Source organism: Diplotaxodon limnothrissa, linkage group LG18, assembly GCF_057381915.1.
Source record: "Diplotaxodon limnothrissa isolate DT_005_m linkage group LG18, D_limnothrissa_male_GT1.1, whole genome shotgun sequence".
In the NCBI taxonomy this organism is placed as follows: Eukaryota; Metazoa; Chordata; class Actinopteri; order Cichliformes; family Cichlidae; genus Diplotaxodon; species Diplotaxodon limnothrissa.
In genome coordinates this window covers 13806201-14094558 of record NC_140613.1, presented here as the reverse complement: position 1 = coordinate 14094558, position 288358 = coordinate 13806201, and the positions used below count along the sequence as shown (strand labels likewise).

Here is a 288358-nt window from a genome sequence, read left to right as displayed (position 1 = left end):
ACCCTCCAGAGAGTGGTGCGGTACTCTGAACGGATAATTGAAGGTGAGCTTCCCTCCCTCCAGGACATCTACAAAAAGTGGTGCCTGAGGAAAGCAGGGAGGATCATCAAAGACTCCAGTCACCCCAGCCACAAACTGTTCAAACTATTTCCGTCAGCCAGGAAGTACTGGAGTATCCGGTCCCGAACCAGCAGACTGAGAGACAGCTTTTTCCATCAGGCAACTTTGACATTATGCATACATCTATGCAATTTCTTTTGCACAATATTCAACTGCTGACCTCTGTATATTTTATTTTATTTTATTTTATTTGTATATATATAATTAGTATAAATATCTAGTAATGTGCATACATTCTTATATTTGTACATATATTTATTCTTAAAATTCTGACATTCCTGCTCTTACATTTAGTTGTGTCTTATGTTTATTGTATCACACCTCTGTTGCTTGTGAAGCTTGCACACAAGCATTTCACTCATATGTGCTGTACCAGTGTACCAGAACATGTGATGTGACAATAAAAGCAGAGCTATAATCCTGTACCTCTCTGCCACCCTCAAGACGGTTTTGCGAGGCTTAGCAAAACCTTGCAAAACTTGCATAACAAATGTATACAGCATGATCACTCACTTTGTCATCAGTGGATGTGAAGTTTGCCATTTTGAATTTTCTGGTAAATATGAAATTAAAACACAATTGAACACAATGATTGAGCAGTTTTCTCTAAAATGACAGAAACTGTTGATTTTGGTTCTATTTTGTATATTATATTGTGGCAGAGCTTTGTGTGCGGTGCAGCTGTGGGGGAGGTGAGCGGTGTCAACACACACACCTCACCGGCATAAATAGACCGAACTAGGTCCTGTTGTGGTTGTTGTTGGTATGTGGTCGACAGTGAGCTGAAAAGCATGAAAATGCGTTTGGGTCTGTTGTGGATCTTTCACATATATCACACCAAAAGGACTAATAAAGTACCAAATTTCAGAAAACAGACACAACAACTTACTTCAAAAAACAACTGTCAAGTCTTCCATTAAATTTCACTGTTGTGAAAATGCTGTGAAATGGATGTTCTTTTGAAATGTATTAGTTCCTGTTTTTGTTTCCCACTGAGTCAGAGATTACACAAAAAACCCAAAAACGACATCATGAAAAAAAAGGTTTAAATTAACTTGTGCAACAATTTTTCACATGAAAAATGAAGCTTCATCAAAATAATCCTGGGAAATAACTGTCTATTGTGCCAGCTATACAAAACCCATATGGTGACTTGAGCAACATCCTCTTTTTTCTTTACACTGAAAATAAACAATAAAATCTTTGTTTATTTTATATATTTTTTTACTAACTGAAACAGACTCAAAAACAAATGTAACTTTTGTTCTGTTTTTTTGTGTAAAGCATGAGGGTATCTAAAATTAGAATAAATAAAAAGGCAGAAACCCCAGTATCCTTTTGGAAGGAAAGTATTTCTTGCTGAAAATATGTAAACATGATATTAATACACATAAATGCAAAAACATAACATCAAACACAGATCATCAAACTGATATGGGTTAATGACATTTCTAAGGCATAAAACAGGAGACAAACATACTAAAATTAAACTAGCACAAAGCTACAGATTTTATTTCCATGTTTTTTTCCCATGGTTCAAATTTTCAAATTGAGATATTTTCCTCACATGGTATATTGTGGTTATTTTCATATCCTAATTTCATTAAAAATGATTCCTAATAAATTCATACAACTTAGACTTTTTAGGTTGCTAAAATTTTGTTAGATATACAAGCAAATTACTCTGTCGTTGTAACAGGTAGGTTTTCAAAACTCACGAACTTAGTGTTAAGTGAAGACATGAGCTGTCCACTGATTATCACTTGGTGATTTGCTAGATTACTTTATGGAGGAAGAAATCCTGGGCACCCAGACATATTAGCTGTGCCTCAATTCAGGAGTTGCATCCTTTGGAGGACCCGGCCCACATAGACCGTGAAGGCCGGGTCCTTCAAAGACCTCTGAAATGGGACCGACTAGCCTTCAGATTTGCATCACCGCTGTCTCGGTGGAGTTTAATAAACCCAGCCGTCTGCTCCTTGTTATCTAAAATATAACAGGACAATGGAGTAAATTCTCGACCATCTCACACTTTTGTTTAATCAGTTTTCTGTTTGATGTTTATTCAGCTGTATAAAAACTGTAACTTTAATCTCAGCCAAACCGATTTACTCGCAAACAAATAAAACACTGAAAAAAGCCAAACAATACAATTTTAAAGTTATCTTAGTGACTTATATATCATGTTTAACCCGAGTAGCAAGAGACCCCGCGGGGTCTGAAAACGATGTGCCGGGAGTCCGGTGTTAGCCGGCTCTATTGAACCTTGACCACCTGGTCAGCTATCGAGTTGGTGGGTAACTCCGAAAACGTCAGAGCACTTTTGCAAATATGTGATGTCTCGATAAACTGAGCAGATATTTGAAGTTTACACAGCTACATTCTCACCTAAAAATATGGGAAAAACCTGTCCCAGAAAATTCTGGGATAGGTTGGACCACGAAGGATACACCCGACCCATCGTTCAAGTGCAGCGAAATGAAGGACGCATTTGTCGGCCACATTTGGAGCAGCGTTCGAATTGGGACAGCCTTCGTCGCCTTTCTGTGACATAATCGGCCTTGAAATGTGGCCTCCGAAAGATGCAGCCCCTGAACTGAGACACAGCCACAGTGTGCTATTTTCCACCGTTTATCTTCTACTGATGAGGAGGACGTCACTACGTTGAATTATTGAGGCAATTCTTCTTATTGGATGAAAAACAGAGAAATCCAAGGTAACCGGTTTGGATCCGTATGAGGCAGAAAGGTGAGAAAAGAAAAACAAAACAAATCAAACAAAAAAGAACAAAAAACCTAGTATAAAAGTAGGTTTTCAGTGCCATTAAAACCCACTAACAATGTTTAATAATAGTTAAATAGATGCATGAAATAAACCTTTAATTCAGCCAAAATTACTGAGTTTTGGTTATGTAAACTATGAGCACCATGACTGACCTCACTCGTGCATTAACATCCTAATGAGAGCGTGTGATCTGCATGTTGGAATACGGTTACCAAGAAGCCTTGATCATTTTAAGATATTATAATGTAAAATTTTTATAAGTAAAATAGCTTGTTGCTGAGGAAGCTCCTGTTAGTTTACCCAGTTATTGAGTTGTTTATAATGTTTATATTTACTTTATGTATTCGTTTGTGTATTTCTGTGCCTAGTTCTCATTTTCTTCAGAGTTTAGTTTTTACCTGAGTGTCCCTTCCTCTTGTGTCTAGTCTTTTGTATTTAGTCCAGTCATGTGTCTGTTTTCCATGTTCCTTTATGAATTCCTTATGCTTTTGCTTCTAGTTTTGCAGCCATGACTTCTTCTGCTGTCTTGTTCGGCCGTCTCCACTCATATAATCACCCATTTAGTCGCTGTCTCCCCTTTTTCTCATGTCAGAATGTCTGATTGTATTTCAAAATCTGCCTCATGCCTCATTTTTTTTGGTATCTCCGGTGTGTTTTCTGTAGTTAAATATTTCAGTCTGTGTATTTCTTTAATTTTAGGTTTTGGTAGCTGTAGTTTCAGTTTCACTGTTTTGGATTGTGTTTTTTGCCATTTTGGCTTTTGCCTTTTTGGATTTCAACAGGCTGGAAATTAATAGCTTGCTTTAAAATTTACCTCACTCTACCTCTGCATGTCTGCATATTGGTTATCCATTCAATATTCAGTCTGCATGTCCTGCAAATTACGACAGTTAAATTAAATGCAACCACAGTTTCCTGAACAAGAGGACTGATATCTGATACTTAGTTTGTGACTTATTTCACAGAAGTGGCTCTGAAAACAGCCTAACATTATGCACAGTATCATTTTGGAGTCTTTGCAGTTATATTTCTATACTGACTGCACTTGCAAGCTGCATAAATTTAACAGAAAATATATTGGGTGTTGTTGTTCGGCTTATTTTTATTTTTTTTTACTGTTGCCTTGCTTAAATGGTTGAACTGCTGCTATATCAGCCTATAGCATCTCTTGCTCTCACGCTCAGTGCACAACTTGTATGTTCAGGCCAAATGTAAAAAAAAAAAAAAGCGGTGATTGTTTTCATATTGCATCATGTGGGGAAGGAAAAAGGTTGCCCAAGTGATTTTGTTTTTTCATGAGATGACGGGACATGACATGGTTTTTGTAACGCGGCGTCTCTTCTTGTTTTTTAATCTCCAAAAACATCACAGCTTTTTCGTCACACTGAAATTCAACAGAAGACATGACAACTGATGCTTACGGTAAGTTTATCAGTAATAGTTATACTCTGAATTTGGTACTTAATTACGCTTCATGCTTTACTACTATACAAAAACTAAAGTACATGTTTCTCTCATTTAAGGCAGATTTGCTAAGCTAATGTGTTTAATTATAGAAAATTAAAAATGGAAAACAACATGACAGCTAATGATGGAGTGAGGGATCCTGTACATTACATTTGTAGAGTTGAATTTCCAATTTTTACTGGGACTTTCTTCATCTTAATCTTCATCAGTGTTTTTTTCAAAAATTGGGTACTTTAATCCCTTTGGTTTTATCTGTTATACAAAAACTAGAAACAAAATCAACAGTTTCTGTCATTTTAGAGAATTGTGATTGTGTTTGGTTGCATTTTATTTTGTATGTATGTTTTATTTTTTTCCAGAAAACTGAAAATGGCAAGCGTCACATCTGGACTGAGTAATGATGCTGAATACATGTGTGATACTAATGCTCCCGCCATCACTGGACCCCTTTTCATTTTGATCTTCATCCTCAGTATCATAGGCAACAGCCTCCTCTTATGTGTTCTTTTCATCTACGAGGGCCTGAAAAGTATCACAAATATTTTCATCCTGAACCTGGCCTGCTCTGATTTGATCTTCACCATCACACTTCCATTTTGGGCTGTTCATCACCTACACCACTGGGTCTTTGGGGACTTTATCTGCAAATTCATGACTGCTGCATTCTTTGTTGGTTTGTACAGCAGTGTCATTCTGCTGACTGCCATGACAGTGGCACGTTTCATTAGGGTGGTGCTGCCAAACTGGAAAAATAATCGTGCTCTAAGAAAGAAGTGTGCAGTTGGTGCTTGTATAGCTGCCTGGATCATCAGCATCTCAGCGTCCCTGACGGATGCAACAAAAGTAAAGTTTGAAAACTTGGATGGTGAAAACTATTGCTATGATGAATCTGAAGACAAGCTTGGACATTATCTCCAAGTGTCACTGCTATTCTTCCTCCCACTGGCCATCATTATTTTTTGCTATTCTGCAATCCTCAAGACAGTTTTACAAGGTTTAAATAGAAAGAAGCACAAGACTATAGCTGTGCTGTTGTGTATTGTTGCAGCCTTTTTCATTTGCTGGGGGCCATACCATATTATGCTTTTAATTACTTCCCTTTATAAACCCAAAGGTTGCAAGGCAGAGGAACGGTTAGAAGTTGCCTACCATATTAGTGAAATGCTTGCCTATTCTCACTGCTGTATGAACCCTCTGCTATATATGCTCTCAAAGAAGTTGCGAAAGCATCTTTTAAATCTTTTGCGCTGTGAAAATGTGCGCAGGAAGAAGAGAGAGAGAGACACCAGGCAGAATGTGGCTTTCACTGCTGACAGTCCACATAGTCAGTCATTAAATTAAACATTGATTCAGTTTGTAACTGTAAATGTAGAGACTGTATTTCTTTCATATATATATATATATATATATATATATATATATATATATATATATATACATATGTTTATTTGTGTCTGTATGATTAGTTTTATTCTGATTTTAGTGTTTGCCTGTGAGTGTAGTTTTGATTTTATTTGCATGATTTTATTCTGATATTTGTATTGCATGTTTCTAGTTGTTTGTTTTATTATATAAATATATAACGTTGTTCTAATCCATTGTGGGCTGGCTGGACATGGGACTGTTTAGCTAATAGCAGGCACCTGTTGAGGCGTGAGATTGGTGTTTTGTTTGTTTTTTCCCTCGTCCTCCTGGGACTAGGCTGGGGTGGTCCCCACGTCAGAAGAGGAGTTCCTGTCTCTAACTTTTACACACAAGGAATATTCGTCTTGGGTTGTTGGACAATGGACTGGCGGGAATGTGTGGGATTTTGGTGTACAACGAACAACGAATTTTATGGCAAGTTTCTTTTTTTTTTGTCTTTTAAATCAGGTTTTATTATTGCTTTCTGCATCTGGGAATACTTTTTTTTCCCAGTTAGACGTGTTTGGTCTCTGGGTTTCTGATTCACTTGCTTCCCCGTTGTATTCAAAGGACCTCCTGGTATGACATTTTGGCGCACCAGCTTTAGGTTCTACGTGTGTGAATATATATGCAAAAACTTACATTCACTGCTTTTATTTGCAATGCTGCCTCTGTACAAAATAACAACAATGTAATCAGTCAAAATATAAAATACAGTCAGAATGTTAAATAAAACTTAAAAGTAAGGAAGGAATTGTGCTATTAGACAAATCATAAAAATGTGCGGGTATTTAATTTTTACAAACGAAATGTTGGCGTTGTGATGAAAGCAGCAGTGGGTTTTTGTTTTGTTTTGTTTGTAACGATTCGTTTCATTGAGTCACAGTGACCCCTGTAGATTGTTGTCATTTATAGATCTCTGGTTTCATGTCATTGTGCCGGAACACAACATCTAAAGTTGCCCAACTTATTTAAATTTTAGTCAGTCTTCTGAATATGGATGGAAAAATAAGACATCCCAGATCTGAATGAATGAAATATTCTTATTAAATACTTTGTTCTTTACATAGTTGAATGTGCTGACAACAAAATCACACAAAAATTATCAACGGAAATCAAATTTAACAACCAAGGAGGTCTGGATTTGGAGTCACACTCAAAATGAAAGTGGAAAAACACACTACAGGCTGATTCGACTTTGATGTCAGGTCCTTAAAACAAGTCAAAATGAGGCTAAGTAGTGTTTGTGTGTTGCCTCCATGTGCCTGTATGACCTCCCTACAATGCCTGGAGATGCTCCTGATGAAGTGGCAGATGGTAAGTAAGTAAGTAAAACTTTATTTATATAGCACCTTTCAAGATAAAAATCACAAAGTGCTTCACAGAAGCTAAAACCTAAAAATAAAAATCAACCAAAAGCAAGTTTAAAAAGATGGGTTTTTAGCTGTTTTTTAAAAGCGACCACTGAGTCCACAGATCTCAGGCTCAAAGGGAGAGAGTTCGACAATCTGGGGGCCACAATTCCAAAAGCTTTGTCGCCTTTTGTTTTCAGCCTCGTGTGTTGGACAGCAAGCAAGCCCTGGTCACATGACCTCAGGGACCTGCTGGGAATGTATGGATGTAAAAGTTCACTTATATATGTTGGTGCTTGTCCATGCAGAGCCCTGAAAGTCAAGGTCAAAACCTTAAACTGGATTCTGAATTTAACGGGGAGCCAGTGCAGCTCAATCAGCAGGGGTGTGACATGGGAAAACTTGGAGGACTTGGTCAGAAGCTTTGCAGCAGCGCTCTGAACAACTTGTAGACGCTCCAAAGAGGCTTTATATAAACAAGTAAACAAAGAATTACAATAGTCCAGACGAGATGAAACAAATGCATGAAGGACAATTTCTAATTCGGAGCGCGATACAATGGACTCAGCTTAGCAATGTTTCTCAAGTGATAAAAACAGGAGCGAACCAAAGATTTTACATGAGCATCCAAAGTCAGAGCTGAGTCAATACTAACACCAAGGCTCCTGATAGACGGTTTTGCAAATGTAGCAAGTGGACCCAAGTTTTCCATAACACTAGGTACAAATTTTTAGGAGCACAAACAAGAACTTCAGTCTTCTCCTCATTTAGTTGAAGAAAGTTTCCAGCCATCCAACATCTAATGGAGTCTATGCACTTGTGCAAAATCTGTAGCTTGGAAACATCATGGGGCTTAAAGGAGATATATAACCGAATATCATCTGCATAGCAGTGATACGAAATGTCCTTAAAGTGCTCAATAAGTGTTGAAGAGGAAGTAAATACAGTAAGAACAATAAAGGCCCCGAAACTGAACCTCTGGGGGCCTGGGATCTGGGAGTGATCTCCTCCCAGGCCTCTTCCACACTCCCTCCCCTTACCCCCAACCAGTCACGGGACATGGCTGTGCCTCCCTGAGCCTGGTCAAGTAAAGGCTTTGACATATATATCATTAGTAAATCTGGCCCTCTATGCCCCTCCTTCATAATCCGGTGTCAGACTGTTAAAGAGAGAAGTGTAAGGTCATTCATATTCTCAGCAAACCGTTCTTCTCTTTTCCTGAGGGCTTATCAGTTCTCCTAGTTTTCATTGAGGTGTAGGAACCATGAGAAGGAAGGGAACGAAAAAAAAAAGGTTAGGAATAGAAGATACTTTTGAAACGCACCCTTTGTGTTTCCCTGATGATCATCAGTGATACAGATTCTTAGATGCAATTTAGGACACCTACACTATGCTTGGTGACCCCATATCTAATTTATATGTTGACTATATTTGAATGTTTTTTTAAAATATATTTAATCTTTACACTCAAAAGTTTTAACAGCGCTGAGACTGCAGCTGAAACAATAAAAAGAACAAACTGATAACATCCGAAGTGGTTGTGGTCTGAGGTTTCGTTTAAAATCAACTGCAAGCGCAACGTTTTACCTTTAGTTTCACTTTGATCTTGAGCGAGGAAACTGAAGCGATTTTCTTGTTTCCGTTAGCAGGTTGGGAGACATTAAAGTTTCAGAGATGCCATTTAGTCCTGTACACAGCAAATCCAGCATGTCCAAATTAACACTGTCGGATTTGATTTCAACACTATTAAAGTGTCTATATGGGTCCACACCAGAGAGTGTTAATTTAACTTTTTGGAGAGTTGATACGTTAACTCTGATTTAGTGTTAAACACCAAATCTGTCTGGAGTTGATAATTTAACACTTGGTGTTAAGAGTTTATATATTAACTCTCAAAGAGTATTTTAGTTTAACTACGTAAGAGTTATCTTATAATTCATTCTAAAAAGCGGGAATTTTACTGTTCTGAACTTCTAGAAATTTCTTTTGGAAATAAACATTTACTAAAAAGATGCAATGGTTTTTGAAAAACATTTATTCTGAACTGTGCACCACAATTTCAAAACATTTTCTGAAAGATGTAACAGTGTACATGGTCTCACTTTCATTAGAATGTTGTTTATCAAAAGGTCTGACATGGTAAATGCAAATAACAGCATTCTCATCACTTATTTCTTCAATACAATATGCATGTCCTTCATTCATCCCTTTGTGGAACTTCAATGCACTTCTGCTCTCCCCCATATTCCATCTTCACAAGCATATCCTGTGCGGAGATTGAATAAAAATTAGTTGACACTAATTAATGGCACAAATAATCCAGTAAACAATTGCAGCACAGTAAAAAAAAAAAGAAAAAGGAATCCTCTTTGAGCCATTACTTGTGTAAAGTATTTTCCCAAAAGACAAAGACACAGGCAACAGGTAATACTGAACTAAATGTAAAACCTCAACCTTTTTAATTTTTACCTAAACCGTGTGCACAAAACTCTGGAGGGATCTATGCTAACGTAGAACCCAGTCAGGACGTCTGCTACTGCTGTTCGCTCTTTTTTTTTTTTTATGGGCGATCATTTTCAGGCTTCAAGTAGCACCATTATACCAATATTTCACATTCTAGACATTGTTTTAGGTGTATTTGACCAAAGGTTTGACTGAAAATTCACATGCAAGCTTTTTTCAAGGCTGTGGTATTTGCCCGCAAACAATACCTTTCAGCTAGCTAAAACAGAATATTATGCTATCAGCGAGCAACATGGCTAATGCCTTTCACACAGCTTTGTCTCAACTCCAAAGAGCCACAGAAGTAAAAGCTAATAATAATTGAAACAATCTTTGAAAAAATGACTTACCAAGCATGGCAAACAACTCAAATATGTAGAGCAAAATGTTCTGAAACGGCTTCACTTCAGCTTCGATTGGAGCCGTGCTGGGGGCGGAGTCTGTGAATTTACTCTATTGGTGTCATAGCCCCTGTAGGAGTTCAGAGTTAAGAGGTCAAGAGTTAATGTTTCCATTGTAACACCTCCAGATTTGACAGAGAAACACTCATTTTTAACACTCGATTTTAACTACTATCATTTTACACCTCAGAGTTACATTAAAAGAATGTGACTCTGCTTAGAGTAAAATTAACTCTACTTTTGCAAGAAGACTATTAACACCAAAACATTTAACACTTTTGAATTTGCTGTGTATAGGCCATCTCCTCCCTGAATCCGTCTGACCTAATGTAGTCTTAACTTGTTGCAACTAGATTTTGTCGTTTTCCTCTCACTAACTGTTTACTTGTTTTATCATGCAGCACAGGGACTTTAGGTGGTATTTGATGGCTCATAGGCTTACTGTGGAAACATGGTGTCCTCCTGTGACCCAGAGGAAAAACAAGTTATGATACTTATTTATTTATCTTTTTAGAATAATGGAAGCATTGCGTTTAAAACAAACATATTGCATTTTTTTAAAACAAAATTGTTATGTATTTGTTGTTTTTATCATCTGTAGTAGAGTATATTGTATCAGGTGTTGTTTAATCACAGAATGTTGTGATGTAATAATGTCATACATTTTCAAAATCTATGTGGATTTCCGTTAAAGGAAATTTTGTTACATATTGAAGCAATTAGACAGAAGCAGATGTAATTACTAAAATATCATATTGTGGCATGTTGGGAGTGGCTAGTTAGCTCCCATCATGCCTTGGGAATATGTGTTGCTGTTTAAGATGTTTATTGTTTTGTGACTCTTAACTGTTCTTGTTGATGCTGCAGTATAAATTCATTGACAGTTATTGTTTGATGGAAATAGTCTTGTACCATGAGTGAGTTCAGGCATGTAGTTATTGACCCTCTGAAGCACAGTGTAATACAGCAGAAGCGTTCAGTGAAGTTCTCCCTTTTTCTGCTTGGGGTAAGATAACATGCTCAACCTCAGCATGGGTTCTTTACTGTTAAGATTCCTCAGTTTGGCACAATATTAACAATAGACAAATAGACTTCTCATTTTAACTTTTGTTTTTGTCAACCTTGCTTCTGCACACCTATACACTCATATCAGTGTTAGATCGTTTCATCCACAAATGACAAAGGACCGGGAGACAGAAAGGATTTTACTCATAACTGTGGAAGTGGAGTTGTTCTTAGAGCTGTCAGGAAATGAGGTGGAGGAGGGCCAGACATTAGAACAAGAAGGTAAAAACTCAGAGGGGGAAATTTCAAGTTTTGAGGAGCCTTAGAAGTAGGGGTGGGTTTTGATTATCGATTTTCTGATGAAAATCGATCCTAGCTTGAATAACACGATATCGATTCATTAAAATCCTGAATCGATTTTTAAATATAACTTTATTTTATTTTGCCCCAAATGACAGAATCTCAGGTTAAACCTCACCTGGGAATATTAGGTGCTGCAAGCGCCTGGGTGGCTGCAGCTCAAGAGATAGAGTAGGTCACCTACTAACTGAAAGGTTGGTGGTTTCGTTCCCCAAGTTGATCTCCAGTGCGTCCATTGGAAGGTGAATGGTAGATAGAAAGCATTTACATACAAAAAATTGCTTGTGCGAATGACGCACTACGGTAGTCTACGGTAGTGCAAAGTCTACGGTGACTGTAGACCAGGGGTGTCGAACCCCAGGCCTCGAGGGCCGATGTCTTGCAGGTTTTAGATATCACCCCGGGTCAACACCCCTGAATCAAATGATTAGTTCATTACCAGGCCTCTGGAGAACTTCAAGACATGTTGAGGAGGCCATTTACCCATTTAAATCAGCTGTGTTGGATCAAGGACACATCTAAAACCTGCAGGATACCGGCCCTCGAGGCCTGGAGTTCGACACCTGTGCCGTAGACGGTTACGTCTTTTCATTGGCCCGGAGTCTTCAGTGACTGTAGACACTGTAGACTCGGGGCCAATAGGAGCGCCGAATCCAACTGTAGACTACCAATTGTATGTCGACGGAAGTTGCGTCACCAAAACGACAACACACGGTGGGACAGCAAAGAAGCCGGTGTTCTGGGAAAAAACATCCTACCCAATGGTTCTGCGCAGACGCGGCGCATGCGCACAACACCAACGCCGAATTAACGTCTTTTTCTCTCACCCATCCGGAATACTTCTTAAGGTTATGGTTATGGTTATGGTTAGGGGCAGGGTTAGGTTTAGTCGCAAGTCACCGTCAAATTATAATACGGGTAGGACGTTTTGTCAGAGTAGGATGGTTTCTCAGAACACCGGCAAGTCTGCTATTTTTTATGGAAACTGGAATTTCTTTTATGTTTACAGTAAGTGATAGACTCTAAGACGCTCCTGGATTTAGCTGAAATTACACGAGGCTGAATAGCCCATTTAACTCTTTTACTTCAGGGTACATCTAATGTATTACGCCCATTTCTAGTCTTTTCAGTGGCTACAGCTGATGATGATGACACTAGCAGTTCGTGTTATAAATCCAGATGCCCCTGCACTTCGTCAGCAGACCGGGTGAGAAGTATGGTCTTCACCAAACCTCCACAGGAGCTGCTCAGCCGAGTCGTTGCATTCACTCACGCACAGAAGGTATCCACGCGCCTTCACGTGGTGCTTTCGGTGGCTCGTTACAAATGATGTGAGATATATGAAGTAGTAAGTGTATTGTGTATTTAATGGTAAATGGCCTGTATTTGTATAGCGCTTTTACTAGTCCCCCCTAGGAACCCCAAAGCACTTTACACACCCAGTCATCCACCCATTCACACACACATTCACACACTGGTGGAGGCAAGCTACAGTTGTAGCCACAGCTGCCCTGGGGCAGACTGACAGAAGCGAGGGTACCATATCGCGCCATCGGCCCTTCTGGCCAACACCAGTAGGCGGTAGGTGAAGTGTCTTGCCCAAGGACACAACGACCGAGACTGTCCGAGCCGGGGCTCGACCCGGCTACCTTCCGATTACAAGGAAAACTCCCAACTCTTGAGCCACGATCATGATATCATACGAATCTGCCTAGTATGATATTAATCATACTAGGCAGATTTACTGCACTGCCATTTACTACCCATTTACCCATGTATGGCTATTGTCAGTACATGTTGCTCATAAACTTTCTTTAAGTGTGTAACATTCACAGTGATATTGTTGATGGTAACGTGTATGATTCCAGCATACCTGACAGGCACTTTTGACTTTTTGTACACAGTTAATTATGTAAAGCCCCTTGCATTGCATTTATAATCAAGTTCACTGATTGACTATCCTGCAGTGATGTTTTCCTGTATTCCTGTTTCATCCACTTACATACAAACATACAAGTATAAATAAATACAATCTATAGAAAGAGAAATATGTTTTATATGTTTTTTATTTAGTTGCACACAAATAGCCTTCTCTGCCAACAGGTTCAGAAGACACAACTATGTAGAAACACATAACAGACCAGAACCACAGAAGCAATGTGTACAATCAGGTGGCAGACACAAGTTTTTGTACAACACAAGCCTCTGCAACAGCTTCAGTGTTTCCTGGAATTGATTCGGAAACACTAACAGAGCTATTATCTGTCTGTTATGACACTCAAATTTCCCCCAGATAGGTTGAGGTCTAGTGACTGTGAAAAATATGATCACACCATTTTCATAATCATCTATTCAGTGACCCCTCTTCAAATACTTACGTCACAATACAAAGATAATCTCTCATAGCAACTTTGTACTGATTTTACGACTCGTTTCTCTTTGAGAAGTGGACCTTAACATGGCAGCAAAGTGCAACAATGTCTCTCCGTGTGGGGGTCAGAAGTTCAGGGTATGCCTTTAATTTTCTTGCTTGTACAGACAAGTACAAATGACAGTACAATGGTATGAATAATCCTTCTCAATTTACCAGTATAAAAGTAAAACAATTACATTGTCTCATCGGGGCACTCCTCCTATGGCCAGTCTTTGCACATCATAATAACACAGAAGAAATGAAAGCAATTCATTCTCAATTGCTGTTAATTTCAGGGGATTTTCCAACCTGTTTTGGTTCAAAAGAGCCAAAGGAAAATCCTCATCGATGTTAGAGTAAAAACTAGATGCTTTTATTGTTTGTACACTGATAATACTGTGCTGTCATTGTAAACCACTCAAAATAAATAAATAACACATTGTGATCATACTGAAGACCACAAACAGCAGTCCAGGCATCAGTTGCGATAAAGGAGCTGGAAACATCACCTGATAAAGAAAAAAAAACAACAGACTGAATGAAAAACAGAAGTTTCCTTCATTGCACTATATTCACCAATCACAAGGCTCTTCTTTCCCCTTTTGCCACCCTAGACTTTTGACCAATCACCGATCTGGATGAATTGCACTACCGTACTGTCCATCCCCTTTCTTTTCTTCTGTGTTATAATGATGTGCAATGACTAGCCATAACAGGATTCTGAGCTCCTATCGGGCCAAGTTTTACAGTGTCTACGGTCACCGTATAGACTTTGCGCTACCGTAGACTCGACGGGTATGTTCTCCTGAAATTCAATTGAAATGACATGCATTTTTTCATTTTAATGCGCCAAGTAAAAGTAAAATGTATGCATTTAAGAATCTGCACTTTTTTACTGCACTTTTACAAGCAATGCTGTTTTTGTAAAAAAGAAAATGAAAAGAAAATGTTGCTGAAATCCAGTGAAGCTGTTTTCACTTCTCTCTTCTCTTTGCACATGTCATGATAGGCTAGACGGAAAAAATGCAATGAAAGAAAATTTCTGTGGTCATATTAGTACGAAGTGTAAGTGTATTAACACAATCAGTGAGGGAAACACAGAGTGCATGCACAAGGTAGGCTCTTCTTGGCTGTCTTTCTCTTTTGAATTAGGTGATAACACTCATGAGAAATGATTCATGTAATAATAAAATATTAATATTTATTATTTATCTTAACAATTATTTATTTATTATTAACAAAAATAAAAGTTGTGACAGAAATACAGGAAATGTAAGGAAATGTAGGAATATGGGGTGGAATTTGATATTACTGCGATATGAATTAACCAGGGAATATTAAATAAAACTTCAGTGCTGTTATGCAAGCAACATTATATGTTGTGACCATTTTCTTCACTGGTTCACAATAACCCCCGTGGACTTGCTTTATTTGCCATTCATCTCTGATGTTGTCATGGTCCGGAGTCTGTGACTCCGTGTTTATGTTTTTATTATTCTGTGGTTTTGTTTATTCTGGGTTTTTGTACTCTCCTTCTTCACGTTTCATGTTCCTGCGTTCTGTGTTCCCCAGTCTGTGTTAAGTTTGTGTGTGTTGTGTCATTACATGTATGTGTTCCTGTTTTACTTTGAAGGTGTCTGTCTGACGTCAGTGCGTTCTGTGTATGTTTCCCCTGCCTCGTCAGCTGTGATGTCTCCCAGGTGTGGTTCCCTCCTGTTTCCCATCCCCTGATTGCTGGTGTGTGTATTTAGTGTGTTCCCTCGTCCTTGTTGCTGGTTTGTCTGCGTCTCTCCGTCCGTCATTCTGTGTATTTCCCCGTGCCTCCCTGCATCTGGTTAGTTTTTCCCAGTTTAGGTTTTCTTAGTTTCATGCTCACCCTCGCCATCTCTGTTTGTATCTACATTTGATTAATAAACTCACTTGCACCACAGCTGCCGCATCTTGGATCCTAAATAATTCGCACACTGCTTGCCCTGGCAACCCGTGACAGATGTCATATCATTCTGATTAAACACATTTTATTTAAAATGGTTTATTTTGAGACAAAATTCAGTATCTTCTGTTTTTATTCCATATTCTTGTTTCTACATTTAATTTTTCCTGAATGCTGTTGAAGGTATGAATATTATGCTGTTTAACTTTATAATCATTGGTTCTAAACTGCTTTAGTTTTTATCTTGACTAACATATTTGTACCAAAATGCATTAATTATGTTTTTATATATATATAAATATATATATATATATATATAAATAAATAAAAAAATCATCTTCACAGTATAAGATTTTTTTTTTTCATTTCCTCAACAGTACTTTCCTCACAAGACCTAAACAAGTAAATCATGGCCTTGGACAGTGACAGTTATGATTACATACACTTTAATGAGACTCACAGCAGCGAGACCGAGTATGACATTAAGATATCAGAACTTTACTATCCTGCTGCTGTCAACAGTCTCGTCTTCTGCATCAGCCTGCCTGCAAACAGCTTCTTGCTGTGGGTCCTCTGGACGGAACAAGCTTGGAAGATCACATCGGATATTTTACTTCTTCAGCTCACAGTTTCTAACCTCTGCTTCACTGTGACATTGCCTTTTGCAGCCTGTAATGCACTCCATACGTGGGTCTTTGGAGAGTGGGCCTGCGGAGTAAGTGTAGGGATTTATTTTCTGGGACTATTCACCGCCGTGGTGATCCTCACTGCCATGTCTTTGCATTCTTATGTTACTGTGGTTCAGCCTTGGTGCTTGTCTGCACAGGCCTTAACAAAATATGGTGTTCTCATAGGTAGCATTGTGATGTGGCTGGTGTGTGCTGCTGCAAGCATTAAACTGGCTGTGAGTGGTCGAGTCATCGAAATCGCTGACATGAAAGTGTGTGTAAATTTTGTGGAGTCACTAACCATGAAACTCACTGAAATCTACACACAGATTTTTCTTTTCTTTCTCATTCCTGTCCTTATCACTTCATTCTGTTATGTTCACATGTGGATAATGGCGAAGCAGGGCAGGATAAACAGCCAACAACAGCCTTCAAAATTGATTTTAGGCATAACTGTCAGTACTTTTCTATGTTTGGCCCCTTATAGCATCCACATGTTTATACAGTCCTTGCTACTATTGGATTTTTATGAGTACACACATGAACTGATATATGCATTGCACTATGCTTGGTTGATCATTCATTCCATCATTCACATCTACTGCTGCTTTATCCCTTTGGTGCATTTAATAGGAGTACAAAGGTTTAGGAGGTATCTTCCCATGCCGTGCAATACATTATCACTGTGCAGAGATGAAACTAAAACTGACAGTCCAATGGCATTAATCCCTCTCCAAAATGAGGAAGAAATTTGAATTTACTGTAGCATGCATGCATTAGGATGAGACGGGTAGATGCTGGAGAATTTGATTAGATAAATTAGCTGAACTTAATATAGTACAAGCAAAAAAACAACAAAAAAAGTTGGCAGCACCTATTAATGATAGAGTCTGACTTTGTTGATGCCAAAGGGGTGTACCACACAGCAAGATTAAGTTTTCTGTTACAAAAGTGACTTTGTTTTTACCTGGCTAAATCACCATGGCAACATGCTTAATCGAGGGCCAGTGTCCTGCAGATTTTAGATCTCACCCTGGGTCAACACACCTGAATCAAATGATTAGTTCATTACCAGGCCTCTGGAGAACTTCAAGACATGTTGAGGAGCTCATTTAGCCTTTAAATCAGCTGTGTTGGATCAAGGACACATCTAAAGCCTGCAGGACACCGGCCCTCGAGGCCTGCAGTTCGAGACCCCTGATATAAAGAGAAACAGAAGTGACAATTTCAGTTTGACATTGTGTTTCAATACCTTTTCTTAATGTTTTTAACTGTTTATATACTTTCTAATCAGAATCTTCTATTTTAAACTTCCACTACTCCAAAATGATCAGTTGATTATACTGTATTGTAGTAGTGATACTGTAGATTGGTCACTATGATTACATGTCTCCAAAAGTTGAATCTGTTCATCTGGACGTAGCGTTTTCAGTGGGAGAAATGTTTTGTCACTCATCCAAGGGACTTCTTCAGTCTCAGCCGACTGCAGGTTTCCCCAATCTTATAAACAGTACATTTGCATAATGACTGAAACCAGCCAACTGAAAGAACAATGGGCTGGGAGGTCAGTTCCTTCATCATAAATATGCAAATTCTCATGACCATTGATCAAAGACCACTGATCATTGGCCATGAGTACCATTCACAGAGAGTTGGGGAATGGCTGCGAACACAGCATTGTAAAATGGCAAATGATGTAACCTTAGGCTCCCTCCTCCTTTAAAAAAAAAAAATCACTATAAAAGTTGTTTGTTTATATACATTTGATATTATGATTATTTTTCTCAATGAATTTCATTAAAAAAAATTAAACTAACTTTTGTATCTTGTTGAAGTTTATTTATTTTGAAAGAGATACCTTTTAATATTTTCTTAACAGCATACTTTCTTTTTCAACAAGCGAGCAACTAGCAAATAGACCTGTCGACTTAAGAGGTCGATTTTGTAATCATGTTGGACCAAATTCCTGGTGCAGATCAGTTAGAGTGTAGTGTGAAGAAGCCTCAAATAACTCACTTAGCATGATAATAGAAAAGGCTCAACAATTGATCCAGTGTGTTAACATCTTCCATGTTCGGTTCAACAAAGCAGGCAAGTTCAGCAGGTGCAGACTCAGCCATCAGATTAGCATGTATGAAAAACAAACTAGGGGTTTTAGGGGTTTATGTTATTATATCAATTAGTTTTACAAAGTTTTTTTTATTGTTTCCATTATTTTCAGCAGGATATATTTTCTTCCCAAAAAAGTAGCTTATTTTCAAACTTTATATCATCAGCATTTTAAGGCTTTACCAAATAAAAATAAAAAATCAGATAAATAAAACTTTATCTTTATCTTTTGATCAGTGCAGCAAAACTGTAGACAATTAGTTGTGAGTGATATTGAAACATAGGTGTAATTTTGTTTAAGTTTCATTTTAAATGTGGACAAAATGTTTGTTTGTTTTTTATTTTGGTTTGGGCGTTATCTTGAACTTAGTGTGAAACAGAAAGAGGAACTGTTGGTTTGCTTAAGATCATCGCAGCTTTTCCTGAACAGTACAGTTCAACAGAACACTTGCTGGCAGATACAAGAGGTAGGTTTCTGTGTTTAATCCCCTTTATTAGTCTCTGTTTTACATATTAAACTAAAACTAAAATCCACAGTTTCTGTCAGTATAGAGAAAACAGCTAAGTTATAGTATTTAAATGTGTTGAAAAAATCTTATTTTGTGTTTATATTTTGTAGAAAATCGACAATGGCAAACAACATGACAAGCGATCAAGTCCATTTTCTTTGTGACAGTGACTTTCCCAGTATTACTGGCCCTTTCATCATCTTGATCTTCATCCTCAGTATCATAGGCAACAGCCTCCTCTTATGTGTTCTTTTCATCTACGAGGACCTGAAAAGTATCACAAATATTTTCATCCTGAACCTGGCCTGCTCTGATTTGATCTTCACCATCACACTTCCGTTCTGGGCCGTTGATCACCTACAACAATGGGTCTTTGGGGACTTTGTCTGCAAATTAATGACTGCCGTATTCTTTGTTGGTTTGTACAGCAGTGTCATTCTACTGACCGCCATGACAGTTGCCCGTTTCATTAGGGTGGTGCTGCCAAACTGGAAAAGCAACCGTGCTAGAAGAAGGAGGTATGCAATCAGCGCCTGTATAGCTGCCTGGATCATCAGCATCTCGGCATCCCTGAGTGATGCAACTAAAGTAAAAGCCATAAACTGGGATAATCAGAACTATTGTGATGATGAATCTGAAGACAAGCTTGGACGTTATCTCCAAGTGTCACTGCTATTCTTCCTCCCATTTGCCATCATTATTTTTTGCTATTCTGCCATCCTCAAGACAGTTTTACAAGGTTTAAGTAGAAAGAAGCACAAGACTGTAGCTGTGCTGTTGTGTATTGTTGCAGCCTTTTTCTTTTGCTGGGGGCCATACCATATTATGCTTTTAATTAACTCTCTTTATAAACCGATAGGTTGTAAGGCACAGGAACAGTTAGAAGTTGCCTACCGTATTTGTGAAATGCTTGCCTATTCTCACTGCTGTATGAACCCTCTGCTATACATGCTCTCACAGAAGTTGCGAAATAATCTGTTTAATCTTTTGAAATGTAAAAATTTGTGCAGTAAGAACAAGGAGGAAAATATTGGCCAGAAAACCTCTGGTATTCAGAATGTAGCTTTCACAGTAGACAACTCTTCTGTTAACACAGAACGACGCAATGATCCATTTAAAAGTCCCTCTTGAAAGTAAACACTGATTCAGTCTTCAAATACTTTTACAAAACAAAGGTTGTATATAATTTGACATGTTTTGCATATAGTCTTGATATCATATACACAGATTTTGTTTTAGGCTTTTTAATGTGCAAGGTCAAAGATGTTTGTAAAATTGTGCATTTCGCTGGTGTCGTTTTATTAGTATTTTTTGTAGAAATGAAAATGTTTCTGAAATACAGTGAAGCTTTTTTCACTTCTTTGTTTTTGTGGTATGTAATGTCAGATGAATTGGGGGAAAAAAATGCATTGACAGCAGTTTTCTGTGGTCACCGATAGAGTCAGAGTAGTGTGTAGTATAAGTATATTAACATATTCACTAAGGGAAACCGTGAAGCAGAAGGGAAGTCACTTGGGCCTTTAATCTTTCTTTGAAATGGATAATAATGTAATGAGTCGTGTAATAAAAAATGAGAAACGTTTTGGAATATGGACATTAATATTACAGGAATATAAATCATAATAGAAAAAAATTACAAAATGTTAAAGCTTGGACATATGGAATAAATTATGCTTAACTGACAATTCATACAGGTTTGCAGGTATTCTACAGGTATGCTAACTCTTTGTTTCACTGACTCACAGTGACCCTAGACTCACTTTATCATTTATAGATCTCTGATGTCATCACATTGTTCTCAAACACAACATTTAAATTGCTCCACTTTATTAAAATTCCATTTAGCCTCCTAATTTTTCTTCCATATAGTTGACTTCATATTTTTTAACTGTCACTGATGACAGGACACGTATGCTGACATGCTGGATAAATGTTATGATCATTCTGGATGCTTTTGAGCAGGGTTAGTTTCATCTACCTGTGGCCAATATAGACCTGACACAAAAAGTGAGGCAATGTTTGCTGTGCTGGAAATGTTGTAATATTCTTAAGCAAACTAATAGCTTCTCTGTCATAATCTCCAGGGTGTTTAGATTTGAAGGTGAGTTGAACCCAAATGCAGACATGAGCAGAAAGAGGTTAACAAAGCGAACTGTGTATTTGATTGATGGCAAAAAAGGAACGAAAGCAGCAAACATCCAAATGGGTGAAACAAAAGCTCAATGGGGAAAACAGAAAACTAAACATCTACGAAAAAACACAATGAGGTGGCATGACGAAACACACTAGTACTGAGAAACACAAAGGACAACGGAAAAAGGAACTACAACAGATACTCTGACAAAGGACAGCGCGCAAAGGACACAGGCTCACTAAAATAAAATAAAACAGGAAGCATAAACACAGAGAGACAAGATACCCAAACTTGACATTGACAAAACTTAAACATACATGGAGACATGAAAGACTTCAAGGAGACACAAAAGAATAAAACACAGACAGATGTCTAAAGGGGCAGGAGGAGAACTAACAGACAAAACAGACTAAACTAGAGACATAAAATAATAGAATAGGGAACTAGTGGGAATAAAAAAAAGTCATAAGCACAAGGAAACCCAAACAGAACTAGAAAAAATTTGCATTTCCTGTGAAAATGCTGTGTGGATGCCTTAACGCTGAAGATGTCTGCTGAAAAAGAAAAAAAAAATGTTGCCCTGAGCAGGATTTGAACCTGGACCTTGTGGTCTCAAGGCAGCTACTCATGTCACTGCACCAAACTCTTGCTCACAAAGAAAAGGTGGAGAGACTGACAATTCTGCTGAAATGAGCAGAAGCTGCTGAGAATTGTGGTGATAAGAGGTGAAAAGGCTGAAAACTTTGCAGAAAAGAGATGAATCAGCAGAATTTCTGCTGAAAAGAGGTGAAAATTCTTTTTTTTTTTCTTTTGCAATATCACAAGTAACAGGTTTAATTCAGTCCGTTTAACTGTAAAATGTTTCGGTTACAGATTTTAAAATAAACAGGAAGTTGTATTGTACAATACAGAAAAGTGGAGCACAGATCAAACAGTTACTTTTACAATAATAATCACACAACTAGCATTTGTGACAACCTGCGCTGTTTGAAGTTCTGCAGAGGTCATTAGAGTGCATGTAGCACGCAGAGCTCTACTGCACTTTCAGGTTTTATGGTATGTAAACCTGCAATGCACTGAGTCTCAAAGTTAAAAAGAAAGTCAGTCTGAAGAAGGCACCAGTTATTTTCGGGCCTTTTTCTTTTTTGCTTTTTCTGAATCATCGTGAGCCTTCCTCTTGGCAGCAAGCTTGTTAGCCTCACGGACTTTTCTTTTCTTTCCAAACATGATTTTGTCATAGAGGTACTTTTCCTTTTTCTTCATCATCATAATGGCCAGACGCTTCTCCTCTGCTTTCTCCTCCTGCTCCAAGCGTGCCTTATTTTCTACCTTCAGCTTTCCAGGTGTCACTTTGACATGTAGAGACTTGCCCTGGGATCTTTGTTCTTCCATTTTCTTAAGGTTTTTCTCTTCTGCTACTTCCTCTTCATCATCCTCTTCATCACCATTGTCATCCTCTTCTTGTTCTTCTTCCTCTTCCTGTTCTCCCTGCTCCTCCTCTTCTTCCTCATCCTCCTCTTGTTCATTGCCTGGTTTTTCTCCTCGCTGTAAGGCCATCATCTTCAGTTTCTCTGGAGGCACATAGTCACCTTCCTTCTCCTCCACAAACGGAGACAGGTGAGGGGGTAGAGTCACCCCAAGGAAATAATCCTCCACAGGCAAGAGAATTTTGGCATTGACACAGTCGTATAGCCACTGGGGTTGGATGTAGTATCTGTTGATATACTGTTTGCCAACACGGGGCCTGTCAATAATTTGATGGGTGATGGTCTCATCTGTCACATCGTATGTGCTACCAATGCACACAGACTTGTCCCAGGATACCTGACCTCCAAAACACCTGATGACGAATGCCAGAGACTCTCTGGGAACTTCTCTGTTGAGGTAAAACTTGAGTCCCTCAAAAAGCTTCTTCTGAGCTTCTTGCTGTTTCAGTTCCTTTTCCCTAGCCTCCATCTTCTCCATGTCCTCCCCTTCACTGGGAAACTGGTCCAGTTGAGCCTCCTCCTCATCATCTGCAGAAGAAACCACGCGTGCCAGACTGGCACTCAGAGCTGACAGTTTCTCTAAGTAACTTTCTGAATTCATGGCATAGTCATCCTCACTCTCTTCCTTAGGCTCTGACTCTCCATTACTGTCCAGCTTTGGTGGGTAGACCAAGTTGAGGGAACTGTAGAGCCTGAAACTGACAAAGCCCAGCAGAGTGGTGTACAACTCTGTGAATGTTGCCATTACTCTGTAATCAACATCAACGGGGTGATCATGGGAGAACTGATATGGCACCACCCATGTAATGAGCTGTCCCATCACCTCAGCCTGATAATATATTCCCTTGATGGAGAGGAAAACCTTTCGGAGAGAACGTGATGTGATCACATAGTTCATCCACTCCACAGTAAGGCGCCTGCACAGCTGGATTGTCTGCACATGACATTTTCCTGTTCGAGCAAAAGTAGAGAAGAGGAAGCACATGCAGAGGGCATCGTCGATATCACGGAGGGCATCAATGAAGGTTGGATACCTTTCTTTGATGATGTGATCCAATTTATAGGTCGGCTTGTTCTCTCTCAGTCTTTCCACTGCAGACCACTCTGTTTTTCCATAAGCCTTCTTAAGCTTACGCACAAATATCTTGTACTCTCTGAACTTTCCAACAATTGGCTCATGGAGCAGAAAGCGGATGTCTTTGAGCAGGTAGAAGGTCCTTGGGGCTGTAGATCCCTTGTTCACCTTCTTCTTGTGTTTTGGCTCATGAGGGTATATGCCTTTGAGAATGCAAAGTCGCCTGAAATCTGGGAGGCTGAGCTGCAACTTCTTTCGAGCTCTGTTTCTTGTGATGTAGTTGGTGGCAGAGCCCCTCTCAAACTTTTTCTTTTGAAGACCTCCCATTTAGAGACAGTTTCTAACCCTCCACGGAGTTTTATCCAAATGTAGTTGTGTACAAATTACACAATTCGCAAGGGTACACAACAACGACCGACACAACACGCAGGAGATGCACGTGTGGCTTGACATGCGCGAAAGAGGGCCTCTCTTTCGCGCATGTCAAGCCACACGCAGTAGGACCCCTACTGAGGTGAAAATTCTGCTGAAAAGAGTTCAATTAGCAGAATTTTTGCTGAAAAGAGTTCAATCAGCAGAATTTCTGCTGAAAATAGTTTTTTTCTGAAAAAAGCAGAAAAAACTGAAAATTTTGCTGAAAAGAGTTGAATGAGCAGAATTTCTGCTGAAAATATTTTTTTTCTGAAAAAAGCAGAAAAAACTGAAAATTTTGCTGAAAAGAGTTGAATGAGCAGAATTTCTGGAAAAGCTTAAAATTCTAATGAAAACAGCAGAAGAGGCTGAGATTTGTGCTGATAAGAGGTGAAAATGCTGAACCAATCAGAGGTAGTGCTTCTGTCTGCTTCATCAGGCTGTGTACTTGTATGTATTTCTGCCATGGACTGTTAACAAGAATCTGAGGTCCATATTAGAAAAGCTGGTAAAATCATAAAACTTTGCAGAATTGTAATAAATTATTAATATGAATTACTTGTCTGTGATAGTGTATTAATTTGTAGTGAAAAAAAAAATGTCGAACAAGGTGGGATTGAACCCAAAAACTTTGGTCTGAAGATTCGTTTCATTACCAGTCGACTGTATCTCGGTTGCGGAGATATGACGAGAGAAGAAACGGCTTCATTTTCGGAGTTTGAAAAATGAGAGGAGGACAGATTTCCTCCCCTCAAACAAACGTAATTTATGGCTCAATGGTAAGATGACTGTAAAAACTGCTTCGACCTTGAGTGTCAGCACTGTCTGAAGATGAATTGGCACAAGCCTCGTGTCTTAACTTAAGGACATATGACGATTTGAAAATGCCTCTCATTAGAGAGTTCCAGCTGTGATTTTGAACAAAGTCCCCATTCACTTTGTTTGGAGAGTTTTCAGACATTGTGTTGCTCTGAGGCGATTTGATAAAAATCTGTAACTTCCACAACAGTGATAGTGACATTTTCTGAAAGCCAGCAAAAATACCTACGTTTTGATGTATAATTTGAGGAAGTTGAGTGGAAATTTAGCGAGTAGCAAGAAGTTGTTTGGACATGAAGAGAAAATTCACAAAGTTTCACTGTCCACTCTGAGTTAATTGCATAGCAACCATAGCAACACATGTATTTTCTGAAAAATCACAAAGCTGCAACTGAGAACTTAAAGAGGCATTAAATAAAAACGGTAACAGATATGAAAAAGCTGAATCAGACAGGAATAGCCCAATCATTTGAGAACGTTTTAAAGTTTGAATGGAGTTTCCAGGTGAAAGTATGAGGAAGAAGTTAGGTTTCAAAGACAAGCAAGTTTTAGCAGAATTGTGGAAGTTTCCCATTCATTTCAATGGGACAAATTAAAGGAAAAAAGTGTAATATTTTAAAAAGTATAATAGTAATAAGTACCCGTTTGAATGGTGAAAATCGGCTGAAAACTGAGGGAGTAGTTAAGCGGCAAAGAAACGGAGCAACTAGAATAATAAAGGATAAAGAATAAAGAGAAACAGGATCTCAATAGGATCTCAACAGGATCTCAATTGTGTGGATGCCGTAGGCATCCACACAATTAACAGAGTCTGCAAACAAAGCCCACATCACAAAATCTGTAATGAAATTGCAAAAGCTCAGAACCCTTGGTCACCTGACCCATAACCATGACATCCTCTTTTTGTTTTGAATCAACTCAGAGATGCTTCCTTAACTACAACAATTTACTTAAATGTTTTGTCAGTAAAAAGACATGCGTGCCTAAGTTGGTGCACCAGCAGGTGCATCAGAGTATTCCACAATCCTTTCCTATCTGACATTTCTGCTGATGAAAAACCGCGTTGTGGGTAAGACAGTTTAAATATATATAAAACTGCATCAGTGAAACTAAAGGTCAAAGGTAAAAACATAAAGGATATATGACTTTGACTATGACTGATTTCAGACAACTTGTTGCGATCCCTAGAGTCCGGTGCTCTTCCCAATCCTCCTCATTCACTTACTCTCTGTAGCTTTCCCTCTTTTGCTCTCTCCTTGCCTCCTCCTCTCCTGCATGCAGGCATCACTACATTGTTCAACTAGTTTGATATAAGGATCAGTTTGGCCTTAACGTGATTTTAGTTTGAAATGCTTATTTTCTCCCAGGGAAACCTCTATGTCTTGCTGTGCTTCGTGCTTTCCTCTTAGATCTCCCCTTGGCTGCAGTTTGGCTCTGAAACCATGTTGGAAAATAAAAAGGTGTTAAGATGATAGCGCCTTGCTTTCCTCCACCATCTTGTGCAGCAGATTTATAAAAGCACTACAATGTAGGAACCCTGTTAGATGTCTGCCTGGCCATAATATCCTGCAGTTTCTGCATTTCATTCTCTGAAAGATATAAACTAATACAAACTCCCCCTTTAGTTACAACTATTATAGCAAGGTGTCATCTTAGTAAATAACTGAAAGTTTTCTGGCTGGGTCACAGTAGGAACTTTCTCAGTGGACTTTGAAGTACTCACTACCCCCCACAGAAAATGTCAGCTATTTTTAGAACACAAAAAGGAAGTCGAAAAAGCACAAAAATTTATAAATAATGTGCAAACATGACCCATTTGAGTTTCAGAGAATTCTGAAATGTAAGTATACCATCAGAGTCTAAGGAGGTGTTTAAGAGAGGAAGAGAAACACTGAGCACCAACAACCACAGGGTACTTTCAGTTTTTCAAATGATGAAATAGGGATTCACTAATACCTTACCAATGCTTAGTAGTGTGTCGTTTACCATATCTTATGGTGTAACAAGTTATAACAAAATAAATGTGAAACTCTTTGTGTAACTAAAATGTCTAACAGTATGCAGATTTAATGGGTAAAGGGTATTTTAACATTATAGTTTCATCATAAAGAATAATGTAAAATTTCCTGCTTCAAACTCAGTATGAACACAGAGAGAATGCAGAGGTAACTACTGGGATTGGCCTGTTTAAGATGGAAACATGGTTATTTCCCTTTTCCCTGTTGTTCAAGTAGCAACATACATGTATGCTGCTCACTTGAACAACAGCACCTGAAATGACATGGCCTCCTAAAATTAACCAGACCAGACTGAGCTAGAATAACACAAAAACTTGTTGGTGTTATTTTTCATGGTATTGCATCAGGTTTCCTGAGTAATTACACTTTTATTAATTTGTTAAAAGTATTAGCCTTCAGCAGGAGCTTAATCTTAGCCAGTATAGAAGGAGCTTAGTCAATAGGGATATTTTAGCTTTCAGTAAACTATTGCCCCCTGCTTATACTACAAGGATACAAGTGTGACACTCACATGATGTCCTCTAGTGGACCAGCCAGTGTAGTACATATTTTTTCCATCTTACTGGGCTGCTGGTCTTTAGTGAAATGAACTGACTACATGTTCGTTTATAAGCTAATTTAATTATTATTAGTAATCACCTGTACGATAGCACTGATACTGGGTTGTATGAAGACCAGCAAAAACTGCAGTGGGTCAAAAACGACAAATTAATGCAGCTTCCTCATCTGGATGGATCCTGCACTCCACCTAAGAATGACTATATATCATGTAAGTGCAGTTTGCAGTTGAAATTAGGATTAGATGCTTTGTGTTAGAATTAGATAAATTACCTGAAATTTATATCAACATCAGATTTGTTATAATAAATAAAGCTGTAACTTTTCAGATCATTTTCCTTAACACTTCTTTTGTCTGACAGTCAGAAATTACTGATGATTGGGTCTTTATCTTTATTACTGGTTGCTTATTGCTATCATTTGATTAAACATGAATGTACTAATTTGTTCATTTATAAGGTATATTATTTCAGGTTAAAAAGGAATGTGACCTTAGTGATTTTAACTTTTTAGTTCCATAAGAGCTGGCTCAAGGACAAGGACTCAGTTAAATGTTACCCATTTTGGTACTTACACAGCTACATCAGGCATAACATGAAATATGTTGTTTTAACCTTATATTTTGCACAATTTGCAACAAATTATGTCCCCAAAACTCTAATCATGTTTGTATGATTCAATTGAATGCAATTTAAATTTGCTTATTGTTTTCTTTGTGAGTTGATCTCTGTGTAGAGATGTAACTTAAGCAGGAAGCTGTTTTCACTTCTCTGTTCCCACAAAATGATTTTGGTATGTCACAATAAACTGGACTGGAAAAAACAAAATGCTCAAACAGCACTTTTCTTTAGTTCATGTTAGAGTGAAATTAGTGAGAAGTTTACGTGCATTAACACTATCACTGAGAGAGGCTGTGAGCAGGACCTAGCCTGACACATGAGCACATGCACAAGGTAAGGAGTCGATTTGTGTAAATGGGAACGTTTGGGAAAAACTTTAATGAAAAATCCAAGAATATGGAGTGAAACTTATATTACAAGAATGATAATGAAAATGGAAAAAAAGTTAAAATAGACTCTTTTTTTTTTTCTTTTTTTTTTGCCTGTCCCGTTTGGCTCTTTTGCCATCAGAATTGTTGTCTAAAGGCAAAGAAAGATGCCCAACGGATTTACTTTACCAAATTGACCATCCCAGCTTTGCCGTAATGGTCCATTTGATTCACCTTTTATTGTTCATTTTATTTTCACTCACTGAATACGGGACAGACTTGACTGGGGGAAAGAAGGGGAGAAAGAAAGAGGGAAAGAGAAACAGCTGAGAAGAGGGACGGGGGAGAAGGGCAAAAGACAAAAACCAACAGAACGGGCAGAGAAAAAAAAATGCATATATCGATCACCTGGATCACCTGGATCACCTGATAGATAGACTCTTAAATCATCACCATGAAAAAAAAACATTTTGATGTTGCTATGCATACAATAACACTTGTTGTGACAATTTTTTTAATGACTCACTATAACTCTTACAGAATAGGTTTATGTGCCATTTATGGGTATTATAGTGCTTTAGCACATTTCATTTTATGTGGTTCATTCTAAGTTAAAGGCATGATATATACGGAATTGTGATATTTCTAATAAATATCATTAATAAGCATTCTGATCACTTTGACTGTTTATGGTTTGCCCTACAAAAAAGGCAGTATAACACAACCTCTTAAACACTTAAAGCAGTTCAAGCTGTGTATTAAAAGATAGGATCTGTTACGTTAGGCTACATTAGTCTTTATCTAGGTTGGCCTAAAAAATAATTACTTTATTAATGTATATACTACTACTAATAATAATAACAATAATATATTCTCACTTCTTTGCTAGATCAACAGTAATGTCCTCACAAAGACTCATAAAGAAAAGCCTCAAACGGTGATCTTAAACTCTTAATTAGACTAAAAGTCTAGGTTGAGGTTGAGCTTCATCATGGTTTCACTAGTAGGGATCCCAAACCCAACTACACATTACAATGTTTAGTGATCATGAAGCAACAAGCTGCAGTGGCTTCTGGACTTGGCAGATCCCCAAAGGGAGCCCTTCTAGGAGCAGAATGAATGTACATGCACTTGGCAGGTGGTCCTGAGTGTAATTAGAATGAAGAGAGATGCATTTCGTGCTATAGAATTGTCCTGAAACCTGACAGCAGTGCGTGGAAGGTGGATGAAAAGAACCGGTGTCTAAATTAGACAAAACTGATGCCACTGTGTTCACCTTTACTACACATTATAATTCACAGGAATAGATGGGGATAGGATACAAGCGCAAAAATTACATGTTGAATAAATATTATGATTACTTTGAATTAACTGCTATTACATTAAAAAGCACTCATGGTATTTCTTATAAACATTACAGTATAACACAACAGTCGCTCCAAACAACAGATTTCCAAATCATAACCTTTAACTTTCAACACTGTTGAAGTTTGTATAGTGTTGTGTCTATTACACTGGACTGGATTAGTTTTTATCGAGATTTGTCTGATAGATTTAAACCACAACAAAAAATGTAATCATTTATGTATATTTAAAAAAAACTAACCTTATATCTTTACTTCTTCAATAGGTCAGCAGCTATTTCCTTACAAGACCTCAACAAGTAAATAATGGCCTTGAGCAGTGACGAGTTTACATTCTTTAATGAGACTGAAAGCAGTCAGGATGACTTTCCACTGTCGGCGCTCGAATGCTATTGTGCTGCTGCCATTATTATTTTCTTCTGCATCAGCCTGTCCGGAAACAGCTTCCTGATGTGGGTCATCCGAAAAGAACAAGCTTGGAAGATCACACCCGATATCTTACTTCTGCAACTTACAATATCTAACCTTTGCATCACTGTGACCTTGCCATTTGAGGCCTGTAATTTACTCCGTAGCTGGATCTTTGGAGAGTGGGTCTGTGGATTCATGACAGCAGTTTATTATCTAGGACTGTACGCCTCTATTTTAATCCTCACTGTCATGTCGTTGCATTATTATTTTTCTTTTGTTCAGGTTTCACGTCTGTGTGCACAGGTCTCAAGAAAATGTGGTGTCCTCATTACTAGCATCTTGGTATGGCTGGTATGTGCTGCTGCAAGCATTAAGCAGTTCATGTATACCGAAGTCATATTTGAGGTTCAACTGTGTCTGTTTGAATGGACCCAAGCTCGAGTCTACACAGAGTTTTGCCTTTTTTTTCTCATTCCTTTCCTTATCACTACATTCTGTCATGTCCACATGTGGATAATGATGAAACAGGGCAAGATAAACAGGCAGCAACTGCCTTCAAAAGTGATTTTAGGGATAACTTTTGGGACTTTTCTTTGTTTGACTCCTGTGCACGTCTGCGACTCTGTAATGTCATTTATAATCTGGGGTTTTGTGAAACACACACATGCAGTGATGGAAGCATTGCACCTTTCTTGGTTTATCCTTTATCCTCTATCTCAGTTCTGCTGTTGCCTTAGTCCTCTGTTCCATATAATTGGAGCACAAAGTTTTAGGAGGAATCTCTCCATGCTACATAATCCTTTATCACAAAGCAGAGACGTTAGTAACGATGGGAGTTCAGTTGCATTCATTTCTCTAAAAAATACAGAAGAAATCTGAATTTGTGATGCTTAGCATTAGATTAGATGTTTTTAGTTCCGATAAGATATTACTAGATCTCTAATTAGATTAGATAAAAACAAACAACAATTAAATTGAATAGCACCTGTTTATAACAGAGACTGATTTTTGTTAATGTGAGGATTGAGGAGGATATTATGCAGTGGTTAGTGCTGACAAATATACCAAAGATACGCAAACCGCCAAACTTTACAACAAGGCCAGGTTTCTTGTGCCTCATTCATTTGTGAGTGAGGTTGCTGGAGTTCTTGTATTAAACTTGAGAGGCTCGACAGTTCCATGTATTTAGTTTTTCTAACAGGAAACATGCCTAAATTGTTCTAATAGTTTTGTATTTTTCAAAGGTTTTTTTTCTCCACCAGAATGCCAATTTATTTTAACTATTATAAGTTAACCTAGTTTTTTGCTTTTTAAGAGTGTGACCGTGATAAAAAAATATCCAATACTAATTTATGTTTCACAACCTTTTCACTTTAAAGAAAGGGGCTGGTTGAACTTGGATGACCTCGCGTAATACGTGTAATGTGTAACGTGCTGTGTTTCGTAACGTTTTGTTTTTTTATGTAAATATCCGTGCCGATCACATTTCTGATCAAACTCTGTTGTGATCAAGATTGTTTTTATTTTAATTCTCATCTTTTCCATATTTGCCTTAGCTTATATATTTTATCTATCTTACATGTTTTTATTTGCCAAGTCAAAAATGTATGTTTCTGAAATCTGAATCTCATTCCTGCATTTCATTTGCTGTTTCTGAAATGCTGTGAAGCTGCTTTCATTTATCTAAATAGTGATTTGAGTATGTTACAATGAGCTGCACTGAAAAAATTGCAATGACTAAAGCTAGTTGATGCTACACTCTGGTACTTTGTTTTGTTTTGTTTTGCTTTAACAAAAACAAACAACAATGAAATTAATGGCAGATGTTTATAACAGAGTTAAAACTGGACATTTGATTTCTAAGATTGAAAATGAAAATGAATTTTAAAAAAAGAAATAAAAATAAGTGCTCTGACAATGTTTGATTGATTATATGAATAAATAAACAGCAAAAGGAACATTATTGTAGTACAAGTCAACAATATTAATTGAAGTATATGTCAGTAAAATGCAGACAGCTCATATTTTCCCTGACCTTTGACCTTTGACAACGACTCCTTTAGTTGTGATAGGACACTTTTTCAAACTTTTTTCCTTTCTATATTATGTTGCACGACAAAGGTTGATCAAATATATGCTGGTTACAGTACTGTTTGTAGGAAAGAGCAAGAATGACTTAAAATTTATCAGAAAAAACATGTGACTTGAAAAAATTCACTTTAGGCCTATAGCTAAAGTAGATTATAATGAAGGAAAACCGTATCACTGCAAATGATTTAGTTTAAAAACAATGAACAAGCTCATCAGTTTATCTTGTAGCTGCAGTTGGCTATTGTTAAGCTCTGCTTGTTTCATACTAGTAGGAAACTGTAGCTATCTCAATTTTATGTGTTAAAGCTCCTACAAACATATGAAACAATATGATCCTGGACATGGACATTACACAGAATATTAAAAAAAATAAGAAAGAAAGAAAGAAAGAAAGAAATCACTATTTTAGATTATTATTATTATAATTTGTATCTCAAGTAGAATGAAACGTACAAGATGCATTTTACTACTATTGTTATTATTTATTACTATAACACTGTAACACTATTACCATCTTTTATCTCTGATATGCATGTCATGAATGATAGCATAACTGCAGGTTACATCAGTGCTGGTAATCTAACTGTTCACTGATCAGATTTTTGCTTTTCCAAAGACAAAATTCAACCTCTAAAATATGGAGGGATTACCAATTTACTTTACCTGTCTTGCTTAAACCAAACCTTCATCTGCAACACAATAATAATATTTCATCTTAAACTGTAGGCTAGTCTTTAATTTTAATAGAATTTCAAAATAACACACATTGAAAGGCATCAAGGGTAACAAACAAACACAAAAAACCCCAGCTCATTCATTGTCATATGTGTAAAAGAGAAAAATGTGAAAATTCTAAAATTAAACCTTTGTATATTCTCAGTTGTAGTTCTTCTAATTGTTACTATCACTGTAATTCTGTAATTACTGTACTGAACAAATCAACCCACAAGGTGGCAACAAAAATGACCGTAATGACAGAAAGTAATGTAGATGGAAATGTCTTGTTGTGTGTTTTTCTACAGAGAAAACAGACATCATTATTCAATGTTATTATTTGTGATTATTTTTATTTTAATATTGTTAATATTTTTGCTTTGATTTAACAAACTTAAAATTAGATTTTATACATGGTGTTTATACAATTTAGCCCTATATTTTCAATTTAACAATAAAAAAGCACAACAAGACAAAATGACTGAGAGTGTTATAAAGCATAACAACTGCATTTGTTAAAGATCCGTGTTTTGTGTTGTGTCTCTCACAACATATTTTCAATCTGTAATTTTTGCAATAGCATAGATATTATATTAGTTTTCTATTCTCTCTGGCATGAGCTTCACTATTTGACACACATGCAAAACAAATTAACTCTCTGAATTATCAGTAGAATAATAAATTCTCCATATAATTGATTAAAGTCAAATGAACATTCTGACATCCCTGCATTTACCTCAAAGTATGTTTGGGAGAAAGTCAGTTATGCCATATTATTTCAGTAATATGAACACTACATGAACCAATTCCCTGTTTATTTATGGCCCAAATATTTTAACTTTAATATAAGTAATGCATCACTTTTGGGGTCTGTCAGTGTTCTTGATTATGGTTGACTTGTAAGGCCATGATGGCTCCACTGGGGGTCCTGAGAAGAGTGTATAGGGACAGCTCAGTGGGCCTCTCTAACAGCACTCATATCTGTCTCTAGGGCTAGATTAAGCTTAATTAACTAAACCATCCAGCACGCTTGGATGAATGGATACAAGTCAAGGGCAGAGCAGTCGGGAGTGTGTTCACACTTTCTCTGGCAGAGAATTAGGGAGGGTTTTGTGCCAGATATAATTTCAGTACATGTTGTTTGTGTAATAGCAAAACATGAAATTATACTGTAGCATGATCAAGTTATGTTTGCAAAACTCAGCAAAAATAATGGGCTTTTTTAACGTGTACTATCAGTGACCCATCAGAGCCTATGGTTCCTCTTTCCACACCAATTTGAGCAATTCTCTTGAACAAATTTTGGAGTTATCAGCTTTTTCTCTATTTGAGAAGGAAGTGAAAGAAGTATTTATTGATCCGATTGTATCCTTTCATGGAGACAAAAGTTTCCTCTTCTTTCTTCTTTTTTTTGTATTTGTGTTTTTACATTCACAGAAAACAACAGATTTAATAACATCAAAGACTGCAGAGAAAAGACAAAAGTCTAAAACCTACCCCACAGAGTCATCCCATTTCTTATCTTTGAGCCAGTACAATCTCTTTTCCCAGATCATTTTCTTAGCAAATGATGTTGTTGTTCAATCCTGTTTTTAGCCACGAGCGAAACAGCTGTTGTTGTTTTCTTATGGAGTTTCTGCTACTAGCCTCCCTGGCCCTCACATTCACTCCCTGCTCTTCTTTTCTCCAGGGCAACTCACCCTCCTTTTTCACATTGATATCTCCCCTTTCATTTTAGTTATCTATAACGATAATTACTCCAACCATATGTGAATTTAATTGATGCCTAGCAAATGTGTAAGTGCGTGTGTGCATATTGCTAATAAAGTCTTATTGCTTGTTAATCTGGACTGTCAGGGAAATGCGTGCAAATCGATTAAGTGTGTCAGCCTTATAATTACAAACAACTGTTTTAGAGAGACAAATATAGATGACTTATCATTTCGTGACACACAGTGGCATGTAAGACATTTCACTAATGCACCTAATCCTGATCAAATTTGTCATGGGAGTCTTTTTGTCTTTCCTTTTTGTTTTAAGGCGTAAAATACTTAAATTTACACTTACCATACACACTTTGCAATTGTTTTTCAATCAAGAATTCAGGTGGGTGACATGGAGCTTTTGAAGTTCACTCTTAAGAAAAAAAATATACCTAGAATTGATCATTTGCTATCTTTCATCCAGCATCTTGGCCTGTCTTCTGCCAGAAAGAGTCCTTTGCCACTTGCAAGGCTGCAAGTCTCCACTAGAGGGGACGTTGGTACAGGTTTATGCTGCTTCTTTCTCCACAGTATAACTGAACCAATTGTACTTTCATTTGAGCCATAAATAAATGAAGACAGAGATGTATGCTTTAACAGATCTGACAAAAAATGAATATTCCCTAAATGACTCCACTGCTGTGAGTGGATTTCTGTGTTTATTTTGTTGACTGAACAACTTTTTTGGCTGCTGGCGTGTTTTTCAAACATGAACCACAAAGAACAAATGCAGCTTGTCTCCACATGTATCAGATCTCTATATTGTAGGGTCATTCTCCTCTTTTTACCTGCTGTTGTCAGATGGAAAAAAAAACAACATGATTAACTACTATGGAGACTTAATTAACAAATCAAACATCTGGATATTCAGACTTAGCCTAGCTGCCTCAGAATGGCCATTTGATGTATCAAACAGTGCGTCCTGATGTTTCTTGCAAAATTTTCCATCTGGCTTGTTTTGTGTCTGGACTTTTTCAGCTTCTCTTACTTTCTAACTTTAATTTTTAATGTCTCTCATTTCTAAGTTTTCCCCTTTTTTCTGTTTACTTACTTCTGGCATCGTGGAAGAGTTCATCATGGATCAGAGGAGAGATGCAGAATTAAAAGACTGAAAAACTGCCGATGATGACCTGAATGCAACCAAGTGACAACCTCTAGGACTATAAATTAAGGAGTGAGTCCCAAAAGCTGCACATGATAACATCAGAGTTTGATCAAAAAGTAGATCAGCACGGATAACTACATAAAGAAAAATGTTATGAAACAAAGCACATTACACATCTGTATATGAACTGGATGTCTTACATCTCTCCTGGTTTTAGTGCACATTATTCTGTTGTTTTGAGTCACTGTTAAGTTTCTAAGGTAACTTCTCAATGTAAGCTGAACCCAAATGTGGTTACATATAATTATAATAACAGCAAGAAGGCGATAGCCAGAAATTCCACATTTGAAACTTCGAACACGGGACTCGGGGAAGTCAAGGGGAGGCAGCGTGTGTTTAATGGTGAACAACAACTGGTGCAACAGTGCGAACGTTGTTCCTCTCACACGCTCCTGCACACCAAATCTGGAACTACTGTCCATCATGTGTCGTCCTTTTTATCTACCTCAGGAATTTACATCGGTCATTATAAGTGCCGTTTATATTCCACCACAAGCGGACACGGTCACCGCCTTATGCGAGCTGCATGAGGCACTCACACAGCACCAGACACAACGCTGCGCTTATTGTGACGGGGGACTTTAATAGCGCCAACCTCAAACGCGCAGCGCCGAACTTTTATCAACACATCACCTGCCCCACCAGAGGTGAAAGGACACTGGACCACTGCTACACTACGGTCAAGGACGGCTACAAGGCACAATCCCGCCCTCCGTTTGGCAAATCTGATCACGCCGCCATCTTCCTCATGCCAAAATACAAACAAAGGCTGAAACAGGAAGTTCCGGTTCAGAGGAAGGTCGCGCGCTGGACGGATCAATCGGTGGCCGCGTTACAGGACGCACTCGATGACGCAGACTGGGGCATATTCAGAAACAGCTCCGACGATGACGTCAACGTGTTTACGGAAGCGGTTGTGGGATTCATCGGGAAACTAGCGGATGATACCGTGGAGACAAAGACTATCACAACGTTTCCCAACCAGAAGCCGTGGGTGGATAAAACCATCCGCGACGCTCTGAGATCCCGCACCGCTGCCTACAACACGGGACTCATGACGGGGGACATGGACCCATACAAAGCCGCGTCATATAAGGTGCGGAGGGCGGTGAAAGAGGCGAAGCAGCTCTACGGGAGGAAACTAGAGTCACAACTCCAACAGAGTGACTCTAGGAGCCTGTGGCGGGGACTAAGGACAATAACGGACTATAAAGCACCAACAACCGGTATGACGAACGCGGCCGTGACTCTGGCAGACGAGCTGAACACTTTCTATGCTCGCTTCGAGGCTGCAGCTAAGGACTCCAACAATGCTAGTGCTAGCGGCGCTAACGGCTGCAGACAGGAAGATACTGCCAGCACCGGAAACGTGCTCGTCATCTCCGAGCATGAAGTAAGGAGAGCCTTCAAAAGAGTGAACACCAGGAAAGCAGCAGGACCAGACAGCATCCCAGGTCATATCCTCAGAGACTGCGCATACCAGCTAGCTCCTGTGTTCACTGAGATATTCAACATCTCTTTATCTCAGTCGGTGATCCCCACATGCTTCAAAGAGTCTATCATTGTTCCTGTCCCGAAGAAACCCCACCCTGCTTCTCTCAATGACTACCGCCCTGTAGCCCTCACCTCAGTAGTGATGAAGTGCTTTGAATGCCTGGTCAGAGACTTCATCATTTCTTCACTACCAGACACACTGGACCCACTACAGTTCGCTTACCGTCCAAATCGTTCCACAGACGATGCCATCTCTCATCTCCTCCACACATCACTCACTCACTTGGACACTAGAAAGGGGAATTATGTTAAAATGCTCTTCATAGACTACAGCTCTGCATTTAACACCATAATTCCCTCCACACTCACCACCAAGCTGGAGCATCTGGGACTCAGCTCATCTATGTGTCAGTGGATCTCCAACTTCCTAACTGGCAGACCACAGGCAGTAAGGATGGGCGGACATGTCTCAGCCTCCACCACTCTCAGCACTGGAGCCCCCCAGGGGTGTGTTCTGAGCCCCCTGCTGTACTCTTTGTACACATATGACTGTGTGGCCACTACCAGCTCCACCACCATCATCAAGTTTGCTGACGACACCGTCGTGGTGGGCCTGATCTCTGATAACAACGAGACGGCCTACCTGAAGGAGATTAGGAATCTGGAGAACTGGTGCCAGAGGAACAACCTCCTTCTAAACGTCAGTAAGACAAAGGAGCTGATAGTGGACTTCAGCACTAAGCAGGAGAGGAACTACCAGACCCCTGTCATCAACGAGTGCCCAGTGGAGAGAGTGGACAGCTTCAAATACCTCGGAGTTCACATCACGCAGGACCTGTCATGGTCCTGTCACATCAACACCGTGGTGAAAAAGGCCCGTCAGCGTCTCTACCACCTCAGACGCTTTTCAGACGCTTCACCACTTTTCAGTTATTTATTTGTAAAAAAATGTTTGGAATCATGTATGATTTTTGTTCCACTTCTCACGTGTACACCACTTTGTGTTGGTCTTTCACGTGGAATTCCAATAAAATTGTTTCATGTTTGTGGCTGTAATGTGACAAAATGTGGAAAAGTTCAAGGGGGCCGAATACTTTTGCAAGCCACTGTATGTATGATAAAATTAACTGGCATACGTTTGACTTTTGATAAATACAACTAAGCAAGCAGGTACACCACATCAGTACAGTCCTCTGGAATTTTATTATTATTATTATTATTTTAATAAGAAATATTTAATCCTCTTTGGAACAGTGCTGACTGAGCAACAGAATAAAAGTTTCAATAATTTATTCAAGGAAAATATCAATATATTAAACATTCTGCAGTGGAAAACAAAAGTACAGCCTTGGTCTCTTAAGTAGGTAATACCTCCTTTAACAGAAACAGCTGAATGTAGGTGTTTTGCATAACTGTCTTGGTGAAACAGTCTTTCAGTTAAATGTATCTATTTAGTTACATGCATTTGTTTAAAGTCTCTCCCTCAACATTTCAGTAGGATACAAATTCTGGGCTTTGTTTAGCCCATTCTATAACACTCTATTCCTCCTGTTTCATTCATTCCTAGACAAGATGTTTGCTTGTGGGTTTACAGTCATCATCCTGTTGAAAGGTCCCCTTCCGGTTCAGTCTTAACTTACAGACAGATGGTCTCATAGCACTTTAAAGTATACTGTGACTTGATGCAGAATTCTGAAGCTGAATCAGTAACTAGAAGCTTAGCATTGCCTAAGGCAGTGAAACAACCTAAATCTATAACATTTTCATACTTCACAGTTGGAGCTCTTCTCCTGAGAAGCTGCCTTTGGTCTGGGCCAAACAGAACTATTCTTACTGCTGCCAAACGGCTCTATCTTAGATTTCTCTGTCCAAAACACATTATTTTAAAAGATACTTGCCTATAAACTTTCTCTGAAATGAGTTTGTGAGTTTTTCATTTTTTATGGACAGCAATGGTTTTTCTGTGACACGTTTCTCATACGAGTAAAAATTGTGCTATATCCTTCTGATTGTGCACAAGTGTACTTTGACACCAACTGTTACAACAGTTGCCTGCAGATCCTGTGCTGGACAATTGGGAAGACTTTGGGGAATGAATTTACTGGGGCAGTCAGTCCTGGACAAACTGGCAATCATTAAAATTTTACCCCACATAGTGACAGTGCAATCACTGAGCTCAAATAATTTGGAGATGTCTTTAAATCCCCTTCCAGATGAAAGGCATCCAAAATATTTTCTTTTTTTGTAGGCCTCTTTCAAGCTTGGCATGAAAACCTCACACACTCCAGTATTGAAGAGAAGAGCAAGCCCCAAGGGTCAGAGGTTTAGATGAGACAGGTTCCACCAATCACGTCACCTAATCTGGAAGCCAGGATTCAAAATCATGGTTTAAAAGAGCAACAAATGTAAGGAGCTGCAGACTTTTTCTCCATATATATTTATGCATTTAGATAATAAAATATAACTGTTAATAATTATATTATGTTATTATATAATTATATAATTATAAATTGTAAATGACATTTGAATTAATAACACTTTTTCACATATATTTTGCATATGATTGAATTTTCTATTATTAACATAACATATAACATAACATGTATGAAATGCTATATTTCTGGTCACACCTTCATATAAGGGGCATAAAATAACATCACAGGATATGCCATGAAACGTTTCCTCCACTGTTGTTTTGCAGACAAATGAAAGCATTAATCGACATAGACTAACATGACTTATATTTAATATGTCTTAGATCAATGATGGATCAGCTGTATTCCTATTTATATATTTCTGTACCTATTTTACCATATGGGAAAACACCTGGTATATATGCTGCTGGAAATTAAAGATTAAGTCATTATTTAATCATTTATATTATGAAGTGCACGTCATGCATCATATTACATGACATACTTTTTGCTTTAAAGTGCTTTGCATTAACATGAATGAAAACATTTTTATCTTGTATGGTCCCAGTGAGAACCTCCAGACCTGGCACTGACTCTTCAGTGCTCTATTCACTGAGCAAATATCCTACAGACCCTGCTTTTTGGCTTACCCTTCCTTAGCCTCAGGCTGCACCAGCTGCTGTCTACCTCCGACCACACTTCACGCCCCTGATATGTTGTCCTCTACCTACCTCGTCCCTCCTCCTCCTCATTTGTAGGTGTTCTATCTCCGATTTTTGGCCGCAACTTTCCAAAAGGTGAACAGAAGTGATTTTCGATAGCACCGTGCATGACTAATGGTGGAAACATGTTAAAATCATCGCAGAAATGTCCTTGGGAAGACAAATGAATTTTCAGCAGAATAATTAACTTAATTAACAAATTTGCATGCATATTCATCAGGGCCATTGAAGTCTTTCCAGCTCAGCTTGATGAACGTTGCTGTGTAATAACCAGCTCATTTACATTCTGCCATCCACTGCCATTTGTGTGGATTACTGAGAAAAGGCAAAGTGCGTGTGTGTGTGTGTGTGTGTGTGTGCCTGCATATAATGCTAAGGCTACAATCTATGTGCGCACACTTTCCTCTTTCCTTTAACATCTCACACTGAAAGCTTGATGAATTGATTTGACATACAGTTTTGTTGGATGTACGCCCCAATATTGGTCCCAGCTGTCTTTCCTCACATACGCAAACACGCGCTGATAAGAGGAGAAGCATTCATACACGTACACATGCATGCACACATACCATGAGGGAATGTGCCGAACAGAGGCCTGACTTTATGTGCGCGTGCTCCTCTACACCCATAACTCTCTTCATCCCCCTCCCCCACACCTATCTCTCTGGTGGGCAGTTCTTGGCACCGATCCTGAGTTGTAAACCCTCCTGGGTTGCCAGACTGTGCATTGTTAAAAACGTGAGGCCCTCCGTACCCCCTCCCTGTCTCTGCAGGGCAATCTTTAAAGGCAGCAAGGTGTGACGGCACAGACTGGCAGCTTGGCAGCCATGCCCGAGGATACCAACACTCTGTCAGCCGTGAACGGGCACCATCACATGGGCTCGCCTAACTAATATGCTCGCCGTACATGTGCCTTTCTCATGCCTCATCTGTGCCAGTCAGAGACAAAGGAATTCATTAAGAAATTTCACATGGCATTGTTTTGTCATTTTGTCAGGATATAGTTAATTGGGAATTTCACACAAATAAGGTAACTGAGGGAGAGATTAGTTGGGAAAAGTTAATTACACTCACTTGGCTTCCATGCCCTTGATCAGGTTGGGCAGAAAAAACAGGAAAACATACTTGTAAATGATTTTTCTCTAACAATATGTTTCTTTTTCACATCTTGTTTTTTTTTTCTCCCTCTAATTTAGGAGCTGCTGAACACCATTAGAAACAGATCCTTCCCAGCATGTTACTTTCCAGCCTGTCAGAAAACTGCTGTACCAATAGAATTTTCCCCCGACATAGACAATAATGCAAAGCATATTTCTTTGCACCTTTAACATAATCAATATGGTGCACTGTCCCGAGATTTTGAAATAGTAATTATCACATTTAGAGGAGGAAAGAAATGCCTCGCTTGACATATAAAAACTTGCGATATTCAGCATACTTTCCTCTCTTTGCCTCCGTGATAATTTCTCCTTCACTTTTTATGCAGACATATGTGTGGCACTTGAAGCTGTTATCATAGCTCGAAGTGTGAAAGAGAATTGTTGCAGTAATATGCTGCTCTTGAGTGTTGTGACAGGAAAATGCTTTTCAGATACAGAATTGGCATTTTCAAGCCTTGTCTGACACAAAACTGTTTGTCTTCCATACTGATAACAATTAAGCCAAGTTTGCAAATTAATTTCTGCAGCACTGCTTTGATAGTCTCTTTGGAGAACAAGTTGTGTGATATGTTGAAAGACTTATTGCATTTTTAATGACATGTTTTACTCATAAAAAAATCTCGTTTATAGCGCTGTCTGACCCTCTTTGTTTTGAAGCTTCCACTGAAGCAAGACGAATACAAAACACAAATGGACCATTAAACTGACCTTCAAACTGGGCACTATGAAAATCAAATGGCTGTCAACACAATGATGGGGAAATTTACAGAACTGCAACCTGTTTCCCTCTAGTGAGACTATGAAAAGTACAGATCAGATACACATTTTCATGATCTTCCTGTTTGAAGTAACAACTCTCTCAGCTCAAGTGAATAAATTCATGAAAGCTTCGATCACAGAACATGAAAGGGGAGTTTGCTTGGATGCAAACGGAGAGCATCCTCGGCAGACTTGCTTTGTTGGCCCGCTGATGTGATTGTTGCTTTTCTAAAGCAGCAGCACATTATCGTTAAAACTCTGATCTCTGGCACAAACTCCTGTTCCATCGCAGACATGTCTGAAATTAAAATAAAACCTGGTTTGCCGTGGAGGAATCTGGATCTCCCTTCCAGTCATCTTCCCTCTTTCAGCCCGTGCTCTGACATTTCTGTGCACGTTAACAGAATACTGCGACTGCCACATTAGCCTCGCTAACTCGCCCAAGTATATCAGAAAATAAAATCTTGTAACTTCTTTGTAACCCCTTCTTTGAGGTAGAGGGAGGCTATATTTGACTATGGTGCCGTTTGATGGTGCAATTGATGGGAAAGTTCTGAAGAAAGTCCCAAAGCCTCAGAGGAATTTGATTACCTCCATCCATTATCTGCACAGTGAGCAATCGCGAGGCTCACCATCTGTCATCCGTTTCATTTGCATCATCAACACCTGCCCTGCCTGTTTATGCCTTCACATTTTTTATAAGCTGCCTTTCATGGCAGGGAAAAATGTTGACTTTTCCTTCTAAATGCATTAATTTCACAAGTTCAAAGAACATATTGAAGACGAATAACTTTGTTTATGTCTAATAGAATCTGGAAATGCTTCATTTTTATTTCTGCATTTTTGCAAAAAAAGACAAAAAAACAAGTTTCTCTTACAGCTCAGTGAAGAAAGATAGATAGATAGATAGATAGATAGATAGATAGATAGATAGATAGATAGATAGATAGATAGATAGATAGATAGATAGATACTCAGTTTCAAGTCCTCCTGTCTGTTACCAACACATTGTGCCACATAAACTCCCTCTTCTCTCCCTCCCATCCTCCTCAGTCCTCCCCCATCCATCCATTCCATCTCCCATATCCCCAGGTGGTGCCGACGGCTGCGGGGCCCATTAGCGACAGAATTCCTGCCTCCAGCAGGCCATGCGTGTCCCAAGTGACACATTTTTGGACCGGCACCAAGAATCCAACCCTCCACAGACAGCTCACTTCCCTCTGCTGCAGTCACCACAGTATGAGCATGTGTGTGTGTGTATGTGTGTGTGTGTAAGAGGGAGGGAGAGAGAGAGAGAGGCCTTGCGAACACAGCATGAGTCCCACAGGAAATACTTGAAAGGCAGTATGGGACAGATTGGTGATGGCATAGAATGGACTAGAATACTAAATACTAAAAAGAAACTGAAAGATTTTCTACAGCACCAAGATCACACACCGATGAGACTCTAACGCCAGGTTGGGACATTTGTTATAGTCGTAACGTCCACAAAATCCCCAACTGTGCATCCGCATCTCTTACAATGCAAACTGCATAGAAGTAGTCTCTTTCATTGAAAAGATTTAATTGGATTTCGCTGATGCACATTGTTGTTTGTGGATGCTCTTTGCCAGCTGATGCATGTGTACCAAGTTTTATCTTACAAACACATCCTGTTCAGGGAAGAGAACTACTTCAAAATGAGATTTTTATTAACTTTGCATTCACTGCATGAGAGTGACACCTCGTCTGAAATGATCTACACAAGTGATATTTGATGCTCGATCAATATTCTTATAAATCATAAGGAGGCGCGATTATGAACCAATACGTTATGAGTTAAGACAGAGGAGCAAGTGGTTTAAGAATAGATATTATGAATGAATTCTTTCTCCATACTAATAGATAGTTAATTATCTACCTAATGACTCCTCACAAAGCTCCATTTAATTAGTCTAGATGAGCCGAGAAAGTTCCTCCTTGTTCTTACATGTTTAATGTTGGTTATTTCTCACTTGCAAATGGGAATGTAATATCTATCTATCTATCTATCTATCTATCTATCTATCTATCTATCTATCTATCTATCTATCTATCTATCTATCTATCTATCTATCTATCTATCTATCTATCTATCTATCTATCTATCTATCTATCTATCGATTGCTGCTTGAGCTAGTGAACAGTGAGTAATATGATTAATTCTCCAGAACACCAAGATAACAAACATGACCTAAACACTGCTCTTCAGAAACACCCTGTCTGCTTGCCTCGGTTAGAGATCGCGTAGCTACAGCTCTGAGGATGCATTTCACTAAACTAACCTAAAACTATAACTAGTGTTTCACAGTGAAGTCAAGCATTGCCTACACAATAAAAAGCTCCTGGAGCTGCGTGTAAACCAAGGCAATCAAAATATTCACTTTAACAGAATGACAGCGGATTCTGAAGGTGCGTCTCTCACATTTAGATTTTCTTGCAGTCTCGCCCTGCGTCTCATCAGTGTAACCGAATGCCTGCTGTATTAAAATGCCATTTTTTTCTGAGGATAGTTAATTTGGTTAGTGTAGGAAAGTGAATAACCTTCAGATACTGATTTCAAGAACTTAATGTTTCACATTCTATTTCTGTTAAGAAAAGGAAGTCTGTCAGTTGCATATAATGTGAGGAGAAATATATTTGCATACAGCTATTTGTCCAACACAGTTTCAGAAAAACAAAAAAATGACACAGAACTGTAAAGAACAAAGCAACGTGTAGTATGGACAAAAAACAATGGTCTGCTAAGTGCAATGGAGCGTAACACGAAGAAAAAAAGTGCTGTGATTCTCTGGACATCCTGTATCTCCTGTCCCTTTGGTCACAGACTCTCATCAGCGCTCGTCCCTTCACCGATTCTTCAGTTGATTTGCAAAGTAATGGGAAACATGTATGTTTGAACCATCCTCTGCATTTCCAATTGTTTTGAGTCCAAAGACATAAAAGAAATATGCATTCAAAATTCACTCATGTCCACAGTCGTGTGCGCACTTTACAAACTGTTAAACCTGTCAAACTACTCCTGGAAATATAATAATAAAATATTATAGTGACCGATCTTGACCAGTGTGTCCTCTGCTGTGCTAAATTTAACCAACATGTTATCCAACATTGTACAAGCCGCATGTAAAATGACTGAGACAGGAGTCTCTTCTAGACACTCTAAACCCACCAGCACAATGTACATTTCAAATTCCTTTAATTTTAAATATGTTCATATTGTCTATTTTGTAAACTCCTCAGATTGTCTACTCTTATTTAATTCGCTTAATATACAGAATTCACCTGCTTGCTGCATACATGCTACTACTGCACATTCACCCAATGTATGTATTATATATAATGTTCTCTCCCCACCCCCTTTGCACAAGTCGAGGAGTGTGTCAGGTTACATTTCACTGTGTGTTATACTTGTATAAACGAATAAAGAACCTTGAACCTTGAAATGCAAAATGATCTGGCGAGTAATTCAGCAGTTATGAGCGTTTTCGCAGCAATAGTGAAACATTTCTTTTTGATTGTTTATGACAGTTGTCTGGAGCAGTTGGGTGCATCTGAGGATTTACACAATATCCATGCTCATAAATTTTGCCCTTTATCACATTACTCATCATCTGACTTATCCATCTTACTTACTTCTCATGTGAAAGTAATATTGAATCTATCTATCTATCTATCTATCTATCTATCTATCTATCTATCTATCTATCTATCTATCTATCTATCTATCTATCTATCTATGTTGAAAAATATCCATATGGATAGTAACAATCTTCATTGTCTTAAATAGAGTGTTTTCTCATAACAAAGTCAGTTTGCTCTCACAAACACTACCAACAGAAATTCCTACAGATCCCACAGGTAACGTTTGAGACATCTCAACATAATCATTTAAAATGGATTTACAGATAATTACATAGAAAATGTATAATTTATTTGACAAAAAATGGAAAAAGGTTTATTTTGATACATTTAATCTAAACCATGTATCATGGGGAGTACTTATTACTTAGCATCCTGGACTAGTAAATTGAAATGTCACTCTATAACGATGGTCTCTGTAAATATTATTTTATTAAGGGTAATAAACTAGGTATTTATTTAATGTGGAGTTTTCTTTGCATTTACAGTTTTCTTACTGTGTTGTGTGACACTTACCTTATCCAATACCACTCAAAGAATTCACAGAAATAGTGGTCCTGATGTCTAAGCTGTCATTGCCCCAAACCATGACCCTTGTGGAAATGGGAATAGGCATGTTTTCTGTTTTGTTTTGTTTCATTTTGGGGAGGTTGCGTGTGTTAGACTAATTTTGTTATCTGATTGACTTTTTTCTCCCTAAAATTAAATGTTTCATTCAGGTTCATCCCCAATGAATGCTTAGACATCAGTGGGTTAACAGGATTAGGTAGCTGTTCACTATCAATGTTGCCTTTTCAGTCATTCTCCCATCAACTTCCAGTTTTTCTCAATGTCTCATTTTTGAAGTTCTCAGCAGACTTTAGACTTGCCTTTCGCATCTTCTAAATTGAATAAGAGTCTTTCCCCGCAGTATGTTTTCTCCTCTAACACTGAATACCTGCTGTCCAAAACTATGATTTGGAGGATAACTGCTTTTGTGTATGAAACTCAAGCATCTTCAGATGCTGATTCATGAGATCAACACAATACATTCTTCTTTTCAAAGCAAAAGCCCGCCTACATGTATTCCACATTATATTACAGGAAAAAAATTTCCTGGGAATAGCTGACTTACTGTACATTTGGCACCAGTTTCTCAGCAAACACCTAAAGCTCTCCCTTACAAAGTAATGGAAGAGATTCAATGTTTCACTGGTTGTTTTCTCCACATTCTGACTTCACTTTCTCCTCCAACCCCAGTGAAATGAAACTACAATAATTACAGACACAATTTGTATCTGTGGAACTTAAAATAATTTACTTATTTGGTAGATTAGAATTTACACGATGCTAACATATTTTGGAGGGTAAAACTATTCAACTGAGAAGCATAACTTATTTTGGACATGCAAAAACCCAGGATGTTTTTTTCATGTTGCACTTTTTCATTTGCCTAAATGTGTTAAAATGTTTGCAAATTGTAACAAAGAATGAGAAAAACTCTTTCTGCTGTGAACAAGCATCAAAATGTTGTGAAAACGTTCGCATATTTTGTCAAGAATTGAGCCAAAGCAACTGAGAAAAACATTCTTCTCTCCTTATTTAGAAGAGCTGAATGGTTTTTTTTATTTTTTTATTTTAACAGATGACTGCTTGAGCTAGTGAACAGTGAGTAATATGATTAATTCTCCAGAACACCAAGATAACAAACATGACCTAAACACTGCTCTTCAGAAACACCCTGTCTGCTTGCCTCGGTTAGAGATCGCGTAGCTACAGCTCTGAGGATGCATTTCACTAAACTAACCTAAAACTATAACTAGTGTTTCACAGTGAAGTCAAGCATTGCCTACACAATAAAAAGCTCCTGGAGCTGTGTGTAAACCAAGGCAATCAAAATATTCACTTTAACAGAATGACAGTGGATTCTGAAGGTGCGTCTCTCACATTTAGATTTTCTTGCAGTCTCGCCCTGCGTCTCATCAGTGTAACCGAATGCCTGCTGTATTAAAATGCCATTTTTTTCTGAGGATAGTTAATTTGGTTAGTGTAGGAAAGTGAATAACCTTCAGATACTGATTTCAAGAACTTAATGTTTCACATTCTATTTCTGTTAAGAAAAGGAAGTCTGTCAGTTGCATATAATGTGAGGAGAAATATATTTGCATACAGCTATTTGTCCAACACAGTTTCAGAAAAACAAAAAAATGACACAGAACTGTAAAGAACAAAGCAACGTGTAGTATGGACAAAAAACAATGGTCTGCTAAGTGCAATGGAGCGTAACACGAAGAAAAAAAGTGCTGTGATTCTCTGGACATCCTGTATCTCCTGTCCCTTTGGTCACAGACTCTCATCAGCGCTCGTCCCTTCACCGATTCTTCAGTTGATTTGCAAAGTAATGGGAAACATGTATGTTTGAACCATCCTCTGCATTTCCAATTGTTTTGAGTCCAAAGACATAAAAGAAATATGCATTCAAAATTCACTCATGTCCACAGTCGTGTGCGCACTTTACAAACTGTTAAACCTGTCAAACTACTCCTGGAAATATAATAATAAAATATTATAGTGACCGATCTTGACCAGTGTGTCCTCTGCTGTGCTAAATTTAACCAACATGTTATCCAACATTGTACAAGCCGCATGTAAAATGACTGAGACAGGAGTCTCTTCTAGACACTCTAAACCCACCAGCACAATGTACATTTCAAATTCCTTTAATTTTAAATATGTTCATATTGTCTATTTTGTAAACTCCTCAGATTGTCTACTCTTATTTAATTCGCTTAATATACAGAATTCACCTGCTTGCTGCATACATGCTACTACTGCACATTCACCCAATGTATGTATTATATATAATGTTCTCTCCCCACCCCCTTTGCACAAGTCGAGGAGTGTGTCAGGTTACATTTCACTGTGTGTTATACTTGTATAAACGAATAAAGAACCTTGAACCTTGAAATGCAAAATGATCTGGCGAGTAATTCAGCAGTTATGAGCGTTTTCGCAGCAATAGTGAAACATTTCTTTTTGATTGTTTATGACAGTTGTCTGGAGCAGTTGGGTGCATCTGAGGATTTACACAATATCCATGCTCATAAATTTTGCCCTTTATCACATTACTCATCATCTGACTTATCCATCTTACTTACTTCTCATGTGAAAGTAATATTGAATCTATCTATCTATCTATCTATCTATCTATCTATCTATCTATCTATCTATCTATCTATCTATCTATCTATCTATCTATCCAGCAGATGCTCGCATTCACAGTCGAGGGAATGAAACCACATCACCCAGTAGCACCCGTCTCTTTCTGCCCTGAAATAGGGTGTTGCTGGGGTGTCAGAGGATCACACCCCTATGTGTTTCCCACCTGCTCCAAAACCCACCCTATACTCTCTGGTATTGTAGCCACAGACACACAACCCATACACGCTCACTCGCACACACTCAACTACAGTACCCCTAGACAAAGAGCACAAAGCACAAAGGTGATGTAGTGACAGATGCTCCTGTCACATGCTTAGCATATCTCCACCTCCAAAACAGCACAAGTGCAGAAGTCAGTCTGTCTCTCTCTCTCTCTGTCTGATTTCACTCCGTGGAAATCATCAGCGCTACTATTTTCATGCATTTCTACTCCCCAACGGATAAAAGCGGCTCTTAAACTGCAATCCTTTACCCAATATTTATCCAATCTGACCAAATACTATAATTAATGCCTCTGTCTCTCCTCTCCTCTCTCCCTGAGGCCAATATATCCCCCACATCTCCCTCCCTGTCTAACCTTTCAGTGCCAAGTTCACAGATAGAGAGAAAGTACTTCCTGTGAGAGGCCGGGCTGGCTGCCAGAGAGACTGATCCACCAATCTGACACGTTAATGAGATCCTGGCCCGTAGTACTGGAGTGTCAGGCCTCCTCTGCTGCAGCATCAGCCCTGGCGTGACCTGCGCCACACACACATCCACGCACACCGAAGCCTCTGCTCATACGTATAATTTTTCTCACACACTCACAGGAATATAAGCATAAATGAATCAGAGTGTTTCTACACACACACACTTTAAAGGAGAAAGGGGGGCTCCAGCTCCTTAAATCTGTCTAATTAAAACACCAAATCCCTCTACTCCCCTCACCCACCATCCCAATCCTTACTTCTCATCCCCACCCCACACCCCCCACACCCTTCTTCTGCACACACACAGGCACCCAGCCCTCCTCCATCCCCACTGCCACCACCCCCGATTCCGCAGGAGAAATGATTATTAGGAATTTAATGGGGGAACGTTTCCCATCCCACACCATCTGGGGCTTGGGAATGGCACAAAATTTGAGGATGCTTGCCGACATGGCGGGGAACATTATTTTCATTTTTCTTGACTGGTGCTCAGATTTTCAGACATCGCAGGAAAATGTTCCTGATTACAATAAATTACCATAATATATCACAAAGCAGTATATTTTTATATATAAAGATGCATTTTTTGCGCACGCGTTTTTCTGCGCGTGGAGATTGCACTAAACTCTTCACAACTTCTCTGATGATCATTGTCATTTTGCAACTCATCGCTATAGAAACGCGATGATTGTTTTTGCACTAATTATGACACCACGTCTCCGATTACAAATGTACCTCCGTACAGTACCTATATACCCCACATTACTGTCCTTCACCTCCCACACAGAGCCGGGCCATATGCTCGCTCGCACCCTCTCCCCCTCTTTCTCTCTTCCCCTCTCCCTCTCTCCTTTACTTCTTTCTCCAACTGTCTCTCTCGCTCTTGCCACCAGGCTTAATGAGCTGCATGAATTGAATGCGCCTGTACACGTTTGACCCCGTGCTAAACTGCAGCACGCCGCCCTTTGAACCCTGTGGGCGTGTGGCACCCTCCTCCCTATACTCCCACTCACCCTCGTCAGCTTCTGTAGGGAGCTCCACGAGGGATTTGAACCTGCTTCTCCTCAAAAAAAAAAAAAAAAAACACGCTCGCAGACACAGACACATACACACCTACACTCGTGTTAGTTGGACTAGGACTGCGAATTTAAAAAAAAACGGGTGTGGGTTAGAGGGGAGCTCTAGCAACTCTTTTTTAGTTAAAATAAATTTTAAATTGAGTTTTTCTTCACTGTTTTTTTGTGGGTTTTTTTATTTGATTGTTTTTTGTTTTTTGAGAGGATGTTTCTTGATTTTTTGGAAATAAAGTTCTGTAAATACAGTTAGAGTTATACTTTCGACATGAACGTAAATAACAAAAATAAAATGAGTTTGGTTTTGTCTGGTTTGTGAAACCACTTAGAAGTTTGAAATCTGACTGTCACTCCCGATTTGCGATTTTTTTCCACCTACTTAACTTTCCATGACGGAATTGGACATTTATCAAATGCACCGACAAAATTTGCGCAGTTACTTTAAGTCTTACTTTATTTGTAACACACACACACACACACATATATGTATATATATATATATATATATATATATATATATATATATATATATATATATATATATATATATATATATATATATATATATATATATATATATATACACACACACAGTTAGGTGATGATTTATAGCCAAACTTTTCACTTTCGGTCCTCTAACTTCCGACGAGTTGAACAAAGAGTTCTTCAGGTTCTCACGTCGTTCATGTTAAAAGCTGTACAGTTAGCCTGAGTTGTTTTCTGCTAATTCAATCTTTCTTCAAAACGTAAATCCTGCAGCGCCAATAAGGTGAAACTGCTGAGAGTTTAACTAAAACAGGGAATTGTAATATTTATTGTTTCATCGTTGATAGTGATACAGTAAAGAAAAAAATGAATAATGAGAATAAAACCCCGGATTCGTTATACGTCTAAACCGCACAAATAATACTACTAATAACAATAATGCGCTATGGAGGGCGAACTGTTCTTTATCGCGATGACATAAAAAGGAGGAACCTTCCCTTTCCCACTTTTTTTCAGTTAAATAAACAGAATAACTTCACATGAAATTTTAAATCACTTTGAAAAAAGTAACTGTAAAAATGTCCCGACTAAGACGGTATCAGCAAGTGTACCCTCCGTTAAATTAAATCACATCATCGGAAGAGAAAGAAAGGCATGTACGGAATAATTTTAAAACACTGGAAATGTATCTGAAGTTATTGTTGTTGTTGTTGTTGTTGTTATTTATTGTTTTTCTTTTTTGCTTCTCTGTGAATTGGACTGTCGGATTCACTTTTTTCCCACACCGGGAGCTGTGGGATTTGGATGATAACCAACAGCTTGTGGGCATTTGACACAAATCAACCATCTGATCAGCTGAAATTAAATTAAATTTTATCAGGAAAATCTTTTTAGACACAGAACTTCAAAATCAAATTTTAGAGTTCTTCAATATTATTATTATAATTATTTTCAATGTAGGCGTGTGTATTTTTAACATGGCTTGCTGGAAACTTGAGTCTGTGGTCGCTACGATAGCCCTGTGTCACCTTCGAGGATATTTCACGATTCATTTTCCTAAAAATAAATACATAAAAACGCTCGGGGCATTCTTATATTCTTTTTTTTTTCTAACCATTATTATTTTTTCTTAATTGCCGTCTGCCGTCGATCACTTTCACAGAAAGCTGAGAAGCTGGGCTACCACATGAAGCCTCTCACAGCCTCTACATTTTATTGCGACAAACACATCACAAAACATTAACACATTACTTCACGAATATTTCGATCCATAACGAGTTTTCGGGAGTGCGCGCGCGCGTGTGTGTGTGTGTGTGTGGTTGGGTTGAAGGGAAAGGTTATCAGTAAATGCAGAAATAAAGGAGAAACATCCAAAAATCATTCAGCATTCGGTTAAAGTTACAAAATCAACAGAATTTATGAGCAGTCACCAACATTGTGCAGAAGTACATGAAGTGCATCACAGTTGCTCCTCGGGAGGAACAAGGAAGAGTAAAAAGTTCACATCAAACTATCCAAAACTTTCATTTCGTTGCATATTGATGGTCATCGTCTCTTTTTAAGGCATGTTGTTAGGATTCATAGTTTTTGATGCATTTTGTTCACCTGACAAAAATGCATTTCTGCTGCCAGTGCTGGACTTTCAGCTTGTGGTGAAATTTATCACAATGCAATGCAACGTAAACAAACTTTAAATGCGTGGAAATGCACATAAGAGTCAACACTGTTGATTTTTTTTACAATATTTTTATAATATATTATTCACATTCATTAAATAAGCTCAAATAAATAAATACAATAAAAATTTACATTCACCGCGTTAACACACTCACCTCTCCAAATACGAAAGCGTTCAGCTGTGACGTGTTTCCCCCCGCAACTTCCTGTATTTATAGGAGCAATCCGGATGACATCATTGGATGACATATCTCCTGAATTCACTGGCTTTCTATAAAATATCTATGTGGCTGTAATTGCCGTCTTTTCAATTAATCTTAGATTAAGCGGGACGCCTTGTGAGGAGAAGTAGACATATATTATTTTTAATAAGCAAAGATTGCATTTGGCTGCCTTGCATAGCTAAATTGACCTTTATTGCTAGGAGACTGAATCTCTGAACTCCAATCATGTCTCAGTAAACGTCCCCGATAAACTTTTATTTGTTTTAATTTTGTTTCTTTTGTTTTGCCTCAAAAATCGTTTTAACTGACTGCAGTAATGTTTTCAAATAAGCAGAAATTTTAATTAATCATATCGGCTTTATGTAAACTCAATTAGCGACATCTGCACTATGGCCATTAACGAACACGTACAAATAATGCACTGTAACTGCAAACGATTTACTCCAAATCTGCACCTTCAATTAATTATTTTAGACCACATCAGTTTGAAAACAAATGCTCTGCGTTGTACCAGTAAATCATTAATTTGGGCCTTCAGACAGATTTCCCCCCTTTTTTTACGAAACAAAACCTTCAGGTGGTGGGGTGTGTGTGTGTGTGTGTGTGTGTGTGTGTGTGTGTGTGTGTGTGTGTGTGTGTGTGTGTGTGTGTGTGTTTAAAGTTTATATTGAGACGAATGAAACTGAACAACAACAAGAAACTTGTGAATCCCTTTCATCTGAAATTCTGGCTTCGTGTCATCTTTCAAAACACACAAAAAATGACTTGTTTCAGTTGGCATTTTTGCAGTGCATCAGCCTGTCTGAGTCAATTTCATTCCACTCACGACATCTGTGGGGGGAAATTGCATCGCTTCTCAAGCTTGAACTTTGTCCAGCTGATTGATTAATTGTGGAAAGAGCCATTAACTTCTCCTTGTGCTTGGAAGGACTGGCTGCGGACGTGCAGATCGTAAGGGAAACGGGCCTCTGGGGAGACTCGGTACATGGAGTTATGCGCAAGAGCCGTGCGCCCTGGCGCACCGCAGTAGCGCATGCCATAGTGGCTATTTTTGCCGTACTCTGGCGGGTCGTCGTGTTTTAGGGAGAAAATCCCGTTAAAGTTCATTGGTGGGCTCAGCTGGCCGTCGAAATGCGGGCTCCCGCTCTCCGGGGACTGGTTCTCGTAGTAGGGTTCGTAGGCGCTGCTGTAGCTGTAGTGACGGAACGGCTTGGCGCTACTGTCCAAGCTGCTCCCGCTGTGGCCGGGGGGTGTGTTCATGTCTGATCCAGGATACGGGTACATGGCATCGTAGGGCGCCCTCCCAGAGAACATCACCTCTCCGTTGTGGTCTGTGAGGAAGTTTCTCGCGTTCAGCTGTAAACAACCTGCCACCAAATTGGTCGTTGGTTGAGATAATCCTTTACACAAAGTCTGTACGAAGGCGAGGAGGTCCGGTCTCTTCCCTGCGCTAAGAGTCTCTGACAGGGCCCAGATGTAGTTTTTAGCCAGTCTGAGGGTCTCAATCTTGGACAGTTTCTGAGTTTTGGAGTAGCACGGCACAACTTTACGCAGGCTCTCTAGCGCAGCGTTCAAGCCGTGCATCCGGCTGCGCTCTCGGGCGTTGGCTTCCTGGCGCCTGAGTTTGGACCTGTCAACCTGCTCTTTGCCCGGTTTCTTTTTTCGGGGGCCTCGCTTTTTAGGAAGCCCGTTTTCATCCTGATCGTCCTCTCTCTCGTCCTCATCTCTGTCGGAGATGTCGTCCTCGATCTCCCTCATGTCTGAGTTGGATCTGTCAGGGTTATGTTGTCGCTCCTGCTCCAGGCTCTCAGGTAAGCTTTCACGGGGATAATTGGCACCAAACCGCGGCTCACACATTATATGAGGTTCCTCGAATGGCAGTGTCAACACATTTCCTGTAAAATCAAAGCGGAAACATAAACTATAAGGACAAGGTAGAACCCCGACGTCTTTTGAAGGTTGTCAGTTAATTACCTCGTGAATGAGCCCTCCCAAGAGGAAGAGTAACAAATTGGCAAGCAAGGCCAGTGTCACAGCTTGCTACCTTTTCAAAGGCATTACACTTAATTGCCTTTAGATTTGTGAAAAATAGCCATATTTTAAACCTTATATTACATCACATTAAAGTTTATGTTTGCTCCAAATCAGAGTCCAAAACTAGCCAATTGTACGCCACGTATTTAACCACGTTTTAACCCAGAATAAAAGCGCATGATCAGTCAACAAATTGCGAACAAAAACATTACTAACCTCTGGTCAGCATGTACCTTGCATGTTCCCGAATATCTCCTCTGAAACTGCGCCTCAGCTTCTTCACTCGCAAGCTACCAAATTGGAAGAAAGAGCTTAATTCTGCGCACTCTCTTTTCTCTGCCTTGCTGTGATCTGCTCTTCCCTTCCCCTCTCTCACTCTCCCTCCCTCTCTTCCCTTTCCCTCTCTCTTTGAGGAATGACACTCATGCCAACAGCGGGTACCCATGCCATCTGCCGCTGACGTCTTGTGGCAGCCGAGACCACGTGTTCATTGTCCCACGGGACCTCCGCTCCGTACCGATCATCTGGCAGCTCCGGTAATGGGCACCGGGAGGCCCGCGTTTACCGTCAGAAACAGAGACCGGAGAGGGATAACAACTAATATCTGCATCTCCCCGTAAGAAAGATGAATTAATGTCTTTTTGTCTGGAAAATTGGAGGGAGTTTGCAGAGATTCTCAACAGGTAGACAGATTATGAATTTCCGCACTATGTGATCCATGCAGAGCTAAGTATGCGCAAATAAAAGCTGTGCGGCGGAGATGGAAAGCTTAAAAAACCCTCTCCTACATCCCAAATTAAACTACATTAATAAATTAATTAAAACAATTGGAAATGTATTTGGGTGCAAAAGTAAATGAGGGGGGCGGCGGGGGGGAGCTCTTATATTTGGGTCAAAGGGGATTCAATAACAGCGTTTAGTCTAATTTTTTGATAAGGGTTCAGGACCCACTTTAACAGCATGAGCGTCACAGGTTTTGTGAGAATTCCTCGTGAGCATCATTTTTACTTGACTTTTGGAAATGACTCATTGCGTGTCTCAGGAGCAGCAGCTGTAAAACAGGTGAAAAACAAAAGATGTTCTACACATGTGAGTGAGTGAATCTGTGAGTGATGCACTCTTTGCATCATGACTTCTGTCAAATATTTCCAAAACATTACAAAAAAAATAATCTTTGACCTCTCTGGCATCTACAAAACCCCAGATTATATCAGTAACAGTGGTATCAGTGTTCATTTCTGTGTCTGGTTCTTGTGCTTTTGGAAGCAAAAGCAATGTTTTTGTTAATGCAATGCTCATATGGTCAATTTACTATTTAATTACCCTCACTGAATGCACCGCCCTCTTGGTGGCAAAGGGAAGGGTTACTTCTAAAATGCTTAGTTAGTTAATGAATACTTTTTTAAATTCTCCTCTCAAGAAACAAAGGAGAAGCTGTTAATGCAGTTAGCAAACAATGTACTTAAGCTGGAGTGCATAGAAAGTATACATAATGATTGTTACTTACATAGATGGAGTGTTTGGGTCTAAGGTCATATCTCCCATATTACCATCACTATTCTGGCTGCCAGTCAGATTTTGAACTGATTTCATAATTGTTTTTTAGGCATTGCTTGGGTTGGCAACTTTTTACCTCTCTAACCTTTGAAGTTGGCATGCTCCCTCCAGATTACGGAAGTCTGAAGCTGAGCAAATGTTCCTAGCTTTCCCGAGCTCCCGATTAAAGCACAGAGGAGATCGAGCGTTTGCAGCTCAGAAACTGTGGAACAAACTGCCCCTTCACATCAGGACCTCTCCATCATGAGACACTTTTAGAACCTGTTTGAAAAGCCATTTTAATTCTTAACTTTTGAAATCTTTTATTTTAAATTAAGTTTTCTCATTTTATGTTTACATATTAGAAAGGTAACATATTAACTCGAGTGGTATCCAGCAATGCAGTTAGGCTTTCCTGTATTTTATTATTGTTTACTTGTTTTAGTGTCTATGAGACAACCAACACTAAGATTTCTATAGTTAGCCCACAAAAGAAGTCATCTATTTATCTGGTGAACAATACTTGATTGTTGGGTCTGTGAAATAAAATAGTTTTCACATTTTCCAGAGATGCCTTTCCTTATCCAAGCACAAGTCCAAATCTCCAAGATATTCAGCTTACTGTGATGGGAAAGATAGCAAAAAACAGGTAGGTTCAAAATGGTTTAAGAAATTCCTACAGAAACCTCAAATGCAAAGGATGGTAAAGAGGTGCCTTGCGCAGTGTTGGTACCTCAGTACCATAGACATTAAGCACACCCAGTGGAAAAGGCCCAGTGGCACGCTGCCAATTCCACACTGGGGCACAGCTGGCACTCGATATGGGTATATGCACACCTCAGTTATGTGGAACACACATACACAAGCGCACTGATTCACACACACACATGCAAATGTATGTGTGTGAATGACCTTGTTGAAAGGATAATCAATTAAAACAACTTATCAATCTCTCTGTATTGGACATTACAAGACATCGATCAGCAGAATGAGCCACGGAGAGCTGATTACATCTTGGTTTGACTTCCGAGCACTGAGGCCCAAGTAAGTCGCAGTTTCTACGGTGACAATGACAGCATGTACACACAGCACCGAATGTGCAAACACTTAGCCTAATGTGTGTGAGACAGGCTAGTGTGCATGTGGGCCAGCACATATACTTTACAAGAACACATCCAAAGTACATGTATAGATCTATGAAAGAAAAAAAAGCATCACTGCCTTCCCCCAAAAATGCCTCAGCTGGTCTGCTCAGCGTTCTGGTCCAGCAAACACACACACACACACACACACACACACACACACACACACACACACACACACACACACACACACACACACACGCACACATACTGAAGAGTCAAACTCCCCATCTCAGACTAATCAGTTGACTGCACTAATTGCAAATGCAAATATGCAAATTTATATTAATTAATTACTCACTAATTAGTTCTCTTGTCTTTTCAGGTAATAAATCATGGTGTGGTTGAGAGAGAGAGAGAGAAAGACATGGCAGTGATCTTTTGTGTGTTAGAAACCCTTGTTTCAGATGTTTACTGGGCAGATTTTATCAAGCTGTCATCCACCCAGACTCCTTAACTTCTCCTTCATTCACAGCAGCTCTAAATTCAGTCATTATTGCATTTGATATAATACGTGTACACTTCAAGGGTGGAAGCATTGTAATTTGAGAGGTTTAATAAATAGCAGAGGTTGGTAAATCAGAGTGTCTCGCTGACAGTTCTTGCTGTCAGCTCTTTTAATTATCACATTATCAGCTTTTATAGGCACGGTGCGTGGTGCAGAGCTGCAAATGAAGGCGCCATGGATCGCACGCTGAGTTGCAAGCATTTCTCAATTGATGTCAGCAGTTAAGGGGAAATTGTGTCTGGATGATGAGTGTTAGGTGAAGTGGTTGGAAAAGATGTCAACGGTGTGGTAGTAGAACGTGATCCTGTCCGAAATGTAACGTGGAGTTTCTTTAGAAAAAAATCTCTGCGTCTGACTCTGATCTCACACTGACGATGTAATGAAGCCTTTAATGCCAATTTTCAGTGTCTCAGTGGTATCTTTATTGCATTGCCTTAAACTGAGCTGCATGTACAATTACCCCAACTCAAAACACAAAAGCTAAATGAGGAAGTGCTTACAAAGTGCCACATACGAGTGCGAGCCATTTATTTTGAGTACTTGTTGATACCCAGATGAACACTTCAGTTGCTGTTGATAATAATTCACACTATAAACCTGTTGTTGGCACACTTTTTCTTTTAGTGTTGATGATAGCATCCTCCCAAATCTATTTTGCTCTTTCGTAAAGCCTCAAGAATATACTGTCCTTTTTACTCTTTTCCCCTACATTTAAATAGACCAAGCTGCACAACCTACAGAATCAGTCACAAAATATAATGAGAACAAAAACTGAATTTTAAGTAAATAAGTCAAAGTAAGTCAGTTTTAACTGTTTTAAATTCCTAATGAAGCCCTAACTCTTTCTGAACAGTAGTGATTTTAATGCCCAAGAATAAATATGAGCAAAATAATTCATACTTTTGTAATTGTGACCAGATATTGTGCGCAGTAGAATGCAGTGGATGTTTTACCAATAGACTCAGCATGAATGCTTGAAACTTGCAAACAAAGAAAACAAATGTTTTTTTTTATTATGATTGTTATTATTATTACTATGTAAATGCATTGTTTACAAATACAACAGGCATTATGTTTGTTTGTCTGTCTGTCTGTCTGTCTGTCTGTCTGTCTGCCCATTTTCTGTTATTACGATAGTAACGCTGGTCTGTTTTTCAGGAGTTTCTATGAACATTGTGCTTCACATATCCAGAATAAAAACAATATTTATTGAAAAAGGCTTTGGTTAGGAATTTAAGCTTTCGATCATATTAAGCATTTAGTGGACGTGGAAACAGTGTGAGGTGATTGCCATCATTTTCTGGGAAACATTTGTAAAACCTGACAAGCAGAACCCAGTTTGCAATCTCAGCATATTGGAAAATAAATAAATAAAAACAAAAACAAAACAAAGAAGAATTTGTGATTTTTATTTCTTTGTTGTGGAGCAGTCACTCCATGACTTGATACTGACATCGGCAGGGGAGAAAACAGTTAACCTTAAGCACTCTGGTATGCAGGGAGAAAATTGAGCCCTCATTTTTGGATTAAACATGGCTATATCATGAGAAGAAAAGACACGTGTTTATTTTAGATTTATGTGTCCATATAATACACACATACTTAAAAAAAAAAAAAGAAAAAGGTAAAAAGAAAATTTAAAAAATCTATGGCACACTCTGGGCACAATGGAAAGATTGCATCATGTGGCTGGTTTGGAATCATCTTGTTGTCCTTCTGGAAAAGCCCACAATTCAGATAAACAGGAGAAAAGTGGATGGATGGATGGATTTATTATATATTACACAATATGTTTTAATTTGAAGTTACTGGCTACTTTTCTCATTACTTTTTTACACAGCTCATAAAATAAAAGACTTTATCACATCATATTATATAAAGCAATAAAACGGTCTCTGCCTTGACCATTCACAGCAGTAAAGTGCTGCACGCATGCAAGCATTGCTGAAACAGGAGCCGTTCAGAATTCTGAGCTCTTTTAATTTTGATATTTTGCCTTAAATTCATGAATGAGGTCTTCTTATTGCACGCTGTGTGACATTAGTCTACATTGAGTCATGCTCCAGCTGAAAACCTCTAAGTGGACAAATTTCTTGTTGGTTACAGTGTTGAGACTGAACCCCACCTGCCCGCCTATCAGTGGCTTGCATGCAGCCTGGCGGATGTGCAGAGGAGGGCTGAGGATTGTGGGACTGATTACCAGAGGCCAGGTCCTGGACTGGAGTCCTCCAGCTGTGCTGTTCTACCCAATTAGAAACTCCATATGCTGCCCCACTCAGCTGCTGAGTGGCCACACCCCCCACCCACACAGGTGGAGCATTGTATGTGTATGTGTGTGCACTTGCCTTGTTACCTATCAACAAAATCACTCTGGTTCGAGGTAAAAGGGAACTTTCTCCAGAGTCCTTTTGTGTTTTGAATCTAAAATGCCCCAGTATACAGCAATAAAATCACCTCATAGATCTAATTAAATTTTATGTGATGGTCGACCACTGCACCGCTTTCTTAATCTCAACTCATTTCTTTATGCACAAAGTAACTCAGACTGTCACTGCTCCTTTGATAGCAGACACCCAGGTATTTAGGTGGGTGGCACAGAAGTGCTAATAGCATTAAAATATGGAGATATGAATAATGGATATGTTTTTGAAAATGTATAATGTAAAGATGTTGGTCCCGTTTTCAGACAGAGTCGGGACGCAGACGTGAGATGTTGCTGCAGGCGCTCGTTTCTTTTTCAAAGCACAATCTGTTCACACACGCTCAAAGTGGCTGCGACAATCTGTTGTGGTAGAAAGCCACACTTCCATACACAGAAAGTGATAAGATGAATAAAAATGTGTCAGATATCATATTTAAGTAAGACTCACATCTTTACTTTTATATAAGCATTGCATGATATGGATGAGAAATACTATTTGCTGCAGTAGAAAAACAGAGGCGGTGGCGCCTGACACCAGCAACTATATACAGTGTGTCGACACAGAGCATAGGTGGAGAGACATGAACATGATGCATAAGGCAGCAGACAGAGTGCTATTTTACTTTACTGAGGGATCAAAAATTTCAAGTGTTTTTAGCGTGTGCACGACTTCAGTGATTTGCCAACTTTTACACATTTTTTTTGTAACAGCTCAGGATTTTTTTTCTCAAAGGCCTGGGATGATATGATTGACAGGGCTGTGATGCTGTTTCCTCACCTAATTGACACTTTTGGTGTTGATATGACTTTTTCTTCCTTTCCCCTTGGCTTCACTTTTCATCTTTTAATGTCCTCATCCATTCCAGCAGTTCTTATTTTTTTGTTATGTTTTTAGTTTTCACTCATCTCCTGTGGTCTCTTTTGCCTTCTTTTGTTTTTCTGTTGTCCTTTATGTTTGCTGTAAGGCTTTGAAATTTTTAAAGTTCTTTATAAATAAAGCTTTTGAAACTGAACAGTTTGAACATAAAAGAGAAATAATTGAATTTGATCATTTTTAGTTTAATTCAGTTTACTTTGTAGTGGTAGATACTATTGTGTCAACTGTCACCAGCCTGCAGACACATTCGTCTCATTACTTTTAGTGTCAATTTTTGGTGTAGGCTCAAGCTTGTTTTCAGTTTTATTCAGGAAGGGAGGGTAAACTGTTAAAAAGATATAAATGCTCCATTTGATTGGACACCCTTAAGAGCTGGGTGATATGTTCTGTAAAAAAAACAACATGTCATCCTCCTTGTTCTGGGTACAAAATCTACAATAAATATTTCTGCAAAAAGACATCTGGAAACCAGGTCTCACAAGATTTTCCTAACAGAGCTCATATTCACTGATAAAGAAAACATTTTGGCAAATGTGCATAAACATTGTCTTGCCAAATGAAAATTGAGTATCACTCTCCTGTCTGCTTATTAAATATGAAAAAGATGGTAGAAGGTTGGCTTAGCGGTGTTTGGCTCTGTCCAAATCTCAGTGCCAGTCCTGAAGGATCAGCTGATAATCTTTTACACATCCGATTGATAAATCTCAGCGTGCTATTTAAGCTGCTTTAGCCTGCTCACAGCTTCTGCGTAGCTGCAAGCCACTTCGCCACCCACCTCTACACCAGCTCCTTCTTTTGCACTATATCTTACCAAATCATTGCCATTTGTCTCATTACTGATGGTACTGTTATGTTGCTGCTCCTCTCCACCCCATCTACACATGGAAAGGCAGGGTGCCATACCAAATATAAAATTACAGCAAATGGAAATAATGTTCTTTTGATTGTAAGGGTGCACACTTAAATGCCAGTCATTTGCTGACAGTCTATATATGATGGACAAAACCACAGTGACCCCACCCAGTGATTTTTTTAAGCCCACTTTTTGAAGCTTTGGTAGTCACAAGGTCGTGACTTTTTGCAAGCTTAAAAGCATACTCTACATTATCCTCTTTTTCAGGGAATATAATTTGCATAATTAACATCATGTTTTATTCAAGAAGACCTGAAATTAGCGATTGAGATCATCAGGGAACTATTTGCTGAGTCAGAGATTACAATAGTAGAGTTGTTTTCTGATAGACTTCAATAAAATGTGATGTTAATTTATTTTATTAATTTAAATCAGATTGTTTTCCACCCTGCTGAACTTCCTCATTGTCTTCACAGACTACTCCATCTTTCATTTACTGGCTGCCACTAACACACAGCTGCTTAAAAAGGTTATTTAAAATGTATATATTTGAGTCTTAACAGACAGAAATTCATCTTAGTAGGTATCCCAACACATTTATGACCAGCATCAAAATATGTGGTCAGCCACATGCAAGTGGATGCTCAGTTATAGTCTAACAGATAGACATGATTACTACCTGAATTCATGGGTCATGGGTTACCAAGTTTCTAACCCCGTTCCTGTTTCTTGTCGTCATAAATAAGAGTTTCAGCCTTCTAATGTGCTGGTCAACAGAGCCTTTAATATTTATTTAAAAGCCAATCATCTAAACTATTTTTAATTCACTGTCCAACATTAAATGAATATTTGGAGATTGTGTATTTTCTTCCAGAGAGTATATGTGCTGAAGTCTAGAGGAATGAACTGGGCTTAGAACAAAGACTGTGAGTGTTGGGGCTTTATAGTCAGGCTTTAATGAAGGTTATTGCCCGAGGTACCTGTGAGACATGAAAAATGATCTAGGAAGTCCACATCACCTAACAGTTCTGTGATGCTGAAGGTTATTGAAGGATAATAAAACACTCACACGTTTGTTTGTTTTCATTTTAAGACAGGGATTCTCAGCTCTTCCTCCCAATGCTGGGGTGGTACTGTCTCTGTGCTACAGAACTGCTTTCTATCAATGGAAGAGGCATTTAAGATGGTCAAAAACAGCCTTATTAATGTGCTTGTTCATTTCATTAATGTGATTAATGTTTGTTCATTTCTGAGGGGAAGTTTTGAAAGCAAGGATTAATGCTTAGGGGTCCATCACCAAAGATCATTTTTCAGTTGTATATAAAAAAATGCATAAATAATTTTGTTTCTTTACAATTTCATGCACCATGTAATCTGAAAAAATACAGTAAACATAACAAAGAAACATTAGTAAATGCAAGCAAAAGATAACAGGCTTTTAGTACAGTGACATCACACAGGGCCAGTTCAGTTCTCACATTGGATGTATTTAGTTCGCAGCTGAATACAAAATACTTTTGATATATCTTTTAATAGAAGGTACAAGCTAAAAAAATGTTCGACCAACATTCATGAAACTAACAATGAGTAAAAACGTGGGTCCAATGAATGTTAGATAAAATAAAACCATCACTTTAAAACATCCATGTAATTTTCTGTCAGTACATTATCTGCTCTTTTTAAATCAGAATCAGAATCAGAAAGGGTTTTATTGCCAAATGTTGAGCGGGTTTACAACATTAGGAAATTGCTGCGGTGCTTCAGTGCAAACATACTGTTATAAATTAAGCTTAAATAGACATGAAAATAAAAATGAGAATAAGAATTAAAAGTGCTAGATAGATAGATAGATAGATAGATAGATAGATAGATAGATAGATAGATAGATAGATAGATAGATAGATACATGATATATACATGAGTGCAGGTGGTGAAGCAGATAAAGCAGATTATTTTTAAGTTTCCATAAATGGTAAATGGCAAAATGCATTATTAACATGGAGGATTTCTTCATTTTAAAATGATTTAAAATTTATCATTCACCTTCTTATAATTAAAAATTTGTAAGAAATTAGCACAGTATAGTACAGTATCGATTAAAACAAGTCACCCATCTCCCAGCTTGAGGACTTGTCTTTTATATAAAGATTGAGGCAAAATTGCATTTGTATACTTAAGTAAGGTGGTGTAAAGATTTATAATAATAATATATGCAGTGTTCAAGACAACTCTTCAAAACACAGGAAACCTCCGGTATAGTCACACTAATCCACAACAGAGGACTGAACAACAGCAGGTGGCTGGAACAATATTGATTTAATTAGTGATTTATTTTTAGAGTATAACATATCAGAAAATATGAAAATGCCATTATGAGTGCTGAAGGCTCAAAGATTATTTTCAGATTATTTTTTTGTTTATTTATTTATTTTTAATTTAAAGTAAAACGTTGTAGAAACACATTGTGAAGGTCAGTAGTGACCAAACAACATAGCAACAAACCATATTTCTACAGCTCCTGTATGCATAACTAAACAACTGCTTTCTGAATTAAAATGTGTTCACACTTGCATTCGCTGCTCTTCCAAATGAGCTGCTCACAGTTGTCTGGGATGTTGGAGTTTTTCTAAGCCATTACCGCTGTAGTCTTTTACAGAGGATCTTTGTCTTGAGACATTAGGGAGCTCAGTGCCCTCTGTGACTTGCATCATCTGCTGCGTGTCACAATGCTGCAGCCATGATGAGGGTCTGTCCTGCCCCCTGTGCTCACCTGAGGGGGTTACAGTTGGCAGCCACCACTCCTCACCTGACAGGCTTCCAGAAAAGCAACCACTTGGCTGCCAGTAGAAATAGCTTCTTCCTATTTGGGGGTCGGCCCCCAGTCAAGATGAGGAAAGCTTGGCTCTTTAAGATTTGGGCCAATTCCCAGACACACTAGCAGCTCATGCCACAGGCCCCTTTGATTCTGGGCTCTCGATCAGTCACTCTAAATACAGCTCTGTGCGCCTTCCAGTGGATAGAAAGGGTTTAATTTTTATTAAACAGCTTGATATGCAATGTCTACTTCACACACCGAATCACATGACCGCGTGTAGTTAAGTGGCAAAAGCGTGCTGTTAATTCTGGTTAGGTTAGAGAATGGCGTCCTGAAAGGTCAATCGTTGTTTTGCTTCAGTGTAGTACCATCGCATTAGTGCTCCATTTGTTTTCTTATGTGATGGTAAACTGAACATATTTCGATTGTAGATTGATAATGTTACGACACAAGCGATTTGCAGATGTCACTCTTGAGTCCTGGGAGCATTTGTGTCTATTTTATAAAGCAACATCATCGATGAAAATAATCTTTTCTCTTTTTATTAACATTGCATTTGAGTGTATGAGTCTAAGGGTGTTTCCACATCAGTGACATCAGTGCTGCTGTTATTATTAATATGCAATGTGCAGTTGAGCATAGCCTCTGTGCAGGTGTGGCTGTTTTCCTTTTGATGAAAGAAAAGCAAACAGGTCCAGGTAACATCAGAGCAGCGGTTCCTGCCAGCGGCTGTGTGATTAAATTACACAGAGCAAGTCTCAGACAGCCGGGTAACGAAGGTAAGGGCCAGTGGATGCCTTCACACCCTCCTCCCACCACACTTCCTCCTACTCTTACTGCATCAAGCAGAACTGGAGCTAAGCCCGAGCCTGAGGAGTTGGGGAGGACCACGAATACCAGCACATGCTCCCTCACACTGTATGCACGTAGCCCTTTGCTGAATGCACTTCTCTTCATGACGTGTACGGACTTCTGTTTGAGCACATTTGAAGACCTAAAACATACAAGTCATGAGCATGACTCCACAGTGCACATGCACAAAGTAAGAAAAGAGTGACAATATGATAAAACAATCACCACAGGATGCACACTCTATTCAGTCACCCTTGACTGGAGTTAATACAGCAAGGAAACCCATTTGCACATTATACTTCCAAGCTGCTTTAATAGAGCAACTACAAAAAACAACAACAGCTCTGTAAATCAATAGTGAGCCAAAACAACAACAGCAGCGGCAAAAATCTCTCAAATCTTACATTTCAGCAGCACCAGATTCCTCAATCAAGCCAAAAATAGGCATTAAAAGCTCTTTAAAATACTGTTGATGGCTTTTGGTTACAGGCAGTCTCCATTCTCATGCCTGGCAACGGTCTTTTATGGCTAGGGACCTAATACAAGATTTCTGTTCTAGTGCAAACACAGTGGCCATGGGCACCAAGGAACAGCTGCCGTATAATTGAATTAACATTCGCCTTCTGCTCCGGCACTCAGCACTGAGCTGAGAACTCGTACACATCCCTCCACGAGCTCCATCAACCTGCCCATGAATATGCATGCTACTGGTGATAAATATGCAGTCACGGTGTAATGTTTGTGGAGTTGCCTATATGGTGGATAAAGAGCTATACATGGACTATCTTGGGAGAGTGACACAATATACATCAAGTCCGTTGATCATTTTTAGTACCACAGGCCCTCCGAGGGAGAGAGCTGTGCTGTTGGTGGAGCTGCAGTTTAATTCAAGGTCTAACAGAGACACCTAGTGGACTGCGTATTAGCAAGTAAGTCAAGATACAGTTATTGTCATTTAAAATACATACCGTGCACACTCAGTAAATATTAACAATATCGGACAAAGACAAAAATTTCTTTTTTTTTCTTTACATGTGTATCGTGTGTATGTAAATCTAAAACAAAGAAGAACATTATGATGATAAAGTTATCTTAAAATGACAATGACAGAACACATGGCATTTAATTTGACATTTTAAAATGGGACTTAGTCATTTAAACACTAAAACAATAGGCACGAGGACATTTCTGAGTGACATATTGTGAAATATTGTGTAACACTGCAGGAATGCACATGCAGGAATATTGGGAATGTGCATAAAACGACTTGTAAATACATGCTGCTATTGCTTCAGTGCATTCTGGGAGGTTTCCAAACATAGCTACCTTGGCAAACGTAGAATTGCACCTGTGGTGGCTTACCAATTATGTGTACTAACCTGTCACATATACACTTTATTAGGTACACCTTGCTTAATTCTTTGTGGCATAGATTCAACAAGGTGCTGCAAACGTTTCTCAGAGAGTTGGGCCCATATTGACATAATAGTGTAAGGCAGTGACTGGAATAAGGCATAAGGTGTCGCTGTTGAGCTGCATATATATATGGTAGATCTAAGCAATTTTGACCATTTGTCCTCTGCAGGACACCGTAGTTCAGATTTCTCGTTCGCGCGGGCGCCATCTTGGTTCAGTGTTTACTGTGATTTGCAAAGGTAAGCACTGTCAGTGGTGTACTGCATTGGTTTTTTGTTTAAAAATAAGTGTTCCACTGTGTAAAATGGCGGTTTGCTAAGCATATATTGTGTTTGTTGGGAGGTTCATGTATTGTCTGATAAGAGTATGAGCAGTTTGTGTGCATGTTTCATTTGGTAATATCTGCCGCAATTTCGGGCTACATTCCCGCTAGTTAGCAGAGCATTCATTCGGGCAAAGTAATGCAAGATGAAGCATTAGCTTTTCAGCTACAGTTTGCTGGTAATCCTGCTATGTTAGTTTTGTGTCATACTCATTCCTGAGACCGAGGAATTTTGTAAAGACATGATTATTTTTGCTTAATGTGTTTTTTATATATTTGTTGTTGGCTTTTACTATGTTGATAATCACGCAGTGTTTACTGTGATTTGCAAAGGGCCAGCAGCAGAATTGGAGTGGTGTTTGCCCCAGCATCTGAATAAACGGTGCGGTCCGAGCCACAAATTGAACGCCTGTGTCCAACTGGTCTCTCTGCTGTGCACCCCAATCCAACACAAACTTACACAACGTAGAGTCCAGGGTGTAGGGAGGCCCCTGCACTGGTTGGGTTACAATAGCAAAACACAGTTCCTGCAGATTTGCAGATCCATAATGCAGATTTTCCATCCCATTCTAATATGATTTAAGCTTTATGACATATAACCTGCTATCTTGCTAGAAGCAGCCATCAGGAAATGGTTACACTATGGTCGTAAAGGGATGGACATGATCAGCAACAATGCTTGGGGGGTCTGTTGTGTTTAAATAATGCTCAGTTGTTATTAAGAGGCCTGAAGTGTGCCAAGAAAACATCCCCACTCCATTACTGTCACGGCGGGGTGCGCTGGTGTATTTTTTGAAACAAGACCCAAAAGCAGATGTGGACGAGGAGTTGCAGGTTTAAACAGAAAGCGATCCTTTATTTGGATGATAGCAGGAGTAAAGCATGGCACCCTAAGTAAACTAAAAAATACTAAGAAACAAATACTATGAAGTTCTATGACTAAGACTATAACAATGACTAAGACAATGCTGGGGATAACAGACAATCTGACCACGACATTCAGAAAACAGAGGACTTAAATACACACATGAGGTGATCAGGGGAAGTGGAGACACATGAGGAAACAGCTGACTTGGATATACATAATGATGCACAGGAAAGAGTAAATTAAATGCAGTAAACAAAGAACAGACTCTTTCAAAATAAAACAGGAAACACGGAGGGGAAGATGACAGAAACGACAACATGAACTTGACAACATAAGACACACAGACATAAACACATGAACGGCAAGGGAGACTTAACACAAGGGTAATATAATAAGAAATGAGCTAGAATAACTTAATGAACCTAAACAAACAATAAACATCAAAATAGACTAAAACTCAAAACACTGGGTCGCATGACCCAGGTCCATGACACTTACATCATTTCTCAGCAGCTTCACTCGCTCACTGGATATTTAATATTTAGATTTTCCCAGGAGGGTGGCACGGATGCCCCTCCAGTGGTCCTCCTTGGGCTCTCACATTCTGGGGCCTCTGGATGTCTGGAGCCTGGATCTCCTCCATGCCTGCTTCATGCCCTGGGGGACAGGGCCCCATTACATGGGGAAACCTTTTGAATACAAGCGCACTGATCCACACAGGTGTGCACACAGGTGTTCACTGTTCATAGACATAAACTACACCTTTATTGGCTGCTATTTCCAAGCACATTATGCGCTGTCGGTCCTACAACAACATTCAATATTTAGTATTTACTGCTGTTTACACTTAGCTAGATTAACGTGATGGTGTTGTGTTTAGTATGTTGCTCTGTTGTTGTTGTTTTTTGCTTGTTTTCTCGTCTTTTTCTCTCAACAGGTGATCCAGGAGATTTTTTTCCTCTTCTTTCTCTTTTTAAGTGCCGTTTCTCACTGTCCCTCTTCCCTTCTGTTTTTCTTTTCCTTCATCTTTCTTTCTGCCTTTCCTATCCCTCAGTCATGTCTGTCCCATTTGTAACAACTGAAAATAAAATAAAATAAATAATAACAACAAAGGTCGATCAAATGGACCAATACGGCCAGGCCGTGATGATCCATTTGGCAAAGTAAATCCACTGGGTCTCCTTGTTGGTCTTCAGACAACAATTCTGACGGCTAAAGAACCAAATGGGACAGGCAATAAATAAATAAATAAAAATTTAGATTTTCAGACTAGTCTGTAAATTCCAGAGGTGGTAGTGTGGGAAAATCCTATTTGGCACCAACAACCATGCCAATTTCAATATCACTTAAATCACCTTTCTTCCTCATTCTGGTGCCTAAATGCACTGAGTTGCTGTCATGTGATCGGCTCATTGGATACTTGCATTGATCAGTGGTTGAACAGGTGTACCTAATGAAGTGGCTGGTGAGTAGGGATGGGTATCGAAAACCGGTTCTTGTTGAGAACCGGTTCCCACTGTTTCAATTCCTTGGAATCGTTTGCCACTTTTAAAAACGATTCCCTTATCGATTCCAGTCGCCCCGAATGACGTCATCACGTTGAGTAGCGTCTTTTACCCAGTAGGAAACACGGCGCCTGAGCAGCACAAACGCTCAAAAGTTTGGTTACACTTTATGAGAAAGGATGACAACAGGGCAACGTGCAATACTTGCAAAGTAGAGATTTCATCAAAGGGAGGAAACACTACGAATATGCAAAAGCATTTGCTCAAAAAACACGCGATTGCTTTCAACGAATGTCGTGTTTTTGATCCGCTCCGGACTAGCGAAGCTCAACCCAGCAGCAGCGGTAGCGTTTCCACGTCCTCTCCCGTTAATACTGCAGGTAACTAATCAATTAGCATTGCATATTATGTTAGCGCGATTTACCTTATTACAAAACCTGCTATTACTGTGGGTTGCATTTAGATAACCATGATGAGAGAGACAGAGTCTGGCTGGCTCAGATGCTGGCAGTTCTCGCTGCAGTCTACCGGTAGCGTCTCCTTTCAGGCCAGGATAGACGAATGTCACCCAGCAGTGTCTAAGTTTGTGGTCAAAGGCTTGCACCCATTTGCCACAGCAGATGTCCCCGATTTCACTTTGGTAAGTGAATGTGTTTAATTGTAGGCAGGACATTACTGGATATTCTTGTGTAATTGCTACAGAATAATTTATGTTAAACTTTGTTATTGCTACAGGAGAATATTTATTTTATTATTTTACATATACATTTTTTTTTCCTGGGGACCCTGTGACACCCCATTGAAGAGCCGTAGGCTGTGGATCTCTTAAGATCTCACTGTTGGGTTTGTAAGGCCATGTTACTCCTAAATTTCTATCTTGTTCAAAGAGAAGATATAAAACACAGTTCTAAGCTAATCGACTTTAGTGTTCTCCTTTTAAAAAAAAAAAAGAATCGATAAGAGAATCGATAAGGAATCGAATCGTTAAACAGAATCGAAAATGGAATCGGAATCGTTAAAATCTTATCAATACCCATCCCTACTGGTGAGTGTATAAAAGTGCCTGCTGATAAGAGAAAACATTGCTCAAAGTCTGTTATACACCATCACCTTAATCTAACTAAAGTGTGACTGAACACTGTAAAGAAAATAAAACTTTCTGTCAGAAAACTTTTCCTTTCATACTTTACAAAGTTAACACTCCTAGTTTGAGATGCAGATTCTCCTGTATTTTGCAGCTTAAGCCAGATCTGTCATGCTCATCTCAGCTCCACTGTTGGACTTTCTTCTTTTAGTTTTGCATAACTCACGATTTTAAGAATTCCATACTTTATATTGGACTTTCATGAGTTCATCTACCTTATGAATGTACAACATAATTGGCAAATGTATGCACAATTGTCACTAAGTTAGTAGTGAATATACTGTTGAAAATATTCATTTAACTTCTTTACTTGGGTTAAAGTAAAAAAGTACAGGCTCTGAAAAGTTCTGAAAGTGTAAAAGTAAAAAGTCTTTGGAGCACCTTTCTACAAGATATTTTTGTGCAAAGCTAAAATAAAATAATATTAAGGAAACCTTTTTCAACTTAAATTCTAATTCTAATGAATGTTGACTGTTTAAACATCTGTCATGTAGAACAAAGAATTGATTTATTTAATAGCTCTTTTTGCTTTTGGCTGTGTTAATACAAGGTTAATACATTGTGGATGGATGACTTTGTTTCCACACCTTAAAGTGTGGTGTGTGCTGCAGGAACTCCAAGGCTGGTTGTAGTGACTCATTGTGGGGAAATGAATCAATTATTAAAAGTCAGAATAATTTCTGTTGTGAGTGGCAGTAGTTTCTGTGTACAGCCTGTGATCAGCTGACCTGTGCTGCTGCTCTTGTTGCAGATGTTAAATGAGCTATCGAGGCTCATTTCCAACTCCAACTTAAACAGTATAAACTAGTACTAGTACTATAAAAGGTAGAATTCAGTGAATCAGTAATCATCTTAAACTTAATCTGATATCTGTAAACTGTGATCTAAGCCAACATTAACCATGAACACCACAAATGAGCTGCACCACCCCAGTACAGTGCCTAACTGTAACTCCAGTGCAAACTAGACAATGTGGCCTGCATTAGACGTCCTAGTATTTCCCTCCAAACTGAAAAATGCACAGCTAGCATACTTAACTTTGTTTTACAGTGCATCTGACAGAACATAACTTCACCAACACATGTATGGATCTTATGTTTATTAAAAACAAATGCCAAAATTAATAGGGACATTAAATGTAAGCTTTAAATTTCCAGTTTATCAAATATCACTGCATCCTTACCTTTAAACACATCCTCTCTTCTTGCTTTTTTGTCCTGTTTTCTTTTTCCATCTCCAATTAAAGTTATATATACAGCAACTGTACCTTTAGCTAACAGACACACTTTATGCCAAGCAGCACAGAAGTATTTAGTACTTAGATAACACTTTATAACATGCCCCACATGCTGTATCATCGAGTGTTGCAGTACTTGTACTTTGTTACTTCCCACCTGTGCTGTACACAGTATAAAAGTTAGACATATCCACCATGGTGTCACAAATTGGTGTCTGGACCCGACCACATGGGTCTTTCTGGAGCCAAAAGTACCCATATTTGTATAAGGGGGAGAAATTGTTAATCCGAACAACTTTGGTTAAAAAATGTATCTCCATAAACTATACTTGTGTAGCATACAGACACAGACACAGATGAAATATTAGAAATGTAACTAGCAGGCAAATAAACATTCACTCACCAACACTAAAATCCTGTCCCAAGTCAATGGACATATCCCAGATAATCCACCTTGCTGGAGACTTGAATGACCCAAATTCAGATACTAGATTTAAAACTTTATTAATGGCTCTAATTAATCAATGGCTTTTGGTAGTTTACACATCTGCAATGTGGTTTAATCAAAAGAGGAGACAAACTTTTTTAGAGGATCATGTCTGAAAAGAGATCTGGTGTAAAAGTCTACCAAATCAAACATGTGGATCTACTTGCTGTGACATTCTCTTATGCTTATTACCATTTTATTTACAGCAGCATGACCTGAAATGAAAGATTGAGCCCATAAACTCATCAGGAAAGTGTTTGTGCAGGTCAAGTCCAAGTGCTGTTTTCTCATAGACTTCTATGGGACCAGAAGTCTTTGAAACCAGAAGATTTGCCCCTGAATGGTAAAAGAAAATGAAAGAAAACAATGCAGGTTTAACACAGATCAGGACTGTTGTCTGTGAGGCCAAAAGCAGCAAAGCCCACAAACTGGCTGTTTCACATATTTTTACTGTCACCTGGTGACAGTAAACAGCTACAACATGTAGATGATCTGTAAAGCCATTTATGTGATCAAACACATCCTGTGTCATGTAAGAAAAATTACTTTTATATATTCTAACCCAGTGATTTGAAATTTTCACCATGATTCAGTAATGACTTTTATATATATAATTGCTCCGGTCATTTTCTTGAAAAAGATACTCTTATGTATAAAATATGTAGAGTATCTTTATATCTTTAAAAATGTCAGATGGTGTTTTGCAGAAATGAAGACAGGCAGACATGATCTGAGCCCTTTGAATCAAGATTTATTGATACGGCTGTGCAGTCACAGAGCATGGTGGCACACACGGCCGCCTGGCCGGCATGGGACAGCAACACACACGCACGCACGCACGCACGCACGCACACACACACACACACACACACTCAGTCAGTCTGTTTATTCAGGGATGTAGTAGAGAGTAGTACAGAACAAAGTGAAATTCAACATCTTTAAAATTATTATTTTTATGTCACCTATCCTTTTTGTCTCAATTTAACTTTGATATTATGAATGCTTTTTATAAAAGCAAACATATCAGGAGTATTGGCCTGATGGAGCATTTAAAACTAATACTAGAATAGATTCAAAATGAATTGTTCACTCAGGTTTACACAGTCCACTGCATCACTTTTTGTTTCTCTCCCACAAACACTCATCTCATCATACTCTCATCAACAGAGAAGATCACAGTGAGGAGATCAGAAAATGCACATTAAGTATTTTGTGGCAGTTTCTCACACACAAAGACGCACGCGCACACACGCACGCACACACAAATCCTTCAAACCCATCTAACCTCAGTCATTTCAACAGTTTGAGATCAGTCATTATAGAGTGAATCAGACTAAACAAGGAGGAAAAAAAGCATTAAATGAACAACAAATGATTTGTTTCATAGTAAACATTACAAAACACCATGTTCAGAAGTCTTTACATGTCATAACAGCTATTTTTCCTATTATGGTTGGTATAAATTCCTGTTACATATTCATACAGTAGGCTATCACAGTAGCTAGTGGAAGGTAGAGCAAACTACAAGACTGTACATGTGTTGGTCCCTCAGTAGGGCAACTATAATCTGTTTTACCAAGCAGCCTATTGTGAGGATGCAATAAATTTTTCTTTTCAATCTAATTTGGCGAGACTGTTAGAATAGAAATTTACATTTATGAATCTCTTGAATTTTTCTGACTTCAAAGTTGGTGCAAGAAAACATCACAGTGACACAGATAGAGGAGAAACAAAAAGAAGTCCCTACATGTTACAGACGCACGTTTTTGACAATCCATCCTCCAAGACAAAGGAGGAGCAAAACGGTACAATAAAACAACAGAGGGACAACATACGTACAGCACAAAACAGCCAGAATAAACGCATCTAAATGAAATAGAGCAAAATATGCGATCATAAATACATTACTTCTGCTGACTTTACAGAGACAACGTGTGTTTTTCAAATCTTGAGTGTGTTGGAAGATATTAACTGGTTTGTTTGACCTTAACCGGATCAGCACAGATTAAAATGACATCACAAAATTTTCCTACAGATGAAAGGTGTGAAAACGGAAGTACAGATAGAGGCACACATTCAGTCAGTTGGCCTGATAACCAATGACTCTAGTTTTTTCTTTTCTTATTTTTTCCTTTTTTTAGGTAAAAAGCAGCATGTGATTACATCGCGTGAAAAACTGCCATACCCCTCCAGAGAACTGATGTTCCTGTTACAATGAAAAAAATGAAAGGGGGAAAAGGTAATAACCCCTTTTAGAACGCAGGATAATATATACTATACATATCAGTAGCTGTGTACACATGTATAGTATGCTTACAACTTATTGTAAAAGCCAGCTAAATGCCAGGAATTTGACCTTAGCACAGTCAATTTGGGAATTTCCAAATAAAAGAATGCAAGGAAAATAAAATAAAAGTGCACTATTGTGGAGAAAGCATATCCATCATACTGCAAATACTGCCGCAATGCTTCTTTTCCTTTCTTCCAATTATACGTATTACATTAATAGTAAAAGCTGAACCTGCATTGCAGTGGTTTAATATGTTACATTTGCACAGTAAGCAATATTTGCATCATCTGTACACGAGATTACAAGCCTTAAAAACCTTGGCAAACAACCAAGAAGCGATACAGTGGGGACTCATAGCCTGTGATGCATCAGATGGATTCAGCCTGCTAATAGGTGTATGAGCACACTGTAAACATGTACATTAAACACTACGCCCACAACCTAGAAGGTGAAGCTGCTGTTATGTAACTGTGCTGGAAAAGGAAACAAAAATACATATAGAAGATTTTTCAGCAAACAATGTTGACATTTTGCTACAGCTTTCATCCATGTAAGAAGGCATCGAGCAGAAGACAAACTTTGTGAGGATCTTAAAACACATCTAGGGCATGATTCATACGTGACATGAGCAATACAAATTGTTTTACCAAAAAAAAAAAGTACTGAAAAGAGAATTTTATATCTTACAAAAACTTGAATGGATTTGCGTGTGTGATATGTCTTAAATTGCACAAGAGGCATTCCCATTGTTTTCAACTATTATTTTAAACTATGTCAAAAATTGTGGTGGATTGTGGATAGATTTCTACTCCTTCTCCAGACATATACAGACTGTCTAATATATACAGTAAAGAGGACATCAACAATATGTTCCTGACTGCAAGGAGCACAAATGTGTTAAAACTTCACAATGTCTGAGGAAAGCACTACGGAAGGAAGCATTGTTCAGAGGAAAATGAGCCACAACCGGTGGTGAAGATTGCATGTTAATGTGTCTAAAGTGGCTTCAGCGGCCATAAGAAGCTCCCAACAGGAACTTCCAAATCAAAGGGGTAGAGCGTTTTACGTGAGAATAAAACAGTAGTGCTGTACACATGTCCGTATACTGTACATGCTATGTAGCAGATAAGAGTCCCTCTGAATGTGCATTTACTCTGCATTTCAAAACAAGTCTGCGTTTTGTCTGTGATTGAAGAATTAAAATATGTGACTGCTTAAAAACACAAAAAAAGGTTTTCAGTTTTATAACCAAACCATGAAGAGAGCTGCTGAGGCAAAGTGGGACTTGTACAATGGCTACGTGTATGTGGCTATGTGAAACATACTTATTGAACATACTTGGAGAAAAGTAAATCGATGGTATACTTTAAGAAAAAAAGAAAAAATCAGGTCATTAAATCATCTTAGCTGGCTTTATCAGTAAGCAGGAAGAAAAGAATAATGCACGTGAGAGCCTGGGAGCAGAAACGTGATAAAAGCAAAAGAAAAGAAAAAAAAAATGGCTGATTATAAAGACAGGGAAGCAAAGGTGGCTGTTTCTCAGTGTCCTGTAGAGGGCGGCACAGTCCAACTAATGACTCTCTAACGTGAGTCTGAGTTCTCCCATGCAAGATTTAAAGCAGGTTTAAGTTGCAGCAACAGTGACAACAGAGTGGCACTGGTACTCCCCAGCTTACTTACTCCATCACGACCTCTGTTTGGGGGCAAACAGGAAAGAGATATTAATCATTTAGGGAAATAAATGATATATTTGTGTTATCTTCTAATCAAATACTCCAACACTGTGATTCACAAAATTAGTAAGTTACCTTATTTCAAGGGAGATACAGTGGTGTGGAAAGTATTTGCCCCCTTGGTGAGTTCTTATTCTTTTTGCATTCCTCACAACTACATGTTTCAGATCACTGAAACAATTTTATTATTAGACAAAGATAACCCAAATAAATGCAAAATGCAGATTTTAAACAATTATTTCATTTATTAAGGGAAAACATTTTATCCAGATCTGTGTGAAAAAGTAATTGCTCCCTAAACTGGTTGAGTCGCTTTTGGCAGCAAGAACTGCAATCCAGCATTTGTGATAACTGCCAATGAGTCTCTCACACCACCTTTCAGGAATTTTGACCCACTCCTCCTTGCAGAATTATTTTAATTCAGCCACATCGGAGGGTTTTTGAGCATGAACAGCCTGTTTAAAGTCACGCATCTTAATTTGATATAAGTCCAGACTTTCACTAGGCCACTGCAAAACTTTCATTTTGCTCTTTTGAGCCATTCAGAGGTTGTCTTGCTGGTATGTTTCAAGTGAACTTCAGCTTCAGGGCATGAATTGATGGTTGGACGTTCTCCTTCAGGAATGTCTGGTGGAGAGCAGAATTCATGGTACCATCACTTACAGTAAGTCCTCCAGGTCTTGAAACAGCACAGAAGCTCCTGAGCATCACACTACCACCATGCTCGACTGTTGGTATGATGTTCTTTTTAAATGCAGTGTTAGTTTTACACAGATGCAACAGGAATAAAACCTTTCAAAAAGTTAAAGTTGGTATTTTTTGGTCGACAGCATTTTTTTCAGTCTCTTTCGCGTTGTTGAATCATGAACACTGACCTTAACTGAGGCAAGTGAGGCCTGCAGTTCTGTAGATGTTGTTTTGGGTTCTTTTGTGACCTCCTGGATGAGTCATTGTTGCTCGTGGGAAGGCTCTATGCTGTTCCATGTTTTCACCATTTGTGGATAATGGCTTTCACTGTGGAAGCCTTAGAAATCACTTTGTAACACTTTACAGACTAAAAACTGTTTGTGTCTCATCTGTTTCTTTAAATTGTGGCATGACTCCTTTGAGAATCATACCACGGCTCCTTTTTGAGATCTAGCCTACTTCACTTTGTCAGTTTCTATTTAAGTGATTTCTTGATTCAGCAGGTCTGGCAGTAATCAGGCCTGATTGTGGGTAGTGAAACTGAACTCTGAATGCTTTCCAAAAAATGTGGTTAATCACAATCATTCATGCAATCATGTATGCATACACAATTGTTAAATCATGTACACGTACTACATGTATGGAGGTAATTACTTTTTCACATAGTGCCTGGTAAGTTTGGATAGCTTTTTTTTCCTCTTAAAAATGAAATAATCATTTAAAAACTGCATTTTGTAACAGGTGGTCTTTGTCCATTATTAAAGTTTTGATAATCTGAAATATTTACGTCTGAAACAAACAAAAAAAAAAAATCTGGAAGGGGCAAATACTTTCCACAGCCCTGCATACAGAAATAGATGGAAATAAAGATATTTCAGTTTTATTTTCTATCAGTAGCTTCAGGCTGCAGGGTTACACTCACCCTCGACTGCTTTGTTTTTGTCTTTTTCACCTTCTGGAGACTCGGCCCCTTCTGACAGCTCTCCTGAAAAAAGAAATGGTTGTGTTACTATTCTGACTGTACTTATACATTTAAAATCAGCATTTAAAAACATGCAATAGTCCAATGAGTAATTCTAAAATACAGACCCACAGAATGGTCTGTATAACGAAGGCAGCATTAAATTATGTACAATCCCCAAATCTACAGAATTTAGTCTGATGGAAAGTTGCAACTTCCAAACAGAATATTTTGCTCAGTGTAAATGTAATGCTCTGTATAAAGAGATGGAACAAGCTGATAATACTGTCAGAAAAACTGAATATGATAATATTTTAAAACTTGAAGCAAACACTGGGAAAATGAAAATGGGGAAATTTGATGCTCATAAGCTAAAAATATGATTAAAGGAACTTTGCATTTGCTCTCTTTTTTCAAAATTTAAAAAATTGGATAGAAAAAATCCTCCTTGTGTTTCTCATTCTGTTCTAATACAATAACAAACCTATTCTTGGATTAAAAAGCTACAACAATCCATCAAACTGATTAGTCAGTCCAAGTGACACGTATATTTTAATTTCAGCTTTTCATATGTGCTGATGTGAAGCTTTTTCATCTCAAATGGGATACTGTTCACAGTATCTGGACTTCAGAGTGCTGCTTTGATGAAACGAGACATAAAGATCCCATGATTTGCTTTAAGGGTGGGTAGTTTTTTATTCTGACTTTGAAGGGAGGGATTTGGTCCAGTCTAGTTAGGAATTAACAAATATTTTGTAAACATTCATATGTACTCGAAAGATTTCATTAAAACGTTACATTTTGGAAGTTAATCTAAGACTACACTGATGCACTGATCAATATCAAATTCCATGGAAAAGTTAGCTATGTTCTGCAAACTTTTATGATCACTTAAGCTCCCAGAAAAAGTTTGCATGTCAGTAAACTGTATGTACTGACTGCAACATGTAGAGGATCAGGCCTTAGGTCACGTCTTTTAAAAGCCGGCCATGCTGTGGGATTACATAGTTTAAAGGAAGTACCGTTCTGCAGTGGGGGGCTCTTGTGCGTGGCACTCCCAGGCTGTGCTCCCTGCTCTGTTTTCCCTGTGTTACCATCTGGTGGTGTGCTGACCTCTTCCGACTTGGGCGACTCTCCCTCCAATTTGTCCTCCTTTGGTTCAGGCTGTTCGGATTCTGCTTGGACCTCCTGGGGCTCCATCGACTCTTCCTGCTGTGCTCGCTCCTCTGCTTCCTTTTTAGCTCTTTCCTCTGCTTCTGAGGTAAAATGGAGTATGGGAGCAGTTTAGAAATATTCATAACTCCTTATTTTTTACTTTAAATGAGGAAAATTCGAGATGAGGATTAACAAACAGTGTTTTTGTTAACACACTGGAGCTGTACTTTGTGGACTTTAAATGTAAGTCTAACATTCTTTCTTTTAGCTCTGTTTTTGGTCTCCACCAACTCACAAGACATATGTAGCTTCAGTCTAATGTTTTTTGTGCTACTGTAGTATGAAGTAAATTAAATACAAATTAATCCACACTGACATACTGATCAGCAGTGGTGTATTATTTCATCATGTCTCAACAGATCATGTTCCCACCAATGCTGTTGTTGTGCAGGCCAGTTAAAACCTCCCTATAAGTCGAAAGCAGTGCAGCTTTTTAAAGCCAATTTTCTGTGGAGAAGGTCATGATCTGTTTGGACAGATCAGATTTACCATGGCCATAAATCACCATATTTTCACTAGATCGAACTGTACTATACCTTTAGTGGCCTGGGCTTTCCACCTCTCTCGGTTTTGATAAACTTCTTCATTCCACAACGCTTTGAAGTTCTTCATGTCCACCGTCAGGAGAGAGCCCGGGCCCGATGAGCTGCTGTCGGAGCCCATGCTCTTGACACTGTGCCTTTTGCTTTCATCTGAACTAATACTGTTCAGACTGGACAGACAAAAAAGAAAAATGTAAACAAGAGATAAAGTATCTAGAGGTATTCAAGCAGCTCTGAGAGACTGAAATCGGGCCACTTTTACCATCACTGGGCATGTATCTGCTGAAAAGAGGTTAATGCAGTTGCATGGCTGCAGCTGGTGGTGTTTAAGACAATGGAAGCATTAGCATCATTGCACAAGACTGGCTGAAGATTTTAAGGAGTTTTCAAGAACAATTTCCTAACGGAAAAGATGTCAGATATTTCAGTCAAATAAAAAAAAAAACACATTGCGTAGATCATCTGGTCTTTCATGGGAGATATTGATGAAAGACTGATTATGCAAATCATAACCAAATTGTAATACCACAAGCCAGCAAAAGCTGTTTTAAATTAGTAAACCAATGTGCCTACTCAGTGAGCGGCAAAGTGGCAAAACACATACTTGAATTTGTTTCTTTACTTTTACCATCAGCCTGTGTGTGATTCTGTAGTGATATAGAGAAATTAGTTTGGGGAGTTGACAGTAGGAGGAGGTGCCACTGAAAAAGAATACCCCAGGGCAGCGCAATAAAAAAATATATACTCAAAAAAAGTTTAATGCAATCTGGTCTGATGACATCTATTAGCCTGGTATACAGTATTTAGTTTATACCAAGGACATCTTTCTTAACAATTCATTATGTGAATAAATGAACCTTTGATTTTATACATCACAGTTACATTTTACTCGGAATTATTGCTTCATGCTTTTTGAGGGTAAAGAATCGTTGTTTTGAATTTATCTGACCTAGTTCATATCTGTGATTGTGAACTTACTTCAGGTTGGTTCATTTTAACTCTTTGACCTTGCTCTTCCATGTTAATGTACCAATTGCTGCCATCATATTTGTTAATCATGTCACACTTTGAAAGCTCCTGTTTTTCAAACAAAAGTCGGGCATTTAGAAGGTGCTCATGACTGACTGAACAATGGGACTTTTTATTATAGGCACTAAAAGTCACAGACCTCCAGCTGCAGGGAATTGCAGTTCTACACTGCTGGAAGACCCCTTTTAATGGATCAGAAAAGATATTCCAAATCTATTATGTAAGGTACAAGAACGTCAGCTTCCTGCAATTCTTTTAATAGTTGCAGATATTTAATTCAAAGTTACTAATGTCAGTGACGTTAGCCCTAGGGAAAAAAAAATCTATGGGATCTTAAAAGTCAGAAGGAATCTGTCTCTGGGGACCATAAATGTCAAAAAAAATTCTTTTTCAGCTAAAAAAAAACTTGAGCTTTTAGATTTGTCTGCGTGTTGAAAAAGCAAGGAAGAAGCAGAGGTGGGTAATCATAGGAAGCGAGACAGACATAGTTACAGGTGATTGAAAGCAGCTATAAACGGTGTGAAGAAACAGTCCAAGGAAAATCAAAAGCACCCAGGTGTGTACGTAGACAAAGAGACTGCACAAGTGGCAACACTATCTGAGATTTCCACTCGGTTAGCTTTGACTAGAGGCCCACTGAGTGATGCTAATGACTGCTGTTGAGGAGAACAGGGAGGATGATATTGATGTGCAGGTGCAACAAAAGATGCAGAGCCAGACTCCCCAAGTACTGCTTTATTTTGCAATGAGCCCACTTAACAAAACATAAAGTTTAAACAATTTACAGACTAAAGTTTTTTAATTATCTTTCTCGTTATAGTTTAAATATTATGAACAAAAAAGCAAGCGGAATGTACTTTCTTATTTGGGAACTTTGAAAGCCTTGCACATACGTGATTGAGTACGAGGCCGGAGGAAAAGTATTGAGCCAATTAATTAAACCAGTGAAGGCAAAATCGCTTCCTTTTGTATCTCGAGAGGCTTTTGTGTATGCCAATCCAGCACCACAGCTCATTCTCGATCACGGACGGTGAGGTGAACTCGACTAGCATCCCTAAAATGTCAATTTCAAGGTTTGTAGCTCTGCTTGATGAAAGGTGGAAACATTTCCACGCACAGAAATGGATTACTCATGGGAGACTCATCTGCTGTTCTCAATACTTCCATTAGATATGCCGTTATTGCAGCAGGGTTGTTGAGGTCTAATCTTGTCATTGAGCAAGTAGTTTCTTGGAAAGGTACACGAGGAGAGAAAACAGCACGTTTTTTTTATTCTTGATCGACGAGGCTGGTTGAATAAAATGTAATGTGATTTACATACAGTCACCCACTTCCATCTGCTTGGTTTTCCGACTGAGCTGCACAAACTTTTTTATTCCTAAATGATCTCTGAGAGAAACCACTGCAGCTTACCTTGAGCGTCTGAAACCAGTCAAACCGGAATGGGAGGCCTCCTCAATGAGTGGCGTGACAATGCGCTCCATCATGTCGGTGAGCACAGTAAAGGTTGGCACTACGATGAAGTCTATGAATCCTGGAGATGAAGACGTCGGCAAAGGTAATGTTAGCATGTCTGCGGTATATAGTCACAGTCTATTTTGTGCTATTAAAGGTTAAAAAGAAGAAAAGAAGCCCAGAGCAAAAAAAAAAAAATCTTTTTAACGTTAATTAGTAAAACGGGCAAACAGCAGTTTGATGTAGTGTGTGATGTAGATGTAGATTGCACAATGTAATAATTATAGAATAATGACACATTCAGACTGGTTGGCTATAAGCTTTCCTTTCTTCCTTGCCACTGGGTAAGAAATCTATCGGGAAAACTAAAGCAATAAAAAACAGAAAGAAGACAGTTCTTTGATTTTTCCAGTTAGTTGGAGGTCTGAAGGACAGAATTAACTAAAAACTATACCAGGTACAAGAAAATATTCCTGTTGGCGAAGCAAATAAAGAAGTCAAGATGAGAGAATGATAGAACCAAAAGTGAAATAAGAGTGAACCTCAGAGGGAACTCAAAACCTGCCTGCTTATCAGCAAATATTAGCTGCTGTTTCAAAATAGATGCCAGTTTCCTATATGATTAGTGTTTCTGTGGAGACAGAATAAAATAGCTTATTTTGGTTTATTTTTATTTCTTTTACACATTTTTCCGATATTTTCTTGTTCAAATGTGGCAGACTTCAATTACTCGAAATAAAAATTAGCCTTTTTAATAATTTGTGATGCAAAAAATATCAATAGATTCAGTAATCTTCTGTGAAAACAGTAAATACACCTTTGGCCTATGTAACCTCTACACTTTTAAACGTGTTCTAGCTAGTTCAAATGTTTGTCCATTCCTCAGTGCAAAATTCCTTCAGTTGCAAGATGTTTTTCCCAAAAAAAAGTGGCGTACTGTATTGTGCAGATGGTTTATGTGAGGGTGGGGAAGCCTCTCACCGATTTGTGACTGTGCCACCATCGTTGACTTTCGGTCACAGAGTGGAGAGAACGGCAGCCCGAGCTCAGCTTCTTTGTCCCCCTGGAAACACAAGAGCTTCTTAAGTCAAAATCCTCCTGTCTTTGATATTTTTGGGCAAATACGACGCACCCTGCAGACATGCACACACACATCTTTGCCTACACACTTACCACTGCACACCATATGCTCACACTTCTATCAACAGACCTTGGATTCGTCTGAGCCCCTCCCCAAGTGCGTTTGGGCCGCAAATGTGTTTCATTTTCTCCTCTGTTTTGTCACAAACAGATGAGATGTGGAGTCGGGAGGCAATGTTCTTTGGAGAGGCTATTTATCGGCAATTCGTATCCCCAGAGACAAAAGGCTTGTGAAAGCAACCACAATAACAATAGCACTGATAATGGGAACAATGTGGATTAATAATGGACGAGATTTAAGCAGTGTGGCACCATTTAAACGTCTGTCCTTCTTTATGAGATTTACAATTACGCCATTTATTATTTATAGCATAAATTCATTGTCACGCTGTACATTTTAATCTTCTATGGAGCACGTTGTTCTTTTTAAAAACACATTTGCTGGTGTGACTGCATATTTCTCTTGTTGGTAGTGTTTTGCAAAAGCTTCACATTAACAGCATTATTTCCCAATATTAATATTTCATTTTTTTATGTCACACTCACATGAAGTGTGTTTCACACTTCATGTGAGTGTGACTGAATCAAAAGAATAAATCGCTTTTGTTGACATAGCACCCAAAAACTAATACAATGCACCAGCGACAAAGATGAGCAATGACTAAAACCAAAAGACAAATAAACTGCATTTCAAATCATGTGTTTCATCTATCAGCAAGAAATCTCAAGATATTATTTCCAATGCCTCTCTTCAACCTCATGTCTTCATTAAGGCTCTGTTGGACTGCGCAGTAGCACCTCAGAAATTTTCAATCTCACGCCAGCATTTAAAAGTCGATAAATCTTGCACGCTAGATATTCAATTCACCTCTAGGTGCTTGATATTGTAAGGTAAAGAACCTACAATAATACAGAGAAAACCCCAACAATCAGACAACCCCCTGTCAACAAGAACAAGGCAACAGTGGGAAGGAAAAGCTCCCTTTTAATAAGAAGACTCAGAGAGGTGAATCCATCTGTCGCAATCCGCTGGGCATAAGGGGAGGGAAGATATCATTTTTAATGTATAACACCTTAGGTGGTTTTTTTTAATAAATTAATTCAGCAAATTTAACAGGTGTCAGTTTGTCAAAATATAATCAAAGTTATAAAAAACTCAAACATAGATAGCTACATGTGGCTTATTGATCATGGCAACGATATACTTCCGATTTATGACCCTGAATTCCAGAATTTCATGAAATTGGAGAGCATGATCTTCCCCCAAAGGCTTGATTAGTTCTCAGCATGACTACCTAGTAAACTGCCAGCTGAGGGTAAATTTGACCTTTGTGTCTGAGGTCAACTGAAAAGCATGCCATGTTCTCTCTGCATACATTTAAACTACCACTAAACCATACACTGTACCACCATCATCCAACATGTTACTCTGACGTAACAGAGGAACTCACCTGTCTGAAGAACTCCTCTAGTAGGGAGGTGGTCCAACGGTGATGGAGGTCCCAAGTCTTGGCCGGGTGGCTGATGTCTGCTGTGTGCAGCAGCAGGGACAGCGCCTTTGGCTTGTCGATGCTAAGAGAGAGAAGACAGGCAGTTTTAAAAATTGCCATCACGGCTGTTTTCTTGAAAAGTCTAATGGTTTATGTTTTGTATGTGTGTTTTTATAAATGAAAAAAGAAGCTATTGTTAAAGAAAAAAGAAAATGATAGAAGGAAAGAAGGACAAATAACTATTTGCAATGCAGCCAATTGATTTTGGAGGTATCATGATAAACTGTATTGATTGAGATCATTTTTGTGTTTCTGGCTTTAAAAAATGAATGTGAGTCAGAAGTACTTTATCTGCCAAGTTCCAGCTTCAGGTTTTGCCAAAAACCTGGCAAAAAAAAAATAAAAAATAGAAGTTGTTACAAAGACATTGCAGATTAATCTTGGATAAGATTAATGAAAGACCCCAGAAAAGATGCAAGAAAATGCCAATAACGGTAAGTATCCCTGGCACAGCTGCACAAGAGTCTGCAGCTGTCCAGAAATGAGTCTGTACAAGAAATTCAGTCTAAGTGACAGGTTAGCTTTTTATTGTCTTTTATGTTTTACTGCACATTCACTGGCTTGAGTTTAGTTTTTCGTCCCCAGTCACTTAGAATATTTAAAAAAAAACATTATTCCAACATGACAGCAAGACAACAAAACTGGTTTTGTTTTCACTTTGCGAGTCTTCAAGTGTGTGTATGTGTGTGTCTATGTGTGTGTGCATGTGCAATCATAGTATAACGAGGTCCTGGAGACACCAACTGTAGTGAGAACTACTACAAAGGCGGCTGTGAGGAGTGTGGCAGGTGTTTAAACAGTATGACTGCATATCTGTTGTTTAAACGTAGATTATTTACTAAATGCGATAACATAGTTGGTATTGTTTGCACCTTGTGGGTCTGTGTGTATGTGTGTAATCATAGCATAATGTGATCCTGGACATAACAAATGTAGCATGATCCAGAAAGCCCGTAGTCTGTAGTCGATTTGAGTTTTTATGTCTTTCTGTTTCTGGGCTGACCACACGTGCAGTCACAAGGATTTACAGATATTGGCTTGAAGCCAAAATAACGGCCAATTGAGTGATGACTGTGTTGGTCACACTTTTGTGACACCAGTTCTTAGATCACAAAGACATAATCATGGGTATCACAGTAACATATAGTACAATACATACAATACATGTATAATTTCGTATTTATAACTATCTTAAGTGATCGTGGCTCAAGAGTTGGGAGTTCGCCTTGTAATCGGAAGGTTGCTGGTTTGAGCCCTGGCTTGGACAGTCTCGGTCGTTGTGTCCTTGGGCAAGACATTTCACCTGTTGCCTACTGGCGGTGGTCAGAGGGCCTGGTGGCGCCAGTGTCCGGCAGCCTCGCCTCTGTCAGTGCGCCCCAGGGCGGCTGTGGCTACAATGTAGCTTGCCATCACCAGTGTGAATGTGTGTGTGAATGGGTGGATGACTGGATGTGTAAAACGCTTTGGGGTCCTTAGGGACTAGGAAAGCGCTATACAAACACAGGCCATCTCCCATTTCCATTAAATCTAATTTTCAGTACTCAAAAAGATGAAATGCACTATTTTCATTACAGTAAGGAACCCCCTACCTCCAGCACTATGTGTCTATCTGTATAGTCTTCCATCCAGCCATCCAAAAGTCCTCTTCATTCATATTACTTCCACATTAAAACACAGTATGAAGATCATCTCAGCTCTAGAGAAATCGCAACCTAATATCAAAATCTCATGGTAAACGGACTGAATCATGAACAGACGCATATAGAAAATAGGCAGTCACATGAAAATGCAGGCACAATAATACATGCATAGCAGAGGTTAAACAGAGGTGAAAAAGACTAGCTCACGTTTTTTCCCCTCATTCCATTTGTGGCAGATTGGGTCTTAAAGTGCACTCTAAGCAGGCCTGCAGCAGTCTGGTTTGAATTACTTCACATTAGAGTCTATTCAGCATCACAGCTCCCTGCAGACTGCAATCTCTTATTTTGGTGCATGCTTGCGTGTGTGCGTGTGTGTGTGAGCACCCAATACTCTCCCTTGACGATTACCTTCAGGTCAGCAATTTTCAAGTTATATTCACAAATACAGGGAACACAATATTGTTGATACCAATATATATTTTTAGGAAGCCACTTATCTACATATCAGTGCCTTCTGAGTAATTTTCAGATAAGTGCTCGGCATTATCACGGTGAAAAGAATACCCTGAAGGTCAACATGTTTCTTGTCAATGCGGCAGCTGCATCAGCACTGATGAGTCATCACATTGCATGATAGTTTGCTTGATAGTGTTTTTATTTCTGTATGCACGCTTCAGCTCAGTGTCTGCATGTACAACAGTTATCGGTCACTGCAGTCGTGTTAGGGTGCTTAAAGTGCTTAAAAAGATGCACACCATTAATGCACTTAAAAATACCAACAGAGTATTATGTAGAACTTCTAAATGAATCAGGCACATATCTAACGTCATTCACTACCATTTAGTTTAAGCAAAGCAGGGCCTAAACTTTGTTTTTTATATAGATTCACTGCAAGAATTTTAAAGAGAAGCAAAGTTGTAGCCATTCTCTCTCGGATAACATTAAGAACCACCTCAGCATAATTTGCCATCCATATTTTTTATGTGTGGGTCTTTTCTCTGCACTGGTTCACAGCTCTGTGGCTCGAGTCATTTTTTACTCAGGAACAGCAGCCTGATATTAACTGTCAGAGGTACAAACCTAAGGTGTCCATCGCAGTGAGATTGGATATTAAACAGGCCTTTATATACAACCCCTTTAGTACGACATCCACATAATATCCGACCAAGCCTATGTGAGAACAGAGCAGGCAAATATCTACTGAATTCACAAAAGGCGTCACGTGTCCTTCCTCTTGCACGGTCTCTCCAAACATTTCCCTTTGCCTTAAGCAAACAGAGTATTTGCAGTAGTGAGAACGCATCTTAAGTGCGCAGTCTTGCTGAAAAAGGGCAACTCCTGACATTTTCTTACTTTATTCTCTGGATATTTTCCAGAGTTAAAAACCTAAAAAACAGCGTCTTTGCAAGGTCACTTGCGAGCTGTAGCCCTACTTTGGCTCCCACTTCGCCTCATTAACGCTACATCACATCTGTTGCCAATCTATGAGGTTTGTATGGGTTCAACATAAATAAAAAAAATACACAAGAGATTGCATGGTAGCCTTCTTGACAAGTTTACTTCATTTTGTAGTCTGTATTAGATTTTGGGAACGCACTTATGAAAGTTTATCCCATAAGTGACTTTGTTTTAATTTTACTCTTTTCCTTTTTTTATGATTATTCCATTCTGGGATGAAATTGTGTACCATTTATTTTCCCTAGTTTGTGTCAGTTAGGCATCCCTGTGGCATAATAAGAGATAAGAATATAAAATGTGAACATCAGCAGTTCACAACAGCCAAGTCAGTCTGTGAGAGAACCAGCTCTGTTAGATACTTTAGTTTTTGTTTTCTACTATCAGGGACATTATCCTGCTTGGGAGGAAGCTTCCATCAGATAGTGTGTAACAATGTTTAGGTGGCTGGTGCATGTAAGAATAACATCCACATGAATGCCAGGATTCAAGGATTCCCAGGGGAACATTGCAAGGTAGAGAGATAAAGAGTGTTATTCCCTCATTGTTTCTGGGTGATGTTATTGATAATTTCTCTTCTTGTCTTCCTCTTGTCTAAATTGTTTAAGAGAGGAAACAGTTGAGAAGTTCCTTTTTTTTCATTTCTCCATTTTTGATTCTGCTCATATCTTCTGCTGTGCAAAGGATTTCTGATATTCTTTACCAAAGTATAACACCCAGAGAATATTAGCGACTGTAAAGTGTGAGGGAGCATTAATGCTAAAGAATACAAGCAGCACAACAATAATTCTGTCAAAGGAAGTGCTATATTTTTTTTCTGTGAAAACGAAACATTTTCTGCTAGCTCATCAGCAGTAGCAAAAGGACGGCATGCCAACAAACCTGCCAGCAATTTCTGGCAGCGGCTCTTTTTTTTTTAGCCACAGTGTGTAAATAAATTTCACCCTGCCAAATCTGGTGTGACTACACCGTAACTCTGTTGCAGACGTCCAGCACAGAGAAGCAAGCTGCGTTTGTGCCTGAGAGGCACCGTGGTAATTCTCTGTTGAATACCTGCACTGTGTAATGTGCGACATTTGGTACTATTTGGCAGCAAATGACTCGTTGAATTTAATTTTTTTATGTTGAGTAAACAACACCTGAGCAACAGAAATCCTCCCTTGTTTTTCATTCCAGAGGTCCACCTGATATAAAACAGGCCTGTTTATAGTGTTTCTCTCCATGTGCCTCCTTTGGGGCAGGATTAATTAGGTTGTAAATGGCAGGTGGTTAGTAAATGGTGGCTGATAGCGGGGGTAATGTAAATTGCAGGGGCAAGGGCGCACATTATAAACTGTAATGAAGGAAATGGCAACTGACCCCTCCGGTTGTTGTAGGAAGTTCTTCATGGCCTTAACTTGCTGGAAGTGGCAGGACATGTCTGTAGCCAGCACCATTTCCACTACTAAAGCCCGCAGCTCTCTAAATGAAAAAAGGAGAGAAAACGTGAGCCATGTGCAGCATAAAAAACGGTCAAACCTGCGGCTAATAAAAGCTGACTTATTTTGAAGTCTTTGTAATTAGATGAAGGCGGTTTTTGAGAACTATTTATATCTGATTTGACAGTAGCTTATGCTGTATGTAATCAGATTAGAGCTATCTTCATATAACAGTTCCATTTCTATAAAGTTGTTGAGCCTTGGAGGTAATCCAGCTTTGCTGATTTTGACTCTGTGTTTCTACTGTGTATAAGTAGCCTGGAAAAACAGGAGCTCAGTTTACTTTGAGTAGATGTTCATTGTGAGACTGCTTGACCTGTGCGCTCTGCTTGGTTTTATTCATGCTTTGTCTGTTCTTATGTGATATTTTTACATCTGACTTTTAATCCCCTTTGCTGTCACTCACCTATCCTGCACCCTTCCTATCATTCTCTGTCTGTGTTACTGACCTCCAGTCATCCTTAGAAAGGTTGTAGAGGATGTTCATTTCATCGTCGTCCTGCAGCAGGCGATAGGCTGCGCTGACATGATGACTCTCCAATACTGAACGATCATTATACAGGATAGCTGTGTCTGACCTGTCAGTCCAAAAGAAAGAAAACTCTTTTCTTGGGCTATTGCAGGGAAATCAAACAGCTCAGAAAACACATGAGGGATCCACAGATGTTACTAAATCCTTTAAACATTTTTGCAGATGCTAGTCAAAATCAAAGATCCAAATTGGTTGCCTACTTGAGATTCATTTAGCTGCTTCTGTTTTACTTTAGTTCAAAAACTGTAGCTTGATGACACTATAAAGAGTGCTGTGCTCAAAACACTGAGTGCACAACAAAGCTATTGCTGCAGTCTGGTAACTAGTGAAAGATCTGACATATTTCTTTCCTGGCAAATCCAATACGACATGGTCAAAGACTAAAATTTGGTTGAACTCTCACCTGCCAAATGCAACAGAAAAACAATGAAAAGAATAAACAGAAAAAATAAAGAAATAACATGTGGAGGGTATTATTTACTTAAACCTGCATCAAAGCTAACATATTTTTTTTAAAAAAACTTTCATTATTTATTGAAAGGCTAAGGAACACTGACTCTTCTAAGGTTCTAAATCAAAATGAATAAAATGACGTTCATGCATCCTAAAAATAGGAGGGCACTGGTCAAAAGAAATAATTTTGTTTCTCATAATAATAGATTTTAATTGTTGTGTTAGGTGAAATGCCAAAAAAGTTTCAAAGGACTCTATCTGCTGCTGTGAAAATGTAAGTACACCCCCATGATTTTAGGCCCATATTTTGCCCTAAAATGTTCTGTGGCTGAAAAACAAACCCAAATCATCACCTCTCTGCCACCATGCTTGACAGCTAGTATGAAGTGTTTGTCATGATATGCTGTGTTTTCACGAAATGTGACACTCTGCATCGTGGTCAGACATCTCCACCTTGGTCTCATCTGTCCAAAGAACACTTTTCCAGATGTTTTTGGGTTTGTTCAGGCCCAAAAAGAGAAGAGGTTTTCTCCTGGCAACCATTCCAACTCTGCAGCCTTCTTCCAACTGTACCGTCAGGAACATTAACATTATATCTGTGTGAGTTTGATATTGTCTTGGGGTTTCAAAATTTCTCTTAGCACTGCAAGGTCTGACCTTGGGGTTAATTTGCTGGGGCATCCACTACTCAGAAGATTGTAACATGTTGTTAACAAACACCTAAATGCTTTAGACCTGTAAGCTGCCAAAACTTCTGCTTTTACAGAGATGGTCACAGTTGCTGATGATCAATTAATCAAATGCATTTTATTATCAGCACCTATCAGCTACTTATCTTAAGTCCTATAGAAGCTGTAATGGTATACTTAGTTTTTCATAGCTGTATATAGAGTCCTGTGAATTGTTTTTCCTTTTTTTTCCAAATGATGGTAAATGTTTTTCTTTCAAGTTGACAAGAGTGAAAAATGCTGAGCAATTCCTTGTTTTGTAGAACAGATTTTTTTTTTTCAAGAGGATGAGTTTTGGAGTTCATCTGGACTCCCAACCAGCCCCAGTGTTATTACTGCACTGCAGGCGATCACAGTGTGATTGTAAAGCCCTCTTGCTGCAAATGAAAACATTGATCGGGCGAGTCAGTGCCATGCATTTATGATTTAATGATCCATTACCTTGTCTGAATGTGGAAGTTGTTTGTGGTCCCCGTGTGCTCGTAGTCATGCACCGCCGCCGCAAAGATCATGGCAAAGATCTCAAGCTCAGTCAACCAATGCTGGAGGCAAAAGAAGAAGAAAAGAGGAGGACAAGGGAGCGAGGGAAAAGGAGGGGTGAGGTAAGGATGATGATGAGGAGGGCATTAAGACGGATATATAAGAGGGAACGGTGTTCAGGAGAAGAGGTAACGACATGGAAAAGACAGACATTGACAGGAAAAGGAGGTGGGGAAAGTAATGAACAGAATGGACAAAAATTAGAGAAGAGAGATGAGAAGCAAGTGAATTGAAAAAAGAGAGACGCAGGGAATAGAACACCAAGCCATAAAAATGTAGAGGCGAAAAGTGATATAAAAGATCCAGAGAAGTATGCGGCATGAGAAATACATTACCGTCAGGGATGAAAGGAAACAAATGGGAAGAAGGAGATAGAGGAAAAGGTTAGAAAAGCAAAAAAGAAAACTTCAGATAAGACAAGCTCTATTGAAAATTGCATTTTAAACTCTCACTTCATCACTTCTGGTTTCAGTTTCTCTGTGACGGTCTGTCAATCTGCTTTGTTCCACATATGTCACCAAATATTACAAAAAAACCCCCCACAAGTCTCTTTTTTAAGTTTACTATAAGTTTAGTGTCACAAGGTGAGACTACACATCACACCTTCCTATGTGTGTTTTTGGGGCATGTTGTAGCTGTTTGATGTGCGATTCATGATTACAGCAAAGAAGATAATGTCAGTGCAGCAGCACACTGTTGCAGGAATAGTTTGAGATAATCTTATTTCATTTCTGGCCAAGATGTCAGTGAGGAAGATCGATAACAACTCTTCAATATATAATTAGTTAATATTATTGGTGGATTTGCGGATTTTTTTTCAGTGAATCAATCATTAGTTTCATCTATAAAATCTAAAATCTAATCTGTAATCAGCACACTGTAATCAGGGCTTTTTCCCCTCTAAGATGTGCATGCATCTGAGTGCCCTCACATACACAGAGTGGGGATTTAGCTCAGGAAGCCCAGTCGATATTGGTGACTAATCAACAGTGGGGGGTGGAGGAGTCATTAAAAACAGGGTGGATGCATGATGGCTGATCCACCACTCACTGTATTTCCTCATGGGTCTGCTTTATGAATGACCTGTTGATTGTTGATTTAATGGAGTCTGGAGGGCCTGCAAAATGATAGATGTCCCTCACCTGCTCTCCAAGGAGCCTGTGGTTCTAGCAGTAATGTGGTTTTCTCCGCAAGGCACTGCCCAGAGAAACATACCATGTCGACAGCTGTCGCAGCCACCTTATTAAGGTGATTAAATAAAAACACTGGAAGCGGGGGCAGCCGGCTGGTTAGGGACTTTGAACTCAGGCTAGTGTTTTTTATTCCTTTTTTGAATAAATGCTGCATCAGAAACGCCCTAAAGTCACCTCGGTGCAAAGAAGTGAAATAGGTCACCTGATAGTAAAAAGAGCAAAAGCAGCAAAATCTATGGAGCAGCAATGATATACCCAGGAAAAAAAGGCAAGAGGTAATATTTTATTTTATATTCGGTGCCTATTCCTTAGATGTTTTCAACCTTCCTAGAATTAATTTTGGCTCTTGTTTATTTTTTTTGTCTAAAAAGATGGTTCATGGATTCTTCAGGCTAAAAAAAAGCCATATTTAAAAGCTGAATGTCAAGCAAAGCTGCAATTAGGCTGACAGAGATGTTCTGAATACCATGTGGATAAAATCCCCTCACTTTCACAGACTAAGCTTTGATCCCGTGAGCCTGCTTTCTTGGAACTAAACCAAGATGGTCAACAGTTTTTTTGGGGGGTTTTTTTTTGCTTGTTTCTTTTTAGCAGGTTACTGTATGTATGTGTATAACATTATGTTACCTAACTTGTCCATGTTTTACTCACCACCATGCCAGTCTTGAGTAGCAAGTAGTGCACAGTCTGTGTGACATCAGCAGCATGAACCAGGTTGTGGTAGGGGTTTTTATGTTTGCTGTATCCGACCTCAAGGGCCTCAACAAATGACACCACCGCAGAGATTGGGATCTGACATTAGACAAAACAACAAGAAAATGTAAACAGGAAACCCTTCTCCAAGATATCTGGTGACTTGAATGATGTACTATCAGTTGAGATGAAATGTGGCCAGCCCCCTTCATATAATGATTAAAATTTAGTGAGATAATCTTATTCTAAGGTGGAGAGGAGAGTGTGCCCACATCCATCAAATAAGGAACAGTGAAGATTCTTACTCATACTGAATAGTTTTTCTTGTTTTAATGGCATAAACCACCACATATCAGTTTCAGGTGGTACATTATTTCCTTGGGGCTTTACCTTGAAACGACTAATGAGATCATATCTTGTGAGCAGCTCGTAGAATATGAATTTAAGTGCGTGGTCTCCACTGGCCTCATTCAGAGCGAAGACATCAAACGACCACTTGTCAACATTCTGTATGAAGGAGAAACATTTAAATAATGACACCATCCTTGTCAAACAACTTATTCATCCTCTACCAACACAAAAGGAAAACACACAACACAAACAAACGGTGCCAAAAGTCCACTTCATATAAATATTTCAGAGTATGTCGATTTTCACAGCGTGTATGTGTGCACCAAGTAACTTTTCCTTATGCGTATGTTTCTTTTTGAATGTGAGTGCGCACGTTAATACCTTAAGCACAGATATGACAGAGGCCGGGTAGCTGAGTCCCACCATATTGGAGGTACGCCGGTACATCCTGTTTGAACGAGATAAAAACATCAAATGAAAAGCACTGCTGAGTGCAAACAGCAGAGGTTACTACACCAACCCCAAACCACAGCCTGCTGGTTTCCCTAAAGCTTCAAATATGCACAACTCACTGTGAAGCTATATTAGACAGGTTAGGTTGAGAAGAGGTAAATGCTTTGCAAGCGGCTTTTAAATGTGTGCTTGGAAACCATTAAAGGCTGGATGGCTGAAAACTTCCTCCAACTAAATGAAAGTAAAACCGAAGTCCTCTTATGTGCCCCAGATAGACATATACCCAGTATAATAAATGCTCTTGGTCCTCTTTCAACGTTTGTAAAACCATCTGTCAGGAACTTAGGGATTATCCTTGATCCTGCTCTTACGTTAGATAGTCATGTTAAATCTCTTGTTCGGTCTTGCTTTTATCATTTAAGAAATATTTCTAAATTGAGCTCTATTATATCCTATACCGAACTGGAGATTGTTATTCATGCTTTTATCTCTTCACGACTGGACTATTGCAATTCCCTGTTTACTTGTTTAAATAAAGGTTCTTTGGAGCGTCTGCAGATCGTTCAGAATGCTGCAGCAAGACTTTTGACGAAAGCTTCTAAATTTTCACATATAACACCGTTGCTCATGCAGTTACATTGGCTTCCTGTTGAATTTAGAGTCCAGTTTAAGATTTTGGTTTTAACTTTCAAGGCTCTTCAACAGCAAGCACCACCATATATCATTGAACTTTTACAGCCCTATGCCCCTAGTAGGTCTCTGAGGTCGAGTAGTCAGGGCCTACTTGTCATTCAGTATACGAGACTGAAAACTAGGGGTGATAGAGCTTTTGCTACTGTGGCCGCCAGACTGTGGAATTCCCTTCCTCAGGACTTACGATCCGCTGATTCATTGATTACTTTTAAAAAACAGCTAAAAACACATCTTTTTAAAACTGCCTTTTGCTAACTTTGTTTGTATTTTGTCTTTTTAATCTGTTATATCTTGTAAAGCACTTTGTGATCTCTATCTAGAAATGTGCTATATAAATAAAATTTTACTTACTTACTTACTTACAAGCTAGTCTTTTTTTCTTTTTTCTTTTTTTTTTTACATGCAAAAGCTTTATCCTCACATATGAGGATAAAATATGGTTTTACTTCATTGCAAGCTGCAACACAAGCTACATAATTCCCCATGAGACCAACGAGTCATTAGATTCAGTTGGATGGCTACAAAATTAGTGTGTGGTGCTCAGCATCTCGCAATTTAGTGGAATAAGAACAGATGCTAGAGATTCAAATTTAGCATCACAATAGTTGTAATGAACGGCAGATATCTATACAGATAGTGGACAGCTCAGAGTGCACCGCGCTGTTCCACATTTTCACTTTAATCCTCCATTTTCCAATATGGCTTCACTGTAAAACAGATTAAGAAAGATTATAACTCACATGTTAGAGGCTTACTGATTTAAACAAATACATGTTGCATGTTACTGTGTGATAAAGCACAGCCTAGAGCTGTATGCAGCTCTCCGAATGATTGTGCTTAGCCAGGCTTGCCAAGGAACTGATGATGTATTGTTGACTCAGGTGAGAGAGCCAGCGTTCCGAGGATGCACACACATTTCCAGCAGATTGAAATTTTAACCAAAGAGTGTGGCTTTAAATTTTGAATTATTTCCTCTCTCTCCTACTTGTCAGTCGCTCTCATTCAGTTTGGTGCTCACACGTTCAGATAAGGCAGTCTTAAGTAAGAACTTCATCACCTATCAGCAATAATATACCAGAGATTTACATTGCAAGACAGAAAAAATATATTATTTACATATGTATATATATAGTAATTGAATAATAAATATGCCAAACGGTTTGCCTCTCTCACCTTTACTGCTTTGAATCCTTCCTCCCTCTGCTGTATACCTAAGTATTTATTAAAGCACCAACAGATGTAAATAAAGAAAAACCTAAAAACAGACAACCCTCCTCCTCCAGCTTTTGCTTATCTATTCTAAGAGCCTCTTATATATGAGCTTTACACCTGCCAAAAGTAAAGTCTCAAACTATTTTTTTGGCTACAAAGAACTACTATTTCCCTCGGTAAAGGATTCTACTTAACCTGCACCCCTGCCTCTCACTATAAAGTCTTTTTTGCTTTTTAGACACTTCATACGTCTTCATCTGAACTAGAGTAAAAAGACCTGCGGTCAAAGTCTCCTGTCATGATTTGATTATCTAAAGATTGTAAACAATGACCAGAGGAGAGGCACTAGTTCCCTTCCAGACCACTTGAATTACTATATGCTGAAAGGTTATTATTGATCTTTTTGTCTAGTAGTGCCAAAAACATGTTGCCAACCCCCAGCTTTAATAACTACTCTTAAATTATGTACAAAAGAAAGTTCTATTACTGCATTTTAGTATTTGCCTTATTGCCTTCAAATGTTTTTCATGATTCATCTAAAAAGACTTATGTCATATCAAATTTACACATCAACATATCATCTATCCAGACACAAACAAAAGCAAACAGCATGTGCAATAAAATGGGTGACTTAAAATAAGTTTCGAGCCTCTGCATAACTCAGTTATTTACTATTCCTCATTAAATTACACAAAACTTTGAACTACTTTAACAAACAAAAGCAAACAAAACAGCTTTAGAACACCATGTCTTCTATCCATTTGTTATGCAAGGCCAAACTAAAGACGCTGATTGAACTGCTTCAAGTCGTGACACTGATTTGGATGCACCAATAATAGATTGGCAAGGGGGGAAATAAAAGGTGATAGGCCATGAATTATTTAGGGATGATGGCTCCAGGCTCGGATGTGATCGTGGAAGTGTTTTTGTGCGACACAAACAAATTCTACCTCTCAACAAATATTCCAGCCTGAACGGCGTGGACGATGCTTCGGAAGCGAGGTTTTTCCTCGTTACGTCTTAGCATCAGGCCCATCTGTCGGGTAAAGGTGGAGGCCAGCCAGTCTCGCACTTCTGAAGGCACCGACTCGGACTGAATGTCACTGAGTTCATCTTCTGTGTCCACCAAGCGCCTGGAAGAAACCACATCATTATTATTATTAGTAGTGGTAGTAGTAGTAGTGCAAGACAGAAATAAAGGTACAAAAAAGGAAGATGCAGAGACCAAAGATTTACTAAAATATTTATTGTTTATTGCACATTTACATTCACAAAGGATAGAACTCAAATCCTAATGCTGTCCATCAAATAATATTGCCTCTTATGTAAGATCAAAACAACCCAGGCCTCTTGAAACACCGGGACGCAGAATACCAATCCAATTTATAATTCTCCACAGCCACCCTGTTGTGTTGACATGTATGAGGGATCAAGAGCAAAGCCTGCAAACCCTCTGAACTAAATACATGCTCGCATGGCAGAGAGAGTGAGAGAGAGATGGAGAGGGGGGTGGGGGGGAGAAAGCATTCACAACATAGGTTTTATGGCGCTACATGGATTCTGCACTGGATAGTTCATCATCCTCCATCCTAGGGTGGCGCTGCCATTGCTGACCCTAATCTGACTGGATCTAGATGATGAGAGGTTTTCAAAATTCCATAAGCCTGGTCGTATCTCAGATTTTGGACCTCCACTGGACTTTTGAAATATACTGACCTACTATATTTCCTAATAATAAATGTTAAACTGTGCAGTGACACCAATGATTCTATGACTTTACCCAAGTAATTTTCTATTTTTAAACTTGGCCAGAGGGGCAGCAGAACAGAAATTATTTGTATTTTGTTCTTTTGAAATTTAAAGACCACTTATTAAATGTATATACCCCTTGCCCATGTTTGTCACAGAAAACTTCAGTGGTAAGTGAAGTACATGTATTTATACATTGATGAAGAGTAAATTTCTCACGTTGAAGGTAATGCAGGTCATTTAAGGTAAAAAAGCAAACTTGTACCATCCCTTTGTCTATCTGATATTGATGCTTGGCCAATCAGCAGCTATGTCAACCTCTGAGAAAAAGATCTGGCTACCACTTGAAAGTGTGAAATGCAAAAATATTGATTATGTAAAATGACTCTGATATCTAGATGATGAGAGGTTTTCATAATTCCATAAGCCTGGTCTTATGGAAGACCAGGCTTATGATCCAACTATTATATAGTTGGATCATTATTATTGATCCCTAAGTGGCTTATTACCTTGTTGTGGCTGAGGGCTTTATCTTTTACCCCTAAACTTCAGAGGATTCCCTGGTCCTTCAGGTAAGATCCACCAATCATCCAGCCTGGACTGGTGACTGTATTACAGAAATTTTTATTTTTGACTATACATGCTGTCGGTTAAATGTCCTATAAAAAGAAACTATAATTGGAAAAGAAAATTGTATCAGGAGGTCATACTTAGAAAAACATCAGAAATTGTAGTTGTTGGCCAAGAAATTGCAATCAGTCCATTTATTAACATCCCTTTCCTGTAAAAACATTTGTTGTTATTGAGAAAATGATGATGAGAAATCCACATCTGTGTGTAAATGCCTTCACTTGCCTTGAAGAAACAAATGAGGAGGGCTTGTTGTTCTCATCATTAATTAACGAGCTAACTATCATTAATTAACAGTAGTAACAATATTTTAATGTTCCATTAAGCTGAGGTGCAGCAAACATTAACAACTTATCTACTTCTGGGTAGTTTATGTGCCCCACGTTTTATGTGATAGACTCCAGCCTCACTATGACCCTGAACTGGATACACATGAGAAAATGAATGAATGGATGTTATAAAAATGTGTTGCTTGTAAGAATCTGATCCGAAAAGTATGAAAAATCTGAAAAGCATTGATCAGCCTTTTATAGTATCAGGATGATTATCAGAACTGATGTTCTGAATCTTTCCAGTTGTCTCCAAATATTTACTGCTTACAATTTATTACAATATCCTGCATTATAACATAGCAGCATTATCAGATTGTTAATATGCCATAAAAGAAAGAGGAGAACAGAGAGGGAGTTGCAGTGTCGAGACGAGGTGTTATCTATGGTAGAACAGATGTTGCTGAGGCAGACGTAGATGTCCACATTGTTATGATGTATTTTAATGATGGCAGTTTATTTACATGGCTAAGGTTAAGCCAATGAAAACAACCAATCTTCTGTTGCTGTGTAGCATGAGCACACTAGCAGAGAACCTGTTTCACACAGCCAGCCAAACGTGTCTCCAAATTGCTGTGTCAGTGCTGGTCTGGCAGCACACATTTTCATTCTGGTACAGGAGGAAATCATTCTGGCTTCTTTATATTTCTTTAACCCAGTCACACCTGTCTCTGGTGGCACTGAGCCCAGGATGCATTGATGCAAAACTCCACTGGAAAAATCTTGTTTTGGTCTACAGGAAGGCAAGCACCAATATAATAATGATCAAACTCCTACATGTAAAGATGCCCCCCACAGGTTTTAGTTTCTTTTAGGTAGCTAGCTTAAAGGTTATTTTTTCCAGCTGCCAGCAAAGAAGGAGATTTAGAATTTGCTAACATACAGCCAGCAGGAAGCTACGGCTGAGCTAGACTGAATCAGCTGGAGAGATGTGTGATTAGTTGTTATGTTGTGAGGCAATGTGGGGGCTGCTTTTCTGTGATTAGTTATTATACCAGTGGCTGTATGTAAGTTACTTGTCAGACATTCTAGCACAGGGTAGAAAATTAAACCAGTATTTCAAGTTCTGGTCTGTAAATTCTATTTAGAGTCATAAAAACTAATTAAAATCATGACATATGAATTATTCTATAATCTTTACTGTAGCACTGATGCCAGATTACTTAAGCCAGTTTCCACTTCAGCAAATTCTGGCCTTAGAGCTGCAGGGTTTTCTTGATAAATGGACCATTTCTTGATAACTTAACCATTTTAAAGCAACTTCCAACATTTTCTTACCTTGTTTCCTCGATGTAAACAGATTCCAGCACAGACGCCGCATACTCAAGGTTTTTCTTGAGGTCAGTAAGTGAAGCCTCTCCTCTCTCCAGTTGCTTTACCAGACATCGTAATCTAAAACAGAGATCCAAAAGTCATTTAACAAATGGGATTACACCCATGACATATGACATGATAAACTATCGTAAATGATATTGGATTAACCCCATCTGGGTTGTGTTCCTTGTGTGTGTGTGTGTGCCAGTGCCAAAACAAACCCGTATTTGCAGTACAAATTGCAAAGTAGGCAGCAATAGACCACAAACAAAATACAGCTTGACCTATAAGCTAGATTTAACTGTGTTTTTTTGGAGACGCGGGTTTGTCCGCCCACACAAAGTGACTGAACAGCAGTACAGCAGCAGAGAACCAGATAAAACTAAATTCTCAAACTTACAAGATGAGATTCACCCTCCTGTCCTTTTCAGACTGGGATGAGAGAAGTTGGGCTAGAATAGCGTTAGATAGCTTTTCTCTTTTCTATACTTTTCCATTAAAACTTCCTTGAAAATATCATGTCCTGTCCAAATGATTTGTATAGGTATAATACCATCCAGTGGGGCATTTTCACAAGAGACATTCTAGTCAAACACGGGTAAAAAGCAATAATGACTGCATTTCTTATATTCGTGAGCTACAGATGGTTGTTATTTTACATGCTGGGTCACTGCTGGGACACTTAATTGGAACTGAACAATTGTTAACATTATTAGTTTCACCTGTGCTTTTTTCTGCTCTGACGAGAGACACTGTCTGCTGTTTGAAAGGTCTCACCGTTCTAAAAATTGCACATCTTTGATGTGTGCACACTGTGTTTTGACAGTTGGCTATTTTAAATAAAGCAGCTCTAATATTGCTGTTCCAAGTGCTCCCAATATGTGGCTTTTGACACCAAGTCTTTTAAAAAAAAAATTTTCATGCCTGCAAAACTAGGTTAGAGTCGCATGTTTTTCTTAGATAGTTCAGATTCTATTATGCTCTATTATTAAGTAATACATGTGACTATAGACCCATGTGCAGAGTGTAATATCCTCAAACCCTCAAGTCCAATAATAGAATTAAAGAGAAAAGCAAGTTCCATCTTCCATTCTTGCACAGAGTAACCAGTGTGTGCACCACCTGCTGCTGTGCTGGAGGTCATGCTTTACCTTTCACAGTGAAAGCCCAGAGAGGCTACGCTTGTTGTTGAATTATTAAGCAGAGCGATGGGGGAATAGGAGCGTTTCGATGCACTCATTGATTACATTCCCTGACAGCAGTAGCAAATTTTACCAAGCAAAGACTCCAAAATGTTTCTGTGAAAATGCATCTCCACCATTTTGGTTTCCTTTAGACCACTGAAAGACGTTTTCACAGAGAAAGAGAGAGAGAGCATGCATTTCAACATGTATACCTGACAGCAAGGCCAGTAACACACACTTTGCTGTACAGAAACATCAAAATCAGCTTGATTGGCAAAAGATTTGTGAGAGTATTTATGTTAGTATGTTAAGTTACAAGGCTATAAGTCATTGCTGTTATGTTGTGTTTGGTCCCATGTTGTTATTGTTCATTTATGTGATCGCCAGTGTTTTCACAGCTTAGGGTTGTGTTGAGCTTGGCTACCGATGATGGAGGCTACGTCCACACTAGCCCGGATAGATTTGAAAACGGCGTTTTCGTCTGAAAACGCTCCGCATCCACACTAGCGTTTTCAGTCGTTTTCACAGAGTTGCGCGTCCACATTGAAACGGCCAAAAACGCTTGCGCTCCAGTCCTGTGCATGCGTGAAACGCAACAAGATTCGGCCTGCATCATTTCTGTCTGCCGCTTTATTACTTTCCGGCTCTTTGAAACATTGCGGCAAAATGACGAGGAAAAGCATGGAGTTATTTAAACGGACTAACAATGAGGTGGAGTTGTTGCTGCGAGTAACACAAAAGTACAAAGTTGCCAAAGGGAGTGAGAATGAAAGAATTTGAAGAAAAGCTATCTGGAGCATGTACAGACTGATATACAAACAGAACAACTGCTTTATAATGCCCTCTTGCTATCTTAGTTTAATTGGTCACATGACTGCATCATATGACTAACATGCGTCATCGTTTTAGAAAGTCTCTGTGTTCGCTATCCACACTGCAACGCGAAAGCACAGTTTTCAAATGTATGCGTTTTCGAGAGCGTTTTCAAAACACTGCATTTTCCATAAGCGAAAACGCCATGTGGACGGGAGGCAAAAACGGAGAGAAAACTATGCTTTTTCAAATGAAAACGCATTAGTGTGGACGTAGCCGGAGACTAGTGTTGGAGTTTGTGACCCCTGGTCACTGTTCCTGTGTGCACAGAAAGCAAGAATTGCAAATAGAAGCTGAAATCTCTGTCTCCTGGTTCCTTCTCTCATGTGAGGTTGCAACATTATGCAAACGGAGCAAAATCTGAACCATTATTCATTTTCCTAATCTTAGTAGCATTAAGCACAAAGTGCTGCTTTAGGTATGGGAATAAAATACATTTTACAGGCTTTAAACCAAAAAAATAATAGTACAATGGAAGATGAAATCAGCCATGACCACCTGCATGAAGTAGCTTGAAGATGCCTTAGTGAAAATCTACATTTTAACAATCTAATATATACACATATAAAATAACTTTTGGGCCAAGAACCAAGAAAGATTTATTGTAGTGCTATGCAATCTCCGATCTCCACAGGTGATGGACATATGTTGAGATAGTCTGGACCACGTGGTAAAAGTATATTATCGTACCTTGGGTCATGCAGCTATCCAAAAAAAATAATTAAAGAAAAAGACAAAAACTTAAAGCATGTGATTATATAAAATGTTGTATGAACAAGGTCAACCAGCAACTACTATGTTTATCTTAAGGTGCTGGCACCTATTTTAAGAATCAGGGAGACATGAATGGATGAAGGATAAGATGCAGCTCTAGAATCACAGCACATTTGATTTGGATGGAAGTAATGATGGTTATTAAGAACAGCTGTGTGCCAGTGAGTCTCCCTGCTAATACACAAGAACAGAGAAAACACCCTACCGCCTTGAACAAATCTCACTGTCAGACTATAATTCCCAATACAATGTTCAGTTTTCTCCTGTTGGTCATTTGCTCTGACTTCACATCTGTTATTGCTGTAGTGCTGGCATGCTGCGCTTATCTGAAAAGTCAATGTTCAGTGACATTGGAACAAGTACTGGAAGTGTTTGGGTACAAAAATAAAAAAAATTAAAAAAGGAAAAACCCTTGTTCCTTGAAAATGTTTCTACACTTCTAATACATTCACAGAACCAGCAAATTACCCAAACTCTACTGTAAATTATAAATGTCAGTTTTAAGTTTTGCCCTCGGAGATAAATTTGAACATTTTTGTGATTCAACATGAGCTTCAACAACACTTATTTTTCTACCAGATTGGGTTGGAGTTTATACTTCCCATTCAAGAACCTCAAAGAATGATTTATAACCTGAAACTGTTGCTGAGCGTTTTACAATTTGTAACAATTCCCACTGAAAATATGCCATTGGTGAGGCTTAGAAAGAATAATAGAAATGGTAGCAATGCATTACTAAAAAGTTTTCCAACTTTGCAGGTTCAGTGAACTAAATCTAAGTTTTTATTTGAACTTTTTCGAGCAGTATAGGTTGTTTGGTGTAGAATGATTGTCATAGATTTTCTTCTTTTCGAAAACAGACTAAATTAAATGTCCGCTGAATTTTCTTTTGTTCAATAAAAAAGAAAAAATAAACTAGATAATAAGCATCCAGGAGGGCTTTGTAGTGATAATGATTTCTGTTTTGTGTTGAGATGAAAGAAGAAACATTTTCTGCATTGTGGGATGCAGAACAACGGTGAAAATCACACACAACTATTCAAAATTCACTTTGACAAGTCTGCACACTATTAAAACGTGATTTGAAGAGACAGAAAGAAAGGCTCGTGATGATGACCTCAGTGTCAGAACGTTCTATAAATTAATGTCTCTGCCAAGCACAATAAAATTGGCTCGTTTCACCTGCTGTCACTACCAAGGGAGGCAACATGCGGGGTTAATAGCATAGGTCAGACCCAAAGTAACTCGTGGGCACAGAGCCAACAGAAAAATCCCATTTAAGCCAGAGAAAAAGCTGGTCGGGTGGTGGACTGACAGCCATGTCATTTGTTATGGCTGAACACTTAGTGGTGAGGCACTGAACTAATTTCCTCACTTCCTTTTATTATCACCAACAGAATGGCTTTATCTCAGATCAAAAATATGCTTTCATTACAGGAAGTAAAGGGGCACTATCTTCTGTAATCCAGTCAAATTGGACCACAAGGATAAATCTTTTAAAATTAAAAAATATATATAAATATAAAAGAAAAGACTAAAAATCAGACTGGTCTGTTTTAAAGACTACAGGGAGTGCAAAATTATTAGGCAAATGAGTATTTTGTCCACATCATCCTCTTCATGCATGTTGTCTTACTCCAAGCTGTATAGGCTCGAAAGCCTACTACCAATTAAGCATATTAGGTGATGTGCATCTCTGTAATGAGAAGGGGCGTGGTCTAATGACATCAACACCCTATATCAGGTGTGCATAATTATTAGGCAACGTCCTTTCCTTTGGCAAAATGGGTCAAAAGAAGGACTTGACAGGCTCAGAAAAGTCAAAAATAGTGAGATATCTTGCAGAGGGATGCAGCAGTCTCAAAATTGCAAAGCTTCTGAAGCGTGATCATCGAACAATCAAGCGTTTCATTCAAAATAGTCAACAGGGTCGCAAGAAGCGTGTGGAAAAACCAAGGCGCAAAATAACTGCCCATGAACTGAGAGAAGTCAAGCGTGCAGCTGCCAAGATGCCACTTGCCACCAGTTTGGCCATATTTCAGAGCTGCAACATCACTGGAGTGCCCAAAAGCACAAGGTGTGCAATACTCAGAGACATGGCCAAGGTAAGAAAGGCTGAAAGACAACCACCACTGAACAAGACACACAAGCTGAAACGTCAAGACTGGGCCAAGAAATATCTCAAGACTGGTTTTTCTAAGGTTTTATGGACTGATGAAATGAGAGTGAGTCTTGATGGGCCAGATGGATGGGCCTGTGGCTGGATTGGTAAAGGGCAGAGAGCTCCAGTCCGACTCAGACGCCAGCAAGGTGGAGGTGGAGTACTGGTTTGGGCTGGTATCATCAAAGATGAGCTTGTGGGGCCTTTTCGGGTTGAGGATGGAGTCAAGCTCAACTCCCAGTCCTACTGCCAGTTTCTGGAAGACACCTTCTTCAAGCAGTGGTACAGGAAGAAGTCTGCATCCTTCAAGAAAAACATGATTTTCATGCAGGACAATGCTCCATCACACGCGTCCAAGTACTCCACAGCGTGGCTGGCAAGAAAGGGTATAAAAGAAGAAAAACTAATGACATGGCCTCCTTGTTCACCTGATCTGAACCCCATTGAGAACCTGTGGTCCATCATCAAATGTGAGATTTACAAGGAGGGAAAACAGTACACCTCTCTGAACAATGTCTGGGAGGCTGTGGTTGCTGCTGCACGCAATGTTGATGGTGAACAGATCAAAACACTGACAGAATCCATGGATGGCAGGCTTTTGAGTGTCCTTGCAAAGAAAGGTGGCTCTATTGGTCGCTGATTTGTTTTTGTTTTGTTTTTGAATGTCAGAAATGTATATTTGTGAATGTGGAGATGTTATATTGGTTTCACTGGTAAAAATAAATAATTGAAATGGGTATATATTTGTTTTTTGTTGAGTTGCCTAATAATTATGCACAGTAATAGTCACCTGCACACACAGATATCCCCCTAAAATAGCTAAAACTAAAAACAAACTAAAAACTACTTCCAAAAACATTCAGCTTTGATATTAATGAGTTTTTTGGGTTCATTGAGAACATGGTTGTTGTTCAATAATAAAATTATTCCTCAAAAATACAACTTGCCTAATAATTCTGCGCTCCCTGTATCTACAGTGCTAGTCAATGCTGAAGTTCAAATGGTCTATCAGAATGTGTAAGAAAGGTGATTTAAGTAACTTTGCGTGTGGCATGGTTGTTGCAGTGTGGCTTCTTACTATACTACTGAAATTGTTGCCTGATATGTAGGAAACAGTGACTCAGACAACTGCTTCTTATAGCTAAGCTATGCAGACAAGACAACATGTTGAACCGTGAAACAGATGGGCTAGAGCAGCAGAAGACAACACCAAGTGCAACTCTCAGTTTTTTCTTCCGTAATAAACAGTGCTTTTCTTTTGCAGTAAAAAAAACGTCTTGTCACTGCAACCTTTTTATCTGTGTTAGATTATGGTGACATTCTGTATATGAACGCTTCTTGCAGCAGACTGTGACAGCACTGAGCAGCTCCTTCAGTGGGAGACTGTGGCACCCACGGTGTGGGACGGAGAGATTTCGCAGGTCTTTCCTCCCCACTGCTGTCAGACTCCATAATAAAGACTTTAACTGATCAAGCACACACATCCATACATATGCAATAATACTAAGTGCAATAATCCTTTCTGTCATCGTTGTATTTTTACTCAGTTGTATATAGTATTTGTATTTGTATTCTATTTTTATCTTATTGTATATTTATTTTATTTTATTCTACTGTATATAGTATTTTATTTTATTCTATTCTGTACAGTTGTGTACTGTATTTATTCTTATTGTATTCTAATTTTTGCCTCATAACTTTTGCACTGTCCACTTCCTGCTGTGACAAAACAAATTTCCCACGTGTGGGACTAATAAAGGTTATCTTATCTTATCTTATCTTATCTTCTTCTTCATGTCTTCTAATGTTGGACACGATGTATCATGCTTCCTTGAGGTTTATTACCAACTGTAGATATCTGACCCATCACTGTGACTTGTACTTAAGAGTAAAATGGCCTTCTTTGGCCATTAGAAGACAGGGGCATTGGTACACTTTTATTTACAAAGCTATGCTAGGATTGCTGCCTCCTTATATTTGTACTTTGGTCACAAGGACAAATAGTGGTTCTTACTCCTTGCGTTCAAATGATCAGCTGCTGCTGTCTGTTCCCCTTGTCCGCACAGAGTTGGGTAAGAAAGCCTTTGTCCACTCTGCGCCTTTTTCGTGGAACCTGTTACAGAAAGACTGGAAACTGACTGAACTGTTGTCTTTAAATGTTTTTAAAACTAAACTCAAAGGCCTACAGACTGCCTCAATAATGTGTAATTGTTTTGTGTAATTTTTTAACTTTGTTTGTTCGTATGTATTTGTTTGGAAATGTGCTGCCTCTTGGCCAGGACTCTCTTGAAAAAGAGGTTTTTGATCTCAACGGGACATTCCTGGTTAAATAAAGGTTAAATAAATAAAATAAAAAGAGCAGGAAACTGAGACTCGCCAGTACTGGACACCAGAATATTGGAAAAACACTGAAGTCTCCAGATGAGGCTTGACTTCTGCTGTAACATAAAAATCATGACAACATTGATCCATCCTGCCTTGTATCAACTGCTCAGGCTGGTAGTGGTGTAATGATGTGGAAGCTATTTTCTTGTCATATTTTGAGCCCCTTAGCACCAACTGAAGTGTAGCAACTGTGTGATGCTATCATGTCATTATGAACCAGAATTTCTGAGGAATGCCACCTTGTTATATCTATGGCACAAAGGATTAAGGCAGTTCTGAAGGTGAAAGGGGATTCAAACCAGTACTTACACGGTGTACCTAATAAACTGTCTGGTGAGTGCAGAACTATGGGAATGTGGTTAGGCTGAACATTATTATTTTCATTACCGGCTATTATTAAACATTGATTGAAATGTCAAAAAATTCTAATAGTGATGATAAAGTATTCCTTCAGATGGAGGAATAGTAGACAAATGTGTTCCTGTTCCCCTTTTTTCTTCTTTGACAGCATTTTTGCATGGCAAATGACTAATCTGTCAACTAATCACTAAAATTGTTTAAGATCCAGATGCTTTCACTATGAAAAATATGCTAATTACTAAAAAGCCCATATGCTATGCAGCAGTGACACTTCAGATTAAAAGTAAAAACTTGAACAGGTGAGAGGATATTATCATAAGGATAAATAGAGAGTAGGTCTAGCCCAAGAATATGGCCTTTTATATGTATATGGAGAGAGAAAGAGATAGATTAGTAATGTTGGAAAAAGGCAAGTGCACCCTTACATTTATCACACCTTTAACTTCATAAAAGCAGAATGAGGGCTTCCAGAATAAGTGACAAAGTTTTGAATCTCCTGAATCCCATATGGGATTAAGAAACCAGGTATCATCTGTCATTTGACAGATGATACCTGGTTTCTTTAAGCCTATGACATCTGATGTCTGGTGCTTTCACTGATATTAAATACTGTGGTTCCATCATGCCACATTTCAAACAGCTCTTTAAGGCTTTTATAATTCCCGTATGGGATTAAGAAACTTCTCAAAATTGTTTTAAATAAATCACATTGTGATTACATTATCATATTCTATTCAGAACAAGAGCAAACTGCTTTAAGACAGGATCTGCGCGTGCCTTTTATTGGAGATGTAGGGGACACAGTTCACACTCAGTTCCAGTGCACTTAAGCAATGTCTCCTGTTTGACAGCTCAATATTTTACGGGCACCTGCAGTCAGGCAGGGTCAGCTGGTAACGCCTGACCTGTAGGAAGTGCATATCCAAAGTACTGGAAAAAAAAAAATCCTGGGATTTGTACTTGAGCTGTCATGTTGTGAGAAATGGAGCTGCAATGCAACGCTGAACATGTCATTACAAACTTCTGTATGTGAACTGTGAGCTTGTGCAGGCTAGGAGGTAGATTAGCACGGCGCTCTTCCTGGTGTTCTTGACTGCAGAAGACCGGTAGAGAAAAAAAAAAAATGCATTAGCATGAGCATCAGAGCCAAGAAAACACATTAATAAAAATCTTTACTTCTAGCTGAATAAAAAAAGTTATACATTTGTCTGCTTTTAATTTGAAACCAATTATTGAAGTTTTTGATTTTTTTTTCAGCATTGTGTAGGACATTATTCATTATTCATCTACAATTATATAGCCTCCCACCAAGTAAATAGTTTAACTCCTAACATCCCTGAAATTGCGTAACAGATGCCTCTTTCCCCACAAAACTGTCAAGTTTTTAGCAGCCGCTGGGTTAAGCTGGCCTGTGACGGAACGAAACAAAGACATCAGCCTCCAGCTGTCTGCCTCTGTATCTGAGAGATTTATTTGTTTTCATAGGGGTGAGCACAGAGCTCTGAGAAGAGATTAGAGTTGGAATTCAGGTTGAGAGTGTTTTCCTCCCCTATTCTTATGGCCTCCAGTTCTTTGGCCTCAACTGACCCGCTCGGAGAGAAGAATGGAAAAGGACTGAAAGGACTGGAGCAACCTAGTGTCAAACTGAAGCAGTGTACAGTGTGACTCCACAATCCTCAATTTCTCTATAGCAGTTGTGACAAGCAGAAGTGAGCATGAAACAAAGAGAAATTAAACAGCGGAGCAACGTAGTAACGTAGCAACAGCAAATCTCCTTCCTCCAACAATTGTTTTGTCACTTAAAGCAAAAAATATATACTCCCCACGTGCTCGCTAAATGAAATGTATTGTATTCTGACCTAACTCATCGTGAAAACAGGTCCAATTCTGTTTCAAGAAGCTGCAGCAAAAACCAGAGCCTATTATCCTCGCAGCAGAACACAGAGGAGGGGATAAATGGGGCTGGCTGAGGAGAAGGAAACGAGCAATGCCGGGATGCAAAAATTGGTCACCGCCTGTGTTCCAATGACAGTGTGTAATCAATGGCCTGGGGTCAATGTAATCACCCAGGGGGATTAGCGTGCTTTCAGAGAACACACACAGGTTTTGGGCTGATAAGCAGAACAAGGCCTGTAAAAACACAATGTCTCAGTGCAGCCTCTGACATTATTTGTGACTGCAGTGTATAAAAGAGATTCATCATTAAAATACCGTAGTCATGGGACATCTATGTTTTAACAAGATTGATGAGGTGAAACAGCAATCAGAGGGATGGTATAATTTGAACTGGTGGCTGATAAACAACAACAAAACAGCTCAGTGTTTAGCTCTGATCAGCTGAATTGAAAAAGAAAAAATGAATAGCATCCATCCGTATAGCAGGTAACCAACCCGAAGAAGATTTTCACATTGTTTCTATCAGAGCAACCACTGACAAGTAATCAGCTGTGTTTGAGTTTGGCTCCTTGTAGCCAAAGGTTTGCCTGCAAAGTATGCATGTTACTTTCTTAAAGTCATTGTTCACGCTCACCAAATGGTCCCACACGTTTCTGTGGTGTAATAGCTAGAGGAGATTTTCATAGTTCACAACCAAAGCAAGACTTGTGCTACATACAGTACCAGACTGGCTGACAGACCTGTTTTGGTTTCCAGTCATCAAGATCGAGATTTTCTTTTCTCCGTTACATACGCTGTAAGTATGTGAAATATAGTAAAGCCAAAAACCTGTACTCTGATAATAAGTGGAGGGACCAGTAAGGTAAACGATGTACGTCCTGACATACTCGGTAACTATGGCCACTTCTTGTAGACTCTACAAGAAGTGGCCATAGTTACAGAGTTACTCTACAATGTAGAGTTTTGAATTTAGTCTTTTCTGTGATTAAACATCTTTGACTAAAACTCTTCATCATCAACTAATGTTTACTCAACTATTAAGAGGCAACCCTAGTATTTTAATAGGCTGTGGCAACTTCCTAGTAATGTTAACTAAAATGTTATATTTTAATTTGTTATATGATAATCCACTGTAGGATTAAGGGGAAGGCAATTTAGGCAAGATTTTTCATTTAGGTTCATTTTCCCTTTATATAATCACACTTTTAAATTTAACAAATGAAAAAAAAAATACATTTAATGTGGTTGATTGAGCAAACTTAAGAAAGCCAACACAATAAAATATATGAATTTTAATCAGTTTAAAAATACATGGGCCAATGCTGCCTTGGGATTTAAAAATCTAAAGGATAATGTAAAGGGCAGACAAAAAAGAACTGATTTGCTCCACTTAAATGTTGTTAAACTCTTTTTCCCCCATTGTGTTTTGTTGTGGAAAATGAGTAAAAGTCTTAATTATATGTAAATATAAATGTTAATGTGACACCCACACTGCGTTGGCAGTCTATCAGTTTTAAGTGGGAACATCGACAGCAGGCTCAGCCCGAATGTTTCAGTTGATAGCTCTAAATAAACTTACAAATACTGCTACAAGCAAGCAAGCTCTAAGCAATATTGGTAACTCCTTCAAAAAGTCCCAATATCTGTTCCAAACAAAGCCTCTCCTGTGGGAGGGTTGCAAATGACAGATATGACAAGAAAGGCGTGGGACAGAAGAAACCTTAAAAAAGATCAGTGGTTGGCTAAAAGCAGCCCACTCATGTCAAAGCCTGCCAATCAAATCCACAAGATGAAGTTAAAAAAAAGAGAAAGATACCTTCAGTAAGACTGCAAATATAAGAAACAAAGTAAGAGAGACAACCCTTTGGTTGAACACACTTTGTGTACATTGCAGAAGCTAAAATATACATCCAGTACTTTCCATTTAATGTAGCATAAAGACAAAAGCAGAATGTGTCAAAAACAATGCTGCAGATGCAAAACAAGATTGCAGACATTTAGTGATTAGACCCTGTAATATATTTACTGTGCAGTATTCATCTTTTGTGCACCAATCAAAAACCCATTAGCTATTTTGAGGAGGCACACTGTCGCTTTCACTGTAATCACTGAAATAAACAGAATTAGCAATGCTGTCAGACACAATAGACCCTCAATGTAATACCAGAGCATTGTTCAGACCCATTGCTGCTGAGATTATAATGTTACTGGATACAATGTCACAGTGCTTGACACGATACACGTACATTTTTTCTTCGAAAACTGTCACAACTGTATTAGTTAGTTAGACAAAAAAAAGAAGTGCATATGGCATTTAATACTATCATCACAGTCTTGCGTATTTCCTACTCTTGGGGAATGACTTAAGTCAACCCAATATAACTTAGGAATTTATTGGAAACAACTTGGTTAAATTTTGTGCCTATACACAGAATAAATTGCAATGTGAATGTGCTGAAATACATATTTCTGATATATTTCATAACTGCATTTACATTAAAAAGGAAGTAATCCATTATCACTTGACCTCAGCCCTGCGTGCCACCACCTTCAGCAGTCAGCTCTATTTGCTTTAAAGCTGCTCCAGGAAACATTTTCGTGGAAAACAAATATTATATCTAAAGTGGATTATGAAGGACAAACAAGGTCATCCACCTTTATCTCAGATGCTTTAAATTCTTCACTGTCTTCTTCTTCTTTTTCCAAAAAACATCCAAATGTATAGTGTGAGCACTGGATAGAGGACTCTGACAGGTGGCAAAACAGACTGTCTAGAGTTGACACAGCAATATGAGTTATTTAACATATTCAGTCCAAATAAGAAACACTGGAATTTGGAACATTAAGGCAAATGTGCATATGCTTCCTTCATGGTAGCACCAATATGCACATAAAACTGGAAGAAAAACCAGTTCAGCAAATTCCAGCCTGCACAAAGAGAGTCAATGAGAGGCGGTGAACCATTTGGCATCAGGGCTGTGTGGGTGTTTGATTTACCAGCAGCCAAGTCATCATTTTAAAAGGCTGAGCATTCATCTGCCATATGGGCTTTTATTGTACCGCTTAATTCTTTATGAATTTCCAAGCTCCATGTGAAAAACAAGCACTATAAATTCACAAAGCAGCCTAGGAATTTTAATTCATGCAGACCCAGATATCCAGATAAAGTTAACTTTACGGTCGATAATGTTGTAAGAGTGAAAAATGGCCCGAGTCAAAAAAACAAAGCAGCTCGTGGATCAGAAAGTTGTAAGCTGGTGGATTTTTTTGTAACTGAATTGCTCACTTCTGTAGGTGCATATATACATATGAACATTTTTTGAAGTGTATCTTAGACAGAAGGCAATGAGAATGACATCATTTTTAAATTGAGAGCATGGCAGAAATAACTACCACTGAGTTCTGACATGAGTTTATAGCGTCTAATAATTTGAATGCATTGGTATAAGTGTGTTTTAGCTGTTGTATACTCTGTTAATGAGCAAGTGTATTTGTTTTGAATCTGCAAGAATCAAAAGCCCTTGTAAATACAAACTACGTTTTCTTTAATCCCAGTAAATGATTTGTTGAGTTCTGGGAAGTCATTTGTTCTGCAGGGAAATAAAACAAAGCCCGCAGCTTAACAAAGTGGTTTGAGTGTGTGTACAAGCAGCATTACAACACAGAGACCGTCAGCAGTGCAGACAGCAATACTGAACCCTGAATACCTGTGCGAAGTGAAGTGGGCCTGAAGCACCAATAAAATAAATAATTTAAAATACTGTATCATATCATATAAAAGAGTACCAAGCAGTTTATTAGAGTGCATATCTAATGATACATACCAAATAAAATTAAGCGGTCATGTTCTAGGGTTTCATCAGGCTACTTCCTGTCAATCCAATCTGGCAACAGTGCTCCTTTCTTTCCAAAAATTACATTTCCATGCATACAACCACAGAGAATAACAAGTCCTCAAACATGCATGAGACCTGAAAAAGCAGACATGGCCAATTAATGCTGTCTTTCCATGACTCACACCATTATTAGGTACAAGCTGGGGAAAAAGTTTAGTGGTGGAGATGAGGTCAAACACAAACAAATGAACTTGCGGAAAAAATGCGAGCTCACCGGAACGTAGACACAACTGAGGGATCGCACAATTAAGGATTTAATGGACTCAATAATGACAGTACTATTGTTCGTCTTTTATTTTATGCCTCAAGTGACAGCTAAGAGAAGGGTTTGAGTAACACATTATGGAAAAATGAGAGCGCTTTTGAAGCTTGATTAGCAAACCTTTTTTTTCCTCATTGCAGGAACCAGTCAGAAGCCTGGTGCTGTTAAAGACACAAATGTTTGACACCCTTAGAAATATGCTATATTTCAATAAGTGATTCTTTTTACAATAGACCAAAGCAGTCAAAAAGTTATTACCGCTTCTCAACACATTTGATCCTGGCTCTTAGTCATGTTTTCTGTAGTGCATAGTCCACTTTTAACCTCAATTTCTGCACTTGAGCTGTTAGTATGCTTTTGCCATTTAACAACATGCATATTACTAGTTTTCTAAAAATTGCCATTGACCTCTGTTTTAAAGTTGTGCATTTTAGTAAAGCTGAAAATTTTTATTAAAACTGATTAAAAATCAACATTGTTTTAAGGATTAAAAACACTGGGCCACTTCTTGCATTAAAAATATGAAATGGTTTTCAGATATGACTGACTGTATTAGTATTGAGATAGCCCTATTATCACTTAATGCTTGCTTTATCAAAGACGATCTGTTTCACTGAAGTTTCAAGTCAGTGCAAATCAAAGCACAGCCATTGTTGCACGTTGCACAAAATGTGGCCTGCTTTAGAAATTAGTCAGCAACAAGTGAAGTGAAACAAAATTGTAATACCTGTGTGGAATCAGAATAAATCACTGCTTCTTTAATATGCTAAACCTGCCATTTAACAGACTTTATTTATTTTATTGTTTTTTGTTTTTTTTTAACTAAACCCTGAAACCTTTGTTTCCTGGTAGTGTAGGAAGTATGTTGTTGATAATCACCACTGCGAAACAACATGTGGTTCATATTTGCATAAATAGCTGGAAATGCAGCACCAAGATAACAAGCCCGTGTTTTTCTCTCTATTATACTTGATTAGCAGAGCCAGCAGAGTGAAGCAGCTCCATCACACTACCTCACAGAAACTCAGGTCTGTTAAAATGCAACAGACAGGCATGTGAAACTACGGAAACCTTGGTCTGTAATCAAAGTTCATTGACCTGACACAACACAAGCCAAGTGCATGGAGCTCAGTGAGATTCTGTACAGCTCCTGTAACTCTAACCATTCACACTGTATCTACATTATGTTCTTCTACCATATGTCCTATGCCATATGTGACATGAGTTTGAGTTTACTCTAGTGACCATACCTATAGTACCAGTGGCGATGTCAAACATGGTCTCTCCATGAACATGTGTCAGTAGCGAAGTGTAATCCCTACCACACTGTAGTGCGTGAGTTGTGTAATCCCATAGATTAAAATGCATCCCATGACCTGTAAGGGTCTACAGAGACAGAGGAGAGGGAGAGACTGTATGTAGATATATTGTATAAGACTGTAATTAAAAACAAGAACCTTCATTTAACCTGCTGTCATGTTACTATTTGCCTAGTACTCTACTGTAACTGGACATAACTGCATGTTGTAGGTTGAAAAATCAACTATAACAGAAAAAAAAATCACACATTTGAATATTTGGATGTCATTGAATATGCTTGAATGAGCAGGATGATTTTTCACTCACATAAACCATTCAGATATGAAAAAATGGATACAGATCAGAACAGAGCTGCTATTCTCAACTTAATTTCTGATTCTGAGTCTCCAATTTGTAACCAGCAGTGGGCTTCAGGTACACGACTGACTGCCAAAAAAATACAGAGAATGTGCGTAAGTGTATGTTTACATACACACATAAAACATGAGTAAAATGGGAGCTATTCAGCCACCTGTGTCCTGGGAACATCTTTTCATGTCAGACACTCAAGAGATAGTGGAAAACACCTTTACACTTGTGTTCTCATTCTTTCGTAGGCACTACTTAAGCAATTCCAGCAATACAGACAATAACCAGCAGAGTCATCAACAGAAATTTGAGCAACAAGCAACAAGGATTCCACTTGTGGAAATGTTGACAAGGCTTTTCCCACTCAAATCCAAACAATCCCACTTAAACAAACATCTTTGAACAATAATAGAATTTTTGGACACACTGGAGAACTGGCTGCACAGTTTTATAAACACAAATATTTTCCCTCGAAAAAGAGATGTTAATCTCAAGGGACTACTTAGTTAAATAAAGGTTGAATAAGGCATTATAGTCATCCTTTCCTTGATATGCTGTTGAGACTTTCTGTTACTAAAGTATCTTCAACTCACAAAAGTTGACTCTAGAGGACCTCAGAAAGTGCTCTGTGATATCAGGCTCCGAGATGCTGTACAAGAGTAGAAGATCTACTAATTTCAGTAAGTTGTGAGGTGCCGTAACTGCAAGCCACACGTTTCCAATTCATCAACCAAAGCGTAGTAACATGATGCTCTGAGCCATATGTAGAAATTGTGATTTATTTATTTTTTGATTCAGAGGGTGCTAGCTATTTGACTTCAATCATGTTATGATCGAAGGTGTTGATCTTCCATAGTTTTTCCACCAGAGGGCACTCTGCAAGTTCCCTGTTGGCAACACATACTTGGAATGCCACAAACCACAAACACAAAATCCTGGAGAATCAGCTAGTGTAAAAAAGTATTCTGTAAATTGTTGCAACAACAATACAACATTATTTTAAACTACACATAACCAATGTTGGGGGAATCTGTTTGGCAGATTTTATATGTATGAAGGGGAAAAACATATCAGCTGACATAGCAGGTTTTTACCAAACATCCATGTCAGTCTTAAAATCCTATATCAGTCAATACTTTATACATACTATAAATAGCCAAATGTTTTACATACAGATAAGAATAAAAGTCCAGAAAATGTACTATTGAGTTCATTTTGTATTTTGAGTAAACATGGTTTTGGTGTGAAAAGCCAAAATAAAAATTTTGCCTATTGCAGGACCGAACATGGTTCTGTTCTAAAATAGGACCATGTTTGGTCATGTTTTGTCTGAACATTCAGAGCTGTCTGCCATGTTCTGGGTTCATAACAGGCTCATTAAATACCAGTAATTCACTTACAACAATCTAATAAGGCAAAACATCTAATAAGACAAAACCAGATCTTCAAAGGTCATTGAATTCCCAGGTGAGATAAGTCATGCAGGCTAGACACTAGGAAGGCTTTCTGTCTGTGATAGCAGTGTTGCTATAGTTTGCAAAACTAATTCTAAAAGTACATGTTTCACTGCTTTAAATCCCAACACATAGCTGTCTTCAAGAATCACCAAGCTAATGAGTGAAAGTGTGGTTTCTCCTCCTAAAACTGCCACCAGGATGTTCTTGGGCAGTTTACTGTATTGAACCTCAAGCTGCTTCAATGGTGCTGCTCTGTTGCCAACAGTAAATATCAGACAACAACAAAATCAACGTAATGAAGTTAGTGCTGAGTAGGCTGGTGCAAATGGAAATAGAAATATATATATATAGAAAATTGAATATTCAGGTAAATCCTAGAACTAGGTTTATAGCAGAAGCGCACAGCCGCATAAAGAATGTATTTGAAAATGAGATCTAGGCACTGTGCAACACTTTGAACTTCTTAATGATCTAAGAATAGTAATTAACCCAGGAACACTCCGGTTATTTTTAGGAGCCTTTCCAGAACTGACTAGCCTGTGCCACACTGGATGCCAGTAACAGGTGTTGCCATTGCGAGTTGCTACTGCTAGGCTAATGGTTTTAGCATGGATTTTCTCCGAACTGATGGACTCGTGGGCAGAGCAAACTCAAATCTCAGAACAATAACAACCAATTTAGGACAAATAAACCATGTGAAAACCTTTTCTCATGCTTTGGAAAGCAAAGGCAGCTTTACACAATCACAGCTGAAGCTGAACATTCTGAATAAAGCCGTCACACAGAAGGATAAAAGTAGTTCACAGAAAATAAAGGACATTCACTGATGTGTACTAGGTCCCAGTCAGATGTGAAGTAACCCTATTACCTTCTAGAATATAACATTAAATCAAATCAGAGTGTAGAAATATTAAATGGTATTATTGTGGCTTATATCAGTAAGGAAGGTGGACAGATATTAACTTATATGGTAACTTATGGTAAGGGGTGGGATTAAATAAGTGTGCACTTCTTCCCACTCCTTTTTGATATGTAAGTGAATCAGAAAAGGTGAAGCGATACTGTAAGTGTATTTTGCTTTATTTTGTATAGCCTTTCTTTTATCTTTTCTTTTCTAAATGAACTTCTGTTGTTTACATAACAGGAATAAAATGATTACAAAAAACAAGTTTATTTCAGTAGTTTTGTAGATTATTAAAAGGGAAAAATGCTTAACATTTTGAGTAGCACTGCAATAGTGCTTTAAAAAAGATCATCTATGGGCGATCGTGGCTCAAGAGTTGGGAGTTCGCCTTGTAATCGGAAGGTTGCGGGTTCGAGCCCAGGCTCGGACAGTCTCGGTCGTTGTGTCCTTGGGCAAGACGCTTCACCCGTTGCCTAATGGTGGTGGTCAGAGGGCCCACTAGTCCGGCAGCCTTGCCTCTGTCAGTGCGCCCCAGGGTGGCTGTGGCTACAATGTAGCTTGCCATCACCAGTGTGTGAATGTGTGTGTGAATGGGTGGATGACTGAATGTGTAAAGCGCTTTGGGGTCCTTAGGGACTAGTAAAGCGCTATACAAATACAGGCCATATGTCTATGTCATGTAGTGATGTATGTTGATCTATTTCTGTATTTCTGTATCGTCTATGCAGAGATTGATGTTTTATAGGTCCAAGAGACTTTAAAGAAGCCAACACAGAAATCTAAAAAAATTGAACCCAACCTATTTTAACAGACTTATGCATCAAGAAAGCCTATTGGTTGATCCATCTACGATATAAAGATACTTTTTAGTCATAATGACCCCATAACTCTGGGCCTCATCACTGATATATTTTTTTCTTCAAAGGCTTTTATTTATGGACTGAGGAAGTGGCTCATCTTCTTCTTTGCTCACTGAGTTCCTTTTCAAGCAGTTCATTGAACATTTTTACCTCTTTAAGCTCGTAATGAAGCATTTGAGCTATAAAACTCTTCATTTATATTTTTTCTGCTTCAAGCAACTCTTTGATAGCCTGTAGGAAACCCTTAATCAGAGCTGTTCTATGTTTTCCACTCCACTTGCACCTCTTAGCCTTCTTGGCCCTACAGCTTAAACCCTGCTCTTCTATTCAGTTGCCTGACAGATGGCTGCTTCTTTCCCTCTTGAGCCTTAAGTTTCATACTGTGCTTCATTATTTTCACCTCCTGGAGGAGTTTGAAGTCCACCGTGTCAACAGACCTTTCATCAAAAGGTATTGGATTTCAGTGAAAAGGTCAGCTGTCTCAGGTGGTTTGCCTGAACACGAGCTGTCACTGGGTGTGGACTGAAAAAGCTATCATTATGGTGGTCATAGATCTGTTTGTGAAGTATCTTATCTGTCTGTGCTGAGGGCATTATTATCCATTTACCATGTGTTTTTTTTTTTTAGCTTTTCCATCAGCTGAAAGATGTTTGCTTGACATATGACTTCAAAAACTACAACCGAAAATACTACAAATGAGCTTTTTGCACTGCACAGCTTTAATTTATTCTTTTATCAATAAAGATTTATGCTCTCTATCCCACAGAGAGCATTCAGTGGTCACGCTGGTCACAGGTTAGATGAATACAACAACAACTTAGTATCCATTATGTATATGTTTTTGCATGAAGCTAGATTAAACAGAGAGAGCATTAATTTAAATTTTACCTCAGCTGCCATTAACGCCATTAGAATATCTTCTTCCTGAGCTGAATGATAGTGCTGCACTATGGGGGTGGGGGAGGCTGGGTAAGACTTACATAAGAGTTGCAGATGTTGTTTCCTGTATTTAGCTAAAATGCAATATTTATTCAAATATTACTATGTTTAAACTTTTGTTTTATTTGTATATTTTTTTTAGCTCTAAACAAACTCTAAATTCCCAAGATTTAAGAAGTGATTTAATGTAAGCTGAAGCTTTAAATTAATAACAACAAGAAAAAAAACTTTTATTTTAAGAGATATTCCTGTGAGGGGAAGTGAGGCCATGTTAAAATTCTGGCTTGAATATTTTTTGTGTGTTTATTCTATTTAAATGTTTGTTGCTTTGAGATGTCCCCTTGTGGCTCATTTGTGCCTCCCTCCATTTAGACTCTCTGTTTAAGCGCCAAATAAAGTGCCACTCAGGTTTTCTGTTGGGTATTCCCCATTTTCAGGAACCAGGACTGACTTTAAGCCACATCATCAGATACCCGGCCAGCTTTGCTGTTGCCTCATTGATAGATGTGCATATTAGACATAAACGATTGATTTTCACTCTGTACATGTGCCATTTAAAATGCTGTCTGTAATATGTTTTATGATGACCCTGGTGAAAGCCATAAGGAAAATATATCAGTAAAACAATAAAAATGCTCTTTAAACTAAGTGCTGCAAGAGCTTTATCCTCCCAGAACCTCAGTCCCACCTGTTTAGCTGAAAATGCAAAGCAATCTACCTTCATTACTGTAATAAACTGTACAGAAATGGCTGGTTAGATTGCAGCAGTGCCGCATTTTGGCTGCATAACACTGACAATAAAATAAAACAGCTCCATAATACTACTTTTTAATCATTTACACTATTGTCTGAATAAGCAGAACACTGGAGATTGGAGTGTGAAGTATAGCATGTACTGTTTAACCACCTTTTAAAGTTAATAAAGCTTTTTCTATTGGTAAAAAAAACAATAAAAACATTGGCAAAAGGACATGCAAGGCAGTAAGATTGCTCTTTGTTTACTCCAGGAAAGGCCTTGTAAGGGAAATTGGTGCATCACAATTGACTTTGACTGTCCTTTCATGAGTGAGTTCAGTGTGTTATCTCATGTAGAAGACCAAGAGGCTCTGAGAAGTGCAGATGTGAAGGTTTCTGACAGATAAAAAGGGAGGAGCTGTGATAACCTTATACTGTATCTACTGTAAAGGCAGTTACATCGATAAAGTAAAAATGGCATAGGTCACTTATGGACAGTGGGTCATATGCAGACACACACACACACACACACACACACACACACACACACACACACATGCAAACACACAAACCAATAGGCTAACGCAATGAAACAGGCGAGGTAGAGAAAATAGCGCTTACAATTAGATTATCTCTTTGACTCTAAGCCAGCGCTCCAACATAATAACAGATAGCACATAATGGCATGAGTCTATCAGATTATTACCACAGTAATCCGGACACAGTGATAGCTAACTATAGTTGCCCCAAAGCTATACAGACAATGAAAGGTGTTCCAACAGTATATCTTGATAACAGATATTGAAACCCATATCGAGATAATTTTGGTTAATTCTAAAACACAATGAGAAGGAGACAAAGGGAAATAAATAAATAGGCCAGAGGCATGATAGCACAGCAGTCTCTGTCTTTGTCCTTGCCACACACACAACACACAACCAAACAGAAAGATCAATAAAAGCTAAAAAGCGTTGCATTGTGGTTAGTGCGGTCATCACGATGTGTCCTTCAACCTCAGGGCAGTCAAGGACATCAGAGTGCACTTTGTTTAGCAATGCACCATTGCATATACACTTTGCACACACACGTACACAAAAAAGTCCTCACAACTACAACCTTTATTCCCAATAAACCACTCTTCAGTCCTGTGTAGGGGACTGGGGAGTGGTTCATATATAGACGTTTCATCACCCATGCCTGTAAAATACATTTAACAACGCTAAGCTGAGAATGCTGTTTTTTACCCACAATCCACTTAAAAACCCATAAACAATCTCTTTAGGCAAATTTGTTAAGCCTGGTATTCTCTTACACTGGTGCTGAGGGTGGTTCTCTGTATAGGACACCTGAAACCAATGTATTTTTATAGGAATTAAAAATTTGAAAAAACTCAGATCAGTCTATATGTAACAACATGATCATCATGATATTAATCAAAGAAAGGAAACTAGCATGACTTATCCACCTCTAAAACACCCAATCAGCTTGAAACTTCAAATAAACTTATCAGACTGGACAGAGTGTAGGAGTCACTGACTTTTATGATGTTTGACAATATCTGAAGGCGATAAGCTGTTTTGAAACTGGTGGTCTCAAAGTATTTTTTACCATAACAGCCTCCAGATTTTGTTCAGAAAGGTGTGAAAAAGAAAACAACTGGGTAAATGTGTCGAAAAAGCACAAGCAACCTGTTACCTGCTCTTTATAACTGTAGTGAACAAAGAAGCATCTCACGATTCAGAATCTTGTTACAACAGCAGAAAATCCTATTATGTTCCATTCCTGTCAGCCAAGAAAAGAAATTTGAAGCTGCAGTGGGCACTCGCTTACTAAGGCAGGACAGGTAAAGACTGGAAAATGTAACTTTGTCTAATAAATGGAAAATTTCTACCAAGAATGCAGATGCTCACCTCAGAACTTGTCATCTACAGACTGATTGGAGTGTGTGCGGAGACTGTTTTCCTGGCAAACTGTGCTTTGGGCCTTTAATCAGACAATCAATTGATAATCAATTATTCCTTGAATGCCACAGTCTGAGGATTGTTGCTGACTAAGTCCATTACTTCACCTTCCCTAAAGGCTACATCCATCAGCAGAAAAATGCACATAGTTATCACACACTGATTACTGTCTCACACTAGTAATCTCACACTGGTTTTTAATAGAACAAAAGGTTTGTCATGAAATGTATCCAATACTGTGTAGAATGGACATAAGGATCTTTTGGAATCATAGTTCTATCATTTGTACCAAATGTTTTGATTGTTTAACTTAAGACAAAAAGGAAAACTTTTTCATTTGATGTTGCTAATTAACTCAGTGGTGTACCTGCCCCCTCTTCCTCCGCTCAGTGGTGGTAATTGGACATTCACACCTTTTCTTTTGGTATGTTTTTTCCTGTGGATGAGTTTATGTACTATTCCAGGTGAGGTTCTGGCCTTATTTTTCTAGAAGCTCACAGACATCCTGAAAATGTTGTTTATAGCTGAAACCTGGAGTCTTCTTTGTGATGACAGTTGGTACCGTTTTTAAGATTTTGATCATTGTTATAAAAGTTATAGATATAGGTGCCTTACTCATTCCCAAAGGAAAATGTAGCCTAAAATTAAATTCAGTTCAGGCACTAAACATTTAAGAGAAAATATAAGGTCTACTGGGGAGAATCCAGACCCTGTACCCCAATATCACTACAAGCTAGAGGGAGATGTGATTTTGGGGTGAACTTTTCCTTTAATATGTAAACACAGATCTGTTCAGTGTTTTTTTTTTTTTTTTTTACTTTTTTAAATTAATTTAGCTCATTCTACATTCTACATGTAGAATTCATTAATGCAATTCTTTGTGTGTTTTTAATTACAACTGATCAATGGCAGAACAAATGAACAGCATTAAGGACCCCTTTATCACCTTATCATCAGGTGCTCTAATGCAATGCAAAACAGTCTTTCAATTATTACCTTGAGAAATGTTTACTTACCAACAAAAAATACATAACACAAAAAAGAAAAACCGAAGCAGTTCCACTAAATCAAACTATCTCTTTAAGCCATCTCAAAACACTGAGTGTCTTCATCAAACACCATGGTTACCAAAATTAGCATGCCATTTATGACTCAATTACGCTTCATTATATCCAGCAGGAGCAAGCAGCAGTGTAGTGATGAGAGGATTGTTGAGCTCACTGGAGACTCCTCTCCAGCCTCGTGTCTTTGCTGCTGCCCTGAGGGCCACTTATTTAGCTCAGATTGCTGCACTGAGGAAGGAAGTGCTAGTTAGACACAACCAGTTTGATGAGAGCCTTTGCTGACGAAGTAGCAACTAGCAGTAGACTCATCCTCACCTTCTACACATGGTTATTGTTCACATAAAAGTTTGTGTTAACATCTGTTTACAACTATGCACACTTATAGCCTGTTATAATAACAACATTTATTAAATGATCACATCTACTGCTTAGGATTCCTGTATAGAGGTAAGTTAAAGATTTAATAGTTTGGGAGTGGTAGCCTAATTGAATGCAAGCCATTTGAAAGCCTCGAGTTCTCAGAACAGCAATTTAACCTTGAGATTTAAATCTGAGCCAAGGTAGACCTGAAATGTAGAAGCATTCCATATCTGTTTATATTCAGCCTATAGCTGGTTTAGATAACCTTTAGCATTGCAAGAGATAAGTGCTTATCTCTTGCAATGCTTTGTTTAGTCGTTCAAGAGAAGAACAGAGTCATTTCTGTTGTAAAAGTAAAACTGAGAATTCATTACCATTTAAGTATTTTATTTGGTCCAATTAATATTCCAAAGCCCAGAAGTTAATTTACTGTTTTACATTTAGCACCAATAACAAGTGCTTTTTAACAAGTGAGAAGCTACAGACGCCAAATGTTTGGCCTTTTTGCTTTTTCTTTTTTTCTTTTTTTTGCTTAAATTAAACTAGATTGGAAAAGTATACAACAAGTCAGTGATTGACATATTCACTTAAACAAACCATGAACTTGAGACATTCAGTCTCAGTCCCCATGAGTTTAACTGTACAACAGTGAACTACTGTACTGAAAGTTTTTTTTCTGGAAAGGATGTTTAGTCCAGCCTGTCCAAAAGAAAGTTTGAAAAACCGTGACAGAAAACAGACTCCTGGGTGCGTGACTGTTGTGATTTCTAGCTTCCCTCTTAGATTAGCATCAGAGAAAACGCCACAGCAGTTTATCCACATGCTCACACATTTAGATTAAAAAGAACAGAAAAGCAAATATGGTGCATTTTTGCAAATACAAACAACAGCAAGTGTTTATTAATTTTCCCATATGCGGCCAAGAGATTTTCATCAATTGAAAAGCAACACGTTTCATTTTGCAATGAAATCCTTCAATGTTTCCTGTTTACATAACAACAAAGCACCAACAAGCTGCAAAGCACCACATTACTAATCAAGCCATTAACTCCTTGGCTACCATCCAACAGTGGCTAATGCCATATTTGTTTTGACACAGCTCACTCATTGCTTTTAACTTAATTTTTTTAATTTATCTGCTGGGCTTTCCATGAGGCACAGGGTGAGGCAGGGTCTCACTACCAGATGTATATGCTAAATGCTTATAGAGAATGGTACAACAAAATACAAACTATGATAAATGGGAAGTAAATTCCCTGATTTCACCAGAAAATGTTTTATTCAGATCTCCATACTTCACTCCACACTTTCAGTTCAAGTTTTACTCATATCGCACCAAATCACAACAGCAGTCACTTCAAGGCACTTTATACTGTAAGACAAAGACCCGAAAATAATGGAGAGAATCCAACAATCAGATGACCTCCTATGAGCAAGCACTTGGCAACAGAGGGAAGGAAAAACTCCCTTTTAACAGGAAAACAAAATAAGCATCCATCTGCTGCAGCTGATTGAGGGTGAGGGGACAGAAGCAGAGGAGAAAAAACGAATTAATATTAAATCACTGGGTTTGATCATTTGAGACACAGATTTGCTAAACAACCAGTTATTATCATTACCAATTACTCAAACTCCCTCATAGTGCCATTCCCAGTTACTGCTTTTCTGTTTTTTTGTTTTTTAAAATCTCTTAAATCGTCACCATTGCTGCTTAAGACAATTTTGAATATGTTGTCTTTCACATTGGTAATGACAGAACCTGTGGGCCAGATAAAGTATTTAAATAGGTCATATGTTAGATCTGTGACTCCCACTAGAGCTGACTGAGAAATCTGAAGATGAATGAGATGATAGCTGAATGGAAAGAAAATATATGCAGCACACACAAACGTATTCAGACAGATGCCAGACAAAGCATGTAGTGTATTTTTAAGCATTCTCAATCAGTGTGACTGAATATTTTATCTCAATATAAACTCATGGACACTAGTTACACATTGCTGCTCATCTAACTGCCTCTGTCCTGAAGTCATGCCAAATGGACAAACAGGCAGTAGGGACCGGCACAGGGGTGGACTGGTTAGATGAAGGATGGTTATAAACAACCAGGTTAAGGAGACAATCTGCACCATAAATCTGGAATATTATCTGCTGCAGGCAGTAGGAAGGGGAAGCCTGGTGAATTGGCACCATTAAAGCATGTGACGTTTATGTGCTCATCTCTCCTATAGATTCAACTTAGGATGAAAGCCTTTCATTTAGGCTTTGTAATTAATCTTCACTGTATCAATATACTTAGCTTAATGATGGCTCTCTGAGGTAGGCAAAGAGGAAGAAAATAATCAGGGTAGAAGCATATTGCTGTAAAATGAAAATGAAGCACTTACAGTAACACATTCGATTTCTCTGTTATGATGACCGGATTGCACAGACAACAATTAGTGTGAAAGTGATTTGCTCTGTTTGCAGATACTGAAGGGTATTATTCAGTCTAAATGGAACCTCCATACCATTCCATAATAAAAATCTACCACACCTGATGTCCATGAAACCAATGACAGGTAAAAGTGTGAAACCCGGGGTCCTGGCATTCATGCGGATGTCACTTTGACACTGCATCCATCTGAATATTGCATTGTCCCCACACGTTCCACACCTGAGCTTTGGCACAATGGCACTCCACAGTAGCAACAGCATTCCCACAGAGAACAAAATCACTGCAACTCCAATCACAGCTGCCTCACAGAAAAGGACAAAAAAAAAGCCAAAGCATTGATTTTGCCTGTAATCTCTGCAGATAGCAGTATCCCCAGAACAAGCCTCAACCAAAGAGCCCAACTTCTCAGTGGTAAACACTAAAGGACTTCCAGTGTTCAAGCCGCAAAGAGTCAAAACTGTCTTTGCTGCATGAGGAGTACCAACACAACATAAAAACGTGGCTTTAATTCTCTTTTACTGATGTTGTTCATGGTGCTGAAAATGCCACATGTTGTATGCATTTATGAATATTAATGTACAGAAGTAAAATAAATTTGTAAAAAAATGCATTTTACTACAGTACCAGCATTTTTTTTTTAAGAAAATGCGACGTGGAGTGAATCAGGAAACAGTAACGCATGAAAAGGAAAGATCACCTGATGAGAGGCAGAGTGGAAAGGAAAGGGGGGAAGAAGAAGACTGGATAAGAAGAATGCAAATAGGCTAAGCTTTTAAATTCATTTGAGACAGGTAATTACCCCTCTAGATAGGGAAAGATAGAGAAAGGAAGAACAAAAGGAAAAGCAAGCATAAATATCAATACATCTGAGCTGGAAAGCACACAAGCAAAAAACTGAGCTACAAAATTGTCCTTAAAAAAACATATGTTTTACACTACTTCTGCTACTTTTGGGATAATGTAAAAAATTGTTCACGTGTTCTAAGCAATCATTCTCAAAATGTGTAATTCATAATAATAATTAATGTTTAAAATGAGGCTGTTGTCACAAGTGAGCCTGAAGTGACATTTGTGTTTCTAATTTTTAGGTGATTAATGGCATCATCTCTGTTTTTCATCTATTATCTCAGCACATCATCATCTTTATTGCCGTTCTAATTGCCCCAGCTCCTTACTGCTCAAAAGACAATCGGGTTGTTTTAAAAGACATGATTATATTTGTTCCAGTGGCCGATGAATCCACTCATAAAAAAACCAATAACAAGATAACAATACACCAATGTTGCTCCAAATGAATCATCTTCAATAGACAGGCCAATAGCTGCGGTGACTGACAAATGGCCTTAGACCGCAGATAAGAGAGACAGAGAGGCTCGGGTAATGGCTTATAATGGGCTGTTCTTGAAATGCCAATCCCAGGATTTGCTCCGTGATTACTGACATTCAGCAAAGAGTTCAATTTTCCCCTGTGACTCTCAGCCTGACTATATCTGTCCACCTCTCTATTGCTCCTTGCCTTTTTTCTTCTGTTAATGAGCTGTCTTTTTTTAATTCACCATTCATTTTATTTGTATTTTTATTTCTATGAGTTACTACATAATGACACAAATCAGCGTCACCAATTAAAACCCCTGAAAGGTGAAGCAAATAACATTGATCACTTGTTACAACGCAGTGTCACAATGCCATGGGAAACCTTGTGTCATGTTGTCATGTAGATATTAGACACGTATGACCCCCCTAAACATTGTAGAAAATACACCATGTCCCAGCGGCAAAGGCACTTTTCATGATCAGCTGCCTCTGCCAGGAGGAAAATGTGCCAAAAACTGTTGAGTTATGCTTCAAAACAGGACAAAGAGCCCAATATTGACTTGCCTCTTGAGCTTCTCTGATCCCAGTCCAAATCAGCATCGGGACAATGTTCCAGAAATGGCACAATCTACCGAGTCCCACCCTGCAACCCTTTAGGACCCAAATGATCTAATGCCAGCATCCCAGCGCCAACAACAAATACCCCAGGAGGTCCAGTATCCATGTTCTGATGAGACCATATTAAAAGAAAAGTCAGGCAGGTGGATTAATATTGCTGTACAAATAGATATACAGAATGAAGACTGATAACAAATCTTAGTGCAGTGAATCTTCAACATGTCAAGTGTATACTGATTTAAAAAAATACAGTCATAGTTTAAAACTGTATAAGGCCTCCAAAATTCTCCTGAATTTTCCTAAAGACATGTCCCAGTTTTTTCCTTAATATTATTCATTTTTATTTTCTGTCAGTCATATTGTTGCCTGTAATCTGAATTGTCTGTTCAAAAACTTTGAGTTTATGTAGACAGAGAGGCCTTGAACTGCTGCTGAGGTTCGGTAGTAAGAAATGTGGTTATTACTTGGCATTTAAATTTCAGCTATCAATGAGCGATCAGATAGTATTAGAAGGATTTTTTCTAAGTAACAACAAGAAAGGGAAAATTAAATGGTTTTGTTAGAAATTTGATGCGGATCTGCGAATGCAATCAAGTGGAGTTTAGATTTGATACTTTTTTTAGTTAATGAATCACAACTACAGTATGAGAAGAAAATGAAATTTGGATTATAGGTAATTATATATACACACACACACACACACACACACACACACACACACACACACACACACACACACACACACATATATATATCCCTGAAAATCTGTCCTACACAAACTGGCATTTATAAAATATACATAGACAGGGTGCCTGATATTTATGGCAGAGAGGAAACGGCTGGCTTGTGCTGAAAAAGTTTTGCCACAGAGAACATGATGTAAGGCCTTGGACAGTTTTAAAGGCTGTGATCTGGACCAAAACACTAACCACGAGAAGGCTAAATGAGAAAAAAAAAAACCCCAAAGAACCCCTTGTATAAGCGCGCGCACGCGCACACACACACGGTTACTTACAAAGACCATTTAAGGCTGGAGACCATTTAAGGCTGGAGGCCTGTCTGGATCAGATGGCAAAACACTTAAAAGCTAAACTACAAGCAGTGACCACTGTAGCATATTTACAGGCTTAAGTAAAAGCATGCTTAATTCAGAGTAGCATTCAGGCGCTTGTCATGAAATACAAAGAGACACTCAAGTCCTCTACTTGTAGCTTTTGGCGGTTGATGAATAATCACTGTAAGTGGTAGCGTTCAGATGATCAATGCCTTTTTGGTAAACATAAGAGAAAGTGCTCTTTTCTTCCTAGTGGCTCCAATCAATCTGCTTTAGATAAGATAAGATAAGATAACCTTTATTAGTCCCACACGTGGGAAATTTGTTTTGTCACAGCAGGAAGTGGACAGTGCAAAAGTTATGACGCAAAAATTAGAATACAATAAGAATAAATACAGTACACAACTGTACAGAATAGAATAAAATAATATACTATATACAGTAGAATAAAATAGAATAAAAATATACAATAAGATAAAAATAGAATACGAATGCTATATACAACTGAGTAAAAATACAACGATGCCAGAAAGGATTATTGCACTTAGTATTATTGCACATGTGTGGATGTGTGTGTTTGTTCAGTTAAAGTCTTTGTTGTGGAGTCTGACAGCAGTGGGGAGGAAAGACCTGCGAAATCTCTCCGTCCCACACCGTGGGTGCCGCAGTCTCCCACTGAAGGAGCTGCTCAGTGCTGTCACAGTCTGCTGCATGGGGTGGGAGACGTTGTCCAACAGGGATGACAGCTTAGCCGCCATTCTCCTGTCACTCACCACCTCCACTGGGTCCAGAGGGCATCCTAGAACAGAGCTGGCCCTTCGGATCACCCTGTTCAGTCTCTTCCTGTCCCCAGCAGAGATGCTGCCGCCCCAGCAGACCACACCATAAAAGATAGCAGAAGCCACCACAGAGTCATAGAAGGTCTTCAGGAGTGGGCCCTCCACCCCAAACGACCTGAGTCTCCGCAGCAGGTACAACCTGCTCTGCCCTTTCCTGTAGAGGGCGTCTGAGTTATGAGTCCAGTCCAGTCTGTTGTTCAGATGAACACCAAGGTACCTGTAGCTGTCCACAGCCTCAATGTCCATACCCTGGATGTTCAGTGGTTGCAGTGGAGAATGCTTGTGCCTGCGGAAGTCTACCACCAGCTCCTTGGTTTTACTGGCGTTGATCTGGAGGTAGTTCAGCTGGCACCAGTCCACAAAGTCTGACACATTCAAAGGGATTAGTCAAAGAAGTAACAGATTTCAAACAAACCATTCACTAAACCTCATCCACTGGCGGATTTAGTGAATGGTCAGTAACAGGATTGTAAGGTCTTAGTGTGTATCTGGCACTCACTGAAATATTCAGTACTTCTTTTTTCAGTTTCAGGCTGCAAACTGAGGGCAGTTAATTTACCATGTATACAGTGCTTAATAAATTTTTAAGGCTACCACCCAATGTAAGGTTTATGCCACAGTTTCCCTCAATCACTTCTTTAATGAAAATTACATGCCTAACGTTAAAATATAATTATTTCTGTTATCCATACATTTTTAAACTTACTGTTTTACAAAAAGTTTTTTCTTTTTTAAAGTAATGCTTATTATAAATTTTTGATTTCATTTTGATTTTAATTTCTCAAAAACATCCAGCGTGCCAGCCCAAACATGGCAATAAAAACATGAAATCAGTGTTATTTGCCTTATACATAATTGTATACAAGTTTCTAAAAGACAGATTTCTAAAACCTTTTCTTGTTTTTATGCCACGTAGTCTAATACATTTCTAAGCATTACAAGTTAACAGGGTTAGGGTTGAGGTTGGGGCTTAGGGGGTTAGATGCCATGATGTCACTATCTGTGACATAATCTGATCTTCACTGATTGGCTGAGAGAAATCCATGTGGTTTGACAACATCACAGTGAGCCGGAGGAAGCCAAGCTGAATGAAATCAAATAAGGTTTCTGACCAGATAATGGATTAAGAGTGTTGTAAGGTTTGCAATGAAGCATAAATCTTACCTCTGTCTTTATAAACTAAGCATACAATGACAATAACAACAAAAAATGTTGTAGTCTATTAACTGTATTTATTGTAATCATCATTGCAAGGCCAGCTAACTGCTGAGGCTAAGTGAAAAACACATAACACGAAAAATCTGTTTTTGTTATTCTAGCTTTTATATGTACTCTTAATAAAAGCCTTCTTTATTATTAATAAAACAGCAACAGTTAGCTTGTTTTAGTCTTAAACAACTTTGGATTTAAATTTGGATTATTGCTCCAAAAATTGCAAAATGAAACCTGCCATTGCCATCTTTGTAAATTGCAGATGTGCTGTGCTATGAATGGAAAGCTTGACAACCACAGCAACAGTAACTAAGTGGGAGGCGGGGCTTACCAACCTGCCAACTGTTGAAAGAGAAGAGCAGAACACAATAGAGATCATGTGATCAAAAATGATAACCTATACAGAAGTAGGCAAACTGTTTCCCTATTTCCAGCACCAACCCCAGATAAAACACACAATCACAGGCCTACACAGACTATCTTCTATTCTTTTTACAGCTTTACTTTCATCCCTCTTAACCTCCTTTCTATGTGCACATTCACACAAACACTCCTCTCCCTCGTCACTCCATGCCTCCCTCTGTGAGGAGGGCAGTCTCTGCTTCCATCTGTGTGTGTAAGGGGTTGTCCTGGTGTGTCAGTAATAACAATTTCCCAGTGTTCCTCTCTGCCAATTAGCCCGGCCGTAATTACACAGACACATATGGAGCTGTCAATCACCCGGCTCCTCCACACAGGAACTCACCCACCCAGCGAAGAGAGCGAGAACGATAGAGAGACTGCGGCAGGGAGAGAGAAGGAGTTTCCAACAGCTAAGGCTATACCACTCTAAACGACCACACACTGTGCCAATAACATGAGCAGTATTTCTCTGACTGTGCAGCAATCCATCAGTTCCCAGGAAAGTGCCATGAAACAGGCTGCAGCAAAAAAAAAGTGTTTTGGAATTTCATTTTGTGGAGTGTTTACAATTTTCTTGTTTACTACTGATCATGATTTGTGCAAATGGTGGAAAAGTAGGTGGAAAAAGAAGCACTGTATTCCATGAAAGAATACACTTAAGAGGTATGACTGAAATTGTCTTAATGTTTGTTTTTTTTAAACTTTGTTTTTTCTATTTTTCAATAAAAAAAACGAATGAGCTGAGCCTGAAAAGCAGGAGAGTTAGATACTTTTGTCTATACCGGCATACACACAGGGAGAGACTAGCAGCTATTTAGCCACCGGAGACTCTATGAAATGCCACCGTAGTGATGACAGTCAAAACAAAAAACAAGCAAGTGAAGCAAGTGATAAAAGCAAGTACCGAATGGAGCGAAAGATAACAGTAGCTGACATATGATGCAACCAGAGCCTAGAACATTCCTCTAGTAACCAAATGTCCGTTTTAAAGAAGCTGGTGAAAAGCAGCTTGCTTTTTATGTGGACGCCATGGTTTTTATGTGGACGCCATGGTTTTGGACACAATAATTTGCAGTTGAGAAATTGCCACATCTGTGACTTTTATAAGGTTTAAACTTAAATAAGCAAGCTGAAAATATTTGACAATGATGTTGTTGTGTTATGTAGGTCATATACATAACATGTACACTTACCTGCCATCAACTGCTTGTAAGCACTAATATCTAATTGCCAACTCAATGCATTTAATAATATAGACATGGTCTAGACAACCTGCTGTAGTTTACTAGAATGAGGAAGAAAGGCGACTTTAGTGACATAACATGACACGATTGCTGATGCAAGACAGGCTGGTCTGAGTATAACTGCTGATCTACTGGGATATTCCTATACAACCATCTCTAGGGTTCATAGATGGTCTGAAAAAGAGAAATCCAGTGAGTGGCAGTTCTCTGGGAGAAAATGACTTGTTGGTGCCAAAGTTGAGAGGGAAATGGTCGGAGTGCTTCAAGCTGACAGGAATGCACAGTCTGTGCCATGAAGTATTAAGGTGGTTCTGAAGCCAAATGGAGTCCAACCTGGTGCTAGCGAGTTATAACTAAGAGGTATACGAAGAGAGGCCGGTGAGTGTGAATTAATATTAGAGCACAAATTTTAAGAGAGCACAAATCTTAGTGATAATGCTGATTTTTGACACATATACTGTAGATGCTGAAAAAAATAATTTCTTGTGTAAAACTTCAATAAAATTATTTTTTCACTCAACAAGGTATATTGTTTATTTTGAGAAAAGACATTACTCTTTTATAAAGAATGTAGGAAGATTGTCTCAAACAATACATCAGGTACAAATTTCATTCACCACAAAAGACTACCGTTTTTGAAGGTATGTATAAAGCCTTTTAGTTTTAAACCTTTTGGGTCACCAAGCAATAAAACATGTCTGTTGCACCAAGAAAAAAATAACCAGATACATAACTGAAAAAAAAACGCATGACACCCATTTAATGTTCAATGCAGTAACATCTGTAATAAATGACACTTAAACCTACATTACCCATTTATCTAGCAACATTAATTAATCCCCGCTTTTACTCTTGTAAATAAATGCATTCATGTCTCACTTAATGCAGAGCCTGATTTCCCCTGAGCATCTCCAACAGAAGAAAACAAATGAAAGTTTAATAAAAATGAAGATAACATTGAGTTATCTGTCAGGCTTTCAAGTTGTGTGCGTGTTCTATGGTAAACTGTGTCGCCCTGATTTCTATCTATTGTACTCAGTCGACACTTGAATCAACCCAAGAGGGAAAGAGAGAGTGAAAGCAAGAGTATCTGTGAATGCCCGCAAGTGTGGCAAGGTGTGCTTTACTTGTTTAGGTACTATATGTGGCTCTCGGGATTTAAGGTGGTGAACAGGGGGATAACAATAACAATAGTAATAAGATACTAATCATAATAATAATAATAATAATAATAATAATAATAACAACAACAACCTTTATTTAAATTACACATTCATAACAATACTGCAAAAGTGATTTTGCACTGAAAGCAACAATGAATAATTAATAATAATAATATTAATAAAAAGTTATTTCCTAAGGTCCGGTGATGCAGATGGCAGGAAATGAAAAGAAGACAGGCAGAAAGTGGAGGGGGTAAAATATGAAGGGGAGATGGGTAGGCACAGGGCTAAAGGAGGAGGTCCAGTCCCAGCAGCAAGTCTTACCTCTGGGATGTCTTCTTGTACTTGCGCCTGCCAGAGAAAGAACAAACACGAGGAGAATGAGGCTTCGGAAAGACAGGACGAAAAGACATCAGGGTCATGCAAAAACCAGCTGAACATTACACTATAAAGATGATGACTGCGCTATCGCTATCTTTCTTGAGCTGAAAATTTCATGTGAACCAAGCACAATCTGATTTTTTTTTAACAAAGGAAAGAACTACACATTTACACATTATAAAGCTTATTTTAATGAATATGAAGTAAAACTGAGAATCCCAAATAATACAGATCAGTTATCAAATTAAAAGGAAAAATCTCCAGGGTTCAGGAACCCTATACTGAAGACATGACGTGGCTCCATTATGCTTTACTGAGCATTTTGCTCAAATGGTAAGGCTCCACATTTCTCCTTAGAGGAAAAGGTCATGGCAAATCAACGCAAAGTTGTTTTAAAGTGATCAGCTTTATCCTAGGAAGACATATTTCAGTCCTGACGGGAGTGTTTTCTTCCAGGATGGCAATGTCCCCATTTTGAGGGTACAATCATGTGCTATGTGCCTTTGCATTTACCAGATCTTGACTGAGAGTTTCGAGCGACATTGCTCTCCACTGCAATCATCAAAATGCCAAATAAGGAATGTGTTGCTCTCTCCGGTGGTGTTCCAGAGGCAGGGAATCGATACTAAGGTGTATTAAAAAGTCTTTAATGTGCATATGGTGGCCCAACAGCTTGCTAAAACAATTCATTTAATTTAGTTTTTTTCCTTTTAATTTATCACTGATCTGTATATAAACTTAATTGCAAATTGCATCATCAACTTCATGGCTTACTAGAATTGAAGCATATCAATAGTGTAAATGATCAAATCTCACAAATGCAAGCCTGCTCATGGCATTTATTGAGATGAAATGGGCAATTTAGCATATGTTCAATGGGTCTAATTCCTAAACTTGACTACCAACATAAAAAGTAAGAGCGCAGTACGATTAGAATAAAATAGTGACTCATTAAAATAAGAAACTTTTTCACTGATACTGGATCAAATGGGTACATTATAACAGTTACCTGTAAATAAGTGAAGAGCTTTAGAGTCTACTTTTTTGAGTCTACTGTTACAGTAAAGAGAAGTAAGAATGCAAATGCTTACAATCACTTATGCAGAAAAGGGATTTAAGAGTGTCATACCAATATGCAAAAAGACACACACACACACACACACACACACACACACACACACACACACACACACACACACACACACACACACACACGGCATTCAAACTCCACTTGATCCCACCAACCTTACTTCTACACACACACGTACAAACATTGGGAAACCTACACAGCTACATTAACACACCTATTCTACTATCACTTACGTTTGGCCCTAAAACACACCCACACCTCCATGAAGTGATAACAGCATGGCTCTAAAAGCTGAGGTCATATACACACTCACTCACACACACTTACAGCACTCATGACAGCAAACTGGGGGGGAGGCATAAACTCACAACTGTTTGACTACAGACATCTATTTAAATTCTAGTCAGGCACAATTCACAGCACTTAGCTTGATTTGCTCCTCCGTTGCTTTCAGTATCAATCTTTTAGAGCTCAGTGCAAAACTGCAAGCTAAGGAAGTTAATCCCCGTAAAGAAATGTTGAGAGCTCCCTTGAAATTAGTGGGAAAGGAAGAATGAATAAATCATTTAGGGTTGATGAAGCCATTGAAATGAAAACAAAATGAAGTTCCACAGTTTAACAGGGTAAACAATACAAAGAAAGACTAAATAAATAGTTTTAGGGGAAATATAATAATGAGACTTAAAAGACAGATCAATACTACATTAAGTAACTACGGGGAAAGTCAGGAGGCAAAAGCAGAACTAAATGCATTATTTCTTTTTTCTAATCTTAGGTCACAGGTTTTGCCCTTTTACCCTCTTTTGGTGCGTGGGTCTTCTAATTAATTCTAATTAGATGTGGACAAGCAGTGAGGATGGGTCAGAGAATTCTAGGAATTATCACAATTATAAAGGTTAAACATTATAGTAAATGTAACCTTAAAATAAACTAAACATGATATTTCCATGGGGGGCAAGGGGGACGACTCGTCCATCACTAGGGGTGAAGTCACTAAGGCAGTTAAACTCCTTGTTGGCAGGGCCTCGGGGTGGATGTGGGTTGGTGGTTCCCATCTTTAAGAAGAGGGACCAGAGCGTGTGCTCCTACTATAGGGGGAACACACTCGTCAGCCTACCCGGGAAAGTCTACGCCAGGGTGCAGGAAAGGAGAGTCCATCTGTTAGTCGAACATGAGGTACAGGAGGAACAATGCAGTTTTCGTCCCAATCGTGGAACACTGAACCAGTTCTTTACCCTCTTGGGGGGTACTTGAGGGTGCATGGGAGTTTGCGAGTCTACATGTGTTTTGTGGACTTGGAGAAGGCATTTGACAGTGTCCCTAGAAATGTTCTGTGGGAGGCACAGGAGTATGGGGTGTCTGTCCCATTGCTAGGAGCCATTTGATCCTTATAGAACCATTGGAAGAGCTTGGTCTGCTTAGCTGGCAATAATCAGAATCAGAATCGTGTTTATTGGCCAAGTATATGTGCAGACACATACAGGGAATTTGGTTCCGGTAGATGGTGGCTCTCAAGCACAGTAATGTAAATCACACACACACACACACACACACACACACACACACACACACACACACACACACACACACACACACACACGTCTATATATACACACATTACACATACATACACAAAGCTGTGTAAACCAACTATAAATAACGAATCTAAACTTATATACATAAAATACAGAAATGAATGAGGTGGAATGAATACTACATTACAAAAAAAAAAAAAAAGTAATGAATACTACAAAATGTACATAAGGTGCAGCTGCAGTCTGGCAGTGGGAGCAGTGTGACAGGTCAACTGTTAAGAAGGGAGATGACGAGGGGAAAGAAACTGTTCCTGTGTCAGGTGGTCCTGGTCTGCAGGCTTCTGTACCGTCTGCCAGAGGGCAGCAGATCAAAAAGTCTGTGTCCAGGGTGTGAGGGGTCTGTGATGATTTTCCCTGCCCGTTTCCTGGTTCTTGAGAGGTACAGATCCTGGATGGAGGGCAGGGGGGTGCCGATGATCCTTTCTGCTGCCCGTACAGTGTGCTGCAGTCTGCTCCTGTCCTGTTTAGTGGCTGCTCCATACCAGACTGTGATGGAGGAGCACAGGACAGACTCAATGACCACAGTGTAGAACTGGATCAGCAGCTCCTGTGGAAGACTGTACTTCCCCAGTTGTCTCAGGAAGTACATCCTCTGCTGGGTCTTTTTGAGGATGGAGTTGATGTTGGTCTCTCACTTCAGGTCCTGGGAGATGGTTGTACCCAGGAACTTGAAGGTCTTCACAGTTGACACAGGGCTGTCTGATATGGTGAGGGGGAGCAGAGTTGAGGGATGTCTCCTGAAGTCCACTGTCATCTCTACAGTCTTAAGAGTGTTCAGCTCCAGATTGTGCTGACTGCACCAGAGTACCAGCCGCTCAACTTCCTGCCGGTATGCAGACTCATCACCATCTTGAATGAGGCCAATGACAGTGGTGTCATCTGCAAACTTTAGGAGTTTGACAGCCGAGTTCTTGGAGGTGCAGTCGTTAGTGTAGAGGGAGAACAGTAGTGGTGAGAGGACACATCCTTGAGGGGCACCAATACTGAGGGAAGTGAGACTCATTCCTGGTGGGTGTCAGACTCCCCCAGGGCTGCCCTTTGTCATCAATTCTGTTCATAAAGTTTATGGACAGAATTTCTAGGTGTAGCCGAGTGGTGGAAGGCTTCAACTTGGGCAGTCTCAGAATCCCATCTCTGCTTCAAATCAAATTCAAATTCAAATTTTATTTGTCACGTACACAGTCATACACAGTACGATATGCAGTGAAATGCTTAGACAACTGCTCGTGACCTAAAAAAAAAAAAAAAAGAAAAAAAAAAGGCTATGAATAAGATAGGAAATAAATATGAAAAATTAAAAAGGGTAAATTTAACTAGGAAGGAATGAAATATAAATTAAGGTTAAAAATGAAATAACTGTACAACACAATTTAGAATGAAGGGTAAAGTTAACTGGGAAAGAATAAGATAAAATATATAAATTAAAGTTGAAAATAAAATAACTGTACAACAAAATACACAATACACAGTATAGAACTATATAAGAATGTATGAAGAAATATAAATAAATAAATAAATATATATATACACAATAACAGCAGCTGTACAAGTATTAACTGGAAATGAAGAACATAGTGACCAGTGTTGTGCAATCCACATTATGTCTTGTGCAGTGCAAATATGCTTAAAGTGATTTAAGTGATGAAGTGAAACAATGTCCAGAATGTCCAGTGTGTGTGTAAGAACTATATGTGTGGGTCAGTACTGTGTGGTGGTGTGATTGAGAGACCGTATCGCCTGCGGGAAGAAGCTCCTCCTCAGTCTCTCTGTGTTGGTCTTCAGGCAGTGGAATCGCTTTCCTGACCTCAACAGAGAGAACAGTCCGTTGTTGGGATGGCTGAGGTCCTTCACGATCTTCCTGGCCTTCGTCCAGCACCGCCTGCTGTAGATTGAGTGCAGGTCAGGGAGCTCGGAGCGGACTTGATGATGGTGGTGGAGCTGGTAGTGGCCACACAGTCATATGTGTACAAAGAGTACAGCAGGGGGCTCAGAACACACCCCTGGGGGGCTCCAGTGCTGAGAGTGGTGGAGGCTGAGACATGTCCGCCCATCCTTACTGCCTGTGGTCTGCCAGTTAGGAAGTTGGAGATCCACTGACACATAGATGAGCTGAGTCCCAGATGCTCCAGCTTGGTGGTGAGTGTGGAGGGAATTATGGTATTAAATGCAGAGCTGTAGTCTATGAAGAGCATTTTAACATAATTCCCCTTTCTAGTGTCCAAGTGAGTGAGTGATGTGTGGAGGAGATGAGAGATGGCATCGTCTGTGGAACGATTTGGACGGTAAGCGAACTGTAGTGGGTCCAGTGTGTCTGGTAGTGAAGAAATGATGAAGTCTCTGACCAGGCGTTCAAAGCACTTCATCACTACTGAGGTGAGGGCTACAGGGCGGTAGTCACTGAGAGAAGCAGGGTGGGGTTTCTTCGGGACAGGAACAATGATGGACTCTTTGAAGCATGTGGGGATCACCGACTGAGATAAAGAGATGTTGAATATCTCAGTGAACACAGGAGCTAGCTGGTATGCGCAGTCTCTTAGGATACGACCTGGGATGCTGTCTGGTCCTGCTGCTTTCCTGGTGTTCACTCTCTTGAAGGCTCTCCTTACTTCATGCTCAGAGATGACGAGCACGTTTCCGGTGCTGGCAGTATCTTCCTGTCTGCAGCCGTTAGCGCCGCTAGCATTAGCATTGTTGGAGTCCTTAGCTGCAGCCTCGAAGCGAGCATAGAAAGTGTTCAGCTCGTCTGCCAGAGTCACGGCCGCGTTCGTCATACCGGTTGTTGGTGCTTTATAGTCCGTTATTGTCCTTAGTCCCCGCCACAGGCTCCTAGAGTCACTCTGTTGGAGTTGTGACTCTAGTTTCCTCCCGTAGAGCTGCTTCGCCTCTTTCACCGCCCTCCGCACGTTATATGACGCGGCTTTGTACGGGTCCATGTCCCCCGTCATGAGTCCCGTGTTGTAGGCAGCGGTGCGGGATCTCAGAGCGTCGCGGATGGTTTTATCCACCCACGGCTTCTGGTTGGGAAACGTTGTGATAGTCTTTGTCTCCACGGTATCATCCGCTAGTTTCCCGATGAATCCCACAACCGCTTTGATGTGGTGGCAGATTATGTGGTTCTGTTTGCTTCATCAGGTGGTGTCCTCCAGCTCGCACTGGAGCAGTTTGCAGTACCGGTGTTACTAACCCAAGTAGAGGACTTCTAAGGGTTACGAGTGGGTGGAGAGGGGAGTGGGAGGTCAATTGACGGATTGGTGCTGCGGCTGCAGTGATGCGGATGCTGTACTGGTCCGTTGTGGTGAAGAGAGAGCCGAGCGTAAAAGTGAAGCATTCAATTTACCTGTCAATCTACATCCCTAACCACACCTATGGTCACAAGCTTCAGGCAGTGACCAAAAGAACAGGATTGAGGATACAGAAATAGGTAAAAGAGCTTTCTTCAAAGGGTGGCTGGCCTCTCTCTTAGAGATAGGGTGAGAAGTTCAGCCATTTGGAAAAGGCTCAGAGTGCTGCCGCATCAAAAGGAGCCAGTTGAGGTGTTTCAGGCATCTGACAAGGATGCCTCTTGGGGTTGGTGTTTTGGGAATGTCCCACCGGGAAGACCCAGGAGTCGCTGGAGAGATTATATCTCTCGACCACCCTGGGACTGCTTGGTTTTCCCTCGGACAAGCTGGAGGAGGTGGTCAAGGATAGGGAGTTTGGGGCTTCTCTGCTTAGGCTCCTGCCCCCGTATAAACAGAAGAAAGTGCATGGAGGGATAGATATTTACACTGAATGTGGTCCTAAATAAGACAGAGAAACAAACGGAATGCTCAAATTAGAATTCATGACACTTTTACCTCATTGTCTGGCCTGTACATCTTGCCAAAAGAGTTATATGGCAAGGTGCTGATATTTTAACCTCCTGAGACTCTCTGCCCTCATATGGACTCATAACATTTTGGTTCATTTTATCCATATACTTAATTTGTATCATTTGTGTTTTCTTAAGCAATGGTGACTTTATTGTGCTGTTCTTTAAAATAAAGCCTTGTCCTCATATGAAAATATACTTTTTAAAAAAAAAAAAAAAAGAAATATCTTCTGCTTTTCTGTTACTATATCATTAGTTATAAAGTATTTTATAGTTTATTTTATACTTTATAGTTTATTTGTAGCTTTTTTAGTTAATACAGTATAAGTCCACACAACTATTTGTCATGATATTACCATATACCAATTATATCTTATGCACATAATTTTTGTCTTTTGTCTATGATTATATATTGTTATTCATTTAGTTAGTCGATGTATTAGCCTATCTTATATCATCATAAGAAATGGATAAGAATGAATGTCATGTTTTATAGCAGGCGCAGAGCTAGAGCTGAGGAAGTTCTGGTAAATATTGCAATGTTTTTGGACAGATTTAATAATTTGTGGTTACCAAAAAGTTTTGAAGCGAAATTCCATTTCAGTTTGCACATAAAATACATTTTCTATTTATTTACTTACATTAACATACATAAAACCAGAGCTCTGCAATTTTAATTAATATAAAGACTTGTTTTATTTGGTCGCCTGCCAGTGGCATCACATCTTTCTCAAACCCTGTAGCGATAAACCTCCCAAGGAAGCACAGTAAATACCGGATGATCAGGCTTACAATAAAGTTATAACATTACAGTAATATTAGCTCTTCTCAATTACTTTGACTGAAGATAACAGCACTAGGCAATCCCACAACTGAATCCAACACATGGGATGACAAATATTTGCTCTAATCATTTAAGTACTAATCGTCTCACTAATCATTTTACAATCTGTTAAGTATTTTTAACTATAACAAGCAAAATACACTGCTCAAAATAATTCAAGGAACACTTGATCATCACAGTTTAACACAGAGTCACTTCAACTTCACAGAAATCAGTATTTCTAGTAACCAAGCTTAAACCATTGTGAATCAATTTCACTTGCTTTGGTGCAAACCCAAGTGTCTGGAAAGGCATCAACAAGACAACCCAAAAACTAGGGATGGTTTTTCAGGTAATGATCAAAGATTATTGCTCTGCTTTTTTTCTTGTTTTTGTTGTGGGTGTCCTTGTCACTACTAGTAGCACGAGATAATGCCTGCATCCCATTCAAATTGTACAGGTCCAGCAAACCTTCTTGCAAGCCATTGAAAAAAGCACTAATTGTGATTTACTGAAGGACAGCTGGACAAGGCTTAGAAGTGCATCAACCCAGCACCAGGGCTGGTATTGGTGACTTCGTATAACAGGAGGAGCACTGCCCTTTCTCAAGTGGGCTACTCATGTGCACATTTCTGATGGGCTGTGATCAGAGGTCCGACTGAAGGAGTCAGTTTCTCACCATCTTTTCAGAAACACAAGAGCTAGTGCCTTCAGGTCATTTTGAACGGTTCTTTCAGGAGACCTCCTTAACCTCTTTGCACAAACTAGCAGATACACTTTTTTTAAATAGCCCATCTCCTGGTGCCTCCTCAACACTTTTAAGACTCCGCTGAGAGACAAAGTAAACTTTCAGGACAACACCAACATGACAGCACATATGGATGTGATATCCTGGAGAAGTAAGACTATTGACGACTTATGTATTTTGAATGAGCTCCAGGTACTGTGTGTGCTACCAGTAGTGACGGATACTAGCAAAAACAAAAAACTGGAGAAAAATCAGTCAGAAAGGAAGATGAGGAGAAAGCAATGATCTGTGGACAGCACCTGCAAAACCATTTTAGGGGCTTATTCAGTGCACGCCAGTGTGCTCCAGTGCACTCACTGATATATTACATATAAAAACAAGGGCCATCTGTTACAGGCTGGTGACCATGGTGTACTCCTCATCATTGAAGACTGAGCATAGAGATAACTGTCCAAAACATATGCTCTGTCAATCCACACATGTTTGGTACACTCTGTGGAGTACACTGTGCCAGAAACTGTGCTGTGTCAACCAGCAAACTCACATACAAATCACACAGCTGACAAACAAATCTAGGGTAAGCTAGCAGCACCTATAGTAAATATCCCCAAGTGGACTCAAACATGTCCACAATCTATATCACCCACTCGAACACATGCACAGTCATCCTTTCGCAGTCGCAAACACCTCAATGCTGCAACATGTTATCTAATCCCTATTAAGCACAGAAAATATACTCTGCAAGTTTATGTTGTGAGTCTGTGTCAACATCTGTGGGTGCTGCCTGTCAGTTGGGGGCTCACTCTTTTTAGACAGAGGCTTTTTGTGAGATTAAAGGCTAATGTGATCTCTGACACACTACAGGAGCCCTCAGAGCACCCAGCCAACTGCTGTGTAGCCCTTTAAAAAAAGAAAAAGAAAAAGAAGGAAGGGGGGGGAAAAGGCTTGAGCTCCCGTTACATTCATCTGACTCACTATCCATCAATTATCCAAAAAGACAGATGGTTATGACGGTGAGCAAATTGAAGAGACAATGAAGTCATCCAAGGAAACTAAATGTGGCAGAGGATGGTGGTGGAACATCAAGCTTTTAACACAGGAGAGATAAACAATGCATACTCACGGAGCTATATAATTAAATACTGGCAAATAAAAAGTAACTAAAATATTTGGTATTAGAGTTACAGGAATTCTAACTGCTGCCTTTATGTGCAGGAGGGAAATGTATTTCATTGAGACCTTGAGCAGCAGCATTAAAGATATCCTTCATAGCCCAACCCTCCTAGCAACAGTGCTGTCTCCTCCCCCTGCTGAGTAGGAATGATGTGAACTGAAAATGGATAAAAGAACATTTCACACTTCAACTTACATATAAAGTGCTTTCCTCTCAGGGAGAAAGGTCATAGAGGTGTTGATTGGTGGTGAATGTGACAAAGTAAGTAAGAATCTTTAATGAAACCAGCAGCAAATGTTAAAAGAAAAAAAGAATGAACCCCATGACACACCTCAGTATCTGAAAAATACACTCTTTTAGCCACTGAGGTTTAAATGTACAGACATGCTGCACAAGTCTGCATGGGCAGCAGGTGTTTATTGCACATCTGATGAGACAGTGAAAACATAATGAAAAGTTAAGGAGAGTAAAGATTTTCTTGCACAAGAGTGAGCAACACTCGAGCTCCGATGTTCTTCTTCCTTCCTGTTCAGTTAGGCAAACAAACCATTTGGAAATGTATGGTTATGTTTGGCCTGAGTAATTACATACACACGCTCCCTCTCTGTTTTTCTTTCCATTTTACATTTTCACTCTGGGTTCTGTCTCCCATAAATTGACATACACACAACACAACTGAAACTAAGAAATGAGTGTGATGGTCACACTTTTATAATAACAACCATAATAAAGGCGACAGAAACTGTGCCTCTTTTTTTGTCAAAATGTGTGAATAATTCACACGATTGCAGATCAACTCACTTCTAAACATCAAATGCCTCATTCAAACACGCTGAAGCATGCACAGTGCTGCTTCACACACTTGTTGAAAAGAATAAAAGTGGATATACTCACAATCCCCGGAGCCGGAGCCAAATCTTCTCTATCTGTTCTGGCTGGAGGTACTTCAGGGCCGTGCTTTCAAACTCCTCAATCTCTTTGGTGGGAGACTCCATGTCTGACGGAGTTACAGATTTGCCAGCAACAGATCAAAAAAAAGTTTAATCCCTGTCAAATGTGAACAGTGAGGAAGGTGCAACGCAAAGAAGAGAAGTGCTGCGATGTGTTGGAACCCGGGATGTGACCGAGGTTTCCTCTCTTACAGTAGTTCCCACAGCTGCGACAAACTGGCTGCCATCCCTCCTGTTTCTCTCTTTTCCCTCTAGTTATGTGATAGAGAGTGTGTGACTGAAACTAAATAACACTCAAGCAGCTGTGGTAGTCATGAAGCAGTCCAACTGTACCTCTTTCCTCTCTCCCTCTCTTTCTCTGTTACTCATTCACTTCTCTGTCGTGTCAGCGCAGGGGTCCTGGAGCCGTGCCATGCTCTCCCAGCAACAACGGGATGCAGACGGCAGGGCAGCGCAATCCGGGATTAACGTTCACTGCCGAGCCCTCCGCACATGAGGGAGGGAGGGGAAAAAGAGCACCAGTCAAAGAGAGGGAGGAGTCTGGCTGATAATGAGAAACCATGTTCTGTTTCATCTACTGGAAAACTGGAGGGAGTGAGGAAGAAAAATGAGTGGGGACAGACATGAGGAAAAGGAAAAAAGCCTTTAGGAGAAGACGAAAGCGCAAGTGCGGTGAATTCCTGTGTAGAATTTGCTGGTTTAAAAAAAAAGAAAAATACTTGCAAGAGGACATTTTCTTTTGAAATGTCAAAACAGTGACACAGCATTATCTTTTTTTAAGCATCTAATTTACAAATGCAGTCGCTCAACATTTAACTCATTCACTAAAAATGTGGCAGCTTTATGACAGCTGAAATGTAGATAATGCATGTTCAGTGCAACATATTAGATGCCATGCCAAGAGGGATTAAATAGCATGCAGAGAGTGTGCTGACACTGATTTGACAGAGATTACTTTGATCCATCGAGCACATTCAGGACCGCCCCACATTCAGCCCCCTAAAAATGGAGCAATTTAAAACATGGAATATTATTCCCTTTGTTTATTTTCCTTGCTTTCTCTAACAAAAACACTCTACAGTATCTAAACACCGCAGTGCTCTCTGCCAAGCTCTTGTGGGCAGAAATGTCAGCCAAGCCAGCAATAAGTATAATACTGTCACAACTTTATAAGACTCATACCCATCGTTCTACACAGACTTGCATATATAGTGTGGTATCCTCGTATAAAATAAAAAGCTTTGTCTGTAATTACCTACAAAGTAGTAAGTCCTCAGTGCTGGATAGTCTATTTTAAACCTGCATCGTGCATGGTGCATTGTGTGCTGGAAATATATTCTATACAAGCATACTAAACTTTTTGTGCTTGCTTAACAACTAGTGAAGCATATTAGTTATTTTCTTAGGTTTCGTTTATTTATCCTTTTCCAAGTCCAACTGGAAGATTGCTAGGATGACTCACCCCCCTTACCTGCTCCCCTGAGCCCCTTACCATACTCTAAGGTCTTTCAATTACTTGATGCAGGATGTAGGGATAATGCCGGGGCGCCACCTCAAAGGGGCTCTTTCTTTCATCTGGTGAGATGCGTCCTCCATGAGGACAGAAAAGAGGTTTGCCTGAGTGCCACGAACCTGCTGATGTCCTCTTTAAAGGTGCGTTTATGCATCTGTTTTTTCCTTTCCTTTCAGATTCTTTCCTTTCCTGGCTGCCTTTCTTCATACCATTCTTTGTAACAATTCTTCTACCTGTCTGTGAGGGTATGCTGCCCCCAGGAGATATCAAGCCACATTCAGAGATGGCAGGTTAACCTGAGCAGAAACTACAATGACAACTTCACTAGTGACTGCTTCTGGTTCACAGATTTGCACCCCAGGGATCGTATGCACCGTGTAGTCTGTATGTGCGGTGTCATACTGCACCGGGAACACAAAGATTCCATCAAAAACGATGATTTCAAGGAGCTGGTCAATTTAAACTGTGCAGCAGTCACTGCACCCAAGAATCAAGTGTGTTGCCGAGAAGGCAAATAAATCTGTGATTCTTGGTGAGAAGCTTGTGAAAATCAGAAAATGTGTGGACCCTTGCTAAGGGTCAAATTTCCATTTAAAACACACTCAGTAGAACAATTTTGACAATTGTGGACAATTTGGGTAAGAATTACAGCTATCATTACTATTATTATAGCATTCCATGATAGCTGTACATGGAAACTGCTGGAAATATTGTACTGATAGCAATCAAACCATGGTTAAGGTGTCTGAACATTCAACCCCCTACACCTTTTCAATAATGCAATAAAATCTCAGAATCAACATCCACTTTATGCAGTGAAGGGCAAGATGTGCAGCCTTTTCTCACACAGTCATTTGGCAAATTAGTCTCCTGTAATTACTCTCAGTTTTATACGTAAAAAAGTCCAACAATATGAATATGATTGAGGAAACAGGTCGAAAGTGCTTTCCAGCCTTTCAGGGTACCTTGAAATGTGGCTGTTCAGAGCTGCTATAACACTTTCTCCTTCAGACACAGCCATATCGTACAAACTAATTCATGTCAAGGGTGCCCACAATTTGATGGATAGGCTACCTACAACATTTGTTTAAGGTTAGACATACGGCAGACCCAAACCTGATCTTAGAACATAAACGACAGACTGTTTCAAGCACTAGCAATAAATGTAGGCATGGGAAGTAAACAAGAAAGCATTGAATCATCTTTAATTATCTCCGAGAGATGTTTATAACAATAAACCCCCCTTTGGCATAAACTATCTTTGGATCGCTCAGTCACATTTAATTACCTGACAACTCGTTGTAGCTTTGGTTAATTATTGACAAATTGTTTTACCGTTACTAGAGGTTTAAGGAGAAAATATTTATAGCAACTCACACTGACTAGAAAAACGCTCAGTGATTTATGAAATGCTATGATAAAGAATGCAGCCTGGTTAAGTAGCCTCCAGCCTTTGCACCAAAAGAATCTCAGACAACACTTTAATTACATTGCCACCTGATGAATGAAACACCTTCCAGCAAAAAAGCACTGTAGTAATGTGCTGTGTTTGTGCCACTGAATTGCAGGAGAACGCGATACAACAACGATGAGTATGTGATGAAGTATTGGGAATTCTTTTGCTTGCTGCTGAGTCATCCTCTGTGCCACTGTTGCCAACGAATTTGACTATAAAATTGAGAATATTTAACAGGGTGAGCAAAGATGCACAAACACACATAACAAGCAAAATGTGTCGAGTGTAACAGGGTAAAACAAATATGATGAACCAACAAAAGCAAAAAAGCGATGATGGTCCTTCACATAATGAAACTAAATACTGAAAGTCCCTGATAATTACAATTACAAAAGCTGTTCGCCAAAAAAAGGAATTCCAATTAATCCTGTTTTACAAAAATGAATTATTTGCAAGGATCTGCTGAATATTACACTCTGCTACAGCTTCCTTGTCAGAGTGCTTGAGTCTTCTTAAAGCTCACACATCGAAATCAAGACATTAACAGCTCTGGCCATTTGGCGGTACATGAAAAATTCAAATCTCATTTAAATTTCTGGGAGAGTCGATAAGGATATCTATGCATCAAAATAGCAGGCGCCTTTGCAGTAATGACCACGTTTTAGTAGAGATCATGAATCACAAAATATGATTACGCATCACTGCTTCATTTCTGGTTTTGTATTGGAAGTACTGTAGATACAGAGATGGGTGGGAGAAATTGAGGGCACCCAGCTGTAAAGCTATATTTATTTGCAAAATGATGGAGGTTGAGAATTACTTCAGACAAGAAATTTGCTATTTCTCCATCCCCACGACTGATTCAGATAAGTCAGAGGTGATGGAACATCTGAAGAGAAACCCAGGGTTAAGGATTAATGTGGTCAAGCTCGCATAATGTAAAAGCAGTTTACACAAGGACAAGCCTTCACTTCCGTATGTATGGTTGAAAAAGTCCAGCTGATTACGGCAGCTTAATCTGGGGGGTTTTGTGCCCCTCTAAAGGATCTAACTGGGGCAAAAAACTTTTCTGCTGTCGTGTCATTCTATTCACTCTTTGGGCCTTTTTTGTACAGCTATTCATGGTCCCAGAGGATGACTCTTGAACCTCTCTCTCTTGATACTCTGCATAACAATAGCCTTCAGTGGTAAATTGCATAATAGTAATTAACATTTTTTGTTACACATACATATTATTTAAGGTGTTTACAAGAGGATTTGAAAGTGTCTGGAAACTTCCATTTTAAAAATTTCACATCAGAAATTCTGTTACGGTGACTTGCTAAATTCTCAGCTTGTCCTCAGTAGCCCTTATTTATTTGCCATCCACACTGAACAGACAGAGAACAGGAGGTTGTGTAAGCTCATTAGTTGTAGATAACTATGGTAACAGGAGGGGTTAACAGGGCATTAATCTGTTTGAGAGACAACTACAAACTAAATACAGACTGTTTAACCTCTCAGAGAGCTAAATGTAGCTTACAAGTGCAGATCCCTCCAGACTTGTACTAAAAATACTATTGACTATTTTTAGGTAATTTCAGTCATTTTCAAAAACACAAAAAGTATTACTTAAACTCATTCAATTTAAACATGTTTTGCTTATTGCTACTCCACTACTTAACAGTGGGATGTTCAGGCTCTAGGGAGGCCAGTCCATTCATAGAGCAACATTAAGTGATCTAACAAACCAAGATATTCTAAAAAATGGTGAAGTGCAAAGACTGGACTGAAAATAAATTAAACAGCAGAAAAATGTCCAAAAGAAACCTTGGAAGAATCTTGGATTCTGGCTCCTTTGAAGCAAAATATAGAGAAATGTGGGACTTTTGCACAACACTATAATTTTATGAATGTCAGTCTTTAAAAATTATTATCTCTTATTTATTATGTACCATGAAATGTCTCTGAAACAATTCTATTAATGGGTTTTTTTCTAGTTGTCATGTAAAGCATTTTGGTATTTATCTAAAAATTAAAATAGCTTCCATAAACCTCAAGCAGTGAAAGAAACTTATGGTGGATAATATTATTGTCAGACAGGGGTAAAATGATGGTTACTATATAATAAAATCCAAATTAATACTTTAAAAATAATTTAAATTAAAGTTTTAAAGTTTTTATGAGGGCAGGCAATCTTGTCGATATTTGTGGTTCTTTCCCCCATCACACCTCTGTTGTTATGCCTCTAATATTCCCTTAAAAAGTCTATGATAGATGGTGATTTACTGCACAGGGATAAAGCTAAGGAAATGTTGCACTTACTGTAAATAACAGCTTAAAGTGACAAATGCTGCTGGAAATTTATGCTACATGGACAAAATACTTCACTGGCCCCCTTAGTGCCTTCCAGTCTGTAAAGGCTCTGATCCTATTAATACATTAATCCAGCAAGAATATTGATGTAAAGCAGTGGCAGAGCCTAAAGAGAGAAGTACTCATGTAATGGGTGATTATAATGCACAGTGTATTTAAAAGCTGTTATGCAAGCAGAGAGAAGACACTATTACTGAGTGAGGTTAAAGGGAATGAGCTAAGGGAATGGGCAGAATCATAGAAATTGTCTCTGTGGAATTTTTAGTCTACTTTCAAATGTCATTTTATTTAATTACTACAGTGGATGGCAATGCAGACACACATTTTTACCCTTATTGTGCAAAAGCAAATAATTTAAAAAACTTGGTTAACTTTATTTTGGGGATTTATACACCTATTTCGTCCTAAAGTAAAATGCAGTATCTTTCTATCCCATTAACATTTGAATTTTCTAAAAATAATACATTATGACTACTCCTGCAAGTCACCCTAATGCATCTACTGATCTATATGTAAGAAGAAAGAAAACGGCTGTAGACAGTAAAGATTCAGACTTTGGACGACACTGCGTTCTGCATATTTTAAAGTTTGACTTTTCTCCCTGCTACACATAAAACTATACTCCATATCAAGCTGTATAATATCAAGAAATATGTGCTACGCAGCAGTGACTTTTCCCAGCAGACCCTCATTAACCCGCTAGTAAGGCTAGTGATGGAGCTTGTTGCTGCGGGGAAGATGTCAGCGGGGGGCTGCGAATCTGCGGCTGCAGCCAGTGGAAGGGTCAGCCTCAGAAACTGTTGGATGGCACGATGAAGACAGCCACCTTAATCAGCTGTGCAATGTTCACAGCAGCGAACAGCATCCAATTAAGCAGTTGCCAAATCCAACTGAGGACCTCAAAAGAGTGCCTGTCCAGGTTTTGGCTGCATGTACATTTATTGAATGTTTGTCTGTGCTGAGTCTGTTTTTCTCATCATTTGGTAAGCATCTAGCCACCCTTGTAATCGTTTTCACTACCCTCTATTTATCTTTTTTTTCTGCTGTTTTTGAAAATGCCTTCATTTGGTGAAACATAGACTTGACATGAATTTTTAGTGCATTCCTATCAGTCACTACCTATCCATAAGGACTGTCAAAAAAAGGGGTTCAGAAAAAAAAAGCACAGTTATAAATCTAGCACTAAATCTCAAAGGACCATTAGTGTAATAAGATTGGAATATAATGGAAATTAGTTTCTAATAAAAAGGCAATTCTAGCTAATGAATAACAACCTCTTCCCAAAATCTTTCACTCTTCCTCCTATGGGACGATAACAAACTAATCCTAATGGCTTTTTTGTATCATACCTCTTCAAAGATTTGGCTTTCAAAGCAGTAATTTTGAAAAGAAAAAAAAGTCAATCAATTAAAGAAACGATTGATTCAGATAGAGAGTAAGTGCTGATCAAAATGATGGTTCAGAAACTCTTGCACACTAATATTGTGTTTGTGTTGCATATATCAAGTTCCAGCAATTAGGAAAATGAATGCAATGGCAATCTATCATCTTCTGACATGGCAAATTCTGCAGGATCCAAAAAAAAAAAAAAGACAAAACAATTTGATTCTGCATAAAAATCACAGGTTTCCCCCTCTGCATGAATGCAAACTACTATCTATTCAATTGGTAGCCAGTGCTTTAACAGAATATGGTTTCCATAATGAACAGAAGAAACAGCGTGGCACCAGCCGAGCAGATGAGTCACCGTGTGTTTATATACTAATGGCTCCATATTGTGTTTTAGTCCTCCCAGTTTGTGTGTGTGTGTGTTTGTGTGTAAACTGCAATCCTAAACCAGTTGCAACAGCAGCCACAAGCACCAGGCGACCTTTCAGATTGAAAAAGAAAATCAGGTAATCAAGTAACTGCGGGATTGACTAGAAAACAATTAAATTATATTCAACTAAGTCCAGTTTATGACAGTCAATATGTTTTAAGGCTCTCCAATCCTTCCTGCTAAACATCATGTGATCTTGCTCTATTCTCCAATAAATCTAATTATCATCACCTGGAGGATATCGGCCAGAACCGGCCTCGGAGGTGACACTGTAGTTACATCATTCCATGGATTACTGCTAGTTCCAGTGTCATTTAATCACCCTGTGCCATTTTTTTTATTTTTTTTTATTTAACCTTTATTTAACCAGGAATGTCCCGTTGAGATCAAAGACCTCTTTTTCAAGGGAGTCCTGGCCAAGAGGCAGCACATTTCAAGACAAATACATACGAACAAACAAAGTTAAAATTACACAAAACAATTACACATTATTGAGGCAGCCTGTAGGCCTTTGAGTTTAGTTTTAAAAACATTTAAAGACAACAATTCAGTTAGTTTCCAGTCTTTCTGTAACATGTTCCATGAAAAAGGCGCAGAGTGGACAAAGGCTTTCTTACCCAGCTCTGTGCGGACAAGGGGAACAGACAACAGCAGCTGATCATTTGAGCGCAAGGAGTAAGAACCACTATTTGTCCTTGTGACCAAAGTACAAATATAAGGAGGCAGCAATCCAAGCATAGCTTTGTAAATAAAAGTGTACCAATGCCCCTGTCTTCTAATGGCCAAAGAAGGCCATTTTACTCTTAAGTACAAATCACAGTGATGGGTCAGGTATTTACAATTGGTAATAAACCTCAAGGAAGCATGATACATCGTGTCCAACATTAGAAGACATGAAGAAGAAGCGTATCATATACAGAATGTCACCATAATCTAACACAGATAAAAAGGTTGCAGTGACAAGACGTTTTTTTACTGCAAAAGAAAAGCACTGTTTATTACGGAAGAAAAAACGAAGTTTAAGTCTCAGTTTCTTTACTAGTCTCTCTATATGTGGTTTAAAGGTGAAGGAGTCATCAATCCAGACACCAAGGTATTTATATTCATGAACTATCTCTATGACATTTCCTTCAAGGGTGGACACCACTGGAATAGGCTCCGGGACCTTCTTTGACTTGGAAAACAACATTAGCTTAGTCTTGTCAGCATTGAGAACTAATTTTAGCTGAATAAGTGAATGCTGGAAAGCAACAAAGGCTTTCTGTAAAGTTTCAATGGCCTGAGCAAGAGATGATCCATAACAGTAAATAACTGTGTCGTCAGCATAAAAATGCAAATTTGTGTCTGAGACATTTTGACCCAAGTCATTGATATATAAAAGGAACAGAAGGGGACCCAAAACTGAGCCCTGTGGCACCCCCTTGTGGACAGCAACAAATTTAGAACAAAGACCTTCAAGTTTAATGCACTGGGTTCTATTTTTCAGATAATTTGAGAACCACGCTAATGCATGTTCTGACAATCCAAGGCTGAGCAGTCTGTTTTTTAGGACTGCATGATCAACAGTGTCAAAAGCTTTTGAGAGGTCAATAAAGAGTGACGCACAGTACAATTTCTTATCAAGTGCCACAATAATATCATTTATCACTTTCATAGTGGCAGTGTTAGTACTGTGTTTTTTCCTGAAGCCTGACTGAAATTTGGAGACAATATCATTAGAGTACAAAAACTCTTTCAACTGGTCACAAACTAGAGATTCCAGGATTTTGGATAAAACACACAAATTTGATATTGGCCTATAATTAGTCAACACCGATGGATCACCTCCTTTCAATAAAGGCAAAACGAAAGCTGATTTCCAAACCGCTGGAATTTCTTTGGTTTTAATTGAAAAATTAAATAGAATTGAGAGTGGTTCTGCAATAAAATCAGCTGCCAACTTCAAAAAATAAGGTTCCATCAAGTCTGGACCAGGAGGTTTTCTGTGATCCAAAGCCTTTAAAGCTTTATGCACTTCATAAACACTAAAAGGTACAAAGTTAAAACGGTCTCCAGAAAACATAGAGAGTTCTGGGCAAGTATTTGTTAAAAAAAGTTTCTGCAGAAGCAAACAAGGAACCCACTGATAGAAAGTGTTCATTAAAACAATTCAAAATTTCAGTTTTATCATTAATTGAGACTGAATCTTTTACAACAGATTTAGGAAAGGTTTGAGTCATTTTATTGGCGGAAAAAGATTTGATTACTTTCCAAAATTTCTGTGGATCATTGAGGTTCTCAGTGGTGACAGACAAAAAGTATTCAGATTTGGCCTTTTTAATAAGAGAAGTACATTTATTTCTAAGCTGTTTGAAAACAGACCAATCAGTGGAAGTATCTGTTTGTCTCGCCTTGTCCCATGCTCTATTACGCTTGTGTATGCTATCTGCGAGTGTCTGCGAAAACCAAGGATTTTCTCGACCTTTAATTCTAACTTTCCGTAAGGGGGCATGTTTATTAACAATTCCCATAAAACTTTCCTTAAAATATGTCCAAGCTAGCTCTACATCTGGTAATAGTCCGATTTTTTCCTAATGACAACTAATGACAAATCATGATGAAAAGCCTGTTCATTAAATTGTTTAAGATTCCTTTTGCACACTATGCGTGGCTTACATTTTGGAATTTTAGCATTTCTGCAAACAGCAACAACACAGTGATCACTTAGGTCATTACAGAAAACACCAAGCCATAATCTGGCTAGTTGTCATTAAGATGTATATCCCTGTGACTCCCTGCAGTTTTGGCCTGTATTAACCACAGCTGACATGGCCGAAGACGTCCCCTGACTTTCAGTAGGATCAGGACAAAGGTAATCATTGAACAGTATAAATCATTGTAAGCATAACATTGCCCTTTTCCACAGCTAACATTCACCACCTGCTATCACTATTTCACCAGCCAACACATTTTAGTAAAAAAACAAAACAAAAAAAAGACTGGAGTAATTCCTAGCATATTTTATTTGTTTTAAACTGTTAGCGCTATTGAAAAGAATCATTCCCTTGCCAGTTCTTGAAAAACATAGGCAAACTGTTCATCTTCAGCCAAGGATGAACAGCCTCATGCTTGGCAATTGTTCCCGCACTCTGATTGAGGCTAAAGCTATGGCTAAATGACAAATGAACTGTTTCCTCTATGGAAGGTAGGAGTGCTTTCAGCTGCCCCAGTGTTTTCTTTTTTAATCTGAGCTATAGGTTTTAACTAAAGGACTAGCCTATGTCCAGTCAAGTGGAAAATCACTTTCTCCTTGTCACCACCCTACTCTGGAAAAGGGATCTGTGTTCCAGGGGAGACTGGCAGAGAACAACGACACTGTAATTTGAGATAACATAGAGAAGAGCTGGAGAGGAAGCATTTGTTACTGCAGACTGGAAACGAAGGAAAACCCGAAAACAACACTTGGATGGGATTTGAGAAGTCACAAACTGAGCACCCGATAAATTGTAAAATTGTGATCTCTGTGAGGACTTGCTAAACCAAAATATTGGGAAAACTAGTGAAAATCATCTGGCCATAACTCCCTGTCTATTTTCTGTACTATTAAAATCTTGTTATCAAGTACTAAAGTGCACTTTTAGTATCCTCTGACAAATGCTTACTTGTTGCCAACTGAGACATATTGCCGTCTCCAGGGCCATCAAGGTTAATTGGAATCAGGTGTTAAAAGACAAGCAATATTCTAAAAGTGACAACAAATTATGTTAATGGTAGTTTGAAGTCCTTGTTATCAAGGTGGAATCAATCACGCCCAAGTCCCTCGAGGTCAGCAGCCTTAAATAGCAATTAACAGAGTAAATGTGAGTGTGCATGCGTATGTGTGTGCATCAGCTAAATGTCAGACAGGAGATTATCTTCTTCATTAACAAAAAAAAACAAACCTGAAGAGGTTCAACTTTAAATATCGCCTGCTCAAGTTCATTCTGATCCAAAAACAGAAAACAAATACAAAATACAGAGCAATGCCTGATGGTGCACGCTGCCACATTGTAAGATAATAAGATGAACATGGCTGCTGATGTCCCACTGTAGCACCACGCAGGATGCATTTCATGATAATTAACATATAATGAGCATTACTTGTTCTGGCATCATTACTGGGATATTTCTGACAGCAGCAAACCTGATGGCAGTTTTCTCTGTGGCATCTGGTTCATCTGCTGGAGGAAGATCATCGGCCAGAATCTCTTCAGGACTCCGTGGGTCATTCAGGGGGGGCTTCTGCTCTTTGCCTTTGATCCCCATCCCTGCAGTGATGGCATTCCACAAAGCACTCTGGGACTTTGAGCCTAAATAAAACAAAAGCCTGCTGGTGTCACAGTCATTTCATACAGTGAATAAACCGTTAATTTGTTTCAAGGTGTTGTTTCACAAAAGATATTGAAGCATTGGCTGCAGGAGTACGTTTCACTGAAAGGGAGTGACAGATTTCAGCGCCTCTGTAATACTGCCCTCATGTGGATGATTGTCATTAGTGCCAGTGCGCTCACTTAAGAGGAGAGGAGGCAACTTTTTTGCTCAGTTATAGGTTTTTCAGTTAATTAACCACTCCTACATCCATACATTTGCATGAGGAAATCCATACTGCAAATATATTCTAACATATTATTACATATCTTCAGTTTAAGTCTCTATTATTTACAAAACACTTTTTAACCCTTTAACTTTCTGGTCAGGCCAAACTGTCTCTAAATTATCTCTGCAGAAAAGACTTCCTATAAAAATCTATTGTCATAACAATAACAAAGAAATATGAAGTATGGTTGCAAATATTTCAAAACAGACTTTCAGCACTTTCTTATATTCATTTTATTGAGTTGGTCAGAACTCTTTAAATATCTCAAAAACTTGGATGGATGGAAATGTGATGAGTTGAATAACAATGAAGTATAACAATGGTGATACTTACGTGCAAAACTGGCCTGAGGTCTTGCTGAGCTGTCTTCTTCATTTGCCACTAGAAGGAAAAACAATTAAATAAATAATTCAACAAATGTTAAAATTGTGCATCAAGAATGATAACTTGAAACCTCTTTAGCCAAATCCTTTGATTAAGATGTTTAGTACATACAGTATCTGTAGTACATTATTTTTTTACATTGTATTTGTGGTGAATAGGTGTTTGACTTAATGCTTTCATGTATTTGCTGATGCTATCTCTGTACTTTTGCTCAGCTGGAATTTTAACAGTCCCTTAAACATATTTGCACAGTATGGTAGTGAAGAACACACTCATTAGCTACATCCTTAGCTATACATGTTCCACTGCCAGTTAAGGCAGATTTCTGATCAGCAAACCACGTGGCAGCAACTTTTAATCATGTAGGCAAGTTCAAGATGACCTGCTGGAGATCAAAGTGAGTATCAAAAGTGAGAAGAAAGCGAATTTAAGTGACTTTGAATGTGACATGGTTGCTGGTGATCAGATACTGCTGATCTACTGGGATCTTCCCACACCTCCATCTGCAGGGTTTATAGTGCTTGGTCTGAAAAGAGAAAACATCCAGGGTGTAGCAGTACTCTGGGTGGAAATGCCTTGCTTATGATAGAGGTCAAAGGAGAATGACAAGACTGCTCCAAGCTGGTAAGAAGGCAATAATAACTCAAATAACCACTTGTAACAACCAAGGTATGCAGAAAAGCTCTTAGAACACATAATACGCCAAATCTTGAAGCAGATGAGCTACAGAACCAGAAGATCACACAGAGTGCCACTCTTGTCAGGCAAGTACAGAAAACTGAGTTTCACATGAGCTCGGTAAAACTTGGGAAGATTGACAAAACATCCCCTGGTTTAATAACACTCTATATCAACAGTTACACACTATATAGAATAACTTTATAGAATTATATTTGTATATATTATATACAAATATAATATATACAAATATAAACATATATACAAATACAAATATAAAATATTTTATTTTATATTTGGCAGCTATCAGCAAATAGTTATCAGCTATTCTGAAACAAAAAAAAAAAGACACTTTTTATCCATAACAAAAACTCCATAACAGCAAATGAACTGTAACACAGAAAATACAAATGCTATTTATGGTCTCATCACAACAATGATAAGAAAAATAAACTGGGCCAATATGGCATGTTTGTTAATACAGGGATGTTAATGTGATCTCTGGTCTCCCACTCAGACACACACGTCTCCGAGTGTCCAGCATTCAGACGGTTACCTGAGAACTCGTGAGAGAAAATCTGCTCACACAGATATGTAGAGCCAAATACTGTAAATAATGTCCCTGAAATGTTCTGAAGACAGTTAACCTTGTCAGGTAGTGATGTCCAGCAGTTGAAAATGCAAGCTCCATGAACACGCACAGCTGTGAATTCCAGCTCGTTCGTAGTTCTGCAAACTTCAAGTCGAGGTTTTCACTTCAATCAGCTGCATTTCGATGTCCTCTGTGTCCAGCCAGTTAATGCAAGACAAATCCAGCTGCTCATGAAAGCTTTCTGGTTTGATCAGAAAAGAAAACATTGGTCCATACACCTGAAAATCCAGAAAACACATTGTGAATTCTGTCTCGAGTCTTTGGATGTATCCATGTATTTACGTGGTGCTGATGCTGCGCTGAGCGGAGAGCTCCTGAAGCTTTTGAAGTGGAAATTTCAACATTGCTTGAAAAAACTGCCAGCTAGCAACGTCCCTCTCACCGGTAAGTTATTTTTAGCCAATTACAAGTTGAATCTGATAGTTGGGGTTGTTAGCTAAGATACCGTCATTAAGAAGCGGCACAACTAATGTGTTAACTAATGTGTCTATGCGAGCTAATTTGTGATGTGCACCGCTTATTTTTTAATGCACCTTCTCAGATTAATTCACTGCGTGTCGTGCCCGGGGCTGGACTGGGACAAAAAAATCGGCCCGGGCATTTTGACTAGAGACCGGCCCACCAGGTATTATAGGAAAAGCCATAAAGCCTTTGAATGAAAACATACGCTGTTGCGACAGTGATGTACACTGTCTTGTTGGTATATGTATGATTTCTATTTTACATGAGATAAAAACTTTGGTTGTAAGATTCAGATAATCATTTATTAAAAGCGAGACATTTTAAATGAGAATAAGAAAGAAAGGTATTTCCTTGTGCCCCCCTTTCCCTGTTAATGCCCTACATGACCCCCTGGCAACACTTTGCTAGACCCACCCCTGCACAGTTACCAGCTGTCAGCTACATAAAAAAGGATCCTGGTGTTGTTTGTCTCTCAGAAACAGTTCATAACTTCCCTTCAACTCATTCATGTCACCTAAAAGGTAAACCTGTTTCTCCATCACCTGCTCAGCTCTGATGGTTCAGTAAGGACATCTCCTGGTTTCATCTTCATGTTTCCCTCTCACCACATATCCAAACCGATATCATGACCAGCAGCTTTACAGCTGTGGCTCCAGCAAACATCAGATGATACTAGAAATTAATATTAAATAAATTCTAACAACAGCTGATCAAGCTTAAACGCGCTGCTGTTGTTTAGCGCGACATCCGCTGGTTTCCTCTTTCCGGTGGACGATAAATAAACAAGAGGGAAAAGCCGATCAGCTGATCATCGATCAGTTTCATGATTGAAGTAGCAACAGGAAAGGGAGGAGAGAGAATGAGAGAAGAAGAGGCAGCTGTGCAGCGTAACGACAGAATAACTCCAGCTTTGTGTCTTTTTCATTGTAGCTAAAGTCCGGGACAAAATGTTCCTTTTCACCTCAATACGAAACACGTAATATTTTCTCTGAATACGGGACGATTCTGTCTTTTTACGGGACGGTTGGAAACTCTACTAACTAACCTTATGAATAAAATAAAGTTCACTATCAGTAACATCATAGCACCCAGCTGTATAGTAACTCCGTCATGCTAGCTAGTTATTGCTATTACTAGTTATTGCAACTGACAACAAAAATAAACTCCACCTAAACTTGGTTTATATCTGACCCAGATAGACTGCAGTTCATAACTTCTTACCTGAAGTTCAGTTCACCTGACAATCGCCTCTGGTCTCTCTTCCTCCTGCCTCCCCTTTCCTTCATCCACCTTTATTTTATACATCGGCCAGCATCTGGCCAATCCACCACCTCTTATTGTTTATACCGCTACAAAAAACAACAACAAAGAAGCAAAAAAACAAAAAAAAAAAAACCCAAAAAAACATCAGCCCATAAAAACTAAAAATCACCATTGTGCCATCAGTTAACCCTTTGTGTGCCAGCTGTGGCACGCGTGCCCAGGGTTGCCGACCCCTGCTTTAAACACTACAGCCTGAATTCACATAATGCATATGCACCCAACAAAGGAGCAACTGTGTGATGTTATAAAGTTGGACTGAGGAATGTTTCCTGCACCATTTTCTGTACCATAAACATTAATAAACGCAGTTCTAAAGGCAAAAAGGCGTCCAACCCAGTATCTACAATGTGTACCTAATGAGGTGGCCAGTGAGTGTAAGTTGACAGGCAGCCAGGAGCTATGTTAAATTCATTCATGTCATCACATAAACATGGCAGCAAGCTGCTGACCAAGCCTCATAAGGGGTCATGTGATGTATTCATTAACTCAGGAGGACATGGAAGAATTAACAGCCAGGATCTTCTTGCTCTGAGGCAACAGTGGTAACCACCTCACCAGCAAGCTGGCCCACAACTACAACTTTTTAAAGTAATTTCCAAATGATCAACACAGTATAAATGAAATGAAACAACAAAAAGTTAATTATTTTGTATTTGGCAGAAATTTACAGGTTGCTTAATTTTGTTATCAGCAGGACTAACGCTGTAAGAGAAGGGCTCTGGGGTGCCAGTGTTAACCAACTAAACAGCCTCTCAAATTCAGGCAGTGTGAATGTTGCAGCTCAACCCCGCTCAGGTCCACCAACACTTCACCACAATCAATAACTCTGGCTGTTCTCCAGCACAGTTATTCTGCAACGCCGCAGTTCTGTGAGTTCGTTAAGTGCATCAATGTGAATTTAACTCATTAGGTAAAGCTTTTCACTAAGAGAACTGCTCATTTGGAAAGCTGAGAAATATTTACAGTAGCAGCCATCATGCTTTATGAACCACTGTAGGTCCATTAGTGAGTTCTCGGGCATTCTGCTTCATTTTTTGTCTTTTGTCAGAACAATTCTGCTTTTGCAGGCCCAATTTTAAATTGGTTTCTTTAAGAACCATGGATAAAACATTATAAAACAAAACAGTTATAAATTTATAAAACATTGCTTACATCCCATTCCAGCAGATCTTCAAGGGTCTTTCAAAAGAGCTTGCGAACACTTAAAACTAGATTTCTGTTCATATAATGAGTAATTACAAATGGAGAAACTCCATATGCTTTATTAATCACATACTAACATTTAAAACCAGATACAAGATAATCAAAGTGGAACATGATATTTATTAATATCTTAAAAACACTTCTCACCGTAGACATGTAGCAGACTCCATACTAAAACTGCAGGGAGCTGAACTTCACAACCTGGTGGCCTGAAAGGTGTTGCTACAAGGCGCTTTTAACTAATCATGACAGATAAATTTAAAAAAAAAAACAAAACATATTATTCAAGGTGCCTTATCAGAAGGTTGTATTCATTTTTTTATATGAATGTAAATATAACAAAAAAATTACTGTGATTCTATCTTTCATCTCTATTAATGAATTTGAATCTATTTATTGCCTCCTGTTGGTTTGACTTACAGCAATAAAAACAGTGGTTTGTCCCACTAATAGAAGAGTACCCCTATAACTAGAAGATCTGTTGCCCAATTACATGGCTAATGGAGCACATATATGCAGACTTAAGGGACTGCAGTGTCCTGGGTTTTAACAAGAAATAATTTTATGCCTTTGAGATGTGGTCTCTAAGTCCAATTTTAAACGTTCCCAATGTAATTAGCTGTACTGCAAAAGTTCCACAGTAAAAGAAGGAAGTTAGAGGTTACGTTATTGCATTACTGTGGAGGTGGCATAGAGGGTCATCATATAACATTGACACAACTCATTACAAAGCCATTAATAGTCTGAGTGTATTGGAGTTTACTTCTTCACAACAGTTAGTCCAGCTACAATTCAAAAACTACATTTGTACACAATGGCTAAAATTTCCTATCAGAAGAACTGCACAGATGTTTGATGGTATCTTAGTTGCTGACAAATTGCATCCTTTCCAATATTATGAAGCACCGAAAGTCATTGACCCACTATCTGACCTACATAAGGAAAAAAAACAAAAAAAAACACCAGGGACATGTTCAAGACTCGGCTACAGAACCTGTTAACGTCCACACTCCAGAATCCTGAGGAAGGATGTTGCATTATTAGAGCATTTGTCAACAATATGAGAATGAAAGTGACCTTTCACCTGCTAATAACATGAGATGAAAGAGTATCTTACAAGTTCACCAATGCAACTAGTACACCACAAACTCACAGTTGCCTTAAAATTAAGGCTAATTCACGTAATTTAAGTTTCATTAGTTCGTTACCCTGAAAAAGCAGCAGGAAAAATCCTTTATATTCTGCTACAATAATTACTATCATCTACACTGTTTTAACAACCTTCAATTAGTGTTTCAGTGACTGCATTTCTAATTTTGTCATCACCAGCTGACTACAGAGTTTCATTTGTGTTTGTTAAAGAACTCAGATCTTGAGATATTTCTTATACTCTTCTCTCTTCATCATTCAGTCTGCAGTTGAACAACTGTGTCTTGAAATAAACTTGTTGTTGTGTCTAATTGTGCTTTGGGACCTAGTGTATTATTTTGCTTACAAAAACGTCATGCTCTGTTAATCAACATGGGCAACTGAAGGATAAACGATTTAGAAATGGCCTTGTGGGATATAACGCTGCATTTGGACTTCTGTGGGCCTCCATGAAATTCGACTTCTAGTAGATAATAAAGCAGGTGAATAAAACTCATCATCAGCTTCCTGTGACAAATATAAACAGCATTGTTTGATTTTGGCCTTTGGTGTTAATCAGATTATCCGCCCTTGTAAATAAGGAACTCTAAGGATATGAACAAGGTTAGATGCAAAAGTCAGTGTTCCACGTTTCAGCACTGTAGCCACGAGTGGATCATAGACTCATGAGACTAAAGAACACAGTGAAACAAATCCCCTCTAATCTTTTTGCTTTTTACCCTATATTAATTGTTTGTTTTACTCTATATGAAGTGTTTTTCATCTTTTCAAATTTCCATCTTTTCATTTTTTTCCTTCCTGCAAAAGATAAAATATATTTTAATGCCTCATTTTGAATTTAGGGGTAGTTACAGGAATTTATTCCACCAAATGTGTTCTTGCGGATGGACAAGCCAAGACAGCCATTTATGTAAAACCCCATTTGATCATGAGACTTTTAGACCATTAGTGGGTAGTTAGAGGAGAAAAATCGCAGATGTGTGCTTGGATTTTAGCTGGCAAAATGTTGCTTATTTTTCCAAGTAAGCAAAATGTGTTTTGTTTCCAGTTTATTTAATTTAAGGTAGGTGAGAAATTCAATCACAAATGATGGATTTTATTTAAATTAGTCATTTAATTAAACCCATATAAGCATCTTTCAGACATGCACTCTGATCCAGCATCTGAACATGCTAGCTTCATATCTAAATGCACACCATGATCACTTTAAGGCAAAATACACAATGATCTAGTAACATTTATGCATCAGAAACATTGTGTACAAGTAGTCAATTTAGATACTGTACAAGTCTGAACAGTTAGACGAGAACAGTTGGGCACGCACAAGATTACAACTGTGCATATGTCTCTCCCACATCTTTGTTAGTGAGCTGAACAACGCACAAACATGATTTCTTTGGATGATGCCCTAAACAGTAAAAGCAGAGCAGAAAACTGTTGCCTACTCTCATGCTTTTGGCATGAGACACCCACTTTCACTCTCCTCCTCACTCTGCTAAAGCTAGTCTCACAAACAACCCTACTCTCGTGCTTTTGGCATGAGACACCCACTTTCACTCTCCTCTTCACTCTGCTAAAGCTTGTCTCAAACAATCACTTTATAAACAACATAAAGTGCATGCATACAGTGCCTGATTTCTATTTTATTTTTGCATATTTGTCACACTTAAATGTTTCAGATCATCAAACAAATTTTAATATTAGAATAAGATAACCTGTAAATACACAATTCAGTGTTGAAATTGAGAACCACTATCTACAAAAGGAGCAAACTTGGAACAGTGGTGAACCTTCCCAGGAGTGACCGGCCTACTAAAATTACTCCCAGAGTGCATCAACGACTCATTCAGGAGGTCACACAAGTACCCAGAACAACATCTAAAGAACTGCAGGCCTCACTTGCCTCAGTTAAGGTCAGTGTTCATGATTCAACAATAAGAGAGAGACTGGGGGAAAATGTCACTGCTGACCAAAAAGAACGCAAAGGCTTATCTCACATTTACCAAAAAATATCTGGATTATCTGGTGGAAAACACAGCATTTCATAAAAAGAACAGTCAAACATGGTGACAGTAATGTGATCGTCTGGAGCTGCTTTGCTGCTTCAAGGTCTTGCTGTACATGATGGAACCATGAATTCTGCTCTCAACAAGGAAATCCTGAAGGAGGATGTCCAGCCATCAATTTGTCCTCTGAAGCTCAAGCACATTTATGCACCATGAAACACCAATGGCCAATGAAGTGGCCTCAAAAAACCTGGACTTAAATCTTACTCAGATGCTTTGGTATGACCTTGAACACAAACTTCATGATCAAAAACCCTTCAATGTGGCTGAATTAACAACTCTGTAAAAGAAGAGTGGGACAAAATTCATGTGAAAGACTCATTGCCAGTTATGATAAATGAGTGACTGCAGCTGTTGTGCAAAGAGTGGCACAATCAGTTATGTAGTTTAAACCATTCCTATGTAAATCTTTGAGATTTTGCACAGGAACATCCCAGCAATTACTGAAATACTCCTGCTTATCTGGCATCAACAAATATGTCACATTCACAGTCACTAAAATGACCCTTCTGATGTCCATTTGTCTATGCTGAAACACACACAGTTTTAACAGCAGACATTTTAGACCTTTAACATCAGTGAACACAGACTCCATATCTAGTTTTTTTCCATCCCCTTTGTTGTTTAATATAACACTTTAATGTTTTTTATAAAAAATACAACTTTAGGCAGCAATATTTACTGTGGTAATGGCAGGACCTGTGGCAGCTGGTCAGATTAATATGAGTCGCCATTAATGAAAATATTCCCAGTTTAAATTTTTAACAGTAGCTGAAATTAATTGTAGCTATAATTTGACATTTTAAGTGTTTGCAGAAAATTTCTGAGAAAATTCTGACATTATTATAGGACATATATGGAGCATCAATTTCCAAAGTGAGTGTAAAATAAGTGTAAGAAAAAGAACAAAATACCACAGCACTAATTTTCCATTTGCTTACAGAGCACAAGTCTGTTAGGTGGTGAATAGGTCACTACATTTCATCTAACCAGTGAGGTAAATGGGACTGACACTGTCAGTGTTAGTTTTTCCACTTGACCTTCACTCTCCTTCACTACGTCCTGCTGTTTTCCAAAAAAGTAGGTCAAAAGTCTGCATTGGAGCTGTGTCACATCGCACTGTCCACACTGGTACTGGTCTAATGTTTTATTCGATATGAAAATGTCATACTGGGATATCATTGCTATAGCAATGCCATGTATTTACATTCCCTAGTGTGTAAAACAATGAAACGAGCTCGGGCATGTCCGAGAGCAAGTGTCTAAAAGAGATAAAAAGGGAGCTACTTAAACAGCCTCCAATAATGTGAAATTCTTTGCTAAAAATGCAAGAAAGCTGTTTCCGCTGAAGGTGGATAAAACTATATTTCAATGCATACCCATTGAGTACAACCAGGTTGTGAAGGAGGAGACACTAACTGCTGTTGATTTGAAATGTAAACAAATGACTCAACACAGTGCTCACAAGTTGCACTACATATGACAAGAGGAGCAAACAGTGGATGGAAATTACTGTTCTGGTTATATGGTGGAAAAGCAGTGCCATGATAGGATGCCACCTGTACAGCAGGTCAAGTCATGAGTTTTCCTCACTGCTAAATATTCCACAATCAGAGGTCACGAACTTTCAACAGAGTCAATCTCTACACACTTCCAAACTTTATGCTGTTTTCAGTTTAGCTCTAGAGCAGTGAGTAAAGAGCTTCATGGAAAGGGTTTCCATGGCCTTGGAGCTGCATCCAAGCCTTACATCACCAAGCACAATCCATAGCATTGCTGTGGATCGTTGCGGTGGTGTGAAGCACACCACCAACGGACTTTAGCGCAGTGGACACGTATGACCGCATGGTGCCAAGTTTAAAGTCTGGAGAATCAGGGGTTATGGTATGAGGTTATTTTTCAGGAGTTCCAGCAAAAACGCTAAATCCTTCAGCACACCAAGATATTTTAGACAATTTCATTCTTCTACCTGGGAACTGTGGGAACAGTTTGGGCCCCTTCCTGTTCCGATATGACAGGTCCATAAAGACATGGGTGAGTGAGTTTGGTGTAGAAGAACTTGACTGGCCTGCACAGAGTCCTGACCACATGATAGAACACCTTTGGCATGAATTAGAGGGGAGACTGCAAGTCAGGCATTCTCATCCAACATCAGTGTCTGACCTCACAAATGTGCTTCTGGGAAAATGGTCAAAAATTGACATAAACACACTCCTAAACCTTGTGGAAAGCTTTCCCAGAAGACCTGGAGCTGGGATGACATAACATTAAACTATATGGACTAAGAATGGGTTATCAGTCAAGTTCATATGCATGCGATCGTTTATCTGGTATTACTAAAACTACATCACTACTATCATGTTATACCGCTGCCACCTTTTTTTCTATGGATTCACACTTTGAATTAGAAAGTCTGTCAACTGTCATCAGTGAGGAGGGGTTCATTGGAAAAGATGGATGGAAAATTACAGACATTATATATATCCCACCTGTATCCCCTTCTTATCTGTATATAAGCTCAATAATGTTTGTTGCTCCACTGGAGTGAAAAGTGAAGCTGAACATGTCAAATCATTTTGTGAGCACTCAAATTATTATTATGCCTTTTAAATTTCACAATGAACAAACTTTACAAAAACAAGCTTTAATCATAATGCACTCACTGTGATTTGATTTGGATAAATTCTGATAAACAACACTATAACTCAATCAAATCTTACTTTCGGATTTATGGTCTGTTATACTATCCTCCTGGAAATCTCCTCGCTCACTGCTGTATAAAGCACTAATAAAGGAAAGGCTTTAGCAGCATAAAAAAAACCCCAAAAACATTCATTATACAGACTGACTTATTAAGAAGTCACACAGAAATTAAAGAAGATCCACACATTTCGTATAAATAAAGTTCAGTTTTCAAAGGTCGCCTGGCTTATGAAAACAGTCTATACCAGAGAAAGAGAGTCAGTCATCAAGGTGGTGCGAATACTGGCTGGGAAAATGTAGGATCCAGCTGCAGAAAACGATTCACAATTTTTCAATGTCATCAGAAAAAAGAACATAGCAAAATGGCATTACGGTCTCACCATGGAAACAGAAATAAGCATCTGCATCAGCCGTTATCATCCAGTTGTAGTGTTATACTAGAAAATAGGTGGTTTTTATGATATGAAGTCCAACATCCATCAGAGTCGATCACTCTGGAAGGCAGAGTGAAGAGCTAGTCATCACGGAGCAAGTTAACAGCTGAGCACATTTTCAAATATTCTATCCTGGAAGGCATTTAGGAGAGGGGGGGCAGTTCAAGGTACTAAAATAGTCAGACAAAACCACACAAATGCAAAATCAAAAAGTGTTTTAGATAAAGGGTCTTTGAAGATATGCCAGGGTTTCCTTCAGTCTAATAAAGGTTGGCTTTAAGCTGTCCAGGCCTAGCACTGGGAATTTTTGTTTCTTTAAAGACAAAAGATAATATATTTTATTACCATCACTATTATAGTTACTTAAAAAAAGAGAAAAATTATAGGATTTAAAATGAATGGATATTCCCTATGTTGATTAAGTGAGGTAGACTAATTCATACAAAATGTATAATATACATTACATGCATTATACTTTTAAACATGACTCAGTGTTTACATACTGATGTACATTATTTGCACTTCAGGCTGGAATAAAATAAATAAATGAACTCTCCCGTGTCTCTCTCCCTCCGTCTCTGTCTTTTCTTCTCCTATATGCAAAGCTGCACATAAGCAGCTCAGCCTGAATGCTTCACAATTAGCAAATATCTAGACAAAGAGGAGCCAAGGCTGGAAAATGAGGACTGCAGCTTTTTGTGTGTCAAACTGTGTGTTGGCTGATTTCTATCTGTTACGTAATTTTGACATGTATCAGTTCGCAAAAGCAATTAAATAGAACACCCACACACTGTCTCACTTAATGCTAGAATATTTATTACAATGATTCAGTCTATCCAAACTTCATTAGGTATATGGGCGGCATGTCAGGTTCTCTCACAGGAAATGCTTCAATCATCCCAACATTCAATCAGAATACCATAAAAAAGATTATGACTAATGAACACCTTGTACAATCCATCCATCCATCCTGTCATCCATCTTCTTCCACTTATCCAACTGAAGGTCACAGTTGGGGGGGAAAAAAGCTATGTTGATGGATATTGAATTGGAAACTGTCATGGTCTGTGGAATGCGTGATGCTCGGGTAGCCACACCCCCGGGCTGGGCCATCACTAGCACACCTGCTCTCCATCCCGGTGATTACACGGAGATCCACTTAATCCGGCGCTGACGGATGCTCCACGCCAGTCCGTAGTCATCCCCACAGTGGTAACCAGACTTCCACGAAAAGTGTGCATTCTCTTCTGCTTGGAACTTTGTTTAACCTGCCTACTTCTGTCCAGATTTCTACTCGGCGTCTGCTACCTGCCTGTCCTCCGGCTCAACTGGATCTCGCGGCGCTCACCTGGCCCACTCGCCATTCCACGGACTTCCTGCCCCCACGGACTGCCACACTTCCCTCCCGAGCTCCCACGGTTCCGTTCTATCGTAAGCCCCTACTCTAACTCAGTCCTGATATGTTCTCCCCGCTTCCTGGCTCCCTAGTAATCATCTCCCCTTTCTATTGCAGCCCCCCGCCGTCCCGATCCCGGCTTCCTCGTGTCATTGTTTCCCCGGATTTTTAGTTTCTGTTTTGCTCTCTACTTTCCCCGGGTCGCCTTTCGTTGTTTTAATAAAGTGTCTTTTTGTTAGCTCGGAGTCTGCGCCTGGATCCTTTCGTGCCCGCGCACCACGGCGCATGACAGTACGGACTGGCCAAGATGGATCCAGCAGACCCGATACGTTCAGCTATTAATAAGCAGGGTGCCATGCTCGGCCGACACGATCAGTTACTTTCTTCGCTTCAGGATCAGTATCAGGAGCTGAGCGAGAAACAGGGAGAGATGTGCGCTAAACAGCCCGACTCGGCGTACCGCTGTGTGACGTCTCCACCGCCGGAACCCTTCCACGGCGAATTGGACCAGTGTGGGGGGTTCCTTTTTCAGTGTACTCTTTTCTTCAGTCGCTCGCCACTCGCCTTCCCCACTGACGCGGCCAAGATTTCCCACTTTGTGGGACTACTGAGGGGAAGGGCGTTGGCGTGGGCTGAAGCCTATTTATCTGCTAACCCGATACAGCGCTGCGACTTCGATGACTTCCTCGACGAGTTTAAAGCAACCTTCTCTCCGTCAGTTTCCGAGGATGATGCCGCTCAAAAGCTACTGGTGCTCCGCCAGGGTCGGCGTAGCGTTGCGGAGTATTTAGTGGAGTTTCGCACCGTGGCAGCCGCTGTTGGCTGGCCCGATTCGGCCCTAAGGGGAATTTTTTTACGCTCCCTGAACGATCAGATGAAGGATCAGCTCGCGTTTCACGAGGCGGCTAAAACGTTCGAGGATTTGGTGTCACTCGCCCGTAGGATCGATAAGCGTCTACGGGAGAGGGAGGCCGAACGGCGGTCCAAGCCACCGAAACCCGTGTTGCACCCAGACTTTCGCGTGTCACTGCCCCTGTCCCCTTTTAGCTCTCCAGCGGCGTGCGCTCGCTCACAGTCTCCTCCTCCGCCGGAGCCGATGCAGATCGGGCGCTCTCGGCTCTCGCCGGAGGAGAGGGAACGCCGTTTTCGGGCCGGGGACTGCTTATACTGTGGGAAGCCGGGACACCGCATCGCCAGCTGCCCGGTTCGCCCAAACGGACCAGCTCACCGGTAGGTTCGGGGATACGGGTGGGCTGCACATTGAATACTATTAGACCCCGATTGATTGTGTCCGTTGCCATAATAACCAATAAAAAGACTGTCACATGCAGCGCATTAGTGGATTCTGGGGCGGAGCAGAATCTCATGGATGAAAGACTGGCTAAAGAGCTGGAAATTCCACTCACTCTGTTGGAACCTCCCCTCCCTGCGTCAGCGCTGAATAAACAAGTGTTTGCTTACATCACTCATCAGACCGCGCCCGTGACATTAGTCACTTCCGGGAACCACAACGAATCGCTTTCGTTCTTTACCTTCCCGTCTCCCGACACCCCGCTCGTGTTAGGCTACCCGTGGCTGCAAAGACATAATCCCCACATCGATTGGGCAGGAAGCAAGATCGCCAGTTGGAGTTTGTTCTGCCTTGCGAATTGCCTGAGATCAGCAGTTCTCGCTCCACCCACTAACCCGACCCCACCTGTTACACAAGCACCTGACCTCTCCTCCATCCCACCCGAATACCACGACTTACAGGAAGTGTTTAACAAAGACAAGGCTTGCTCTCTGCCACCACACCGCCCCTATGACTGCGCCATCGACCTGCTACCTGGTGCCCCGCTGCCCTCCGGCCGGTTGTACAACCTGTCTCGCCCCGAGAGGGAGTCTATGGAAAACTACATCCGAGAATCACTCGCGGCCGGTATCATTCGACCCTCTTCTTCCCCAGTCGCTGCGGGCTTCTTCTTCGTGGGGAAAAAGGACGGTTCGCTGCGGCCGTGCATTGACTACCGGGGCTTAAATGACATCACCGTAAAGAACAAGTACCCTCTTCCGTTGATTAACTCTGTTTTTGGCTCTCTCCAGGAAGCCACCGTTTTCACAAAACTGGACCTGCGAAACGCATACCATCTGGTCCGAATAAGGGAGGGGGACGAGTGGAAAACCGCTTTTAACACGCCACTGGGCCACTTCGAGTATTTGGTTATGCCATTCGGCTTAACTAACGCCCCTGCGGTTTTTCAGACGCTAGTGAATGATGTGCTCCGAGACTTCCTGAACGTGTTTGTTTTTGTATACTTGGATGACATCCTCGTTTTTTCCAGGACCATGGAGGAGCATCACGTTCACGTCCGGAGCGTCCTGCAACGGTTACTGGAAAACAGACTGTTTGTCAAAGCAGAAAAATGCGAGTTTCACGCCTCATCGGTTTCCTTTTTGGGCTATGTCTTAGCAGGAGGACAGGTGAAGACGGACCCAGCTAAGATCAAGGCGGTTCTGGAGTGGCCAGTCCCGGATTCGCGGAAGAAGCTCCAATGCTTTCTCGGGTTCGCGAACTTCTACCGACGTTTCATTCGAAACTACAGCCACGTCGCCGCGCCTCTCACTCGCCTCACTTCTCCTAAGGTACCTTTCACCTGGCCCCTGGAGGCCCACACAGCGTTCACCAAATTGAAGGCATTGTTCACTACGGCGCCCATTCTGCTCCACCCCGACACCACCAAACAATTCATCGTCGAGGTGGACGCGTCCGACACCGGAGTCGGGGCTGTTCTCTCTCAGCGGTCTGGACCTCAAGGTAAGCTCCAGCCGTGCGCCTACTTCTCTCGCCGGCTCACCCCTACTGAAAGAAATTATGACGTAGGCGATAAGGAGCTCTTGGCCATAAAACTCGCCTTGGAGGAGTGCCGCCACTGGCTGGAGGGAGCCGAGCAGCCTTTTCTCATATGGACGGACCATAAGAATCTAATTTATCTTAGGACTGCTAAAAGGTTAAACTCTCGCCAAGCCCGCTGGTCCCTGTTTTTTACACGCTTTAACTTCACTCTCTCGTATCGCCCAGGTTCACGGAATGCCAAGCCAGATGCGCTCTCCCGCCAGTACTCCCCAGACACGGAGACATCATCACCAACCACCATTCTCCCCCCAACCTGTGTGGTGGGCGCCCTCTCCTGGGATGTTGAGGAGGTTATCCGCCAGGCCCTCCCGGGAGACCCTGACCCGGGTACCGGACCCCCCGGACGGCGTTTTGTCCCCGCTGCTGCCCGCGGAGCGGTAATCCATTGGGTCCACACTGCACGTTTTTCGTGTCACCCTGGCGTGAGCAGAACCATTGGTCTTCTCAAACGGCATTTCTGGTGGAAGACTTTACGACAAGATGCGAGGGAGTACGTGGCTGCCTGCACTGTCTGCGCCCGCAACAAATTGTCCACTAAGCACCCAGCGGGCCTGCTCCATCCGCTCAGCACGCCTCACCGGCCTTGGTCTCATATGTCATTAGATTTCATTACCGGTCTTCCTTGTTCCTCGGGAAAGAGCGTCATCCTCACCATCATCGACCGGTTCTCTAAAGCCGCCCACTTCGTCCCGCTACCGAAACTACCCTCCGCCCCTGACACAGCCCTAGCCCTAATTGAAAACGTGTTCCGGCTCCATGGTATTCCCCTTGACATCGTCTCAGACCGAGGCCCACAGTTCACTTCACAAGTGTGGAGGACCTTTTGTTCCATTTTGGGCGCGAGAGTTAGTTTAAGCTCGGGTTTCCATCCGCAATCTAACGGCCAGACCGAGCGGCTTAACCAGGAGCTAGAGGCTGCGCTACGGTGCATGGCGTCCCAAAACCCCACTTCCTGGGTCACCTTTCTGCCCTGGGTTGAATATGCACATAACTCACTTACCTCGTCTGCCACAGGTTTGTCCCCGTTCGAGGCATCCCTCGGTTATCAGCCTCCTCTTTTCCCTGAAGACGAACTCTGTCTCGCAGTCCCCTCCGCTCGGCACCATCTCCGGCGCTGCCAGCGGGTCTGGCTCAGGGCCCGCCAAGCTCTCCTGCGGACGAAGGAACAGCACACACGCCATGCCAACCGCCGTCGCACCCCCGCCCCCGACTATCAGCCGGGGCAGAAGGTCTGGCTGGCCGCCAAAAACATTCCGCTGCGTGTGTCCTCCCGGAAGCTGGCCCCCCGCTTCATTGGCCCGTATGAAGTTGATGCGGTTGTTAACCCGGCGGCAGTTCGGCTCAAGCTCCCTACTTCCTGGCGCATACATCCCACGTTCCACGTTTCCCAGGTCAAACCCGTCCGCCGCAGCCCATTGTGCCCTCCGTCCGAGCCCCCTCCTCCCGCCCGGCTTGTCGCCGGTCACCCGGCCTATGCGGTCCGGCGCATCGTGGCTGAGCGCCGGCGTGGGCGTGGGTGGCAGTTCCTGGTGGACTGGGTGGGGTACGGTCCCGAGGACCGCCTCTGGGTTCCGCGTTCCTTCATTCTGGACCCGTCCCTCATCGCTGATTTCCGCGCTTCTCTCCGCAGGCCGCAGTCCGGTCGGTCGCCTGGGGGCGACCCTTGAGGGGGGGGCACTGTCATGGTCTGTGGAATGCGTGATGCTCGGGTAGCCACACCCCCGGGCTGGGCCATCACTAGCACACCTGCTCTCCATCCCGGTGATTACACGGAGATCCACTTAATCCGGCGCTGACGGATGCTCCACGCCAGTCCGTAGTCATCCCCACAGTGGTAACCAGACTTCCACGAAAAGTGTGCATTCTCTTCTGCTTGGAACTTTGTTTAACCTGCCTACTTCTGTCCAGATTTCTACTCGGCGTCTGCTACCTGCCTGTCCTCCGGCTCAACTGGATCTCGCGGCGCTCACCTGGCCCACTCGCCATTCCACGGACTTCCTGCCCCCACGGACTGCCACACTTCCCTCCCGAGCTCCCACGGTTCCGTTCTATCGTAAGCCCCTACTCTAACTCAGTCCTGATATGTTCTCCCCGCTTCCTGGCTCCCTAGTAATCATCTCCCCTTTCTATTGCAGCCCCCCGCCGTCCCGATCCCGGCTTCCTCGTGTCATTGTTTCCCCGGATTTTTAGTTTCTGTTTTGCTCTCTACTTTCCCCGGGTCGCCTTTCGTTGTTTTAATAAAGTGTCTTTTTGTTAGCTCGGAGTCTGCGCCTGGATCCTTTCGTGCCCGCGCACCACGGCGCATGACAGAAACAGTTGCAGCTATAATAATAAAATGATTAAGTGAAAGTTTCAAAGATTTTATGTTTTTTATTAGTTACTGATATTGTTCACTGATTAATCCTACATGTCCTTTTGCTATTTTATCTTTCAGTCCTAAATGTAATGTCATTATTTTCTTATTACTGAGCCAATATCTCCATGCTGTCACTGAGAGCAATGCCAGGCTGCAGCACAGGAAAACTAAGTCATTTGATGGTAATATGTATGAGTGTGCCTATCAGATTTAATTGCTCATTACCTGAAGGTGCAGGAACACTGTTCTAGGTCATTAAGGCCCATCCTAACCCCTGAAAATATTATAATTTTAAACATAACGATTGTTTATAACATTTAGATGAAAGTGAGTAAATGCATGAATCCATGGACATCACCAAATACAGTGTTTCATCTTTTAAGTTACTCCGCCAGGCTTTTACAACAGCCAGTGAAAGCATGGGCTGCTGCTGAGGTGATTGATTTGACTATTGAAGAATATCCCATTTGTTTTCATTGAGAAACTCCTTGTTTGATTCTGCCTAAGACTTTGGGTCATTATGCATTTGTATTGTGAAGCTCAGTCCGCTCATTTTTACAGCATTTGGCCAGATGAGAGCAGATAATATAGCCCTGTGCCCTTCACAAATATCCTGTCTATTCAAGTCTATTGTAGCTTTGTTATTCTTGGGTGTAATCACTGATGTGCACCTTGTTGTGTTTCCATCCCTAGGCATTTCTTGACTGTAAACTTAAACAATGGCATGCCTGACACTCAAAGAGTGTCCTTGACTTGGTCAGATGTGAAGTTGTTTTTCAAAACTATGGAAATAATTCTGTCATCATGCACATTAGATGAGTTCCATGGTCTTTAAGGGTTTTGCTGTTGCTGATCTAGCTAGCGTTTTCCTTCTTCTCCTCCTTCTTTTGCTGTCTCTTTGATAGATTTATTTAATTCTTTCAGCCTAACGACGGCCTCTCCCACTGGCGCTGACATCTCTTCAGGCCCCATATTTAAAATTACAGTGAAAATTTGTCAATATTTTATCTGAAGTTGACTGAAAGTCTGCTTCACGTATCATAAAATAACAAGGGAACAGACCTCACCATGAAATTGCTGTTCAGTTAACTGTCCAATTATTTCTGTGCCTCTGAAAATGGGGAACTATGTAAAAAAAAAAGTGTCTATATGAACATTTAAAGTCAAATTCTTGTAAAAACCTCTTGAATTAAAGCTGAAAGTTTGCACTTCAATCACATCTTGACTATTTGATTTAAAATACAGTTTGTTGGTGTACAGAGGTAAAACCAAAAAAAAGTGTCTTTTTCCAGTTTAACTGTAGATAGATATGTGATTCAAGTTGATTCATGATGTTAAAGTTAAACTAATTATGTGTTTGTTTTAGATAGATGTGTATTGAACTTAACAGTCTTTATTGTGTTATTTGAATTTGATTATAAAAAACATAGGTTTTTATATAGTGATTATCCTGCAGCAAGAAATGCACAAGAATGGATGTTTCTGAATAGTTATAAAAAATGTTTGGGGAATAATTGGAAAAAAATAGGAACTAGGAATGAAGAATCACATGTCATGGATCTACAGTCTTTATAACAGCTATTAATATGAAATGGACAAAGGAGCTTGTCAGCATTTGCTACTTTTGTTTTCAGTAGAAGTTTGCTTTGTTCAAAATTGGCACCCAGACTATTTGACAAAGACACTATTTCAGACACAAACTGAATGGTACAATTAGAAGAGAAAAAGGAAGAGAAAAGATGGTTTAATAAAATGGAAACAGAAGGAAAAAAACAAAACAAAAAAACCCCAAAATGTGTGCATAAAAACAAGAGTCCTGGTGCTTTGTACTCTGACAAATGAGCTGCAAAGTTAAAACTGGCTTTGGCCACATGAAACTCATAACATCAACAGAAATATAACAAATCTAATAAGGCTAAAACTTGACAAAACACCTCAGTGGGAATCTGAGCAGAGGCTGTCAGCTACAGTTGAGGTTCAGAGTTTAATAAAGGAGAAAACAAAAGAGTCCAGCCAGGCAATGAGGACCAGCGCTTAGGAGTCACGCTTCAGAGGAGGTGATTGGTAAAATGCTGCTGCGCGGACTGAAACCTTGACCCAGTGAGCAATTGATTGTGACATTTGTAGGTTACCATGACAACTGCCATGGTTGTGAGTAGTTGGCCATGATATTAGGGCATGTGACTGAGGCAGGTTTTCACAGGTAAGAAGATGCAGCAATGTAAGCGGAAAATCCAAAGATCTGTGGGATCATAAAATCTTTTCAGGTACGTTTGAGCACTATTAAAAAATCATCAAGAAATCATTCACTGCTTCTCTGTTCCTATCTTTGTATTCTGTGACAGTCTAAAGATTGAAACGTTCAATCTTATACTCAGCTAAATGACACCGTCCAGGCATGGAATCTGTGCTAGAAACAAAGAATAGATAGATATGTAATAGTACTAAGGCACTAAGATCTCCATGTTCCCAGTTCAACCCAAGTTAGATTTTATTTTAACATCTCAATGTTTTTAAACTTGCACACACTGGTCTGGTTGTTACTGACGCAAACAGTAAGGAGAAGGTAAATTAAGATGTGTTAAGATTTGCATAAAAAACACTCCAAACTGGACAGAAATGTCCAGAATAGGCAATGTACCCGCTGTGCATTGTATTCATAATGCAAGCACTTCCTGTTATGCACGTCATGTTAAATGTGATTCCTTCGTAGCAAAAAAACTTAATTAATGTATATACAAATTTGAAAGCTCAAAAAGGAAGAGATTTTAAAGTCTTCATTAAGGTAATGAGGAAAATTACCTAGTGCGGTTAGAAGACTGAACTATTTAACTAGCAGGAGGCAACAAAAAAAGTTGTAACAAAGACTTGCCCTTAATAATAATAATAATGGATTGGATTTATATAGCGCTTTTCAAGGCACCCAAAGCGCTTTACAATACCACTATTCATTCACTCTCACATTCACACACTGGTGGAGGCAAGCTACAGTTGTAGCCACAGCTGCCCTGGGGCAGACTGACAGAAGCGAGGCTGCCATATCGCGCCATCGGCCCCTCTGGCCAACACCAGTAGGCAAGTAGGGTAAAGTGTCTTGCCCAGGGACACAACGACCAGGACAGAGAGCCCAGGGATCGAACCGGCGACCTTCCGGTTACAGATGCGATTCCCAACCCCCTGAGCCACGGTCGCCCTTATAAAGCTTCTGTGCCAAACATGATAACAAACAGTATTATATTTACACATAGCACCACCACGTGATCACCGGTTAGTCCAGCATTCATTCCTACTACTGACACGTGAAGTAGCTGCGAAATGCACCACTATGTCCACCATTTAATCATTTTATTCCTCAGTAGTTGATGGCCAGGTTACAGGGATACATCTTAAAAAGCAAGTGGATAACACAACCAAGAATGAACCACAGGCAGCAAAGTTGCAGGCTGTACAAAAATAATAATAATAACAACAATAATAACTAAGCTTGGGCATGTATTAAGGTTGGCTTACAATTCTCAGTGGATTTGTCTCCACAGGCGACCACACTCCAAGTAATCATCTACTCGACTGTTAACGGAAAATTCCATAATGCAGGTTTAATTAAAATGAATATTGAATTCATAAGTATACACTTAGTGCAAACAGTGACAGCTCCGATAGGGGTGCCACAAAAAGTGTTGCGTGTTTTCAGCTTTACATAAAAAGTAAGTATGACAAATGAGAGAGATAGATAGATAGATCTAGATAGATAGATCTAGATAGATAGATCTAGATCTATCTATCTAGATCTATCTAGATCTATCTATATCTATATCTATATATATATAGAGTTCTACGCAGTTTCTAATTCACTTTGTTTACCAAACTGCAAGAGAGAGCATGACCAAGATTTTGTTTCTCATCACAACACGTTCCCACATGACAAAAGGTCAACACTGCTGTGTATGAAACAAACTTATTCTCATTAACTCCCCCCCCCCCCCATGTTATCTGAGGACACAAGTCTTCTAAGGGAACACACCACAGAACATCTTCAGGACACTATTTTTCACATTGCTTCAACACTCAATACTGCTGGAGTTTTCACAAGTCCTGGGAAAACTAAAAAAGGCAAGTGGCACATAAGTTCATTAACACTCTGGTTGTCAAGACAATAGAATGAATTCCTGGTGACGTCAGCTGCACACAGCTTTAGTCTGAAGTCCCCTTGTTTCCATGGTGTACAGAGGCAAGCAGCAACTTCAGCAGAATGGACTAATGTGTCGAATTGTGCAGAGAAGCTGAAATGTGATGATGTGTTTAACAATGTCTCTGTGCTGGTGCCGAACGCCTCACTGCACTGCCTCGAACTCTCTTACACACCCATATAATCTGTTCCACTCACACACGCACACTTTCGGGCTCCCCTGCAAACACACTTAACCTTTGCTCGTGCTCTGCTTGTTGCTTACATGCTTACCTATGGTGATGTTAAAGCCATCAATGCTGAAGGTGGCACTCCGACCCTTCCTGAATCGATGCTTTTTAGAGTTGGCTTCCATCACGCTGTCACCCTTCCTCCTTTTAATCTCGTTTTAATGCCTCTTGTCACTTGCAGTGCGTTGTTTTAGTTTTGTTTCAGTCCTCTGACTCCATTTAGTGCCGAGCGCTCGGGGAGAACTGGCAAAGACTCACCACTTCTCGTTACACACGCCGAGCAGGAGCATTTTCTCCACCCCCTGTCTTTGTTGTACATGTCTTTCTCTCGGTCTGTCCGTTTCTCACCCCTCAACAAGCTCATTTCAAGGAGCTTATGGCTCTTGGTTTGCTTTTCTTCTCTCTCTCGATTTCCCTCCTCCCCTCCCTCCCCACTCTCTCTCCTTGTCTCTCTTCCCCTAGAGGTACAGTAGGTGTCTGTGGTGGGTGGTGGTGGTTGGACAGGACCTCTCTAGAGGTGTTTAAATGAACGTGACTCCTCCTACTGTCAACAATTTTTAGCAAAAGCTGTGGAAGCTCGGATTTGGCCTATTAGAGTCTCTTCTAGTTGTGATCACACACCCTCAAACACACAAAAACTTTGGTGCACGAGTCAGGTAGGGAGTGATTATATGTTTTTAGTCAAAGCGAGATCTCAACGCTTGACTTTGCTCTTTATTTTTTAGCAGTTCCATGCTTCTCCACAGAAAGCCGAAGGCCATTACAAGTAAACGCGCACGTTTTTTCTTTTGACAGAAAAAAAACACAGTCTCATCATTATGCCTTTAATGGCAGCGTTTGTAAGAGCAGACAAATTGCTTCAAATGTATTTATTTTTCCCCTTTAAATCCCAGTAGATTAATTGACACCGAAGCAAGGACGCTGCTTTGTTTGTTATCCAGGAAAAATCCTCCCTTTGTGATTCTTTGAACAGCATTTCATTTTACCAGTGCAGTGTGTGTGTGCTTATACGCACGCACACACACACACACACACACACACACACACACACACACACACACACACACACACACACACACACACCTGATTAATAAAGGATAAAAAGCTCCCCATATTAGCACCGTCTGACATTTAGTTATGGAATTTTTCAGTGTTTCTTCCCCCCCCCTGATTAGTGCCTGTGAGAAGTCTTTATGAACACTTCTGGCTTGATCTCACACCCTCTCTCAGATTCATTAGTTGTGCCTATAAAAGCATTTACACAGATAAGAAAACATGTCTTTCAACCCTAATTTTGTTCTTAATTTAGGTAAATAGATATTATCTGTAAACATTCTGCTTACGGTGTTCATTGTTATTAAGGATTGTTGCAATAAAACAGTCCAAATCTCTTTTTTTCTTTGCACTTTTTCGAGAAAGCTAATATTGATCTAACTTTGTTCATTGTGTTTGTTCCTTTCCCCTTTGTTGTTCCACTTTCATAATAACAGACACAGTCATTGTCATATAATCCAAGCAATGTTAGGCAGGGGATATGGAAGCATTAGCACGCCACTGCTTTAATAATAATAATAATAATAATAACAAAAAAATTAATAAGCAACCTGGGCATTGGAAATTATTTTTTATGCAACAAATACATAGACTGTTCGTTTTTTTTCCATTCTAAATTATATGCAGTATAATTGCTGGTCTGATAACAATTAGGGGGAATTTTGTTTGTTTGTGTTTAATTGCATAACGTGCTATATTCATAATGGCATAGACCGTGGCTAACTGTAACAGCATAGATGGGCTTGGACAACAAAAATATGTTGTTTAAAGTCAGAGAAACACCATGGTTTCAGTTACCTACAATGACAACAGCCCTTTCCTAAGAGCTAAGTCAAATGCACTTCTCAGCTTATTGCCAAATGTATTAATTGGTTGTATTTCCGTTGTATTTTTATTTATTTTTTTAAATGTAATCTGACAATAATTACTAGTTTGCAATGAATGATGCATGATGCCCGTGTGCCAAAACACCAAAATGCTAACACCTACTTAAAAAAATCTGCACACCAATCATACATGCAAGACTGAAAATGAGTGTGTAAAATCAACAGGTGACAAATCACTCTTTGTTATACAAGAATTTTGTAAAATAAGGACACACGGTGTAATACTGTCAACAATAATTAATGCATACTTTCTAAATGATGTAGCAGTTAGAGGTGCACGTATTTCATGATAGTGTCTATATTTGTGTGTCTTGTGCCACTAGAGCTGTATAGGAAGCACATGTATCACGGAGAGGGGTAAAGACAGATGGTCAGCAGTTTTTTTTGCAGCAGCAGGCAGTTTTTTCTGACTTAACTGTAATGTAACAGCACACAAACTGTAGCCATATATTTTTGGGGGTTTTTAGGGTTAGCCATGGTTGGAAAGCTTTTATTAAACATCAACATATTGAGTTTTTGTCACGTCAAGTAACATCCTTCAGTTCACCTGTTTCTCCTCAACTCCACGTGCGTGGGAGGGGGCACACATCGTGAAACACAAGCGCACATACAGAGACAGAGAGAGAGCAGAAGAGAGGAGAAAAACTAGTGCAGTGCATTGCAATGGCAATACAACAAAGCCAATGAGTGTATTACAATACGCAAATGATAGTGAGCATCTATGTTTTTTAATTTGGTGGCAGAGCAGGTCAGCCACTAATCAGAAGGTCGGTGGTTCGATCCCAGGCTGCCTCCTGGCTGCATGCCAAATATCCTTGGGCAAGATACTAACCCCATGTTTGCCTACTGGTGGTGGTCAGAGGGCCCGGTGGCGCCAGTGTCCGGCAGCCTTGCCTCTGTCAGTGCGCCCCAGGGCAGCTGTGGCTACAATGTAGCTTGCCATCGCCAGTGTGTGAATGTGTGTGTGAATGGGTGAATGACTGAATGTAGTGTGAAGCGCTTTGGGGTCCTTAGGGACTAGAAAAGCGCTATACAAATGCAGGCCATTTACCATTTAATTTACATAGTGAAAAATAGGATTATTGTTTTATAATAGGAACGGTATCTTCTAATACCCAAAGGATCTGTATCGGTACAGTCAAACAGCTATCGATCACAATCAGAACATCCATCCAATTACAAGAAAGACAGTTTGAGTCACTCAGCTCGGTTTCAGAGGACATATTACACGGCTGTAGGATAATTACACTCCATCTCATTTTGTTGGTGAGCTACAGTAAGAGCTCTTTACGCGTTCCTTCTGCTGTCACCTTGCTCTCCCGAGCCTCCAATTCATTCCACATGTAGCAATTTGTGAAGATCCTAATTTTGTAACACTCTCACTGTGGGTTCCTGGGCAGCTTTCATGTTAATGAGGGCATGTGTGGGAATATTGTAGCTTTGCTACTCTTTCCTTTTGTCAGTGGACTAAATAATTGTTTTTGAAAGGTTCAGAGCGGTTACAATATACTTTCAAGCCTTATTCAGTGTGTTTGAATACACTGTTTAGTGCAATAAAATGTAATTAACAAAATTATATTTCTGCCAATGCAATGACACTGCTCCTTAAATAACATGCCTAACAGAATATGTGAAGTCAGTGTAAAGGTGTTAAATGCCAGGATTCTCTTTGAGAGCGTGTTGCATGAGAGCAGGTGTTTTTATATCATGGTCAAAGTGTGCTGCATTATATTCAGATCTTGCTGTTTAATGCATTCAGGGGTTACAGAAGTTAGAGAGGAAGTTATGTAACACACTTAACTGAAGAAGTGGGCCTCTGCTTTTATTTTCCTGATATTTTAGGAGGCTACGTGCTGTTCCACACCTGTGCATCACCCTATAAAAGTTGCTATGCAGCCTTTTATATAAGCTTCGATTAAAGCCTTAGTACAAATGCAAGCATGGTGGAAGCTTTACGTAGTTTGTTTGTAAGATGCCGTACAATTTTCTCATACATACAACTTGACCCTAACTTGTGAGTGCCATTCAGATTTAGCTGATAATCTTTACACAACAGATCTCATTATAATCATTTTTGTCTTCATCTCGCCCTATCTGCCACACAAATTCTCTGCATGTCCTCCTTCACGATATCCAGGAATGTTGTTTGCGGTCTTCCTGCCTGGCAGCTCCATCTTCAGCATCCCTTGTCCAATGTATCCATCATCCCTCCTCTGCACATGTCAAACTGTTTAACCTCCAAAACACTCAACCTGAACTGTCCCACTGATGTACTCATTTCTGATCTTGTCCCGCCTGGTCACTCTCAATAAAACTGTGCCACCACCAACTCAGCCTCCTGTCTTTTTGTCAGAGCCACTGTCTCCATACCATACATCAGAGCAAGTCTTACAGCCGTCTTGTAAACCTTTCCTTTCACTCTTGCTTTGTGACTCTTCTGTCACAAATCTCCCCTGACACTCATTTCCACGCACTCCACCTATCTGCACTCTATTTTTCACCTCTTTTATACACTGTTCACTGGTTTGGATGGTTGACACAGGTATTTAAACTCATCCACCTTCATTATCTTGACTCCTTGCAGCTTCACTGTTACACCTCTCTTCCTCTCATTCAAAAACAAAATCAAAGTGATAGCATAGGAGGAGCCAAATCAACACTTTGCTTTACTGACAAAAGAATGCACTTCTGAGCTTAGAAACACCAGTGTTTTCTTCTGTAGCCTATGTGTCCACCGAAAAAGATGCTGGTAGATGATTACTGGATCTTTTCAGAGCATCCAGCCAAGTGGAAAACATTTTTCAGGCAGTAGGCATATCATTATCCAAGTCTAACATAACGAGAAGACTTTACAAGAAAAAAAAAAGAAATCTAATCACCCTGTACTGGAATGACAAGAGTAAAAGAACGCTTTGGGAAAGGCTCACTCTATGAGCCCAGTATACTAAAAAAGCACAATTTCTTTAAAAAAAAAAGTGTTGGAATGAGCATAGTTAACATTCATAATGGAAGACAAGTCTCTAATGATAGAACAGAAGACAGAAGCAGGTGGATACATGGATACATGTTTCTGAGACTGGGATACAAATGAGCTCACAACAGTAGGTGATCGAACTGGCAGCCAGAGCAAGGAGAAACTGGAGAACTATGGCAAATAGCCAACAGACATAAGAGGCCACTATGTGGGTGGGTTGCAGGTAGGGAGGACAGGGTATTGAGAGGAGGAAAAGGCAGGCGAGACCACTCTGGAGGTCTACCAGGAGAAGCAGAGCAGACAGGCAGTTCAAGTTAAGAAGATGGAAGCAGCCTGGAGGCTGAGCATGTAGGCTGGACTGCTCAAGTGCAGCCTAGGATCAGGAGCACAGGGGTACTAGATATCTCGTGTGCACCTCAAGAGCTGACGCAGACTATTAACTGGACCAAAGACGGGCATCGGGTAAAGCTGACCTTGAAGAAGGAGCAGGTTAGGGGTCAGTATGAAGTGCTATTAATCTCCAAGGAACTGTTAATAGTAAAGATATAGCTCCTTCTGTATATGCTGATGTTACCTCCTTAAGAAACAGGACACAGGAGATTAGATTAGGAAGCTTGAGTAATGAAGCTTACAATATGCCTGTGTTCAACAAGGTAGCGCTGTATTCACTCATCTGGCTGCATTCATGGGAATTCAGGCTGCTAGTATATTCTTTAAATCACTTCTGCTTTCCCACACTGGCAACATCAATTCTGTCATTGTCACTTTCACCGAATATTTTACTGGCCCACATTCTGTGAGCCAATCGTTATCCTACTTCCTACAATTGTTGGACGTTTTGCCATGTAGCTTCATCAGTGTCCTTCAAATAATCTCTCAATTGAAGTAAAAGATTGAAGGTAATCAGATAAGATGGAAGTGAACAAGTGGTTAAATATACCCTGAAATGACTGATGGAAAAGTAATAGGTCATAATGAGAGAGGAACAGAGAATCACATTAAAATAAAAAAATAAAGAAAACAAAAAAGCAACTAGGCCTAGGGGAGACCGGGGATAGTTGTAACGTGGGTCAGTTGTAACACTTCCAATTTCTTCAATCAGGGCTAAGTTTCAAATGATGTGACTCATCCTGTGCATGCCCAATTCAGTTCTGCTATCACATGTGAAAAATCAGCACATTTTGTCAAACACAGACAATTTAACACGAAAAAAAGTAATTTGTATGCCAAAAAGTAAGTTTTTCTACTTTATTTCAATTTGTAATAGCATTATCTGCTTTGCAGTTAAACTCATCAAACTTAAATTGTGTTATTTGTATGTCTATGGGGATATATTCTGTGTAGGTCTTTAGTGCTAATGTTTTAGCCGTTGGCTGTAATGTTAGCTAGTTCATGGCTATAGGAGTCTGGGTCAGTTGTAACAGCAACAGTCTGGGTTAGTTGTAACAATAATGCAGATGTTACAACTTACCACACTATTACTTTAACTTATATTAAACAAGTTGGGGCAACGACATCAGCAGAGAGAGGTTCACTGGTCGCTTTTGTATATGCGGTTAATGCCATTGGCAACACAATTCCTCCACTGTTTGTGTTCCCACACATACATTATGCAGACCACTGTGTCAGAGATGGACCAGTAGGAAGTACTGGTAGTGGAAATAAATCAGGATGGGTGCAAGAAACAGATTTCCTCATCTTTCTGAAGCACTTTGCAAACCACACCAAGGTAAGCCATGATAAAAAGTAATGGAATTGCGATGCTGGTGAACAACTACATTTTTTCAGCTTCATTGTTATGTTCAAAATTGGTGCAAGAGTTGTAGGTTCTAATGCCCACTGAGCCAATGAGGCCAAACTCAAGGAAGACCAACCAAAATTAATGAAATATTCAGTTGCAGAAATTTCCATAATTTGTCTTTTTTGGGGGGTTGGAATATGTTCAAAAGCTAGATTTCTGCATTCTGTCACACACACACACACACACACACAGCTACACAAATGGCTCTAAGTGCATTCATGTGTTGAATAAACAAAGATTACATGTTAATGTTTTCTTAGTACCCTTATTTCATTGTGTTACATTTTACCCCAGGATATGTTACAACTAACCCAGACTATGGGGTTAATTGTAACATTTCACTCTTCGTGTTTGAGACCATACCATGCAATGGGTAATTGTTCTGCAGAGAAAATAGCTGCACTATTTAATAGCAGAGACATGAAAATACTTTGCATTACATTTTGAATCCACTACCTTAAAAGAGCTTCAATTTACAGACAGAAATGTCAAAAATGTTACAACTATCCCCGGTCTCCCCTACTCCAGGAAACAACAATTAAACATCAGTCAAGCACAAAATTAACTTACAGCAGTGCTTAATCTGTAACTCAAAATACTGGCAATACATTAACAGTGAACAAGTGAATACACTAAGAGAATGTACCTGCTTTCTAACTGTCTATAATTCAATACATCCTTCAAACGTTAGACACAAACCACCATAAAAGAAGCCTAAAAGTGGTTATGGGAAAAGTGAGGCTTTCTCTACATTGACACCTACTGGCCACTTTTTGCTTTGCTATTGTCACTACTACCACTGATTCAAAACAACAGCCACCTCAAGGTGGTTCAATTGTCAGATAAAGATCCAAAAATATTAGATATAGGCCCAAAAAGCCCTTTGAGCAAGCACTTGGCGACAGCAGAAAGGAAAAACTCCCTTTTAACGGGAAGAAAGTTCAGTAGAACCAGCCTCAGGGTGCTGCAGGAAAAAGAGGCAAAATATAGGAGAGAGAGCTAGAGTTGAATCATTTCTAGATAAAGATTGCACAACTCTAAACAAAGTAACATATAGACCAACGACTGCAGGAACCAGCATGTGAGCAGACACATCCTTAAATTTGCCAACGACACCGCCATCATTAGTCTGCTAAATACTGAGAATAACACTGAGAATTCCAAGGACGTGGTGATCAGTCTCAGAAAGCCCCCTCACCCTCGACTGCAGAGCAACATCAAGAGTAAAGCTACTGAACAGGTGGAACAATATAAATAGCTTGGAATGGTCATTGATAATAATTGAAAATTTGACACTAATGTGGAAGCAGTGGTCAAGAAGCGCTAGCAACACCTCACATTTTTGAGGAAGTTGCATGTTTTCAACGTCAACAGAATTATGATAACTCTTTCATTGAATCAGTTTTACCATTTTCAGCTATTTCCTGGCTTGAAAAGGAACAAAGTGAAAGTAGCCAGTAAAGTTACAGGTCTCCCACAGACCACACTGCCTGCTGTATATGAGCAGCAGGTAGCGCGAAAGGCCAGAGCTATTGTTGAGAGCCAGACTCTCCCCCTGCACAGAGAATCTGAACTGCTTCCTTCAGGCTGCAGATACAGAACACCAAGAGTAAGGTGTAACAGGACCAAAAACTCTTTTGTTTCCAGTAAAATAGCAGTCCTAAATCGGTTTGTGATACCTCTACATTACCTTGTACCATTTTTGTGTTTTTACAAATTTTTACTGGATAAAAAAAAAAAAAAAATCACTGATTGTGTATCATTTTTCATATTTTTTATAATGTGGATGTGAATGATTTCTCGAGAGCCAGTCTGTAAACCAGACTGGGTGCGTATTGTGTTACATTTACTCTGATAACCACACAGGTTTTGTGGGTTTGATTGTCTACGCCATTTGCTGCGTGTAGCCAAATAATCGCAGGATTTTTTTCTTTATGGTGAAATGAATTGCAAATGAATGTATTGTGTATGAATGAGTGAAAAATCAAATAAGAATGTCCTACGTATAGGACAATTCAAAAAGCATGTTCTACAACCACTGCTTTGAATCCTTGTCAAGATCCATTTTTTAAGGGTCTTTATTAGGGTGACATCACTATCACTAGGCAACGGGAAGACCTTGAAAATATATACTGCACAAAATAAGACAAAAGGTTAATATTGCTAGCTCTGTTTTCTTAAAGATTATTTATTTGGGACATTTTTGCCTTTAATGGACAGCTAATTCAAAGCTAATTTTATTGTCATCTCAGCCAAATACACATATGCAAAAAGACAACATTACAAAGCTCCAACAAACAAAACCAGATATTGTTCCAATAGTCCAAGTACAAAAAAAGAAAATGCAAAACAAATACTCCAAAAATATGTTTCTTTTATTACACATAGTATGGAATGAGATTTGAATTGACCAAAGATGTCCTGGTTGTATGCAAGTACTGTGCAAGACACACACACAACAGTGCTTGTTCTACTTTACTAATTCAGCTTTGATATGATTTTTTGGATACGTATGCATGGAGAAGCTGACGCACCGGACCTTCATCGGCTCATCACGCCGCTCTGCATAAGTAGTACTGGGTCCTGAGTGTTGTTGTTATTGTGGGTGATGTGTCCGGCTGGCAGCGGGAGAGCTGCAGCCGAGTGTGTACAGCAACCGTGGTGAAATAATCAAGTATGCTGAAAAGCATGAACATGTCATCAGGTCTGCCGTGGTTTGTTACAATCGATTATGTGAAAATAAACTTTTTTTCTTCTTTTTAGCAGACCTGTAGTACAGTGGATTGTTGACAACAGAAACACACCTGCTTGCTTTGCTGATGTCCATTAATCATGAACTATTGCTCAACCTTTGATCAGGCAATCAAACAACAGGACAGGCCATCACTCAAAGACTTTAATTAGTGGTGAAGATAAAGGGAAGCTGGGGACAAACTAAAGGGCTTAAAAGCAGTCTGTTGTACTAAATTGATGTTTAAACAAAACCACCCAAAAAGAAACACTTTTTGTTTCTGTGTGTGTCTCGTTGTATATAACTAAAATATATGATGATTTAAAAAAAAAAAAAATCAATATAATTACTTGCTGAATTATAATTGCATGAGATTTTTTTCTAGATGCTTCAAATTTACCGTCATTTTATTTGATCAGTTTTGAAACTTTTCGATTTCGTAATCTGTCCCAGCAGCACATCACAATTCTTGACAACAACTGTGCGATCAGATGGAAAAACAAGCTCATTAGAGATGCGGAATGACATACACTTTGTCAGTCCCAACACCGCTGTCACCACAGTGACACACTCATGTAATTAAGACACACTGGGTGCAAGGGAGCTTGTCTTTTCCCCTGCTAAATACTCATTAGAGGCACCTTTAAGGGTAATGTTAGCCTGTGTTGCAAAGCTGAGGGAAATGAGCTGACAAAACAGAGAGCTCCATGAGCTGTCATCTGATTTCTCCTGCACCAAGACCCTGAAGAGAACAAGGAAAAGCAGTCTTAAGAAACAGAGTCCACCATTTTAGCTAATGATTTTTGCACCAGCATGGTTCCATATCAAAGACGCAAAACTAGTTTGGTGAGAGTAAGGTCAGCAAGGAAAACAAATATAATCCTTTTGATTAGAGGCAGACATCTTTCACATCCTAGACATCATTGCGCCGACAGACCAAAGCGACTAATCTGCGTTATATGGACACAGCGTGAAAACCACAGCAGTTCTGCACTTTATGAAAAAGTCACGTCCAGTTTCTTCACAATTTGGAGACAGAGCAGACTGTGCAAGCTGTGGAGCAGTGGCCACAAAGGAAGCAGAATTTGGACTGCATGACCGAAAAATCCTCAGTGTTGGCAGGAGAAACAAAAATTAATATTTGCTTAATAGTTATCAAATACTAAACTGAATACTTTAAAACTAGAGTTAGTAAACAGACAGAATTTTTTGATACTTTTTAACTACTGCTTTTCCTACTAAATAACAGCAAACAGCTTTGATTAAACCATTTAATACTTTTGAGACAGTAAGGAGAGATTATAACTGACTATTAAAAGTTTAACCACAAATGGTGTGAAGTTGAGACACCAATTTTTAATGTGAATACCCCTCCCTGACTTACACACTTGCATACAGATAAATGCACATTAGATGCACAGTGGGGAGCAATGACAGTTTAGTGTTGCTAACTTTTCCACTGAACATCAGCTACATGTAAAGTAGTCTGTGGTTCCTAATTAATCCCTTCTCTCTTCATCTTTTCCTTGCACTCAACAGTGACACAGAGCTGCGAGGATGAAAGATTAGAACATACACTCCCCAGACATTTTATTAGGTGCATCTGTTCAACTGCCCATTAATGGAAATATCAAATCAGCTGATATCATAGTGGCGACTATGATGCAAACATGGTCAAGATGACCAGCTGAAGGTCGAAATGACCACCAAAACAAGGAAGAAAGATGATTTAAGAGAAACTGATTTGAGTATTTCAAAAACTGCTGCGCTACCGGGATTTTCTTTAATAACCATCTCTAGGGTTTATAGAGAAAAGAGAAGATTTTTAGTAAGCAGCAGTTATCTGGGTAAAAATGCCTTTTTGATGCCAAAGGTCAGATAAGATTGGCTAGACTGCTTCAAGGTGATAGTAAGGCAACAATAATGCAAGCAACCACTCAATCCCACCAAGCCATACAGACAAGCATTTGATGAACACAAAGCATGTTCATGACATAAAGCAGAACAGAAGCCTAGAACAGAAAACTGAGGCTGTAACCAAAAGTGGACGAGAGAAGACTGGAAAGCATTGTGTGGACTGATAAGTCTCAATTTCTGCTGCAACATTCAGATGGCAGCGTCAGAATATATGAGTATGAATCCATCCTGCCTCGTATCAACAGTTCAGACTGGTGGTGGGGAGTGTAATGGTGTGGGAGGTCATTTTTTAGCACAACTGGGTATTGTTGCTGACCACATCCATCCCTTTATGAGCATAGTGTACAAATCTTCTGATGACTTCCTGCAGCAGTATAACGCGCCATGTCACAGAGCTCAAAACATCTCGAACTGGTTTTCTTGAAAAACAGAGCAGGATGTGGGAGAACAGAAGACTCATAATCATACCTGCACCAACTGTGTGAAGTCATCATGTCAATATGTCCGAAATATCTGATTAGTGTTTCAAGGCCTTTTTTGAATCTATGCCATGAAAAATTAAGATAGTTCTGAAGGCAAGAGCGGGTCAAACTCAGTACAATCAAGGTGTACCTAATGAAGTGGTAGGCGAGTGTACATTTAAATTAAAGGCCACATTCAACTTAAATAAAAGCGTTATATTTTCCAAGAATTTCTTGTCCATAAACAAAAAAATATATATATCACAGTAATTACTTATGGACTTCTACATTTGGAAGCGAGTGATTTCTTCTTTAATTAGAATGTCATTATAGGAAAATCAGCTTTTTTCACGCTGCTCAGAAAAGTGTCCGATTATGTGGATTTAGGAATGAAATTAAGATAAGATAACCTTTATTAGTCCCACACGTGGGAAATTTGTTTTGTCACAGCAGGAAGTGGACAGTGCAAAAGTTATGAGGCAAAAATTAGAATACAATAAGAATAAACACAGTACACAACTGTACAGAATAGAATAAAATAAAATACTATATACAGTAGAATAAAATAAAATAAATATACAATAAGATAAAAATAGAATACAAATACTATATACAACTGAGTAAAAATACAACGATGACAGAAAGGATTATTGCACTTGGTATTATTGCATATGTATGGATGTGTGTGCTTGATCAGTTAAAGTCTTTATTATGGAGTCTGACAGCAGTGGGGAGGAAAGACCTGCGAAATCTCTCCGTCTCCATTATATCTTAACACATGAAGAAAAAATCTCGGATAAAAACATGTCAATAATTTCTTGCTACTCTTCTACAAATCACGTTAAATCTTTTAAAACCTACAATCTTAAATGCAACTTGACTCCTTTATGTAATATGACTGATGTATGCTACAACAGCAGCTCCACCCCCTTTAACACCACTTGAAATCTTATGACCTATTTTTTGTGCTAGTCATAAAATCCGAAGGGTAATTGCAGTTCTTCAACATCAGATGCACGTGACTGTATGACTGGCTGTAAAATAATTCCTGGAACACATGTTGCGTAGTAATGGTAAAAGCTGTTTTGGTACTGATGTGTCCATATTAATCATAGGGTGTGTTTGTCTGTGTGTGGTCTCATCTAGCCATGCTCTAAAGACCCAATATAAAACCTCTGCAGTCCCTTAACATTATAACTAGGCACTCTGATACTGAAGGGATCCAACCAGATAAGCATGACACTAAGGTTGGTGCTTATTTTATTTTTATTTTTTTTGCCATGTGCGTTTTGTTTTGTTTTCCCCCTCAGGAGGTAGCACTTGAGTGCACAGTCAGGCAGGAGACTCTTCAGCACACATAAACGTCACTGGGGATCAGGAAGGAAACTCAGCGGGAGTCTACACTGTCATATGGTCATGGAAACTGCCCAAAACAGGTGATATTTAAGGAGCCAACCAGGGAGAGGAATTTCCCTCGAGGACAGATATGCGAGGAGTTGTAACTGGAGATGGCAGCGGTAGAGCAAGGTGAAGATGCAGATTCACACTCGTCTGCAGAGCTGAGTAGGCATTAACCAGACAACACAAGCAGCTTCAGCAAGACTTTGTACATTTGTGCATGCTGTATATCTCAGCTGAAACACACAACTGCCAAACTGCAGGGTTAACATAAAATGATAGGACTGTTAGTTTTGTTTATTTCAGTCGGGGGGGCATCTCAAACATCAAAGAGATGCTTTGGTAGTGGAGATATGCTGCATTGAGCCTGGTCTTCAAAGAGCTCAGCATTCATTCAGTGAATACCTTTTGTCAGCAGGATATTCACACGATCCTCTGAAGTGACCAGTTGCTCTCATCTATTTTAAAAAAAAATCCATGAAATGAACCACAGACATCTGCAGTATAAAGTAATACAAAAGCCAGGATGCCCCCCCCCACCCCACCACACCACACCACACACAGAGAGATGTTGCTTTCACATGAAATGAACCTGAGAAATTCTATTAATGAAATAGCTAACCTGATCTATGGAGCGGTCACTTACTTTTACTGGCATTCATCAAAACATCATTCCCACCTTTCAACAGAGTGTGCAGTACATGGCACTCATGACCAAACCTCAGTGATTACTGCATGTCAGTGGTTTTCTAAGAACAGCTCTAGATACTTATTATTAAATACAAGATGAACCTAACGCTTCCAAAGAAGAAGCAAAATGGCCACTATCAGTGCTATGGTGAATGTATGAAGCATGAGGAAATTGTATAATAACTATTATTAAAACCATTTTAATGACATAAGCCTTTCACAGTAGTCCTATTAGAAAGTCATGCTGCAAAACCCTGAATGCCAGACCTTTATGTGGAGTATTTATCTTGTGTCACTGCTTGTTTTAAAAAACTTCCACATCTGCTGCGTGTTACTCGACCCTTCTCAAAGATTACCTTTTGGCAAGAAAACCACAGGTGTAATCAATGACATTAATAAGTGCAGCTGCAATTTAAATTAGCATCCAAATGGTTCTGCTATTGTACACCTGGCTCATTAGGTCTCTTAATTGAACTGAGCCATCATTAATTTCACTACTTCCACCTGTGCTTCTCTGTGTCTTAAAGAGTGATAGAAGAAGTATTCAGATCCAGAACTCACTATATAGATTGGCTCCAGCTGCTGTCTAACTTTATATTATATAATATAATTATATATATTATATTTAATTAAGCGCTATCTTTTATAAACTCCGTGTGTTTTGTAGTTGTCAAATAAGTGGAAAGCAAAATAATTCTGTGTGAAATTTGGAGAAGTTAAAGTGTACTTGCATAAATATAACTGGGTAAACTGTACTATGTGTGACTCTTAAAGTGGCATTAGTATGTGTTGTTCTCCACAACTTCTCCTTGTTATGTGCTATTATGTCGTAAAGCAATCGCATGCTGTGTAACTCACCGCTTTGTGGACTCTCGAAAGCCTTTTTCTTTGAACTCTGTTTGGCTCTGTCGGAGTCCTGTCTGCTCAGGACCTCGGACAGCGACTGCCGGGAGCTCTGCCGTGCGGTCTGGTTAGAAACGTTGAACCGTGTTGCCCTTTTCCTGTCTTTGCTATTGGCCCGGTCTGACTCCGGAGCGGACTGGCTTCTCTCCGGGTCATGGTTCTCCGGCTCTGAGCCGACTTTCACCAACGCGTTCCTCGTCCTAGTTAGAGCAGAAGTCACCGAACCCATCGCTAATTGAAAGTTAAACGTCTCAGTTGGAAACGGTTACTCTGAATTTCATTTTACCCAAAACCTGTTGAAAGTGGCCAACAGTGAAAAACATGTACTTCAGCTGTAAGCTTGGGACTTCATCGTAAAGTTACATTCAAAAGAAAGAAAACTCCGCACTTTGACCGGACCGTGTCTGCATCTTCCTCGTTTTCTGTTTCCTCCGAAAGACACGTCATCTAAAGTTCCTCCTCTGTCAACAAAAGCGCGGATCTCCCGGGACAGGGAGGCGAAAACAAGCGGCAACAATTAACCAGCAAGGTATCCCGAGCTGTTAAAACAGCTGCGCTGACATAAATGTTAATTGCATCATCACAAATTACCTGTAGATTCCCTTCGTCACAGGCGACTTTAGTCCTATCTGCGAAAAGTGATCGCGAGATTTGGGCGTGGTCAAGAAAATGAAGGTGTAGTTCCTGGCTACTTCAATTATTAACCGGAGAGAAGAGGGGTGCAGTTGTCTCAATCACTGGCAAACAGCAGTTAAAAAAAGTAGGCGATGTACTTACTTATTTATTTGTGTATTACATTTGCAGCAGCATTTCTATCAGTTTTTAATTAGAACCATGGGGCAATGATTGTTACACTAAGTTTAACTTTTACTAATTAATTTAAGTGCAAATAAGCTACATAGTAACCAACTATGTTTCTAAGATGAAATTAACACTTATTCAAACATATTATATGTTTGTGATGGAAGACCAACACACATGGTTAGGGAAGCATCAGTGTCACAGTGAAAAAAAAGTCTGCTGCAGGAGTCTGGGTACTTAATGCACTGAAATCAGTTGACCTCATTATACTTGCGCCACATTGACCCCGTTGAAAAACTATTATGTAACACTGTGGCTGAATGAGATGTTAACAGCTTCATGTTATAAGGTGACCTGAAATCCCAGTCTGAAGTAACTATACCTGCCAGATATGTCCTGGGGGTACAGAATATTATATTTCACTTGTAAGAAAAAAAGTGTAGTTTCCCAAACATTAAAGTAGATGATCCTTAAGTTACACTTCATAAATTAAAATGTGTCATTAAATGTTAAGGTCTAATTTTAAGATTAACTGTGTGTAGTTTTGTTATATTTACTTCATATATGTTATAGTTGATCCTATCTCAACCAGTCCAGAGCTTTTGATCATATCACATGACTTTCATCAGCAGATGACATGTAACTGTCACATAATTTTAGATTTTTAATTATTCTTTCAGAGCCTAAAACAGTACAAAAGAAGAAGCAGAAGAAGAAAAAGAAGTCCACCTTAGCTTACAAGTTTAGTCAAATACTATTTCTTTATTTTGGAAACAGCAGCTGACAAAATAATCTCAGATGCTATTGTATTTACTGGATTGAACTGAATTGAGTTGAATTGTGTCATAGTGGCCTGGAGCTTCTTCTGTCTCCGATCTATTCAGATCAGCTCTGTTTATCATATTCTGTGTTGTTTATCACTTGAAAAACGTTTCAACAGTAACTAAAATACTCCTGATATATGCCCAGGTGTGTGTTAATTAAACTTGTAATGTATTTTTCCACTGGAACTGTGACAGCGACTTGAATGAACTATCCCCTCAAATGTTTGTGGTCACTTAAAATTGTCCAGTTTTTGACAGAAAAGCACATTTTATCGACTAATGAAATAATTAGATTTTTTCACATGCAGGGATTAACAAGCACATTTGCAGCAGCCGTCACTCCTGTGTTCCAAAGGCACATTGTGTTAACTAATTTGATTTTACTATATTAAAAGGCCAATAGGCTGTGTGGTACCTGATGGAATAAATGCCGTTAGTTGATTATCAAAAGTAAAAATAAAACTATTGTTATGCTTAAAAATATCTCTATTATGTGTTACAGGCACTACAGCACTATACTATAGTTACTATAGTTACCATAGTATAGTAACTAAGAGGACTTCACTCTCAGATTGCAGGCTTACGTGCTGAGCCTTCAGCTTTTAGGCCCCTCCCCTATGGCACAAACTCTCAATCTGGATTTGGAAGACAAATACCCGACTTACATTCATACATTTAAAATTCAAAGTAAAACTTTATTTTTTCACAAAGCTTATAGTTTGGGTTGTTTCAGGTGAACCTAAACCATCCCTTAGTTATGCTGCTATTTGCTCAGGTCACTGGGGTTTTCTTTCTTCGCTTTATTGCATATCATTAACTTTTGTGTATTTCTAGTATACTGAGAGCTGTCTCCATTACACTGATTCCTTTTCCATGTGTAAATACTTTCAGAACAAAGGTGGTAGGGTGTGATTAGCTGAATCCAAAGACCTCACTGAAGCCCCTGAATATGAACTGTCTCTGGATGAAGCTCCTTAGTAAAATAGTCACTGATAAACATTATAGGCATATAATGTCTCCATCAATACTGCTTGTCTGATAACCAAATCATCACGACCTGAGAGGAAACCTTATGTTCAGTAAGGCAGTAGTAAATTATCACAGCATTACAATCACAGGAGTTAGTGTATGGGATAACTGTCCATCAATACGTAACTGCACAAACAATTGTGCAATTTGTTTAAACACAACAAATTGCACAAATACTGGAAATGTTCCTCTCAATGATTGAGTTGTTTCATTGTGTTCTATTGAAGCCAAGCTGAATGAATTCATTAAGGTTCTTCTTTAAGCGATGACATGGAAGCATCCAAATGTGCATAACATATGCGGAATAAATTAACTAAACTAACAACCTAATAGTTAGGGTTTTTTTATTTTTATTTTGTCCCTATCCCGCACATATTTAGCATGAATATTTAGCAAGTATGTTTATTATGTTTGGAGTCTTACTTTGATTTTCAGAAGCATAATTTAACTTACCGTAACTTACTTTGCAAAAAATATTTTTAATCAAACTTACTATTCAAGTTTGCTTCTTAGCCTCAAGGACACTTTGACAGTTTGATTTACTTAAAATCAGATAAAAGAGATTGTTTTTCATGCAATTCTTTATATGTATAGCATTAGGTATAAAGTATTTTTATACTTTATAACAATAATGCACTGCAGTATTACAAGTATTACACCTTGTGCACAGTAGCGAGTAACAGTCTTCATGGTTTATTGCTGCATACAGGCAATTGTGACATCTTTAGCATACAGTTTTTCTGGTAAGTGCATGCTATATTGATCAAAAATACTACTTTGGTTACAAAGATAGATTTTTGTAGGCCTCAGTGAGAACTGCTGTGTTGTGCTGACTTCATTATTGTGTCTAAACAACTGTGACAAAATACTTGCTGCGGCCAAGGAAGCAAAATACAGTCTGTGTCAACTAACAGGCTTACTGGATCACCACATACAAAGGCACTTCTCGAAGCTGTTTGCTTTTTGTGTGTTGCTGGTTTGTTTGCTTGCTTGTAGCCCGAGTGAAATGTGTTTCTTCTTATTGCTTTTTGTTGGTGGTTTGGTAAAGACAAGGACATTATTAGTCCATGTCATCGTGGTTCTGGGTCGACTCGTTGATCACCTGAACAAGGGAGCAGATGAAGAGAGAAAAAGCGATGAGCAGGGATATATCTGTATGTGCCTGTATGAAGTGAAAGATCTCTTTAAGCGTATTCTACCTGACCATCCCTGGTCTCAATGGTCTTGATGAGAACTTTCTTGGTTGTTGTGGTTTCGATAAGTGGTTTGGATTCAACCATTGTTTCTAAGACAGAGAAGTATCGTTAGAAACTGGCAAAAACTGTAATTCCAACTGTAAAAATCAGCATGGGGAATCTTACCTCTCAGGTTAAGCGATGAGAAGTTTGGCAAGGGGGTGGAGATTCTGCAGACGGAGAAAATACAGCTCACTAATTAAGATTAGCATCTTGAATCTTGAATCAAATGAGTGTTCATATCTGTATTACAGATTAATGCATTTCAGAAAATGCTTCTCCCATCACCTGCTCTCCTCTCCTTCCAGCAGCTTTCTATAGGTGGCAATCTCAATGTCCAGAGCCATCTTGACATTTAGCAAGTCCTGGTACTCGCGGAGGTGACGAGCCATCTCATCCTTCATGTTGTGAATGTCCTCCTCAAGACGGCTGATGGTGTCCTGGTACCCGCTCGTCTCCAAGGAGAAGTTCTCCTCCACCTCCCTCATCTGGCGCTCCAAGGACTCATTCTGGGATGGCAGCCAAGACAGAACAAAATACACTTTTGCAGTAAAAGTTAAGAAAAAAGAAATATTTTCCTCTCTGCTTTTCTATTTCCTTAACTTGTGCTCAGTTTCCCCCTTTGCTTCCAGTTTTACAAATGTTGAATATTTTTATATATATTCTGTATCGTCTATATTGCAGCCAAAAACTGGAAACTCACAGTTCCTTTCAGGGCATCCACTTCACAAGTAAGTGCCTGAACTTGGCGTCTGTAATCATTGGACTCCTGTTTGGCCACTCTCAGAGCTTCATTATTCCTGGCTGCAGCTTCAGTGAGGTCAGCAAACTGGCAATCACAGTGACAAACAGAGAGGAGAGACAGAGGAAAAGAAGGAAAAAATGAGAAATCAACTCTTCAATAAATGATGAGTCAGAGGCTGAAGGAGATGGGAGTACGGCAGCTTTCATAAAGTGTGTAAATTATGAAAGATGTAGCCACGACAGAGCCTTGCAGGGATTACCACTGTGGCACCAGTGCTCTGAGGCACTTTTAAGGTTACTGACTTTCCACTAGTGCTCAAACGGCAGGAAGGAGGATTGCTTATACCTTGCTAGTTCTCAGTATTCTAATGTATAATCAGTTTTTAAGATAAGAAAGACTAATCACATAATTTGGACAAATGATGTTGCATTTATACGGTGAATTTGTTAGCAAACACTTATTTTTTTTACCTGTCAAACAAATACAAAGAAACATTAGTGACACTTGTTAGTCTTTTAATGGCCTTCCTGATAAATTTTGAGCCTAATATTTACTTGTTCTGTTGTTTGGTTAGATACATGGTGATGTTATGAATATAAAAACATAAAAAATTCACGAGTTGAAGGTGTAGTTCACGTTACTGCGCTTGGTTAGATATGCTTCTCTAAAATGCCTTTACCTTGGATTTGTACCATTCCTCTGATTCCTGGATGTTTTTGGAGGCCAGGTTCTCATACTGCAGACGGACGTCCCTCAGAGCCGCTGTCAGGTCAGGCTTAGCTATATCCATGTCCACCTGCACATGCTGCTGCTGCTGGATCTGATTCTGCAGCTCCAACATTTCCTGTAGCAAATTCAGCAGAGTCAGTTTATACAGTTAGCACAGAACGTTTTTTAACAGTTATTTTGTATGCTTTTGTGCAATTAGCCTTAAAGACTTACAAAAGCTTTGGAAACTAAACCCTGCTGATGTGGCGCTTGAGCAGATTAACAAATATTTCAAACTATTTGGCCCAGTTTTTCTAAAGGTACCTTTTTCCTCTCAGGCTGCACACGTGCAGTGATTCTGCAGTAGACCGATTTAGCTTAGGCAACAAAAAAGGAAGGCTTACCTCATCATGCAGCTTCTTGAGGAAGTTGATTTCCTCTTGGAGTGACTCCACTTTCCGCTCCAGGTCCAGTCTGGCGAGGGCAGCATTGTCTACATCCTGTACGATAACACTGACTCTTAATAAGGTGACTTGTGAAGGTGACATGAGTTATGCATAATGTGCTTGCTGACAAAGAAAAAAAACCCTGTTGTGCACATGCTGTAAAAAGCCCTCACACAATCCAGTGCACAAAATGACCCACTGTATGGTTGATTAAGGTCACAAACACATGCATCCAATGAAAATCAACTGTGGGCACATGACATGTCCTTGCAGACGTTGTTAACAGATGAGTAGGTGTTTTCTCGTGTCGTTATACAATTCAGCAGCTGCATTATAGGCAGACATTTGCTCAAATACTTCACATAAGCACTATAATCAAGTTCAAGAAGAAAAGTGACTTTTTCCTCATCTACATTTGTTTGGCACAGTTATTTTATCTTTTGCTCTATGATTCCTGAGCTCAGATGGAGCATGAGTTTTCTCACTTATACAATAAAACAAACCAATGAACCTCTATAGCTGCTGGCCTGACAATCTTTGTGTGTGGGAAAAGGCTGGACAGAATTGAGTGAAATTTTTAGTACTGGAGAATACCCAGAACCACAACAAATTATTAAAGAGATTATTAATAACCTAACCTGCAATCCCTTGCAGTTTTCTCCAGTAGAATTCCAGATCTCCTACTGGTAACTAATTTGGCTTGTTATCATTTTATAACATTACTGAATAAAGTTCATAAAGCCATCTTCTGTTTTATCATACTTAATCATACATACAGACTGGCTGTGGCACCATGGCTTTGTTGGGGCGTTGGCAGGCTGGCAACTGAGGTATCAGCAAATGAAGCAGCTTTGCCTCTGCACTAATGCCACAAACAAAGTGTGCTATTCAGCAGGGGTTCCCAAACAAGCCCAAGGCTGAGAGAGTGACTGTCTGCCTGACTGAGCAAGAGCTGGCTGTGGGCTCTGCATTGTTGTCAGTGTGCCACTCAGGCAAGCCACGGGGACTTCCTTCCTCCCATTCACACAGACAATGCCATGACTGTGTAACGTATTTATCACTTAAAGCAAGTCCTAAAAGGTATATAATCATCATGAGTCTAACATTTAAACTACATTGGTGGGATGACAACTTTCTTTTTCACCTTTTTATTCCATGACAACCTTTGGAAACTGTCTGCATGACTCATCCCTGTGAAAACCAGTGATACGGAACAATCTCTGACAGGACCATAACAAGTGAGATTTTTCTGTGCTGATGCTCTCCCAGAACGAGACAGCCGGATCACATGGTGGCTTGTCTTCTCGCTCTGATAACCACATTGGAGCCACACTGTTGTTGCCCTTGTGTCCGGCTCATTCATTGTGACCAGTCAGACTTAAAAAGATCTCCTCTCGCTGCAGGCCTGATTTAACTCAACAGTCACAACTTAGCCTTTTGTACCAGTCCAGGGTCAGTCACTGCTCTACAGCTATTTTGATCATGCCTAGGATCTGCTGTTGTGCCATCAGAAGGGTGCATTCCTGTCTCCACAGCTCATGGGCAATAATTAGAGAGAGATCACCCAGAAAAGAAATGAGAAAGTTAATCTTCATATTAAGGATAAAGGTTTATCCGATTACTTTCACATCACTTTCCATCAGTTTGGTTGCTTAAACCTTAATTTAACCAAAAACAGCTGAGAATATGAGGCACTGTAGGTCTGCTATTGAGATCTAAGACACTTCTCTTTATCACCCTCAAAATGTCCATCTATTGCAGTTTTTGGCTGCTGTCACCAGTGTAGAGCTGTACCTGTCTAAAGCCCTGCATGTTTGCCTCAGACTCCTCCCGCTGGGAAATTTCATCCTGCAACCTGCAAAGAAAGGCATAAAGCAGAACCTTTATTTCAGCAGCCACTGTAAATATACACTTAAAAATCATTTGCGGCATTTACTTCTCCTTTAAGCACGAAAAACAACTTTTTGCGCAGTGCAGGGTAAGAATTTATGTTTACATACTTTCACTCTATACATAGTCTGTTTAGGCTCTAACTAATAAAGATTTATGTAATGTACCAGAGCTGAATAACAGTTCTAGACAACAAAAGAAACAATACATGGAGTTGAGGACAGAAAAGTGCCACGCCTCCTACTTCTCTCTCAGCCTGTCGATGTCGTCCGCCAGGTTATCCCGGTGAACTTCCACGCGGGCCTTTTCGTTGGTGAGCTGGTCCACCTGGCGTCTCAGCTCCCTCATCTCGTCCTCGTAAAGATCTCCGACCCGGGACGTCCCTTTGCCCCGCAGCTGCTCCAGCTCCGCCAGCAAGATCTTATTTTGCTGCTCCAAGAAGCGAACCTTCTCGATGTAGTTGGCGAAGCGGTCGTTGAGGGACTGCATCTGCGCCTTCTCGTTGGTGCGGTTCGTGATGAATTCGGTGTTTATGGCGTCAGACAAGGAGAAGTCCAAGTTCTCGGATGCCAGCCGGGGCATGGCTGCACTGCTCCGGAGCCTCTGGGTCTTCGACGCGTATATGGTCGGGGTGGAGGAGAGCCCGAAGGAAACCCGGGATGAGCGCACCGGGATCGAAAACTGGCGGCTCGAGTAGCTGGACCTTACGGCGGTTTTCTCCCCGCCGAACATCTTTCGGTAAGAGGAATGTGGACCTGATCTATAGGCCATCTTGTTTGTGTATTTAAGTACTAGAGCACTGTCGCCGGTCTGGAATATATCTTGTTTCTATCAGCATCTGCGAAGAGCGCCTGGGAAGGCGTGTCCTAAACCGTTACTCATTTATAGTCTCCTCCTTATGCAAATACGTAACAGTGACTTGAGTGGCACATTGAGAATCCAATCGCAAATCAGAGCACACATATTTGCCTGTCAGACTCGCAGATATTTACACCAACTCTTCGCATACAGTAGCCTAAAGTAATTGGATTGTGCTGTTGTGTCCAAGATATTGATCCTGAAGATTTTGCACACATTTGAGACTACTCTCACCAAGTTTGCCCGAACTTTAACGCTCATCTTCATTTTTACTGGGACACCAAACATCACAATGAATGATTTTACACTCTCACTTACTGTAGATGAAACAGTGGCATTTTTAGCACCTCACAAGAGGAAAGGACTTTTTCATCATACAATGCTGAGAATTGTAAAGAAAACAAGTTAGGTTTTTTTTTAAAGCAATGCACCCATGTCAGCACTAAGCACAGTCAGTGTATGACTACATGTCTAAGTGTAATACCGTAGTGTTTTACGTATGTCTACTGTTTTGGTGAAGGGTGTTTGCTTGGGTGAGAAATACAGGTCTAGTAAAGTATGTGCAAGTCAGCAGCCTCACACAACGGTTAATCAGGTTTAAAGAACAAGTCTGATGATGTCACACACTAATCCTAGGAGAGAAAAACAGAGAGCTTGGGGGATATGAGTCAAAGTCATTCAATACTGGCAGGTTTGCTGCATTCCTGAAGCTTTTGTTTGGGGTGTATTATTTGTCACCCTCGTCTCAGACTGAAATGCAACGAAAATAATGAGATATTTCCGTAAGGACTAATCTTTGTGTCCAAAAGCTCTTTCCTTCTTTCCCCTCCTCTGTCTTTTGCCCTTCTCAGCGCACAGGGCTGTCAGTGCTGCAGTGCTGCTGACTTGCTGAGATTCAGTGATTCTGAGGAGAGACGCATGGCAGCAGAGCTGAGCCAATGACACCTAACACCTCCCAACTGTGCTGCACTGGTGCTGCTGAGCGTTATCTGCTCTTTAGTAAACATAAAATAAGTCCAAGATGAGAGATCAAATTGGTTTTAGTGACTTTTTTTTCACTAGATAAGACTGAATGCACAAATATCTCTTTCAGGGAGACTTTCAGATTTTTGGCTTGCGGGTGAGGGTGACTGCGGTTATCTGAAGCTGGCGTGCAGCCCCTGAGATATGACTGTGCAGTAATAAACCCAGCTACTCGGTGAGCTTGTTTGATCTTTGTGATGCAAACTTCAAATTATAGCCTGGCTTTGCCTAAGCAGATTGACTGTTTAAAGCTTTTGGTTTATTCTCATAGTCCTTATCTGTGCCATATTTGTTAAGACTTTGCACAGATGTTCTAGTCGACGTTTGTGCGAGTTAATCAAGTAAGAAGTAAATGGTGATTGTATAAATTGGATTTCACCTCTCTCATTTTGAATAAATTACCAGAACACACAAAATGTTTGCTTTTTGATTTTGATTTTGAATGTGCAGAAAATAATGTGAGTGAGTGTGCAGATAAATGAGAAAGAATCATCTGAATCTATGTTTACATGACTCTGGCGCATAACCTGAAAGGCACTGAAAAGCTTTATGTATGTATATTATCAGCAATATTTTTTTTATTCGATTCAATTCATATTTATAGCATGAAATCACATTCACCTCAAGGTGCTTTATATTATAAGGTAAAGAGCCTACAACAATACAGAGAAAATCCCACCAATCAGATGACTCCCTATGAGGAAAGAGTTGGTGACAGTGGGATGGAAAAACTCCCATTTAATAGGAAGAAGCTTCAGGCAGAGCCAGACTCAGGGAGTGTTCTTTTGAGGTGATACAGTACTGTGGAGTACTATGCATAGAGAAATATACTCTCTCTTTCTAGTCCCTTCAGTACTCTCACTGCAGCATTTTGCATCAACTGAAGGCTTTTTGGGGAGTTTTTCAGCATAGCCTGATAATAATAAATTACACTACTCAATAGAAAAGTAGAAATGCATGAAATATTTTTTCAGCATCACTCTGAGACAGGGTGTTTCAAATTTTTTGAAACATCCTGTGCAAGCTATTGTGCAAGAAAGCAGTCCCACGTTTCTGTTTAATAATTATTTGTCTTTTCTTTATTTGTGCAATTATATAAACAAATCCAATAAAATCACAGTATGAGACGTGAACTGCTTTGAAGTCAATTTTGATACTGATTTGGGGGTTTTGGAGCAGTTTTTTTTAATTTCTTAAGTTAGCATTCATGTTGTGTTGTTACAAGATGACTGTCACTGAATCCTATCCTGAAAAGTGAGATTGTGTAAGTATTTTCTATTTTTAAACAAATCTTTGTAAAGTTGATGAAGTTTATGTGTGTGGTCAGATCTGTATCGAGAGCCATTTAAATTTTTGCTTTTTTTCATGGGATTTAAAGAAGCATCAAATCTTACAAAGGGGCATTTGCCAAAGACATGCAAGGACGAATCAAATAAGGAAACTTCCAGTTAACTTCCAGCATAAAGGGAAAAATGCAGTTAAAGGTATCAAGGAAGATTTTGTACAATATGGCCCACAGATGTTTTAGTATTAAAGTGAAACATTAAAATCTAAAGAGAACTTCAAAAGTTCAATTCCAAACTTTTGAAACTGGAGAAGTGATAGGCAAAAGCATAATAACTGAAGCAGTTTGTGGTGCTTGAGCATGCAAACATGAGGCCATGGTTTGAGTAAAACAGTGGAAGCCCATTACCAAAAGCAGCTACGTAAATTCACATGATCAACGCTCACTTAGAAACAGGGTGGGGGCCATGAAAATTCCTGCTCCCAGGCCCATTATGATCCCGCTCTGCCAGTATTGGCCACAGAGAGAGACAGAGGAGGCCTGGATTGACACAAACAGAGCAGGGATTGTGTATTGCTGATCTGTCACCTAACTGCATCAAGAGAATGCAGACAGTAGGCCGTAATTATTGTGTGTAGCACGGCGCTTGACAGTGCAACAGTTTGGGCCAAATAGCTCCCATTCTTGGGAATGTATCGCTTGGTCTTTTTATTTTTGTTGCTGAGATTCCGCTTTTCTGCTCCAAAGCAACAGCCCTGCGGGGGAGCTAATTAAAGGAGGCGTACAAAAAGAATCAAATAAGACTCGACATCAGTCAGAGTCAGTCACTCTGTAATGGCGCAGGGCAACAGATAAGTTCAATCTTATTTCTGGGTGTGGTCCCTTCAAAACTGCAGGGTAAAAGCAAAAAGGAACCCTTTGTTTTATCTCCCATGATGGTGAATCACAAACCCGTGCGCACCAGTAGCCATAGTGATCATCCCCAACATTATTTAGCAGAACTAAAGTGGAGACAGTGGCTGCACTGTTCATCGATTCTCACAGGACATAAGTGATGTGTTCAGCTATAAGGTTGTGAAAATTAGTTATTGTGGTGAGAAGATTGCAAAAAGTCTCTCTCTCTTTTTTTTCCTTTGGTCTTTTTAAATTGGTCAGCATCTCTGCGGGTCATGACCGCTCAGATTAATTGTAGGCAGAATCTGAGCACAAAGTATTTGCTGCACATGAGTTAATGCACAGAGAGCAGACAGTCATAAATCTTAACGTGAGAAAGAAAGGCTGTAAATCCACGGCAGGGGCTTCTGTGGGCTTTTGTCAAGTCAGTGTGAGAGTCAGGTTATCATCAGTGGGGGAAAGTAGAGCCTGTTTAAAACTGGATTCATGTGGTCAATGCTAATTCTTAGAGAGTTAAAAAATCACATCAAACACCACCTAAACAAGGACATTTATATGTATGTCTTGTCTTTAAGTAGTCTTCAGGAATATTTCTCCAGGCTTTTTAAAGGACATTCAAACCTTTTCTTTGGATGTTGACTGCTGTTTGTTCCGTTCTCTGTCAAGATGATCCCACACTGCTTCAATGTTGACATTTCCAATTTATATTCAGTACTCCATCAGACCTGATACTGATTTTCATAGCAGTTCTTGTGTATTTAGGCATACCTCAGCCTTTTCTCCCTGTTTCCCTTCCTTCAGAATGGATTCCTGATATGCACCTTTCCACTGAGTCCATTTCTGATGAGGCTTCGGCGAACAGTAGATGGATCAGGTGAGGTCAGGTTCTGGAATTTTCAGTTACTTCTTCAGGACATAACTTAGCAGATACTGTTTATCTGGTGTAGATTTTTTTGTCTGTCACTTCTCCAGTTTAGGGTCTTTTTTATGCTTGAGTGATTTATAGTTTAGTCCTAAGTGACTTAACAACCGAACAAACAAAACCAAAAGTCCTCTGAAAACGGTCAGGCTCAAGAACTTTGAAAGACCTTCACAATGCCTGTAGAACTATTCACCAAGAACACTTTAAAAGTTAAAAGAAAGTCTGGCTCCATTAGAAGCAACATATAAAAAAATAATGGGTGTTCAAGACTTTTGCACAGTACTGAACATTATACTGCTTGTTTTACTGCTGTTTTTAAGCTGGATCTTTTCTGTCAATGGTAAGCAAAACACATAGAGCAGGCATGTGTGCTCATTTCGCTTCCACTGGATACCTTTGAACCATGGTAACAACAGAGGAATTAAAGTGCAAGGGCTATTTTCCAAATCTCCATAGTGACTGACAAAACCCTTGGAAAGTATCCAGAATGGTCACTTTGTAAAGACCTCTCTCCCCCATTCTCTTTGTCTCTGTATTTCTTTGTCTCACTCTGTGCTTGTGTGTGTGTGTGTGTATGTGCGTGTCCATGTGTGTGTGATTGCAGGGAAGGGTCAGGCACAGGGACAGGGAGCGGAAACACCCACACACACTAATAGGATTTCCCAGCATTCTCCCTTCACATTAGCATAAAATCATCATGTGTAGTCTGTCAAATATTTAGCATGTAAATGTCGAAATGAATTATCCCTGTTCAAATTACCACCTGCAGCCGTCTGGTCAGACTTGTTTCAAGGATAAGATCCCTCTGGTCACGCATATTACAAGCTAGCCTGTCAATGACGATCACATCAAGTGTCACTTGCATATGCCTGACTGCATCAGGGGGCCATTGCTGACACCGAGTGACAGCTGCAGATGACTCGCACTCTCCTCTGCACCTTCACCTGCCCGAGGATGAGTGAGACTCAAATAGTGTACACGGACTAAAACACAGACTTAAAACAACAACCAGTAGATAACAATTTTGTATCCAAAATCAGTCTATTAAAGTACATCTTTTAATAGTTTAGAGGATAAACGGAGTAATGTAAGCCTACGGCTCGTTCAAAATTCACATGTTTCACTTAGTTGTAACCAAAGTCAAATACCACCAGAGCCCAGAGATGCTTCTAGGCACTCAACACAAATATGATTATTTTCACTATTTTATAACTCAACCCTGAAAGTATTTTGAGGAGACAGGGATGAGTGTATATTTTTTGAGCTGCCTTTTTTAACCCCTACTTATAACTGGGCTACATTAGTCAATTTTCTATTTGAGAGAATAACATCCCACAGGCGTTTGTCACCTAAATCTTTTTAAAAATCAAGCTGACAAACTCATGGACTGACTCACTGATGTGATGATTGATTGACTGACTGGGTGATTGATTAGACGATGGATAGAGTGGTAGACAGGCTAATAAAACCACCAAAAATAATCTCTTCTGTTCCCAAAACTTCTCCACTGTGGACGTGTGAACATGTAAACACAGGCTTTAAACACAGGTACACCTTTAATAGAGATAGCAATGTAAGTTAAATATTGACTGTACATACAACATTTCAACTCACACCCAAAGTGTGGGTGTTAAAAGAAGGCACATAAAAAAAAAAGTAAAAACTCAGAAATGAAAATGTTCACTTTTCTATCATTGGTTATCCTGATGACCACTTTAACACATCCTGATATGTTGATAAAATAAGAAAGCATTCAATTATTACAGAACCAAAGCAACAGTATCAGTTTTGTGTTCACCCAATCAGTTTCACTCCTTTGTACTCTATTTTTGGCCTCAACCAAACCCTAAAGTAAAAAGCCAGTACTACAGTAGTCCAATTCACAAGTAGCATATATCCTGCTGATTAAATGAGCCTGGGTAAGAAACCTATAACTTATAGATTTTTTGCAAGTAAATCAGTTCTTTAATCTAAAAAGATCAAACAGCTATTAGAAACAAATGTTCTGGACAAACCCAAACCAGCAGTAAAATAATACAAGCAATGAAATCTGCTTTCTATTACAGATGACCTTTTTTTTTTATTTCCCGTATGATGTTCAAGAGATTTGAGGGAGAAGAAAAATAGGTCTTATTTGTTTACATTCTTCTATCCTATCAAACACTACCTGATATTCAGCACCAAAAAATATCGTAAATTTAGACTTTTTTTCTGTATGCAAATAAGAGGCACAACTCTCATGGTTCATAATTATTTACAGATAAAACAACAAATTTTTCAAGTTGCATGACATTAAACAACAAACACAGTCGATACTAGCAGCTGATTCTGTTAAATATCATAGTATGGGGCAGTATTGGCCACATCTCAAATGCAGATTGTCCATTGAGTCTTGTGCTTGTAGTACATGGCTTACGCCACCAGATGTCCTACTTGGCTGTGTCACAACCGCTGACTCGCCCTCGGGATGAACTTTTCTGTCTGGGATTCTGAACTCCACTGACGCAAAGGAAGACTGACTGCCATTTTTATTTGCCCAGGTTTTTGATGTGTCAATAGTAGGTGACACCCTGACACCCCTGCCTCGAGCACTGCTTTTAATACTTGAAGCATCTAAAAAGGGGTCCGAGTCGCTACCATGTGGCAGGTTGTAGTAGATGCACTTTGGAGTCGGAGGCTTCGCCATCTCCTCGAGTTCTGATGAGGATATGGCTGCAAGGGGACTGTGCTGAGTTTTGAAATGGGGCGGGGAATCGTCGCTAGTGTTCTCCTGACCTGTGTCTACGGATGTGCTGTCCAAATTGCTGTACATTCCCAGCGAGACTGGAGGAGATTTTCTTATGAGATGGTTCTCCTTTAGGAGCCATCTGCCTTGATCAATCAAAACCCCATCCGCTGAGTTTTGTGAGACAAAAGAAATGCACTGTGCAGCCTGTGTGGTGGCTTCACGATCTGCTTTTAATGAGCTTGCTGCACTGAAGTAAGAAAGATCCTCCCTTGAGGCTTTAGTACCTGAGTCACTGGAACTAGGAAAGGTTCCTGAGTTACTTGCAACAGACAACTCTGAGCTAGCCAGTTCCAGACTTGTCCTCTCAGCTTGGACAGCTGAATGTGTATAGACTGGAGAAGGTTTCTCTGAAGCCTCTCCTCCACTCTCTGACATAATATCTACAGACTCCTGAGTTCTATAGCTGCCGCTCTCTGATGTTTCTGGTCTGTAATCAGATAAATCAGAGGTGCTCGGGCTTGGCAGGCATTTTAAGCCGTATGAACTGTCTTTTCTGCTTTTCAGAAGAACACTTTGCTTGGTTTTTACAACCTGAGCATTATCAGGCTCTATCCTAATTTTCCCATCCTTGTCATATATGAATACAAGCGAAGAAGACCGGAGGGCATAGTTCACAAAGTCGAGTAATTCCTGGGATATTTCCCCTGGATGAGATAAACTGCCACTTCTTTCTGTAAGCATCTCTCCTCCTTCATCTGTTTCAGTAACCGTGTCTGTTCCGTTACCTTTGTCATCAGCACACTGACCTTCAGAGGAGTATTTGCTTGGGGATTCAGTGCCTTGTTTTTTTTCCTGGTCTAATTTCTCTTGTGGCTCCTTCTCTTCATCATCCTCCCTCTCCTCTTCATCTCCAGTTTGACCTGCTGTCAGATTTTCATCCCTCTCTAACTCTTCTCCACATTCTCTCTCTTCTGCTGATTCTTCCTCCTGACTACTTTCTGTTTGCTCCGGCTCTCTCCTCCTGTCTTCAGCCTCATCATACTTTTCATCTTCTGTGTCCATGTCCCTTCCTCCGTCTACCTCTTCCTCGTCTGTTGTTGTCCTTGCTCTCTCTTCCTCTGTATTTTTAACCACAGAATCTCCACTACCTTCCTCCTCATGTTCTTCATCTTGTTCTCTCTCTTCTTCTACCTCCTCCTCTTCATTGTTTCCCTCACTAACCTCTTCTATTTGCTGTGTTTCCTTTTCATCCTCAACTTCTAGCTCATTTCTATCTTCATTAAATTCTTCCATTTCCTTGTCATCATCTGCATTTTCACTAACACTTTCCTCTGCATCTGTTGCAGTAACTCCATTTATTTCTGCTTCCACCTCCTCTTCCTCATCTGCCTCAATACCATCCCCAATTTTCTTTTCCTCATCGTCAGATACGTCAGTACTTTCCAGTAGTTCCTGCTCTACATCACCTGTAACAAGATGTAACTCTTCATTTTCTTCCTCCTCCTGCTCTAATTCTACAGTTACATTTTCTACTCCACCCCCTTTATTTGTGTCTTCCACATTGTCACCTTCATCTTCTTTCTCCTCCTTATGCCTCTCCTCATTTTCCCCTCCATCACTGCTTTTTTCCTCACCTTCCTCGCAAACCTTCTCATTTATCTTCTCTTCCTCCTCTGTCTCCCCAGCACCCTCTCTCTCATCTGTTTCTTCAGCACTATACTGAGTTGGGTCCTCATTCATAAAATCTTCATCTGTCTCATCAGCCTCTTCTTCCTCTCCTTCTCCTAATTCATCCCCCAGCTCTCTTTCATCCAGTGTCATCTCTTCCTCCTCTTCATCTGCCCCTGCTCCTTTCTTGTCAAGAGATTGCTCATCACTCACTTCCTCTGATTCTGATTGCTCTGGCTTTTCTTCTCCATCTTCCCCTCTTCCCCTATTTTCTTTTTCAGTCCCTTCACTATCGGCCTCTGTGTCTGTTCTATCTCTATATTGCTGGTTCACCTCATCTACTTCCTCTGTTGTTTCCTCTTCATCTGTCCCTTGCTCTTCTTCATCCACCCCTGCTTCTTCCTTATCAACAGACCCCTCTCCGCTGTCTTCGTCTGATTGCTCTGGCTCTTCTTCTCTGTCTTCCTCCCTTTCTCCATCTTCCTTTTCAGTCCCTTCACTTTCATCTTCTGTATCTCCACCCCCCTTAATCTTCACCTCCCTTTTCTCCTCTAGTTGTTCCTGTTCTCTACTTTCTTCTTCTTTTTTCACCTCCTCTCCATCTGTCTCTTGCTCTTCTTCATCCACCCCTGCTTCCTCCTTATCAACAGACCCCTCTCCACTGTCTTCGTCTGATTCTGATTGCTCTGGCTCTTCTTCTCTGTCTTCCTCCCTTTCTCCATCTTCCTTTTCAGTCCCTTCACTTTCATCTTCTGTATCTCCATCCCCCTTAATCTTCACCTCTCTTTTCTCCTCTAGTTGTTCCTCTTTTCTACTTTCTTCTTCTTTTGTCTCCTCCTCTTCATATGCCCCTCCCTCTTCTTTATCAATAGATTCTTCACTACTTACTTCCCCTGATTTTGCTTCTTGCTCCTCTTCTTCCTCTTCCTCTCTTTCCCAATCTTCCTTTTCAGTCGTGTAACAATCAGCTTCTGTCTCTTTTGTATCTTCATCTTCCCTCATCTTTACCTCTTTTTCCTCCTCTAATTGTTCCTCTTTGCCACTTTCTTCTTCTTTTGTCTCATTTTCTTTGTCTTTTAATAACTCTTCTTTTTCTGTCTGTGATTCTTGGGTTTCACTAGGCTGCTCTGACTTGCTTATTATTTGTCCCTGTTGGGTATAAACTGCATCAGGAGTGTCTTCAGTTACACATCGACTATCAGACTCAAGTGATTGTTTTGTTTCATCGTTACAGTCCTGGACAAATTGCTCTAAATCTTCCTCTGAGTCTGACTGGTTTCGATCAGTCTCTACACACTGGCTCTCTTCCACAGGGTAAAAAGTTCTGATTGTCGAAGCGATCTGTTCCCTGAGGTCTTGCGGCATGCTCAGCTCCTCCATCAGCTCATCAATGCCCGAATGCTGTTCCTCAAATGCATCGCCGCCTTCAGAGACGACATCGAGCGCAAACTCCGTTTCTGACACTTTGGGAGAAAGGGGTTCACTTTCAAGCCTTTCCCTCAGAATCTGGAAATCCTTCCAGCTCTGTCTTAAACGAGAAGATGCTCTGCTTTGCAAATCAGTCAGACTTGCTCTCTGCTCTTCCTCGTCCTCGATGGCCGAAATCTTCTGCAGGGACTCCATCATTAGCATCGCCTCTGACTTGGTTCTTGATATTTTATCCTCTCGTGGTGTGGAGTCTATGAGGTGATCTCTCAGAGTCATCACTGACAAGAATGACACAAAGGCTTTACACGACGAGCCAAACACTGAGGCTACTTGTGTCGGGAAATCGGGAAGGCTGTTAGATTTTTCAAGGTTGGATGCCACGTTGGTGTCAGAGGCTCTTCTGATGCACTGAATGGATGAACAGAGTTGTTGCAGGGCAGGCTTTATCTTTGCTTTGGGACTCAAAAAGTTAGATGATGAAGATGTTTCGTCGCCAGCTGGACAGATGGCCTCTGCAGATTTGTGTGGCCTCAGTCTGTTCTCCTGATGTTCAAGGTCAGCTCTGACATTTGGCATAGAAACACTTAAACCTTGTACTGTTGTTAGTTCTTGGTGGCTAAGAGGAACTGATAGACAAAATGATGATCCCTTTATAACATCATTGGAGGATGGGTTATTTTCATCAAAATTAGTATGGCATTCATTTTTTTCATCTGATTCAGAATCTCCGCCTATCTGAAATATAACCTTTGTTCGAGATTGTGTTTCCTCTGTGATCACCTCCTCTGGATATGGCACTTGGTCTGGGGTGACTTTCTCCAACCAGTTCTCAACATATTGGTGGATCTCGGAGGGTGAAGGATCGAGAGAAGGCATCGAAACAAGCGGTTTTGTTGGTGATATTCCGCTTTCAGGCATGGATTTTGGCTTGCTAGTTGTCTTTTTAGTAAGAGATTTGTTGGGTTGCAAAATGTCTGACATGTTCTTTTTCATTTGAGGCCTTCCAGTTGGAGTATTTACATTGTGGCCAATATCGCTAGCAGCTTCTTTGCTTGTGTTTTGTCTCTGTGGTGCTGTTCTAACTAATGAGGCTGAGCTCTTTGTTGGTGTTTTTTCACCTTTATTGGATTTCTTAGATTGGAGACTTTCTGCTTTCTTTTCTGCTCCTTTACTCTTTTGACCACTTCTAGCACTTTCAGAAGAATTCACACTCCTTTTCCCCACACTGACCTTACTGCTTAGCTTGTCAGCAGATGAATGCTTGCTATCTTTTGAGGGGCTGATTAGGCTTTCCTTCGGTTTTTTATCCGTGTTACTTGTTGAAGTTGAACTCTTCTGGCTCCTGGCAGACGTAGTCGTCTTTTTCTTCGTCGTGCTTTTTGGAGTGTTGTCTAGTTTTACTCTCTCTAGAATTTGAAGGTTTCTCTTGGTTTCGTTTTCACTCAGTGAAGACAGATTGTTTGTATTCTCATGTGTCAGAGATACTGGCTCTGATGACAGTGATAGCATCTCCTCTTTCTGCCTTTGCAGTGAGTCAGCAGTGGGTGGCTGCCAGCTACAATCTATATCACAATCATTACTCGATGAATGAGGCCCTGAGTCAGTCGACTGTTTACTTTGTGGTGCCAGAGGGGAGCCATGTAAAGGAACGCCATCTACACTATATTCCTGATTCGCCAAATAGTTGTCATAGCAGCCTTGGGTCTCATAAATATGCATCACAGTCTCTCTAAACTCCATCCCATTATTCTGTATCTGAAGGACCTCAGCAACTCCTGATGACCTGATGGAGGAGGGGGTGCATTTGTTGCTCATTCCTGCGGATGCTGTTTTGCGAGGTTTTGGGATGGGTCTATTGCTGCTGCTGCTGCTGTGTTTGACAAGGCAGTATCCCTCCGTTGTTTCGCCATCGGCTGTCCTTTCCACATAGGAATAATGTCCCAGCATGCTCTCTTGCACCCCTGACTCTGTGACCCTCTTCACACTCTCAATAGACGCCTTTTTATTAACATGTCGAGGACCAGGTGTGGGAGTGCGTTTGACACTTTTTTTCGCTTTTCTCGTAGCTGTTGAAGTGTATCCTTCACATGTTCGCTCATCATTAAAGCCGACGCCTCCAGCTGCGGAGGGAAAGTTCTCCTCTTTCGTTTCTTCCTCGCTGATACTAGAGGAGTCTTTGGGAATGACATTGTTCGAGTCAGGGGAGCGGTTGCCTGACTCAGAAATTGAGGCACAAGCTGCCCTCTTGCTAAGGCTGGTGCGGCTGAGTGTGGTTGTCCAGTGGAGCATCTCCTCCTCCTTAATGGTCAGACGAACTTTCATCTCCACAGTCATGCTGCCATCTTGATTCACGCGGAAAGACTTTTCAATGTCATCATCGTGAGGTACGATGCAGGTTTGATTCACGTTATCTTCCCTGCCAGTTCCGGACATCTCCATAGATGTGTGATGCTGATTGGCTTCTGCTTCAAGTACTCCATTGTGGGGATGCAGGTGGCCATTTTGAGACTTGTTTATCTGGTTCACAATATATCGCTCTGATGACACGGAGAAGTTCCTTGATCCTCGTCCGCTCGAGAAAGACTTTTTATTCTCTGCTTTCAGAGATGTTTGGAGAAGAGATGGGACAAAAAAGAAAGAAAAAAGATCTTGGGTCACGTAAAGATTTTGCAGTAGTGCTTCAAAGAATAGAATAGCAGAAATTATAATAAGCATGCTTATGTGCTTCACTCTCATATCTTTCTTTTGAAAATTAATCCGGACACCCACAAAAAATCTACCATTTTTATTTTATACCATTGTTTTGGTATGAAAGTAAACAAGATACAACGTGAGATTACTCTGTGCTTTTTTAAGAGATTTGACACTTCAAGGAAAAGATTGTATAGATTCAAACTTGCGTACAGAGAGCGTATGAGAGAGGTATGAGAGTAACTGAATAGAATAACAAAACATAACATATTTCCTTTTCCCCGTGGCGTAAACTAACACTTACGTGCTCTAGGTTGTAACATTGATGGTTCAGCAGTTTCCAGGAACATGGCCTGTGCCATCTGGCCTGTTCTGTGAAAACTATAGTTTGCTAATCTGAAAGGCTCGTTGCCCGCTGCCACAACAACTCCAGAGCACAAGATGATAGCAGCAAGACCATCAACCTAAAAGAGGAGAAATGAGATTGACATTCAACATGGGAAACCGCAGATTTTCTTCATCTTATGAATGCATCACTTACTCTATATGTGACTATTCTAAATTATGCACTTCTGAGCTTTTTTTTTTTGAATAACACAATTTTAGTCTGTAATTTATATCCCTTAAAAACTGCCGAAAATTAGATTCTTTTATTTTTGCGTCATTCCTTCTCAAATCAACACTGGTCTTCTGTTTGATCGTCTCAGATTTGCATATTTTACACACATTTTATGGTACAAAGGTTAAACATATAGAACGAGTCCTGTACAATTTTAGCTTTAATCTCCTAGGACCTGGCGTCCACATATATGGACATCACATTTTGGATTATTTAGACCAAAATACTCAATTTTGCTGATATCCACCTACAAGGACATTATACTGCTACTGTTCTATTGAAATTTTAAACGAATATCCTCATATGTGGCTCTCATTTTTCTTAGAAACACAAATCAGGTTTAAAAAAAAAATCTGGTAATTCTTTGTTTATACATTCATCGGGTCCCAATATGCCCAAATATGAAAGAGAAATTAAAATGCATGCCGTGGAAAAGTTCGGGTCTTAGGAGGTTAAATATAATTTTTTTAAAAGCGAACCATCAACCTATTTTCATGCCATCAGAGGCGATGTTTGAACACAAATATCTCAAAGATCATTAAAAATAAAAGCCTAAAATTTTCACTCTTTTTTTCTTACCATCAAAATGAATCAGGATTTGTAACAGATACATCAAAATAATCTCTAATGACACACAGTGGTGTGTATATTTTTCATTTTCAAAACCTGAGTAACTCAATTTAAATATTTCTTGGCAAATAATCCTTTAATTAAAAAAACAAAACAAAAAAAAAACATTTAAACTAAAAGACTTTATCCTCATCATCTCAAAGGTACTGAGAGAATTAATTTGGTACATTAAATGTCTATGGAATAATCGGATGTTTGAGTATCTACGATTGCGTGACAACTGAGAAGACTCCACTGATCAGCTGATCGCCTGACCTTGTGTCGTGGTTTAAAAGTCTGGCAGAAGCCCAAGTTGCTTCGTCAAACACAAGCACAAGAGTAAAAAGTCAACCTTAAACATGTAATTAGACTGAAAAAATGTGGATAACCACTTTGTAGATTTGTTTATATCTGTCTGTCTGTAGCTTTTTTTTTTTTCCATCCTTGTTTTGTGCCAGGCAGACACACCTTTGCTTAATATAGATTGAGGTGTCTTTGGAAAGAAAGTAATATACTTACTGCTATACATAGAAAGTATAATAAGTGGAAAACACAGGTCTCACACAGCAGGGAGCCAATTTAAAATTCACAAAAACATTGCTCCTTTTAAACCCACATAGACAATGAAAAATGCATTTCCAAGTTCTAAGCCTATGTGCTTGTGTTATTTTTGGCTGTTATAGTTAAATATTCGAACCATCAAATTCTATCTCCTTTCTCTTCTCGTAAAACTTTCTTTTAGAAATCACCTACAATCCTGAGGCAATTGCACAAATTTATTTTCACTGATTGCAGAGTGAGATTAAAATGAAATGTAACTGCGCTACATTTACTTAAAAGAAAAACACCCTACATTTGTCGGTATCTATCTGAGAACAATACTAGTAGGTGCATAGCTCGATCTGTTTCTATCCAAACACACACCTTTAGACAGATTTTTTTCCTCGCTGAGCTCCTGATCTAACAATGTGGGTGAGGAAGGTGTGGGTGGAGGGAGACACCTCTGTGGCTCCAGTAGAATGAACTGTGCTCTGTAAAACTCATGAGTAATCCAGTATTTCAGATATTTAAATCCCTCCATCCCTTTTGTTCAGAAACTAGCAAAAACATCTGGTTTGTAAAGGATAAAGACTGAAAACGTGGACAAATAGCAACATGTAACATGTAACACTGATGACATAAAGATTTATTTTGGAAATTTTACCCATTTCACAGGACTAGTGATGATTCCTATTTTCAGTTTATCGAGAACTTACTCTTCTGCCATCTGTAGAGTAGAGTTTCAGCACTGGGAACTGCAGGATCTGCGATAGGTAATCCAGCAACGCATCAAATGTTGGAGCTGTTCTTCTCTGCAAAACAATTGTGCGTTTAACACTTGGATCCCTGTTCTTGATGACCATAAGCCTCTTTGGTGTCCGTACTGCCACCCTTTCAGTGACCTTTGCTGGCCTGATGGCTTCATTCTTGCTGCCAAACTGACCAAATCTGAGTCCTTGACGCCGCCGCCGTCGCCCTGCACTGAGCGGTCTGGTAGTATTCCAAGGTACCTGCCGCCGGTTCACTTCATCCAGATTTATTGGCTTCACACGTTTCTGGTCAGAGCACACATAAGCACCTCCATCATGTAAGTCATCTAATGCCTTAACAAGGTGAGTCCCCCGGGGTGTGGTGATAGTCCTCACTCCAAATGCCAGGGGCACTTTCTTGGAAAGAACATCCAGTAGAGCATCTAAGGTCTTAAAGGTGCGGGTATTGATGACCATTCGATGCCCTCCAAACTGATAGTCACCGCTTTTGTAGAAACATACTCTTTTAGAAGCTGAAGGGTCAGACGAGAGCTGCAGGGGTCGGGAGGGTAAGGTCTGCCCACTCCCAGAGGACAGTCCCTGGGTAGGGGGTTCCTGGATAGGTGTAGTGCTCATACTGTCTGGAGGGAACTGAAAAGAGAACAGAGAGGCCATTTCAGTGTAGTCAAAGTCGCTTTTATCCTTTTTTTTCTCTAATTTGATGAAACCAAGATATATAAAAGTTGCTTATAATATAGACAATAAGAGAAATAATACAATAGTAATAGGGAAACTGCACTTTTGGCTTAGTGCAAAGGACATTAGCTGTTTATGTGAAATATAATGAAAAAATAAAATAAATGAATATCAAACTACCACAAACCATTTTCTTTAGAATTTTCTCAGTGTGTAGGTTTTAGGATGCATTTAAGTTGTCGTGAGTGAAACTAAACTGACTGCAAATGTACATAAAGAGGGCTGCAGAATATAATCATTTTTCCTGAGCAAATTCTGTAATCCATTACAGAGAAAACCTTTCAACTTTAATGTAAGGCGAACAAAGTAATAGAAACACCTCTGGTTATACTGCAACAGAGTTCAGTGTCATAAACTACATGCTAAACCTCCACAAATACAGGATTTAATACAGGACAGTTAGACTGAATTACATTTAGCTAAGTGTACCCAATAAACTGGCAACTTTATTTAGATTATATTAATATGATAATACAATATAAACATTTGTATATTATAAGTCAATATAAACACTATCTAAAATTTAAAAAAAGACACATTGAAAGAGCACCATTTGTACTTCAGAGCCTTTGTTGCTCTCATCAATAGAAGATACATATATTAGTGTACAGTAAAGATCGCATGGAAATGATGATGAATAATGTCTTGTAACTTATAACTTATAAACAGTAAACAAACAACAGTGTGATCAGCAAGTCAAAGTGAACGTAAACACAGGCCCTTCACACCCCACCCATACACTAGATCAGACAACCCACTTGAAACACATTAAAATGACTGACTGGATAAGCAAACATGCCGATAGATGAAACAAACAAAATCTTACCGGATAGTTCCCATTTTATCCTAATAATAACAGCTAAAACAACAGAAAGCGTGTATCTGTTGCTCCTCCGAGCGCTGGTCAAAGCCTCTCAGCAGCGTTCGAGGGCTATTTTAGGACGTGCAACATCATGGCCAATTTGCCTAATCTTTGCTCACACTTAATCAGCACATAAGGCAGCAAAAACGCGAAAATACGTAGAGAGTGTACCACAGAGGACTAGAAGAGAATGCTTTTATTTGTAAGGAAGTAAATAAATGATTATGTTATTGTATTAGAGAAAGTGTGGGATATACATGTATATATTTATCGAATAGCTTATTTTGTATTATTTCCAGTAGGAAATCTCCATTTACAATACAGAAATGATCTTATTGGCCATATTTACCGGCGATAAGGTTTTCTCAGCCTTATTGGCCATAAATACCTCATCTCTCCTTTTCCTTATTTGCACTTAAAGACAAAGTAATAAATATTGGGTGACTCAGAGAAGGGTCTAGTAAGTACCAGAATAAGAAATAAATGAAGAAGATGGTGGGAAATGAAAGTATTCCTGATTTCCAGTTTAAATGATATTAGTGAGTGTTTGCCTCTTCCAACAGATACCACAGGTGGCTTGGACTATTTCTAATTTGCAAGCAGTCTGTCTAATCAGATTTGAGAGGTCTTCGCCTAATAGGGATTAGGTTAAAGATTTTGCGCACTGCAGACAGCGTGAGGTAGAATAAAGTCTTTAGAGAGCACTTTTACCTCACAGCAGGTATTGAAAATCCACCATCAGGACACATGATGCATCAGTATTTAGAGTTCATGCAGTTTGTGCAGCGGGGCTTTAGTAAATAAACAAGAAAGTGGGGAAATCTGTAGCATTGTATCTACACTTGGATGGGGCAATTCATCCAAATGCATGTTGTGGATTTTGAATTTTGGCCGTTGGGAGAGAAGCTAATGTTCGAGCACATGCATCAGGAGTCGAGAGCTGTGTCACTGTACTACAGTTCCCATACGGTATGCCAATTCCTAATTGGCCCCGACTGAATAAAAGGCATTCATATCTCCTGCTAACGTGTACCATCCTAGAAGATGGAGACAGTGGTGGTGAAGAAAGGACATGTGTAAGTCGTCAGGATTAATCCATTACATTTTTTGTGTAAATAAATGTAAATAAGTACAATTATTTTTCATTACCTCATTTCTCTTGCAAACTACATGGCTTTTAGCACTAATTTTAGCATTTAACCTCTCTTTGCTATATACTCTACATTGTATGTACTGTAGCTACCAGTGTATTGCACTTTCTCTGTTAAATTATTCAGAGTGTTTGCAGTGTTTGCCTAACCTTCAGTCATTAGGTGGTAATGTCACATGCTGGTCTCTTTGGATTACAAAGATCCAAATTAGCAAGTCAGTCGTGTCACTGTGTAAGATCAACAGTCTGCCATCACTGTGGCCTGGATTGTGGTCCTCAAAGGTTACAAGTTTGAACTACACAACAGTCGTGCCTTCTTCAAAAGCCCAAGTCCATCTAATAATTCCTTCAGAAAAACAGGGGCTCTTTCATGGGCTTTTAATTACACTCAGTAATACATTATTCACCACTGCTTGGGGCAAATCTAATAGATATTGTATATTTTAACCGCTTGGCAAGATGGCAGCATCTGTGTTTTCACATGAACTTAAGCTCCCAAACCACAGCTTACAATGAAGCCATGACACCACCACTCTGCATGTCCACTTAGTCCAGCAAACTGTGACATTGTTTTAACCCTCTGCAGTGGTGACAGATGTGGCCAAAGGTCTTCATAATGCCTGTCTATCTGTCACATTCTCCTGTAAATTATTTATTTCAGTCCTGTCCTAACTTTTAAATAAAATATTCCTCATATTGTATCCTATCCCTTGAAGGAATCTGTACAAACACATACTTGCACTTAAGGATGAACAAGCTGGATCTTTCTGATTTTTTGTCTGCTTTTTTTTTTAATGCCAAATTCACCTGGTTTCACACATATGTCTAATAGGATAACATCATTACATTTTATATCCAAAAGGTCAGATGCCAACTTTCTTTTCTGATCTATTAGAATGAGCTTTGTTGACCAAATATGAACACATGCAATGAGTCAGTAAACTTACACACTGGTAAAGCAGGGCAATGAAACTCAAAAATATGAAGTCTAGTTAAAAATATAGCCTAGGCGGGTTCCACAATAGCTTTGCAATAGATTAGCAACATGTCCAGGGTGTACCTTGCCTCCTGCACAATGGCAGCTGTCTTGTGTAACTTTAGTTTTTTAGCTTGAACTGAGTTTCTGATGCCAGTAATATACAGTAATATATATGTCAGTTACTTATTATTATTATTATTATTATTATTATTATTATTATTGAAAAAAAACTATTTAACTAACTAAAATAAAAAAGAATGGAAAATTGAAAACACTTAAAACTAATTGAAATGAGTTTGTAAATTTGGAAAACTAGCTAATAATAATAATATTAATAATAACAATAATAATAATATAGAGAAATATAAGAGGTTTTAGTATTTGTTAGTTTGGTAAAAAGAAAATGTTACTAGATCTTGCCTAGTGACGTATTGATGGACTAAAACTAACCCTGAAACTATTTTAAACTGAACTAAAACTATAAACATTTTTACACAATAAAAACTAAACTGAAACGAGCAAACCTGCTCTGGAAACTGAAAGAAGTGAACTGCGTCAAAAACAATACATCGAAACAAACAGAAAACAAACAAAAAACAAAACTAGAACTAACTAGAAAATACAAAGCGATTACAACTTATGAATTGTGTAAGTTCTGGACAGTAACCTGTTGTGTGAGTGACTGTTTTTGTGAAAACATAAAGCCGGAGTGTTTAGGCTGTTGGTCAAGTTGGATTGTCTCCGATTGTGAACCTAGATCCGGATGGCACTTTGGCGCTATCTAACGACAGGTCGCCATGCTGATTTAAAAAAAATCCAGGCTTTGTACGAAGATAAAATTGGCAGATGTTATGAAATATAGTTTTATCTCGGTATTCGGAAAGTCTCCTCTTTGATTAAATTGTCTAGGTGATAGCTGTTCTGGGATATCAGGCTTCCAGAAGGTTGCATGTCGATTGAGTTCCCTTGAGCTCATCGTGCATCTACTAGTCAGGTCTGCTGCGGTCGGTGTGCGGTCCCGGTCCGCCGACTAGCTGTCACTGCCGCTGCTTTCTGTTCAGTGGCGTGGTCTTTGTGGCAAATTTAGTTTCTGGCTTGGTTCTAATTCATTTGGACTTTACCAGCTCGGTCACCATGGGCAAAAAGGAAGAAGAGGAGGTCATCAGAATTGCGAAGAAGATCGATAAAATGGCGCAGAAGAAAAACGGGGTAAGATGTGTGTGAGGGAATGAATGCCGATCTGACTGATGGTGTAGCTAACATGAGCGCTAACTGGAAAATCCAGTCAGGATCGGGCTCAACGTGTGCTAAATAACCCCAAAGTTGTCAACAAAAATTCTGCACTGTTGTGTTGTTCCGCTGACGATGGTTTTCCGGTCCTTGCCCTCAGCAATTAGCTCCAAAGCTAACCTACCTGTTGTTATGACTAATGGGTTAGCCGCTAATAAGCTCCCTTGCGAGTCTGTTTATGTGAATGGCAGGTTTCTATGTTGCTAGGACTTAGCCACGTAGCATCCTACTAACCGCTGTCAGCTTTATGGCCTCGCAAGGCAATAATACAATTCTAGATCTGGTCACTTTTAGCTAATTTAATGACTGAATATCAAATCGTTAAACAAATTAGAGTGATATTGTTCTGTTATCCTTCGGGTTAGGTTTCATTTTCGGGCTTGTTTGGGGGAGGTTTCTTAGTAGCTAATTGGCTAACTGTTAGCTACCAAGCTGCCGCTCCTGTAGTCCAAGCATCATTGCATAAACATAAACAAAGCTGCAGCTAATGATTATCCGTTAATCTGCTGATTATTTCCTCGATTAATAAACGGAACCTTAAAGTGTAAAAGATAATGTAATCAAAAGACTGTAACAGTCCAACATACAATCTAGAATCCCCCAAAAAATGAAAGTCGGGAGATTGGAAGAGATTACCATCATAGTGTAAGGAAAGAGTTAGCTTCATAGTTTCAAGTCAATTGTGAAATGGTACTCCGCACAGAGCTTATAAATAGGAGCCTAAACGTCAGATAATATAGACAGAATACGTGTTCGATGCCCAGCGTACATGATCACTGAAAATATCTTAAAATGACCCTATCCTGAAGTATAATTACACTAATCCAACGGCACATGAAAATAGTATGATTTCTCTTGTGCTTAATTAAAATTTAGAGGGGTGGTCTATTATTAAAAATGCTTACTATACAGAGTTTCTCCTCAAGAGCTGTTTTTCTTGTGTGTTGTGTGTGCGAAAGGAAGTGTATATTGGGATAAGCTCATATAGTCTGTCAGTGAGTTTAAATACTACATTTTATGTTAAACGAGAATTTGAGAAAATGTGAGATTCAGTAAACTTCAGAAGTTTATACCCCTAAAAAAGGTTTTGAGCTTGGACCAATTTGTAGCTTGTATAACTTTCTTTTGTAAAGTCTGTAATTTCTCAAAATAAGTAGGATAACATCAAATAAAATTAAAATGTCTTTGACAAATAACCCAACACAATTACATGATTTTGTTAATAGCAATTTGTCATTATGACTCCTAAAATTTAGAGTGTGAAACCTCCAAAATTTTGTAAAAGCTTACCCCATTCATAACCCTACTGTTTTCTGGATACACGCATGTTCTACATATTTTTGGTTTCTGTTTGAGTAAAATACCATAAAATTAGTTTTTCCACTATTTAACAATAACATATCTCATTTGTTATGCAAAGAAAATAGATTTCCATTAAGATTATTATTATTATTATTACTATTATTATTATTATGATTATTCTGTTTTTTCCCAGTTCACTGACAAAGCAATTGTACATTTTTCTATCTGCTTAATATAAGTACTTCAGGCTTAAATCCAAAATATGACACCCCCCCCCTTCACTTTGCTTTTGTTTGTTTAAATGGTAAATGGACAGTGTTCCTCTGGTGTTACTATTATTAATACTATTATTAGTAATAATAATAAAGGCAATCTGTTGCACATGCTTCAATGAGATTACTCTAGCAGAGCTGGAGATCTAGCTACAGTCTTCGTTTAGCAGATGTCCTGCCCTGTCTCTTGCCTACCACATTTAACACATTTAATTTCAAAGAGACATGAGGGGTAGTGCCCAAAGTCTGACCTGCACAGGCCAATCTGCTCAGTGTCTTCCTCAGTCAAACCAGTTACCACAATTGCTGCAGAAGCACCAAAATAATGTTGACTGAATAATTAACTTTGCACTGCAGTTAGTCATATAGGTGGATACGTTTTTCATTAATGTAACTTACATTTTAAATGGTATCAGAATAATTTAGCCAATGGGGCACAGTGTCTTTACTCGGCAGACCTGGACCTCCGATGATGTGACCCAAAAGATAAACACTGGTCACAATAACCTGGATGTGTCATCTTACTTTTTAAAAGCAGACGAGGCTGAAAGGCCAGTATCAGTTGTTCAGACTGTTGCTGCTCAGCTTCCATATCTAAGGATTCCTAAATTACGTATAATCTGGAGTAGATTGAATCCAAAGAAGCTGCCAGTTTGAACAACATTTGTCTTTTAACTAGTCTTTTATTTAAAAGTGGCCAAAAGGTGTTAACAAATTTTTGCTCTTGGTGTTTGTGCCAGATGTGCAAATGTATCAGCGGTAACATGTGTATAGATCCTGCCATATTACTGAGACAGTGCAGAGTGTTGAATGAGCTGCCATTAGCACAAGCTTCCATAACATAGCAGGATGTTCGAAGCACCACATTTTCCTTTTTTGTTTTACTATGTTTTCTTGTGGCTAAACACAGCTCTGGTCTTACTCATGTTGATGATAGAGCTGAGTAATCAGTTTAGAGAAAACAAAAAGTGCGTTATGGTCTAAATGATCATCCCTCCGCTTTATTCTGCAGGCTGGAGCTTTGGATCTCTTGAAGGAGCTGCGCAGTATCCCCATGACTCTGGAGCTACTGCAGGTATCATTGCTCATATGTTCTCTGGCTCTGTCCTGGACACAGGCAGCGCCGAAACCCAGATGCTCTGACACCATGTCTTTTCCACAGTCTACCAGAATCGGGATGTCCGTTAATGCCATCCGTAAACAAAGCACAGATGAGGAGGTTACATCTCTTGCAAAATCCTTGATCAAGTCATGGAAGAAGCTTTTGGGTAATTATTATTTTTGTCTTCTATAATGTACTTGGAGATATCTTTTGCATGTCTAAAGCTGTTAGGCATGCTTGTATCAACGCCTATCGATCTTCATGAAATCGAGCCAATTTTGAATTCCCCCCCCCCTTTTTTTTTTGTACTGTAACACATTGCACTCTGCCGGGTACACCAGCTGTCAAAAATGTCCTCTTGTTCTTTTTATAAATTGCTGACACCAATTCTCAACCCACGGAGTTGTGAGTAAGTGAGCTGTTCAGCAGCACAAACAAATGAACAGCAGCCAGCAGTTTGAGTGAAGATTTGAGTAAAGACAAGCATCAGCCAGAGAAGATTAGAGAGAAGAGATGTTTTTATTGAGGTGTAAAATAGACATAATACTTATAATTTTTCTAAATGCCTAAAGAGTTTGTGGTTTGTAAAGTGAAATCAATACCGCAGCAGGGGATTAAATGTGTCTTTTCTTTTATAATTGGATCTATACCTAAATCTGGATTTCTCTTTGAGTTTCACTGTTTTTTGTTTATTATCCGTTTAGAATGTCATAATGATTATTGATACATAGGCCACTCATTTCCCAGCCTTATGTTTACGCTTTAAGGGAAATTACAATGTAATATTAATTTTGTTTAATCTGGCTTGATTCCTCCATTATTATTGCATACCTTTGCCCTTGCTCACCTTAAGGCCCTTTCCCAGTGCTGTGCTCTGAAACCCATTCATTTCCGGCTGCGAAAATCAAGGCGCGCCAGTACTTGTGCATGCCATGGTCATCTTCATCTGCAGCGCACTGTGATGTTTCTGTTGGTTGTGCGAACGACCAGTAGAAACGAAGCCTACTGCTGCGCCAGTTCAACCACATGACACAACCACACAAATTTTGGATTCTTTGCTCTAGTTAGCGGTAATTGCAGCCCATGCTGCGTCCGATGTGAAAGGCTCCTTATGTTTTATGGCTGGCTGCATTTGTGGTCAAGGGCATGAATGTGATGGTAATTTTGGGCTTTTAGTAATTTCTTTGAACTTTTCTTTTTCTTATTTCTTTTTAATGAGAAAAATCAAAAACAAAAAAATTGGGTGTAAAAGTTTGAATTTATTTTGGATTTTCTTTCATCCACATAGGGTAAAAACACATCGGGTCAAATACAGCCTCAAATATATACATACACTCAAATCTTTTAAAACATGCTGAAGCTTCTGCAATGTCTTTTTAATTTGACAAGGCCTATAGTGATCATGATTGATTGCACGCTCATAACTACAACTGGTAGTGTGTCTTTGCCAGCATAAAAATGATTTGTTTTACAGGACTCATCAGACTCTGCAATACTCAAAACTAACTCCAAGGAATTCAGTGAAGATCTAAGAAGGAGATTTGTAGATTTATTCAGCTGGGAAGGTCTCCTCTAAACAACAACAGGTTCTAAAATTATCAGTTCAAATAAGAACCACCAAGCCTCAAGCCTGCCTTGGAAACTGCTGGAAACACCAGTGTGTTCACTCGACAGTGAAGCAAGTTTTAGAGAAGTTCTCACCATCTCAGTCCACTGAGAAGGTGAGAACAAAGAAAGAAGCAACTGCTCCGAACTTGAAACAACACGAGCTCAACTGAAATTTGCAGCTGCCCACATCGACAAACCAAATACCTTGTCGAAAATGATGAGGTATGAATGGAGGAGTAAAGGTGAGGCTTTTAAGCCTAAGAACACTGTCAAGCAACATCGTGGGAGTGGCATTATGCTCTGGGGCATAATGCTACAGTTGCTGTCAGTGCTACTGGTACGTTGCACAAAGTTGATGGCATAATTATGAAGCAGAGCTGCCTCCAAAATTTGCAACTTTACCCCAAATCAACAACTTTATGGTTGAAACTTGGACACAGTTGGGTGTTCCATCAGGACAGTGAACCCAAAAACACATCATAACTGGTTTTGGGATGGATAAAGCAGGCTAACATTAAGCTTCTGGAATGGCCTTCCCTTCACCTCTCACTTCCTTGATTCTGATGCCTTCTTAATTCTTCTCACTCATTCTCCAGATGAGCCAGGAGCTGGAGAGAAAGCTTCAGAGGAGAAGAGGAAAGAACAATCAACGCCTGTCGTCTCTCCTTCACAAGGAAGCCCAGAGGCAAAAGAAGAAAGGTAATAAGGAAAACTTTTTTTTCCTCATGCACGCTTTTAGCAATGCTCTCCATTTTAGTGTACACCTGGAATACATCTTTCATACTTAGGAGTTGGAGAAGATATAAACCAAGCCTCAGCTAAGCTAGTGTACTCATAGTTCAAGCCTTGAGCCTGGATAAATGGGAGAGTTGCCTCAGGAAGGGCATCTGGTGTAAAGTCAGCATCACATCAGACATTCAGATCCATCCACTGTGATGAGTCCTTGGGAAACAAGTTAGCAGCTGAAAGCACCTACTATATCTTCTGCTTCTAAGTGTGTTTTGCTTCAGAACTGATTATGACACTTCTTATTGCTCCCATAGCAGCTCCAGCAGCAATTCCAGCAGCAAGAGTGAACCCAGTGAAGTTGCTCCCAACACATTAATCAACACCTTTCCTCGTGCCCCGAGTACCTCTGACTCCATCAGGCTTAAGTGTAGAGAGATGCTAGCAAGCGCTCTGCAGACTGGAGGTAATCTGAAACGTTAATATCACAAACTTTCCAAAGCACTTATCTGTAATTGTGTTTTCTTACTCTTTGTTTTTGTCCACTGCCTGATACTTTTTCCTTTACAGATGATTATATCGCTATTGGTGCTGATTGTGACGAACTTGGAGCACAGATTGAAGAATATATCCTTTACATTATAATAATGTATACTTTATTGATCCCCGTGGGGAAATTACTAATCAGGTGTCCGGGGAACACTGTGTAGGGACAGTACCTTGCTCAGGGGTACCTCAGGGTAGCTGTTCGGTGGATTTGAACCCCCAACCTTCCGATTATGGGGTGACCACGCTACCTACTGAGCTATCTCTGCCCTCTGATTGAACTCTTTAGAGGCAGAGTTTTGTTATTTCATAATGTTCTGGATATAGCTACTGTCTTCTCAGTGTCTGTTGTGTATTTTGGTGCTGGTGATATAAATGAGCACATTGTGCCTTTCATCTTTTGAATCACTTGTTTTGTCTGAACACTAGCACCCTTTAATTATAGCGTGTTACACAAATAAAGAGACACTGGAGAACCTAAAACAAAGAACGGTAGGCATGCTTGATAAATGACTACATTAACCACTCTAATAATCGACTAGAAGCATCAGCACTAAGCCACCTGAAAGGCCGGGGATTTCTTTTTGTTGTTATTATATAAATTCATTGGTGAAGTTGAATTCTTTGACCTGCAATTACGCATCTTCCAAGAGTTTAAGAACACAGACATGAAATATAAGAACCGCGTGAGGAGCCGAATCTCAAATCTGAAGGATATGAAGAACCCGAATTTAAGGAGGACCGTGCTGTGCGGGAGCGTAACCCCTGAGCGGATGGCTAAGATGACCGCAGAGGTGTGTGAGCTGTTGATGGCACAATCTCAAGAGACAAACAGTGCCCTTAGTAATTGTCACTAATTATATATTTCGCTCTCTCACGATAGCAGATTTAGTTTACTTAAACACTTATTGGCACTTCTTTCTTTCTTTCTTTCTGACTGACTGACTGACTGACTGACTGACTTACTTACTTACTTACTTATTTTTTCCACCGCTGTAGGAAATGGCCAGTGATGAGCTGAAGGAAATGAGGAAGAATTTGACCAAAGAGGCTGTCAGGGACCACCAGATGGCCACCACTGGGGGCACTCAGACTGATCTGTTCACCTGCGGCAAATGCAAGGGAAAGAGCTGCACCTACACACAGGTATGGATATGCAGGCTGCCTATAGAGGTCTTTGTGGAGGTTGTAGTTATTTAATTTGTTCAGACAATGTGAAATCTGATAAAGCCATGTATATTGGTATTGATAGAGCATACGCTGATTTAGTAGTCTATGATTTTAAGTGACTTTCTTTTTCCGTTTTCTTTCCCAGGTTCAAACTCGTAGTGCTGATGAGCCAATGACCACGTTTGTCTTCTGCAATGAATGTGGAAATAGATGGAAGGTATGTGCCCTAATGCAGGTTTTGTTGAGTCAGTCTTGGAATGCATTAGCCTGTAGACTTCCATCATCCATCAGACTTAAACTTCAGCGATAGAAGTTTAGATAGTGCACTAAGCTCGTTTACAGCAGAGATGTACCAGTTGTGGAACCAGTCAAATGGTTAAAGATACAGTTTGGCAGATGCGTAATGCTGATGTCAATATTTTGTTTGTTTTGTTCCATCTTTTGGGTCACGGAAACAGAGTAGCTGTCTTTTGGTGTTAAATTAGCAAAACATTTATTTTCAAATTTACACTTTTAAGCCTCAGTCCTGCTTATGTTATTAATGTAATACAGGTTTGGGGTATACTAGTAATTAAGTCTTCCCAAGTTCTTGGTCTCAAATTATATTGATATTTTTCCTTTAAAAGAAAGGAGATGAAAGATATTTTATTATGTTAGCCAGTTCGAAATGATTAAAGAAAGCATTTATCTGTTTGTCAGGTACCTTTAGAAAAACGGCTAATTGATGCCACATTCAGGCTCATGTTGATTAAAATCTAAAAGGGCCTGTTTGTAGAGGTCAGACTCTCAGCCGACCATCCATGGGAATAGATTTTCCATGACTGCGGGGTCTGCAAAGACCGCACTTGCTCGACGTGTATGTTAATTGAATGTGTGATAGTGACTAAATACACAGTGCACACATATCTGGTGTGTGAAGCTGTTGTTGCTTTTATTGCAATTTGTTGCTCTAAAGGTATGCGTATGGTGCCCTCTGCTCTGTTTATTTATTTATTTTTTAATTTATTTTTTAAATAAACAAATGCCATGGCCAAGAAGAAGACTCATGACTCTGCCTTCTATCTACTTGGTTGTAACTTGAAGATCAGTGTTGCAACAACAAAAAATCCTATCCCATGATTTTTTTTATTTTTTTTTATTTGATCATTTTTATTATAATAAATTTTTTTTGTTCTAGTTCTGCTGAATCTGCGGCATCATCCACGGCACTCCTACAAGTAGCAAAATTCCTGGACCAGATTCTGTCTATCTGCAACAGATTGGAGCTTTCTATTCTGTGGTACATGGTACACAACATGCCATACAAAGATGCCACTGCGGTTATTGTTTAAGTAAATATCTTGTTAATAGATTGAGCTCATTGTTGGTTCCCTCAACTCCTTCCCCTAAAAATTATTTTACTAGCGTTATTAGTTGTTTCTCACCGTCAGATATATGCGATGGATCTTATCATGCTCTTTTATCTGCATTTTTTATATGTAGTTTTAACACTTTGGACAATGTTGTTTTGCTTCCCCCTCACAACATTGCATTGTTTTATTTAATTTCCCAATAAAGTGTAATCCATTTGATTAAAAAGAGCTGCTTTTCATTAGCTGTCTTTTATGATGGGTTTTCAGTCTCTTCTGGTTATTTAAATCTTTAAAATTATACTAAGCAGGTCGGATCTGAGAGAACAGACATCTTCTGTGTGTGTGTGTGTTACAGAGTATACATTTGTAATTGATGGAATATTCATCACATCAAAGCGAATGCTGATGTATGCATATTAATCCATCCAGGGACAGGATAATATCGTTGGCTGGAGAAGGGAAGATGCACCAATTGTTTTCGGCTTCCTCCAGGATTTTTTTTTTTTTTTTTTAAATAGCCAGGTGCAACCACTTTATGTTGATGGGCTGTTCTGCTGCTTCACCACCACATAAAGTGAACAGTAATACAAGATTAAGATTTTTTTATTCACTGAAAAGGGCTAAAACTGAGGAAGGCCTGGTGGTAGACATTACACTTCTCTATATGTTTTATCTCACGTTCTTATTTATTTTTTAATTGAACCTTTGACGAAACAACTTTTTTTTTTTATTGTGAATTCGATGACCATTTTTATGAAAGAAGCTCCCTGTATAAAATTCAGACACAGCAAAATATTCCTATATAGTTACAATTAGGTCCATAAAATTTTAGACAATGAATTTTAAATCAAACTGTCAATGTGTGAGTTAAGTAGAATTTATCTTATTTATTTAATTAAATGGGTTTAACAGAGTGTTTGTACCTGTCAAACTATGTTACCTTTGTACCTAAATATAGAATTTAAAATTGGTTCTATGCTAGGTTGTCTGTTATGTGTAGACACAACAACACAACACTGGTTCATCTCTTGCTTTTATGTTTCACAGATCAGGGTTAAGTGGCTTGACAAACAAACAAAACAAAAACTTAAAAGATAAAAGCAGCTAATTCTCAAAGATAAACTTTAAAAGACCTTCAGGAAAAAAAAAAATATTATACTGTCTGAAGATGCGGCTCAAGACCTTTGCACAGTACTGTGAAAGAGTATGAACTTTTCAAAGTTTATAAAGCATTTCAAAATAGTGTGGTACACAAGTAACTGCATATTGCTACAATCCTCTGCGCACTTAAATTAAAGTGTTTTTGTTTAATTCTAATTGACATGTTGTGCTCATGTGAACGTTACCGTGTATTTCAAGGAGTTCACAGAATTCATTACTTTTGATTTTAAATGTTCTTAATTAGGATTTCACCTGATCTGCGTTATTTTTAAAAGAATCATGAATTTAAACTGCTCAAACTTACACAGGGGCAGATGTACTGAAAGAATTCTTCCATTCCTATCAGTGAACCGAGTTGGTTGAATTTGCTGTTAGGACATTATTAAAGTCGTTTCCTGACACATTTTACTGATATTGGTGTCATGCAGTTTGCTGATTAAATCATTCCAGAGTCAGTAAAATTATTGTGCTTTATTTTATCTTAATCGAAATGCCCACAAGTCATTATTTTCTCGAAGAGTAGCAGAAAAAAAAAAAAAATCAACCATTTACTGTAAACATTCACATTATTCGTATTTTTTTTAAAAATGTATTCTTCAGTAAACTCAGCGCAAAATAACACATTTCATATAGTAAACAGAAAAGAAAGAAACATTTATAGGCATCACTCCAAACCACTGGCTTAGGTTGTGTTTTGAGGTTGATCCGCGCAGTGAACCCATCAACTCAGATTGCACGCAGGTTGGTAAGAAGTTCAGATCAACCGGCCTGTCCGCCAATCTTTGTTTGACATGTGCTGTCGTCAGCCTCTGCCCTACCAAAGTGAACAGATGTAGTCACGACTAAGAAATCAAGACAAAACACTTAATATTTTGGCCAATGAAAGGGACAATTTCCAGTAAACTGACTTCACGCTCCAGTAACCACGCTTACGGCAAGCGTTTGAAAGTAACCGCTGCCCATGAGAAAGATGTCGTAAAACTGAATGTCAAGGCACTTCCCCATGTGAGGATCTTGTCTTTGAGTGACACGTTTGTGAGGCAACAAAGTAATTCAACTAAAACTATTAGAGTACATAAAAGTATTAAACACTTGGCAACTCCAATTTTACTCAGTGAAACACTCGATAAAACGTATGAGCACAGACTGGTAGCTTTGGTGTTGCTGCTAACCTGGCCGGAAACCTACTGTCACTGATAATCATGTCAAATTATATATCATAGACGAGCTATGTAATCTTAAATAGTGATTTTTTGGTAATTTCAAAGTGTATTCCAGAAGGTTCCCTAGAAATGACTTTGAATAAAGTCTAGTTAGCCTGAGAAGAAAGTCAAATAAATACGAGCAAATACTTAAGCGGAAATTGAGAATGAAAAGCTTTAGATTTAAAACTTAAGAGCATCATAAATCTTCTTACTCTCAGCGTGAAAACAGATTCCATTCCAGCTGTTTAGGCCTTACAACAATAGGAATTCATATTTATTTGGGTTTAAATGATGGAATAATTTTCCTTATATTTAGTCTCAAATTAGAGTACCTTCAAGGAAACCTTCTGGAACGTTATTAGGAAATTACAGACCTATAAAACAGAGCCATATACTCTTTAAAAATAACATTATTTAAAGTTTTTTTGACAGCTTAGTAGAGTTTGGTCCATCACAGGACTTTAAATATGATTTGTACTTGTTTTTCTGTATTGTTTGTATACATCAATAAATAAAAAATACTTCATCTGGTAAATAGAATTACTTATGTCACACTTGTAAAACTATAATAAACCTATGAGGTGTGCAGTGAATAACACTTGAATTCAAATAAACATCTTAGACAGGCAATCTTTTGTGGTTAAGCTCAAGTAACAAAAGTTAAAACACCCTTCCATCGTTGATTTGAGTTTCTTAAGGAAACGAATTGCACGCCGTGACAAGAGCTGTTGTCACTTTCTGTTACTTCACTGATCACCACGCTTACAGTATTTCTCAATCACGCACAGGTTCTACATGAACTGGAGTTGCCAAGTCGCTGTCACAGGTACTGAAGTGTGAGGTTAGGGGACCAAACGGGGTGAAAACAAGGTAAAATCAGTACAGTACCCCACAAAGCTGCCTGCAAGTAGAGCTAACGTGTAGCCTTTGACTTGAGCTTTGATTTTTGTACGCAGGAAATAGAACCAGGCGTTTCCACATAAAATACCCACAATTCCATTTTTACTATTTACAAACTCATAAATATATAGTCTACAGTAGGAATCATTTTCCCCCCAAACGATCATACAAAAAACAACAGACCATAAAAAACTCTGAACACAAATAAAATAGATTATTTCTATCAAAAGAAAGAAAAAGAAAAACAAAAGAATTAAAATGTATTCATATTCCTTTGGAGTGTTTTGCTTTGTTGATCTGTAGCAGTACTTGTGATGTCAAGCCCTCGGGAGATTTTAAGACCTGAGTGTCTTCAGTCAGGTGCAGATCACAATAGCGCTGAGATCCCTGGGAGGGGACAGGCCCGAGGCCTGATTCATGTAATCCTACACTGAACATACAAAGAAAAAAATTTAAAAAAGGGGGGTAAGGTCTGGGAGAGGGGTAAAGAGAGTTAAAAGATCACAGGTCATCACCACCCTAAGATTCAGGGGACTGCTCTGACAGGGTGTTGAGCAGGTTTTTGTAGGCTGGGGAGTTCATGTAGCGGGGATACGAGTCTCTTTGCATTAGTGTGTAGATCTGCAGCTGGGCATCGTCAAAGGTGTGCGATGTGGGCTCCTGCATGTTCCTGTTAATCGTCTCGCGCACACGGGAGTCGAGGCTCACCTGGGAGTCGAGAGAATAGCCCGTTAGAGAAGAACAGCGTGTCCTCTTTTTGTGCGACAAAACCTTGAGAAATGTCACTGTTTGCTTCACGACTGAAAATTTGATGACGACCTGAAAGCTAATAGACTGTAAAGAAAAGATGGACCAGGGCTCTGTGCAGTCACTCACTGAAGCCTCCAGTGGAGCATTTTGGCTGTCACCATCTAGCAGCTGTCACCATCTAGCAGGCTTATTCAAGGCATGGATCACACCAGTAAAACCAAGAAACCTTTACAATCATGCAGTAGTGGCTTATTGTTCTGTATTCTCTGTACTGATATTTTCCCCAAGGGGACAATAAGTTACAAAATGAACACCATGCTGTATAACAAAAAGAATCTAAACTAGTGATTAAGAGTGGAAGTCCATTAAGAAAGTGCCCAAACAGGAAGAAAGAAACAGGGTCATTTTTTCATTCTTAGCCACTCAGAGCCAAAGGCTGCATCCATCTTTTATATACAGTCTTTGAACTGGTTAACTTAGCTTTGCACAAAGACTGGAGTCAGGGGGAAATGGCTAACCTTTGCCTAACGCTAACAGTTTATATCACTAGATGTTTAAAGCTCAATATGTAAGGAGTGTGCTGCTGTTTCTAGATGTTCTAGATGCGCCCTCACACTCACACATACTTTCAGTATTTGTTCGAACAGGTCGCTAATATTTGCAAAACGATTAAATCAAAGCTCTCTGACCTCTTTAGGCGATAGAATGGAGATGTAGTCTTCGTAGATGACCCGAGCCTTCTCCTCTATCATACTCTTATTGGTCTCTTTCCTGAACTCCTCACAGGCTAGCCAGAAAAGCATGTTCTCCTCGCTGAACTCAGTGCGAAGGAACTGTCGAAAAGCGTTTCTCCCCGCTGGACAGCACATCAGCTTGTCAAACGACTGCCCCCATGAGTGCACCTCCTCCAACGTGGGCTTAGGACTGTGCAGAATAAGCGAGAGAGTGCCTTTAGCCAAGAGGATGCATTTAACTACAAAAAAAAATCAAAACACATTTTTGTACAGCGATATAAGCTGACCAGTCTTCACAGTCTGTGGTCCCTTCCTTGACGTCATAAGATGCCTTTCGGTTCCTATCATCTCGATCTTCATTCCTAATGGTAACACAGACATATAAACATACTTGGTGTGTGAAATAAGAATTTTATACTATTACAGTTACTATGAATACATTTAGCTTTCCTCCATTTTATTAGCAGGTGTGCTTACAAAGAAGCTCTTTATTAGTATATTTATTAATCAAACAAATACATCAATAATTTATATGAAGTGCAAGTTAAATGTAGTACAACATATTCGGCCTTTAAAGTCATGCACAAGTCCACGCAGAGTGAATGTGCGTATGAAATCAAGTAATGATTATTTCTACTGTGTATGACACGTCATAATGTGTCTTCTAGGCCAAAGTGTGTATTCATGTAGCTTGATTTACTTAACCAACAGCCGTGATCACAAACATGTAAAGTTAACTATAATGAGAAGAAGCTGAGACCAATAATTGTCATTTTTGCTTGAAAACCTACTTTGTAATTTGCTGTATGCACTCTCTCTGTATGTACACATTTAACCGCCGTTTATTAAATCGTGTGAGTGTGCTCGATGTTACGTGGCTGCACTGATATCTTTGGACATGAAGCATTGCAACTGCTTTCCAAGTACTGGACGCTTCATGGGCAGCAACTAAATAGTGTCATGATAAATGATTGACAGATGAGCTCCCTCCTAGCCTCCTACAACGGCACAAACACCAAGCGGAAACTGACTGGACAAACGCCTCTCGTGGGCTGTCCACTCCTGGGTTCTAAATCAAAGCCAGCATGGCGGTGCTTTTGCAAACTGTCTCTTATATAATGAAAATAGTTCATTTAATGGTGTTTCCAAATAGGGGTGCAGATTTATCTCAGTGGGTTAAGCAGGAGACGCGTATACTGTAAAACTAATCCAGAACACCTGGGTTTGAATCCACCCTGAGGCCACTGTCCTATCAGAAAAAGGTTAAACAGCCTCACAAAAAAAAAGTTTGTTTTCCCCCCAAAATATTTGAGGTTCAGTTGTAAGTTTAAAAGTTTCTTGCAACTTTAGCCATATGTCAGTATCGTTTAAATATGCTCCTGTACTGTACTCAATTACAGAAAATTACAGAGTCAAATATATATTTGCCAACTACTTTGATTTTTACTCCAACTCCAACTCTAAATTTCCAGTAACACTACAGAAATCAAGACAATTAATGGGCTTATTAAAACTGTGAAATGGTCCCAGCAGATGCACTCCCTGCATGATCTTTAGTTCGTTGTTGTCACGGTGCTGCTAGATACAGATTCGCAAAAAAAAAAGAAATATAATGTCAAGCCCATGAAGCACAAGCTGAATCCTGCGGTTGAGACACGGTAGCTGAGAGCGTCCTGCCTTGTGTGCAATAATGTCGGCCATGTTTGTGCCACAATTGGTGATTTCTCAGTTGGGGAAACACCTACCAGGAACAGCTACAGCAGCAACACCAGCAGAAGCAGCATGCATTCGAGCCCCGTGGGTTAGCCTGGCCCGGCTGGTCCTGCTGGGCCGGTGCAGTTCCCCCCGCTGCCGACTCCTGCTGCACCGACATCTGCCTCTTTCGCATCTCCATCCGCTCTGATCCCATGGGCTATAGACAGAGGGGAGGGGAGAGGGAGACGCTGAGTTCAGACTCTTCATGTCAGAAATAGTATTCAACAGAGATTTTGTCTTGTAAGAAAAATCTCTTGGCCTGCAATGCATTCATGTGATACAAATCAGTCCCAGGGTAACAAGGGTAGTAAGGGCATCACTGGGTGTTCTGACAGTAGAGCTGATGATAGTGTGAAATCCTGATCACGAGTCTATTTTTCCCCCTGGTACTTTCACCAGGACAGCTTCATCAAATTTATTTAGATTTGCCTCACAGGTTGACACCAATCTGTTTCTTAGATGGGCTGCTGATGCTTTCTGGTCGAAGCATGTGCCAGCATCCCCAGAGGTCTCGCTGCAAAGGAATGCTGTTTTGAGGAAACAAGTATGGAGTAACACTTTGCTGATTTTGTTTTGCCTGCTGCCAAATACGCACCCGCCAAGAACATTTCAGTCTTTCTAATCTCAAACTGGCTGTGTGCTCTCTCACACACTCCAAAAAAACAGAGAATGGATTTTAGACCATAGGTTCGATATCTGTAATCCAACATGTAAAATTTGTGAACGCCTTGTTGTAAAAGCACCACATTAAAAGATTTACAATGCTCACTGAATCCAAGTGGAGCAATAAATTAAATACACTTGCAAATATTGAAAATATTTGCCTTTTTTCAGGGGGAGTGGGGAGGGATTTGTAGTTGACAAGCTCAGATTGTCATGAACCTCTGGGCTACATTTATCATGTACATGAGTAATTACTGTGACTATAGGTCTGTAGTGTATTCATCAGAATCCCCTTGGTGTGTAGGCCTATAGACTACAGACAGGCTATGCTCAGAGAATGACTTCTTGTCTGATTTTAACAAATGTGTCATCATCAGGTCAGGCACTGCCAAATCCTGTCAGATCATTTATGTAACAAAGCTGTCGGCATCATCCGGCCACTACCTGACACAAGAAATGATGCTTAAAAAATGTCTAGAGATTTGGTCCACGGGTGGCGGGGAGGGCTGAAGGCGCAGCTTGCAAATCTATAACCGCAGCATCGCTCTATCACATCCTTCAGAGAATACAATACCGTTAGGTCATTTCTAAAATGGATCCGTGTTCTCACTCAGATTCGGAGCTGGCTTCAGCTGCAGATTTCGTGCGCCTTGCCGAATGGCATATTTTACGCGTTAGGTGTTCGGGTACTTCAAAGCTGACACTATTGCAGTAGGCTATGCTTCGACTCAACAGCCATAGACGATGAAATGGGGGGAAGAGGAGGTGGGGGGGTGGTCGTATCAATTCAGAGAATAAATCATGATAATGCCAAATAAACCGCTGTTCTCCTTCACAGCGGCATAAACGTGGACGACACTGAGGTTTAATGGCCCCTGGGCGATTTCACAGCAGAAACCATTGCATTAGCAAGTCGCGAATCATATCAATGGGAAGTGCCACCACGAAGAACCGTAGAGCTTCATCGCCCTGGACAACCACCGAAAAGACACTGCCTAGACCCGTTAAAAGCCCGCTGTACAGCTAGATAGTTACATGCCATTAAAGAAAAAAGAAAAAAATACCCATGAAACGGCCTCAAACGCTCCGCTCACAACATGTCAGTGCAACGATACATCGCTTTTTCTACCAGTACTTACAATTTCACCATGTATGCACAGCGAGAAGAGGTAATTCTTTGCCTTGATTACATCCGATGGCACATAAGGCTCCCCCCCCCCCCCCAAACCGGCTGCTTCAAGTCAGTACGCATGCGCCCTCTCTCAAGCTCGTAGTAGACCGACGAAGAGCATAAAACCCTACAGTATGGCACAGGTTTGCTGAGCAGGTACTGAAAGACTCCAGTAAGAGACCATTATAGGAATAACTGCGTGAGGCAAGTTTATTAGAAACTCGTACCAGGTATCTAAACAATAAATTAATAAAAACATCCTAAAACTTAACGCTACTGCTATTAAAAAATCTCAACATATTTAACAAGAATACCAGGGGGGAAAAAACACTTTTTAGTCGGGGTGACTGCGCCAGTGAGGCTTTGCTTGAAGTCGCTGTCTGTGGTGCTGAAACCTTCAGCGGCTAATGAAGTGCACCACTGCGTTCAGCTAAACCCTGCAGGAGGATGGCATGACTTTGCCAACTAATGTTAAATCATTTGTGAAGTTTAGTGTGATATTACGTCGTGAGAGAAACCCCGGAGCTCATATTTCAACGCATGGATACGCCATGCACAAATTCAGATGCATACGGTATGTTTTATCCGCTCACAGGAGAATATATTTGTTTAAACGCTTTAAAGGCTTAACCAGAAACAGGGGAGGGATGACGAAACTATATATTTGAATACTGTTGCAATACTTCTACCTCTAAATCCTTTCAATGTGAATTGTCTCTTTTGGATATAAGTGAATAGGCTTCTATTTCCTCCTCTATCCTCCCCCTTAATTTCCTTTCCTTTACAGAGTATTATCTATCAGACTTGCGTGTTTTAATCCACAGCACAGGCCTGCGACCCGTGTTATTCTAAAAGACAACACTGCCACCTGGAGGTTGACTGAGCTACGGCACTAACACGATGTGCTCCGTCCATCTACAACATAGGAAGACACCACATCCTGATGACTTAAAGTGTGCCCATGGATTTCAACATGGAAAGCTTTTTGGAGTGTTATGAGCTCTCACTTGGTTTTCCCTGATCATTTTACACATGTGCACAGGCATTACAGTGTATAATTATGCAGTACAATATATTTTCATACATCTTCAGTGTGATCCATTATATGCTATTAATGACACTTTTGCTTTGACTATAGGCCATGTATTGCTTTTTTACTATCACCAGGTGGCACTGTGCCCACAATACCTGTCTTTTCTGCAGAACTAAAGTGTAACACACCCAGTTTATTCCTCTTAATTTACACCAGAGCTTTTGTGCGGTGTCTTTTGGGGCCATGTTGCCAGTCAAGATGCCTCCTGGTGCCCTAAAAAATAATCTCACCAATTCCACTCTGGTATAAGAAGTGGTACAAAATGTGAGTGTGGAGACTCCATGGAGAACTGTTCTTACACTTTCTGCAAAAACCCAGTATACTGTTCTATGACACTGCCAGTGGCTCCACTTGGGAAACAGACATTCATCTGTTCTGTTATTTTATCAAAAAAGGGGGCAAAGAGTGAATTTGTTTCCTGCTCACATTATTTACTTTGTGACTGAGCTCAACCGGGGTGCACTTAGAGCACTGACACGTCTTTATTACCCCCGAGATGTTATCATGTGACTTTCTCCACAGCACTTCATTTAACACCTCCCCTTGTGTTCATGTTAGACCCACAGATAGCCCTGTGAGATTGACACATGCACATACACACAAGCAATAAATGATGCTTATGTGGGTGTATGCTTTAACGCACACACACACACTTCCTCAGATGGCACAAGGCCGAGCAGAAGTGGGAATTTGCCTGAACACACAAGGTCACAAAGGAGAATAGGACGACAGAGCCGTGTGACGAGATGAATAGAATCTTTCAGTGGGTGATTAAAGTGATTCAAGTCATTGTGTGGGTTAAAGGGAGACAGAATGAACTTTAGATTTGATTACTGGAGCTAAATATGCAGGTAGGTTCTGGAGACGGTCTATGGTTACCAACTTAAACACTTCAAGAGATCATGCATGGTATCTGTGAGAAGCTGTTCAATCAAATCAATCAATCAAATATAATTTTATCTCTCTTTGGATCTAACTTGCCATTTTTGCTTTTTTGTTGTTGTTTTGTAATGAATTGTTCTGTTCCCCTGAAGTGTGTTGATCAAATTGCTGTTTGCACTCTAAATGTCAGACTCAGTTTAATCATGCCAAATCAGTTTTGCTAATTATTGTAACTGAGTCACAGATTCATCACTTCTTTTGCTTTTAAATTTAACATCACTTTATCTACGTAACAGCTACGTCACAGAGGGATCCAGTTCAGCACAATTATTTAGAGGCAAATAAATTTGTTTCAGGATAATTTTTTAATACTTTGCAGGACAAATAATTTTGTAGCTTTGTGCACAGCAACATCCTGTAATACTGGATCCGCTTTCTTAAATGTCATGAAAATTTTGTTTGTAATTTTGAGTTTTACAGTCCATTCAGAGCCTGTGCTGATCTCTGGAGCTGAATCGAGTCATAGACATTTCATTTCTCATATGCTAATGTTTAAGTTTATTTCAAAGGTACAATGTACTTTTGCATGACCACTTATGCCCATCATGCAGTTATGCCAGATTTAGCCATGTGGTTATTTTCATCTGTGGTTATTGGCAGGTGGCATTTACACACAATGAAATAAAATGCAAAGGAATCTATGAATAAACATGAGCCTGAAGCAAAACCTATAACCATACAACATATCAAACAAATGTCAAAAGCAAGTATAAAATTCACAAACAAAAGCACATGAACACGATTACAAAAGGTTTTCATGCCTGTTATGAAAAAGCCAACTGCAGAAAAGCACTGAAAAGCATTTTAAAATGCATTCTCGTCTATATGGATGTTTTGAATTTTGGTTAAAGAACTTATTTTTCACTAATATGGGGATGGTGTGCATCCTCATAGACGGGAGGTCACCATGGGACAACATAATAATAAGTAACTGTAAATAACTGTAACATAAATAAAAATAATAAACTGGGAGGGAACTTGTTTAAGCATTGCTGTATAGAATATGTATGTCTATTCCCAATGCCAGAAAGTAAGCACAGTCTTGGCTTCTCCATTTTAATTTGATTTCACATCTTTGTTCATTTGCATTAATGTGAACGCTGCTGGAACATTCGCTCAGGTTGTTATTCTTTCATGTATTGCGAATCAATTCTGTTGCCTTGCTCCATGAACACTGTCTGTTGTATCTCTGCCGAACCTGGAGGAGGAATGGAAGGCCCTTTTCTTTCTCGCTCTTTGAATTGAAGTGTCTAAGGACACAGAGTGATCGGTGCTGTGTACCAGTAGCTCAGTTTGACTCAAGAAAGTTAGTGAACACAGAAAGCATCATTCTCTGCTTGAGTCCGCCAGCAGTCACAACCACCCACCAAAATGGAAAGAGGTCTCATTGGACCTTGGACCTTGCTAAGATAACAACGGGCCAAGCCATTTTTTGGTAGAAAATAAGTATCCATGTGCCAAAGGTGAAGTTCATTATCCAAAACAAATCAAATAAACTCCATAGTCGATCATTTTAATAGCCTGATATCAAAAGCTGCACAGGAATGATCTTCACTGTGACAGACTGAGCATAGACTTAGTAGACTCAGAGTTATTCTGACGTGAAGATACGTCAGGGTGTCCTGGCGATCTGAAGGTTTCAACCTGCGCGTCAGTGTCCACGGTTTGAAATCAGATTGAGACGTTTGCTGCAGCTCGGTGACAGACTGACAAAGCCCCGATTTTTAAGTTAGTTATCTGCATCTGCTAAGGCAAGATAACTCCTTACTTGCTCTCATCAGTATATGTTAATAGAAAATGTGTAACTCAGTGCTTTATCATTGTCTACCATGAGAAGGGTTTTTATGGCTTTCTAAGATTGATGTCAACATCCACAAGTTCTCCACTGACTCCTTTCTCATTATGGAAACAGCTCCCTTGTCCTCACATGTCTCTTACAATCCCTTCCCCACTGTGAATAGCAACACGACTCTCCTTACTACAGAAAGCCATCAGAAATCTTTGTTTATCCCTTTACCGAGAATGATTCTGTTGCCAAACTCCAAGCAAAATCACATTGTAAGCCTGTGAGTGTATCCACAACACTCTGATTCGGTCATTACTTATTAAATATCGCACTGAGATGTTAATGCAGGTTGTCAGCCATTTTTGTGTGACTGACCATGTGATTTGGTTTTTAGATTTCTAATGACTTGTATCACACTATTTCAAGGCACGCTATCTTTTAATCTTCTTAAGCTCCGTTCAAACAGGAAGTGCATCCCTGAATAGAAGTTTGGCATGAAGCAAAAAAAGCTGATGATGCTACAAGAGCAATCTGGTTGCCGTAACAACAAAAGATAGCATGAAGGATGTCTCATTTGCTGAGGATTACAATAGTCAACAGTAGTATTCTGTTAATTTTTAGATATCTTGTGTTGATTATTGGCGCTGTCTTACATAAGAACCATACTGCTAAGCATGTTGAAAAATCTGTAAAATATATTCAGAGGAAAATGTATTAAATTGTTATAGAGTTTTAGGTTTACTTAATTAGAGAGACTGCATGAGTTCCATGAAAATTAGCTCCAAATAAAATGGTAGTAGTAGAATTAGTATTAGTGCTATATATAACAATAAATAATAATTTTAAAAAGCAATAGAAAAAAACAAACAAAAACTACACATCCATACCTCAAGGCACACCATCTCCTGTTCCTCTCGGTCTGGGTCATTATAGTTGACTGGGTACCCCGCACCATGCCGGTAGGCCCGGACCAGTCTCCGTATCCGCTGCCACATCAGGGCCCTAGTGCGTTTGATCCCCCGCAGTGTAGACGTGGGCCTGATCTCCCACTGCCTCACCGCTCTAGCATATGGCATGCTCCGACCATGAGGCCTCACTCACCATGTGAGGCTCAAGTCTCTTTGAGATCATAAGAAATCCAGACTTTTCACTCCTTTCATCTCTATGTTGTCCCGGCATCCGTTCTGTAGCACATTGCAACAGAGAGAGCGAGAGGTGGGGAAAAGCATGAGCGACCCTGACGAAGAGAACAGTGTTTACAAGGGAGAGGGCAGAAGGGGATTAGGACAATGTCCCCAGTGGATGCAATCCTGATTCCTCTGTGCTTTAGTGCGTCTCACCAGCTTAGGCCAGATTAAGCCTGGAGGTCTTAGTGTCTGAGTTAGATGGACAGTGAAGGGACTAGTGGTAGACCTGGAATCATTTGTGATTGTAAATGTTGAGTTCTATTCCAATGGAAATTGTTAAATGGACCTTGTAGAAGAAACATTTAGCAAAAATAAGTCTAACGCTATTGATATGCACGCATACAATCTGCTGGCAACAGTGGTGCCAGCCTCTTTTTATTAGGGGTTTTACTGAGAAGATTCTGATGTGTCATACTTGTGTGCTTATTACAGACATGCATGGATCAACACAGATCTAACGTCTTTGGTGTGAGCTCTCATCTGACTTTAGTGCTCTGTCATCCACACAAATCCACAAAGTTCAAACACCTCATCAGCCAACAGCAAAGCTGATTGTGATTGATTGGCTGGTGTCTTCTCATTTCCAATCCTCTGGAATATTTTAAATGTTACAGTCTATATTTATAAATTCTACTTTCTTGTGTTAATATTTAAGCTTTTAACTTTGTCTTGGTTGTGTTAATTAGATTTCATTAGTCAACTGAAATGTAATAAATGCAACCACGACAAAATATTATCAACTGACTAGGGTAATAAATTATTTACGAGCCACCAATTTCCACCATGTGCCTGAATTATTTAGATAGGCAGATATAGAACATCTTCTTGATATGTTAATAATTTGAATAAATCAATAAATAATTCGGCTACAGCTCTCAATACAATGGCAAACTGAATAAGAAATACAGGTTAAAACATAAGATAAGATAAGATAAGATAAGATAAGATAAGATAAGATAAGATAAGATAAGATAAGATAAGATAAGATAACCTTTATTAGTCCCACACGTGGGAAATTTGTTTTGTCACAGCAGGAAGTGGACAGTGCAAAAGTTATGAGGCAAAAATTAGAATACAATAAGAATAAATACAGTACACAACTGTACAGAATAGAATAAAATAAAATACTATATACAGTAGAATAAAATAAAATAAATATACAATAAGATAAAAATAGAATACAAATACAAATACTATATACAACTGAGTAAAAATACAACGATGACAGAAAGGATTATTGCACTTAGTATTATTGCATATGTATGGATGTGTGTGCTTGATCAGTTAAAGTCTTTATTATGGAGTCTGACAGCAGTGGGGAGGAAAGACCTGCGAAATCTCTCCGTCCCACACCGTGGGTGCCGCAGTCTCCCACTGAAGGAGCTGCTCAGTGCTGTCACAGTCTGCTGCATGGGGTGGGAGATGTTGTCCATCAGGGATGACAGCTTAGCCGCCGTTCTCCTGTCACTCACCACCTCCACTGGGTCCAGAGGGCATCCTAGAACAGAGCTGGCCCTTCGGATCACCCTGTTCAGTCTCTTCCTGTCCCCAGCAGAGATGCTGCCGCCCCAGCAGACCACGCCATAAAAAACATGCTCAAGCAATGAACAATAAACTCTTTAAGTGGCCCATATCAACACATGGTAAATGGCAGTGGGTTGACATTTGTAATTTAAAACCAATATGCAAGAATATTAAATGAAATATTTTATCTTTACTGTAAAGATCAGGATTTGCTTAACTGTGAGTAACTAATGGTATTTTAAAAGTGAAAGTTGTGCATTAATAATAACACTTAAGTCTTCTTCTTCTTCTGCTCTGTTAAGGGGTTGCCACAGCAGATCATCTGCCTCCATCTCACCCTATCCCTAGCATCGTCCTCTATGAGCCCATCCCTGCATGTCCTACTTGATTATGCCCATGAATCATTACTGTGGTCTTCCTCTTTTCTTCCTGCCTGGCAGCTCCATATTCAGGATCCTTTGTCCAGTGTATTCACTATCCATCCTTAGCACATGTCCAAACATGCAAAACATCTCATCTTGGCCTCCTGACCCTTGTCTCCAAACCACTTAACCTGAGCTGACTCCCTAATGTGTTCATTTCTATTCGTGTCCATCCTGGTCATTCCCATTGGAAATCTGTCTCCAAACCTTACATCTTATCAAGTCTCACTACCAACTTTTAAACCTTGCTTTACACTCTTGGTGCTGTCCTTTTGTCATAAATCACTTCTGCCACTCATCTCCACCCATTCCACCTTGCCTAGAGATGCTTCTTCACCTGTCTCGTGCACTTACTTGGATGGTTGATCCCAAATATTTACCTCATCTAATTTCCCATACGCCTTGCATGTTGAACTTTCTTCTCTTTCTTCTCCCTCTGATTCGCACACATGCATTTTGTCTTTTGTCTACTGACTTTCATTGGTCCTCCCTTCAGTGCAAATCTCCACTTCTCACTTAAGTCAAAACTGCAATAAGGAAAAACAAAAGTGTATCATATGTTACTGGGTTGTTAGTGTTGCATTAATGGTAAGTAATTAAGTAGGGAGTACATTACTGATGATGATGACTGGGGATAAAGTAATTTAAAATACTTTGCATATGCTGAATTTGGAAATTAAAAAAAGAACTCACTATATGTCTCAATACAAACTCCTAATCTAAAAAGAAATTTACATCTTTCGACCGCAGTAAGAAAGAAAGTATAATTTTTTCCCCCGAGTACCGCCTTACAACAAATATATAAAGTAGGAAGAAAAGTAGTTAATAGTAGTAGTTAGTAGTTAATGTACGTATGCATTAAACACAAAGCTACTTTCTGGATTTCTGTATTCGTTTTTTATAGGTAATTCTTATTTGGCATTTATTTACATCTTGTTCTCCCTAACTGTTACACTAAGGTGATGTGGTAATCCAAAAATACAAAAGCTGACCCTCTTCCGCTCTGAAGACCGCACTTCACACTGAAGTGCGTGCATGTGACTGACTGACTGTCACATGACGGATCGTGACGCTGTGTTGTAGTCAGTCAGCTGTTCATTCATATAGCTCAGAAGCTGGGTAAGAAATTTAACCGAGTTTATACTCTGTTGTTCGTTGACGCATCGATTAAGTTTTTAGCGGGCAAAAAGTGTGTTTCTGAATCTTGCTTCCGGTGTAGCTGTTATAATGTGGGCTTTTTACAGAATTGCTTTGAAGCTATATTAGCACAGCTAGCTTATCTTAGCATTCTTAGCTTGTTTTGCAATCGGTTAGCTCTGAGCTAACGATGTTTGCGTCGCCTTTGACGTTAATAAATGACATATTTGTTTGTACAAACCGTGTTAGGCTACAGTTTAGGCACAGCTTGGTGCCAAAAGCTATGTCATAAGTTGTTTTATCACAGCTCTCAGGAAGACAAATGTATGACTTGATGTGACATTGGGCAAGCTAGTTGCCTAGCTTGACCTGCTGCTGCTGGTTTTGTTTTTCCGTTTAGCCATTTAAATTAAAACAATAAAACTGCACGAAAACGTTTAATATATCCACACACGAAGAAAGAATAACGCTATAAAATAGCTTTCGCCCTCGCTTAAGAGCTTTATAAATAGATATCGAGCCCTGTTAGCTATTACAGCATCTTAACTGAGTATTAACAAGTACAGCATAAACCCAGGCGTTGTAGTTTCTGTTCTTGGTTCTCCAACTTTCCAGCTTGTAGGTAAGAAAGGGGGGAGGGGGGGTGTCACTGTACTGAATTTGAATCTGTTTCTCATAAGGTGGTGCTGGATCTCTATCCGGACATATACTGTAAGGGATTTAATACAACATGGATATTCGCGGGGCTGTGGACGCTGCGGTCCCAACCAACATCATTGCTGCAAAAGCAGCTGAGGTTCGGGCCAATCAGGTCAACTGGCAGTCCTACCTTCAGTAAGTTCATATTACAACGGTACTTCATGGTAATATACACATGTAAAATAATGTAATTCAAGACAACAGTTCTGTCAGGAATTCTTCTTTTACAAATCGCATGCAATTTGGATTTTCGGAGACACTGTAAATCATAATTTTGTTTGACTATATGTGTATCGTCTTTCGAGCTATGGTATCTGCATTGTAGTGGGCTAAATTATATTGGAAGGCGTGTCTTGTATTTTGTTCTCACCAATTACATATATTTCTCTGCTCTTTCATTGTCACCACATCCAAAGGTTTTCTTTCTTTGCTGTTTGTTTATAATTTTTATTTTTATTTTTTTGCATTAATGGAAAATCTATGCTGTAAGTAGGGTACATCGTGACTGTAAACCCCTCTGAAACCCTTAAATGTAATGTTATTCAGTTGTAACCTGACATAACCTTGCATGTCATATTAATGCAGCCCGCAAACACTGGGATTGGCCTGTTCAGTAACTGACACAGATAGACAACCATTCATGATCACATTCACACATACAGACAATTTAGAATCACCAAGTAACCTAACCCCCTGCGTGTCTTTGAACAGTGAAAGAAAGATTACCTGGAGTGAGCCCACACAGAGATGGGGAGAGCATTCACTCCACACAGAAAGGCCCCAGATTGAATTTGAACCCTGTTGCCTCAGCTTTGAGACAGTGGGTAACCATGTTCTAAATCGGAAACAAAAATAACCCACTTTCATGGTAGCTATCAGTAGACTGCAGGTTTTTCACGTGTAAGTTTAGCTTCCTGGTCTCATCTTCTCCAGTTGTCGATATTGCTTTGTGGCCCCCACATATCTGAAATTAAATCTAGGATTCTGTTTTTGTTGTTGTTGTGTATGTTGCCTGAGAGTTAGTGTGTCAAAATCTTATTAAGCTGAGCTGTCACTTCATGAATATTTATTTTTTTCTGCATACTTTAATGGTCTTAGTGCTGGCTACGTCCTGTAATCTAAAATAGCTAAGCTCCTTTTCTTGGACTGAGATTCATTGTCTTGAGTGATACTTCCTTTTTTAACAAGCATGTGTTAGTAAAGAAGGGATGATTTGTGACTCATAAAAAAATCTTCAGATTTAATTCAGCTTTGAATAAGTGTGGTCACACTATTGGCATGTTTGTTTGTTTTTTGTTTTGTTCTGTTTTTACAACATCTACCGTTACAGAACCTGCTGTGCTTTGTCTTGACTAGGAAATGTGGTATATTGTGGTCAGTTGACATTATTGTTTACGTTGCCCCTTGCAATTCAAAGGATCATGTTAGTGACTGAGCAAATCCCAATCCTCCAGTGAGTGTCTTTGTTTGAGTGTAGCAAATCATTGCACACATTACAGTACCAAGTAATTAAAAATGTATTTAGAATTAAAAATTAGTGCTGTCAGCGTTAATCTTGTTAAAATGACGTTAACGCCATAACCGCATTAACACGGCAAATCTCAGTTAGCAATCGCCCCGTGCCTAGGGGCTGCACAGTGTTAGCGCAGTTAGCATAACGGAGATTTGCTGCGTTAATGTGGTTATGGCGTTAACGTCATTTTAACGAGATTAACGTTGACAGCGCTAATTAAAATATAACTTTCAAGATAAATATCATAAATTATTTCAAAACACAAATGCTAGAACTTAAAAAATCCACAAAAAGTCCACAAATCTCAGGCTCAGTGGGAGAACGTTCCAGAGTCTGGGGCAACTGTTGCAAAAGGTCTTGTCTCCTTTAATTTTCAGCCTTGTGTGATGCACAGCCAGCGGGCCCTGATCATATGACCTTAGGGACCTGCTGGGGTGGTATGGATGTAAACGTTCATTGATGTACACTGCTGCCTGTCCATGCAGAGCTCTAAAAGTCAGAGCAGGAATATTAAAGTAGACTCTAAAGTTAATGTGAAGCCAGTGCAGTGGAATCAGTAATGGTTTTACATGTGAGCGCTTAGAATAAAACAATTAGAATTAAATAATAGATTACAGTAGTCCAGATTTGATGATATAAAGGCATTTTGGCTAGGGATGGGTACCGGTGTCCGGTGCCATGATGGCACCGGTTCTGACATAAACGGTAGTAACCAGACCGAAAAGCAGCGCACATTTCGGTGCTTTATTTCGGTGCTTTTTTTTCCTGAGCTGTGATACACTTTAGATTCTAGCCAATCATTTTACGTTTCCGAGGATCGTAGGCGGGGCCAGGTACGTATGTTCTGTTAGAGCAGAGCTACAGATTAAAAATGTCCAAGGCGAAGCGGTCAAAAGTCTGGCTGTACTTCATAGCAAAATATGCAAACTCAGCAGCCTGCAACAAGTGCTTTAAGCTGATACTGTGATACTGTCAAAGGAGGTAACACCTCAAATCCGATGAAACACCTGGCGACGCGTAGCGTTTTTTTTAAAAGCCCAGAAATGCGCCGTATTTGATAGCTTGCTGCGAGACCTCACACCGAGCACATCTACTGCGGGTGGGTTGCCTGTTATGCAACATCCCCCAAAAACACGAAGAGGAGAGTCCTGGCCCCTAGCCCTGCCAGTGTAGCAGAAATGATGACGGATGATGGTGGCAGCAGCAGCCGTTCTTTTCTGCGTGAGTAGCTAATTTACGTTGAGTAGGCTAACCACGTTATTACATTAATGCATGTAAGGTGAACTAGCAAACATCATCATAGCTACATGCGGCTGTCCTCTTGTTTGATGGCAGATACTCCCTTCACCCTGGCTAAAAAGGCTAAAATGACCAAAGAAAAAGTGGAAAACAGTTAAACATGAGAGGTTTAGGACAAAGTTTGTGTTTTTTCCATTGTTTAAGCACTGCTTCCAGCCAAGAGTGATACCATATATGCCCCATAGCTGCAGAAAAGGCTAACATTGTTATATTTTTACAAAAAACAGCTGAACATGAGAGGTTTTTGGACCAATTTTGTGTTCTCCATTCTTTAAGCACCGGTTTGAGCACCGTTTGAGCACCGGCACCGTTTCAAAAGTACCGATTTGGCACCGGTATCGGATAAAACCTAAACGATACCCATCCCTAATTTTGGCAATATTTCTTAACCGGTAAAACCAAGAGCAAACCAGAGGTATAATTTGAGCATCCAGAGTGAAAGTTGAGTCAAAAGTTATAGGTTGTGTTATCAGGTTCCTGATAGAAGATATAGAAAGAGGACCTAGAATTTCCATTACTTTAGTCTCAAATCTCAGAGGCGCAAACAAGGATTTTTTATTATTAAGTTGGAGAATATTGTCAGCCATCCAACTTTTAATAGAGTCTAAGCCCCCATGCGTGATCTGAATCTTAGAAACCTCTTGGGGATAAAAAGAAATACTGAAAACATATGTGTGTAGCAGTGATAAGAAAAGTCCTTAAAGAAAAGTCCTTAAAAGTGCTCAAAATGTGCTGAAGAGGGAGCAGATATAACAGAAACAATAAGGAGAAGAGCTGTTTCGGTGGAATGAGCTCTACAAAAGCCAGACTGCAAATTATTAGGAGTGCTGCATTTGTCCAATTTTAGCTTTGTATTAATGTGGAAATCATGTCATGATTTTTTTAGGAGTCAAATGATCTCAACAGAGGACTGTGAATTCATCAAGAAGTTTGAGGTGGCCAGCTCTGATCAGAAACAAGTCATTCTGACCAATGAGGGGCATCAGGTATAGAGTCCTTTTCTACTGTCTGTTCATTTTATGTGCTTCATCAGTGTTAACATTCAGGGAATTCATACCACCTCTTTTAGATGTTTTCAGCCTTATAGATTAAGCAAAAACCAGTCACAGTGAGGAGTCTTAGTTATGCCATTTCAGATAAATGAGGGCATTACATCAAAACAATGAACATTAATCATCTCCCTTCATAAGCAGTTGGACAGCTGAACACTGTGCTAATTTAGCATTTACCGTGCAATCTTGAAAGTTTTTTGTAGCATTTCATAGTTGTGCAATTTTACTGAAGTTACATGTCTTTTTTTAATCACTGTTGATGTGACAACTTCCTGTTTTTAAAAAAAAAATAAAAAATTTTCTGCCTGTGTCCATCACTAACAAGACAGCACCAGCTCTTGTGTTTGCTTGTGTTGTTCTGTTATCTGTAAGATCGCAGCTTGCTGTGAATTGAATTCCTACCAATCTATTTCAGACACACTGCTTTGCATTATGTTTACCTGAGCTTGAATCTCTTCAGAGGTTCAGTGCAGAATTTTTAAAATACATATGTGCTTTTTTTCTGTTTTTGCCCAGTGTGCAAAGACCTTTCTAAACCTGATGGCTCACATCTCCAAAGAGCAGACGGTCCAGTACATCCTGACTCTGATTGATGACACCTTGCAGGTACACAGACAGAACCACTGACCTGGGACAAATGGAATATGCATGTACAAACCTACTATCTATATATATGTAAACAAAGATACTGAGATTCATGCTCTTTATATAGAGGGTGTGAATGGTTCACAGGTCACATTGCTTTACCCTCACATAGACAGACTTGTGATTTAGGTTTTCGAAGCACTCTTAGCTAAGTTTCTAGAAAAGCTAAAATAAAACTATTAAAGGTCCCCCTTGTGCTTGGATTATAGAATCAACTCAAGCGTGGGTTAGTAATTATTGAAAACGAAAACAGAGATTTACATCTTTAAACACACAAGTGGTATATTTGGAGGCTTGGCTGATGAGAGTTGTGATTGAAATCTCAGGGGTTCTGCAGCATTCCTGGAAAATAGGTGTCTAATACTAAAATCTCAGCAGCTACAGCGATAACTGGAGAAAACTGATTAAACCTTTAATAATGGCATTAGCCATTGGGACAATCACGTTTCTATTAACATTAGATAATTTTCTTCAAAATATTGTGTTCCTATAAAATAGATTGTCTGTCAGGCAGTCAGTTGTTTAGTATTCATGTGCACAACCCAAGAGCTCATCCAATTAAGTTTTATTTTTATTGTCTCGCAGGAGAACCATCAGAGGGTGAACATCTTCTTCGACTATGCCAAAAAGACAAAAAACACCGCCTGGTCCTACTTCCTTCCAATGCTGAATCGTCAGGATCTCTTTACTGTCCACATGGTGAGTTAGAAACAGAACAAGTCACATCCAGACAATTTTTGTAAATTGTGCATGTGTTCACAGTGGACGGTGGCCCAGGCGGAAAAACATTTGTGGTCTTGGAAAGCAGGATCATAGTGTACTTAATAGAATACTCTAAATTAGCTGGTATATTCTATTATATTTTTAGAGCCATACATTTTTCATAGATGTCTCTGTTTCTAATCATGGCAAGGCATCAATAATTCCTCACAAAGCAACCTTCCACGTTTTCCTTAAAAACAGGCAATTAAATGTAATGACTTCTCGCTGCCACTCTTTTCTAATAAAGAATGGCCACCTAATGACAAACTGAGTACTATGATAGGGCAAAGCTTAATTAAGAATACCAGCCAGATGGCATCCAGCAGGTGGGCTTAATGTGACCCCAAGTCTATGACACAGCACTTAACTCAATCAAACTGTCATGCTGAGTCTTGTTTTTAAATTACAGGCTTGACGTTTCTCTCCTGGCCAAGAGGAAATTGGAGAACTGAAATTGTTTCTGTCTCATCACAGAACACTTACCAAGCTGAAATTGTTTATGAGTCAGTAGCTGTGGCCTCAATCATTGTAAAATGGTAAATGGCCTGTATTTGTATAGCGCTTTATTAGTCCCTAAGGACCCCAAAGCGCTATAGCCTGATTGTTTGAACTCCATCAGCAACGTGTATATGTATGTATGTATATGTGTGTGTGTGTGTATATATATATATATATATATATATATATATATATATATATAGTGCTTTTCTATTCTTACAGCCTATTTGCTTTAGACGACACACTGCATTTTTAGAAAATGCATTCATACAGTGCTTTATTCTGTGCATTCTATCCATCTCACACAGCCAATTTAGAGTAACCAATGAACCTAATATATAAGTCTTAGAACTGTTAGAGGAAGCTGGAGTACCTGCAGAAAACTCGTATGCACAGGAAAAACATGCAGACTCAGAGAATATGTAAACTCCCATAGAGAATGCTGTGGATAATATTAAGCTTATTTCCTTTGCTTCCTTATCTTAATACTTGAAAGGTAAAAAACACCTCAAAATACAGGGAGTGCAGAATTATTAGGCAAATGAGTATTTTGTCCACATCATCCTCTTCATGCATGTTGTCTTACTCCAAGCTGTATAGGCTCGAAAGCCTACTACCAATTAAGCATATTAGGTGATGTGCATCTCTGTAATGAGAAGGGGTGTGGTCTAATGACATCAACACCCTATATCAGGTGTGCATAATTATTAGGCAACGTCCTTTCCTTTGGCAAAATGGGTCAAAAGAAGGACTTGACAGGCTCAGGAAAGTCAAAAATAGTGAGATATCTTGCAGAGGGATGCAGCAGTCTCAAAATTGCAAAGCTTCTGAAGCGTGATCATCGAACAATCAAGCGTTTCATTCAAAATAGTCAACAGGGTCGCAAGAAGCGTGTGGAAAAACCAAGGCACAAAATAACTGCCCATGAACTGAGAGAAGTCAAGCGTGCAGCTGCCAAGATGCCACTTGCCACCAGTTTGGCCATATTTCAGAGCTGCAACATCACTGGAGTGCCCAAAAGCACAAGGTGTGCAATACTCAGAGACATGGCCAAGGTAAGAAAGGCTGAAAGACGACCACCACTGAACAAGACACACAAGCTGAAACATCAAGACTGGGCCAAGAAATATCTCAAGACTGATTTTTCTAAGGTTTTATGGACTGATGAAATGAGAGTGAGTCTTGATGTGCCAGATGGATGGGCCTGTGGCTGGATTGGTAAAGGGCAGAGAGCTCCAGTCCGACTCAGACGCCAGCAAGGTGGAGGTGGAGTACTGGTTTGGGCTGGTATCATCAAAGATGAGCTTGTGGGGCCTTTTCGGGTTGAGGATGGAGTCAAGCTCAACTCCCAGTCCTACTGCCAGTTTCTGGAAGACACCTTCTTCAAGCAGTGGTACAGGAAGAAGTCTGCATCCTTCAAGAAAAACATGATTTTCATGCAGGACAATGCTCCATCACACGCGTCCAAGTACTCCACAGCGTGGCTGGCAAGAAGGGGTATAAAAGAAGAAAAACTAATGACATGGCCACCTTGTTCACCTGATCTGAACCCCATTGAGAACCTGTGGTCCATCATCAAATGTGAGATTTACAAGGAGGGAAAACAGTACACCTCTCTGAACAGTGTCTGGGAGGCTGTGGTTGCTGCTGCACGCAATGTTGATGGTGAACAGATCAAAACACTGACAGAATCCATGGATGGCAGGCTTTTGAGTGTCCTTGCAAAGAAAGGTGGCTATATTGGTCGCTGATTTGTTTTTGTTTTGTTTTTGAATGTCAGAAATGTATATTTGTGAATGTGGAGATGTTATATTGGTTTCACTGGTAAAAATAAATAATTGAAATGGGTATATATTTGTTTTTTGTTGAGTTGCCTAATAATTATGCACAGTAATAGTCACCTGCACACACAGATATCCCCCTAAAATAGCTAAAACTAAAAACAAACTAAAAACTACTTCCAAAAACATTCAGCTTTGATATTAATGAGTTTTTTGGGTTCATTGAGAACATGGTTGTTGTTCAATAATAAAATTATTCCTCAAAAATACAACTTGCCTAATAATTCTGCACTCCCTGTATATTGGTATGACAGTAATATAACAAATAGCATATTTTACATTACATACACCGTGATCTGTCAGTACTTTATATTTTATTGAGGATTTTCTGTAAATTTCTGTTGCTAGCAGACAATATGGATGTAAAATATCCTCCTTCATTTAATAGGCGGCGAGGATCATCGCTAAGCTGGCTGCCTGGGGCCGCGATCTGATGGAAGGAAGTGATCTGAACTACTACTTCAACTGGATCAAGAGTCAACTCAGCTCACAGGTAAATGAAGCGTAATTGTTTGCAAAAAATATAATGTTAAAATAGTTTCTAAATCTGAGTTTTAAAGCTGTTTTCAGTTTTTAAGGTCACATAGATTGTGATTAACTGCTTGTGGAGAAAGAACCTTTAAGCATTTAATTTTTGTGCTACACTATTGTACAGTTAATTGTCTCTTTGTTGCGTGTATGTATAATTGCTGGTATTGGTAGTAGTATATATAGTAAGGTTGCTTGATGTTTAAAGTTAAGAAACACCATGAACGTGACTAAAACAGTACATTTATTCTCATTAACATTCATTTTCACTATGAATATTGCAAGATCATTTAAATCATTGCACAAATTACATTTCATAATGCTGGTTAGTAAAGATCCATTTCATTTGCACTCTTCGATTTGGTTCAGTTTGAACATTAGTGTTCAAATCGATTTTTGGAGCTGCATGAAATGGTTCCAACTTTTTTTTTCCTGAATCATTTCATGGGTTATTAACATCTCAGATATTGGCTCTCAGCTTCTCGAGACACTGGGCTCCTCTTTCACCGGTGGGGTTTAATTTACTCCCTTTTTCCAGAGTGTAACTCTCTAAAAAGCCAAGGTAATTCATAATTTCCACCTATTCATTTTGTCAGCATTTTATTCAGGTTTTGGGCTCACAGTGGAAGCCTTGTTTGAAATATAATGTATTCATATTGGGTTTGAACAGGCTTGTCAGACCTTGAGATTTTTCCATTGACAGATGCTCTGTAGGTGCTAGCGATGCTTTGGCAGATGTATGCAATAAAGAGTAGGCTGATAAAACGACATCTAGTTTCTCCATTGTATGCCAGTATTTCCAGCATAGCCCCAAAGTTGTCTTCAGATTTTATAGATATCCAACTTTTGACAACAGCATGGTTTTGTGACTGTTCTTATTTTTAACACTTTCTGTCTTTGCAAGTTTTTTTTAAACTGCTTCCTGAAATTGCATTTGATGTTCCTTTCCCCCTCAGCACCCAGGCAACCAATCAGTGAGCACCTGCTGTCCCTGAATTACATACCGTGTAGAGTCCACTGCCTCTGTACCTTGGCTTGAAGTGAATCCCTTTGAACAATTTTGCACCTCTTTCTTTTGTTTATTTCTCATTAGAATCTACACGGTACAGGTCCTGAAACAAGCATTGGAGCAGGAACTATTTCTCCCAGTGAAGTGAGTATGAGTGAAGTGCAGCTTCAACCATCCTGGCGCTTCCCATACAAAGAGTTTAAAGAAACCAAAATGCTGGGTTTGTGCAAGCTGGCATCTGTCAGCTGTCACTGGACTTTCACATCTTTTCTCTCCTCCCCGTTTCTGCCCCATCTTCTTCCTGCATTCAAGATCTTCATTATTAATTCCAGATGGTTGGAGAAATGAGTCAGCTGATGAGACGCTTTTAGAAAGAATTCTCCATTTAGACGGCATGGTGTTTGCTGCCACTGTTTGTTTTTAACTGTTTAATTGAAAATTGCATGCTGTAAGCTAGTTCTCTTTAAAACAGAAAGCGCATGACAAACATCTTTCCCTGAACATTGAAATAAAAAAGGAAAAATATAAAAAGCATTTGCACAGCAGCAGCATCCTACCATTTTATATCTCATATCTTTAATACAATACAGTGGGGCAAAAAAGTATTTAGTCAGCCACCGATTGTGCAAGTTCCCCCACTTAAAATGATGACAGAGGTCAGTAATTTGCACCAGAGGTACACTTCAACTGTGAGAGACAGAATGTGAAAAAAGAATACATGAATCCACATGGTAGGATTTGTAAAGAATTTATTCATAAATTAGGGTGGAAAATAAGTATTTGGTCACCTCAAACAAGGAAAATCTCTGGCTCTCACAGACCTGTAACGTCTTCTGTAAGAAGCTTTTCTGTCCCCCACTCGTTACCTGTATGAATGGCACCTGTTTGAACTCATCATCTGTATAAAAGACACCTGTCCACAGCCTCAAACAGTCAGACTCCAAACTCCGCCATGGCCAAGACCAAAGAGCTTTCGAAGGACACCAGGAAAAGTATTGTAGACCTGCACCAGACTGGGAAGAGTGAATCTACAATAGGCAAGCAGCTTGGTGTGAAAAAATCAACTGTGGGAGCAATCATCAGAAAATGGAAGACATACAAGACCACTGATAATCTCCCTCGATCTGGGGCTCCACGCAAGATCTCATCCCGTGGGGTCAAAATAAGATAAGATAAGATAACCTTTATTAGTCCCACACGTGGGAAATTTGTTTTGTCACAGCAGGAAGTGGACAGTGCAAAAGTTATGAGGCAAAAATTAGAATACAATAAGAATAAATACAGTACACAACTGTACAGAATAGAATAAAATACTATATACAGTAGAATAAAATAAAATAAATATACAATAAGATAAAAATAGAATACAAATACAAATACTATATACAACTGAGTAAAAATACAACGATGACAGAAAGGATTATTGCACGCAAAATGATCATGAGAACGGTGAGCAAAGATCCCAGAACCACACGGGGGGACCTGGTGAATGACCTGCAGAGAGCTGGGATCAAAGTAACAAAGGTCACCATCAGTAACACACTACAACGGCAGGGAATCAAATCCCGCAGTGCCAGACGTGTTCCGCTGCTGAAGCCAGTGCATGTCCAGGCCCGTCTGAAGTTTGCCAGAGAGCACATGGATGATACAGCAGAGGATTGGGAGAATGTCATGTGGTCAGATGAAACCAAAGTAGAACTTTTTGGTATAAACTCAACTCGTCGTGTTTGGAGGAAGAAGAATACTGAGTTGCATCCCAAGAACACCATACCTACTGTGAAGCATGGGGGTGGAAACATCATGCTATGGGGCTGTTTTTCTGCCAAGGGGACAGGACGACTGATCCGTGTTAAGGACAGAATGAATGGGGCCATGTATCGTGAGATTTTGAGCCAAAACCTCCTTCCATCAGTGAGAACTCTGAAGATGAAACGAGGCTGGGTCTTCCAACATGACAATGATCCAAAACACACCGCCCGGGCAACAAAGGAGTGGCTCCGTAAGAAGCATTTGAAAGTCCTGGAGTGGCCTAGCCAGTCTCCAGACCTCAACCCCATAGAAAATCTGTGGCGGGAGTTGAAAGTCCGTGTTGCTCGGCGACAGCCCCAAAACATCACTGCTCTCGAGAAGATCTGCATGGAGGAATGGGCCAAAATACCAGCTACTGTGTGTGCAAACCTGGTAAAGACCTATAGTAAACGTTTGACCTCTGTTATTGCCAACAAAGGTTATGTTACAAAGTATTGAGTTGTATTTTTGTTATTGACCAAATACTTATTTTCCACCCTGATTTATGAATAAATTCTTTACAAATCCTACCATGTGGATTCATGGATTTTTTTTTTCACATTCTGTCTCTCACAGTTGAAGTGTACCTCTGGTGCAAATTACTGACCTCTGTCATCATTTTAGGTGGGGGAACTTGCACAATCGGTGGCTGACTAAATACTTTTTTGCCCCACTGTATATAATTACTCTGATAAGTATGCTCAGAAATATGTACATGGCTATCTAACAATTGATCGTCATCTTTTCTCTGCATTTTCAGCCAGGTAACCCCCGCTCCTTCTCTCTTCACTGCTGCCTGTTTCTCTCGCTGGACTTCTTTGCTTCTACCCAACCTCTTTAAAATAACAGATTAATGTGATCAGTTCTCTCCTCTCAGCTTCTTCCACTCTAATCTCAATTTACATTATTCTGCTTAGGTGTGATGAGCGTTTTCCCTCCTGCTGCTCTGTATTGTACTGTTGGTGTGTGATCTAGCATGTGTTGATGGACTCATATGAAAAGACTGCATGTGCGATGCCTGGGGTTTGAAAGGTGACTGTAATGCAAAGTTTGGAGTGTTTTGTTTTTTTTTTGTTTTTTTTCTCAATGTGCTGTCCATGATCATCAACTTCTTCATGTTTCAGAGCTGCACTAAATGTGTTTGACTTTCTAACATTTTGGGTTTTTTTTCTCCTGGTTTCACTGCTAAGGCTTTAGTTCATGTTTAAGTAAATGTTTGCCACTGTCTTTTGCAGAGCTCTCAGTATGTCCAGTGTGTAGCTGGGTGCCTCCAGCTGATGCTGAGGATCAATGAGTATAGGTTTGCCTGGGTGGAGGCTGATGGAGTTAACTGGTGAGTGAAGCATGTATTAAGGTTGACTTAAACATTGGTTAAGCTGCTGAAATAGCCCTTGGAATCAATATGAATACAGTTCCTGATTTATCATGGGTTTGCTTATGCTTAGGATTCTTGTAAATACATTAGTTAGATTGAAAAGAATCACTGAAAGGAAGAATAATGACAGTGACAGTCACATCATGTAAAGTAGTATTGTAGAGTGTCTCTGTCAGGATGTCATGACACAGTGCTGCTGCTGCTAAAGCATCGTAACTTTGTTTGCTCTTTTCAAAAATATAGTTTTAATCTCAGCTGTCCTCCTGATTCATACATGTCTGCTCTGCTTTTCCTTGAGTCACCAGTGATCATCTTGCTTCTGCTGTACTGTGAGACTTAAATATCTTGTAAAGACTAAGAGCTTATGGAAAAGGTTGTTCTTTAAAGTTGCTAAAAAATATTTAAAAATTGAGTAATGATGGATAGTTGGCACAGACATATTTTGATAAAGGCTCTGTACCATGGGAATTTTTTTTTATAATGGCATAATTGTTTTTGAAGTTCCCATTTCACTTCAGTTTCCTGTATGCGATAATCGAGGTTTGGTTCCTGATTGAGTCGATTAGTAGAACCTCTCTGGTCTTCTAAATGTCTTTTTCTCTGTTAGGCAATTAATGATATAAACATGTGAAAAGGTTGTGCAGCAGCTGGTTTATTGTTTGTTTGTTTTCACACTACTTTTCTTCCGATCAAGTAAGTTTCAAAAACCACTGAAAGATAAAAAATCAGGAAATAGAGCTCAAGATAACAGCATCACAATGCCCGTTTTGGCTGACAACAAGCCACATCTCTAGGTGAACAAAAGGACTAAAAGGAGAAGCAGAAAATTCACCTATTTGAAGGAGCAGGAGCCATGAAATTTTGACATTTTACTGGCTTTTCAGCTATATTTCTATATCCACTTCATCCACTGTTTCAATGTAAAATTATTCTCTTGATAGGACTCTTTGCCTGTCTGATGGTTGGATAAGCTAATAACCTAACAGCCAGTCACAGTAGGGCAAACCTCTGACTTACCTTTTACCCAAACATAAGTAAGGCTGTAGTATAAAGCCTGGCTGTTAATCATCTGCATTTGACTTAATTTATATAAGAGACACACTATAAGGTGAAAAATTTAGTCCAGACAGCACAAAGCAGTATGAAAAATTAACTACTGACTCTATACCAAGTTTATATTTTGTTTAAAAAAGATCTGATGTAGCTTTTGGTGCTGCTGTGAAGAAGGTGCAATCTCTGCCCTGACGAAAATAAATGAAACTTGATATGTAAACAAAACAAAACAAAATTCAGAGCCACACAATTTCACATGTACTTTTAACCATATTCGTCATATTTGTTACAAATTAGTCTGTAACTGACCAAAAATAAGCAAAGTGCTGAAGAGTCCCCCTCAGATATTACTGTACAATTGCCATTCAAACAATCGAGAACTTTGCAGGTTCATGCTTACTAAAACTGAGTGAGACAGAACATGAAAGGTTCAAAATTTAATGTAAAAATTATGCATGATTTACCATCATCTTTCACCAATGCCTCATTGCTTAATCTGTATCACATAATTATCGCACATCTGTGAGATCCACATCTCTGCATTTTACAGCTATTTCTGCAAATGTATGACACTCTGTCTACTTGTAATCATTAGTACCATACTCTCCATTTGAACAACTCTTCTGTTATTTAAAGACTGAACATCTCATTCTCAGCCATCATCACAGATAATGGAAGAGCAGCGTGTAGGGACACAGCTGTGAAAGCTCTCCTATTAGTAAACAGCTAGCAGTGATAAACGTTGGTCTTTTTCCCTTTTCACTTTTTTTGATCCATTTTACTTTTTATTTATTTATATTGTTTTTCTGCTTAAGCATCACAGCAGTGCTGAGCAACAAGTGTGGCTTCCAGCTCCAGTACCAGATGATCTTCTGTGTTTGGCTCCTGGCCTTCAGTCCTCAGCTCTGTGAACAGTTGAGACGTTACAACGTAGTGCCTGCCCTGTCCGACATCCTCCAGGAGTCTGTCAAGGAGAAGGTCACCCGAATCATTCTGGCTGCCTTCAGGGTTGGTGGAGAATTTTTCACTCATTGTATGTTTCCCACTGATACAACTGCATCTGCATTTTCTCTGTGCTTTGTCTTTGTCCTTTGTCCTCTGTTTTGGGGAAAACCTAGAGCTATCAAGTATGTGGAGTGGCTACAATTAGTTAGAATATATTAAATAACAATGCATCACAGTGAAAGGGTTCTCTTGTGGTGATCACAAACCCAAACAGAAATATAAATCTGCAGCTTTTCCCAATTTTAATGTTTGGTCGATTCTCACCCGTCTCACCCTGTCACCCTGTTACAGCTGACTGCTGTTTGTCAGGAAACAAAACAAAGCACTTTAGCCTACATGATAAACACCAAACAGCAACTAGCTGGAAAGCGTAGTGGAGTGTGTAGCAGCTAAAGACACATATACTTTCCTCAAGTCAGTGGAAACCTAAAACAGAACTAAAAGGCTGGACTACAGGTTCATCAGGTGGCCTGAAACATGACTGTGTAACTGTTGGATGAGTAAATGGAAAAGCGTTTGTTAACACATAGTTCTTACCAGCACTTTAATTCTGATATAGAGCATGCGTTTTCTCAGACTCTGGCACAGCATATTTGCATCTAATTGGATTCTGCTCTTTATCAAAGAAGAGGAAACGAAAATGGCAACTCTAAATCAACAGATGGGGCTGCCTATAAAGAAGCAGGGCCATAAATGATACATAAATGCAATTTATGACTATGCTCCCCTTTCAGCTCCCTGCTGTGATTGTTCAAAACATCTACTGAATATTTAATGTAGTCCTAAGAGCTGTGTTCTGGACTTTGTTGTTTTTTGTTTATGCCAGGTAATGAAATCCCTATAGTGTGCTACTGACAAAACTGAATTAATGGCATAGGCCTCATTTTTTAGCTAATGTTAATGTAATTTTTAACTGCACAGAGTTAATAATTCTGACAGGGTACCAGTGCAAGTCTGGAACATATAGGAAATGCACTCAGTGGAGTAGCTTTCAGGTCTTCATCAAGCTCGCTACTGTTCTTGGGAAAAGTATAGAAATAATTACGTAGTCCTGAATGATTACACATATTATGCAGATGATTTGTTTTTTCTGTAAAAGACAGACAGCATACTAATGACACAGACTGTAAGGATCCTCTGCTTAACACATTAGTATAACTGATAGCCTGCAGTACCTGACCACCCTCAGCACACATCATCTTGAATACTAAACAAAAAATCTTTTCTACTCTGTGAAATGTCTAAAGGGAAATATGGATCTTTAAATAAAACTTTTCAGTGATAGCGTTGCTTTCATTTTTTTCAACCCAGACAGCTTCAGTGACCTTGCTCAGAGCACAATGGTGTTATAAATGGCATTGATTACATGATTGAAACATGAGCTCAGAGCTGATTTTAGAACCTAAAGTTGAGGAAGGTATTCACTGATGTCATTGTAATCTGAGTCAGTATTACAATGTTTTTATTGTTTTATTTTTTTTTTTCATTTATGCTGAAAGAAACTTATTTGACACCAAATTTATGTCCTGTTTTATGCGTGTTCTCAATCGCTGCATCTGTTTCTGGTTTTAATTTCAGCCCACAGCTTTTTCATCACACTCCTGCCAGTAGAGATGTCACATGAAGGTTTTGGTAAATGCACCCGTGAAAGATAGGGGCTTTGTTTTCTTCATTGGAACTTCACTACATTACACTTAATTAAAAGCAGTGGTGCATGGATACATCTTTACGTTAAGCGGGTTTTCTTATGAGTGTGTCAACTTGCTGTATGGTGTGTGCGTTTGAGAGCTACAAGACATTGTTTTTCACCAACAAATGGGGTATTTCTTTGTTGACACCCAGGGGTTCTGGGTGTCAACAAGGGGAAGGCTGAGATTATTTTGAGATTATTTTACAAAAATATTCAGCGCTTTTCTGCATGTTGCTATTTGTCCCAAATGTCCTAATTATGCAAATGATTCTGCTCACCACATGGGATGAGGAAAGTGACTTATTATCCAGACCATCTGGAAGTCCTTGAACACATCCTCAAAGGCAGAACTGCTGCGTTTGTGATGTGTTAGCATTAGTTTAACTGTGACTCTAAAACTTTTGTTTTGACTACTCTGTTAAGGCCTAAAAATGTTGAACCTTCTTGTAGCCACAACTCCTTAGGTGGTAACTAGGCTCTAAATATTTGGAGTGACTTGACTGTTTGATCTTTGTGAAGACATTGCAGGTTACTCTTAAAAGACATTTGTGATATATTAGTCACATTTGCTGGTGCCAGAAAAGATGGTGCCAGCAGAACACATGGCAAGGTGTCTGTCAGTTTTTGTCTTGATTAATGTTAGTTCTCTTCCTTTCTATAATATCTCTAAATGTCTTAGTACTACGTGTGTGATCACCAGTTGCCTTTAGAGATCAAAGCATCTTATGGTCTAGTTCTGAAACAAACTGCGCAAGGACAAGCTTTACCACCTTTTGACATACCTGTGCCAACTCCCTAATGCCACACCCTGGAAGAAGCTCCCAAGGAAACAGGGAAAACGGGCTGGTACACTCATCAGAGTCGGGGCTTACCTCTGTGCTTCTCATGCAACTACAGGACCAGTGGAGTACACCTTTAGATGGATCCTGCATGTTGTCCCTGGAGATCCCATAACATTGGATCAGCTTCTTCTGGTTCCCTGTTTTCCTAAGCGGCCTCGGTCCTGTGGATGTAGCATGGATCTCACAAATCTTTGCAGCCTTGCCTATGCTTGTGCTTCAGATGTCAAAATCTGCACTCTTCAAATAGCTTTATTAAATAATAGATCACCATCAAACAAGACATTTGTATTAAGCAACTTCTTAATGACAAAGTCTCAGCAGCTTGGTTTTCTGTTTTTGACAGAAACTGTGGTGAGTCTGTAGCTTTTTCTGAACTTCTTCCTCCAGACTTCACATTCTTCAGCCTCCCTTGGACCTCGGGTATGGGTGGAGGTATATGTACAGTGTTCAACATCCGTTTTCGTTGCCACCAAACACTCAAACAAACATCAATCATGTCTGCTGTGAGTCTAAACCTCTGGTCAAGGACATTCTAAATGTTCTGGACTCTTTTAACCTGACACAGTGGGTCACTGGCCCCCCTCATAAAAAAGGTCACACACTGGACTTAGTGCTATCACAGAGGTTTGGTGTGTACATGACAGAAATATCTGAATTGTGTCTCTCTGGTCATTTTCCTGCGATATTCACTATAACGTTGCGCTGCTCTTTAGATAAGTCATGCACTCTAGCACATAAAAGACAAGCGCGCAATCATCTAATAGCCCCTCAATCTAGTATCACATTTCTTCATTATAGGATAATAAATTCAGTCTGTGAAAGTGTCGAGGACAATTCTGATAGTTTTAATTCCACCTGCACTGATATCTTGGACTTAGTCGCACCACTCAGGACTAAGCGCTCTAAGCCATTTTCAGAACCCTGTTTGAATGAATATACACACACCCTTAGACATAAATGCAGCCGTGCTGAGAGGAGATGGGAAAACAATAGGTCGTATGTTTCTTTACAGGTATTTAAGGACGGTATCTCTGTTTACCAAGAGTGTTTACAGTAAAGTGTTTACTGTAAACACTCTAAATACTAATTCTATAGTTTTAGTGTCTACTTTTTAATGTTTTTAATCATATTATTAGTCCATGTAATAATTTGGTGCTGTACCTTCACCAAGTATGTATGATGATTTTTAGGCAATTTTGAGCGACACAGTTTCAGCTATTAGGCCCCCTCTCATCACCCACCGCCTCAGACCCCTGTGTGCTCAGCTTTATACAGAGATTAATTAACACTTCTTTTATTACAGGCTGTGTCCCATCATGTTTTAAATGGGCTCTTTTTAAAATCCTCTTCTTAAAAAAAACACATACTGGACCCAGCTGCTCAGGCTAATTACAGGTCCATTTCAAAGCTTCCCTTTCTTTCAAAAGTTTTAGAGAAAGTGGTCTACTCATAGTCTGAAAAGTTTCAGTCTGGTTTTAAGTCACTACATAGCACTGAGACAGCACGTTTAAGGGGTTTTAATTATATTCTTTTAACTCTGGATTCTGGCAGCCCTGCTACCCTGTTGTTGTTGGGCCTTACAGCAGCCTTCGACATGGTTAACCATGATATCCTCCTATCACATTGTAGCCTGAAAGAATCTGTTCTTCAGTGGTTTTGATCTCACTGATCTAGGAGGACCTTTTTATGTAACATGGCCCCCTACAGCTTGAACATAGCCCCTCTTTATTATGGTGTACCTCAAGGCCCAATTTTAGATCCAGCCTTGTTTGCACTGTATATGTTGACACTGGGGTCTATTTTTTCACGGTATAGCCTTTCATTTCCGTGTTTTGCAGATGACTTGCAGATCTGTTGCCTTTAAAAGCAGGGATAGACTCATTTCAGCTGTTATTGTGTTGCCTTTTGAGATGTTAAACAGTGGATGTCCTTAAATTTTTTAAACCTAAATGAATGTTTGGCAACTCTGTTACTTTATCCACTCATTGTAAGACAAATGTTAAACCCATGCCGTGTACCTTGATGGTTCGTTTAAATTGTGTAGGCAGGTGAGTGCACCAATATAGCTTTTTCCATCTGAGACAGCTAGCCAAGGTAACACCTTCCAGCTAATGCCTTTGAACACATTATTCATCTCTTCATTACTTGCAGATTGGACGTCTACAACTCTCTTTATTTCAGTTTGTACCAGTCGCCTCCAGCTCATCTGCCTCTTTACACTGGCTTCCTGTTACTTATATGATCTGATTTAAAATTTTACCTTTTGTTTTTAAATCATTAAATGGGCGAGTCTATTCTTACCCATCTTAGCTCCTATCTATTCATGCTCCAGAAAGAACCATGAGGTCTAGTTCAAAACTAATGTTATCATTCCAAGGCTTAAACTTAAGTCTCGCAGTGACAGTGCCTTCTCTGTGGCAGGTCCCACACTCTGGAATAGTCTGCTGCTATATATTAAAGCTGCACAAATGCTGGAACTTTTTTAATAGTGAAGACACTAGACACTTGTTTTAACAGCCTCAGTCATTGTTGTTCTTAGTTTTTTTGTTTTTGTTTTTTTCTTATTGTATTGTTCTTTCTTCTTCATATTTTTATTTTTATTGTCGTTGTTGTGCATTTTCCTTGTTTAGTTGCTTTTTAGTTTGTAAAGCACTTCGGAAGCTGTTGGAAATATTCGATATAAATACATTTGACTTTGACCTTGACCTAGTCATAGCTTTTCCCTAAGTGTTAGCTGTAGGGGCCAATCAAGGTATGGAGTGATTTCTTCTATCTCAGTTCCAGTGCAGAAGCCACTTCTCTTTTGAGTCACTCCAAGTGTTGCCACCACAATTTTCTCTCCATTAAAGCCTGAGGCCAGGCTCCGAGAACTTTGTCCGCAGATTTTACGTCAGAAATAGCTTTTATAATACTTGAACATTGTGTTCTTGTTGCTGGGCAACTCTACTTTTCTTTCTCTTCACACTCACTCACAACACCTGAATTTGAATCCTAGTTAAGGATGGGTATTATGAAATGTTACGATACTACAATGAGAAATACATGAAAATATAGAAAACAAATCAACTGCAAAATGGACCTGAATAAAATGACCAAACACGCACAACCGATTTCTCAAATATCAGTCTAGTCATCACAGTGATTCAGTCATAAAATCATGATGAACACATAAATAAATGCATAATGATGCTGCAGAGGTCTCCTGCTCATTGATTTCTGTATTGTGATTTAAAACAAAGGAATATTACAGCAACACAGTATAGATCGTATAGCAACATTTCTGACAGTAACAGTGTATATTTATAAATAAATTCTCATCTTTCATAAGTTGTTACAGGCAAAAACAAAAAAGGTGCAACAGGCAGATGTTTGAGGTTTAGCTCAATAAATTACTTAAACAGTTCATCATGAATGTTGAGTATTTTTTTTTTTTCATTGACTAAAAGTTAAGTATGATTTATTAGCCTGTTCGTTCATTGAGTCATTTCTGCTTTCTGATTCAGACCTCAGCTAAGTTTCTCATCAATTAGCGAATTAATAATGATCTTTTCTTTGACAGAATCTCCTGGAGAAATCGGTGGAGAGGGAGACTCGTCAGGAGTATGCACTAGCTATGATTCAGTGCAAGGTGCTGAAGCAGCTCGAGAACCTTGAGCAGCAGAAATATGATGATGAGGACATCACTGAGGACATTAAGTTCCTGCTTGAAAGGCTCGGAGAGAGTGTGCAGGATCTCAGGTACCTAATTAAGATTATTTATGAATAACATGTATTCATAGTTAGTTTACTAAACCATTATTTCTTTAAAAAATGGAGCTTGAATAAAAAGTCAAGTGTCTTTGTGCAATCCTTTTCATACAGCTACCATTAACATGTCCATATGATATTTCTGTACTTTAACTGTGCAGCGCAAATCATTCTTCTTCACATCATCAGTTAAAGTAGTTTTTGTTTTTGTCTGAGGTAATGATGTTTATTTTTGATCAACAGCTCATTTGATGAGTACAGCTCTGAACTCAAGTCTGGCCGCTTGGAGTGGAGTCCTGTACACAAGTCAGAGAAGTTCTGGCGTGAGAACGCTGTCCGCCTGAACGAGAAGAACTATGAGCTCCTCAAGTAAGCTGAAGCATCTGCTGTCATGAGATTACTCATTTTCTCCATTGCCTTTTAAAACATGATTTATTATTACCTTGACACTTCAGTAAGAGCAGAAGGACAAAGCTTCTCAAAGTGCACCTTGTTCCGATATTGAAGGGCACAAAGACTGTGATTTGTCACTTCTTATCTACTTTCGCCACAAGAGGATGTATATGTATACACATATATACACACACACATATATATATACATATATATATATATATATATATATATATATATATATATATATATATATATATATATATATATATATATATATATATATATATATATATATATATATATATATATATATATATAAATAAAACACCCAGCACGCCCCTGCGGGCGGTTTATCCTTCAAGCTCTGGTCCTCTACCAGAGGCCTGGGAGCTTGAGGGTCCTGCGCAGTATCTTAGCTGTTCCCAGGACTGCGCTCTTCTGGACAGAGATCTCCGATGTTATTCCCGGGATCTGCTGGAGCCACTCGCCTAGCTTGGGAGTCACCGCACCTAGTGCTCCGATTACCACGGGGACCACCGTTACCTTCACCCTCCACATCCTCTCGAGCTCTTCTCTGAGCCCTTGGTATTTCTCCAGCTTCTCGTGTTCCTTCTTCCTGATATTGCTGTCATTCGGAACCGCTACATCGATCACTACGGCCGTCTTCTTCTGTTTGTCTACCACCACTATGTCCGGTTGGTTAGCCACCACCATTTTGTCCGTCTGTATCTGGAAGTCCCACAGGATCTTAGCTCGGTCATTCTCCACCACCCTTGGGGGCATCTCCCATTTTGACCTCGGGACTTCTAGGTTATACTCGGCACAGATGTTCCTGTACACTATGCCGGCCACTTGGTTATGGCGTTCCATGTATGCCTTGCCTGCTAGCATCTTGCACCCTGCTGTTATGTGCTGGATTGTCTCTGGGGCATCTTTACACAGCCTGCACCTGGGGTCTTGCCTGGTGTGATAGACCCCAGCCTCTATGGATCTTGTACTCAGAGCTTGTTCTTGTGCTGCCATGATTAGTGCCTCTGTGCTGTCTTTCAGTCCAGCTTTGTCCAGCCACTGGTAGGATTTCTGGATATCAGCCACCTCCTCTATCTGCCGGTGGTACATACCGTGCAGGGCCCTGTCCTTCCATGATGGTTCCTCGTCTCCCTCCTCTTTCTTGGGTTTCTGCTGCCTGAGGTATTCACTGAGCACTCGGTCAGTTGGGGCCATCTTCCCAATGTATTCTTGGATGTTCCTTGTCTCATCCTGGACTGTGGTGCTGACACTCACCAGTCCCCGGCCCCCTTCCTTCCGCTTAGCGTACAGCCTCAGGGTGCTGGACTTGGGGTGAAACCCTCCATGCATGGTCAGGAGCTTTCTTGTCTTTATGTCAGTGGCTTCTATCTCCTCCTTTGGCCAGCCTATTACCCCAGCAGGGTACCTGATCACGGGCAGGGCGTATGTGTTGATTGCCCGGATCTTGTTCTTACCATTCAGCTGACTCCTCAGGACTTGCCTGACCCTCTGCAGGTACTTGGTGGTTGCAGCCTTTCTAGCGGCCTCTTCATGGTTCCCATTTGCCTGCGGGATCCCCAGGTACTTGTAACTGTCCTCTATGTCTGCAATGTTGCCTTCTGGTAGTTCAATCCCCTCAGTTCTGACTACCTTCCCTCTCTTTGTTACCATCCGACTACACTTCTCCAGTCCGAACAACATTCCAATGTCATTGCTGTATAGCCTGGTAGTGTGGATCAGTGAATCGATGTCTCGTTCACTCTTGGCATACAGCTTGATGTCATCCATGTACAGGAGGTGGCTGACAACTGCTCCGTTCCGTAGTCGGTATCCGTAGCCAGTCTTGTTAATGATCTCACTGAGGGGGTTCAGGCCTATGCAGAACAGCAGTGGGGACAGAGCATCTCCTTGGTAGATCCCGCACTTGATGGTAACTTGTGCTATGGGCTTGGAGTTGGCCTCTAGTGTTGTACGCCACATCCCCATTGAGTTCCTGATGAAGGCTCTTAGGGTCCCATTGATCTTGTACAATTCTAGGCATTCCAGTATCCAGCTGTGGGGCATCGAGTCATAGGCCTTCTTGTAATCAATCCAGGCAGTGCACAGGTTGGTCAGTCTGGTCTTGCAGTCTCGGCTGATTGTTCTGTCTACCAGTAGCTGGTGTTTTGCACCTCTGGTATTCTTGCCAATTCCTTTCTGTGTCCCACTCATGTATTGACCCATGTGCCTGTTCATCTTAGCCGATATGATGCCTGACAGGAGCTTCCATGTAGTACTGAGGCAGGTTATTGGTCGGTAGTTGGAGGGGACCGGTCCCTTCTTGGGGTCCTTGGGGATCAGGACCGTCCGGCCTTCAGTTAGCCATTCCGGGTGTCTCTCGTTAACTAGCAGCTGGTTCATTTGTGCTGCCAGACGCTCGTGGAGTGCAGTCAGCTTCTTCAGCCAGTAGGCGTGAACCATGTCGGGCCCTGGTGCTGTCCAACTCTTCATACTGGAGACCCTTTCTTGGATATCTGCCACTGTGATGGTTACTGGACCCTGTTCATATATATATATATATATATATATATATATATATATACATACACACATATGTATATACACACATATGTATATATATATATATGTGTGTGTGTGTGTGTGTATGTATATATGTGTGTGTGTGTGTATGTATATATATATGTGTGTGTGTATGTATATATATATGTGTGTGTGTATATATGTATAGCAAAGGTGTACTCTCAGTGGCAAGGGAACAATAAGAGAACAGCACCACCAAGGCTGGAGACAGAACAATACTGGAAGAGCATATGGGAGAAGGATGCAACCCATAACGGCAATGCTCAGTGGCTAGAGGATCTGAGGGCAGACCACAGCGACCTCCCTGAACAGGGTCCAGTAACCATCACAGTGGCAGATATCCAAGAAAGGGTCTCCAGTATGAAGAGTTGGACAGCACCAGGGCCCGACATGGTTCACACCTACTGGCTGAAGAAGCTGACTGCACTCCACGAGTGTCTGGCAGCACAAATGAACCAGCTGCTAGTTAACGAAAGACACCCGGAATGGCTAACTGAAGGCCGGACGGTCCTGATCCCCAAGGACCCCAAGAAGGGACCGGTCCCCTCCAACTACCGACCAATAACCTGCCTCAGTACTACATGGAAGCTCCTGTCAGGTATCATATCGGCTAAGATGAACAGGCACATGGGTCAATACATGAGCGGGACACAGAAAGGAATTGGCAAGAATACCAGAGGTGCAAAACACCAGCTACTGGTAGACAGAACAATCAGCCGAGACTGCAAGACCAGACTGACCAACCTGTGCACTGCCTGGATTGATTACAAGAAGGCCTATGACTCAATGCCCCACAGCTGGATACTGGAATGCCTAGAATTGTACAAGATCAATGGGACCCTAAGAGCCTTCATCAGGAACTCAATGGGGATGTGGCGTACAACACTAGAGGCCAACTCCAAGCCCATAGCACAAGTTACCATCAAGTGCGGGATCTACCAAGGAGATGCTCTGTCCCCACTGCTGTTCTGCATAGGCCTGAACCCCCTCAGTGAGATCATTAACAAGACTGGCTACGGATACCGACTACGGAACGGAGCAGTTGTCAGCCACCTCCTGTACATGGATGACATCAAGCTGTATGCCAAGAGTGAACGAGACATCGATTCACTGATCCACACTACCAGGCTATACAGCAATGACATTGGAATGTCGTTCGGACTGGAGAAGTGTAGTCGGATGGTAACAAAGAGAGGGAAGGTAGTCAGAACTGAGGGGATTGATCTACCAGAAGGCAACATTGCAGACATAGAGGACGGTTACAAGTACCTGGGGATCCCGCAGGCAAATGGGAACCATGAAGAGGCCGCTAGAAAGGCTGCAACCACCAAGTACCTGCAGAGGGTCAGGCAAGTCCTGAGGAGTCAGCTGAATGGTAAGAACAAGATCCGGGCCATCAACACATACGCCCTGCCCGTGATCAGATACCCTGCTGGGGTAATAAGCTGGCCAAAGGAGGAGATAGAAACCACTGACATAAAGACAAGAAAGCTCCTTACCATGCATGGAGGGTTTCACCCCAAGTCCAGCACCCTGAGGCTGTACGATAAGCGGAAGGAAGGGGGCCGGGGACTGGTGAGTGTCAGCACCACAGTCCAGGATGAGACAAGGAACATCCAAGAATACATTGGGAAGATGGCCCCAACTGACCGAGTGCTCAGTGAATACCTCAGGCAGCAGAAACCCAAGAAAGAGGAGGGAGACGAGGAACCATCATGGAAGGACAGGCCCCTGCACGGTATGTACCACCGGCAGATAGAGGAGGTGGCTGATATCCAGAAATCCTACCAGTGGCTGGACAAAGCTGGACTGAAAGACAGCACAGAGGCACTAATCATGGCAGCACAAGAACAAGCTCTGAGCACAAGATCCATAGAGGCTGGGGTCTATCACACCAGGCAAGACCCCAGGTGCAGGCTGTGTAAAGATGCCCCAGAGACAATCCAGCACATAACAGCAGGGTGCAAGATGCTAGCAGGCAAGGCATACATGGAACGCCATAACCAAGTGGCCGGCATAGTGTACAGGAACATCTGTGCTGAGTACAACCTGGAAGTCCCGAGGTCAAAATGGGAGATGCCCCCAAGGGTGGTGGAGAATGACCGAGCTAAGATCCTGTGGGACTTCCAGATACAGACGGACAAAATGGTGGTGGCTAACCAACCGGACATAGTGGTGGTAGACAAACAGAAGAAGGCGGCCGTAGTGATCGATGTAGCGGTTCCGAATGACAGCAATATCAGGAAGAAGGAACACGAGAAGCTGGAGAAATACCAAGGGCTCAGAGAAGAGCTCGAGAGGATGTGGAGGGTGAAGGTAACGGTGGTCCCCGTGGTAATCGGAGCACTAGGTGCGGTGACTCCCAAGCTAGGCGAGTGGCTCCAGCAGATCCCGGGAACAACATCGGAAATCTCTGTCCAGAAGAGCGCAGTCCTGGGAACAGCTAAGATACTGCGCAGGACCCTCAAGCTCCCAGGCCTCTGGTAGAGGACCCGAGCTTGAAGGATAAACCGCCCGCAGGGGCGTGCTGGGTGTTTTTTTTATATATATATATACACACACACACACACACACACACACACACACACACACACACACACACACACACACACACATACATACATACATACATACATACATACATACATACATACATACATACATACATACAACACTTGGACAGCATGCAGCCTTTCATGGCGTGACTAGATGCTGCTATGGAAAAATCCAGTTTTATACTTGACTCACAATCAGTTCTTTCGAGATACCTTCCCAATGCCTTACTTTTATCAGCTATGAGTTACACTCCCAACATCATGTGTCTGTGTTTCTGATCTAAGGACTCAGATCGCCAGAGATAAAACATCCGTTGGTGTGTGTGTGTTCTTCATTATTCGGGTCACACACTGTTGTGCTATTGACATTCTGTAAAAATCCTCATTGTCTCATCGCTGTCCCCTCTCTGTAATCAGCTCAGCCATCACCTCGGCTTAAATTAGCCTTCTGTTTTTTTAGTATTTACCCTTAAATCTCACGAAGGCTTTATTCCATGTTGAAGAAGCCACTTTTTCACTGCATGCCTTACATCTAATATCCTTGGCTTCAGAGTTTAGTGTTTGGGATTTCCAGTTTTAAAGTAGCACTAACCTTGGCTTAGTGAGAATAAGAGCGTTTCTACTTAGAAAACTGCTTTAAAGAAAGTAATCTCAGCTCTTATATTTTTCTTGAAGCTTTCTCAGAAAAATCTTTGCCTAGAAGCGTCTTTAAGGATATGTGATTGAGATCAGTAAGAATTAAGTGATTGAATCTTTTTTATGCAAACAGACCTCTGCATTTTAATGTTTTATTTTCACTGTGTTTCTTTGAAAGGATTTTGACGAGGCTGTTGGAAGTGTCCGATGATCCTCAGGTTATAGCAGTGGCAGCTCATGACATTGGAGAGTATGTGCGGCATTATCCACGTGGTAAAAGGTGAGATGTTAAGCATAAATACTATTAGATATTCACTAAAATCTATTAAAGATTTTTTTTGAAGATCACCTCCCACACACCCTGCCTCAAATGACAGCCCATCGTTGTAACGGAGTTGTTTTATGCTGGCTTTGCCTAGCACAGTTTGCCCTTGACACCAGATTTTTGGCAGTGGTAATCATTTAAGGCTTTGTGTGTTTCTCGTTTTATACAGTCACATCTAATCTGACTGCTCCATGCAGATTGTGCCAGTCGGGTGTTGCGTAGTAATGTTCTGTTCATCTGTTTGTTGTTTAATGGTCACTGGCAAACATCTCATTACTGCCATCTCACCTGCCAGTAATATTATTTAACATACTTCAGTGATACTTAAATAGTCTTTTTTTTTTTTTTTAATAAATCAAATCTACTCAAACTTAAAGGTACCCAAAATGTGTCAATTGTGACTAACAATTTATGCCAAACCAAAGTAAGTTTGGAGAGATTGAGGTAAGTGCTGGAGGAAGGAAGCAAAGTGAGCAGAGGCAAGAAAGAATATGTTTGTGGATGAGAGGGAGATAGGTGAAACAGTAAGGATAGCAAATATTAGTTATATGAGTTCAAATAGAGACAAGTCTGGCTGGACTTGACGAGGTTCAGTCACTATCTTTCCTGGCACAAACACAGTGTGAGGCATGATTTGTGAAAAAAGAGTGAAAGGGAAAGTTTACAATATGTTATTGTCACCTGCTACTATGGTTTGGAGACTAGGGCACTGACAAAAAGACAGGAGGCTGAGCTTGAGGTGGCAGATGTTTGGATTGTCATTGGGAATGAGCAGAATGTCAGGATTAGATGTGAGTATATCAGAGGGAGAGCTCAGGGTGGGTAGTTTGGTGGAGATCCCGAACAGAACTCAGACAGTTGGTTTAATGTGGAGCAGCAGAAGCTCTACCTGACTAGCAGAACTCCTCATTTAATCACAAGTCAGCACAGGCCTAAACAACCAAAATAGTTTATTTACCCAATTTATGTGCCTTGTTGAATTTAAGTGCCATTTGAGAGGATGATTCAGTGGGGGAATTTGATCCAGGGTCTTCAGTATGAACCCAGTGATCCTCTAACAAAGTGAACTTCAGGGTCAGTGCTGTGAAGACAAACTGGCAGTTCAGTAATATATATACACTGCAATTCATTCAGAATATCATGCACCTGGATGGAATAAGTTCACCCAATGGAAATGCGTAATAGTATCAGTGCTAGCACCTACTTTTTCTTTGATCAAACCTTTTGCGTTAATATTACAAGCATTACATCTGGTTTCCTTTTCACTGTGTTTTATCCTTTCACAAAGGCCAGTGACCCTGTATTAGATACACAGAAAATTTCACCTAGGCTGGATTAGATTACATGATGGCTCACTGAATGACCTAAAATACGAAAATAGTACCTGTTTACTGTATATAAAACCTCTGTCCCATTATTCCCTATAACACTCCCATTTCAGAGTAATTGAGCAGCTCGGTGGAAAACAGCTTGTGATGAATCATATGCACCATGAGGACCAGCTAGTCCGGTACAACGCCCTGTTGGCTGTGCAGAAGCTGATGGTCCACAACTGGTATGAGCACTTTTTATAGCTTCTGTTTGATGTAACTCACTCACATGAACTTAACCTTAAAGCATTAGCTGAACTTTCCTGACATGAAAAAAAACCAATCAGCTACAGCTACACGCTAGTGATTAAAGACCATGCACACCCTCATGCATATTATGATTTACTCTGGCTGATTAGACATCCGCTAAGGTTAACGTGAGCGGAGATTGGTTGGAAATGACACAAGGTCAGTGAACAGTCATACTGATGAGAATGCTGAAGATGCAAAAATGATCAGAAAGAGGCAAATTAGTTGTTGACCTAAAACAATCTAAAAAAGTTAGTCATGTAAGACTATATTGGATGGTCAATGAAAATTTCATTTTTGAGCATTTAGTCATCATAGCTAGGGAGATTGATATGTTTCGCTTATTTAAACTTTATTTAAACCCATAATTAAAATAATGTAGATGTAAAGCCAATAATGGAAAATGTGAGTTAGCACAAGTGTGATGTATACACTGAAAATCACATTTTTACACATTGTATCTGTGTCCTGCATGCAGCATCTTGAATAAAAATGTTTAAATATGGTTAGATTTTGTAACTTTCATTTAAGGAGGAAGAGGCCATGCAATCTCTCAAATTTGCCTCAGACATATGAGAGAAAAAAAGCACTTTTATATCCTAAAACGTGACTGGAGAGGCGTTTTTAGGATTCTGCCTTTGTGCGTTTGATGTGCTGTTGGCTAATCAGGCTAATGCAGGGTGAGAGCCGGTTGTCTGAATTTTTGTTTACATTTACTTGAATTATGGTCGGAACGTGTCCTCACTGGCCTGAAAGCAAGTGTAATGAGGCAAAATAACTGTGTGGACAGCAGGGCTGCGCTGGGGTCAGATCAAGATGTGCATGACTTAGGTTCAAAATATTGACAGACTAGGATGTTCCACAAAATGTCAAATGTGCTGGGCTGTATGTTTCTCATGTCACGAATTTACCCAGAGTGAACTTTACATAGATAGTGTCTTTCCTCTGCTTCTCAGTCTTACAGAAAATAACTTGAATGATCTTATTTGCCAAAAGTAGATTGATTTAGATGATTGTTCACACTATTTTGCAACTTGTGGCTGGCATAAATGTGTTCAAGTAAATTTCAGCTGGTAATTACAGCATCAAGAAAGATCAGTTAGAAAATGCTACAGTGGTGCTATGGCACCTTAATTTAGTGTATCATGTACATATCTATCATTCATATTCTTAACCTGCAGACTGAGATTGCAGCAACCTTTTAGGGGGATCACAACCCCACTTGTGCATCATGGATTGAATACACTTGTGTCTGATACAGACTGTAAGATGATAACACCCACTGAATTGTTGGCTACAGCATTTTGCTGCAATTACTCTGCTCTTTTCTTCCATATCTCATTATCAGTTGCACAGTTATAATTACCACTAACAGCTGGATTAAAATATTATGCAAACAAGCTTCTGCTGCTTCTCTGTTGAAATTCCAAATATTTTGTTTGACACTTCCATCTGCTGGGGTTCATGCCCACCTTTGGAGTTCTCACACTTTGTGATGCATATTTATCTTCATAGCCAAAATTTGCAAACTGTATGGCTAACTTTTGTCTTTTTTTTTTTTTTTTATTCTTAGGCTCTTTAGACCCATTGCAAGCACCATTATAAACTCGTCATGCTTGATTTTACTTAGGTTAAGTCACCACTAGCAACATTTTCCGGACATCCACTTCACCTCCCCGTCTTTGTGTGTGTCTTCTGTGTACTGGATTTCTTGGAAACAATAAAAATGAAAGCCAACTAGCATTAAGTGGGAATATGTTTGTTTTTGCTGCCACTATCTAAAACACACACTTTCAGTTTCCTGAGCAACTCTGGATGGAGGTATTATGATTAATATTACAGTGATGTTCCAAGTGGGCAATGTGATCAGTCATGCGTGGACAGAAGTTTATTTGTTTGAAATACCACTAAGAGTTACAGAAAGGGAGGAAGAACATTGGGTTCAGTGACTTGAAATTTCCAGAAAGCTCAAAGATCATTTACAGTCAGTGATGGGAATAACGGCGTTGCAAGTAACGGCGTTGCAAGTAACGGCATTACAAGTAACGCCGTTACTAACGCCGTTACTTTTTTCAGTAACGAGTAATCTAACTAATTACTATTCCTATCGTTACAACGCCGTTACAGTTACTAACAAGAAAATGCGGTCCGTTACTATTTTTCAACAAACAGACGGTTGAAGCTGTGTTCAGCTTACGGCATCTTATATCAGTTGCACGGAAGTAGCTGCCTACGTAAGTAATCTGGACGCTACAGCTTTAAGCAGCTGCGCGCGCTCCCGCGGACGATAATCACGATCACTGTCTAGCACGACACCTGGAGCTAAGAGGGCAAAACGATCGCATGAGTCCTGCTGTTTGACTGAGGAAGAATAGAGTATTCGTGGTAAGCCAATCACATGACCACTTAAAGACAAAGCAACAAGGTGATAGATACCAGTTTTTAAATTGTGTTGATAGGCCAATATATATACGCGGCGTTTTTTCCTCAATAGTTTCGTCACGTAAGGACAGCGCTAGCAAGCACTCTCTGCTTATGACCCCCCCAAGGGGAAGTTTTAGGAGTGTGAGAGAGAGAGAGCGAGAGAGAGAGAAAGACAGCAGAAAAGGAGAGAGAGCGAGTTTTGAGATGTGAGAGATTTGTGACGTTTAGCTTGTTTGGAGTGTGTAGTTAATGTGTTGTCTTGTGTAGTCAGTGTGTAGTGTTGTGGATAGTTTTGTGTTGTGTGTCAGAACAATGAGGTGACTGCTGTCTCCAGGTAGAAACAGGAGTGATACTCCTGCTGCTGTCACACCTGCAGGTATCAGGCTGTGATGTTCTCCTTCATAGTGGACAGAAAAAAAATTTTTGTGGCACAAATAATTTGTGTGGCATCTTATTGAATGCAGAACAGCTGATTGTTCTGTAAATAGTTTGAAATGGTTATTTAAAAAATCAAGATAAAAGGTAAATGGATGCAAATAACTTTGTTTGCAAAACTTGTACATAGGATTTTAAAATTGACAATTTATATTTGCATTTAAAGTTATGAAATATGATTCGTTAAACATGTTTGTGGTTGTTACAGTAAAAAATATAACTTTTTCTACTCTGATTTTATGTTTTTTGTCTGATTTTAGATCAATTGTGTTAATACAGTATGTAAAAATGAAAACATAACTGTAAATTCAGACATGTGAGGTTGGGCTGAAAAGGATGATACCAAACAAGGCAAAGTAAATAGTTTTTAAAGGTGAAATGTGGAGGGAAAATCAAAAGTAGTTAAAAATGGCCAATTATACCCTGGACCCCAGAGGGTTAAACTTTTTTCTTTTCTTTTTTTTAAAGTAACGCAATAGTTACTTTTCAAGTAATTAATTACTTTTAGACTATTGTAACTCAGTTACTAACTCAGTTACTTTTTTGAAGAAGTAACTAATAACTATAATTAATTACTTTTTCAAAGTAACTTGCCCAACACTGTTTACAGTACTGTGGAAACGTGTTGAGACACTCCTTATTTCTTTATATTTTGGTAGGAAAATATGTAACAGGTACAGCAACTATAAATGGAATTTCAAAATATATGGCAAAAATAAAGTTTGTACAATTCTAACGAGCTTGAAAGTCAATATTTGGTGCGACCACGTTTTTCTTTTACAAAGCCGGAACGTCTTCAGGAATAATTCTCCTGGCTTCTTGCAGGACATTCAGATCTGTTCTTTGGATGCTGGTTTCCTTTTTGTTCCGTTCTCTTTTACGATTGTCCTGCAAAGCTTTAGTACTACTGATGTCTGGGCTCTGGGGAGGCCAATCCATGACTGATAGTATGCACTTATTTATCCAGGTATTCTTTTACTGCCTTGGCAGTGTCTTTAGGATCACTATCAGGCTGAAAAATAGCGTTGCCAATCAGAAGCTTTTCTGATGGTATTGCATGGTGGATCAAAATCTGAAGGTTCCAATTTGTGTTAATAATTCCATCAATTTTGACAAGATCACCAACAAAACTCACTGACATGTAGCCCAAAGCTTTTAGAGAGTGTCCACTGTGTTTTACAGATGGCTTTAGACGCTCACTGTTGTAACTCTCTCCTGACATCCTCTGTAATTATCTGTACTGATGAAAAATTGAACCAATAATGTCAAATCTGGCATCATCACTCTATAAGACCTGTTGCCGGTGATTATCACTCCAATTCTTGTATAATTTGGCATACCTCAGCCTTATCTCCCCGTTTCCCTTCCTTAAAAATGGTTTGTTGACAGCCACACTTTCACTGAGACCATTTCTGATGAGACTTTTGCAAACAGTACACAATTCAGCTGAAAGGTCAAATGCATCTCTCAGGTCTTCTATCAGGTCTTTGATGGATTTTTCTTTCTTTCTTAGGGGCAGGACTTTCAGATACTGTTCATATCCTGCACATAGTTTTTTTTAATGCCTGCTATTTCTTCTGTTCTCCTCTACTTTCCAGTTTTCTTGTTTCTTTTTGAGGACACACTGAACACCATGCTAAAATGTGCCATGCTTTGAGTAACTCTTTGAAAACCACCTTGTTGGTACAAAAATACTTTTTTATGCCTGTAAAATTGTTGTATCTTTGGTATTTTCATTCAACTAAAGAAAACTTTCTTATGCTTTAATTATTCAAAAGTCAGTGCTAAGTTGTTCAACAAGCAAGAAACAAATAAGACAAACTAAAATCAACAAAAAATATTTTTTTCTGAATATGATCAAGTACAAGGATTAAGCATGAAAATGTATGAAAAATGCATGAATGTGTGGCTACGTAGAAGCAAAATATAAATGAAATGAAGTAGAACGTAGAATCGTATATAAGCATCACCTCTGCATTTACTGCATGCCATAAATTAGCTTCCGTATCTTGTTTGAGATTCTCCTGTTTTTACGTGGGGAATAAAAATGAAAGAGTCAGAGTGAAGTTAAAGAATGTTAAGTTCAAATGAAGGTGGAAGAATTGAGTATTAAAACAGGAGGAGAAAAAACCTGAAGGCTGCATACGAATGTTTTACTTCAAAAAATGAAAAGCAGGGATTACAACTGTGTATGAAGTCTGGTTTAAAATGGATGCAAAACTTCTGCACACGCCTGAATACAAGACTAAGTAAATTAAATTTTATATGGAAATTGACATTTTGTTTGACAGCTTTTTTCTTTTATTCTTCCCTTGTAGCTTTTGAAAGCAGCAGCTCATAATTTTAATGCCCAGCACATAAATCACATTTAAAGACATTCACCTGTCCTCATTTATGCAGGTAGTTCTTATAAGACACCCTCCATCCACACCTACCTCTTGTGTAGGGCATGTTGAGCAACGTTGGTGGTTTTTTTGTAAAATAAAACATAATAATTAAAGAAAGGAATGTTGCTCATGCCATATTTCTCCATTAAGATGAACACTTTGTTACTAGTTTCAGTCCTCATAACACGACCTCCTAATGTGAGGGGGTGAGCTATTTCTCAAGGTTTTTTCGTCATACTGAAGAATCTGCTGCCTACACTCATTGCCTGCGTGAAAACAGAGGTGTGTGAATGAGATGAGAACTTTTTTTTTTCTTTTTTTTTTTTAATTACAATGAAGAGTTTTTCAAAGCCGCTTCCCTTACCCGCTGTCACCTTGAGTGGGTTGACTTGTCGTTTCTAATATAACATTTTCTTGTTCCTACCTTTCTGAGGCCCCTGATGTCATGACAACAGCATGCTTGAATGTGCGCAAACTGTTATCTGGTCATTGTTTTTGACGTGTTTCTAAATCTCCAGCAAGCTTTGACTGAATGGTGTTTTTGCCAATAAGCTCCATAACTCCACGGTTGTCGTTTAAGCCTTAAGCTATCGCTGGTCCAGCCACCTTTATGCTGTGCTTGTCTCAGTTACAGTCAGTCCTCTCTACTGACATTTGACATGTTCATGATATAGTATTGGTTTGCCTTTCATACAGTAGCCTGGCTTTTTTTGCCAAACAAACTCAAATCTGTGCTCCGAGTCACTGTGAACTGTCTCCTTTTTTAAATTTGATTGATGATTTCCCATATTCTTGTTTGTATTCTAACATTATTATAGATTCAGGTGTTTCTGTCAAATACTGTAACAAATACAGACACGCTACCTTTACTGAATGTACACAGATGGTGTTTACATGTATAGTCACTCCCCAAAGGCCGCTCGGAGCAAAGAGAGATGCTGTTTGTTTTATAATGCAGTGCAAATTTAAAACAATACTACAAAAGAATCAGCTTATGTTGAATAAGTCTTAGCACCAGTGTTTACTTTCCTGAAAACCACAATGCTGTATTTAGTCCTAGGGTTATTACTCAAAAAAGTAATGTATTACACATTATTCTGTATTTTTCTTTAAAGTAATTCAGTACATTTCCTGCTGGAGAAAGTCATTACACACGTTACACACATACTCGTTACACACATGCAATCTTTTTTTACATATGAAAACCAGCACAAAGAGACTTCAGAGTGATCGCCATAGCGATTCTACTATAGAAGTATGAACAGGTAGAAACGTAGGCTGCAAGTCTGACTGCCCGTCAGTTTGTTACCCATTAAAGATCAGGACCTGGCTGCTGTGCTGGGGTCAGCATTCACTCAGATTGTTACTGGTTTTGTCCACTTTAGCATCACGTTCTCTTCCTTTTGTGCTATAAAAGTATGTCCATATCTACACTCCTAAAAAGTCGTAGATCTCTTTTTGATCTACAACTTTGACTTGAGCTGATTGTTGTGCAAGTGCACAGGAAGAAAAAACATGTATGTTTGTTTGTTTGAATTTTTTCGGCAGTGAAAAGATTACTGAAGAACTTTTGTAACAAAAGTAACAAAAGTAACAAAATAATTGTAACTGTAATATAATTACTGTGGCGTGTTACATTACTGCATTAATGAAAATTGTAACACAGCTGCACGGTGGGTGCAGGATTTTTGTAAACAGTCGAACAAGCTGCCGTTCTTGTGAAACGGTCGTGTAGCAGAAACTGTGTGAAAAGAAAATCTATTTTTGATCAGCTGTATGTGTCTTTCACCTCAGCACCACGGGCAAGCACTTACTGCCATTTCATTTGTCATTTCTTAAGTAGAGGCATGGCACGTGTGGTTGTATAGCCAATTTTAAAAGCAAAAATATAAAAAATAAAATAAAAGGAGAGACAAGTTTAAACAAGAATTTATAGAATAAACAAAAGGTGGCACATTAGATTTATTGTAGTTCACTTTGGACAGCTGTCTGCAAAATGAAATATTAGATAACATCTTGACAGTAAAAACTAACTTTGAGTGTCCGCTGATTTTACTGTGGCTAATACTTCTTAATATCATGCAGTGTTTCATGTCCAAGACTCATTTCACTGTGTCTTACAACAGAGACATATGAAAAGGTGCCTTGGCTGCGGGACACTAACTTCATCAGTCATCCTACCAATTATTGCTATTTGCCTTTTTTTTTGTAATCTCACTGGCAGTGCTCTAAATCAGCGTACTGTAACTGATTTTTGAGAATGGGCTGAAGGTTATCTCTGACAGCTCCAGCAGTTGGTGTGCCGTGCTTTGACCCTGCATGAATTAGAGAAAATCCAAAATAAAGTCAAGCTCATGCACCCAGGTCTGTTTTTTAAAGTCATCCATGTCACCCATGATGAGTGTATGTGAAGTTCTGTACAAGCCTGTGGATGGGGGTTAGAGGAGGGTTAGCTAAAGATCAAAGGCTTAAAAGCTCTTATATGTCTTGGATCATATTTGAGTTGATCTATAGCAGCTTGTGGTTTTACCAGCCTGGTTGTTTGGTCAATATTTAACAAAGAGGTATTTGGTATTTTCAGTAAGAGAGGTATGAGACGAACACATGAAAGTACTGTGCTGTTGTTTGGAAAAAGCTTTTTGCTGCTTCTGCGTTGGATGCATATTGTACTGTTTTATCTCACTGCTGTGATTCATTCTCATAATAGGGCAAATAAAAAAATAACCTCCTTCAAAAATAGAAGTGTACAGTGGTTTCATAAAGACATCCTTACGGCGCTGTTGCTTTGTAGAAAAGGAGAATAGTGATGAGTCTAAGCGTGCATATTTTTAAGGAGAAAATATTCTCTGTCGTTATGAGTATTCACCATTCCCATTTTTAGACTATTGAGAGGCATTTGATATTTCTGCTGCTGATAATTTGAGTGTCATGAAGCATATCTAAAAATGTTACTGCCAAGAAGAAACATGAAGCCGAACTGTGACCTTTCAAAGTAATATATAATGGGTCTATATTTCAGCATTACATCATGTCAGGATACCTGGGAGAAGCTCATATTGTTAAAATGAGAAGCTTCATTAAAAACCTGTTTTCACATTAAAGGATATAAAAGATCCAGAATCCACCCAATCAGAGAATAGATTGAAGTGAAAACATTCAGGCAGGTGGTGATCGGGGTGGATATTATCCTCCATTTATCAGAACTTCAAATGCTTACCGGTTATGTTTTGATTTAAGGAAAAATATGTACTGTTATAAATATTTCTTTGTTCCTTGTAACAGGAGGTATGGCCTTATTTGACAGCATGTTTAGTGTTTCTTGCTTTTTCAGTCTGTAAAAACAAACAAACAAACTGTTTCTCTTTCACAGGGAGTACCTTGGAAGACAACTGCAGTCCACTGATCAGCAGCAGGCTCCAGCGGTGGCTGCTCGAAGCTGAACACTGAATGGTCATGTGTGTTTGTGTCTCATTTTGTGGACGAGTGTGAACTGTACGCAGATTGGCAATTGTAATGATCAGCTCTTTGTTTTTGTGTAATGACTTGAAAAATCAAACGGTGCGATTTCCGCTTCTACACGCACCCCAAATGATCCTCGATGTTCCTCGATTTCCTTGATGTTCTGTCGTGCTTCGTGTTGTGACTCCAAGATAAGTAATGCTTGATTAAAGCCGCACTTTGTGTGTCTGTGATGATGTACAAAACTGCAAGTTATTTAAGTCTTAAGTCTGTAAAACATATGAATACCAATAAAAATACTTATCTGTGACATTCCTGTCCTGCACATCCTTTTACTGAGAGGTTGATGAGAAACGAAAGCTGAATAACAAAGAGATTTTCAGACGTGACAGCATTATTGAGCTTTCTTATCAGCCCATATGCAATTGGCTCCCCAGCAGTGGCAGCAGGGTGGCTAATGAAATATTTATTTATTTATTTGAGGTCATCTTCACTAGCTCCTGCCTTTGAAGGGAAACAGATGTGTTAGGAAGTTAAAGTGGCTTGTGGAATTAATTGTAATAATTAGAGTGCTCTTTAGTGAAAACACTCACCGGCCACTTTATTAGATACAACAACTCATTGTATGTGATTAGCCAACTGCATGGGAGCTGTCAGTGCATTCAGGCACGTAGACGTGATCAAGACAGTACTGGTGGTTGTTGATCAAAGACAGGAAATACGGGAGTATTTCACAAACTACTGATGTGGGATTTTTCACACAACTATCTGTATGATTTACAGCGAATGGTTCAAAGAGCAAAATATCCAGTGAGCGGTGGTTATGTGGTGAAAATGAATTGATGATGTCAGAGGAAATACACACTTGTTACAAGTAAGGTATGTAGAAAGGCATCACTAAACATTAAAAATGTCCAACTTTAATGGGCTTCAGTAACAGAAGACCACACTGAGAGCTCCTCCCAGTCAAGGAACAGGAAACTTAGACTACAATTCACATGGGCTTACCAAGACTGGAAAAACATTGCCTGGTGTGAAACTGAGTCAGTTTCTGCTGTGATCAGTATCCCAGTATGGACCACAGTCTCTGAGAGATGTTAAGGAATGAATGCAAAATAAATTTTTAAAAAACTGTTTATTAAAAAAAACAGTCCATCATAGTACAAGCAAGGTGTACCTTATAAAGCGGCCATCAAGTGTGAGCGTATTTCTAACTCATCCTCACAAGAATTAAAAGAAATAAAATAAATCTTTGTGCCATGTTTAATCTGTTTTCTTTCATGTTCTACATTTTTTCTCGATTGATTACCAGAATGAAAAAAAAAAACTCCTGAAATTGTGATTGGCCATTTTTGCTCCTTTATGTAAATATCTGCAATTGTAACGTGAATATTCACCTTGAGCTTTTTCTAGTCATTATCTTTGGCCGATCCTTCACCAACCGATGACACTTTCCAGTATTCCTGGATCATCGAGTTACAGAACTTTGTTTCGATAATCAGCTTTTTCTGTCTTCGGTGACTAAACATACGGGAATGTGTGCGTACATGTACACAGAATAGATCTAAATGGAGACTACCTGACAAAGAAAATGAAAGCCAGCTATCATAATGTGATAGTTGGCGATCTCATCCCTTTCTTCCTTTCAGCACCTCTTTCCAGTGCCACTTCTCTGCTTCTCTCAGAGACTACAAACCTCAGTATTATGTGGGTGAAAGAGACAGACGAGCCACAAAATCATTTTGTTCTAATAAAATATCCATCCAAGTTTTGATAATGTATGGTTGCAAAATGTAAAGTTTTTAGTTTTTTTAGTTTTATTTGCTTGTTTTGTGGGCCTCCAACAGCGCGTAGGTCCCCAGGCGCGTGCCCAGAATGCCCATTGGATAATCCAACCTAGCCTTCCAGTCACGCTCACTACAAACATCACACTGTGCTGCTAACAGCATCACAGCGAATCCAAATCCACAGTTGAACGTTGT

General features: G+C 39.6%; 11 protein-coding genes and 1 pseudogene across 14 annotated transcripts; 6 read left to right on the top strand and 6 right to left on the bottom strand.

Annotated features, from left to right (window-relative positions):
* Positions 1–4740: 4740 nt before the first annotated feature.
* Positions 4741–5712, top strand: LOC146613259 (chemokine XC receptor 1-like). The gene has a single exon (XM_085378460.1). It carries the CDS (start codon positions 4741–4743, stop codon positions 5710–5712), a length of 972 nt encoding a protein of 323 aa, XP_085234586.1.
* A 10438-nt stretch (positions 5713–16150) lies between these two features.
* LOC146613258 (chemokine XC receptor 1-like) lies at positions 16151–17164 on the top strand. Its single transcript, XM_085377942.1, has one exon. It carries the CDS (start codon positions 16151–16153, stop codon positions 17162–17164), a length of 1014 nt encoding a protein of 337 aa, XP_085234068.1.
* A 1983-nt stretch (positions 17165–19147) lies between these two features.
* On the top strand, positions 19148–20158 carry LOC146613257 (chemokine XC receptor 1-like). The gene has a single exon (XM_085378387.1). It carries the CDS (start codon positions 19148–19150, stop codon positions 20156–20158), a length of 1011 nt encoding a protein of 336 aa, XP_085234513.1.
* A 1850-nt stretch (positions 20159–22008) lies between these two features.
* Positions 22009–24163, bottom strand: LOC146613256 (pescadillo pseudogene; annotated as a pseudogene).
* A 4277-nt stretch (positions 24164–28440) lies between these two features.
* On the top strand, positions 28441–31171 carry LOC146613255 (chemokine XC receptor 1-like). Its single transcript, XM_085377763.1, has 2 exons — positions 28441–28482; positions 30148–31171. Exon 2 carries the CDS (start codon positions 30188–30190, stop codon positions 31169–31171), a length of 984 nt encoding a protein of 327 aa, XP_085233889.1. The 5' UTR covers positions 28441–28482; positions 30148–30187.
* Positions 31172–54469: 23298 nt separating this feature from the next.
* On the bottom strand, positions 54470–55847 carry neurod6b (neuronal differentiation 6b). The gene is made up of 2 exons (XM_085378079.1): positions 55835–55847; positions 54470–55479 (listed from the first exon to the last, which is right to left on the bottom strand). The coding sequence occupies exons 1-2, from the start codon at positions 55845–55847 to the stop codon at positions 54470–54472; spliced, it is 1023 nt and encodes a 340-aa protein (XP_085234205.1).
* A 21496-nt stretch (positions 55848–77343) lies between these two features.
* Positions 77344–195197, bottom strand: pde1cb (phosphodiesterase 1C, calmodulin-dependent b). Its single transcript, XM_085377780.1, has 19 exons — positions 194924–195197; positions 158372–158419; positions 157586–157751; positions 135994–136020; positions 101612–101725; positions 98576–98758; positions 95649–95715; positions 95307–95423; positions 94875–95015; positions 92932–93032; positions 91227–91355; positions 90659–90760; positions 86106–86226; positions 84496–84577; positions 83473–83593; positions 81025–81200; positions 80296–80529; positions 79235–79297; positions 77344–77585 (listed from the first exon to the last, which is right to left on the bottom strand). The coding sequence occupies exons 1-19, from the start codon at positions 195195–195197 to the stop codon at positions 77569–77571; spliced, it is 2283 nt and encodes a 760-aa protein (XP_085233906.1). The 3' UTR covers positions 77344–77568.
* Positions 195198–198431: 3234 nt separating this feature from the next.
* Positions 198432–203417, bottom strand: viml (vimentin like). Its single transcript, XM_085377907.1, has 9 exons — positions 202891–203417; positions 202551–202611; positions 200715–200810; positions 200282–200446; positions 199561–199686; positions 199146–199366; positions 198984–199027; positions 198822–198907; positions 198432–198724 (listed from the first exon to the last, which is right to left on the bottom strand). The coding sequence occupies exons 1-9, from the start codon at positions 203415–203417 to the stop codon at positions 198683–198685; spliced, it is 1368 nt and encodes a 455-aa protein (XP_085234033.1). The 3' UTR covers positions 198432–198682.
* Positions 203418–209966: 6549 nt separating this feature from the next.
* Positions 209967–219296, bottom strand: LOC146613251 (uncharacterized). 2 transcript variants are annotated; one of them, XM_085378781.1, is made up of 4 exons: positions 218628–219296; positions 216448–216607; positions 212367–216046; positions 209967–212177 (listed from the first exon to the last, which is right to left on the bottom strand). In XM_085378781.1, exons 1-4 carry the CDS (start codon positions 219294–219296, stop codon positions 209967–209969), a joined length of 6720 nt encoding a protein of 2239 aa, XP_085234907.1. The 2 variants fall into 2 exon arrangements, with proteins under 2 accessions (XP_085234907.1, XP_085234906.1); XM_085378780.1 differs by having other exon boundaries at positions 209967–216046.
* Positions 219297–223479: 4183 nt separating this feature from the next.
* Positions 223480–231939, top strand: tcea1 (transcription elongation factor A (SII), 1). 2 transcript variants are annotated; one of them, XM_085377015.1, is made up of 10 exons: positions 223480–223616; positions 226284–226346; positions 226434–226539; positions 228578–228680; positions 229028–229173; positions 229278–229334; positions 229893–230047; positions 230253–230399; positions 230569–230640; positions 231601–231939. In XM_085377015.1, exons 1-10 carry the CDS (start codon positions 223542–223544, stop codon positions 231607–231609), a joined length of 933 nt encoding a protein of 310 aa, XP_085233141.1. In that variant the 5' UTR covers positions 223480–223541; the 3' UTR covers positions 231610–231939. The 2 variants fall into 2 exon arrangements, with proteins under 2 accessions (XP_085233141.1, XP_085233140.1); XM_085377014.1 differs by having other exon boundaries at positions 229025–229173.
* A 3621-nt stretch (positions 231940–235560) lies between these two features.
* rgs20 (regulator of G protein signaling 20) lies at positions 235561–245066 on the bottom strand. 2 transcript variants are annotated; one of them, XM_085377017.1, is made up of 5 exons: positions 244823–245066; positions 238271–238437; positions 236813–236887; positions 236481–236715; positions 235561–235749 (listed from the first exon to the last, which is right to left on the bottom strand). In XM_085377017.1, the coding sequence occupies exons 1-5, from the start codon at positions 245009–245011 to the stop codon at positions 235561–235563; spliced, it is 855 nt and encodes a 284-aa protein (XP_085233143.1). In that variant the 5' UTR covers positions 245012–245066. The 2 variants fall into 2 exon arrangements, with proteins under 2 accessions (XP_085233143.1, XP_085233144.1); XM_085377018.1 differs by lacking the exon at positions 244823–245066 and having other exon boundaries at positions 236813–236902; positions 238274–238434.
* A 3069-nt stretch (positions 245067–248135) lies between these two features.
* Positions 248136–286680, top strand: atp6v1h (ATPase H+ transporting V1 subunit H). The gene is made up of 14 exons (XM_085377612.1): positions 248136–248187; positions 248886–249039; positions 252603–252702; positions 253285–253374; positions 253999–254112; positions 256903–257007; positions 258136–258195; positions 261075–261172; positions 263083–263275; positions 269364–269542; positions 269795–269920; positions 275906–276007; positions 277494–277607; positions 286288–286680. Exons 2-14 carry the CDS (start codon positions 248936–248938, stop codon positions 286355–286357), a joined length of 1455 nt encoding a protein of 484 aa, XP_085233738.1. The 5' UTR covers positions 248136–248187; positions 248886–248935; the 3' UTR covers positions 286358–286680.
* Positions 286681–288358: the final 1678 nt, after the last annotated feature.

Excerpts from the sequence above, each read along its gene's own strand:
- LOC146613259 (XM_085378460.1), top strand. The coding sequence starts at position 4,741 with ATGGCAAGCGTCACATCTGGACTGAGTAATGATGCTGAATACATGTGT.
- LOC146613258 (XM_085377942.1), top strand. The coding sequence starts at position 16,151 with ATGGCCTTGGACAGTGACAGTTATGATTACATACACTTTAATGAGACT.
- LOC146613257 (XM_085378387.1), top strand. The coding sequence starts at position 19,148 with ATGGCAAACAACATGACAAGCGATCAAGTCCATTTTCTTTGTGACAGT.
- LOC146613255 (XM_085377763.1), top strand. The coding sequence starts at position 30,188 with ATGGCCTTGAGCAGTGACGAGTTTACATTCTTTAATGAGACTGAAAGC.
- pde1cb (XM_085377780.1), bottom strand. The coding sequence starts at position 195,197 with ATGGGTTCGGTGACTTCTGCTCTAACTAGGACGAGGAACGCGTTGGTG. Across the intron at positions 101,726-135,993 it reads TACAAGAAGACATCCCAGAG|ATTACGATGTCTGGTAAAGC; the intron begins GTAAGACTTGCT and ends TCTCTGTTTTAG. Across the intron at positions 79,298-80,295 it reads GAGCCCCCCACTGCAGAACG|GAGAGCTGTCAGAAGGGGCC; the intron begins GTACTTCCTTTA and ends TTCTTTTTTCAG.
- viml (XM_085377907.1), bottom strand. The coding sequence starts at position 203,417 with ATGGCCTATAGATCAGGTCCACATTCCTCTTACCGAAAGATGTTCGGC. Across the intron at positions 200,811-202,550 it reads ACATGCAGGGCTTTAGACAG|GATGTAGACAATGCTGCCCT; the intron begins GTACAGCTCTAC and ends GTTATCGTACAG. Across the intron at positions 198,908-198,983 it reads CTCATCGCTTAACCTGAGAG|AAACAATGGTTGAATCCAAA; the intron begins GTAAGATTCCCC and ends TCTCTGTCTTAG.
- LOC146613251 (XM_085378780.1), bottom strand. The coding sequence starts at position 219,296 with ATGAGCACTACACCTATCCAGGAACCCCCTACCCAGGGACTGTCCTCT. Across the intron at positions 216,608-218,627 it reads ACTCTACAGATGGCAGAAGA|GTTGATGGTCTTGCTGCTAT; the intron begins GTAAGTTCTCGA and ends CTCCTCTTTTAG. Across the intron at positions 216,047-216,447 it reads AATGTTACAACCTAGAGCAC|AGAATAAAAAGTCTTTCTCG; the intron begins GTAAGTGTTAGT and ends CTCTGAAAGCAG.
- tcea1 (XM_085377014.1), top strand. The coding sequence starts at position 223,542 with ATGGGCAAAAAGGAAGAAGAGGAGGTCATCAGAATTGCGAAGAAGATC. Across the intron at positions 229,174-229,277 it reads AAGCGCTCTGCAGACTGGAG|ATGATTATATCGCTATTGGT; the intron begins GTAATCTGAAAC and ends TTTCCTTTACAG. Across the intron at positions 230,048-230,252 it reads TGGCTAAGATGACCGCAGAG|GAAATGGCCAGTGATGAGCT; the intron begins GTGTGTGAGCTG and ends CCACCGCTGTAG.
- rgs20 (XM_085377017.1), bottom strand. The coding sequence starts at position 245,011 with ATGCCATATGCTAGAGCGGTGAGGCAGTGGGAGATCAGGCCCACGTCT. Across the intron at positions 236,716-236,812 it reads ACCACAGACTGTGAAGACTG|TCCTAAGCCCACGTTGGAGG; the intron begins GTCAGCTTATAT and ends TATTCTGCACAG. Across the intron at positions 235,750-236,480 it reads CCATTCTATCGCCTAAAGAG|GTGAGCCTCGACTCCCGTGT; the intron begins GTCAGAGAGCTT and ends CTCGACTCCCAG.
- atp6v1h (XM_085377612.1), top strand. The coding sequence starts at position 248,936 with ATGGATATTCGCGGGGCTGTGGACGCTGCGGTCCCAACCAACATCATT. Across the intron at positions 254,113-256,902 it reads ATCTCTTTACTGTCCACATG|GCGGCGAGGATCATCGCTAA; the intron begins GTGAGTTAGAAA and ends TTCATTTAATAG. Across the intron at positions 276,008-277,493 it reads CATTATCCACGTGGTAAAAG|AGTAATTGAGCAGCTCGGTG; the intron begins GTGAGATGTTAA and ends CTCCCATTTCAG.